The sequence below is a fragment of the Scyliorhinus torazame genome, chromosome 5, assembly GCF_047496885.1.
Source record: "Scyliorhinus torazame isolate Kashiwa2021f chromosome 5, sScyTor2.1, whole genome shotgun sequence".
Lineage (NCBI taxonomy): Eukaryota > Metazoa > Chordata > Chondrichthyes > Carcharhiniformes > Scyliorhinidae > Scyliorhinus > Scyliorhinus torazame.
In genome coordinates this window covers 89,625,119-89,868,911 of record NC_092711.1, presented here as the reverse complement: position 1 = coordinate 89,868,911, position 243,793 = coordinate 89,625,119, and the positions used below count along the sequence as shown (strand labels likewise).

Here is a 243,793-nt window from a genome sequence, read left to right as displayed (position 1 = left end):
TCAATAAATAGGAATCTAATGTAGGATTCCTTGTTTTCGAGATGCTCTAGGGATGAGTGTAGGGGCAGGGAAATGGTGTCTGATGTGGACCGGTTGGAGTGGTATGCGAATTGCAGTGGATCAAGGCGTTCTGGGAGTATAGAGGTGATGCGCTTCATGATCAACCTCTCGAAGCACTTCATTACGACTGACGTCAGGGCCACTGGTCGGTAGTCATTGAGGCACGTTGCCTGGTTCTTCTTTGGTACCGGTATGATGGTGGTCTTCTTGAAGCAGGTGGGGACCTCGGAGTGGAGTAGGGACAGGTTAAAGATGTCCGCGAATACCTCTGCCAGCTGGGCCGCGCAGGCTCTGAGTGCACGACCAGGGATCCCGTCCGGGCCTCTCGCCTTCCGAGGGTTCACTTTCAGGAAGGCCAATCTGACTTCGGAAGCTGTGATGGTGGGTATGGGTGAATTATGGGCTGGTGGTGCATTCGCCAGTGGATTGTTGGTTACCTGCTCGAACCGAGCATAGAATGCATTGAGTTAATCGGGGAGGGGTGCACTGCTGCCAGAGATACGGTTCGGCTTCGCTTTGTAGCCCGTTATGTTGCTTAGTCCTTGGCACAACCGCCGAGAATCTGTCTGTGACTCTAGCTTGGTTTGATATTCTCTCTTGGCATTTCGGATGGCTTTGCGGAGCTCGTACCTGGATTTCTTGTATAGGTCAGGGTCGGCTGCCTTGAACACCTCAAATCTGTCCTTCAGTAGGGAGTCAATCTCGCGATTGAGCCATGGTTTCCGGTTGGGGAACGCATGTACTGCTTTCTTTGGCACGCAGTCATCCACACATTTGCTGATGAAGTCTGTGATGGTGGTGGCATGTTCATTTAAGTTGGTCTCTGAGTTCTTAAATATGGACCAGTCCACAGTCTCTAAGCAGCCACGTAAGAGCTCTTCTGTCTCCTCGGACCAGCACTGCACAACCTTCTTAGCTGGATTCTCCCGCTTGAGTTTCTGCTTGTATGCCGGGAGAAGGAGCACCGTCTTATGGTCTGATTTCCCAAAGTGCGGTCGGGGGGATGGAACGGTAGGCGCCCTTGATTTTTGAGTAGCAGTAGTCAATAGTGTTGTCGCCCCTGGTGGGACAGGAGATGTGCTGGTGGAATTTTGGCAGTACACTCTTGAGGTTGGCCTTGTTGAAGTCTCCGGCCAAGATGAACAAGGCCTCCGGGTGTTCTGTTTCGTAGTTGTTTATTACTGTGTATAGTTCGTCCAGTGCCTTCCTCACTTCTGCCTGGGGTGGGATGTAGACAGCTGTGATAATGGCTGAAGTGAACTCACGTGGAAGATAATATGGGCGGCACTTCACGGTCAGGTATTCCAGGTCTGGGGAGCAGTAGGGCACCAGAGTCGCCACATCCAAGCACCAGGAGGAGTTGATGAGGAGGCAAACCCTCCCAACCTTCGCTTTGCCTGATGATGCCGTGCGGTCCGCCTGGTGAATTGAGAAGCCTTCAGGTTGTATGGCACAGTCTGGTGAGGCGGGGGTGAGCCACGTCTCTGTGAAACAGAGCTCACAGCAGTCTCTTACTTCCCTCTGAGAGGTAAGTCTGGCGTTAAGTTCATCCAGCTTGTTTTCGTTCGCTTGGACGTTTGCCAGGTGTATGCTGGGGAGAGGGGTCCTGAAACCGCGTTGCTTCAGTCTAACCTGCAGACCGCCGTGTTTCCCTCGCTTTCTCGGTCGGCGGCTGCTGCTGGATGATCCTGGGATCCGATGGGAGAAGTCTGACCTTGTGGAAGGTGGGTGGTTGCGTCTGGCGGGGTCCAGGGCGCTGGCGGGGATCAGGGCGCTGTTTACGTATCTGGGGTCACATCTGGCAGGGTCCCGGGCACTGGTTGAGGTAGAGGGGTTGCTAGGGGGGCATGTTTGTGATCTGGATGGGTCCCGGCATTCTGCGGGCACGGGAATACCTTGCAGCACGTTCCGGCCCTTGCGCGGGGTCGCCGCCATTTGGGGGGTCCTGGGTCGTGGGCAGGGGTTTCCTGAGGCAGGTTGGGCTGGGTCCCAAGGTCTGTTCCCACACTGGGCGCTCCTGGGGTCGGATCTTGAAGTAGGCCCGGTCGGGCCTCCATGTGGATTTTTGAGCATGTTTTGAGCAGTGTTTTGAGCATGTACGGTGTCAGTCAAGACTAGGGACATATGCTTCTCTCTCAAGTCCACAATGGGTAAATAGGGGGATTGTGGGGCAGAGGAACCAATTGATCCAGCGGAGAGACCCCGGAAACATGTTGTGTATACTTCAAACCCCGAATGGGAAGCTACCACTTTCCCAGTTGCCCCAAGAGCTCTCGGGAGGAAATGTCCCAGTGCCAAACCCAGAGCAGGAGGAGAGAATGTTGTGAATTTCTCTCCTGGACTGACAGTGTTGGAGTTTGGAAACTCCTTCTACAGGGGGTTAGAAGCGGAGGATTTACACAGCAAATACAAACCAAGAAAAATGGCTGTCTCCTCCTGAATTTCTATCCTGGACTGACTGAGGAATTTTGTAAACTAAAACAATTACAGCTGCTGGGATAGATTGAACAGGTTGGGACTGTATGCTGGCACAGTGGTTAGCACTGCTGCCTACAGGGCTGAGGACCCAGATTCGATCATGACCCCAGGTCACTGTCTGTGTGGAGTTTGCACATTCTCCCCTTGTCTGTGTGGACCTCATCCGCACAACCCAAAGATGTGCAGATTAGGTGGATTGGCCACGCTAAACTATCCCTTAATTGGAAAAAAGAATTGGGTATTCTACATTTATTTTTTTAAATGAACATATTGGGGTCTATTTCATTAGAAAAAGGAAGAGTTAACAGTGAGCTGATGGAGATCTTTAAAATGATCAATGGATTGGACGGGGTAGATATGGAGAGAATGTTTCCACTTGATATTTCTTTACTCAGAGACTGGTGAGAATCTGGAACTAACAGGAAACCACTGAGGGCAAACAGAGATAATCTCAAAATGAAATCAGATGAATCCGTGAGAGAAAAGGGTATAGAAAGATATCTAAAAATATATATATTTTATTAGATCTTTCATTTTTTTAGAAACAAGTAGAGCTTAATAATTCCTCATTTTGTATCTATTTTCGATATTTATTTGGAAAATGTTTTACTTTTCTGCCCTGACAATAGTTAAGATAACATTATTCGTCTTTAATAGGAATCAAATTCTGGTGCCTTCGTACTTTAAGATTCCCAGTGTCTTGTTTAGATTCCTCCACAGTTCAGGATCCACTCAATCATGAGAATTTTATCTAGGTGGTCTGTATAATTTGTTTCTAATTTCATTGATTTCTGCCGCAGCGCACCCCATGAAAATAAAAACATTCACTGGTCACTGAATTAAACTTTCAATGGCGGATACTTTGCCCAGTATGCCCCGCGGTGGGGAATGTCCTCTATTCACACCACAGGAGCGTAGTGCGCAGGCGCAATACCGCCCAGTGTTGGAGCAGGCGCACTGCTGGCGATGCTGAGTCTCTTGTCAGTCGGATCTCCAAACTGGTGAAGAAGCGGAAACGCGGAGGAATTTTGGATCCGTGGATGGACGGGGAGGGAGCCGGTGCCTGGACGGGGAGGGTATATAAACACCTGCTGAAGGCCTCAAGACCCGAATACGAATCTGCGGGTCCCTCGTTTGCAGTTCTGGGTCTTATCCCGGAAAAAGGGCAAGGTGACCGGCCGCCATCTTGATTCACCGGGGCGAGAGCGCATGCGCTGGTTTCTTGGTGGGCGGAGCTTCAGCGTCTTTGTTCGCACCTGGGTCCTCGTGCCTAAACCGCCAAACTTCCAATTGTCTTCCCACTCCCGGTCGTGCACTAAGGCGGACTTTCATCGGTTTCCACAGCTAATAACTCCTGGAACTGGTTGCTACTTCGTTATATCGTGCTTATACTTTGAGTGGTGCCCCACACAACAGCAAGCGTGGCTGACCAGGAGTTTCTCCCACTCTTACCGTCAGACATTCCAGAATCATCATAGAATTTACAGTGCAGAAGGAGGCCATTCGGCCCATCGAGTCTGCACCGGCCATCACAAAGAGCACCCTACTGAAGCCCATGTATCTCCTCTATCCCCGTAACACAGTAACCCCTACTTAACATGTTTTGGACACAAAGGGCAATTGAGCATGGCCAGTCCACCTAACCCAAACATTGGCATGTTTGGAAGTATTTGTAGGTTGACACACTCAACCTATTTGACCGGATTATGAACACACCATCCTTGGTCATCAAGTCCTGGGGTAGGAGCCGAATCCGGAGCTTCTGGCTCAGAGGCAGGGACACTGCTCCATGAGCAGCCCTCCCCCCCTCCCAGTCTATTCAGCAGGCTGCAGGTGATGTCTTTGGCCTCAACGAGTCCATGGGCCAATTATATATTCAGTGTGAAAGGTTGCAGCTCTGGTATAGCTACCTGAAGGGTCTGTTCCTCAATGTTTGGTTACACTTCAGCCGCATGCTCCTAATTTTTGGCTGCCCAGTGTGAAAGGGACTAGGTAAGTCAGAGGATCTTCTTTGGGGCCTGACTCAAACAGCAATTTGTTGGACTTGGTTGAGTCAGTCGCATGGTGGTGAGGGTGACACTGGCTGAATATAAGAAATAGGAGCAAAGTAGGCCAATCAGCTCATCGAGCCTGCTCCACAATTGAATAAGACCATGGCTGAACTGATTGTGGCCTCAGAGCCACTTCCTTATCTTCCCTCATAAGGGCTGCCGGCCTCTCGTCCATGGTCATGTCTGTGTCTGGGTGGGTCTGGGGAAGGAGCATGCCGTGTCCACCAGTACGGTTCATAACCTTCACCATCAGTGGGTACCTCAGGGTACAGAGTGTCTCATAAACACTGGTAAAAACATTCTGGTTTCACAAGGATGATTTCCTTTGCTCTTGGTAAAGCTGTTTTGCATATTTCGGGCTCTTTTAGTTTGATTGGACAACATGTTTGAGGGATCAAGAGAAGAATGTTCCAGAGAAACTAGAATTGTCTGTTCTAAATTTCTATCCTGTACTGACAGTGATGGCTTTTGTAAACTCTGTTTACAGGATATTAGGAGATGTTTTGTAGGTGGAAACTCCAACCAAACATCACATCAACATCTGTCGGTCTCACTCGATTCATTGGGACCTGAATATCATCACGCTTTGAATGTGGGAGGCAAAATCTTTGTTCTGTTATGGGAAAAGATTTCAAACATCAGTATGACTGGAAAAACAGCGAGCCCCCCCCCCCCCGCAGTGAGATTGATCCAGAGAACTGACTGTAAAGAGCTTTAACCAGTTACACAGCCTGAAAAAAATCACATCATTCAGGAGAAACCATACATGTATTGTGTGTGTGAACGAGGAACTGTATGTCCAACCTGGAGAGACACAAGGACGTCTGCACAACGAAGAAACCGTGGAAATGTGGGGACTGTAGGAAGGGATTCCTTTGCCCATCCCAGCTGGAAGCTCATCGACACAGTCACACCAGGGAGAGACCATTCACCTGCTCCGTGTGTGGGAATGGATTCACTCTGATGTCCAGCCTTCAGTTACACCTGCGCGTTCACACTGATGAGAGACCTTTTAAATGTTCTGACTGTGAGAAATGCTTTAAAATTTCACCAGATCTAACTAAACACCACTTTGTTCACACGGACGAGAGACCGTTTGGGTGTTTTCAGTGTGAGAAGAGATTCAGACGGTCGTCTCACCTCATTCAACACCAGCGAGTTCACAGCGGGGAGAGGCCGTACATCTGCTCTGTGTGTGGGAAGGGATTAATTTCATCGTCTGACCTGGTGACCAACGGATTCTCACAGGGGAGAAGATATTTACCTGCTCTGTGTGTGGGAAGAGATTTGCTCGATTATCTCACTTACTGACACAACAGCGAGTTCACAAGTGAATGTGGAGGTTAGATTCTGGTGTTAATCACATCCTTCATTTGTTTTTGTTGCTGTTAGTAACTCCTGTAACTGGGCCGGAGTTTAATATTCCGGATATCTGTTCAATAAATAAGTGTCCATTCTCCCCGTGTTTGCGTGGGTTTCGCCCCCACAACCCAACAGATGTGCAGGGTAGGTGGATTGCTCATGCCAAAATGCCACTTAATTGGGAAAAAAAAAATTGGGTACTCTAAAATTATTTGATGAAAGCTCGTCAGATTCTGTGTTATCTTGACAGATGAAGAGAGGATGTTTCCCCTCATGGGGGATTCAAGAGGGAGTGGGCAGATTGTCAGATTAAATGGTCCCCCATTGATGATGAGAAATGTCTTCCCTCAGAGGGTGGTTAGTCTTTGCAATTCTCTTCCCCAGAGAGCAGTGGAGGCTGCATCATTAAATATATACAAGGCCCAGTTAGAGTTTTGATCGAAAAGGGAGTCGAGGGTTTTCATAGAATTTACAGTGCAAAAGGAGGCCATTCGGCCCATCGAGTCTGCACCAGCTCTTGGAAAGAGCACCCTACCCAAGGTCAACACCTCCACCCTATCCCCATAACCCAGTAACCCCACCCAACACTAAGGCCAATTTTGGACACTAAGGGCAATTTATCATAGCCAATCCACCTTAACTGCACATCTTTGGACTGTGGGAGGAAACCGGAGCGCCCGGAGGAAACCCACGCACACACGGGGAGGATGTGCAGACTCCGCACAGACAGTGACCCAAGCCAGGAATCAAACCTGGGACCCCGGAGCTGTGAAGCAATTGTACTATCCACAATGCTACCGTGTGGGTGACACGCAGGATAGTGGAGTTAACGAAACAATCAGATCAACTATGGCCTTATTGAATGGAAGAGCAGGCTTGATGGGCCGAATGGCCTGCTCTTATTTTCTATGTTATGGTCTCTGTGTCGAGGACATGAAGCGGTGTGTATTGATCTATTGATCAACATGAATTAGCACATTGAGGAGAATTGGGAGGTGTAGATAAGTGAGAATGTGGGAGACGGAGTTTTGGGGAATGAGAGTGGAAAGAATGTTCCAGAGAACCTAGAATTGTCTGTTCTGAATTTCTCTTCTGTATTTACAGTGATGTCATTTGTAAACTCCTTTTATAGAATATGAGAAGGGGAGGATTTGGGGACAGAAATCTCAGAACAAACGTCACATCAAGATCTGACAGTCACTCGATTCATTTGGACGTGAAAACCATCAGGCATTTTAACATCAGTGTGACTGGGAAAGCTCCGAGACCCACACAACACACACCCGAGTGAGAGTGTTCCAGTGAACTGACTGTGGAAAGAGCTTTAACCAGTTACACAGGATGAAAATTATAACACCATTCACAAAGGGGAGAAACCGCACACATGCTCTGTGTGTGGATGAGGCTTCAACTGATTGTCCAGCCTGGAGAGATAAGGACACCGGCACCTTGGAGAAACCGTGGAAATGTGGGGTCTGTGGGAAGAGATTCAGAACCCCATCTGAGCTGGAAACACATCGACGCAGTCACACAGGAGAGAGGCCGTTCATCTGCTCCAAGTGTGGGAATGGATTTGCTCAGCCACTCTGCTGACACACCAGCGGGTTCACAGCAGAGAGAGGCTGTTCATCTGTTCTCAATGTGGGAAGGGATTCACTAATTCATCCACTCTGCTGAGACACCAGTGAGTTCACACTGGGGAGAGACCGTTCATTTGCTGTGACTGTGGGAAGGGATTTAAAGATTCCTCCACCTTGCTGACACACCGGTGAGTTCACACTGGGGAGAAACCGTTCACCTGTTCAGGGTGTAAGAAGGGATTCCGTGATTTATTCATCCTGCTCACCCACCAGCGAGTTCACAGCGGAGAGAGACCATTCAGCTGCTCTGTGTGTGGGAAGAGATTCACTCAGTCTTCGAATCTGCAGAAACACCAGCGAGTTTGTTCTGGACTGAAGCCTTTCACCTGCTCGGAGGGTGGGAAGCGATTCCGTGATTCATTCCATCTGCTGACACACCAGCGGGTTCACACTGGGGAGAGGCCGTTCGCCTGCTCCATGTGTCAGAAGAGATTTACTCATTCATCCACCCTGCTGACACACCAGCGAGTTCACACTGGGGAGAGGCCGTTCACCTGCTCCATGTGTGAGAAGAGATTCACTCATTCATCCACCCTGCTGACACACCAGCGGGTTCACACTGCGGAGAAACCGTTCACCTGTTCTGTGTGTGGGAAGGGATTCACTTGATTTTCAAATTTTCTGAAGCACCAGCGAGTTCACTCTGGGCAGAAGCCGTTCAGCTGCTCCGAGTGTGAGAGGGGAATCATTGATTCCTCCCACCTGCTGAGACACCAGCGAGTTCACAAGTGATTACAGGGGCTGGATTCTGCTGTTGTTAATAATAATCTTTATTATTGTCACAAGTAAGCTTACATTAACACTGCAATGAAGTTACTGTGAAAAGCCCCAAGTTGCCACACTCCGGCGCCTGTTCGGGTACACAGAGCGATAATTCAGAATGTCCAATTCACCTAAGAAACATGTCTTTCGGGACTTGTGGGAGGAAACTGGAAGAAACCCATGTAGACACGGGGAGAACATGCAAACTCCACAGACAGTGACCCAAGCTGGTAATCGAATCCTGGTCCCTGCCACTGTGAAGCAACGTGCTAACCACTGTGCCGGCATGCCACCCATCACATCCAGGGCTGAACTATGTTCACTCTGACAGTTGGTGAAGTGGACAAGGGGCTGTTTCTGCTGGACTGGCCGGTTTTACAATTTTGCTTCCAGTCGATGTTCTTTCAGCCTGGGAGTGCATGTTTCCACTAAAATGATCTGCAAAAGCAGAAATAGTAAATTAATTTTAACCTGGATAGTAAATATTGTTTTTCCAACGACTAGAGGCGTCTTGTCTTACATCCTCATTCCGAGTGTTGGCAATCTGATCAATCTTTCTCCACTGATTTCTCCACTACTCTCACTGCCTGTCCCATCGAGAGGTCAGTCCACATTCTGATATTATCCACCCAGGACATTTTGGGCCTTCCTTGTACATGGTTTCCTGGTGACTGGAGGCCGGTGTCCAGTGGCGCACCACAGGAATCTGTGATGGGTTTGTCATGGATATAAATGACATCGGTGACTATGTGGTGGGGGGTTTAGGATCAGTACGCTTGGATGACACAAAGATTAGCCGGGTGGTTACTAGTGAGGTTGAGTGTGTTGGGTTATAGGAAGATATAGATGGGATGGTAAAAATTGGCAGATGGAATTTAACCTGGTAAAGTTCGAGATGATACACATTGGAAGGAGTAATATGACAAGGAAGTATTCAGTGAATGGCCTGACACTGGGAAGTTCCGAGAAACAAAGAGACTTTGACGTGTTTGTTTAGAGATGACTGAAGGCTGAAGGGCAGGTTAACAGGTTGGTGATAATGGCATATGGGACACTTGCTTTTATCAGTCGAGGCGTAGATTACAAAAGCAGAGAGGTCAGAGAGGGGCTTTTCACAGTAATTTCATTGAAGCCTACTCGTGACCATAAGCGATTATTATTATTATTAGGTCATGTTGGAGTTGTATAGAACTTTGGTGAGGCCACAGCTGGAGTACTGTGAGCAATTGTGGTCGCCACATATAGGAAGGATGTGATTGCACTGGAGAGGGTGCAGAGGTGATTCACAAGATGTTGCCTGGGATGGAACATTTAAGTTAGGAAGAGAGGTTGGATAGGCTTGGGGTGTTTTCGCTGGAGCAGAGAAGACTGAGAGGCAACTTGATCGATTGCACAAGATTATGTGGGGCATGGACAGAGTGGATAGGGAATAGCTGTTCTCCTTAGTTGAAGGGTCAGTTACGAGAGGTCACAAGTTCAAAGCGAGGGGCAGGAGGTTTAGGGTGGATTTGAGGAAAAGCTTTTTTGCCCAGAGGGTGGTGACGGTCTGGAATGCACTGCCTGGGAGGGTGGGACAGGCGGGTTGTGTCACATCCTTTAAAAAGTACCCTGTAAATTAAAATGGGAAAATGTGTCATTTGAACCATGGGAGTCCAGAAAAACTTGAGATTTTAAAAAGTAAAGGATAAGTCCCACAAAGGGATAACAGCAGCAGCTTGTTTGAAATACAGATAGCTTCACAGGCATTAAAGAACACAGCTAGGGACAACTCATCCTGTTTTTCAAGTTAAAAAGACATTCGATCAATTTAAATTCTTAAGTTATATAAAAGGGAACAGTATTTCACACTTCCTTAGAAGCGCATTATTTTACTGAACAGTTAAAAAAGGAACAGCCAGGATCTTAGGTTTAAATTGGGGGATAAATGTTAGGCATGAAACCTTGCTGACGCTAGTTAAAAATGAAACAACTGCTTTCCAGATAAAGAAACACACAAGGTGGAACGTTTATACCATAATTTTCACATTTTTGACGTTAAAACCTTTTTAGCAAATAACCAAGCCGGATAAGGTTAGAGTTACAGCGGGCGACCTGCCGCTGACACCAGCTGACCCTTAAAAGTGCAGAGGCGAACTGCCTCGATCAACACGAGTTCTTACCCAGTATCGAGACTGAAAAAACATCACTAGAGGCAGATATCAGACAAGCTGCTGACGAAGCAACAAACAAATTTAGTACCTGCCAAAGAAATGCATTACACTTCCAGTGGCAGCCATGGAGGAGGAGGTCGCACATTTGATAGCTCCTGCCTGTAACAGACTTTTGGACCTTTTCCCCCTGTTTTTCTTTTGATTTTATGGGATAAATCAGTGAAAAGTGAGACAGTAAGGAGAAATCCTCCTCCGGTGTGTGGAGAATTGACCAGAAGTGGCCGCGTGAGACGACAAAGTCCTATAAGGGAGACGCAAGAAGAGCTGGTGACACGGGACAGCATGGCGGAGGGCAAGGGCCGCGGGGAGAAGGCACAGTTATCGACGGAGCAGCTGGTGAAGTTTTTTGAGGATTGCTTCGCCAAGCTGAAGAAGGACAAGCTGAACCCGATTAAGGCTTCGATTGATCAAGTGGTTCAGAATCAGGAAACCCACGGGAGAGCGATCCAGGAGGTGGAACAAAAGTTGTCCAAGCACGAGGAGTATATAACCGTGCTGGAAAGCAAGGTGGGGATGATGAACGACCACCAGAAAAGAATGCAGGAGAAGCTGGAGGACCTGGAGAATAGGTTCAGGAGGCTTAATCTCAGAATTGTTGGCTTTCCTGAAGGCAGTGAGGGATCAGATGTGACGGACATGTTGGAGAAGTTGATGGGAGCTGGGTCATTCCCTCGGACCCTGGAATAGGACAGAGCGCACAGAGCCCTCGCGAGGAAGCCCAGAGCGAACGAGCCGCTGAGGGCCATGGTGGTACGTTTTCACCGTTTCATGGAGAAGGAACACGTTTTGCGATGGGCCAAGAAAGAACGGAGCAGCAAGTGGGAGAACTGTGAGTTGCGCATCTATCAGAACCTGGGATCGGATTTGGCCAAGAGGCGAGCTGGGTTCAATCGGGCAAAAACGACCCTCTTTAAGAAGGGGGTGAAGTTAGGGATGCTGTACCCTGCCCGTCTGTGGGTCACACATAAGGAACGGGACTTCTACTTTGAAACGCCAGACGAAATATGAACCTTTATTAAAGAAATTAAGCTGGAGGCGAATTAAAAGACACTTAAGCCTTGGAGAAGAACTGTGGCAGTGATTTGTGGTGCTGGATTGTATAAATTTAAGTATCTCTATGTAAAATAATGGGCTGTGTGGATGGTTAAACGTTATCTGTCTTGCAGGGACCTTGTTAGAGGGGGGGATGGGCTTTGAATTTAGTTCTGCTTTTTGGGTGACAATTTTTCTACAGTGACCGTTTCTTCACTGTTTTTTCTATTGTTTGTTTACTGGGGAATGTGATGCTTTTAAAATGTTTATTCATGTGAGGGGGGGAGAGAGAGAGAGGAGAGTACAATAGGGAGACAGACTGCTAGGTGCCAGGGGCGGGAGCTATCGAGTCAGCATGGGTCAGCTGACTCTTAGAAACGCAGTGGGGGGTGAGCAGGTGTTAAGCAGGAGCTTGACTTGGAGCATTGGGTTTCTAGTGTTGTTGCTAGAGGGGAGGTGCTTTACTAACAGGGAGGAACTGTTACTAGGGGATAAATGGGAGGTCGGGAACGCGACAGCCCGAGTGGGGACTTGAGGAAGTGGAGAGCGCGAGCTCGAGGCTAGCCTAAAAAGGGTGATGGCTAGGGGGTGCGGGGAGGGGGGGGGGGAAGGAGGCTGGAAGTCCCCCGTCCAGGCTGATCACATGGAACGTGAGAGGACTGAATGGGCCGGTCAAGAGGGCTCGCGTGTTTGCGCATTTGAGGGAACTGAAGGCGGACGTGGCAATGCTACAAGGAACACACTTAAAGGTTACAGACCAGATGAGATTGAGGAAGGGGTGGGTATGACAAGTGTTCCACTCAGGACTGGACTCAATGACCAGGGGGGTAGCGATCTTGATCAGCAAACGAGTGGCATTCAAGGCAGGAAGAATCGTGTCAGACAAGGGGGGTAGGTATATAATGGTGAGTGGGAAGCTGGAGGGGGTGCGAGTGGTACTTGTGAACATATATGCTCCGAATGGGACGACGTGGAAGTTATGAGGCGGGTGTTAGGTAAGATCCCAGACTTAGTGTCACATAACCTGATCATGGGATCAGTCATTGATCCGGAATTGGACCGGTCAAAATCCAGGACAGGGAGGAGGCCGGCTGCGGCAAAGGAATTAAAGGGTTTTATGGAACAAATGGGGGGAGTAGACCCATGGAGGTTTGGACGGCCGAGGACGAAGGAGTTTTCCTTTTTTCACATGGCCACAAGGTATACTCTCGCATCAACTTTTTTGTTCTGAGCAGGGCGCTAATACCGAAGGATATTGAGTATTCGGCAACTGCAGTGTCGGATCATGCCCCGCACTGGGTGGATCTACGGGTTAGTGTGGAGAGAGGGCAAACTGTGGAGACTGGATGTGGGGCTGCTAGCGGACAAAGCGATCTGTGGGCGGGTTAACAAGTCCATCCAGAACTACCTGGAAACAAATGATAAGGGGGAGGTCTCTGCAGCGACGGTCTGGGAAGCTTTGAAGGCAGTAGTCAGAGGGGAATTAATCTCGATACGGGCCCACAGAAAAAAGGCAGAACGGGCTGAGAGGGATAGATTAGTGGAGGAGATACTCCAGGTATACAGGAGATACTCGGAGGCCCCGGACGCGGGGCTACTGAAGGAGCGGCGGAGGTTGCAGGTGGAGTTTCGGTTGTTGACCATCGGGAAAGCAGTGGAACAGTTCAGGAAGGCAAGGGGGGCGATCTATGAGTACGGGCAAAAGGCAAGCAGAATGTTGGCACACCAGCTCAGGAAAAGAGAGGCGGCTAGGGAGATACGTAAAGTAAAGAGTAGACATGGTAATACTGTCCTAGACCCAGCGGGGGTGAACGAGGTGCTTAAGGACTTTTACAGTAAATTATATGAGTCGGAACCTCCGGTTGGGGTGGAGGGGATGAGGCAATTTCTGGATCAGTTGAGGGTCCCGAGGGTGCAGGAGGACCTGGTGGAGGGGCTGGGAGCCCCAATTGAGATTGAGGAAATAACCAAGAGGCTGGAGGGCATGCAGTCGGGCAAGGCCCCAGGGCCTGACGGCTACCCGGTGGAATTCTATGAGATGTTTTCAGAGATATTGAGCCTACTGCTGGTGAGGATATTTAACGAAGCAAGAGAGAAGGGAGTCCTCCCCCCAACAATGTTGCATCAATTAACCGTGCAACAGATTAACTTACTTACCTTGCAGGTCAGCTGTTGAGTTCGGGAGTGAGAGCTGGGACCTTAGAATCAGCGCGGGAATTTTGAAAAAGCGCGGGGGCTGCGAGGCAGAGGGGACCATTTAAAAGGTCGCTGTCTGTGGTGAGGTGAGTACAGATTAACTTACTTACCTTGCAGGTCAGCTGTTGAGTTCGGGAGTGAGACCTGGGACCGTAGAATCAGCGCGGGAATTTTGAAAAAGTGCGGGGGCTGCGAGGCAGAGGGGACCATTTAAAAGGTCGCTGTCTGTGGTGAGGTGAGTACAGATTAACAACTTGCTTACCTTGCAGGCCAAGTCGATTTCAGCAGGAGCGGAGCAGGCTAGTCCATTTCAGCGGGGGCAGTGCGGAAGTGATTTCTGGGAGGTAAGTTTCTCCTTTAAATAAATTTTTTTTTAAATTCTAGTGTTTAAGGTGGGAACAGGAAGTCGACCCGTGGACTTCTGGGAAGACCCTCACCAATAAATTCTGGTGGAGAGGAAACCCGAGACACTACACGTGCAGTGTCTCCCACCCGCCCTCCTCCTCTAACCTAATAATAAAACCCTTTGGTGTGAGGTAAGTACCATATTTTATTATTGTTATTAATAATATTTTTTTTTTATATATAAAAAAAATTTAATTTAGTTGTTAGCCAGATCTTGGTAGAAAGTTAGAGGAATGGCAGGGAAGGGAGTGCAATGTTCCTCCTGCAGGATGTTTGAGGTGAGGGATGCCGTTAGTGTCCCTGCTGATTTTACCTGCAGGAAGTGCTGCCATCTCCAGCTCCTCCAAGACCGAGTTAGGGAACTGGAGCTGGAGTTGGAAGAACTTCGGATCATTCGGGAGGCAGAGGGGGTCATAGATAGCAGCTTCAGGGAATTAGTTACACCAAAGATTGGAGATAGATGGGTAACTGTAAGAGGGACGGGGAAAAAACAGTCAGTGCAGGGATCCCCTGCGGTCGTTCCCCTGAGAAACAAGTATACCGCTTTGGATACTTGTGGGGGGGACGACTTACCAGGGGTAAGCCATGGGGTACGGACCTCTGGCACAGAGTCTGTCCCTGTTGCTCAGAAGGGAAGGGGGGAGAGGAGCAGAGCATTAGTAATTGGGGACTCTATAGTCAGGGGCACAGATAGGAGATTTTGTGGGAGCGTGAGAGACTCACGTTTGGTATGTTGCCTCCCAGGTGCAAGGGTACGTGATGTCTCGGATCGTGTTTTCCGGGTCCTTCAGGGGGAGGGGGAGCAGCCCCAAGTTGTGGTCCACATTGGCACTAACGACATAGGTAGGAAAGGGGATAAGGATGTCAGGCAGGCTTTCAGGGAGCTAGGATGGAAGCTCAGAACTAGAACAAACAGAGTTGTTATCTCTGGGTTGTTGCCCGTGCCACGTGATAGTGAGATGAGGAATAGGGAGAGAGAGCAATTAAACACGTGGCTACAGGGATGGTGCAGGCGGGAGGGATTCAGATTTCTGGATAACTGGGGCTCTTTCTGGGGAAGGTGGGACCTCTACAGACAGGATGGTCTACATCTGAACCTGGGGGCACAAATATCCTGGGGGGGAGATTTGTTAGTGCTCTTTGGGGGGGTTTAAACTAATGCAGCAGGGGCATGGGAACCTGGATTGTAGTTTTAGGGTAAGGGAGAATGAGAGTATAGAGGTCAGGAGCTCAGATTTGACGTCGCAGGAGGGGGCCAGTGTTCAGGTAGGTGGTTTGAAGTGTGTCTACTTCAATGCCAGGAGTATACGAAATAAGGTAGGGGAACTGGCAGCATGGGTTGGTACCTGGGACTTCGATGTTGTGGCCATTTCGGAGACATGGATAGAGCAGGGACAGGAATGGATGTTGCAGGTTCCGGGGTTTAGGTGTTTTAGTAAGCTCAGAGAAGGAGGCAAAAGAGGGGGAGGTGTGGCGCTGCTAGTCAAGAGCAGTATTACGGTGGCGGAGAGGATGCTAGATGGGGACTCATCTTCCGAGGTAGTATGGGCTGAGGTTAGAAACAGGAAAGGAGAGGTCACCCTGTTGGGAGTTTCCTATAGGCCTCCAAATAGTTCTAGGGATGTAGAGGAAAGGATGGTGAGGATGATCCTGGATAAGAGCGAAAGTAATAGGGTAGTTATTATGGGAGACTTTAACTTTCCAAATATTGACTGGAAAAGATATAGTTCGAGTACATTAGATGGGTCGTTTTTTGTACAGTGTGTGCAGGAGGGTTTCCTGACACAGTTTGTTGACAGGCCAACAAGAGGCGAGGCCACGTTGGATTTGGTTTTGGGTAATGAACCAGGCCAGGTGTTGGATTTGGAGGTAGGTGAGCACTTTGGGGACAGTGACCACAATTCGGTGACGTTTACGTTAAGGATGGAAAGGGATAAGTATACACCGCAGGGCAAGAGTTATAGCTGAGGGAAGGGAAATTATGATGCCATTAGACGTGACTTGGGGGGGGGGGGATAAGGTGGAGAAGTAGGCTGCAAGTTTTGGACACACTGGATAAGTGGAGCTTGTTCAAGGATCAGCTACTGCGTGTTCTTGATAAGTATGTACCGGTCAGGCAGGGAGGAAGGTGCCGAGCGAGGGAACCGTGGTTTACCAAAGAAGTGGAATCTCTTGTTAAGAGGAAGAAGGAGGCCTATGTGAAGATGAGGTGTGAAGTTTCAGTTGGGGCAATGGATAGTTACAAGGTAGCGAGGAAGGATCTAAAGAGAGAGCTAAGACGAGCAAGGAGGGGACATGAGAAGTATTTGGCAGGACGGATCAAGGAAAACCCAAAAGCTTTCTATAGGTATGTCAGGAATAAGCGAATGACTAGGGACAGAGTAGGACCAGTCAAGGACAGGGATGGGAAGTTGTGTGTAGAGTCTGAAGAGATAGGCGAGATACTAAATGAATATTTTTCGTCAGTATTCACTCAGGAAAAAGATAATGTTGTGGAGGAGAACGCTGAGCTCCAGGTAAATAGATTAGATGGCATTGAGGTACGTAGGGAAGAGGTGTTGGCAATTCTGGACAGGCTGAAAATAGATAAGTCCCCGGGACCTGATGGGATTTATCCCAGGATTCTCTGGGAGGCCAGGGAAGAGATTGCTGGACCATTGGCTTTGATTTTTATGTCATCATTGGATACAGGAATAGTGCCAGAGGACTGGAGGATAGCAAATGTGGTCCCTTTGTTCAAAAAGGGGAGCAGAGACAACCCCGGCAACTATAGACCGGTGAGCCTCACGTCTGTAGTGGGTAAAGTCTTGGAGGGGATTATAAGAGACAAGATTTATAATCATCTAGATAGGAATAATATGATCAGGGATAGTCAGCATGGCTTTGTGAAGGATAGGCCATGCCTCACAAACCTTATCGAGTTCTTTGAGAAGGTGACTGAACAGGTAGACGAGGGTAGAGCAGTTGATGTGGTGTATATGGATTTCAGCAATGCGTTTGATAAGGTTCCCCACGGTAGGCTATTGCAGAAAATACGGAGGCTGGGGATTGAGGGTGATTTAGAGATGTGGATCAGAAATTGGCTAGCTGAAAGAAGACAGAGGGTGGTGGTTGATGGGAAATGTTCAGAATGGAGTTCTGTCACAAGTGGAGTACCACAAGGATCTGTTCTGGGGCCGTTGCTGTTTGTAATTTTTATCAATGACCTAGAGGAAGGCGCAGAAGGGTGGGTGAGTAAATTTGCAGACGATACTAAAGTCGGTGGTGTTGTCGACAGTGTGGAAGGAAGTAGCAGGTTACAGAGGGATATAGATAAGCTGCAGTGCTGGGCTGAGAGGTGGCAAATGGAGTTTAATGTAGAGAAGTGTGAGGTGATTCACTTTGGAAGGAAAAACAGGAATGTGGAATATTTGGCTAATGGAAAAGTTCTTGAAAGTGTGGATGAGCAGAGGGATCTAGGTGTCCATGTACATAGATCCCTGAAATTTGCCACCCAGGTTGATAGGGTGGTGAAGAAGGCCTATGGAGTGTTGGCCTTTATTGGTAGAGGGATTGAGTTCCGGAGTCAGGAGGTCATGTTGCAGCTGTACAGAACTCTGGTACAGCCGCAATTGGAGTATTGCGTACAGTTCTGGTCACCGCATTATAGGAAGGACGTGGAGGCTTTGGAACGGGTGCAGAGGAGATTTACCAGGATGTTGCCTGGTATGGAGGGAAAATCTTATGAGGAAAGGCTGATGGACTTGAGGTTGTTTTCGTTAGAGAGAAGAAGGTTAAGAGGAGACTTAATAGAGGCATACAAAATGATCAGAGGGATAGATAGGGTGGACAGTGAGAGCCTTCTCCCGCGGATGGAAATGGCTAGCACGAGGGGACATAGCCTTAAACTGAGGGGTAATAGATATAGGACAGAGGTCAGGGGTAGGTTCTTTACGCAAAGAGTAGTGAGGCCGTGGAATGCCCTACCTGCTACAGTAGTGAACTCGCCAACATTGAGGGCATTTAAAAGTTTATTGGATAAACATATGGATGATAATGGTATAGTGTAGGTTAGATGGCTTTTGTTTCGGTGCAAAATCGTGGGCCGAAGGGCCTGTACTGCGCTGTATTGTTCTATGTTCTATGTTCTAATTTCATTGATCCTGAAACAGGAGAAAGATCCAGACCAATGCGGGTCTTAGAATTTCATAGAATTTACAGTGCAGAAGGAGGCCATTCAGCCCATCGAGTCTGCACCGGCTCTTTGAAAGAGCATCCTACCCAAGGTCAACACTTCCACCCTATCCCCATAACCCAGTAACCCCACCCAACACTCAGGGCAATTTTGGACACTGAGGGCAATTTATCATGGCTAATCCACCTAACCTGCACATCTTTGGACTGTGGGAGGAAACTGGAGCACCCGGAGGAAACCCACGCACACATGGGGAGGACGTGCAGACTCCGCACAGACAGCGACCCAAGCCGGAATCGAACCTAGGACCCTGGAGCTGTGAAGCAATTGTGCTATCCACAATGCTACCGTGCTGCCCATACAGGCCGATTTCTCTACTGAATGTGGATGCCAAACTGCTGGCTAAGATACTGGCCACAAGGATTGGGGACTGTGTCTCGGGGGTGATAGGGGAAAACCAGATACGTTAAGGGCAGGCAACCCAAAGCCAATGTTCACAGGCTTCTAAATGTTATGATGCCCTCAGAAGGAGAGGAGGCGGAGGTGGAGGTAGCGATGAATGCGGAGAAGGCTTTTGCTCGGGTGGAGTGGAATTACCTGTGGGAGGCGCTGGGAAGGTTTGGGTTCGGTGAGGGCTTTATTAACTGGGTGCGGTTGCTCTATGAGGCACCAGTAGCGAGAGTGCATACGAACCGGCTGAGGGCGCGGTATTTTGAACTACACCAAGGGACGAGGCAAGGGTGCCCCCTCTCCTTGTTTCTGTTTGCTCTGGCCATAGAGCCATTGGCCATGGCGTTAAGAGCCTCGAGGAACTGCAAAGGGTTGGTTCGGGAGGGCGGGAGGGCGGGGTGGGGGGGGGGTGCACTGGGTCTTGCTCTACGCAGATGACCTGCTCTTGTAAATTTCGGACCCGTTGGAGGGGATGGGGAAAGTAATGCAAATCTTAGGGGAATTTAGCAATTTTTTTGGGTATAAATTGAACATGGGGAAAAGCAAGTTGTTTGCGATCCAGGCAAGAGGACAGAAGAGACTGGGAGAGCTGCCGCTTAGAATGGTAGGGAAGAGCTTTCGATATCTGGGAATCCAGGTGGCCCGGAAATGGGAGACACTGCACAAATTAAACCTATCCCGGTTGGTAGAACAAATGGAAGGGGACTTTAAGAGATGGGACATGCTCCCACTATCCCTGGCGGGGTGGGTACAGACCATGAAACTGACGGTCCTCCCCAGATTTCTGTTTGTCTTTCAGTGCCTCCCCACCTTCATCCCTAAGGCCTTTTTCAAGCGGGTGAATAAGATTATTTAGGGCTTTGTGTGGGCGAGTAAAACGCCGCGAGTGAATAAAGTGTTGCTGGAACACAGTCGGGGGGAGGGTGGGTTGGCGCTGCCGAACTTCTGCAATTACTACTGGGTGGCTAATATTGCCATGATTAGGAAGTGGGTAGTGGGGGAGGGGTCGGCATGAGTGCGGATGGAAGCGGCGTCATGCAAAGCCACCAGTTTGGGAGCATTGGTAACGGTACCCCTGCCATTCCCGCCGGCCCGATACTCCACAAGTCCGGTGGTAGTGGCAGCTCTGAGGATCTGGGGGCAATGGAGGAGATATAAGAGAGTGGAGGGAGTATCGATTTGGACCCGGATTTGTAATAACCACAGGTTTGTACCGGTTAGGCTTGATGGCGGGTTCCGGAGTTGGCAGAGGGCAGCAATTGGAAGGATGGGGGATCTATTTATAGACGGGAGCTTTCCCAGCTTGAAAGCTTTGGAGGATACATTTAAATTTCCAGCAGGGAATGGTTTTAGGTATTTGCAGGTGTGAGACTTCCTGAGAAAACAGGTGCCGGCCTTTCCGCTGTTATCGCCACAGGGGATACAGGACAGGGTAGTTTCCAGTACCTGGGTGGGAGAGGGGAAGGTATCGGATATTTACCAGGAGCTTTTGGAGGCGGAGGAAACTCCGGTGGAGGAGCTTAAGGGAAAGTGGAAGAGCGAGCTCGGAGGAGAGATGGAGGCGGGGCTATGGGCGGATGCCCTAAGCAGGGTTAATACCTCCTCATCATGCGCCAGGCTTAGCCTGATACAATTTAAGGTAGTCCACCGCGCACCCATGACAGCGGTTATGATGAGTAGGTTTTTCGAGGTAGCGGATAGGTGTGCGAGGTGCGCGGGAAGCCCAGCAAATCATGTCCACATGTTTTGGGCATGCCCGAAGCTTAGAGGGTTTTGGCAGGATTTTGCTAAGGCAATGTCCACGGTGCGAAAAACATGGGTGGTGCCCATTCTGGAGATAGCGATCTGTGGAGTGTCGGAAGATCCGGGGGTTCAGGGGGCAAAAGAGGCCAACATCTTGGCCTTTGCTTCCCTGGTAGCCCAGAGACGGATCTTGTTAATGTGGAGGGACTCGAAGCTCCCGCGTGTAGAGACCTGGGTTAGTGACATGGACGGGTTTCTCAGTCTCGAGAAAATAAAGTTTTCCTTAAGAAGGTCAATGTTAGGGTTCTCCCGGAAGTGGCAGCCGTTCAGCGACTTTCTCGGGGAAAATTAAAATGTCAGCAGATGCAGTATTCCAAGGGGGTGGGGGTTGACGGATTGTTGTTGTATGGTTGAGGTGTGTGAAGATTGGGCTGGGGGGGGGGGGGGAGGGGGGAATTGTTTATTTTACCATGTTAATGTCATTGTTTATGTTCCTGTTATAACAATTTTCAAATACCTTAATAAAATATTTTTTTTTAAACAAAAAACAAATGCATTACCTGTCAAGCAGAATAAGATGGTTCAAAGACTGGGAGTTCGCATTAGCTACAGTCGGCAAGGGGCAGTTACATTTCAATAAAGGTCATATAGAAACTAAGGCTGCGCAAAGGGCTACATAAACCCTAATAATTCAGCAGCCAGCAGAGTCAGCTCTCACAGCTGCCCTCGGTACATGGAACGGATAGAACACAGAAACCGAGCAGCACAGCAAATCCATCAGGAGAAAACCAAAAGTTAAAGAAGAAAGATTGCCAAGGCAGACCTGAAGGTCAAACAACTGACCCGGAGGATCCAAAGAAAAGATCTTTTTTACCTTTCTGTAAAAAGTGATTTTATCTTTTAAAAGAAAAAATAATAATAAACTAACTCAAAAGTTGTAACCTGAAACAGTGGTTATTACTTTAAAAAAAAAAAAAAATATTTTTATTAAGAATTTTTCAACAATATTTTCCACCTTACAAACAAACCCACCCCCCACCCCCCGCCCCCCCGTAACAAAGAAAAGAAAGAGATCCGCAAGATGGTCTAGGAACGGTTGCCACCGCTTGTAGAAACCCTGCGCAGACCCTCTCAAGGCAAACTTTATCCTTTCCAACTTGATAAACCCAGCCATATCATTTATCCAGGCCTCTACGCTGGAGGGCTTCGCCTCCTTCCACAATCGCAAGATCCTTCGCCGGGCTACTAGGGATGCAAAGGCCAGAATGCCGGCCTCTTTCGCCTCCTGCACTCCTGACTCGTCCACTACTCCAAATAGTGCTAGCCCCCAGCTTGGCTTGACCCGGACTTTCACCACCTGAGATACTGTTCCCGCAACTCCCCTCCAGAACCCCTCCAGTGCCGGGCATGGCCAAAACATATGGACATGGTTCACCGGACTTCCTGAGCACCTCCGGCATCTGTCCTCCACCTCTAAGAACCTACTCAGCCTCGCCACCGTCATATGCGCTCTGTGAACTACCTTAAATTGTATCAGGCTAAGCCTGGCACACGAGGAAGAGGAATTAACCCTACTTAGGGCATCAGCCCATAGCCCCTCCCCAACTCCTCCTCCCATTTACCCTTCAGCTCCTCTACCAAAGCCTCCCCCACTTCTTTCATCTCCTGGTATATCGCCGACACCTTGCCCTCTGCGACCCATACTCCCGAAATCACCCTATCTTGAATCCCCTGTGCCGGGAGTAGGGGAAATTCCCTCACCTGCCGCCTCACAAACGCCCTCACTTGCATTTACCTGAAAGCGTTTCCCGGGGGGTAACCCAAACTTCTCCTCCAGCGCCCTTAAGCTCGCAAATGTCCCGTCAATGAACAGGTCCCCCATTCTTCTAATCCCTGCCCGATGCCAGCTCTGAAACCCCCCGTCCATCCTTCCTGGGACAAACCGATGGTTGTCTCTGATCGGGGACCACACCGAGGCTCCCGTCGCACCCCTGTGTCGTCTCCACTGCCCCCAGATCTTTAGCGTTGCCGCCACCACCGGGCTCGTGGTGTACCTTGTCGGCGAGATCAGCAGCGGTGCCATCACCAGCGCCCCCAGGCTCATTCCTTTGCAGGACGCCATCTCCAACCTCTTCCACGCCACCCCCTCTCCCTCCATCACCCACTTACGGATCATTGCCACGTTGGCTGCCCAATAATAACCACCCAAGTTGAGCAACGCCAACCCTCCTCTATCTCTGCTATGCTCCAAGAACCCCCTCCTTACCCGCGGGGTCTTGCTCTCCCACACAAATCCCGTAATGCTCCTGCTTACCCTCTTAAAAAAGGCCTTAGTAATCACAATTGGGAGGCATTGGAATGCAAAAAGAAACCTCGGGAGGACCACCATTTTAACCGACTGTACCCTACCCACCAGCGAGAGTGGCTACATGTCCCACCTTTTAAAATCCTCCTCCATCTGTTCCACCAACCGCGTCAAATTAAGTTTGTGCAGTGCCCTCCAGCTCCTAGCTACCTGAATCCCCAAGTATCGAAAGCTCCTTTCCGTCCTCCTCAACGGTAGGTCGTCTATCCCTCTTCCCTGGTTCGCTGGATGGATCACAAAGAGCTCACTCTTTCCCACATTGAGCTTATAGCCCGAAAAGTCTCCAAACTCCCGTAGGATCTGCATTACCTCAACCATCCCCTCCACTGGATCCGTCACATACAGCAACAGGTCGTCTGCATACAGCAACACTCGATGTTCCTCTCCCCCTCGAACCACCCCCTTCCATTTTCCCGACTCCCTTGCCGCCATGGCCAAAGGTTCAATTGCTAATGTGAACAGCAGAGGGGACAGGGGCACCCCTGCCTCGTCCGTCGATACAGCCGGAAATACTCCGACCTCCGCCGGTTCGTGACCACACTCATCACCGCGGCTTTATACAGGAGCTTAACCCAACTAATAAACCCTCCCCCGAACCCAAACCTCCTCAACACTTCCCAGAGATACTCCCACTCTACCCGATCAAAGGCCTTCTCCACGTCCATGGCTGTCACTATCTCCGCTTCTCCCTCCACCGATGGCATCATTATCACATTTAGGAGCCTTCGCACATTAGTGTTTAACTGTCTACCCTTTACGAATCCTGTCTGGTCCTCGTGAATCACCCCTGGGACACAGTCCTCAAGGCCAACCTTTTTGCCAGCAACTTAGCATGTACGTTAAGGAGCGAGATCGGTCTATACGACCCACATTGCAGTGGGTCCTTATCCCGCTTCAAAATCAAAGAAATCGTCGCCTCCGACATTGTCGGGGGCAGGGTCCCCCCCTCCCTGGCTTCATTGAAGGTCCTTACCAGCAACAGGGCTAACAGGTCTACATACTTCCTATAAAACTCCACCGGGAACCCATCCGGCCCCAGGGCCTTCCCTGCCTGCATGCTCCCTAGTCCTTTAACCAGCTCCTCCACCCCAATTGGCGCCCCCAAACCAGCCACCTCCTGCTCCTCCACCCTTGGGAACCTCAATTGGTCCAAGAATCGCCGCATCCCCTCTTTTCCCCCTGGGGCTGGGACCTATACAGCTCCTCGTAAAAGGCCTTAAACGCCTCATTCACTTTCCCCGCACTCCGCACCGTAGTTCCCCTGCCATCTTTGATTCCACCTATTTCCCTCGCTGCCATCCTCTTACGGAGCTGATGTGCCAGCATCCGACTCGCCTTCTCCCCATATTCATATATCGCCCCCTGTGCCTTCCTCCACTCTGCCTCTGCCTTCCCTGTGGTCAACAGGTCAAACTCTGTTTGGAGACTTAGTCTCTCCCTGAGCAGTCCCTCATCTGGAGCCTCTGCATAGCTCCTGTCCACCCTTAAAATCTCCCCCACTAACCTCTCCCTTTCCCTGCCCTCTCTCTTCACCCTGTGAGCCCTGATGGAGATGAACTCTCCCCTGACCACCGCCTTCAGCGCCTCCCATACTACTCCCACCTACACCTCCCCATTGTCGTTGGTCTCCAGATACCTTTCGATACACCCCCGCACCCTCCCTCGTCTGCCAGCAGTCCCACATCCAACCTCCACAGCGGGCGTTGGTCCCTCTCCTCCCCCAGCTCTAGCTCCACCCAATGCGGAGCATGGTCTGAAATGGCTCTGGCCGAATACTCCGTTCCCTCCACTTTCGGGATCGATGCCCTGCCCAGAACAAAAAAATCTATCCGGGAGTAGGCCTTATGGACGTGGGAGAAAAAAGAAAATTCTCTGGCCAAAGGCCTGGCAAATCTCCACGGATCTACTCCCCCCTTCTGGTCCATGAACCCCCTAAGCACCCCGTCCTAGATCTAGAGCGATGTAATGCTGGCTCCAGCACCGTATTAAAATCCCCCCCCCCCCCCCCCCCCCCCCATTATCAAGCTCCCTACCTCCAGGTCTGGAATACGCCCCAACATCCGTTTCATGAATCCAGCATCGTCCCAGTTCGGGGCATATACATTCACCAGTACCACCTCCGTCCCCTGCAGCCTACCACTCACCATCACGTATCGGCCTCCCTTGTCCGCTACTATGTTCTTGGCCTCAAACGACACCCGCTTTCCAACCAGTATTGCCACCCCTCTATTTTTCTCATCCAGCCCCGAATGGAACACCTCTCCTACCCATCTCTTCCTTAACCTGACCTGATCTGCCACCTTCAGATGTGTCTCCTGAAGCGTGACCACGTCTGCCTTCAGTCCCTTTAGGTGCGCGAACACTCGGGCCCACTTAACCGGCCCATTTAGGCCTCTCACATTCCACGTGATCAGCCGGATTGGGGGGTTAACCCCCCCCCCACTAGCCATCACCTATCTTAGGCCAGTCCCGTGCTCGCGCCTCCCGCACCCTCCAGTCTCCCAGGCGGGGAACCCCCGTCCCGACCACCTCTTCCATTTTCAGTTCCCCCTCGGACAGTGCAGCAGCAACCCTAAAGAAAACACTCCCCCCCCCCACTAGATCTACATCTAGCTCTTTTGCTCCCCCCATATTACTTCCGTGAGTCAGCTGACTTCTGCTGACCCCGGCTTCCCCCGCCTTCCCGTTGATCTCCCCTGTGTGCGAGTCTCTCCTCCTCCTTACCTTCCTCCATCCCCCACCCCCCCGCTTTTGGCGCGGAAAAAAGCCTGCGCTTTCCTGAATCATCCCTGCCCCCTGTGGCTCCGCTCCTGTTGCGGCCCTTATCCCAGTTCCCTCATCCCCGAGTCTCACCTCCCTCCAGCACTGACGCCCACATTCCCCATCATCATCATCTCGTCTACAGAAAAGAAAAAAGGAATTTTAACCAGAACTCCAGCCACATCCCCATCCATCATCCCACCCATGAAGTATTCTTTGCGCATATTTACAACCCCATATACAACCGACATCTCCCCCCGCAACCACATCCCCTCAGTTCGAGTCCAGTTTTTCCGTCTGAATAAAGGTCCAAGGCTCTTCTGGCATTTCAAAATAATGGTGTCGGTCCTGATAAGTGACCCACAGTCGCGCAGGCCGAACCTGACTCTTTTTTTATGCAGCACCGCCATGGCCTGGTTGAAGCCAGCTCTCCTCCTTGCCACCTCCGCGCTCCAATCCTGGTAAACTCGGATCACCGGGTTCTCCCATCTACTGCTCCGCCCCTTCTTGGCCCATCTCAGCACACTTTCTTTGTCCGCGAAGCGATGGAACCTTGCCACTATCGCCCTTGGCGGCTTATCAGCCTTGGGTCTCCTCACCAGGACCCGGTGGGCCCCTTCCAGCTCCAGGAGGCTCGGAGAGGCCTCCGCCCCCATCAGCGAATGGAGCATCATACTCACGTATGCCCCGGCATCAGCTCCCTCCACTCCTTCGGGAAGACCCAGAATCCGGAGGTTCTTCCTCCTCGACCTGTTCTCCAGGACCTCAATTCTCTCGGCCCACCTCCTGTGCACCGCCTCGTGCACCTCCATTTTTACCGCCAGGCCCAGGATCTCGTCCTCGTTGGTATTCACTTCATCATTCACCTCACGAAGCTCTACCGCCTGGGTCTTCTGGGTCTCCCTCAGCCCCTCGATCGCCAACAGCATTGGCGCCAGCGCCTCCTTTTTCAGCTCCTCCACACATCGCTTGAGGAACTCCTGCTGGTCTGGTCCCCACGCTGCTCGCTCTCCACCATCTTGCTTTTTTCCCCTCGTTTTGGTCTCTGCTCCAGGGCCTCTTTTCTCGTCGTCCACCGCTGATCTCTGCCATATATTGTAAGGGGGCCCTTACTGCACCTTCCCACACGGGATTGATTCAAAAGAAAGCTCCGTTGGGGCTCCTCTGGAGAGCCCGAAAGTCCATTGTCGTGGGAGCTGCCGAAACGTGCGGCTTAGCTCCGCATCGCCGCAACCGGAAGTCCACAGTGGTTATTACAAAGTCTACTTTACTTACTTAGCAACGCGGGACCCAGGATCGAAGCTACTAAGTGGGAAGTAGATCAAATCTTCTATGAAGATATGGGTTATACCAGGGGATAAGTTGAAACACTAGTTTGACCCGAATAACACCCACCTAAGTCTGCATAGGAGTCGGAGTGAGAATCCCTGTTCACCATTTAGAATGCCTGATTGACCCTTTTTGGTCCAGGGGGAATTCTAATAGTGGTGAGGTTTTTTTTTTACTTCATAACCCAGAACTCAAGTTCTGCAATCTCTCTCCATTTAAATGTCGATACCTGTCTGGTACGGCCGCATTTGGAGTATTGCGTACAGTTCTGGTCACCGCATTATAGGAAGGACGTGGAGGCTTTGGAGAGGGTGCAGAGGAGATTTACCAGGATGTTGCCTGGTATGGAGGGGAAATCTGGTGAGGAAAGGCTGATGGACTTGAGGTTGTTTTCGTTGGAGAGAAGAAGGTTAAGAGGAGACTTAATAGAGGCATACAAAATGATCAGGGGGTTGGATAGGGTGGACAGTGAGAACCTTCTCCCGCGGATGGATATGGCTGGCACGAGGGGACATAGCTTTAAACTGAGGGGTAATAGATATAGGACAGAGGGCAGAGGTAGGTTCTTTACGCAAAGAGTAGTGAGGCCGTGGAATGCCCTACCTGCTACAGTAGTGAACTCGCCAACATTGAGGGCATTTAAAAGTTTATTGGATAAACATATGGATGATAATGGCATAGTGTAGGTTAGATGGCTTTTGTTTCGGTGCAACATCGTGGGCCGAAGGGCCTGTACTGCGCTGTATTGTTAAAAAATAAATAAATAAATAAATATTGTTTTATTTCATACTTCCTGACAAAGCAGACAATTCACATTTTCCCAAGTTATGCTCCATCTGTCAGGTTTTTTGCCCAGACACTTAACCTATTTGTAGTCCTTTGCAGAGTCCTTAATTCCACGTCACAAATTACTGTCCGACCTGTCTTTGAGTCATCAGAAAATTTAGCCACCAGACATTCAATCCCATCATCCAACACATTCATATAGATTGTAAATGGTTCCGAGCACTGATCCTGGTGACATTCCACTTGTCACATCTTACCCACCCAGAAATGACCCATTTATACCGACTGGCTGCTTCCTGTTCGCTAACCAATCCTCTATCCATGCTGATATGTTGATCCCACACCATGAGCTCATATTTTGTGTATTAACCTTTGATGTGGCACCTTTGGAATTCCCTTCTGGAAATCCAGATAAAGCACATCTACAGGTACCCCTTGATTGACATCCCGTGTTACTTCCTCAAGCATCTTGATAAATTAGTCAATCACGATTGATTCCCTGAACGCCATTTTCAAACACTGTATCAAAAGAAAAATCAAATCTCCTCTACCCCTCTGGCTCCATTGCCAATTACCTTAGAGGGACTCACTTTCTGTTAAAGAGCCTGTCAACCTCTCTCACCCACTTTCCTGAAAGTGAACATATTTAATCAGGAAAAGTCCAACAAATTCAAATATTTTCCTGTTAAAAGTTTATTGACGAAACAGGACATGGTTAAAAAAAAACTAACAGAAAATTACTTGAGGATCAAAGACAACCAAACAGGATGTTCACAATGTTCTGGTCCCAAATTATTTCCCTTCGGCTCCTCTGTACCCTGTTCCCGTGACGCCCCCCCCCCCCCCCCCCCGCTTTGGACACAGGGGCACTGAACCCTGGAGGTCACATCATCATCAGCCCTGTCACCGCCCCCCCCCCGAAACCTGATTAGTTGGATGTCCTATTCCCACTCAGTCCTCCAGCACCTTCCTGTCTCTATTAACGATGCCCATGGCAGTTCCCCAACTGGGGTGCAGGCCCCGTCATTCTCAGCTAAATTCAGCCCTCAGCTCCATCACCTGGCTGTCATTGACATGAGCAATAGAGACAGAAAGGTGCCCGAGGCTCAAATAGGAAGATAAAACTTGTGGATTAGGACCCCCATAAAGGTCAGCAACTTCTTATAAAAAGTCAAATTCCCAGTCAATAAATTAAAGGATCACACGACGGGACTTCCAAGTTTTATGACTTTTAGTACAACAAACAAACAAACTAGAAGCTACTTTAACTCGGAAACCTACACATTAAACTATAAACTAGAACTTTGCCCTTTTACGCAATCTAAAATCACACTCCACGAGTATAGTTGCTCTGTCCTGGAAGTCGAAACTTAATTGTCTCAGAACCTGTCCAAATGATGATTCATTCCTGAGAATCTACTTCCGTTCTTCGACCAAGACACCAAGGAAAAAAAGGGAGAATAGAATAGAATGTGAACTGGCAAAATACATAAAAATGGACTGTAAAAGCTTCTGTGGCTACGTAAAAAGGAAACGTTTAGCTCAGACAAATGTTTGTCCATTACAGATAGAGTCAGGAGAATTTAGAATGAGGAATAGAGATCCCTGCAGCCACCTCGTTCAACACTCTGGGATGTAGATCATCAGCTTTTGGGGATTTATTCACTTTCAATCCCATTAATTTCTCCAGTATGACTTTTCCACCAATACTAATCTCTGCCAGTCCCTTGGTTCTCTGGTGTTTTGGGGACAATTTCTGTACCTTCCTCTGTGAAGACAGACACACATTGTTTAGTTTCTCTGCCATTTCCTTACTCCCCATTACAAACTCTCCTGGCTCTGCCTGGAATGGACCCACATTGGTCTTTGCTAATCTTTTCCTTGTCACATTCCTGTAGAAGCTTTTCCAGTTGTTTTTTATGTTTCTCCCCAGTTTGCTCTCATCAGTTTCTTGGTCCTCCTTTGCTGAATTCCAATCGATCTAATGGAATCTTTTAACTTTTCATGTTAGCTGAGGTTGCATCACTTTTCCTGTTGGATTTTTGTTCCTTAAAGGAATCTATATTGGTTGTATATATGCAAAGTAAAAGTCACAAAAATCCCAGAGGACCATAGGCTGCTCCCCTTTGACAGAGAGAGAGCTGACTGGTGGTGATTTAACCTGAGGGTCAGCACACCTCAGGCGAGGGGCCTGGTTGAGAAGGCGGGGCCTTCATGAATAAACTCAGCCAGTATGAGAGTTGAATCCTCACTGCTGGCCTTGCTCTGCATCATGAACCAGCCGTCCTGCCAACTGAGCTAACCGACCCTCTGATAAAGATGTAATAATTCCTTAAACATGAGGTATTCCCTGTACCAATCAGTTTCCCAGTCCACCTCAGACAACTTGCCCCTCACACTCTGATACTTTCCTTGTGAGGGACATCCAGATAACTTAAACAAAGGAACCATGTAACCACCAGGGCCCATCTCCATGGCAACGTGGCACGCTTTGGGGGGTTTGAAACAGAAATGGAAACTAAATATCTTCAAACTTCCAAACATCCTTTCACTGTGTGATCCTTGTGCAATTTGATGCCAGGTATTAGCAACAAGGCTCAAAGATCAACAGCCCACTGCAGGCAAAGTGGTGAGACCAGCCAGTGCAGCAGAAAGAAACCCTCTGTAGAGATCTACTATGAGGATTTAGTGAGGAGCTTGCGACACTAAAACTCAGTAGAAATTTGAGTTAAAACCTCTCGGATGCAAATAAGAATCTTTTATTGCCTCTATTTGATTACAATTAGGAGTCACTTAAATCTTATTCTCTGATAAGTCCGGCTAGCAAAAGGACTTAAAGAGAAGGAACTTGTACAGAATTTAACTTTCAAAATAATACATAAATGGTTTCTTGCTTACGGCAAACCAGCTTGCATTTACTTCAAGAGTTAGACTGGAAAGGTGAAAGTATGAAAAATAGAGACAGCGAATAGTTTAGATCAAAGTATAGGTGATTCATGAATAAAGATGGCCGCACGGACCATCACGGTTATAGGAAATCATATCAGCCTTTAGCCATCTATCTGCACCTCTATGTCGTTCTAATTGGTTTGGATTAAAATCAAATGTATTTGATTCGACGGTTAGCTGTCAATCCTCAATGTGCATCATTCGTTCTAAATGTTTCATGTCTGAATATTTGTGTATGTTATGGAATGCGATTCTATGGTTATTATCAAGTCCAGTTCAAACTGGACTTCTGCTGACTTCGCTATTATCCACATTCTTAATGTTGCTATGGTGCCTGCCCTGTCCTTGGAGTGATAACTGGTACAGCTTGTGTTTTAATGCCACACTGTCTAGAACATGTATTTGTTAGAACAATGGCTTTCTCCTCTCAGCTCAGTAAAAGTGCTGTTTTAATCTACAATGAAATTATGCATAAGTCAGGCTGTTTTGTGTCTCTGTTGAAGCTAGTTGAAGCTATGTGTTTTGAGATGACCTGAGATTATGAGTGCTGAAATCCTTACTTTAAAATGGGTATTAAAACTGGGGCTTAATATTTATACTAAATAGCCTTCTTTTACCTATCAGGTATGTTAGAAAATAGTTGGTTTCCATCACCCTCCGACCACCCCCACTGACCACCTGTCAGAATGAACAAAATGCAGTCCTGGATGTAGAGCAGAAACAATAACAGCAGAATCCAACCCCTGTAATCGATTGTGAAATTGTCGGTGTCACTGCAGGTGCGATTAAACATGCAATCCCGTCTCACATTGAGAGGTGGACGGCCTCTCCCCAATGTGAACTCGCTGGTGTGTCTGCAGGTGAGATAACCTGTGAGATTAGGGCAGCACGGTAGCCTTGTGGATAGCACAATTGCTTCACAGCTCCAGGGTCCCAGGTTCGATTCCGGCTTGGGTCACTGTCTGTGCGGAGTCTGCACATCCTCCCCGTGTGTGCGTGGGTTTCCTCCGGGTGCTCCGGTTTCCTCCCACAGTCCAAAGATGTGCAGGTTAGGTGGATTGGCCATGATAAATTGCCCTTAGTCTCCAAAATTGCCCTTAGTGTTGAGTGGGGTCACTGGGTTATGGGGATAGGGTGGCGGTGTTGACCTTGGGTAGGGTGCTCTTTCCAAGAGCCGGTGCAGACTTGATGGGCCGAATGGCCTCCTTCTGCACTGTAATTTCTATGTAAATCTATGTAAATAACTGAGTAAATCCCTTCCCACACGGAGAGCAGGTGAACGGCCTCTCTCCAGTGTGAACTCGCTTGTGTGTCCGCAGGGTGGATAACTGAGTGAATCCCTTCCCACACCGAGAGCAGGTGAATGGCCTCTCCCCAGAGTGAACTCGCTGGTGTGTCCGCAGGTGAGATAACTGAGTAAATCCCTTCCCACACGGAGAGCAGGTGAACGGCCTCTCTCCAGTGTGAACTCGCTTGTGTGTCCGCAGGGTGGATAACTGAGTGAATCCCTTCCCACACCGAGAGCAGGTGAATGGCCTCTCCCCAGTGTGAACTCGCTGGTGTGTCCGCAGGGCGGATAACTGAGTGAATCCCTTCCCACACCGAGAGTAGGTGAATGGCCTCTCCCCAGTGTGAACTCGCTGGTGATTCTGCAGGGTGGATAAATGTGCAAATCCTTTCCCACACTGAGAGCAGGTGAATGGCCTCTGGCCAGTGTGAACTCGCTGGTGTGTCCGCAGGGTAGATAACCGAGTAAATCCTTTCCCACACTGAGAGCAGGTGAATGGCCTCTGACCAGTGTGAACTCGCTGGTGTGTCCGCAGGGTAGATAACCGAGTAAATCCTTTCCCACACTGTGAGCAGGCGAATGGCCTCTCCCCAGTGTGAACTCGCTGGTGTGTCTCCAGGGTGGATAACTGAGTAAATCCTTTCCCACACTGACAGCAGGTGAATGGCCTCTCCCCAGTGTGAACTCGCTGGTGTTTCTGCAGGGTGGATAAATGTGCAAATCCTTTCCCACACTGAGAGCAGGTGAATGGTCTCTCCCCAGTGTGAACTCGCTGGTGTGTCCGCAGGGTGGATAACTGAGTATATCCCTTCCCACACTTTGAGCAAGTGAATGGCCTCTCCCCAGTGTGAACTCGCTGGTGTGTCCGCAGGGTGGATAACTGAGTAAATCCCTTCCCACACTTTGAGCAAGTGAACGGCCTCTCCCCAGTGTGATTGCGTCGATGAACCTCCAGCTCAGATGGGAATCTGTATCCCTTCCCACAGTCCCCACATTTCCACGGTTTCTCCATGTTTTGGGTCTCCTCACATCTCTCCAGGCTGAACAATCAGTGGAAGCCTCGTCCACAACACAGGTACGGTTCCTCCCCGCTCTGAATATTGTGGTGTTTTTCAGGCTGTGTAACTGGTTAAAGCTCTTTCCACAATCAGTTCACTGGAACACTCTCACTCGGGTGTGTGTTGTGTGGGTCTTGGTGCTTTTCCAGTCACACTGATCCTTCCACAGTCAGTTCACTGGAACACTCTCACTCGGGTGTGTGTTGTGTGGGTCTCGGTGCTTTTCCAGTCACACTGATGGTTGAAATATTTAGCTGACAGTTCAGGGAAACATTTCTCCTAGATTCAAAGGCCGATGATATCCAGGTTCCAAGGAAGGGAGTGACTGTCAGATCGAGATGTGACGTTTGAGATTTCTGTCTGTAATTCTTCCTCGTCTAATATCCTGTAAAAACAATTTACAAAATTTGTCACTGTCAGTACAGGATAGAAACTCAGAACAGACAATTCTAGTTTCTATGGCACATTTTTTCCTCTCTCTTATTCCCCGAAAGCTGTAAATCTCCATCCCACACACTCCCTCCATTCTCACTCTGCTGTATCTCATATTGACCCTCCTAATTCTCCTGAAGGTGCTGATTCAGGCTGATTGACAGATCCATGCTCACAGCTTCCTGTCCAGGAGATCACAACAGTTTTAGCTGCAGTCGGCCATTCGGCACATCGAACCTGAACCATCCAATGGGATCATTGGCTGATCTACCTCAGCACCGTTTTCCAACACTATCCCCCATATCCTTTGACGTCTACAATATCCAGAAACCTCTCAATCTGTGTCTTGAAAATACTTGGATTACTGAGGCTCCAGAATCCTTGGGGGTAGAGAATTCCAAATCTTCACCACATCGTTGAGTAAAGGGGCTGGTTAAGCACACTGGGCTAAATCGCTGGCTTTTAAAGCAGACCAAGGCAGGCCAGCAGCATGGTTCGATTCTCGTACCAGCCTCCCCGAACAGGCGCCGGAATGTGGCGACTAGGGGCTTTTCACAGTAACTTCATTGAAGCCTACTTGTGACAATAAGCGATTTTCATTTTCATTTTTCATCTCAGCTTTCTGTCCATTTACCTGCCAGTTCCGCATAACACCCGCCATCCTCATCAATCAGAAATCTGTCTGAGGGTGGGGAGGTGTCAGGCATGTGATACGGGTGTGGGAGTAGCTGCTTTTCAGCAGGTTCTGGTGCCACTAACTTATAATCTGACACTTATCCTGATTGCCTGGCACTCATCTACCTAATCCTTGAATTCATATTTGTTATCATGTCCCTGGAAGACTTCAGGGTTCGGTCTGGTAGGATTATGCTGGAAAAAGTGAAGAAATCATGAATAAAACAGCGCAGGTGGATTCAGCGGGAATGGAGCCGCCTTTTCAACATGGCGGCCTGACCCTCAGGAGGTCTCTCGACCACACTCTCTAAGGGGTTCTCTGGGAGGCGGCAAAAATTATAGCTGTCGACATTATCCGTGTTATTGACCAGAGGCGGAGTGTGCTGACTCAATATCTGTGAGCTCATGAGGACCACCTGCAAAACGCCATGAAGAGGTTCGATGATCCGGAGGAGAGAATCCTGAACATTCAGCAAGATGCCTCCTCGACGGAGACAAGAATTCAATCCTTTGAAAACAAGCCGAGTGGCTGGCGGAGGTCCTGGAGGACTTGGAGAACTGAGGGTCAGAGAAAGAACATCCGAGTCGTCGGCCTGTCAGATGGTCATCATAGAATTTACAGTGTAGAAGGAGGCCACTCGGCCCATCAGGTCTGCGCTATGGAAACAACACCCCAGTCAAGCCCATACCTCCACCCCATCCCTGTAACCCAGTAACCCCACCTAACCTTTTATTTGGACACTGAGGGCAATTTATCGTGGCCAATCCACCTAACCTGCACATCTTTGGGCTGCGGGAGGAAACCGGAGCACCCGTAGGAAACCCACGCTGACACGGGGAGAACGTACAGACTCCGCACAGACAGTGATCCAAGCTGGGAATCGAACCTGGGACCCTGGAGCAGTGAAGCAACTGTGCTAACCACTGTGCTACCGTGCTGCCCATAAATGATGTTTTTTTCTGTCCATTCAGTGTGGAGGGTAAGGCTCCCGTGAGGTTCTGCGAGGACCGACTGCCACGTTTTCTCAAGCTGGATGGGAAGCCTGCGCATTTCAAATTAGAAACGTTGCATCGGTCTTTGAGGCCGAGGGGTAGTTTTCATCCCAGGCCTGTAATCATTCGCTTCCACAACTTGAGAGAATGTCCTGGAGAGGGAACGGCGAGGTGGCACCTGGCGCCAGGAAGGAGTGAGGATTTACTTCTTCCAGGACTTTTCGACAGCAACACAAACGAAGCGTCGAGGCTTCGATGAGGTTCAATGGCAGGTCAAGCATGTGGGGAGTGAATTACGTCAGGCTTTATCCTGCAACCCGAAAAATGGTATCCAACAACTCCGTCAAGTCTTTCAATAATCCAACTATTGCCTTGGCCTTCATTAAATCCATGAAGGGCCAAGATCTGGAGGGATGGTTTGCAGCTAGGACTAACTCAGGTTCTAATCCGGACTCTTTCCTGGTCATGGTGTTGTCTGAATTTCAGAATCAGAGAAATACACATAGGGACAGGAGTAGGCCATTCAGATCCTCGAGTCTGTCCTGCCATTTAGTGAGATCATGGCTGATCTGTGACCTAACTCCATATCCCTGAATATCTTTGCTGAACAAAAGTCTATTTCAGATATAAAATTAACAACTGATCCAGCTTCACCTGCTGTTTGTGGGAGAGAGTTCCAAACCTCTCCCACCCTGAGTGTGAAGAAGTTCTTCCCAACATCTCTCCTGAACGGTCTAGTCCTGATTTTTAGACAATGATCCCAGTTTTAGAATCTCCAACAAGTGGAAATAGTTTATCTTTATCCACCCTGTCTTTCCCTGTTAATATCGTAAATACTTCAATCAGATCACACCTTAATCTTCTAAATTCTAGCAAAAACAGGCCTAATTTGTGTAATCGCTCCTTGTAATTTAACCCCTGTATTCCAGGTATCGTGGGATATCGTCTTAGTAAACCTGTGTTGCACTCACTCCAGGGGCAAAATATCCTTCCTAAGGTGTGGTGCCCAGACCTGCTCTCAGTTCTCCAAGTGGGGTCTTGTACAGCTGCAGCATAACCTCCGAGTCTTTATACTCCAATTCTCCAGATGGGCGGCATGGTTGTACAGTGGTTAGTACCGCTGCCTCACAGCTCCAAGGTTCAATTCCGGCCTAGGGTGACTGTCTTGTGTCGAGATTTTACTTTCTCCCCGTGTCTGCGTGGGTTTCCTCTGGGTGCTCCGGTTTCCTCCCACTGTCCAAAGATGGGCAGGTTAGCTGGATTGGCCATTCTAAATTGCCCCTTAGTATCCAAAAGGTTAGGTGGGGATAGGATGGAGGTGTGGGCTTAGGCAGGGTGCTCTTTCCAAGGGCCGGTGCAGATTCGATGGTCCGAATGGCCTCCTTCTGCACTGTATATTCTCTGATTCTATGTAAATGCCAGCATTCCATTCGTCTTTTTGATTATTTTCTGTACTTGTTCCTGGCAGTTTTGGGTTCTGTGAACCTGAACCCTCCACGTCTCTTTGCCATCCACTGAACTTAACCTCTTTCCATTCAGAAAGTCCTCTTCTATTCTTTTTTGGTTCAAAACAGATAACCTCACACTCAATTACATTGAGTTCCATTTGCCACAAATTTGCCCATTCAGCTAGTCTGTCAATATCTCCTTGCAATTTTATGCCATCATCTTGGCTGTCCATTATGCCATCTAACTTTGTATCATCAACAACAGTGAAGAGGCCCTTCCGCCCATTGAGTCTGCATCGACACTGGCAAAACACCTGACCGACCTGATTCCATTTGCCAGCACTTGGCCCATAGCCTTGAATGTTATGACCTGCCAAGTGTTCATCCAGGTACTTTTTAACCCACCTCTACCACCCTCCCAGGCAGTGCGTTCCAAACCGTCACCATCCTCTGGGTAAAAAGGTTTTTCCTCAAAACCCCCCTAAACCTCCTGCCCCTCAACATGAGCTTGTGTCCCCTCGTGACTGACCTTCAACTGAGAGGAACAGCTGCTCCCTATCCACCCTGTCCAAGCCCCTAATAATCTTGTACACCTCAATCAGCATCCCCCCCCCCTCCCTCCTCCACCAGTCTTCTCAGCTCCAATGGAAAAAACCCAAGCCTAGAGGATAACTCAGAAAATTGAAAGGAAAATACAGGATAATCCAGGAAACTACAAGCTGGTGAACTTTACATCAGTGGTAGGGAAATTATTGGAGAGGATTCTTCAAGACAGGATTTGCGCCCATTTCAAAGCAAGTGGACGTATTAGTGAGAGGCAGCATGGTTTGTGAAAGGGAGGTCGTGTCTCACTAACTTGATCGGGTTTTTTGAGGAAGTGACAGAGATGATTGATGAAGGTAGTAAGCCCCTTGGCAGACTGGTACAGAAGGTGAAGTCACACAGGATCAAAGGTAAGCTGATAAGATAGGTATAGCATTGACTTGGTCATAGAAGACAGAGGGTAGCAGCAGAAGGGTGCTTTTCTGAATGGATGGCTATGACGAGTGGTGTTCAATAGGGAGCAGTGCTGGGACCTCTGCTGTTTGTAGTATATATAAATGGTTTGGAGGAAAACGTAATTGGTTTGATTAGTAAGTTTGCAGACGACACAAAGTTGGTGGAATTGCGGATAGTGATGTGGACTGTCAGAGGATTCTGAAGGATATAGATCGGTTGGAGACTTGGGCAGAGAGATGGCAGATGGAGCCAAATGTAAGGTAATGCATTTTGGAAGATCTAATACAGGAGGGAAATATACAGTAAATGGCAGAACCCTTAAGAGTATTGACAGGCAGAGGGATCTAGGTGTACAGGTCCACAGGTCACTGAAAGTGGCATCGTAGGTGGAGAAGGTAGTCAAGAAGACATACGGCATGCTTGCCTTCATTGGCCGGGGAATTGAGTTTCAAAATTGTCAAGTCATGTTGCAGATTTATAGAACCTTTATTAGGCCACACTTGGAATATAGTGTTCAATTCTGGTTGCCACACAACCAGAAAGATGTGGAGGCTTTGGAGAGGATACAGAAAAGATTTACCAGGATGTTGCCTGGTATGGAGCGCATTAGCTACAAGGATAGGTCGGAGAAACTTGGTTTGTTCTCACTGGAATGACGGAGATGGAGGGGCGCCCTGAAAGAAGTCTACAAAATTATGAGGAGCATGGACAGAGAAGGTAGTCAGAAACATTTTTCCAGGGTGGAAGAGTCAATTACTGGGAGATACAGGTTTAAGGTGTGAGGGGCAAAGTTCAGAGGAGATGCATGAGGGAAGTTGTTTTTACACAGAGGGTAGTGGATGCCTGGAACTCACTTGCCAGAGGTGCTGGTGGAAGCAGGTATGATAGTGACATTTAAGGAACGTCTTGACAAATACATGGATAGGTTAGGAATAGAGGGATATGGACCCCAGAAGAGTGGAAGGTTTTAGGTTAGATGGGCAGCATGGTCGGTGCATCCTTGGGAAGGCCGAATAGCCTGTTCCTGTGCTGAACGTTTCTGTGCTCTTTGTTTGTTCTATCCAACCTCTCTTCATAACTTAAATGTTCCATCCCATGCAACTTCCTCTGCATTGTCTCCAATCACATCCTTCCTATAAATGTGGCGAGCAGAAATGCTCACAGTAATGTCCCATATGCCTTTTTCACCACCCTATTAACCTGCCCTTCCACGTTCAGAGATCTCTAGACAACACACCAAGGTCCCTTTGTTGCTCAGAACTTCCCAGTGTCACACTGTTTATTGAATACTTCCTGGTCACATTACCCCTTCCAAAGTGTGTCACCTCACTGTTTAGGTTTCAAATAGGGGCAGCACGGTAGCATAGTGGTTAGCACAATTGCTTCACAGTGCGAGAGTCCCACGTTCGATTCCCAGCTTGGGTCACTGTCTGTGTGGAGTCTGCACGTTCTCCCCGTGTCTGCCTGAGTTTCCTTCGGGTGTTCCCGTTTCCTCCCACAGTCCAAAGATGTGCAGGTTAGGTGGATCGGCCATGCTAAATTGCCCTTAGTGTTGGGTGGGGTTACTGGGTTATGGGGATAGGGTAGAGATATGGGCCTGGGTAGGGTGCTCTTTCCAAGAGCCGGTGCAGAGTCGATGAGTCGAATGGCCTCCTTCTGTACTGTAAATTCTATGATTCTAAATCCATTTTGCCACTTTTCTGCCCATTTGACCATCCCGTCTATATCTTCCTGTTACCCAAGACACTCAACCTCACTGTTAACCACCCGGCCAATCTTTGAGTCATTCGCAAGTCTCCCATGTGGGATCTTGTCAAATGCTTTATTGAAATCCCGTAAACTACATCAACTGCACTGCCCTACACACCTGGTCACATGCTCAAAAAATGCAATCAAATTTGTTAGGCATGGCCTCCCTCCGACAGTGTCATGCTGACTATTCCTGATCAAACCTCTCCAAGTGGAGATAAGAGTGCATCAGAATGTTTTCCAATAGTTTCCCTACCACTGACATGAGACTCACTCGTCTGCAGTTCCCTGGCTTATCTCTACAACCTTTCTTTTTTTTTTTTTAAATTCAGACTACCCAATTATTTTTTTTCTCCAATTAAGGGGCAATTTAGCATGGCCAACCCACCTAACCTGCACATCTTTGGGTTGTGGGGGTGAAACCCACACAGACATGGGGCGAATGTGCAAACTCCGCACAGACAGTGACCCAGAGCCGGGATTCGAACCTGGGTCTTCAGCGCCGCAGTCCCAGTTCTATTGACTGCACCACATTACAATCTTTCTTAAATAATAGGACATTAGTTGTTCTCAAGTCCCCTGGCAACATCCCCGTGGGCAGAAAGGGATTAAAACTTTGGGTCAGAGCCCCAGCAATCTCCTCCCTGGCCTCCCACAGCATCCTGGGACACAATTCAGCCAGAGCTAGTAATCTAATAATCTTATGGGCAGCACAGTAGCATTGTGGATAGCACAATTGCTTCACAGCTCCAGGGTCCCAGGTTCGATTCCGGCTTGGGTCACTGTCTGTGCGGAGTTTGCACATCCTCCTCGTGTGTGCGTGGGTTTCCTCCGGGTTCCTCCCACAGTGCAGGTTAGGTGGATTGACCATGATAAATTGCCCTTAGTGTCCAAAATTGCCCTTAGTGTTGGGTGGGGTTACTGGGTTATGGGGATAGGGTGGAGATGTTGACCTTGGGTAGGGTGCTCTTTCCAAGAGCCGGTGCAGACTCGATGGGCCGAATGGCCTCCTTCTGCACTGTAAATTCTATGATAATCTATGATTCCGAGCTTGGTTCACTGTCTGTGCAGAGTCTGCACGTTCTCTGCGTGTCTGTGTGGGTTTCCTCCGGGTGCTTCCTCCCACAAGTCCCGAAAGATGAGCTTGTTAGGTGAATTGGACATTCTGAATTCTCCCTCTGTGTACTCGAACAGCCGCCGCAGTCCGGCGACGAGTCGATTTTTATAGTAACTTCACTGCAGCGTTTATGTAAGCCTACTTATGACACTAATAATAAAGATTATTATAATGTAAGCCTACTTGTGACAATAATAAAGATTATTATGAATGGGCCGAAGGGCCCCTTTCCGTGTTGTAAAACTCTCTGACTCTAAAGATAGAGGTGGTAGAGGGAGGGAGGGAATGAGAAGGATTTTATAGAGAAACTGCCAAAGCCTCAACATTCACCAGCTCTGAGGACACACCTTAGCTCCCTTTCCAATCTGAAAGCAGCCTGAGCTGGATTTACATTCCCCTTAATTGATCATTGCTGGGTGATAATCCTGTACTTCCTCACCTCACACCACTGTGACAGCACCTTCACCACACAGACTGCAGCAACTGACCAAACATCACCTTCCCAGTTATTCCTGAAGGCACCGCCTTCCCAACCTGCCCCCTTGCCTGAGGTGCGGTGATCCTCAGGTCACATCACCGCCGGTCAGCTCTCTCCCGGGACCAGGCCCTGGTTCACAGCCGCCATCTTGGGGAAGCAGAGCGCATGCGCTAGCGTCTTGGTGATGCAACAGCTAGTGGGCGGGGCCTGAAAGTTTCTGTTCCCAGCCGGGTCCTAGTGCCCGGCAGACGTAACGTTGCAACAGGTTTTTAAAAAGTTTCATCCACGCCCAGTTGAAGCTGATGTTTGTGGCCTGGAGGTGTCTGTGGGTCACGTTTACATTCAGTGTGAGAGGCTGCAGCCTCTATATAGCTACCTGAAGGGGGTTAAACGCGTTTGATTATAATTCGTGGTCCTTTCCACTCCATTATCAGGATGTTTATGTGATATTTTCTTACCCTCAGCGTGATATTTCTTTCTTTAAAATACATTTCAGCAGCAGGCTGACTGGTGATTTTTAACGGATAGAAGGTTATTTATTATCACACTATTTCCCTCGATGTTTGAACATCTCAGCCTCTCTTCTCTTTCACACTCACTGACACATAACAGAAATTAGGTACAGATCAAGTTGAAGCTGTAATGATGAAAATGGAATGTAGACTACAATCTTTATATTGCTGCAGGTCTGTTGTCTTCTTGTTGAGCTGGTCCTTTGGTTGGAGTGAAGGGTTTTTAGAAACATAATTCTCATGAGTCTCTGAAGCTTCTTGTAGATGAATAGCCAGGAGGTTGGTTCTCAGGTGGACTTGGAAGCTGGAAGAAGTACATTACTGTGGCTGCACTGAGAGACATTCAGCTCTGCTGGTTCAGCAGGTTCCTGGTGCTTCAGATGCTTCTCACACACACATTTGCTTTGTTCAGAGTTTATTATACTGCATCCCTGACAATTAACTGCAGGGTTAAAACTCTAAGACCCAGAACACCCCGATAGAATAGCAGTTTATGATGCTCACTCATGCTTATCTCTGTCCCAATTCGAGCTCATTCTCCAGTGTTCAAGGGTTTTCCTCTGGGTGCTCCAGTTTCCTCCCACATATCCCAAAACGTGCTGTTAGGTAATATGGACATTCTGAATTCTCCCTCTGTGTACCCAAACAGGCACCGGAATGTGGCAACTAGGGGCTTTTCACAGTAACTGGCACTGTTTTAATAAATAAAAAAACATGTTATTCTTTTTCACATTTTCTCCCAAACTTACACCCACCAACAATAAACAATAATCAGTAACAAATATGTCAATCCCTATATCAATAACAACAATCCCATCCTCCCACCAAACCCCAAACCACCAAAGCCCGCATGTTCACACAAACAAATGACAAAAAGGAATTAGGGATCACCCATTGTCGCCATTATCCCACACAGCCCCCCTCCCCCCAATCCTCCCACCCACCCCAACTACTGTTCAATGTTATCCAGTTCTTGAAAGTGCATAATGAATAATGCCCATGAATTGTAGAACCCCTCCATCCTTCCTCTCAGTTCAAACTTAACCTTCTCAAGAGTCAAGAATTCCAACAGATCCCCCCACCACGCCAGGGCACAGGGTGGAGAGGTTGCTCTCCAACCCATCAGGATCCATCTTCGGGCGATCAGCGGGGCGAAGGCTACGATATCTGCCTCCGCACCCGTTTCCAACCATGGCCGGTCCGTCACGCCAAATATGGCCCCCCGGAGAGTCGGGTCCAGTTTCACGTGCACCACTTTAGAAATTATCCTAAAAACCTCCTTCCAGTAATCCTCCAGCTTTGGACAGGACCAAAACATATGAACATGATTAGCGCCCCCCCCCCCCCCCCAACCCAACGTTCACACACATCTTCTACTCCTTCAAAGAATCGGCTCATCCTCACCCTCGTGAGGTGTGCTCTGTATATCACCTTCAGCTATATCAGTCCCAACCTCGCGCACGAGATGGAGGCATTCACTCTCCGGAGCACCTCACACCAGAACCCCTCCTCCATATCGTCTCTGTAGCACCGTCAATATGACACGAGGCAGGTTGAGGTAATGTCAATTGAAGGCTTTATTAAGCAGAACTTTATCCCCAGCAGCGTGGTTACAGAATGGAACTGCTGAGGGAAATGGAGGGAAAAGCTGGGTTCTTATACCGGCATTTCTGGGTGGAGTCCAGTAGGTGGCAGATCCAATCAGGACCTGGCATCCCTCTACCAATAGCCTGTCGACACGTGGTGTACCGTATTACCCCTAATACATAACACCGTAGTCTCCCAACTCTTCCTCCCACTTTGCTTTGATCCTTTCCAGTGGTGTCAAAGTGCAGAAGGTTGCACTTTCATTCCCAATAACTCTAAAGAAGTTAAAGATTTGGCATTACATATCCAAAAAGGAATCAAAAAACTTGATCCACCCCAATTTATCTCTCTCTGGGATAAAATTTGTGGGTGGTTTGGACACACTGGAATGTCCACAATAAGAATAATCCTATTCTCCTGTGTAGCTGTATTCATCATTTACATAACATACCAATGTGCTAAGTGCATTAAAAAAAACTATTCGCTAAACGCAGGGGACCAACTATTAGAATGATTCAAACTAACCCAACAGTACCCCCAATCGATGAATTTGAGCTGAAATACCATTATTGAAATGTTACTGATCAATCAACTGTTTGACTATTATTAACATATTGTATAATTTATTAATACTGAATCAGTAGTATCAAATTTGATTAATTTATTAATTATAATAATTATTTTGAAATGCCTGGTTGTTGGGCCCCGGGGGTTGGCAGGGTTGTATGCTGTATTGGGAACTTGCAGGACGGGGAACTGGCACCACGGCTGATAATCGTCTGGGTAATCAGGGAAATCCACCTCCAGTGCCCCCTCTTTTCCCGGGACTAACTCTTGATTCATCTGTGGGAATTGATTAGCACGGATTTTAGAACGAGTGCGAGTCGCCGGACCTCCTTGCGACGGCGCAGATGGTGGTAGGGGTGTTGGGAGCGGTGGATAAAGGGCTTGAATGTAAGGTGGAGGCGGTCGTAGTGGCGGTGTAACGGTCAGTCGTCCCCTATATTGCCAATTTTCAGGGTCATCCTCATCGTCTCCCTCGGTCAAGGCAAGGCCGGCCATTTGACCGTACGGTCCTGATTTAGAAATTGGGGGTTTTACAGACTTAGGTCTTTTTCTCTGGTGGGCACATTCCTTTCTCAAAACGTCCGCAGTCTTAACAATTCCCCCTTCTGTTAATTCAATACCCAATTTTAAAGCGTTAGCCTGCCAACTAGCCAATAAAGATGTATTTTTAAATTTCTGGCAGTACTCCCGCCATAACTCAATCATTTTCTTTGCCGTGGAGCTACGGTTATGTTGCCAAATAATCTGCTGTGCCTCCATAACTGTAGGCAAACCTTTTGATCCTCCCAGGGGCCATTTCCCCTTTCCCAAAATCTTATGCAATTCCCCCGACAACTGCCGCAGCTGCTTAGAATGTTCCGGATACTGTTCGCAAAGAGTCTGAAGCGCACATCCACTATCAGAGGTGCTATCCAGAGTATTACCCATTGTCTCCTATCCTCGGATGATCCTTGTGGTTACCGACTTAATTTTGATCGTGATCCTAAATCGCTTATTCAATCAAGAATTTAAACGGGGTTATCCTGCCCCGTTACCCAATCAGGAGGCTTAGGCAATTGATCGAAAGTAGCTTTTAGAAGGTCAAAGTCTGGAAATGAAACATGAAAAGAGAGAGAGAGCTAATCTTCAGCTAAACTCAAACTCAAAGTCAAAAACACTACATCACTACAAAAACAGACTGACTAAACAGACTGACAGACTCAGAGAATCAAAGTCAGAACAACAGACAGACAGACTGACAGACAATTAAGGACAAGACGTGAGGGGGAGGGGGAGATGTGAGGGGGAGGGGGAGACGTGAGGGGGAGGGGGAGAAAAAAAAGGAAAGAAAAAAAGGGGGGAGAAAAAAAAGACAATTAAGGACAGACAATTAAGGACAGACCAAACAGACAAACAGACTCAGAGAATTAAAGACAGAACTAACAGACTTAAGAAATTGTTTGAGTGTTCCGACAGGGTACGCAACGGTGAAACCCTGTTTATTGTGGAGTTTAAGGCGTCATCCGCACCTGATGGGAAGTACTATAATTTGGACGGAGTTATCCGTTCTCCGCTGTAGCCAATAGTCAACCCGGAGTGTCGAACAAGTCAAGACACTGTTTTGAGACAATCACTTGTTTTAAGGGCAACCTTTTATCGCGAAGGTATCAAGCAACCAGAAGGATCATCATTCCCTACGTATCTCTTTTTGGCCGAGGGTCTCCTACCCTCGCGCACGGGTTTCCGACCCCAGAATTCGAAGAGGACTCTAACCTCTTACGGGACTCCAACCCAGGGATTCGAAGAGGACTCTAACCTCTTATGGGACTCCTACCCAGGGATTCGAAGAGGACTCTAACCTCTTACGGGACTCCAACCCAGGGATTCGAAGAGGACTCTAACCTCTTACGGGACTCCAACCCAGGGATTCGAAGAGGACTCTAACCTCTTATGGGACTCCTACCCAGGGATTCGAAGAGGCCTCTAACCTTTTACGGGACTCCAACCCAGGGATTCGAAGAGGACTCTAACCTCTTATGGGACTCCAACCCTTCCCGGGCCTCTAATCCGGACTGTAACGGGTTTGCCGGACTGACCTGATCTTGTAAGAGTCTCTCCAGAAACAGACGTTAGGACCAGATCGTGCTCGGTACAGCGGAGGTAAAACCAAAGTGGTAACAAGGGTACTCACATTTGGGGGCCCGATCACTACTTCGCCTCCGGACACGATCAGTCAGTTACACTGTCTGCTCCTGGCAAGGCTCCGTGAGAACCATCCTCTGCTACCAAATGTGAATTTTCGTTTCCCTTCAGTCCAGATGAAATGATCAATCGAACAACAAGTTACTTCAGCAAACGTACGTTTATTCACGGCTGGGACTTCACCACTGTATTTCAAAGAGTGTCTACAGTAGCAAGTCAAAATTAATACAGCAGACAGTTATTTATATATAATTAAATGACAATGTTTCCTTCCTAAGGACAGCCCCCTGAGAGGAGGCCACAGAATGCTGTAATTCTCAGGCCTCCTCGAAGGGGGCTGTCCTTAGGAAGGAAACATGGTCATTTAATTATATATAAATAACTGTCTGCTGTATTAATTTTGGCTTGCGACTGTAGACACTCTTTGAAATACAGTGGTGAAGTCCCGGCCGTGAATAAACGTACGTTTGTTGAAGTAACTTGGTGTTCGATTGATCATTTCATTCTCCCATCAAGCTCTATTCTAGCTTCAGACTAAAAACTCTGTTTGACATTCTATAGCTGGAGCCATATTCTCACCGTCTCCTCTTCCAAAATAGCTCCGCAAACCGCCGACACTACCCCCTTCTCCAGTCCCCCTGTCGTCAGCACCTCCTCCAGCAATGTGGAGGCCGGCTCCACCGGGAAACTCTAGCTCCTTTCTGGCAAACTCTCGAACCTGCATGTATCTAAACATTTCCCATACTTCGCTTCCAGCTCCTTCAATCCTGCAAACCGACCCCGAAGAAACAAATCTTTTAGTGTCTTAATCCCCTTCTCCTCCCATTTCCGAAAATTTCCATCCCACTTCCCTGGCTCAAATCTCAGGTTCCCCTGAATCTGCATCTCCCTTGACCCTGCCCCTAACCCGAAGTGTTGGCGAAACTGCCTCCAAATTCCCAATGAAGCTATTATTACCGGACTCCCTGAGTATTTCCCCAGGGCCATCGGGAGCGGCGCTGTTGCTATTGCTTTCAATCCCGTCCCCCTGCACAAATTCTCTCCATTCTGACCCACTGGGAATCAACCCCTCTGACCCAGCTCCGCACCATCTCCACATTCGCTGCCCAGTATTAGTCCATCAGGTTTGGAAGACCCAAACCCACTGCTTGCCTTCCCCTCTGTAGCAGCACCGTTCTCACTGTGGACACCTTCCCTCCACATATGAACGGAGTAATCCTTCCCTCAATCTCTCTGAAAAAAGCCTTTGGTAGGAAAATCGGCAGGCATTGGAAAATAAACAGAAATCGCGGCATCAAGTTCATTTTAACCGCCTGTACCCGACCCGCCAGTGACAGAGGGAGACCATCCCACCTTGCCAGATCAGCTCTCCCCACCAAACTAGAAATGTTGTACCTGCGGAAGCCCCCCCCCCCCCCCCCCCACTCCCGGGCAACCTGCACCCCCAGGTTTCAAAAGTGAGTCCCTGCTCTATGGAATGGCAGCCCCTCCACCCCTGCCCCCAGCCCCGGCCGAGACACCACAAAATACTCACTCTTGTCTAGATTTAGTTTGTACCCCGAGAAAGACCCAAACACCCGAAGCAGCTCCACTATTCTCCCTATCGACACACTGCAGAGACCTCCCCCTTATCATTTGTTTCCAGGTAGTTCTGGATGGACTTGTTAACCCACCCACAGATCGCTTCGTCCGCTAGCAGCCCCACATCCAGTCTCCACAGTTTGCCCTCTCTCCACACTAACCCGTAGATCCACCCAGTGCGGGGCATGATCCGACACTGCAATTGCCGAATACTCAATATCCTTCGGTATTAGCGCCCTGCTCAGAACAAAAAAGTCGATGCGAGAGTATACCTTGTGGCCATGTGAAAAAAAGGAAAACTCCTTCGTCCTCGGCCGTCCAAACCTCCATGGGTCTACTCCCCCCATTTGTTCCATAAAACCCTTCAATTCCTTTGCCGCAGCCGGCCTCCTCCCTGTCCTGGATTTTGACCGGTCCAATTCCGGATCAATGACTGATCCCATGATCAGGTTATGTGACTCTAAATCTGGGATCTTACCTAACACCCGCCTCATAAATTCCACGTTGTCCCATTCGGAGCATATATGTTCACAAGTACCACTCGCACCCCCTCCAGCTTCCCACTCACCATTATGTACCTACCCCCCTTGTCTGACACGATTCTTCCTGCCTTGAATGCCACTCGTTTGCTGATCAAGATCGCTACCCCCCTGGTCTTTGAGTCCAGTCCTGAGTGGAACACTTGGCTAACCCACCCCTTCCTCAATCTCGTCTGGTCTGTAACCTTTAAGTGTGTTCCTTGTAGCATTGCCACGTCCGCCTTCAGTTCCCTCAAATGCGCAAACACGCGAGCCCTCTTGACCGGCCCATTCAGTCCTCTCACGTTCCATGTGATCAGCCTGGACGGGGGACTTCCAACCTCCTTCCCCCCCCCTCCAGCACACCCCCCTCCCCCCGCACTCCCCCTAGCCATCACCCTTTTTAGGCTAGCCTCGAGCTCGCGCCCTCTACTTCCTCAAGTTCAAGTCCCCACTCGGGCTGTCGCGTTCCCGACCTCCCATTTATCCCCTAGTAACAGTTCCTCCCCGTTAGTAAAGCACCTCCCCTCTAGCAACAACACTAGAAACCCAATGCTCCAAGTCAAGCTCCTGCTTAACACCTGCTCACCCCCCTGCACTTCTAAGAGTCAGCTGACCCATGCTGACTCGATAGCTCCTGCCCCTGGCACCAAGCAATCGGTCTCCCTATTGTACTCTCCTCTCTCCTCCCCTCACATGAATAAACATTTTAAAAGCATCACATCCCCCAGTAAACAAACAACAGAAAAAAGTGAAGAAACGGTCACTGTAGAAAAATTGTCACCCAAAAAGCAGAACTAAATTCAAAGCCCATCCCCCCTCTAACAAGGTCCCGACAAGACAGATAACCTTTAACCATCCACACAGCCCATTATTTCACATAGAGATACTTAAATTTATACAATCCAGCACCACAAATCGCTGCCACAGTTCTTCTCCAAGGCTTAAGTGTCTTTTAATTCGCCTCCAGCTTAATTTCTTTAATAAAGGTTCATATTTCGTCTGGCGTTTCAAAGTAGAAGTCCCGTTCCTTATGTGTGACCCACAGACTGGCAGGGTACAGCATCCCTAACTTCACCCCCTTCTTAAAGAGGGTCGTTTTTGCCCGATTGAACTCAGCTCGCCTCTTGGCCAAATCCGCTCCCAGGTTCGGATAGATGCGCAACTCACAGTTCTCCCACTTGCTGCTCCGTTCTTTCTTGGCCCATCGCAAAACGTGTTCCTTCTCCATGAAACGGTGAAAACGTACCACCATGGCCCTCAGCGGCTCGTTCGCTCTGGGCTTCCTCGCGAGGGCTCTGTGCGCTCTGTCCTATTCCAGGGGCCGAGGGAACGACCCAGCCCCCATCAACTTCTCCAACATGTCCGTCACATAGGCCCTCACATCTGATCCCTCACTGCCTTCAGTAAGGCCAACAATTCTGAGATTGAGCCTCCTGGACCTATTCTCCAGGTCCTCCAGCTTCTCCTGCATTCTTTTCTGGCAGTCGTTCATCATCCCCACCTTGCTTTCCAGCACGGTTATACACGCCTCGTGCTTGGACAACTTGTGTTCCACCTCCTGGATCGCTCTCCCGTGGGTTTCCTGATTCTGAACCACTTGATCAATCGAAGCCTTAATCGGGTTCAGCGTGTCCTTCTTCAGCTTGGCGAAGCAATCCTCGAAAAACTTCACCAGCTGCTCCGTCGATCACTGTGCCGTCTCCCCGCAGCCCTTGCTCTCCGCCATGCTGTCCCGTGTCACCAGCTCTTCTTGCGTCTCCCTTATAGGACTTTGTCGTCTCACGCGGCCACTTCTGGTCAATTCTCCACACACCGGAGGAGGATTTCTCCTTACTGTCTCACTCTTCACTGATTTATCCCATAAAATCAAAAGAAAAACAGGGGGAAAAGGTCCAAAAGTCCGTTACAGGCGGGAGCTATCAAATGTGCGACCTCCTCCTCCATGGCTGCCACTGGAAGTGTAATGCATTTGTTTGGCAGGTACTAAATTTGTTTGTTGCTTCGTCAGCAGCTTGTCTGATATCTATCTCTAGTGATGTTTTTTCAGTCTCAATACTGGGTAAGAACTCGTGTTGATCGAGGCAGTTCGCCTCTGCACTTTTAAGGGTCAGCTGGTGTCAGCGGCAGGTCGCCCCCTGTAACTCTAACCTTATCCGGCTTGGTTATTTGCTAAAAAGGTTTTAACATCAAAAATGTGAAAATTATGGTATAAACATTCCACCTTGTGTGTTTCTTTATCTGGAAAGCAGTTGTTTCATTTTTAACTGGCGACAACAAGGTTTCATGCCTAACATTTATCCCCCAATTTAAACTAAGATCCTGTTAACTGTTCAGTAAAATAATGCACTTCTAAGGAAGTGTGAAATACTGTTCCCTTTTATGTAACTTAAGAATTTAAATTGATCAAATGGCTTTTTAACTTGAAAAACAGGATGAGTTGTCCCTAGGTGTGTTCTTTAATGCCTGTGAAGCTATCTGTATTTCAAACAAGCTGCTGCTATTATCCCTTTGTGGGACTTATCCCTTACTTATTAAAATCTCAAGTTTTTCTAGACTTCCATGGTTCAAATGACACAGTTTCCCATTTTAATTTACAGGGTACTTTTTAAAGGATGTGCCACAACCCGCCTCTCCCACCCTCCCAGGCAGTGCATTCCAGACCGTCACCACCCTCTGGGCAAAAAAGCTTATCCTCAAATCCACCCTAAACCTCCTGCCCCTCGCCTTGAACTTGTGACCTCTCGTAACTGACCCTTCAACTGAGGGGAACAGCTATTCCCTATCCACTCTGTCCATGCCCCTCATAATCTTGTGCACTTGATCAAGTTGCCTCTCAATCGTCTCTGCTCCAGCGAAAACGACCCAAGCCTAACCAACCTCTCTTCCTAACTTAAATGTTCCATCGCAGGCAACATCCTGGTGAATCACCTCTGCACCTCCAGTGCAATCACATTCTTCCTATAATGTGGCGACCAGAATTGCTCACAGTACTCCAGCTGTGGCCTCACCAAAGTTCTATACAACTCCAACATGACCTCTCTGCTTTTGTAATCTACGCCTCGACTGATAAAAGCAAGTGTCCCATATGCCATTATCACCAACCTGTTAACCTGCCCTTCGGCCTTCAGTGATCTCTAAAGAAACACGTCAAAGTCTCTTTGTTTCTCGGAACTTCCCAGTGTCAGGCCATTCACGGAATACTTCCTTGTCATATTACTCCTTCCAATGTGTATTCCACACTTTACCAGGTTAAATTCCATCTGCCAATTTTTACCATCCCATCTATATCTTCCTATAACCCAACACACTCAACCTCACTGTTAACCACCTGGCTAATCTTTGTGTCATCCAAGCGTACTGATCCTAAACCCCCCACCACATAGTCACCGATGTCATTTATATCCATGACAAACCCATCACAGATTCCTGTGGTGCGCCACTGGACACCGGCCTCCAGTCACCAGGAAACCGTGTACAAGGAAGGCCCAAAATGTCCTGGGTGGATAATATCAGAATGTGGACTGACCTCTCGATGGGACAGGCAGTGAGAGTAGTGGAGAAATCAGTGGAGAAAGATTGATCAGATTGGCAACACTCGGAATGAGGATGTAAGACAAGACGCCTCTAGTGGTTGGAAAAACAACATTTACTATCCAGGTTAAAATTAATTTACTACTGCTTTTTCAGATCGTTTTAGTGGAAACGTGCACTCCCAGGCTGAAAGAACATCAGCTACTGGAAGCAAAGTTGTAAGACCGGCCAGTCCAGCAGAAATAGACCCTTGTCCACTTCACCAACTGTCAGAGTGAACCTAGTTCAGTCCTGGATGTGATTGATGTGATGGGCGGCACGGCAGCACAGTGGTTAGCACGTTGCTTCACAGCGCCAGGGACCCGGATTCGATTACCAGCTTGGGTCACTGTCTGGAGAGTTTCCACGTTCTCCCCGTGTCTACGTGGGTTTCTTCCGGTTTCCTCCCACAAGTCCCGAAAGACATGCTTGTTAGGTGAATTGGACATCCTGAATTCTCCCTGTGTGTACCCAAACAGGTGCCGGAGTGTGGCGACTAGGGGCTTTTCACAGTAATTTCATTGAAGTGTTAACGTAAGCCTACTTGTGACACTAGTAAAGATTATTATTAACAACAGCAAAAGAAGCAGAATCCAGCCCCTGTGATCACTTGTGAACTCGCTGGTGGGAGGAATCACTGAATCCCCTCTCACACTCGGAGCAGCTGAACGGCTTCTGCCCAGAGTGAACTCGCTGATGCTTCAGAGAATTCGAAGATTGAGTGAATCTCTTCTCACACACAGAGCAGGCAAACGGCCTCTCCCCAGTGTGAACTCTCTGGTGTGTCGGCAGATGGGATGAATCACGGAATCGCTTCCCACACTCCGAGCAGGTGAAAGGCTTCAGTCCAGAGTGAAGTCGCTGGTGTTTCTGCAGATTCGAAGACTGAGTGAATCTCTTCCCACACACACAGCAGCTGAACGGTCTCTCTCCGCTGTGAATCCGCCGGTGTGTGAGCAGGACGGAGAAATCACTGAATCCCTTCTCACATTCTGAGCAGATGAACGGTTTCTCCCCAGTGTGAACTCGCCGGTGTGTCAGCAAGGTGGAGGAATCTTTAAATCCCTTCCTACAGTCACAGCAAATGAATGGTGTCTCCCCAGTGTGAACTCGCTGGTGTCTCAGCAGAGTGGATGAATTAGTGAATCCCTTCCCACATTGAGAACAGATGAACAGCCTCTCTCTGCTGGTGTGTCAGCAGGGTGGCTGACTGAGCAAATCCATTCCCACACTTGGAGCAGATGAACGGCCTCTCTCCTGTGTGACTGTTTCGATGTGTTTCCAGCTCAGACAGGGTTCTGAATCTCTTCCCACAGTCCCCACATTTCCACGGTTTCTCCATGGTGCCGGTGTCCTTGTGTCTCTCCAGGTTGGACAATCAGTTGAAGCCTCGTCCACACACAGAGCACGTGTACGGTTTCTCCCCTTTGTGAATGGTGTTATATTTTTCAGCCTGTGTAACTGGTTAAAGCTCTTTCCACAGTCAGTTCACTGGAACACTCTCACTCGGGTGTGTGTTGTGTGGGTCTCGGTGCTTTTCCAGTCACACTGGTGTTAAAATAGCCGATGGTTCCCACTTCCAAATGAATCGAGTGTCAGATCTTGCTGTGACGTTTGTTCTGATATTTCTGGCTCCAAATCATCCCCTTCTAATATTCTGTAAAAGGAGTTTACAAATGACATCACTGTAAATACAGAATACAGTGTTCAGGTAGGTGGTTTGAAGTGTGTCTACTTCAATGCCAGGAGTATACAAAATAAGGTAGGGGAACTGGCAGCATGGGTTGGTACCTGGGACTTCGATGTTGTGGCCATTTCGGAGACATGGATAGAGCAGGGACAGGAATGGTTGTTGCAGGTTCCGGGGTTTAGGTGCTTTAGTAAGCTCAGAGAAGGAGGCAAAAGAGGGGGAGGTGTGGCGTGCTAGTCAAGAACAGTATTACGGTGGCGGAGAGGATGCTAGATGGGGACTCTTCTTCCGAGGTAGTATGGGCTGCGGTTAGAAACAGGAAAGGAGAGGTCACCCTGTAGGGAGTTTTCTATAGGCCTCCAAATAGTTCTAGGGATGTAGAGGAAAGGATGGCGAAGATGATCCTGGATAAGAGCGAAAGTAACGGTAGTTATTATGGGAGACTTTGACTTTCCAAATATTGACTGGAAAATATATAGTTTGAGTACATTAGATGGGTCGTTTTTTGTACAATGTGTGCAGGAGGGTTTCCTGACACTATGTTGACAGGCCAACAAGAGGAGAGGCCACATTGGATTTGGTTTTGGGTAATGAACCAGGCCAGGTGTTAGATTTGGAGGTAGGTGAGCACTTTGGGGACAGTGACCACAATTCGGTGACGTTTACGTTAGTGATGGAAAGGGATAAGTATACCCCGCAGGGCAAGAGTTATAGCTGGGGGAAGCGCAATTATGATGCCATTAGACATGACTTGGGGGGGGATAGGTTGGAGAAGTAGGCTGCAACTGTTGGGCACACTGGATATGTGGAGCTGGTTTAAGGAACAGCTACTGCGTGTTCTTGATAAGTACGTACCGATCAGGCAGGGAGGAAGGCGTCGAGCGAGGGAACCGTGGTTTACCAAAGAAGTGGAATCTCTTGTTAAGAGGAAGAAGGAGGCCTATGTGAAGATGAGGAGTGAAGTTTCAGTTGGGGCGCTTGATAGTTACAAGGTAGCGAGGAAGGATCGAAAGAGAGAGCTCAGACGAGCAAGGAGGGGACATGAGAAGTATTTGGCAGGTAGGATCAAGGAAAACCCAAAAGCTTTCTATAGGTATGTCAGGAATAAAAGAATGACTAGGGTAAGAGTAGGGCCAGTCAAGGACAGGGATGGGAAGTTGTGTGTGGAGTCTGAAAAGATGGGCGAGATACTAAACAAATATTTTTCGTCAGTATTCACTCAGGAAAAAGATAATGTTGTGGAGGAGAATGCTGAGACCCAGGCTATTAGAATAGATGGCATTGAGGTACGTAGGGAAGAGGTGTTGGCAATTCTGGGCAGGCTGAAAATATATAAATCCCCGGGGCCTGATGGGATTTATCCTAGGATTCTCTGGGAAGCCAGGGAAGAGATTGCTGGGCCTTTGGCTTTGATTTTTATGTCATCATTGGCTACAGGAATAGTGCCAGAGGACTGGAGGATAGCAAATGTGGTCCCTTTGTTCAAGAAGCGGAGTAGAGACAACCCCGGCAACTATAGACCGGTGAGCCTCACGTCTGTAGTGGGTAAAGTCTTGGAGGGGATTGTAAGTGACAAGATTTATAATCATCTAGATAGGAATATGATTAGGGATAGTCAGCATGGCTTTGTGAAGGGTAGGTCATGCCTCACAAACCTTATCGAGTTCTTTGAGAAGGTGACTGAACAGGTAGACGAGGGTAGAGCAGTTAATGTGGTGTATATGGATTTCAGCAAAGCGTTTGATAAGGTTCCCCACGGTAGGCTATTGCAGAAAATACGGAGGCTGGGGATTGAGGGTGATTTAGAGATGTGGATCAGAAATTGGATAGCTGAAAGAAGACAGAGGGTGGTGGTTGATGGGAAATGTTCAGAATGGAGTTCAGTTACAAGTGGCGTACCACAAGGATCTGTTCTGGGGCCATTGCTGTTTGTCATTTTTATCAATGACCTAGAGGAGGGCGCAGAAGGGTGGATGAGTAAATTTGCAGACGACACTAAAGTCGGTGGTGTTGTCGACAGTGCGGAAGGATGTAGCAGGTTACAGAGGGACATAGATAAGCTGCAGAGCTGGGCTGAGAGGTGGCAAATGGAGTTTAATGTAGAGAAGTGTGAGGTGATTCACTTTGGAAGGAATAACAGGAATGCGGAATATTTGGCTAATGGTAAAGTTCTTGGAAGTGTGAATGAGCAGAGGGATCTAGGTGTCCATGTACATAGATCCCTGAAAGTTGCCACCCAGGTTGATAGGGTTGTGAAGAAGGCCTATGGAGTGTTGGCCTTTATTGGTAGAGGGATTGAATTCCGGAGTCATGAGGTCATGTTGCAGCTGTACAAAACTCTAGTACGGCCGCATTTGGAGTATTGCGTACAGTTCTGGTCACCGCATTATAGGAAGGACGTGGAAGCTTTGGAGCGGGTGCAGAGGAGATTTACCAGGATGTTGCCTGGTATGGAGGGAAAATCTTATGAGGAAAGGCTGATGGACTTGAGGTTGTTTTCGTTAGAGAGAAGAAGGTTAAGAGGAGACTTAATAGAGGCATACAAAATGATCAGGGGGTTAGATAGGGTGGACAGTGAGAGCCTTCTCCCGTGGATGGAAATGGCTAGCATGAGGGGACATAGCCTTAAACTGAGGGGTAATAGATATAGGACAGAGGTCAGAGGTAGGTTCTTTACGCAAAGAGTGGTGAGGCCGTGGAATGCCCTACCTGCAACAGTAGTGAACTCGCCAACATTGAGGGCATTTAAAAGTTTATTGGATAAGCATACGGATGATAATGGCATAGTGTAGGTTAGATGGCTTTTGTTTTTTGACTTCCCATATCGGTGCAACATTGTGGGCCGAAGGGCCTGTACTGCGCTGTATCGTTCTATGTTCTATGTTCTAAATTCAGAACAGACAATTCTAGGTTTACTGGAACATTCTTTATCTCTCATTCCCCAAAAGCTCTGTCTCCCACACTCTCTCTCCATTCTCACTTATCTATACCTCCCAATTCTCCTCAATGTGCTAATTCATGTTGATCAATACACATCGCTTCCTGACCTCGACACAGAGACCGTAACACTGAAAATAGGAGCAGCCCATTCGGCCCATCAAGCCTGCTCTTCCATTCAATAAGGTCATGGTTCATCTGATTGTTCCGTTAAATCCACTATCCTGCGTGTCACCCATAATCCTCAACTCCCTTTCCGATCAAAACTCTTAACTGAGCCTTGAATATATTTTGTGATGCAGACTCCACTGCTCTCTGGGGAAGAGAATTGTAAAGACTAACCACCCTCTGAGGGAAGACATTTCTCATCATCAATGGGGGACCATTTAATCTGACAATCTGCCCACTCCCTCTTGAATCCCCCATGAGGGGAAACATCCTCTCTTCATCTGTCAATACCTCCGAATCTTATATTTTTCATAAGATCACCTCTCATTCTTCTAAACTCCAATGAATACAGGCCCAGCCATCCCTCTAACAGAACAGGAATCAGCCCGGTGACCCAGTATAATGTGAGATGTGAACTTCTCCACTGAGACAATAGGAATAGAAAAGCAGCTTATTATTTAAATTGAGAGAGATTGCAGCAATGTGAGGTACAGAAAGATCTGGGTATCCTGACACAAGAATCACAAAGTTACTTTGCAGATATAGGAAGTAATCAGGAAGGCAAATTGAATGTTTTTGTTTATTGCAATGTGGCGGCACAGTGGCTAGCACTGCTCCCTCATAGCACCAGGAACCCGATTCGATTCCAGCCTGGGGTGACTGTCTGTGTGGAGTTTGCACTTTCTCACTGTGTCTGCATGGGTTTCCTCCAGCTGCTCGGGTTTTAATAATAAATTTTATAATAATAATGATCTTTATTAGTGTCACATGGAGACTTATATTAACGCTGCAATGAAGTTACTGTGAAAAGCCCCTCGTCGCCACACTCCAGCACCTGTTCGGGTCAGAGAGGGAGAATTCAGAGTGTCCAATTCACCGAAAAAGCACGTCTTTCGGGACTTGTGGGAGGAAACCAGAGCACCCGGAGCAAACCCACACCGACACGGGAAGAACGTGCAGACTCTCCACAGACAGTGACCCAAACCAGGAATCGAACACGGGTCCCTGGTGCTGTGAAGCAACAGTGCTAACCACTGTGTCACGCCACAGGTTTCCTCCCACAGTCCAAAGATGTGCAGGTTAGGTGGATTGGCCAAGCTAAATTGGCCCAAAGCAGGTTAGGGGGAGGGGGCAGTGGGCCTAAGTATGCTGCTGTTCCAGAGGGTCGGTACAGACTCGATGGCCGAATGGCCTCCTTCTCCACTGTAGGTATTCTATGACTTTGAAGGGAATTTAAAATTGGGCTGCTTCTTGCAACTGCTGATGAAACCAGATCTACTGTAATGTCTATAGATTTGGCCTCCAGATTGAAGAAAAGATAGAAATGCGTTAGAAAACTGGGACAGTGGGGTAGAGGATAGGTGTGGGAGATGCTCGAGAAGCCCAGCGAATCACACCCACATGTTCTGGTCATGCCCGGCACTACAGGGGTCCTGGGTGGGGGTGGCAAAGGTGCTTTCAAAGGTGGTGGGGGTCCGGGTCGAACCAAGCTGGGGGTTGGCTATATTCAGGGTTGCAGAAGAGCCGGGAGTGCAGGAGGCGAGAGAGGCTGATGTTTTGGCCTTTGCATCCCTAGTAGCCCGGCGCAGGATGTTGTTAATGTGGAAGGAAGCCAAACCCCCAGGTGTGGAGACCTGGATAAACGACATGGCAGGGTTTATAAAGTTAGAACGGATCAAGTTCGTATTAAGGGGTTCGGCTCAAGGGTTCATCAGGCGGTGGCAACCGTTCGTCGACTACCTCACAGAAAGATAGAGGGAATGGAAAAGAAGAAGACAACAGCAGCAACCCAGGGGGGAGGGGGTGGGGGGAGGAACCGGACGGACTCTCAGGGATGTCATTGTATATGTATAGACACTTGTTATAGGTAATGTATATTGGATTGTTATATTGTATCTTTGGAGAGTAACTATTTTTGACAAGGCAGTTGCCACTCAGTTTTGTTTTTGTTTATATATTATTTATTTATTTGTTTAAAATTGGCCACGGTTATTTATATTGCTTTGTTGTTGTTCAAAAGAAAAACTATGTACTGTTATGTTTGGCCACAAAATTTTGAATAAAATATATTTTAAAAAAGAAAACTGGGACAGGCTGGGCCTGAAGCCACCAGAGTTTTAAGTTCGAGAGGTGAACTGACAAAACATATCAGGTCCTGAGAGGACTTGACAGGGTGGATGTTGAAGGATGTTTCCCCTGAGGCAGGGACCAGAACTAAAGGACATGGTTTAAATATAAGGGGCCTCCCATTTGGGATGAAGATGAGGAGAATGTTTTTGTCTCAGAAGGTCGTGGATTTCTGGAACTCTCTTCCCAGAGACAGTGATATTGAATATATTTAAGGAAGAGGTGAATAGATTCTTGATGAGCAAGGGGGTGAAATGTTATTGAGGTAGCTGGGAATGTGGTGTTGTGGCCACAATCAGATCAGCCATGGTCTTACTGAATGGTGCAGCAAGCTCGAGGGGTCGAATGGCAGATTCTTTTTCCCTGAACAAGCCCAACCCTCTCCCTCACCAAAATGGCCGCCCAACTGCCCCGCCCCCTGAACAGGCCCCACCTTCCTTTTCCAGGATGGCGGCATCTGGTTGCCTGGGTAACCAGGGCCTGTCACCGCGGAGGAAGCACCGCCACCCTCACTCCCACTCGCAAGATGGCGGCCAGTGAGCACGCTCCCCCCGGGCCTGTCACTGCGGGCGGCCAGGCGGGGTAAACACGGGGCCAGCGGCCTCTTCTTCGAGGCCTCAGGCCTGCTCCTAAGCGGTGGTTTCCATTCCTACCCTGTGCCCACAATCTCCTCCCGCTTCCTAAACCATCCAATCCTCTTCACTCTCACTATGGCTGACACTGAGCATGCTCACAGCACACCCACACTGCACCTGCGCACTGGCCTCCTACACTCGTTGATATGGGACTTTCCGCGGCGCGGGAAGTCTGAACATAGAACAGAGTGCAGAAGGAGGCAATTCCGCCCATCCAGTCTGCACCGATCCACTTAAGCCCTCACTTCCACCCTGTCTTGTGCTAAATTGCCCTTAGTGACCAGAAAAGGTTAGGTGGAATTACTGGGTTACGGGATACGGAAGAGATGTGGGCTTAGGTAGGGTACTTTTTCCAAGGGCCGGTGCAGACTCGATGGGCCGAATGGCCTCCTTCTGCACTGTAAATTCTATGATTCTATGTGAAGCCAATATTTCCACTTGGGGAAAAATCAAAAATTAGGGCCATATATAAAATTAGCAAGTAATAAATCCAAGAGGGAAAGAAGGAAAAATGTCTTTACTCAAGAGCGGTTAGAATGTGCAATTCAATACCACATGAAATGGTTTAGATTAAATCATTTAAATGTTTTCAAAAGGAAATTAGATGATTACATGAGAGATAAGAGAATAGAAAGGCAGGCTGATGGATTTGAAAGAATTTCAAGAACTATAAACACGTCCAGATTAGTGAAACCAAATGGTGCATTTCTCGACTCAATATTCTCTGTTTAGCTCAGTTCGCTGGATAGCTGGTTCATGATGCAGAGCAAGGCCAACAGCACAGTTCAATTCCTGTATCGGCTGAGGTTATTCATGAAGGCCTGCTCAACCTCCTGGAAAACATGCTTGTTAGGTGAATTGGACATTCTGAATTCTCCCTCTGTGTACCCAAACAGGTGCCGGAGCGTGGCAACTCGAGGATTTTCACAGTAACTTCATTGCAGTGTTAATGTAAGTCTACTTGTGACAATAATAAAGATTATTATTACCTTGCTCCTTGCCTGAGGTGTGATGATCCTCAGGTTAAATCTTCACCAGTCAGCTCTCCCCTCAAAGGGGAGCCATGATGTGGAGATGCTGGCGTTGGACTGGGGTGAGCTAAGTAAGAAGTCTGACAACACCAGGTTAAAGTCCAACAGGTTTGTTTCGAAGCACTAGCTTTCAGGCCACTGCTCCTTCCGAAAGCTAGTGATCCAAAACAAACCTGTTGGACTTTAACCTGGTGTTGTAAGACTTCTTACTGAGCTCAAAGGGGAGAGCAGCCCATGGTCATGTGGGGCAATAACAATTTTCCTTTTTACTTAATTCAATGCAATCTCCTCCCAGCTCCCGATCAGCATGTTCCACATCCACTACTTGTACTGAACATGCTCAAGAGTACAACCTGGTGCCAAGGAATCACACTGGGCTCCTGTGGTCATTGATGGGGCACATTCTGTCCACGTGGAAAATTATGGATTGTAACATTGTCATTGAAAGCTTGATTAGTGAACAGGAATTTTGTCAACACACTGAGATTGGATTGAATGTTTCTGTGATCTAATCCTAATCTCAGAATACTAGTATGCAGGTACCACAGGTAATCAGGAAGACAAATGGACTACATATAGCTAAAGGTTTAGAATATAAAAGTAGGGAAGTGTTGCTGCAACTCTACAAGGCATTGGTGAGACCACACTTGGGGTACTGTGTGCAGTTTTGGTCCCCTTATCTGAGGAGGGATGTAGTTGCATTAGAGGAAGTTCAGAGGAAGTTCACTAGATTCCTGAGATGAGGAGTTTGTCTTATGAACAGAGATTAAGCAGTTTAGGCCTATACTCTGTCCAGTTTAGAAGAATGAGAGGAGATCTAATTGAGGTATATAAGATGATAAAAGGTATTGACAAAGTAGACTCTTGTGGGGCAATCTAGAACTAGAGGTCATAGTTTGAGGGTAAGGGGTAGCTGATTAAAAACAGAGATAAGGAGATATTATTTCTCTCAAAGGGCCGTGAATCTGTGGAATTCACTACCCAGAAGTGCAGTGGATCCGGGACTTTGAGTAAATTTAAAGAGGAGGTAGACAGATTTTTAAAATTTGTAGTGGGTCGAAGGGTGTGGAGAATGGGCAGGAGAGCGGAGTTGAGTCCAAGAGGAGATCAGCCATGGTCATATTGAATGGCGTAGTCGGCTCGAGGGGCTGAATTGCCTACTCCTGCTCTTAGTTCTTATGCGGTGATGCAAGATGGATTAATTCTGTGTTCTGTAGTGTGGCCCAGGAGGTGGATTAATACTCAGGCCCATGAACTCCACCCCCGTGCCCCCACCCTGCACCTCCCCCCTCCATAAACATTTGTTAGCCTCACTGACACCATCCTCCTCCCTGCCCGCAGTCTGAACCAGACCAATTGCAATCTTCATTTCTTCTTTAACCTTGAGCTGACCTACTGACTCCATATCTTCTCCATCACTAAGATGACCTCTTTTCACCTCTGCAAGACAATTAGCTCCATCCTGCATCAGCCCATTTACTGCTGAAATGCTCGTCTCTTTGTTACTTCCAGGGTCAGCTATTCCAATGCCCTCCTGACTGATCCCCATCTTTCATTCTCCATAAAGTTGCGCTCCGCCAGAACTCTCTGGGTGATTGTCAGTTTAATGGGAAAGAGTGAATCGAATGGACGGTGGGTCTCAGAGACACGATGAGCTCTGGAGGGGAGAAACTGAAGAAAGATGTCAGTTTAGGGCCAGGGCTGAGCAGATCTTCAGAGCAATTTTGAACTGCTGGGCTAGTGGCAGGGAGGGAAGCAGCAGAGGCAGTTGATCAGATTGTCTCAATCTGAGTGACAAAGAAGCTCCATCAGCTCCTCACACCCTTTGTTACTGCTGAGGACGGAGGAGACAGGGGAGAGGGAGAGCTCTTCAAAAGGAACTAACTTGTATTAGATATATTAAAACGATTGACACTGGCTATTCAAAACAAAGCTGATTTATTTGACTTTTATCCAGAATATTAACACATATGATTGGGATCGACATCAACAGAAACAGATCCCAAAGGTACCTCTTGAGACAAATATCAGAGAAATACCAGGAAGGTCAATGTAACAAGCTGGATGGATCCAAAACTGGCTTGGCCATAGAAGAGAGGGTAGCAGTGGAAGGGTGTTTTTCCGGATGGAGGTCTGTAACGAGTGCTGTTCCGCAGGGATCAGTTCCGGGACCTCTGCTCTTTGTAACATATATAAATCATAGAATGTACAATGCAGAAGGAGGCCATTCAGCCCATCGAGTCTGCATGGGCCCTTACAAAAAGCACCCGACTCAAGCCCACGTATCTACCCTATCCCCGTAACCCCAACCTGACCTTTTTGGACACTAAGGGCAATTTAGCATGGCCAGTCCACCTAACCTGCACATCTTTGGACTGTGGGAGGAAACCGGAGCACCCGGAGGAAACCCACGCAGACACGGGGAGAACGTGCAGACTCTGCACAGACAGTGACCCAGCCGGGAATCGAACCTGGGACCCAGGAGCTGTGAAGCAACTGTGCTAGCCACTAAGCTACCGTGCTGCCCCTAGAAGGATGACTTGGAAGGGAACATAGCGGGTCTGATTAGCAAGTTTGAGGCTGATACTAAGATTGCAGGAGTTGCGGATAGTGATGAAGATTGTCAGAGAATACAACAGGATAGAGATAGGCTGCAAAATTGGGAAGAGAAATTGCAGGTGGATTTTAACCCGGACAAATGTGAGGTGATGCATTTTTGGTAGATCCAATTCAGGTGGGAGCTACAAAATAAATGACAGAACCATCAGGAGCATAGAGACACAAAGAGATCTGGGTGTGCAGGTCCACAGATCCTTAAAAGTGGCAGCACAGGTGGAAATGGTGATGAAGAAAGCATCTCGCATGCTTGCCTTCATAGGACAGGGTATCGAGTATAAAAGCTTGAAAATTATGTTACAATTATATGGAACATTGGTTAGGCCACATTTGGAATACTGTGTTCCAATTCTGGTCACCGCACTGCCAGAAGGACGTGGAGGCTTTGGAGAAAGTACAGAAAAGGTTTACCAGGATGTTGCCTGGTATGGAGGGTATTCGCTGTGAGGAGAGATTTAATGAACTGGGATTGTTCTCCCGAGAGAGACAGAGGCTGAGGGACAACCTGATAGAACTTTATAAAATTATTAGGGGTATAGACAGGGTTAACAGTTGGAGGCTTTTCCCCAGGGCGGAAATGACAATTACAAGGGGGCTACAAGTTCAAGGTGAGGGGGGAAAGGTTCAGTGGAGATGTGTGGGGTATGTCTTTTACACAGAGGGTGGTGGTGGCCTGGAATGCACTGCCAAGTGAGGTGGTTGAGGCAGATACATTAGCGACCTTTAAGACTTATCTGGACAGGTACATGAACGGACGGATCTAGATAGAACACGTGGTTGGTCTAGATAGAACACGCGGTCCGTGCAGGCTTGGAGGGGCGAAGGGCCTGTTCCTGTGCTGTATTGTTCTTTGTAACAAAACAATTGTGTTAAATAAAAGCAAAATACTGCGGATGCTGGAAATCAGAAATAAAAACAAAAAATGCTGGAGAGAAAAGGTTAACATTTCAAGTCTGTATGGAGCAGGTAAGGATGACAGACTTAGAATCATAGAATCCCTACAGTGCAGGAAGCCATTCGACCCATCGAGTCTGCAAGGACCCTCCAAAAGAGAACTCTACTGAGGCCCACTCCCCCACCCTATCCCCAGAACCCCACGCATCGATCATGGCCAATCTACCTAACCTGCACATGGTTCGACTGTTAGGAGGGAACCAGAGCACCACGTAGACACAGGGAGAACGTGCAAACTACACACAGACATTTATCCAAGGCTGGATTTGTGCCGGGTCCTGGTGCTTGTGAGGCAGCAGTGCTAACCACTGTGTCACCATGCACCCCCTCAAAGTCATCAGTGAACCAATGATCCAAGTTATGGATTATCATTGAGATTAGGGAAGGGGATCAAAGTGATGGTGTAAAGATTACGGGTGAAGATTTGGAGAATGTGAGTAGCTTCAAGTATCTGGCAGAAGCTGGAAGTTTGGAAATGAAGAATCAGATTAGCTCTGGATGGAGCAATTGGAAGAAGTGCGATGGAATGTTATGTGACAGAAAATTGTCATTGAAACTGAAAAGGGAGAATCAATAAGACAACTGTGAGACTGGCCTTGTTATATAGTGCAGGAACTTGGACAATATCAACAGGAGAGGAACAACAACTGGATAAGAATGAGATTCAGATGCTGAGATGGAAGTGTGGTGATAAGAACGGACAAGATCAGGAACTAGTCCGTCGGAGAAAGAGCAAAAGCAGATCATGGTAGTTACTTGTGAACACGTTGGTGTCTCTGCAGATTGGATAACTCAATGAATCCTTTCCCACAGTTAAAGCAGATGAATGGCCTCCCTCCAGTATGAATCCGCAGGTGCCTCAGCAGGTTGGTTGACTGAGTGAATCCCTTCCCACACTCAGGGCAGGTGAACGGCCTCTCTCCGGTGTGCAAGCGCTTGTGTTTCAGAAGGGTGGATAAATCATTGAATCCCTTCCCACACACTGAGCAGGTGAATGGTCTCTCTCCAGTGTGAACTCGTTGATGTACAGTCAGGTATGTTGATCGTCTGAACCCAGTGCCGCAGTGAGAGCATCTGAATGGTCTCTCGTCAGTGTGAACACGTTGATGGGACATCAATTGTCCAGAACTTTTATAGCACTTCCCGCAGTCTGCGCATTTAAAAGGTCTCTCCCCAGTGTGAACCCGCTGGTGTATTCGCAAGTCAGATGACCGAGTGAATCCCTTCCCACACTCTGAGCAGGTGAAAGGTCTCTCCCCAGTGTGAGTGAGTCTGTGTAAATGCAGGCTGCCGGACTGAGTGAATCCCTTCCCACACTCGGAGCAAGTGAACGGTCTCTCTCCACTGTGAACCCGCCGGTGTACCAGCAGGTGGGATGATCGAGAGAATCCCTTCCCACACTCAGAGCAGGTGAACGGCTTTTCCCCGGTGTGAACTCGTTGGTGTGTCAGCAGGTGGGATGACTGAGTGAATCCTTTCCCACACTCGGAGCAGGTGAACGTCCTCTCCCCAGTGTGAACACGCCGATGATTCAACAAGGTGGCTGACCGAGTGAATCCCTTCCCACACTCGGAGCAGGTGAACGGTCTCTCCCCGGTGTGAAGTCGCTGGTGATTCTGTAGCGCGGATGAATGAGTGAATCCTTTCCCACAGTCCCCACATTTCCACAACTTCTCCCTGTTGTGACTGCGCTTGTGTCTCGAGAGGCTTGATGATTGGCTGAAGCCTCGCCCACACACAGAACACGTGTACGGTTTCTCTTCACTGTGAACGGTGCTTTTTCCTTCCATGTTTAAAATCCAATCACATTCAGGTTATGATAAAATAGGCAACTCCGTCTGATCCTGATGTGATGTTGGTTTCAGTTTCCTGAAATGAAATGAAAATCGTTTACTGTCACAAGTAGGCTTCAAATGAAGTTACTGTGAAAAGCCCCTAGTCGCCATATTCCAGCACCTGTTCGGGGAGGCTGGTACGGGAATTGAACCCACGCTGCTGGTCTTGTTCTGCTTTACATGCCAGCTCTTTAGCCGGCTGTGCTAAACCAGCCCCAAACCAGACTGCAAACTGTCCCCTTGTAATACCCTGTAAAATTGATTTAAAATAGAAGAAAGGGAGTGAGAGAGAATCCACAAGAACACAAAGGCAGTTTGTGAAATTGAGCTGAATGATTCTGGTCATTTGTGGGGCCGGCACTAGGAAAACGTGACCATGAAAACTACTGGATTGTCATAAAAACCCAACTGGTTCATTAATGTTCTTCAGAAAATTGAACCTGCCACCCGGTCAGGGGCTGTACAAGAGTTTGGACACGGGTGGGCAGTTGGGGAAATTCTGTTTTTTCTCTTTTTAAATATATATATATATATATATATATATATATATACATGTGTCGGCCCATGCGACTGTTTAAGAAATGTTAATGTTTTAAACTGTGAAAATTTTAAATGCTTCAATAAAATATTTTGTAAAAAAAAAGTTTGGCCACTATGGGTGAAGAGAGATGAAGAGTGATTATATATATATATATTAGAGAGCGAGAGAGAGAGTTTCATACATAGAAATATACATAATAGAGAGTGATCCTGATACCAGTTCCACTCTCTAAACCACTGACTCCATCCCTCTCTCCAGCAACTCTCTGAAGCTGAACCAACTACATTGAAAATCCTGAAAATCTTCGTAGACCAAGCGTTCGGTCACCTGCTCTAATATCCCGCCATGTGGCTCAGTGTCAAATGCTGCTTTCTGCCATTTGTGAAATGTTTTTGAAATGTTAAACGTATATAAATACAAATCATTGACACTGACTTGGGCATTTTTGGCATTGCTGCATCATGGCTGGGTGTAAATCCTGTAACTCCTTATCTAACAACATTGTTCGAGTCCTTTCACAACACGGACTGCAGTGGTTGAAGAAAGCAAAGCATCATCTTTTCCACAGATAACTGGGCATTAACAATATTTGTTGCTGGTCTTGTTAGTGACACCCAAATCCCAAGAATAAATTTGACAAAATATGTACATATAAAATAGATCAAAATCATCTGCAGAAAAACTTGTTCCTAACCCAATCTCCCTTTGAATCTAACTGCCCTGACAATTTCAAATCTGAAATCATTGCTCCAAACTGGGGTACAAAGTCCTCAGGGTTAAACCCAGAAGCTTCTCCTCCATCTCCACTCCAGCCAAACTGAACCAACAAAACAAAGGGAATTGTACAAGACCCTGGAAAGAAAGAAAGCTGCAGGGATATGAGGAAAGAGTAGGGGAGTGGGAGGAGGTGAATAGTTCTTGCAAAGAGCATGGACATGATGGGCTGAATGGCCTTCACCTGTACTGTAATAATTCAATGAGTCTGTGGAAAAAGGAACTCTCCAGGAGGCCCTAGACCAACGCTCACAAGCAATATCCACCCACAGAACAGTAAAATACAAAACATGGTTAAAATAAACCCACTATTCGAGGCAGAAGAAGTTAAACAATGGCAGAGAGGTGTTCAGGGAGGGCAGAGCTGAAACAGAGCAATGGGTGAAATATGGATTCAGATCCACATTAAAGGAGCCAAACATGCCCCAGAGCCCTGAACCAGAGCACAGAGAACAAAGCACAACACTAACAACTCTAAATTTATAGATGAAAGCTCAACAATACTCACCTCTGGAACAATTTCACCATTTTCAAATTTAAAACCTCCTGCTGGAGCTGCAGCTGAAAAGATTTCACAAGCACTGAAATCAGAGGAAATCACAGTCTTCAAAGCTCCTAACCATAAAAAGAGATTACAATTGTCATTTGTGGTTAGAAATTAAGAGATAAACATTTTCTTCTTGACTCCAGACTGCTATGTGAAAATCATCCTCTTCTAACCCACTGTAAAACAAGTTTCCAAAATCCATCAGTCAATCCAGTATGTAAATTCATAACATTCCCTCCTCCTGTTTCCTCGCATTAGATTACGTAAACTGGGATCTGCTGACATTGGAAGCAGGTTGGGCAAGATTTGCTGAGTTGATTCAAAGAACAAAGAACAAAGAAATGTACAGCACAGGAACAGGCCCTTCGGCCCTCCAAGCCCGTGCCGACCATACTGCCCGACTAAACTACAATCTTCTACACTTCCTGGGTCCGTATCCTTCTATTCCCATCCTATTCATATATTTGTCAAGATGCCCCTTAAATGTCCCTATCGTCCCTGCCTCCACTACCTCCTCCGGTAGTGAGTTCCAGGCACCCACTACCCTCTGCGTAAAAAACTTGCCTCGTACATCTACTCTAAACTTTGCCCCTCTCACCTTAAACCTATGCCCCCTAGTAATTGACCCCTCTACCCTGGGGAAAAGCCTCTGACTATCCACTCTGTCTATGCCCCTCATAATTTTGTATACCTCTATCAGGTCGCCCCTCAACCTCCTTCGTTCCAGTGAGAACAAACCGAGTTTATTCAATCGCTCCTCATAGCTTATGCCCTCCATACCAGGCAACATTCTGGTAAATCTCTTCTGCACCCTCTCTAAAGCCTCCACATCCTTCTGGTAGTGTGGCGACCAGAATTGAACACTATACTCCAAGTGTGGCCTAACTAAGGTTCTATACAGCTGCAACATGACTTGCCAATTCTTATACTCAATGCCCCGGCCAATGAAGGCAAGCATGCCGTATGCCTTCTTGACTACCTTCTCCACCTGTGTAGCCCCTTTCAGTGATCTGTGGACCTGTACTCCTAGATCTCTTTGACTTTCAATACTCTTGAGGGTTCTACCATTCACTGTATATTCCCTACCTGCATTAGCCCTTCCAAAATGCATTACCTCACATTTGTCCAGGTTAAACTCCATCTGCCATCTCTCCGCCCAAGTCTCCAGACAATCTAAATCCTGCTGTATCCTCAGACAGTCCTCATCGCTATCCGCAATTCCACCAACCTTTGTGTCGTCTGCAAACTTACTAATCAGACCAGTTACATTTTCCTCCAAATCATTTATATATACTACAAAGAGCAAAGGTCCCAGCACTGATCCCTGTGGAACACCACTGGTCACAGCCCTCCAATTAGAAAAGCATCCCTCCATTGCTACCCTCTGCCTTCTATGGCCTAGCCAGTTCTGTATCCACCTTGCCAGTTCACCCCTGATCCCGTGTGACTTCACCTTTTGTACCAGTCTACCATGAGGGACCTTGTCAAAGGCCTTACTGAAGTCCATATAGACAACATCTACTGCCCTACCTGCATCAATCATCTTAGTGACCTCCTCGAAAAACTCTATTCCTCGCATGAAGGGATTTGTTTTGTGAGGAAAGGTTGGGCAGGTTACACATATACCCATTGCCATTTAGATAAATGAGACGTTATCTTACTGAAGCATATATAAGATTCTGAGGGAAGTTGGCAGGTAAGTCCTGAAAGGATGTTCCCTCTCAATAGGGAATCTAGAATCGCAGGGACAGTTTAATGAGGAGCAATTAATTCTTTCAGAGGGCCAGTCGCCAGTGGAATTCTCTCCCCCAGTGTGCAGAGGAGACTGGGCCATTGAGTATATTCAATGTTGTGTCATACACCATTTACCCACAAGGGTTAGGAAGGATGGGGGCCAGGGGACAATGGAGTAAAGACTATGATCAGATGAGCCATGAGTTTACTGAATGGCAGAGCAGCCTTGATTGTCCAAGTGGCCTTTCTTCTCCAAGTTCTGATCTTATTCTTCTGTTATTGGGATGGCCGCACATGTGCCCTACAGAACCTCCATCTTCTAAAGATGGCGCCCTTTAACCTGTACCTTTCTCAATGAGACAAACATTTTCTCTCCTGGTCACTGGAACCCTGAAGCTCTGCCAGTCCAAACATGTGCAGTTTAAGTGGATTGGCCACGCTAAATTTCCCTTTAGTGTCCAAATGATTAAGTGGGGTTATGGGAATAGGGTGGGGACGTGGGCAAGTTGTTCTTTCCACGGGTGGGTGCAGACTCGATGGGCCGAATGGCTCCTTCTGCACTGTCGGGATTCGGATTCCCATCGTTGTCAGCAAGATGGCCGCGCATGCGCTCTGCTCCCCGCTGAACCAAGATGGCGGCCGCGGAACTGGGCCTGATCCCGGATAAAAGTTCCACAGCTGCAAACCTGCGTCCTCCAGGATCTTATTCCGGCCCTGGGACGTGCACCCGGTATTTATGAAACCTCCGCTCCCTCCCCACCCCCAGTGCCCTCTGTCCATTTCTCTGTCCGTCCCACCGACTCACACTAGCAGAAGAAAACCGCTACCGCACTCGCAGGACTTCCAGAAAAGTGACACTGCGCATGCCCCAAGTACAGCAATGCGCCTGCGCACTGGATCCTGTTGAGTGACGGGGGCACATTCACAGCCGTGGGGAATGTTGGGTAATAGCCGCACCATTGAAAGCTCAAACATTTAATACAAAATAACTTTGTTACCAATTGGGAGAAATTAATTTAAAAATCTCAAATTGTGAATTCGTGATCTGTTATGTTCCATATGGGGCTAAATTTCCCCTTCGTGTCCAAAAGGTCAGGTGGTATTACGGGGATAGTGTGGAGGCGTGAGCTGAAGTCGGGTGCTCTTTCCAACGGCCGGTGCAGACTCCCTGGAATTGAATGGTCTCCATCTGAACTGTAAATTCTATGATTTCTGAAAGTTCTCCTTTGCGTCCAAGCAGAGCAGAGGTTTGAAGGCTTTTATGTGTTTCCCTCTCTCTCTCCTCCGCTGATGGTGGTGACATCACTTTGGCTAGCTCCAATCACAGTCAGTGATTCCTCTCTCTGTCTATGATACTGAATATTCACTGTTTTGTAGAATGATACAGTACAGATAGAAACTATTTTGCCCATCTGTTCTAGATCTTTGAAAGGTCATAAGAACAGGAGTAGGCCATTCAGCCCCTCAAGCCTCTCCCACCATTTAATGAGATCATGGTTGATCTGTGGCCTAATTCCATACACCTGCCTTTTGTCCATATCCCTGAATATCTTTGCTTAACAAAAATCTATCTACCTCAGATTTAAAATTTACAACTATTCTAGCTTCAACTGCTGTTTGTGGGAGGGAGTTCCAAACCTCTACCAACCTAATTTAATTTAATAATCTTTATTGTCACAAGTAACATTTACACGACAATGAAGTTGCTGTGAAAATCCCCTGGTCATCACATTCCAGCACCTGTTCGGGTACACAGAGGGAGAATTCAGAATGTCCAAATTACCTAATAGCACGTCTTTTGGGACTTGTGGGAGGAAACCGGAGCACCTGGAGGAAACCCATGCAGACACAGGGAGAATGTACAGACTCCACACAGACAGTGACCCAAGCCCAGTAATCGAACCAGGGACCCTGGAGCTGTGAAGCAACCGTGCTAACCTGAATCTTTAAGTGAAGAGGTGTTTCCAAACACCTCACCTGAACTGTCTAGCACGAATTTTTAGACTCTGCCCCCTAGTTTTCTAATTGCCGAGCAGTAGAATTATTTTATTTTTATCTACTGTGTTTCCCTGTTAATATCTTGAATACTTCGATCAGATCACCACTTAACTTTCTAAATTCATGAAAAATAGGCCTATATGTGTAATCTCTCCTGTAACTTAACCCCTGTAGTCCAGGTATCATTATTGTAAACCTATGTTGCACTACCTTCAACGCTAATATATCCTTCCAAAGGTGTGGTGCCTAGAACTGCTCACAGTATTTCAAGTGGGGTCTAAACAGGGTTTTGTATAGTTGCATCATACGTTCTGTGGCTTTGTACTCCAATCCTCTCGATATAAAGGCTAGCATTCCATTAGCGTTTTTGATTATTTTCTCCACTTGTTCATGGCATTTTAAGGATCATAGATCATGGAATTTACAATGCAGAAGGAGGCCATTCGGCCCATCGAGTCTGCACCGGCTCTTGGAAAGATCACCCTATCCAAGGTCCACACCTCCACCCCATCCTCATAACCCAGTATCCCCACCCAACACTAAGGGCAATTTTGGACATTGGGCAATTTAGCATGGCCAATCCACCCAACCCGCACATCTTTGAACTGTGGGAGGGAACCGGAGAACCCGGAGGAAACCCATGCACACACGGGTAGAATGTGCAGACTCCGCACAGATAATGACCCAAGCTGGGAATCGAAACTGGGACCCTGGAGCTGTGAAGCAATTGTGCTATCCACAATGCTACCGTGCTGCCCTTAACCCCAAGTCTATTTGAACATCCGCTGTATGTAACCTCTTTCCATTTAGAAAGTACTCTGCTCCATCCTTTTTTGGTCCAAAATGGATAACCTGAAACTTGCTGACATTAAATTCAATCTGTCACACTTTTGCCCATTCACCAAGCCTGTCAATATCTTCTTGCAATTTTATGCAATCATCTAGACTGTCTACAATGTCACCTAACTTTGTATCATCAGCAAATTTGGACATATCTCTTTCTATGCCATCATTGAAGTCATTAATGAATCGTGTGAATAATTGCGGCCCCAACACAGATCTTTGTGGTACACCACTAGTCATATTGTACCAATTAGAATACTTACCAATTATCCCCACTCTCGTTTGCCTGCCAGTCAAACAATTTCCTAACCATGTCAATAATTTGCCCTCAACCTCATGGGCTTCCACTTTAGTTGACTAGTCTCTTATCTGAAACTTTGTCAAATGTGTTCTGGAAGTTCATATAAATAACACCCATTGACATTCTACTGTCCACTACCTTCGTCACATCTTCAAAAAATTCAATAAGATTTTATAAAATTAATTTACGGAATGTGGGTGTAGCTGGTTAGGCCAGCATTTATTGCCCATCCCTTGTTGCCCTTCAGAAGGTGGTGGTGAGCTGTCTTCTTGAACTGCTGGAGTACCTGAGGTGTAGGTACACCCACAGTGCTGTTAGAAAGGAGTTCCAGGATTTTGACCCGGTGACTGTGAAGGAACGACACTATATTTCCAAGTCAGGGTGGCGAGTGACGTGGAGGGAACGTGGGGGGCGCAGGAGGTGAGTTATTTCATGGAATTCCTAGCCTTTGACCTGCTCTGGTAGCTACAGTATTAATATGGCTAGTCCAGTTCAGTTTCGGATCAATAGTAACCCCCATGATGTTGATTTTGGAGGATTCAGCAATGGTAATGCCATTGAATATCAAGGGGTGATGGATAGATCCTCTCTTGTAGGAGATGGTCATTGCCTGGCACTTGTGCGATGTGAATGTAACTTGCCACTTGTCAGTCCAAGCCTTGATATTGCCCAGATCTTGCTGCATTTGAACATGGACTGCTTCATTATCTGCGAATGGTGCTGAGCATTGTGCAGTCATCTGCGAGCATCCCACACCTGACCTTATGATGGAAGGGAGGTCATTGATGAAGCAGCTGAAGACGGTTGGACCTAGGACACTACCCAGAGGAACTCCTGTAGTGATGCCCTCGAGTGCAGATGATTGACCTCCAACCACCACAATCATCTTCCTTTGTACCGGGTATGACTCCAAACAGTGGAGTGTTTCCCCCGTTTTGTGAGGGCCACGGAGAATCCAGCACGAGTTGAAGGATAGAAAGAAATAATATTTATTTACAATAACATATATATACTAACAGCAGCAGCAACTTCCCTTGCTGCTCACTCTCCTCTAGCCAGTTCCAAACTGGCCAGCTTTATTTGTGCAGTGAATCTGCTAATGATGTCTCCGCCCCCCCCCCCCCCCCCACCCCCCTCATTGGGGAAGCTCATACTCCCAAAGGATTGTGGGATTGCCATTAGTCCCCAACCAGTGGTAAGCAGGCAGGTTATAACATCCCCCCCCCCCCCCCCCCAAGTCCAAGGAATCCACCGAAGACCCTGGCGAAGGAGGGCATCGGACTCATTTTGCCGCAGGCCGGACACCATTTGCATGAGGCGCTGGATCTGGCGGCATGTAAAGAGACGAAGAACGGCACTTCCGTGATGAACGCAATAATTTTTATGCATCCACAGCCCGTGGGCCCGAGGATTCCCCCTCTGAGGCGTCCTGTGTCTCCATCTCGGAGTCAGAGTCTGCTGACTTCGTCATCTCGGCGTCTCTATCTCCACGCGGTTCTGCAATGACCTGCAGGCTTTGAGTGCGGCACCAGAGGAAGATTGTGAGGAATACTTTCCACTGTGTCTGGTCTCTGTGGCTGTAGAAATTAGCTCCGGGGGCTCCGGGGGCAGGGAATCTTTGGAAGGGATGGTCTTCTGGACCGAACGTGGTCTACATGCTTGCGCTGGAGACGACCCTGGGCTTGCACCTGGTAGGAGATAGGGCCCGTTTGGCGAAAGATTACGCCAGGGACCCACTAGGCACCACCAGCAAAATTCCGAACGAACACTGGGTCACCGGGCGCAAACTGCCGAATCGGCCGATGCCAAGAAAAACCATGTCCCTGCCGTTCTTGTGTGCGGCGTACTTTTGCGCCAATGTCCCTGAAAACCATACTAAGGCGGGTCTCCGGCCCATTAGGAGTTCTGCGGGAGCTACCCCAGTCACTGCATGTGGCGTGGTCTGAAAACAAAAACCGAGCCAGTCTTGTGTCCATTGACCCGGAAGACTGCTTCTTTAGGCCTCGTTTGAATGTCTGCACTGCGCGCTCCACCAACCCATTTGAAGCCGGGCAGTGCGGATATGGCGTATGCCGTTCATCTTCATGAACCTCGCAAACTCCTCACTTGTGAACAGAGTGCCATTGTCTGTGACCAGCACCTCGGGGAGGCCATGCGTACTGAAAGACAAACGCATCTTCTCGATTGTTGTGCAGGACGTTGTGCCTACCATCTTATGCACCTCTAGCCATTTAGACTGGGCATCGATTAATAGAAGGAACATGGATCCGTGAAAAGGGCCGTCGAAATCCACATGCAAGCGCGCCCAAGGCCGTCCTGGCCATTCCCAGTGATGTAGGGGTGCGGCCGGCGGAAGCTTCTGATGCTCCTGGCAAATGGAGCAGTTTTGGGCCACCTTCTCAATGTCGGTGTCGAGGCCTGGCCACCAGACATAACTCTGGGCCAGCATTTTCATTTTGGATGCCCATTGTGCAAGTCTCTTAGTATCAGCTCCTAGCCTTTTTCCGGGGCAATCACACACGTCCCCCACAAAAGGATGCTGTCTTCCATGCTAAATTCTGACAGCTTGGAGGAAAATGCCCGCACCTCACCTGGGAGCTGCCTATGCTGCCCACCATACAGGACAATGTGCCAAACCTTTGACAGGACTGGCTTCGGCTGGGTTCACTCACGGATCTGTGATGCCATGACAGGCAAGGTGTCCATAAATTTTAAGGTTGCAACCACCTCAGCGGTCGTGGGAGTCGACATGGGGCCAGTCGATAAAGGCAATCAGCTCAGTGCATCGGCATTCACTATCTGGGTTCCTGGTTTGTGCTCCAGAGAATACTCGTAGGCAGTAAGCAACAAAGCCCAGCGCTTCCGTGGACAAGCAATGGGCGGTATTGGCTTATCCTCTCGGAAGTCACAGCAGAGGCTTATGATCAGTCACGATAGTGAAGTGGCGGCCATACATGTACTGGTGGAAGCGTTTCACCACAAAGACCACTGCCAGGCCCTCCTTCTCATCTGCGCGTACTTTTTTTCCGCTGCAGTCAATGTGCGGGAGGCGAAAGCTATCGGTCGTTCGGCCCCGTTCTCCATCTTGTGGGACAGGACGGCCCCAATACCATACGGGGATGCATCACATGTGACGAGCAAAGGCTTTCCAGGATCATAGTGGGTTAGTAACCCAGACAACGACAATTGTTGTTTTACCCGCCGGAAAGCGGTTTCTTGCAGCTGACCCCAAACTCAGGTGTGATTCTTCTTTAACAGAAGGTGCAACGGGGCCAGCGTAGTTGGCAGATTGGGGAGGAACTTCCCGTAATGGTTTACGAGGCCGAGAAAAGAACAAAGATGCGAAGTGTCAGTCGGGGCGGGCACCTGTTGAATCGCACGCACCTTCTCTGCGACGGGGTGCAAACCTTTGCGGTCCACCCGATAACCCAGGTAGACTACTTCCTTCGCCTGAAAGACGCACTTTGTGCGACGTAAATGGACTCCAGCCTCCGAAAAGCGGGACAGCCTCCAAATTTTCCAAATGTTCCTGCTCTTACGTCCCTATAATCAAAACGTCATTTAAGTAGACAGTGACACGCGGTAAACCTCTCAAAATGCCCTCCATGACGCGTTGAAAAATAGCCCAGGCAGAGGATACTCCAAAGGGCAACCGTGTAGATTCATACAGGCCCCGGTGTGTATTAATCATTATGGCCGGGAGGCAGGGTCCTGCTCCAACTGTAGGTAGGTGTGACTCATATCTAATTTCGTGAATGAGAGTCCGTCTGCAAGCTTCGCGTAGAGATCCTCTATGTAAGGCATTGGATATCGGTCGAGTCGGGAAGCCGTATTCACTGTAAATTTATAGTCGCCGCACTGTGGCATCTGGCTTCATTTCAGGTACAATTGGTGCTGCCCAGTCAGCGAAACGGACGGGCCTGATAATACCCAAAGTCTCCAAATGAGTGAGCTCCCCTTCTACCTTCTCAAGCAAGGCGTAAGGCACCGGGCGCGCCCGGAAATAGCGCGACGTGTCTCCTGGTTCGACTTGGTACGGGCTACGGACCCTTTTATTTTCCCCAAACCGGGCTGGAATACATCTGGCTATCGTCCTAGCACCTCAGTCAACCCTCCAGAAACTGTTTGGAGGACGTGCTGCCACTGCAACCGCAAATGGCTCAACTAGTCCCGACCCAACAGGCTGGGCCCGTGGCCACGCGCCACGATAAGTGGGAAACGCCCCTCCTGTCGTCCATAAACAACAGGGGTCAGAGTAGTTCCTGCAATGTCCAATGGTTCCCCGTGTAGGTGGCCAACCTGGCCTGTGTGTCGGTTAATGTAACGGTCTGTATACCCAGCTTGATGCGGCGGAATGTCCTCTGGGCGATCACGGAAACTGCTGCATCAGTGTCCAACTCCATCTCAAGCAGATGACCATTGAACCGTACTGTCAACTTAATGGGGGCCACACGGGGAGCTGCCACACAATGCAGCTGCAGGCAGTCGTCCTCCGTCTCCACGTCCTCGGGAGTAGTCGCCATAGGTTCATCCAAATGGAAGGTACGGCCCCTGGGCTGGCCCCAGTTTCTGTTGAAAACACGGCACCTCTGGCGCCCTCAGGGCCGGCATCCGCGACGGGATCGGCGCCCACAAGTCTGACACGGACATGGCTCCTCATCCATTGGTTCTGGAGAAGGCTCCCTTCGGGGAGGAATGTCCGACGGCCACTGGCGTCGATCTGGACGTCGCCTCGTCCAAGGTACCACAGGGGTGCTTTCGGATGGAAGGGGTTGCGCCCCAAGGCATGCACTTCCATTCCCTGTAGCTCCTGCAGTCCCCGTTCTGCTCTCTCTCGGGACAATACTATTTGAATGGCCTGTTGAAAAGTCAATGTTGGCTGAGCTAACAACTTTCTCTGGGTGGCCGCATTCTTAATACCGCAAACCAAACAGTCGCGTAACATTTCTGACAAGGTCTCACCATAGTCACAGTACTCCGCAATCCTGCGTAGCCTGGATAGAAACTCGGCAAGGGATTCTCCTGGGACCTCTCAGCGGTATTAAACCGGTAACACTGAACTATCGTGGACGGGGTTGTGTTAAAATGTTGCCCCACTAAGTTCACAGATTCATCAAATCTTTTGGTGTCCGGCGCAGCTGGGTATGTAAGGCTCCTAATCACCCCAAACGTATGCGGGCCGCAGGCGGTGAGCAAAATGACCACCTGGCGCTCGTTTTCGGTGATGTTGTTTGCCCGGAAATAGTAACGCATCCATTGTGCGTACAGGTTCCAGCTTTCCAGCGCAGCGTCAAAAACATCCAAACGTCCATACAGAGGCATGGTGTAATAGAAAACAACTTCCAACCTGTATCCAACAAAAATCCAGGGAGGTGACTTCAGCAGTGTAGACAGCTATTCAGTTTAACCCTCGTCATCAGTTTTGTGAGGGCCGCGAAGAATCCAGCACGAGTTCAAGGATAGAAAGAAATAACATTTATTTACAGTAACATATATATACAACAGCAGTAGCAACTTCCCTTGCTGCTCACTCTCCTCTAGTCGGTTCCAAACTGGGCAGCTTTATTTATGCAGGGAATCTGCTAATGATTTCTGCCCCCCCCCCCCCCCCCCCACCCCTCATTGGGGAAGCTCATACTTCCAGAGGATTGTGGGATTGCCATTAGTCCCCAGCCAGTGGTGAGTAGACAGGTTATAACAGTGGGGATATGGGTTAGTTTGGAGATATGGGCTTAAGTAAGGTGCTCTTTCCAAGGGACGGTGCATTCGATGTGCCGAATGCCCTCCTTCTGCACTGTATATACTATGGTTCTGTTTCAGTGTGAACTCGCTGGTATTTCAGCAGACTTGGTTTTCTTTTAAATCTCTTTTCACAGTCAGAACATTTAAAAGGTTTCTGATCAGTGTGAACAAGTTGGTGTGAAGTCAGGTGGGATGACTGAGTGAATTTCTTGTCACACACTGGGCAAGATTACGGCCTCTGCGCAGTGTGAACTCGCTGGTGTTGCAGAAGCTGGGATGAACAAGTGAATCTCTTCCCACACACGGAGCAGGAGAACAGCCTCTCCCCAGTGAGAGTGCGTTGGTGTATCAGTAAGTACTTTCTGCTTTTAAAGCTCTTCTCACAGTCAGAACTTTGAAAAGGTCTCTGATCAGTATGAACAAGTTGGTGTCTCAGAAGGTGGGATGAACATGTGAATCCCTTCCCACACAAGGAGCAGGTGAATGGCCTCTCCCCAGTGTGAGTGCGTTGATGTAACAGTAAACAGCTTTTACGTTTAAAGTTCATCTCACAGTCAGCATATTTAAACGGTCTCTTGTCAGAGTGAACCTGATGGTGAGTTTGGAGGTTTGATAAAGCATTCCCACATTCCAGACAGGTGAATGACCTCTCCCCAGTGTGCGTGCGTTGATGTATCAGTAAATCCCTTTTGCTTTTAAAGCTCTTTTCACATTCAGCACATTTAAAAGGTCTCTGGTCAGTATGAACAAGTTGGTGCGTCAGAAGGTGGGATGACAGTGAATCTCTTCCCACACACTGAGCATGTGAATGGCCTCTCCCCAGTGTGAATGTGTTTATGTTTCAGTAAATCCTTTCTGCTTTTAAAGCTCTTCTCACAGTCAGCATATTTAAACGGTCTCTGGTCAGAGTGGACCTGATGGTGAGTCCGGAGGTTTGATGAAGCATTAAATCCCTTCCCACACACAGAGCAGGTGAATGGCCATTCCTCAGTGTGAGTGCGTTGATGTAACAGTAAGTCCTTTCTGCTTTTAAAGCTATTCTCACAGTCAGCACATTTAAAAGGTTTCTGATCAGTATGAACAAGTTGGTGTTTCAGAAGCTGGGATGAACAAATGAATCCCTTCCCACACACGGAGCAGTTGAATGGCCTCTCCCCAGTGTGAGTGTGTTGGTGTATCAGTAAAACATTTTTGCTTTTAAAGCTCTTCTCACAATCGGCACATTTAAATGGTCTCTGGTCAGTATGAACATGCTGGTGTACGTTGAGGATGGATGATCAAGCGAATCCCTTCCCACACAGGAGCAGGTGAATGGCCTCTCCCCAGTGTGAATACGTCGATGTATCAGTAAAACATTTTTGCTTTTAAAGGTCTTCTCACAGTAGGCACATTTAAACGATCTCTGATCAGTATGAACAAGTTGGTGTGTCAGGAGGTGGAATGACAGAGTTAATCCCTTCCCACACACGGAGCAGGTGAATGGCCTTTCCCCAGTGTGAACACGTCGATGAGTTTCCAATTCAGATGGGTAATTGAATCCCATCCCACAGTCCCCACATTGCCACGGTTTCTCCATGGTTATTGACAGGTTATCAGGTGTAGGTGGGATGCAGATTTGAGGTCACTATCAGATCAGCCGTGAAGTTATGAAATGGTGGAACAGGCTCACGGGGCTGAATGTCCAATTGCTGATTCTTGATTCCTTTGGTGCGTATGTCCTGATGTCTCTCCAACTTGGATCATCAGTTGAAGCCTGAGTATGGTGTCTCCCTGATGTAAATGCTGCAATTTAATTTCATGCTGTGTGATTGGTTGAAGCTCAGTTCCAGCTAACTGTGGAAAATTACTTCGATGTCTGTGTCTCGGTGCTTTTTCAATCAGTGATTTTTGACATTTTTTCCGAAAGACAAAACAGACAAACATTTCTCCTTCCACGTTGAAAGGCCGGTCCTGATGAATCAAGTGACTCTGTCAGATCTCAACATGATGTTTGCATCTGCAAATATTCTGTAAAAGGAGATTACATTGAAATACTGTGAATATATAAGACACAAACGGGCCATTCTGTCACAGATTCTGCTGCTGTCCATACTCAGCACACATCTCCGACTGTCCCACCTATCAAATCTCAGCCTTTCAGCTGATTTCCGATTCCATTTTCTCTCATGTGCTTGTCCCGTTTCCTTTTGAAAACATCTCAGCACTTTCCTCAACTCCTTTCCATGGTAATGAGTTGCACATTCTAAACCTGTGAGTAAATAGATTTGTCCGAATTGACTCCTTGGATCTATTTGTAACTATCTTGTGTTTATGACTTGTTGTTTATTGATGGTCCCTGGTTTTGGACTCTCTCACATCGCTCCTCTCGAGACTACTGATAATTTTCAAGATTTCTATCTGATCACTGCTTAATTTGTTTTTCTCGATAGAAAAAAGGCCCCTCTCCATTTAATTTTTCCTGAGAGCTGTAATCTCTCATGTTACAAAAGTCATCACTGTCAATGCAGGATAGAATTCGCAAAGAGACAAACCTTTCTGTTGGGTTCAGTTTGTTGTGTGCAAATTCTCCAATTCTAACCCCCTGTAAAAGGAGTTTACAAAAGTCATCACTATCAGTACAGGATAGAAATTCTGAACAGGCAATACTAGTTTCTCTGGAACATTTTTTACTCTCTTGTTCCCCCAAAGCTGTCAATCCCCATCCCACACACTCTCCCTCCTCCCTGGGCTGAAATCCAAACCCATCTCACCATCTGCACCATTTCTTTCCTCCACTCCCAGTTTTCTCCCTCCCTCTCCTCTTCCTGGGTTCAGTTCTCCAGCTCCTGCCTGCAGACTGACAATAAAATCAATGGGTCTTATTCGGGGTTGGGTCCTCCAGCGGGTGTTTGTGAATCCTCCCCGCCCACCTGCCAGGATTTCCTTCCTTCCCTGAGATCAGAGTTATCGAATCATAGAATTCACAGTGCAGAAGGAGGCCATTCGGCCCATCGACTCTGCACCGGCTCTTGGAAAGAGCACCCTACCCAAGCTCACACCTCCTCCCTATCCCCATAACCCGGTAACCCCGCCCAACACGAAGGGCAATTTTGGACAAGGAAACCCACGCAGACACAGGGAGAATATGCAGACTCCGCACAGTGAGCCAAGCCTGGAATCTAACCTGGGATTCTGGAGTTGTGAAGCAATTGTGCTAACCACTATGCCACCGTGCTGTCCTCATTGATTTGAGTAAAAAGTGAACGCTCTTATTTCTTGTTCCCCTCCCCCATCCTCTGGTGTGAACCATCCTCCCCTGCCTGAAGCAGGATGGTGCCCGTTAACCTGGGCCTGTTCCCGGGAGGGAGGGAGAAGCTCCGCAGCTGCAAACCAGGGAGCTGACAATGATGGTGAAGGGTTTGCTCCAGCTCCCAATGTCCGGGGACTGATTGACGGCGGGTTCGGACCAATAGGAAGAGGGGATGGGGCTGGAAGACCGACCGAGAGCGGCTTGTCCTCCAGCCAATCAGAGTGAATGGGAGGCGGAGCAAAGCCGCGGCTCGCGCTCCGTCCGCATGCGCCCGCCCGCCCCCCCCGGGCCTGTCTCGGGGAAAAGCCCGAGCAGCTTTCGCTAGTTCAACCTTATAAAAGGTATGCTACCTTTGTATTCGGGGTTTGGGCTACACGGAGTGTTTATGAAGCCGACCGACCCATCCGCCGGCTCCATCCCTCCCTCATGACTCACCCGACTGAATTTGACCGGCTGAGGATTTCCAGCCCGCCGCCTGAATCCTGAGTTGTCATCGGTACTGCGCATGCTCCATCTCACGTGGGAGACCAGGCTTAGCCCCGCCCCTCATTCACTCCGATTGCTTGGATGACCAGCCGCTTTCTTTCGGTCCTCCAGTTCCACGCCTCTGTTCCTATTGGTCCAGAGCTGCCGTCAATCATTCCCAGGGCATTGTGAGCTGGAGCATGCGCAGTGCCGATGCTGGACTCGGCCGGGAGGTTTCACTGAAACTCGATGGAGGCTCCAAACCCCAATAAGAAGTTTCCGGGCCCGGGTTTGCATCGAGCGGGGGGACAGCTGCGGCCTGCTCCCGGTGACAGGCCTGAGTTAACGGCCGCCGGCTTTATAGAGGCTGCAAACACACAGGGGGCAAAACATCAGAGATAGAGTTTGTTGTGAAACCAATGGGATGTAAAACAGGAGGTCAGGGTTACAGTCAACAACAACAACTTCTATTTATATAACACCTTTAACATCAGAAATCATCCCAGTCAACCTCACAGGAACATTATAAAACAAAGTGAGACACCCAGACACAAAAGGAGATATTAGGGCAGGTGACCAAAAACTTGGTCAAAGAGGTGAGTTTTTTAAGAGAAATGTGCACAGAAGGTGCACTTAAAGAAGGTAAGTGAGGTGGAGACGGGGAGGTTTCAGGAGGGAATTCAGTGCTTGGGGCCGAAGGAACTAAAAACCATGGCGGAGTAATTAGAATCGGGGGTGTGCAAGAGTCCAGGATCAGAACTGTACAGATATCTCAGGGGGTTGTGGAGCTGGAGGAGATGACAAGACACAGGGAGAGATGAGGCCATGGAGGGATTTGAAAACAAGGGTGAGAATTGACTGGGAGTGAATGCGAGCCTCGGAGCATAGGGATCATAGGGGAAAGGAACTTGCTGTGAATTAAGTCATGGGTAGCAGACTTTTGGATGGCTTTAGGTTTACAGAGGTAGAATGTGGGAGAGCAGCCAGGTGTGTAATGGAATTGTCCAATCGGGAGGTGACAATGGCATGACCGAGGTTTCAGCCTAAGACACACAGGCACAGGAGAGAGGTCGGATAATGTAATGTATGTGGAAACAGGCGCTTAGTGATAGTACAGACATGAATCCAAAGATGTGCAAGTTAGGTGGATTGGCCTTAGTGCTAAATTGCCTTAGTGTCCAAAAAGATTAGGTGGGATTATGGGGATACGGTGGAGGTGTGGTCTTAGGAAGGGTGCTCTTTCCAATGGCCGGTGCAGACTTGATGGGCTGAATGGCCTCCTCCTGCACTGTAAATTCTATGAATCTATGAGGTCAGAAGCTCATATTGGGATCAAATGTGAAACCAAGTTTACAAAGAGACTGGCTAAGTCTCAGACTGTTGCCAGGGAGAGGGATAGAGTCGGTATGTCAGGTATGGAGGTTGGAGCAGGGACCACACAGTGGATTTAGTCTTCTCCATATTTGATTGAAGTTATTTAGTCAGCAGGAAGAGAACCAGAATGGACCCTGAGTCTGATACCCGGTATAACTTAGTTTGAGAGGGAGAGGAAGAACACAGAAAATTGTGGAAGATTTGGAGAAATGACCTTTGCGATTGCTCATCAAATCTCCACACAGTCAGTTCTGGACACAAGGTTCACATCTGTTATTCTATCTGCTCAGCCAGGGTGATTCAGATTAATGTCTGTTGCAAGTCATGAATGGATAGAATTTTTACAATTTACAGTGCAGAAGGAGGCCATTTGGCCCATTGAGTCAGCACCGACCATTGGAAAGAGCACCCACCTAAGCCCACGCCTCCCCCTTATTCCCATAATCCAGTAACCCCACCTGACCTTTTTTGGACACTGAGGGCAATTTATCATGGACAATCCACCTAACCTGCACATCTTTGGACTGAATGAATTGACTTATAAAGCATATTCTTATCTCTAATTATATAACTTTGGTAAAAGGATACAGAAATAATGATGTAATATTTTATTTGGATTTCAGCCCAGGGAGAAGGGAGAGTGTGTGGGACGGGGATTTCCAGCTTTGGGGAAAGAAGAGAGAAAAAAATGTTCCACAGAAACTGGAATTGTCTGTTCTAAATTTCTATCCTGTCCTCATAGTGTGCCCTTTGTAAACCTCTTTTCCAGGGTATTAGGATAGGATTTTCAGACAGGAAACAAACGAAATATCACATTAGGATCCGACAGTTTCACTTAATTGATCAGGACCTGAATATCCTTAGACTATGAATCTGGAATGAAAAATGTTTGTTCTGTTTGTGGGAAAATATGTCAAACATCAGTGTGACTGGAAAAGCACCGAGACACACACGCACCCGAGTGAGAGTGTTCCAGTGAACTGACTGTGGAAAGAGCTTTAACCAGTTACAGCCTGAAAAAACACCACACCATTCACTAAGGGGAGAAACCATACACGTGTTCTGTGTGAGGACGAAGCTTCACTTGATTGTCTAAAGAGGAAATGCACAGGCACTGACTCCATGGAGATACTGTGGAAACGTGAGATTGTGGAAATTGGATGTTCAACAGTTTAGTGAGAATCGGGTCAAAGGAGCAAAGGGTATGTCACACAGACAAGATGAGCTCTGGGAGAGCATTATGGGAGATAGCAGGAAAAGAGGGGGAAAATGTGAGTTCAGAATTTGGACAAGAAAGGATTTTTGAGGCAGTTTTACTGAGTGGTTTATTGGAAGATGAGCTGTAGAATCAGCTGATCGGATTGGTTCAATGGATCAGATTTTCCAGTCCTTCCTGCTGGCTGGATCTTCCAGTCCCACAGATCTCTCGGTCTGCTGTTATGGTTCATTGATTGTCTCATTGGGTTCGCTGTAGACCTCTTGGGGTCTGTGGAAGAACTCCCGGAGACTCATTTGCCTGATGAATTCCCTGGAGCAGAGAAACTACAACATCTTATTCACTGCCTTCAACACGTCATTGATGAAGACGAACATCTTGCCAAGGCCATCTCCACACCCCCACTACTTGTCTCAAACAACCGCGCAACCTCAAACAGACCATTGCAGCAAACTACCCAGCCTTCAGGAGAACAGTGACCACGACACCACACAACCCTGCCATGGCAACCTCTGCAAGACGTGCCAGATCATCAACATGAGTACCACCATTACACACGGGAACACCACCCACCAGGTACGCAGTACATACTCGCACGACTCGGCCAACATTGTCTAGTCATATGCTGCAGGAAAGGGTGTCCTGAGGCGTGGTACATTGGCGAGACCATGCAGATGCTGTGTGAAGTTACTGTGAAAAGCCCCTGGTCGCCACATTCTGGCACCTGTTCGGGTAAGCTGGTACAGGAATTGAACCCGCGCTGCTGGCCTTGTTCTGCATCACAAACCAACTGTCTAGCCCACTAAGCTAAACCATTGCGCGACAATCGCCAGGCAGGAATGTTCCGTTCCAGTCGGGGAACACTTCAGTCGCCAAAGGCATTCAGCCTCTGATCTTCGGGTAAGCGTTCTCCAAGGCAGCCTTTAGGACGCACGGCAATGCAGAATCGCTGAGCAGAAACTTATAGCCAAGTTCCGCACACATGAGTGCGGCCTCAACCGGGACCTGGGATTCATGTTGCATTACATTCACCCCCGCCCCCCCCCCCACCATCTGGCCTGGGCTTACAAAATCCTACCCCCCCCCCCCCCCCCCACCACCATCTGGCCTGGGCTTACAAAATCCTACCAACTGTCCTGGCTTGAGACAAATCACTCCTCTTTAACCTGTAATTATCCCTCTTTACAGTCGCACCGTCTGGACCTGTAAAGACTTAATTACCTGCAAAGACAAAACAACAAACAAAGAACAAAGAAATGTACAGCACAGGAACAGGCCCTTCGGCCCTCCAAGCCCGTGCCGACCATACTGCCCGACTAAACTACAATCTTCTACACTTCCTGGGTCCGTATCCTTCTATTCCCATCCTATTCATATATTTGTCAAGATGCCCCCTAAGACTCGCATTCAAAGTACCATCTCGCATCATTGAATTTTTCTATATATGTGTTTGCGGAACCCACCTCTTCATTCACCTGTGGAAGGAGCTGCGCTCCGAAAGCTCGTGATCCGAAACAAACCTGTTGGACTTTAACCTGGTGTTGTAAGACTTCTTACTGTGCCCACCGCCATCCAACGCCAGCATCGCCACATCATAAATGGGAAGCATTTAGGGCGTCACATGGCACAGCAGTTAGCATTGCAGCTTACGGCGCTGAGGACCTGGGTTCGAATCCCGGCCCTGGGTCACTGTCCGTGTGGAGGGGCAGCACGGTAGCATTGTGGATAGCACAATTGCTTCACAGCTCCAGGGTCCCAGGTTCGATTCCGGCTTGGGTCCCTGTCTGTGCGGAGTTTGCACATTCTCCCCGTGTGTGCGTGGGTTTCCTCCGGGTGCTCCGGTTTCCTCCCACAGTCCAAAGATGTGCAGGGTAGGTGGATTGGCCATGCCAAATTGCCCTTAGTGTTGGGTGGGGCTACTGTGTTATGTGGATAGGATGGAGGTGTGGACCTTGGTAGGGTGCTCTTTCCAAGAGCAGACTCGATGGGCCGAATGGCCTCCTTCTGCACTGTAATTTCTATGATTCTATGAGTTTGCACATTCTCCCCGTGTCTGCGTGGGCTTCACCCCCACAACTCAAATATGTGCAAGTTCGGTGGATTGGCCATGCTAAATGGCCCCCCAATAAAATATTGTTTTTAAATAAAAATAAATAAATGAGAAGCATTTAATGCTTCTGCCAGTTTCGAACCATGCACCTTTTCGCGCATTAGGTGAATGTGATAACCTCTACGCTACAGAAATAGCTGGCAGCACAGTACCCAATGGCCCTGTGCAACATTCAACTGCACAGTCTTGCTGCAGCTTTCAATGGTTCGGCTGAGAGGCCAGGTCACTGATTACATGAAGACAGCTGTTCCTTTAAAACAGATGTCTCAACTTGTAAGACCATAAGATATAGAACTTATATTGAACTTATTGTTCAGCAAATATCTAACGGAATAATGCTCTCTGTTCAATCATTAATGCATCATTCTTATCTTCCTACAGAAAATTTCCCCCAATTTTACTCAATATTTGCTTCATTATTCAGTGTTGAACATCAGTATATTTATTATAGAATCATAGAATTTACAATGCAGAAGGAGGCCATTCGGCCCATCGAGTTTGCACCGGCTCTTTCGAAAGAACACCCTACTCAAGCCCACACCTCCACCCTATCCCCATAACCCAGTAACCCCACCCAACACTAAGGGCAATTTTAGACACAAAGGGCAATTTATCATGGCCAATCCACCTAACCTGCACATATTTGGACTGTGGGAGGAAACCGGAGCACCCGGAGGAAACCCACGCACACACGGGGAGAACGTGCAGACTCCGCACAGACAGTGACCCAAGCCGGGAATCGAACCTGGGACCCTGGAGCTGTGAAGCAATTGTGCTAACCACCATTCTGCATTAGTTATATATTACTTCATTTTGAATTGAATAAATCTCGAGTCTTCACCCTGAATAACTCTGAAATATACACCATTGAATTGCAAATATGACTGACCAAGAAAAGAAAGCGTTTCACTGGGTAATACAAATCCCATGGTGCTTTGTTCAATTTGACCTCAGACAGCTTTTAAACAAAGTCAAATATAATTAAATGGAAGTGAATTGAGAATTAGGTGTTGCTTATATTTGACCCCTCTGTGTTTTGCTGTGAATCATTCTGCAGCCTCAATCCCGTTCATGTATAAGAAAGGAGGGGTGACAGCAAATCCGCACTGAGCCTGGATTTCCTCATCCCCCTGAGTGGTTTTTCCTGATTCTCCATCATTAAGGCCGAATCTTTCAAAAATGAGGTTCAGTTAAATCTCTGTCATTTCCTTTAACTCAGTTTGTGTCTGTCTATATGAATTGTCTAGGTATGTTTTGGATGGTGATTAAAATATTAATCTACATCTGCAAAGCCATTAAAATCTTTTGTGAACTGAGCAAACTGCCAAGATCCGCACTTTGTTTTTTCATGTATGGAACGATCTGTCTGGACTGTACGCAGAACAATACTTTTTCTGTGCCTCGGTACATGTGACAATAAATCAAATCCAATCAAAGAGACAGTTTCTTACTCATCTTCGAATTGAACAATGAGCCGCCTTAAAAATTATTCATTCATGGGAGGTGGGCGTCACTGGCTGGGCCAGCATTTACTGTTCATTCCAATTGCCCTTGAACTGCATGTCTTGTGAGGCTATTTCAGAGGGCACGTTCTAGTCAACCACAACATTTCTTGAAGGACATTAGTGAACCAGATGAGTTTTCACAACAATCAAGAGTATTATCATTAGACTTTTAATTCAAGACTTTTATTCAGTTTCATCATCTGTCATCGGCAGATTCAATCCCAGATCCCCAGTGCATTAACCTGGGTCTCTGGATTACTCGCCCAGTAACAATACTATTACTCCAATACCTAGCCCACATATTCTTGACAGAATATGATATCTCATGTTCTGTTCTGTGATCTTGTCTTGCAGTGATTCTACAGAACTGCTGGTGAATTAACCAGAACGATGATTTATTAATGTACACATGGTAAGGTAACGATCAGAATGCTATACAGACCAAGTTATAATTAACTCTCTTGGAACTACCCTTATGTGCGACTGGCCTCATGTACGCTTTACAACTTTCTGCTGGTAGCCGGATGTCACCTGACTGATGCCTGACGCCAACTGCTGGTGGGAGGTCACACTGCTGAGTACATGTAATATATACAGGCTTATCACCACATCTCGTAACTTCGCAAAATTATCGAATCATTTTTTTTTTTCAAACAAATTCTGATAGCGCTGCAGTTTCTGGAAACATTTTGGTTGATCATGATATTTTTTAAAATAAAGATCTAGTCTTTGCAAAATAATTACCTGACACGACTTCTGGTTGCGGCTATGCAGAGCTAAGTCGCACGTTCGGCAGCTCCCCCTTGGAATGGACTTATGGGCTCTTTTCAGGGCCACCAACAGAATTTTGTTTTTGACATTTTCCGGTGTGGGAAGAAGATTGCAATATTCCCCTGACAGCGTATGGCTTGGACCAGGAGCAGGGCGACTAAAAAAGTGGTGGTGAACCCAAAGAAGTGCGAGGGAAGAAGAGCAACATGGCGGCGGGCGGGGACCAGGCAGCGTGGACGCAGTGGGCGGAGGAGCAGTAGGAGGTTATCCAGCGCTGCTTCAGGGAGCTCAAAGCGGACCTGCTGGAGCCGATGAAGGCTTCTATCAACAAGCTGCTGGAAACCCAGACGGCCCACAGGGTGGCGATCCGCAAGGTCCGACAAAAGATCTCCGACAACGAGGACCAGATCTTAGGCCTTGCGGTAAAGGTGGAGGCGCACGAGGCGCTCCACAAGAAATGGCAGGAACGGTTCGAGGAGATGGAGAATCGGTCGAGTCGGAAGAATTTGCGGATCCTGGGCCTCCCGGAGGGGCTGGAGGGGTCGGACGTGGGGGCCTATGTGGTCACTATGTTAAACTCAATGATGGGAGCGGGGTCCTTCCATGGGCCCCTGGAGCTGGAAGGGGCCCATAGAGTGCTGGCGAGGAGACCCAAGGCTAACGAGCCTCCACGGGCGGTGCTGGTGTGGTTCCATTGGTTCGTCGATCGGGAGTGCGTGCTCAGGTGGACCAAGAAAGAGAGGAGCAGCAGGTGGGAGAATGCGGAGGTTTGAATATATCAGGACTGGAGTGCTGAGGTAGTGAAGAAGAGGGCCGGGTACAACCGGGCGAAGGCGGTGCTGCACGGGAAGTGTGTGAAGTTTGGCATGTTGCAGCCGGCGCGTCTGTGGGTCACCTACAAGGACCGGAACCATTAATTTTAGTCTGTGGAGGAGGCGTGGGCCTTTTTTCAGGCCGAGAAGCTGGACACAAACTGAGGGTCGGGATGGGTGGTCGGGGATTGCTGTTGGTGTGTTACATTTTGAGGGGGGGTTCTTTGCTCTTGTTTCTTTTTGGTTTGGTGTGGGTTAGGGTGGGTTGGGCACTGTTTTGTTTGGGTCTGTCGGGTGGGCTTTTGGAGGGTGGTAAGTAAATGGAGTGGGGTGGATGGCCGGTAGGGGGGATGGGGCCCCGCGGGGGAGGGGGAGGCCCGAGTCGGGGGTGAGGGGACTGGGCCTGTAAAAGGAGCTGCGGCAGAGGGGGAGGGGCCGGGCAGATGGAAAGCGCGGGCTTTTTCCCGCGCTGAAGGCTGGAGGGGGCGGGGCCGGGCCACAAGGGTTGTTTCCTGCGCTTGGGATGGAAGGAGGAGGCGGAGAGCCTGCTGATGGGTAATGGAGGAGGAGGGTATGTTCCACAATGGGAGGAGTCAAAGGAGTGGCGGGAGTGGCCGGGGTCAGCAGGAGTCAGCTGACTTGCGGGAGTGCAATGGGGGGAGCAAAGCAGCTAGGAGGGGTCCTAGCTGGGGGCAGGGGTGTGTGGGTGGGGTGGGAACCCGGTTGCTGCTGGTATGGTCAAGGGAGAGCTGGAGCGAGGAGAGGCGCTTAGGACGGGGTCTGCCGCCATGTGGAACGGGCTGGTTGTGGGGTGCGGGTGCGTGGCTGGCTGAGGAGGGGTTATGGCTAGTCGGCAGGGGAGGGGGGCGGGTAGTCCCCTGACCCGGCTGATAGCCTGGAATGTAAGGGGTCTGAACGGGCCGGTCAAGTGGGCCCGGGTGTTCGCGCACCTGAAGGGGCTGAAGGCGGATGTGGTCATGCTCCAGGAAACACACCTGAAGGTGGCAGACCAGGTGTGATTGAGGAAGGGGTGGGTAGGTCAGGTGTTTCATTCGGGGCTGGATGCCAAAAATCAGGGCGTGGTGATCATGGTGGGAAAGAGGGTGTCGTTCGAGGTGTCGAGCATTGTGATAGACAATGGCGGCAGGTATGTAATGGTAAGTGGTGAGCTGCAAGGGGAGAGGGTGGTGCTGGTCAACGTGTACGCCCCGAACTGGGACGATGTGGGTTTTATGCGGCGCATGTTGGGTCGGATCCCGGACTTGGAAGTGGGGGGGCCTGATAATGGGGGGGGGGATTTTAACACGGTGTTAGATCCGGCACTGGATCGCTCCAGGTCTAGGACAGGTAGGAAGGCGGCGGCGGCCAAAGTGCTGAGAGGGTTTATGGACCAGATGGGAGGAGTGGACCTTTGGAGATTTGCAAGGCTGGAGGCTAGGGAATTTTCATTCTTCTCGCATGTTCATAAGGCTGATTCCCGGATCGACTTTTTTATTATGAGTAGGGCGCTGAGAGTAGAGGATACCGAGTACTCGGCGATAGCCATTTCGGATCACGCCCCGCATTGGGTAGACCTAGAGCTGGGGAGGAGAGGGACCAGCGCCCGTTGTGGCGCTTGGAGGTGGGGCTGTTGGCGGACGAGGAGGTGAGTGAGCGGGTCCGAGGATGCATTGACCGATACTTGGAGGCCAACGATAATGGGGAGGTCCGAATGGAGATGGTCTGGGAGGCGCTGAAGGCGGTGGTTAGGGGAGAACTGATCTCCATTAGGGCCCACAAGGAGAGGAGAGAGCAGAGGGAGAGGCTGGTGGGGAGATGGTGAGGGTAGACAGGAGGGACACAGAGGTGCCTCAGGAGGGACTGTTGAGGGAGAGGCAGAGCCTCCAGGCCGAATTCGACCTGTTGACCACCAGGAAGGCGGAGGCGCAGTGGAGGAAGGCCCAGGGGGCGATTTATGAGGATGGGGAAAAGGCAAGTCGGATGCTGGCACATCAGCTTCGGACGCGGGACGCAGCTAGGGAGATCGGGGGAGTTAAGGATAGGGGAGGGAGTGTGGTGCGGAGTGGGGTTGGCATCAATGGGGTCTTCAGGGACTTTTATGAGGAACTGTATCGGTCTGAGCCCCCACTGACGGAGGGAGGAATGGGCCGCTTTCCGGACCAATTGAGGTTTCCGAAGGTGGAGGAGGGACTGGTGGCGGGATTAGAGGCCCTGGTTGGGCTGGAGGAGCTGACCAAAGGGATAGGGAGCATGCAGGCGGGGAAGGCACCGGGACCAGATTGTTTCCCAGTCGAATTCTACAAAAAATATGTGGACCTGGTGGTCCCGTTGCTAGTTAGGACCTTCAATGAGGCAAGGGAGTGGGGGGGAGGGGCTTTGCCCCCGACAATGTCCGGGCACTGATCTCCTTGATCCTGAAGCGGGACAAGGATCCCCTGCAGTGTGGGTCTTATAGGCCGAATTTGTTGTTAAACGTAGATGCCAAGGTGCTGGCGAAGGTCTTAGCCACGAGAATTGAGGATTGTGTGCCGCAGATCATCCATGAAGACCAGACGGGGTTCGTGAAGGGGAGGCAGTTGAACGCGAATGTGTGGAGGCTCCTGAACGTTATTATGATGCCGGCGAGGGAGGGGGAGGCGGAGATAGTGGTGGCGATGGACGCTGAGAAGGCCTTCGATAGGGTAGAGTGGGGGTACTTGTGGGAGGTACTGAAGAGGTTCAGGTTTGGGGAGGGGTTTGTCAGGTGGGTTAGGCTGTTGTACAAGGTCCCGATGGCGAGTGTGGCCACGAACAAGAGGAGGTCTGAGTACTTTCGGTTGCATCGAGGTACGAGGCAGGGGTCCCCCCTGCTCTTCGCACTGGCGATTGAACCCCTGGCTATGGCACTGAGGGAGTCGAGGAACTAGAGGGGGTTGGTGCGGGGTGGGGAGGAGCATAGGGTGTCGCTCTATGGGGATGACTTGCTGCTGTATGTGGCGGACCCGGTGCGGGGAATGCCGGAGGTAATGAGGATCCTCAGGGAGTGAGGGGATTTCTCACGGTACAAGCTCAACATGGGGAAGAGTGAGTTGTTCGTGGTTCACCCAGGGGACCAGGAGAGGGGGATTGGCGAGCTCCCACTAAAAAGGACGGAGAGGAGCTTAAGGTATTTGGGGGTCCAGGTGGCCAGGAGCTGGGGGGCCCTGCATAGACTTAATTTCACGAGGCTAGTGGAGCAAATGGAGGAGGTGTTTAAGAGGTGGGATGCACTGCCGATGTCCCTGGCGGGTAGGGTGCAGTCAGTTAAGATGACGGTGCTCCCAAGGTTTTCGTTCCTGTTCCAGTGCCTCCCCATTCTGGATTGGATTGGTTTTGTTTATTGTCACGTGTACCGAGGTACAGTGAAAAGTATTTTTCTGCGAGCAGCTCAACAGATCATTAAGTACATGAGAAGAAAAGGGAACAAAAGAAAATACATAATAGGGCAACACAACATATACAATGTAACTACATAAGCACTGGCATCGGATGAAGCATACAGGGTGTAGTGTTAATGAAATCAGTCAATAAGAGGGTCATTTAGGAGTCTGGTGACAGTGGGGAAGAAGATGTTTTTGAGTCTGTTCGTGCGTGTTCTCAGACTTCTGTATCTCCTGCCCGATGGAAGAAGTTGGAAGAGTGAGTAAGCCGGGTGGGAGGGATCTTTGATTGTACTGCCCGCTTTCCCCAGGCAGCGGGAGGTGTAGATGGAGTCAATGGATGGGAGGCAGGTTTGTGTGATGGACTGGGCGGTGTTCATGACTCTCTGAAGTTTCTTGCGGTCCTGGGCCGAGCCGTTGCCATACCAGGCTGTGATGCAGCCTGATAGGATGCTTTCTATGCTGCATCTGTAAAGGTTGGTAAGGGTTAATGTGGACATGCCGAATTTCCTTAGTTTCCTGAGGAAGTATAGGCGCTGTTGTGCCTTCTTGGTGGTAGCGTCGACGTGGGTGGACCAGGACAGATTTTTGGAGATGTGCACCCCATGGAATTTGAAACTGCTAACCATCTCCACCTCGGCCCCGTTGATGCTGACAGGGGTGTGTACAGTACTTTGCTTCCTGAAGTCAATTACCAGCTCTTTAGTTTTGCTGGCATTGAGGGAGAGATTGTTGTCGCTACACCACTCCACTAGGTTCTCTATCTCCCTCCTGTATTCGGACTCATCGTTATTCGAGATCCGGTCCACTATGGTCGTATCTTCAGCAAACTTGTAGATTGAGTTGGAACCAAGTTTTGCCACGCAGTCGTGTGTGTACAGGGAGTAGAGTCGGGGGCTAAGTACGCAGCCTTATGGGGTGCCGGTGTTGAGGACTATTGTGGAGGAGGTGTTGTTGTTCATTCTTACTAATTGTGGTCTGTTGGTCAGAAAATCGAGGATCCAGTTGCAGAGTGGGGAGCCAAGTCCTAGGTTTTGGAGCTTTGATATGAGCTTGGCTGGGATTATGGTGTTGAAGGCGGAGCTGTAGTCAATAAATAGGAGTCTAATGTAGGAGTCCTTGTTTTCGTGATGCTCTAGGGATGAGTTTAGGGCCAGGGAAATGGTGTCTGATGTGGACCAGTTGCAGCGGTATGCGAATTGCAATGGATCAAGGCGTTCTGGGAGTATGGAGGTGATGCGCTTCATGATCAACCTCTCGAAGCACTTCATTACGACTGAAGTCAGGGCCACTGGTCGGTAGTTATTGAGGCGCGTTGCCTGGTTCTTCTTTGGTACCGGTATGATGCTAGTCTTCTTGAAGCAGGTGGGGACCTCGGAGTGGAGTAGGGACAGGTTAAAGATATCCGTGAATACCTCTGCCAGCTGGTCTGCGCAGGCTCTGAGTGCACGACCAGGTATCCCGTCTGGGCCCGTCGCCTTCCGAGGGTTCACTTTCAGGAAGGCCAGTCTGACTTCGGAAGCTGTGATGGTGGGTATGGGTGAATTATGGGCTGCTGGGGCTCTCGCCAGCGGATTGTTGGTTACCTGCTCGAACCGAGCATAGAATGCATTCTTATCCGGAAGGCCTTCTTTAGGTGGGTGAACAGGAGCATAACGGGGTTTGTGTGGGTGCGAGGGACTCCGTGGGTGTTCCTGGAGTGGAGTAGGGATGGGGGGGCTGGCACTGCCCAACCTCTGTGGGTACTACTGGGCCACCAATGTGGCGATGGTGTGCAAGTGGGTGATGGAGGCGGAGGGGGCTGCATGGAAGAGGCTGGAGACGGCATTTTGTGAAGGTACGAGTCTGGAGGTGTGGCAACGGCGCCACTGCTGCTCCCTCCAATGAGGTATACCACGAGCCCAGTGGTGGCAGCTGCCCTCAAAATCTGGGGGCAGTGGAGGCAGCACAGAGGGGAAGTGGGGGCCTCGGTGTGGACCCCAATATGGGGGAACCACCGGTTTGTCCCAGGGAGAATAGATTTTCGGGGTGGCACAGGGCAGGGATAAGAAGATTGGGGGACCCGTTTGTGGATGGGAAGTTCGCAAGCCTGGGTGAGCTGGAGAAGTATGGGCTCCCCCCCGGGAACAACTTTAGGTTTTTACAGGTAAGGGCGTTTGCCAGGCGGCAAGAGGTGGAATTCCTGCGGCTGCTGCCACGCACAGTACAGGACAGGGCGCTCTCGGGGGGGGGGGGGGGGGGGTTGGAGAGGAGAAGATCTCGGCAACTTACCAGGTGATGCAGGAGGAGGAGGGGGCCTCGGTGGTGGAGTTGAAAGGTAAGTGGGAGGAATTGGGGGGAAGAGATCGAGGAGGGGACGTGGGCAGATGCCCTTGGGAGGGTGAACTCTTCCTCTTTGTGCACGAGGCTCAGCCCCATACAGTTTATGGTGCTGCACAGAGCACACATGACCGGGACAAGGATGAGCCGGTTCTTTGGGGGGGTGAGGACAGGTGTGTTAGGTGCTGAGGGAGCCCAGCAAACCACACCCATATGTTTTGGGCATGCCCAGCGCTGGAGGAATTTTGGAAGGGCGTAGCGAGGACGGCGTCGAAGGTGGTAGGATCCAAGGTCAAACCGGGCTGGGGCCTCACAATATTTGGGGTTGCAGTGGAGCCGGGAGTGCAGGAGGCGAAAGAGGCCGGAATTCTGGCCTTTGCGTCCCTGGTAGCCCGGCGAAGGATTCTTCTTCAATGGAAGGATTGAAAGCCCCCAAGCGTGGAATCCTGGATCAACGATATGGCGGGGTTTATTAAATTGGAGAGGGTGAAATTTGCCTCAAGGGGATCAGTGCAAGGGTTTTTCAGGCGGTGGCAACAGTTCTTGGACTTCCTGGCAGAACGGTAGACAATGGTCAGCAGCAGCAACCCGGTGGGGGGGTTTCTATTTTATTTTTGTTTGTTTACACTGGGGGATCTGAGGGGGTGTATATATTTGCTATGTGTTAATTCGGGATGTTAATTTATTATTTATGTATAGGGGGGAGGGGGGCACGGGGGTTGTTTTATTTTGTTCTGTATTTAATTCTATTGGGTTCCTTTTCCATTTTGTTGTTGATATTTTCTGAAAACCGCAATAAAAATTATTTAAAGAAAATAATAATTACCGACCACACCAATTCACTAATGATAATCAATGTTCACTACTGAATTATCTTGAATATAATTAGTTTTTTTGCGATGAAATCAATACAGAGTTAATATAAAAAAGGTACAGAAGGTGAAATAGCTGCAGGAAGCCACATGTCAGAGGTATAAAAGGGCTTCCTTGACCTTATTACGAAGGCCAGTGAATACACTATGAAAATAACAGTTTACGGGCAGCATGGTGGCGCAATGGTTAGAACTGCTGCCTCATGGCACCGAGGTCCTAGGTTCGATCCCGAGCCTGGGTCACTGCTGTGTGAAGTTTGCACATTCTTCGCGTGGTCTTGTGGGTTTCACCCCCTCAACCCAAAGATGTCCATGGTAGGTGGATTGGCCACGCTAAATTGTTCCTTAATTGGAAAAAATGAATTGGGTACTCTAAATTTATTTTTTTTAAGTGAAAATAACAATTTTGAAACTAAATGTGATTACACATGCATACTTAGTTTCCAACATTACAACAGTAAATATATTTGAACGTACTGCATTGGCTTTAAAACACTTTAGGAGGTCCAGTGGTAGTGAGAGGTTTTATAGAAATGTACTTTTGTTCTAATTGTCTGCAAACGAGGATATATTACACTTGGTGTCCTCACCAATTTATTGATAAAGGTAGAGTCTTAATTTTGTGTAATAGGACTTCCGGGTGCGGCGATGACCAGCTGAGTCGCACATTTCGGCAGCTCCCGGTGGAACGGACTTTTGGGCTCTTAATAAGAGCCCCAACGGCAATTTTAACGGCTAAAAGTACTGTGCGGTGAACCAGAAGGGAATCCCCCCTGGATACGGATGAAAAAAGGAGAGGAAGGTGGCCGGATTGCGGTGGATCCTTTAGAGCAGCGGCAAGGAAGGCAAGCAAAAACCAAGATGGCGTCGGAAGGTGGCAGTTTAATATGGGACCCTGAACAACACGAGTTTTTGAAACGCTGCGTGGAAGAACTCAAAAAGGAAATGAAGAAGGAGCTGTTGGCCCCGATATTACAGGCGATCGAAGGGCTAAAGGAGGAGCAAAAGACCTAGGAGCGGGAGCTTCGGGTCGTGAAGGCAAAGGCTGCCGAGAATGAGGACGACATACAGGGCCTGGTGGTGAAGACGGAGATGCACGAGGCACACCATAAACGATGTGTGGAAAGGCTGGAGGTGCTGGAGAACAACGCGAGGAGGAACAACCTAAGGATTCTTGGTCTTCCTGAAGGTGCGGAGGGAGCGGACGTCGGGGCATATGTGAGCACAATGCTGCACTCGTTAATGGGAGCGGAGGCCCCGGCGGGTCCGCTGGAGGTGGAGGGAGCATACCGAGTGATGGCGCGAGGACCGAGAGCAGGAGAAATTCCGAGAGCCATAGTCTTGAGATTCCTCCGTTTTAAGGACAAAGAGATGGTCCTTAGATGGGCAAAGAAAACTCGAAGCAGTAAGTGGGAGAACGCGGTGATCCGCGTATGCCAAGACTGGAGTGCGGAGGTGGCGAGAAGGAGGGCGAGCTTTAATCGGGCCAAGGCGGTGCTTCACAAAAAGAAGATAAAATTCGGAATGCTGCAACCGGCAAGACTGTGGGTCACATATCAAGGGAGGCACCACTACTTTGAGACGGCGGATGAGGCGTGGACTTTTATCGTGGAAGAAAAATTGGAATGAGCGGGTTATTTTTAACAAAAAAGAACGTTTGAAACAAAGTGGTGGGGCGAGTATGGGGGGCGAAGAGGGGGGTAAAAAGGGGGGAAAGAGGAGTTTTATGTTATTAATCCTGCGATGTGGTAACTTTTCTCTCTTCCACAGGAGGTGGTGGGGGGAGGAAAGGAGGTGGAGGAGATGGGGCGTTGGCCATTGGGGGCAGGGCCAAGGGGGAAGCGCGGGCTCGGTTCCCGCGCTATGATAATCATGGCGGGAATAGGGAAGCAGGAAGGAGGGGGCGTCGCACGGTGCGAGCCGAGGTCACGGGGGGAAGCCGAGGTCGGCTAGAGTTTGTTGACTTCTCGGAGCAACATGGGGGGTGTAACTACGCTAGTGGGGGATCTAGCGGGGGGGTGGTGGTGGGAGGGGGGAATTATTGGGCTGCTGCTGCTGGGGAGAGGGGGGAGCTGGCATGGGGTGGGATGGGCGGGGGGGCACCGCCTGGGGGGGACACAGCTGCGTGGGAACCGGGTGAGGAGCTGGAAAAAGGGGATGGCTAATCGACAAGGGGGGGGGTAAAAAGACCCCAAACCCGGCTGATCACGTGGAACGTGAGAGGGCTGAACTGGCCGATAAAGAGGGCATGGGTACTCGCACACCTTAAGAAACTTAAGGCAGACATGGTTATGTTACAGGAAACGCACTTGAAACTGATAGACCAGGTGAGACTACGCAAAGGTTGGGTGGGGCAGATGTTCCATTCGGGGCTAGATGCGAAAAACAGGGGGGTGGCTATATTAGTGGGGAAGCGGGTAATGTTTGAGGCAAAGACTATAGTGGCGGATAGCGGGGGCAGATACGTGATGGTGAGTGGCAAACTACAGGGGGAGACGGTGGTTTTGGTAAACGTATATGCCCCGAACTGGGATGATGCCAATTTTATGAGGCGTATGCTAGGACGCATCCCGGACCTAGAGGTGGGAAAGTTGGTAATGGGGGGAGATTTCAATACGGTGTTGGAATCAGGGCTGGACAGGTCGAGGTCCAGGACTGGAAGGAGGCCGGCAGCAGCCAAGGTGCTGAAAGATTTTATGGAGCAGATGGGAGGAGTAGACCCGTGGAGATTTAGCAGACCTAGGAGTAAGGAGTTTTCGTTTTTCTCCTATGTCCACAAAGTCTATTCGCGAATAGACTTTTTTGTTTTGGGAAGGGCGTTGATCCCGAAGGTGGGGGGAACGGAGTATACGGCTATAGCCATTTCGGATCACGCTCCACATTGGGTGGACTTGGAGATAGGGGAGGAAACAGAAGGGCACCCACCCTGGAGAATGGACATGGGACTAATGGCAGATGAGGGGGTGTGTCTAAGGGTGAGGGGGTGCATTGAAAAGTACTTGGAACTCAATGATAATGGGGAGGTCCAGGTGGGAGTGGTCTGGGAGGCGCTGAAGGCAGTGGTTAGAGGGGAGCTGATATCAATCAGTGCACATAAAGGAAAGCAGGAGAGTAGGGAACGGGAGCGGTTGCTGCAAGAACTTCTGAGGGTGGACAGGCAATATGCGGAGGCACCGGAGGAGGGACTGTACAGGGAAAGGCAAAGGCTACACGTAGAATTTGACTTGCTGACAACGGGTACTGCAGAGGCACAGTGGAGGAAGGCACAGGGTGTACAGTACGAATATGGGGAGAAGGCGAGCAGGTTGCTGGCCCACCAATTGAGGAAAAGGGGAGCAGCGAGGGAAATAGGGGGAGTGAGGGATGAGGAAGGAGAGATGGAGCGGGGAGTGGAGAGAGTGAATGGAGTGTTCAAGGCATTTTATAAAAAATTATACGAAGCTCAACCCCCGGATGGGAGGGAGAGAATGAATCGCTTTCTGGACCGGCTGGAATTTCCCAAGGTGGAGGAGCAGGAAAGGGTGGGACTGGGAGCACGGATTGAAATAGAGGAAGTAGTGAAAGGAATTAGGAGCATGCAGGCGGGGAAGGCTCCGGGACCGGATGGATTCCCAGTTGAATTTTACAGGAAATATGTGGACTTGCTCGCCCCGCTACTGATGAGGACCTTTAATGAGGCAAAGGAAAGGGGACAGCTGCCCCCGACTATGTCTGAGGCAACGATATCGCTTCTCCTAAAGAAGGAAAATGACCCGCTGCAATGCGGGTCCTATAGACCTATTTCCCTCCTAAATGTAGATGCTAAGATTCTGGCCAAGGTAATGGCAATGAGGATAGAGGATTGTGTCCCGAGGGTGGTCCATGAGGACCAAACTGGGTTTGTGAAGGGGAGACAGCTGAATACGAATATACGGAGACTGCTAGGGGTAATGATGATGCCCCCACCAGAGGGGGAAGCGGAGATAGTGGTGGCGATGGATGCCGAGAAAGCCTTTGATAGAGTGGAGTGGGATTATCTGTGGGAGGTGCTGAGGAGATTTGGTTTTGGAGATGAGTATGTTGGATGGGTGCAGCTGTTGTATAGGGCCCCAGTGGTGAGTGTGGTCACGAATGGATGGGGATCTGCATACTTTCGGCTCCATAGAGGGACAAGGCAGGGATGCCCTCTGTCCCCATTATTGTTTGCACTGGCGATTGAGCCCCTGGCAATAGCATTGAGGGGTTCCAAGAAGTGCAGGGGAGTACTTAGAGGAGGAGAAGAACACCGGGTATCTCTGTATGCGGATGATTTGTTTTTATATGTAGCAGACCCGGCGGAGGGGATGCCAGAGATAATGCGGACACTTCGGGAGTTTGGAGAATTCTCAGGATATAAACTGAACATGGGGAAAAGTGGTGCATCCAGGGGAGCAGAGCAGAGAAATAGAGGACTTTCCGCTGAGGAAGGTAACAAGGGACTTTCGTTACTTGGGGATCCAGATAGCCAAGAATTGGGGTACATTGCATAGGTTAAATTTAACGCGATTGGTGGAACAAATGGAGGACTTCAAGAGATGGCACATGGTATCCCTGTCACTGGCAGGGAGGGTGCAGGCGGTTAAAATGGTCGTCCTCCCGAGATTCCTCTTTGTGTTTCAGTGCCTCCCGGTGGTGATCACGAAGGCTTTTTTCAAAAGGATCGAAAAGAGTTTCATGAGTTTTGTGTGGGCCGTGAAGACCCCGAGAGTGAGGAAGGGATTCTTACAGCGTAGTAGGGATAGGGGGGGGCTGGCACTACCGAGCCTAAGTGAGTACTACTGGGCCGCCAATATCTCAATGGTAAGTAAGTGGATGGGAGAAGAGGAGGGAGCGGCGTGGAAGAGATTGGAGAGGGCGTCCTGTAGGGGGACTAGCCTACAAGCTATGGTGACGGCCCCATTGCCGTTCTCACCGAAGAAATACACCACAAGCCCGGTGGTGGTGGCGACTTTGAAAATTTGGGGACAGTGGAGACGGCATAGGGGAAAGACGGGAGCCTTGGTGGGGTCCCCGATAAGAAATAACCATAGGTTTGCCCCGGGGAGAATGGATGGGGGAATTTGGAATATGGCAAAGAGCAGGAGTAATGCAACTGAAAGATCTGTTTGTGGATGGGAAGTTCGCAAGTCTGGGAGCGCTGACCGAGAAATATGGGTTGCCCCAAGGGAATGCATTCCGGTATATGCAACTGAGGGCTTTTGCGAGGCAACAGGTGAGGGAATTCCCGCAGCTCCCGACGCATGAGGTGCAGGACAGAGTGATCTCAAAGACATGGGTGGGGGACGGTAAGGTGTCAGATATATATAGGGAAATGAGGGACGAGGGGGAGATTATGGTAGATGAGCTGAAAGGGAAACGGGAAGAAGAGCTGGGGGAGGAGATTGAGGAGGGGCTGTGGGCGGATGCCCTAAGTAGGGTAAACTCATCGTCCTCGTGTGCCAGGCTAAGCCTGATTCAATTTAAGGTGTTACACAGGGCGCATATGACTGGAGCACGGCTCAGTAAATTTTTTGGGGTAGAGGATAGGTGTGCGAGATGCTCGAGAAGCCCAGCGAATCACACCCACATGTTTTGGTCATGTCCGGCACTACAGGGGTTCTGGGTGGGGGTGACAAAGGTGCTTTCGAAAGTAGTGGGGGTCCACGTCTAACCAAGCTTTGGGTTGGCTATATTTGGGGTTGCACAAGAGCCGGGAGTGCAGGAGGCGAGAGAGGCCGATGTTTTGGCCTTTGCGTCCCTAGTAGCCCGGCGCAGGATACTGTTGATGTGGAAGGAAGCCAAACCCCCGGGGGTGGAGACCTGGATAAATGACATGGCAGGGTTTATAAAGCTGGAACGGATTAAGTTCGTCCTAAGGGGATCGGCTCAAGGGTTCACCAGGCGGTGGCAACCGTTCGTCGAATACCTCACAGAAAGATAGAGGGAATGGAAAAGAAGAAGGCAGCAGCAGCAGCCCGGGGGGGGGGGGGGGGGGGGGGGAGGAACCAGAAGGACTCTCAGGGTTGTTAATATATATGTATAATATGTATAGGTCGTTGCTATAAATAATTGTATATTAGACTGTTAAATCATATTTTTGGAGAGTGTTTATCTGAGACAAGGCAGTTGCCATTTAGTTTTAGTTTTACTTTTTGTTATATATTATTTATTCTTTGTTTATAAAACAGGTCATTGTTATTTATACTGTGATATTATTGTGTAAAGGATACACAATGTACTGTGATGGTTGACCAAAAATTTTCAATAAAATTTTGTGTAATAGCCACGTCATTGACACCATTTTGAATACTCTGTGAAACTCCAGATACACCATATGCACAATTATTTGTTGTAAAACACAGCGGGTTGTTGTGATTTGGAATGCACTGTCTATAAATGGTGCCGAAATCTCATTGGGCTGTAACTTCCAAAAGGGAATTTGATGCATTCTGAAATTGAAAACATAAGTCCAACTCTGGGGTTAAATGGGTCGCTGTACAAAGACCTGGAATGGGAAAAATGGGCCAAATAGACTCCTCTGTGCTCTAGCAGCCTTGTGTACATGTAAAGGGACTGGTAACAACCTGGAACCTACTGCCTATGAGGGTAGGAGATGCAGAGATGACGGAAGGATTTCAATACAAAATTGGACGGGCACTGAGAGAAATAAACCTGCAGAGATTTGGGGATAGAACGGGGAAATGAACAGACTGGCTTCCTCCACAGGGAGCCGACATGGTCTCAAAGGGCTGAATTGCCCCAATCGCCACCCTTCAGGTGCTGTGATCTCAGGAGAGAAATTCAGCTGCTCCAGTCACTCCAACTAACTGGAATCCCTCATCTCTGGTGCCATTCTTGTAAATGTCCTCTACACCCTAACTAAGAACTTCACATCTTTCCTAAAGTGTGGAGCCCATATATAGGGTTCCATTCTAGAGGGATAGAATTGAAAAGCATGGAGGAAATGTTCAATTTGATGAGAACCAGGGTTCGACTACACTGGGAGCACTGCCAACATTGGTGATCTCCATTTAGAAAAAGGAAATAGAGGCACTGGATAAGGTGCAACAAAGATTCATAATATACAGAACTGAGAGCATTTAACACTCAGGAAAGGTTAGGCTGCTTTTTTCTGGAAAAGAGAAGACTGATGGGTGACCTGTTGGAAGTCTTTCAGATTATGAAGGGATTCAATAATCCAGTAAGAATTTCAATAGAAACCTCTTTACCCAGCGGGTGGTGATAATGTGGAACTCACTCCACAGCGAGTGGTTGAGGTGAACAGCATGAATACATTGAATGGAAAGCGAGATACATACATGAGGGAGAAAGGAATAGAAGGAGATGCTGTTGTGGGGAGATGTAGAGGGGTGGGTGGAGAATCATGTGGAGCATAAATACTGACACAGACCATGGCTACCCTCAGCCGGTATGGGAATTTAACCTGTGCTGTTGGTGTCACTCAGCACAAACCAGCCATCCAGCCAACTGAGCTAACCGATCCCCACGTAAATCTGCAATAATTATTTAAATATTAGTGATTGCCTGTCACCCACCATACTATTTAATGTAGTTTCCCAGTGCATCTCAGGCAACTTGCCCCTCATACCCTGATAATTTTCTTCTGTGAGAAGCACCAAGATTAATTAAACAAAACAACCATGTAACCACCTTCATGACAATGTGGCATGATTTTTGGGGTTTCCAAACAGAAAAGAGAATGAAACATCTTAACCTCCAACAGAATGAACAAAATGCAGACCTGGATGTAATTGAGAACAGAATTCAATCCCTGTATTCGGTTGTAAACTTGTTGGTGTCTCAGTAAGTGCGGTGAATTACAAAATCCCTTCGCACATTGAGAGCAGGTGAACAGCCTCTCCCCAGTATGAACTCCCTGGTGTGACTGCAGACGGCATAACCGAGTGAATCGTGCAAATACACGTAAACGGGAGTGAGATAATCGGGATTATGGAAACAAGGCTGCAGGGTGACCAGGGATGGGAATCGAATATATTCAGTATTTAGGAAGGACAGACAAAAAGGAAAAGGCAGTGGAGTGGCACTGCTGGTTAATAATAATAATCTTTATTCTTGTCACAAGTAGGCTGACATTAATACTGCAATGAAGTTACTGCGAAAATCCCCTAGTCGCCACACTCACCTGTTCAGATATATTGAGGGAGAATTCGGAATGTCCAATTCACCTAAGAGCACATCTTTCGGGACTTGTTGGGAGAAAATCTGAGCACCCGGAGGAAAACCAGCAAACACGGTGAGAACGTGCAAACTCTGCACAGACAGGGACCCAAGCCAGGAATCGAGCCTTGGACCCTGGCAATGTGAAGCAACAGTTCTAACCACTGTGCTACCCATGTCGCCCATGGTTAAAGAGGAAAATAATACAATAGTGAGGAAGGGTATATGTTCCGACAATGTGGAATCTGTATGGGTAGAGCTGAGAAACAGCAAGGGGCAAAATAATTAGTGGGCGTCGTATATAGATCCCCAAACTGCAGTGGTGATGTTGGGAATGGCATAAAACAGGAAATTAGGCTGATTGGAAAAGTTTCTGTAGGAATGTGAAGAGAAAGTTGGTGAAGACAAATGTAGGTTTCTTAGTCAGAAATAGGAGAGTGGATAACAGGGGACAAAAAAATGATTGAACAAATAAATACATACTTTGATTCTGTCTTCACAAATGAGGGCACAAATCAGGCACCAGAAATGTTGGGGAACGAAGGATTTAGTGAGAGGGAGGAACTGAAGGAGATCAATATTAGAGAAATAGTGTTGGGGAAATTGATGGGATTGAAGGCTGATAAATCCCCAGGGCCTGGTAATCTGCAACCCAAAGTACTTAAGGAAGTGGCTCTAGAAATAGTGGATGTATTGGTGGTCATCTTCCAGGATTCTATAGACTCTGGAACAGTTCCTGCAGATTGGAGGGTGGTTTATGTAACTCCACTATTTAAAAAGCGAGATAGAGAAAACAGGGAATTATAGACCAGTAAGCCTGACATTGGTAGTGGGGAAAATTCTAGAATCCATTATCAAAGATTTTATCGAAAAGCACTTCGAAACCAATGGCAGATCGGACAGAGTCCGCATTGATTGATGAAGGGGAAATCATGCTTGACAAATCTACTGGAATTCTTCAAGGGTGTAACTGGTAGAGTTGACGAGGGGGAGCCAGTGGATGTGGTATATTTGGGCTTTCAGATGACTTTCAACAAAGTCCCGCATAAGAGACTAGTGTGTAAAATTAAAGCGTATGGGATCAGGTGTAGTCTCTTGAGATGGATAAAAAACTGGTTGTCAGACAGGAAACAAAGAGTAGGAATTAATGGGTCTTTTTCAAATTGGCAGGCAGTGACTTATCTAGTGGGGTACTGCAGGGATCGGTGGTAGGGCCCCAGATATTCACAAGATATATTCATGATTATTCTTTTCAAATTTAAAGTACCCAATTCTTTTTTTCCAATTAAGGGGCAATTTATCGTGGCCAATTCACCTACCCTGTACATCTTTGGGTTATGGGGGTGAGACCCATGCAGACACGAGGAGAATTTGTCTCCACACAGACAGTGATCCGCGGCCAGGATTGAACCTTGGTCCTCAGCTCCGTCAGGCAGCAGTGCTAACCACTGTGCCACCCTATATATTACCGATTTAGATGAGGGAACAAAATGCAATATCTCCAAATTTGCAGATAATACCAAGTTGCGTGGGAGGGTGAGCTATGAGGAGGATGCAGAGATCCTTCAGTGTGATTTGCACAAGTTGAGTGAGTGGGCCAATGAATGACAGATACAGTATAATCTGGAGAAATGTGAGGTTATCCACTTTGGTACCAAAAACGAGACAGCAGACTATTAGCTGAATTGTCATAAATTAGGAGAAGGGAATGTGCAACGAGTCCTGGAAATCCTCGCACACCAGTCACTAAAGGTCAGCATGCAGCTACAGCAGGCGGTAAAGTTGGCAAATGGCATGCGAGCCTTCATTGTGAGCAGTTTCGAGTACAGGAGCAGGGATATCTTAGCGAGATCATACCTGGAATAGTGATCTCCTTATCGGAGGACGGATGTTCTTGCTCTAGAGGGAGTGCAGCGAAGGTTTACCAGACTGATTCCTGGGATGGTGGGACTGACGTATGATAGATTTAATCAGTTAGGATTGTATTCGCTGGAGTTCAGAAGAATGGGGGAGCTCATAGAAACCTATAATATTCTAACAGGACTTGACAGGGTAGATGCAGGAAAGATTTTCCCGAAGGCGGGAGTGTGCAGAACCAGAGGTCGCAGTCTGAGGATACGGGGTAGACCATTTAGGACAGAGATGAATAATTTCTTCATCAGAGAGTGGTGAGTCAGTGGAATTTGTTACCACAGGAAATAGTTGAGGCCAATACATTGTATGTTTTCAAGAAGCAGTTAGATACAGCACTTCGGGGATCAAAGGATATGAAGGGAAAAGTGGGATTAGGTTATGGAGTTGGATGATAAGCCATGATCATAACGAATGGCAGAGCAGGTGCGAAGGGCCAAATGATCTCTTCCTGCTCCTTATTTTCCATGTTTCTATGTAATCCCTTCCCACACTAAGAGCAGGTGAATGGTCTCTCCCCAGTGTGAACTCGCTGGTGTCTCTGCAGTCCAGATAACCAAGTGAATTCCTTTCCACACTGAGAGCAGGTGAATGGCTTCTCCCCAGTGTGAACTCGCTGGTGTGACTGCAGCCCGGATAACCAAGTGAATTCCTTCCCACACTGAGAGCAGGTGAATGCCTTCTCCCCAGTGTGAACTCGCTGGTGTGTCTGCAGACTGGATAACTGTGTGAATCCCTTCCCACACTGAGAGCAGGTGAATGGCCTCTCCCCAGTGTGAACTCGCTGATGTTGCAGCAGGGTGAATGAATCAATGAATCCTTTCCCACAATGAGAGCAGGTGAATGGCCTCTCTCCAGTGTGAACTCGCTGATGTTTCTGTAGTGTGGATGAATAAATAAATCCCTTCCCACATTGATAGCAGGTGAACGGCCTCACCCCAGTGTGAATTCGCTGATGTGTCTGCAGATTTACCAACTGTGTGAATCCCTTCCCACACTGAGAGCAGATGATTGACCTCTCCCCAGTGTGAACTCGCTGATGTTTTCGCAGGATGGATGAATCAATGAATCCCTTCCCACACTGAGGGCAGGTGAATGGCCTCTCCCCAGTGTGAACTCGCTGGTGTCTCCACAGGGTGAATGAAGCACGGAATCGCTGCCCACACTGAGAGCAAGTGAATGGCTTCTCCCCAGTGTGAACTCGCTGGTGTGTCTGCAGACTGGATAACTGAGTGAATCCCTTCCCACACTGAGAGCAGATGAACGGCCTCTCCCCAGTGTGAATTCGCTGATGTCTCTGTCGGGTGGATGAATCAATGAATCCCTTCCCACACTGAGAGCAGGTGAATGGCTTCTCCCCAGTGTGAATTCGTTGATGTCTCTGCAGGGTGGTTGATTCAATGAATCCCTTCCCACACTGAGAGCAGGTGAATGGCCTCTCCCCAGTGTGAACTCGCTGATGTCTCTGCAGGGTGAATGAAGCACGGAATCTCTGCCCACACTGGGAGCAGGTGAATGGCTTCTCCCCAGTGTGAACTCGCTGGTGTGTCTGCAGGTGAGATAACAGAGTGAATCCCTTCCCACACTGAGAGCAGGTGAATGGCTTCTCCCCAGTGTGAACCCGCTGGTGTGTCTGCAGGTTGGATAACCGAGTGAATCCCTTCCCACACTGAGAGCAGGTGAACGGCCTCTCCCCAGTGTGACTGCGTCGATGAGTTTCCAGCTCTGATGGGGCTCTGTATCCCTTCCCACAGTCCCCACATTTCCACGGTTTCTCCATGTTTTGGGCCGCCTTGTGTCTCTCCAGAGTCGACAATCAGTGGAAGCCTTGTCTACACACACAACACGTGTGTGGTTTCTCCTCACTGTGAATGGCGTGATGTTTTTTCAGGCTGTGTAACTGGCTGAAGCTCTTTCCAGTCAGTTCATTGGAACACTCGCACTTGGGTGTATGTTTTGTGGGTCTCGGTGCTGTTCGATTCACACTCACGTTTAAAATCCTTTGAAGCCGACAGATCGGACAAACATTTCTCCTTCTCGCCGATGATATTCAGATCAGAAGGAATCGAGTGAGTTTGTCACATCGAGATGTGATGTTTGAGATTTCTGTCTATAATTCCTCCTCTTCCAATATCCTTTAGAAACAATTTACAAAAGTCATCAGTTAGTACAGGATAGAAATTCAGAACAGACAATTCTAGTTCCTGTGGAACATTATTTCCTCTTTTGTTCTCCAAAAGCTGTAAATCTCCATCCCACACAATCTCCCTCCATTCTCACTCTGCTGTATCTAATATTCACCCTCCCAATTCTCCTGAAGGTGCTGATTCATGTTGATTGACAGATCCAAGCTCAGCTCACTGCTTCCTGACCAGGACACAGGGATTATAATAGGAGCAAGAGTAGGCTATTCTGCCCACCAAGTCTGCTCAATCATTCAATACAATCATTGGCCACATCAGCACCATTTCCCCACACGATCCCCATATCCTCGATATCTTCAATCTCTAGAAACTTATCAATATTTGTCTTGAACATACTTGACGACTTAAGCTGCACATTCATAAAACATAGAACTTCTGGGAAGAGAATGCCAAAGCTTCACCATATCCTCAAGTGAAGAAATTCCTCCTCATCTCAGCTTTCACTCTATTTTCCTACCTGTTCCCCATAACCCTGAACTCCAGTGTCAATAATTTCATTTCATTTTCATAAAATATCTGTCAAACTGTCTGACCCCCAGATACAACTGGTCCCCGTGGAAGCAAAATCCAAAGACTAACAACTCTCTGAGGGAAGAGATGACTGGAAATCTATAACATAGCTACAGTTTTATATTGCAAGACAAGAAATAATAATGCATTTACTTTATTACAAACTGTAAATAATATATCTAAGTTGCAACTGTCCTGGCTTGAGAAAAGTCACACCTCTTCAAGCCTCTCTCCAGTCGCACCGCCTGGACGTGTAAAGACTTAATTACCTGCAAAGAGTTGCATTCAAAATATCATCTTTCATCATTGGCTGTGTTTGTGTAACATTCCTCTTCATTCACCTGATTAAAAAGCTACACTCTGAAAACTCGTGATTCCAAATAAACCTGTTAAACTTCTTAAAATTCGGGAAAGATAAATATTTCTCCAGGCTTGTATTTGCTGTGTGTAAATCCTCCCCTACTAACCCCCTGTAAAAGGAGTTTCCAAAATTAATCACTATCAGTCCAGGATAGAAATTCACCACATTCTCTCCTCCTGCTCCCTGGTCCAGGATGACTGCTCATGCCCGCCCCCCCCCCCCCCGAACCCCTGTCCCTCTTGCCATCAGCATTCCCCTGATTTGAGAATGATGTTGACTCAAGGTTGTGAGTTTCTGCCCTGGGTCTTCATGTGGCTGAACAGAGCCTCAGAGCTTTCGACACATAGGACAGGACGTCCAATGAGACAGTGAAATCTGGAGAGCAGGATTAGCTTCGTTTTCTTTCCATCTCTGCCACCGCTTTGCATCATCAACAAGACATTGGGACTCAAAGACTAATCCAGTTTGATGGACAAGTTGTCTCCATTCTGAACAATGGGGAACAAGCTCCTCCCACTCATTGAAACATCGCCCTGGCAAAGATGACAAACGCGCATGCGCCCTGATGCACATCCAATAAAGATGGCGGCCGTTAACCCGAGCTGAACATGAGGAGCTGCAGCTCCGCTGGGTACAAACTGGGTCCCGTAAACTATTCCGAGGTTTCCGATTGTAACAGCTTTACACAACATTTCCGCCCACTCGCGCGATCTCTCGCTTCCTCCATATTGTTAAACGCCTATTACCGATTTCGAAAATGAAAAAGACGCCCTTCTGCACCGCCATTACCCACACTGCGCATGTTTCAATCACAGCCTGGCCCGCCCCTCACTCACTGCGATTGGTTGGAGGACCAGCCGCTCCCAGTCGGTCCTTCAGCCCCACCCTCCTCCTCCTCCTATTGGTCCGGAGCTACCGTCAATCACCCGGGCATTGTGACGGTTGCTGACGGTGAGACTCAGGCTGACGGGCTGATCGATCAATAATAACATTGTTTCACATTCTGCTCTGGGGTCGCATTCGGGATTTGTAAACCCCGCCTACGACCTCTCACCTGACACCTCACAATGCCCGGGCAATGATTGACGGCAGCTCCGGAACAATAGGAGAAGAGGATTGGTTGGATGACCGAACTGGACTGGCTGGTCCTCCAACCAATCAGTGAATGAAGGGCGGGGCTCTGGGGGTGCCGGATCTTCACAGAAGAAGCAACCTCACAGGCGCCAACTTAAACAAAGAAGGTCGTCTCCCCAATTTCTAACCTGGATGCATAGAGATGATCTTTGTAAACAGAGATTCCAACTATCGGGCAATTAATTAAACAGATTGGGCCTTATTTGCTTTAGAAATCAAGTGACTCAGTCGTGACCTGATGCAAAGTTTTAAAATGATCTGTGGGTTGGACAGGGGAGAGGTGGGGCGGATGCTGCCAATTATAAAGGAGTCGAAAACTAGGAGCCAGGAATAAACATGGGCGGCATAGTAGCACAGTGGTTAGCACTGAGAAACGGTGCGGGATTAGCTGGTTTCGCGCTTGACACGGAGGAGGCTGACAAGCACTGTTGCTTCACAGTGGCAGGGTTCCAGGTTCAATTCCCGCTTGGGTCACTGTCTATGCGGAGTCTGCATGTTCTCCCCGTGTCGGTGTGGGTTTCCTCTGAATGCTCGGGTTTCCTCCCACAGGTCCTGAAAGATGTGCTTGTTCGGTGAATTGGACATTCTGAATTCTCCCTCTGAACCCAAACAGTCACTGGAATGTGGCAACTGGGGGCTTGTCACAGTAACTTGATTGCAACGTTAATGTAAGCCTACTTGTGACAATAATAAATATTATTATTAAGACCATAAGACATAGGAGCGGAAGTAAGGCCATTCAGCCCATCGAGTCCACTCCACCATTCAATCATGGCTGATCTCAACTCCATTTACCCGTTCTTTCTCCATTATTATAAACTAGGTCATAAATACAAGAGAGTTACTAATAAATCCAAGAGGGAGATATGGATACATTTCTTCATTCACTGGATTAGAATGTGCAACTTGTTACCAGGGAAGGAGTTGAGGAAAGTGCTGGGTTGTTTCCAAAAGGAAATGGGATAAGCACATGAGAAAAGGGAATGGAAAGATCAGCTGACAGGCTGAGATGAGGTGGACGGGATGGAAGGAGATGTGTGTCGAGGATAATCAGCAGCAGAACAGTTGGAGCAACTGGCCTGTTTGTGCATTGTAGAATCTAAGCAAACTTCTTTTACAGAATATAAGGATTGCAGATGGGAAATTCAAACCAAACATCATGTCAAGTCCTAATAGAGTCTATTGATTCATCAGGAGTTGAAAATCATCAGTCTTTCAATGTGGAAGGAGAAATGTTTGTCCTGTCTGAGAGAAAAGATTGCAAATATCAGTGCAACTGGAAAAGCTCTGAGGCACATACACACTGACTGTGCAAAGAGCTTTAACCAGTCACAGAGTCTGAAACAATATTGCACCATTTACATTCGGAAGAGACCGTACTCAGGCTGTGTAGATGAGGCTTCAACTCATCGTCCAACCTGAACAGACATAAGGACCAGTACCGGCACCACTGAGAAACCGCGAAAATGTGGGGATTGTGGGAAGGGTTTCAATTATGCATCTGAAACCCCCAGGAAATGCCTTTAGATATATGCAGGTGAGGGCTTTTGTGAGGCGACAGGTGAGGGAATTCCCATTGCTCCCGGCACAAGAAGTTCAAGATAGGGTGATCTCGGGTGTATGGGTCGGGGAGGGCAAGGTGTCGGAAATACACCAGGAGTTGAAAGAAGAGGGGGAAGTGCTGGTAGAAGAGTTGAAGGGTAAATGGGAGGAGGAGCTGGGGGAGGAGATCGAGGAAGGTCTGTGGGCTGATGCCCTAGGTAGGGTTAATTCTTCCTCCTCGTGTGCCATGCTCAGCCGAATACAATTTAAGGTGGTCCACAGAGCGCACTTGACGGGGGCGAGGTTGAGTAGGTTCTTTGGGGTAGAGGACAGATGTGGAAGGTGCTCAGGGAGCCCGGCGAACCATGTCCATATGTTTTGGTCATGCCCGGCACTGGAGGGGCTCTGGAGAGGAGTGGCGGGAGCAATATCTCAGGTGGTGAAAGTCCGGGTCAAGCCAAGCTGGGGGCTAGCAATATTTGGAGTAGTGGACGAACCAGGAGTGCAGGAGGCGAAAGAGGCCGGCATTCTGGCCTTTGCGTCCCTAGTAGCCCGGCGAAGGATCTTGCTAATGTGGAAGTCGTCTGAGGATCCTGGGATTATATTCATTGGAGTTTAGGACGTTGAGGGGAGATCTAGTAGAAACTTACAAGATAATGAATGGCTTAGATAGGGTGGATGTAGGGAAGTTATTTCCATTAGCAGGGGAGACTAGGACCCAGGGGCACAGCCTTAGAATAAAAGGGAGTCACTTTAGAACAGAGATGAGGAGAAATTTCTTCAGCCAGAGAGTGGTGGGTATGTGGAATTCATTGCCACAGAGGGCGGTGGAGGCCGGGACGTTGAGTGTCTTTAAGACAGAAGTTGATAAATTCTTGATTTCTCGTGGAATTAAGGGCTATGGAGAGAGAGCGGGTAAATGGAGTTGAAATCAGCCATGATTGAATGGTGGAGTGGACTCGATGGGCCGAATGGCCTTACTTCCACTCCTATGTCTTATGGAAGGAGGCGAAGCCCCCCAGCCTGGAGGCCTGGATAAATGATATGGCTGGGTTCATAAAGTTGGAGAGGATTAAGTTCGCCTTGAGAGGGTCTGCGCAGGGGTTCGACTGGCGGTGGCAACCGTTCCTAGACTATCTTGCAGAGCATTAGAGGAAGGTCAGTCAGCAGCAGCAGCAACCTTGGGGGGGGGGGGGGGGGGTGGAGGGGACGTCCCGGGAGGGGGGGGGAAAGGGTGCCTGGGAGGGTGGATGAGCAAGAGATAACATGAAGGGTTGGGGAAACTGGCACGTACGGGTGAGGGCCAGTGTACAAAGCTGTGTAAATATATCATTTTGCCATGTATATATCTTGCTCTGCGCGATTTGTCGGGTTTTTATGTTACGAGGGGGGGGGGGGTTATTGTTTGTAAGGGAGAAAAATTGTGTTAAAAAACTTTAATAAATATATATATTTTTTTAAATTATCCATCTGAAGTGGAAACTCATCGACACAGTTACACTGGGGAGAGGCCATTCACCTGCTCTGTTTGTTAGAAGGGATTCACTCAGTCATCCAGCCTTTACACTCACCAGCACGTTCACATTGGTGAGAGGCCATTCACCTGTCTGGATTGTGGGAAGGGATTTAATGCTTTATCAAACCTCCGGACCCACCATCAGGTCCACTCTGATCAGAGACCATTTAAATGTGCTTACTGTGACAAGAGCTTTAAAAGCAGAAAAGATTTACTGTTGCACCAAAGCACTCGCACTGGGGAGAGGCCATTCACCTGCTCTGTGTGTGGGAAGGGATTCATTCAGTCATCACACCTCCTGACACACCAACGTGTTCATACTGATCAGAGACCTTTTAAGTGTTCTGATTATGAGAAGAGCTTTAAAAGTAAAAAGGATTTACTGATACATCATCGCACTCACACTGGGGAGAGGCCATTCACCTGCTCCGTGTGTGGGAAGAGATTCACTTGTTCCTCCCACCTTCTGGTTCACCAATTTGTTCACACTGATTAGAGATCTTTTAATTATTCTGATTGTGAGAAAACTTTTAAGCAAACGGGAACTTCTGAAACACCAACATATTCATACTGGGGAGAGGCCATTCACCTGCTCGATCTGTGGGAAGCGATTCACTCGGTTAGCTCACCTTCTGAGACACTATCGAGTTCACACTGGGGAGAGGCCATTCATCTTGTGTGTGTGGGGACAGGACTTCATTGATTCATCCAATCTTCTGATACACCAACTTGTTCACACCGATCAGAGACCATTTATATGTTCGCACGGTGAGAAGGAATTTAAAAGTAAACAGAATCTGCTGAAACACCAGCGAGTTAACACTGGGGTGAGGCCATTCAATGGCCCCATGTGTGGGAAGGCATTTGCTCTGTCAAACAATCAGCTCAGACACCAGCAAGTTCACAGGCAGCATCCGGATTTGGATTCTGCTGTTATTGCTGCTGTTAATCACATTCAGAACTGAAATTTATTTGGACGCCTATTTCATGTGGGGTTCCATAGTTCTGTAGTATAAATCAATGATTTTGAGATAAATATAGGAGCTATGATTCAGAAATTGGCAGAAGGTACAGAAGTTATTCATGTGTTTGACAATGATTGGGTTTCCTCCGGGTGTTCCGGTTTCCTCTTACAAGTCCTGAAAGACGTGCTTGTTAAAGGTGACATTCTGGATTCTCCCCCAGTTACTCGAACAGGTGCCATAGTGTGGCAGCGTTAATGTCAGCCTACTTGTGACACAAAAAGATTATTGTGATGCAGAATAAATCCATGGACAGCAGAAAGATATCAATAGACTGGGTCAGATGGACAGGAAAATGGCAAATGAATTCAATTTGGAACAGTGTGACATCAAGAATTTGGAGGGTAAACAAGAGAAGGGAATGAAGAATAAATGGGATGATACTGAGAATTATTCAGGAACAGTGACCTTGGATTCAAAAACCACAGATTCCCGAAGATCGCTGGACAGGTAGATCAGGTGGTCAAGAAGGCATTTGGGACACTTTTCTTTCTTGTCTGAGGCCCAGAATGAAAGAACAGGGAGATTATGTTTGGACTTTGTAAAACATAAGAGCACAGCGAGAGTGCTGAGTACAGTTCTGGTCACTACATTAATCAACTATAAAGTAAGGATATATTAATCAACTAATGTAAATCTTTTTAAAAATTCATAATTTATCATATAGTTACATTCAATGTTCAGTTAATCAAATCTAGGGGATAGAGATAACACTAACTAACAAAGGATTGCAACAGTGAGGAAATCTCAATTTCTCAGTTAATTAAAATCTGAGGTGTTTAGATAATAAAATTAAGAAAATCATTTCAATTAACTCAATAAAGCAAGGTGACTTCAACACAATGGAAGAAGCTGATTGGTGAGTAGCTGATAAACCGTTATTTATTTTAATATGAAATTGATTCTGGTTCAGTCAGTTAATAATCAGATAAATAAAGACACGGCAGGGCATCCTAGTCCCGTGGAGTGCAATCCAGTTCCCTGTGGGAAAAGCAGCAACTTTCTCATAGGCTGGACGGTCACAAGTGCAGGAAATGTCATCAGCTGGAGCAACAGGAAGCAAACGGGGAATGTTTGAGAGGTATGTTTGTGCCTGGAAGCTGATTCCAGTGGATTTAATATTTCTCAGGATAAGATTCCATGCTTTGTGTGGTATATATCAATGATTTCGACTTTGACATAGGGGGCATGTTTAAGACATTGGCAGTTTTGCAGTTGACAGTGAGGAAGAAAGCTGTAACCTGCAGGAAAATATCAGTCGACTGATCAGGTGGGAAACAAGTAACAAATGGAGATTATTTGCAACATTGTGAAGTAATAAATACATTTGGGGCGGACAAACAAGGAAAAGAGAAATAATATTACTGGTATGAGAGTGAGAAGTGTAGAGGCACAGAGGGAGATCGGAGTGCATGTCCACAGATCCCTGAAAGTAACAGGAGAGGTAGATGAGGTGGTTGAAAAGGCACACAGGATACTTTCCATTGTAAAAGGAGAACTAATGCATTTGGTTTAATTATAATGATTTATTAGGGCAGATAATAATTATAGTCTATTAAAGGATCTTAAAATAGTATTTTGACCTGTGTTTTCCAAAGTTAAAGGAAAATTCCACACTAAGGGTAAAGACATCACCCAAAGACACAGTCACCTGCAAGGCTCATATCAGTAACTTGTTCTTCAGTAACTTGTTTTACAGACTGCAACTTGGTTTCTAAGACACCAGCAGGGCCCACATCAGTAACTTGTTTTTCAGTATTTGTTTCCATGTCCTAAAGTGGCAGACACGGCTGACGATGCAAGGTGGAGCCAGTTAGCATCAAGAGGAGCCATAGAGGGATGAGTGTGAAAAATGATTACTCTGCTTTCTGAACATCCACAACTTGCATAAGTCTGAATCAGACAATGTTCAAATGTAAGTAATCCCTTGCCTACAATGTATAAATATTGCTTGATTTCTCAACTGGGTAGAGTCAGCTCCAGAGATCGTTCTCTGAAGTGGTGCTGTCCCAATGAATTGACTAATAAACAATCATTCTGTATCTGGATCGCCATGGATTATTTCATATAATTATCTTCTCCACAACACCAATATTAAGTGAGACATAGCGTACAAGAGTAATGTCCAGAATTTTCTGTTGATGAAAGATTGCAGATCTGAAACTCCTCTCTCTCCACTGATGCTGCCAGAGCTGCTGAGTATTTCCAACATTTTCTGTTTTCATTAAAAGATCAGGCAGGTGATATTAGAGCTGTATAAATTAGACCACAGCGAGATTAGTGTACCATTCTGTTTATCGCATTACAAGGAGGATGTGTTCATGCCAGACAGAGAGGTACAGAGGAGATTTACGAGGATGTTGATCGGATTGGAGAGTTATCACAAAGGGGAAAGAATGGAGAGGCTGTTCTTTGGAGGCTGAGGGATGTTTTAACTGTGGGAGCTAAAATTGAGGGGCCAAGGTAAATTGGATAGGAGAGACCGACTGGTGGAGCAATTACACATCAGCCATTTGATCTCCAGATCAAGAAGCCGCAGTGTTTCCAGGAATTCCCCATTTTATTGATGTATGTGTCAGACAGCAGAATAACGGCCTCATGGTAGCACAGTAGTTAGCACTGTTGCTTCACAACGACAAGGTCCCAGGTTTGGTTCCCGGCTTGGGTCACTGTCTGTGTGGAGTCTGCACGTTCTCCCCATGTGTGCATGGGTTTCCTCCGGGTGCTCTGGTTTCCTCCCACAAGTCCAGAAAAATGTGCTTTTTAGGTAATTTGGACATTCTGAATTCTCCCTCAGTGTACCCAAACAGGCGCCGGAATGTGGCAGCTAGGGGATTTTCACAGTAATTTCATTGCAGTGTTAATATAAGCCTACTTGTGACAATAAAGATTATTAAATAAAATGCGCACACCGGGAATATCCCCGGGCTCCAATCCCCAGTTAGTCTAGGCTCACTCCCACATCACCGCTAGCTCCACCCCTCATTTACTCCCATTGGCTGGAGGACCAGCTGCTGCCGCTCGGTCCTCCAATCCCGCCCCTCATTCACTCCTATTGGCTGGAGGGCCAGCCTCTGAGGCTCGGTCCTCCTGACCGGCTCGTTCTGTGGGTCCAAATTATCGTCACTTCACCCGGGCTTTGTGATCTGAGCATGCACTGTGTGGATATGAAGCTGGCCTCGGGCAGCCATGTGGAAATTCTCAGCCGGTGAGAAGCTGCCGTTTGAGCCGTTGGGTGGGTCAGAAAGGAAAGCTTCAAATACATCCAGTTAGGCTCCAAATCCGAATAAGACGCTCCTGGTCCTGGGTTCAAACCAGCGGTCACTATTGGGGCTCTTTCCGCTGAGCGGTTAACGACCGCCATCTTCAGAGGGGCAACTGTGTCGCGCAGCCAATCAGCGCCGCCCATTGTCAACAGTAAGTCCCGCCCTCACATTCTGATTGGTTGGTGGACCATCCCCAAAATCAGTCCTCCAGGCATTCCCTCATTTCCTATTGGTCAGCAGTTGCCGTCAATCACACGCCAAGCTGTGAACTGAGCCTGCGCAGTAAGCAGACCCTGGCAGGTGGGCGGGCAGCATTCAGAAACAATATCTGGTGTTTGGGGAACTTGCAGTTGTCAAACTTTCTGTTCATGTAACTGACCAAGCGACCCATGGAGTATCTTTCTTGCCGGTTTTTAATTCAGACATATGCATATGAGAGCTATCTCCAGAGAATAGTATACAGACTCCCTAAACAATACATTATTATACCTTCCGATCGTCTTACAGGAAGGTAATTTACATATACCAATCAGAGGTTTGCATTTGTTTTTCGCCCATAATTACACAATCACAACTGGTGGTTCCAATTACCTCATTTGTCTCCCACGATTGTAGTTAACCAATTACAGCATCGATATGCTGACCTAATTGCAATACTAACAAGCACATGTCCATAATTATACTTTCCAATCAATACTAAGACATATGCAGGCATGGGGAGAACGTGCGGACTCTGCACAAACAGTGACCCAAGCCGGGAATCGAGTCTTGGTCCCTGGCGCTGTGAAGTAACAGTGCTAACCATTGTGCTACTATGCCGCCCGGGATTGATCAACTCAGCAGAAACAGACCCATTCAACATATTTCAGTCCTGGATGTGATTAACAGCAGAATTGAACCGTTGTAGTTAGTTGTGAATTCTTTGATGTTTCAGCAGGTTGGATGACTGAGTGAATCCCTTCCCACAATCAGAGCAGGTGAACGGCCTCTCCCCAGTGTGAACTCGCTGGTGTACAATGAGGTTATATGATTGTCTAAACCCAGTCCCACAGTAAGAGCACCTGAATGGTCTCTCCTGACGGTGAACATGTTGATGGCGCATCAGTACACTGGAACTTTTATAGCACTTCCCACAGTCTGGGCATTTAAACGGTCTTTTCCCAGTATGAACTCGCTGATGTGTCAACAGGTAGGATGAAGCAGTGAATCCCTTCCCACACTCGGAGCAGGTGAACGGTCCCTCCCCAGTGTGAACTCGCTGGTGTGACAGCAGTTTGGATGACTGAGTGAATCCCTTCCCACACTCGGAGCAGGTGAACGGTCTCTCCCCAGTGTGAAGGCGCTGGTGTGACAGCAGGTGGGATGACCTAACGAATCCCTTTCCACATGTGAAGCAGGTGAACGGCCTCTCTCCAGTGTGGCTACGCCGATGAATTTCCAGCTTAGATGGGTAACTAAACCCCTTACCACAGTCCCACATTTCCATGGTTTCTCCATGGAATGACTGTACTTCTGTTTTGACAGGCCAGATGTTGGCAGAAATCTCATCCACCCAGAAAACGGTTTCTCCCCACTGTGAACAGTGCTTTTCAGTTCAATGTTCAAAATCCGATGATATTCAGGTTACAAAAATTTCAGCGACTGTCACGTTTTGACGGAATGATTAGGCTGAGTTTCCAGACTGCAAGTCCTTCCCCTTCTTACATCCTGTGAAATTGATTTAAAACAAAAAAAAGTGAGAAAGAAACCACAAAAACAGCTTCTGAAACTGAGCGAAATAAACTTGGTCATTTGTGGGGCCAGCACTCGGAAAAAAGTGACCTGGAAAACTGCTGGATTGTTGCAGAAGCCCAACTGGATCACTCATGTCCTTCAGGGAAGGGAGGCTGCCATCCAGTCTGGACTGACACAAGACGCTGGTCTCTGTGGGAGATGGAGGGAGAAGTGGGAAAAGCAGGGGTTAAAGGAGAAAGATCTATTTATCTACAACCAGACACAGTCTTCCAAACCCTCGGCCCCTACCACCTAGATGGACAAGAGTAGCAGGTTTATGTGAAGGACATCATCTCCAAGTTCCCCCCCAACTCATACATTGTCCTGACTTCTCTGACATCTAGTGCTGCATGAACAGAAATTTCCTCCAATTAAATATTGGAAAGACTGAAGCCGTCTTCAGTCCCCGTTTCAACTCTAGCTGCCAACTCCATCCCTTTCCCCAGCAACTTTCTGAAGCGGAATAAGATGGGGAGAGCCTTAGTGTCATATCTGACCAGAAGTTGATTTTCCGACTATATATCTGCACCATCACTAAGACTGCCTATTTCTACTTCAGTAACATCGTCTCACTTAACCACTGCCTCAGGTCATCTGCTTCTGAAACTTCTAAATATATAAACACAACTGTTACCTTTAAACTTGATTATTCGAACACACTCCTGGTCCACCTCCCACCTTCACCCCTACATAAAATTGAGACGTGTACCGAGGTACAGTGAAAAGTATTGTTCTGCGTATCGTCCAGGCAGATCATTCCATCAATGAAAAACATAGGACATACGATAAATACATAGACATTCGGTGAAGCATATGGAGTATTGTATATTACAGAGTATAATTTCCTCCAACCCTTTGAGATTACTGCGCCTGACAGCTGCCCCACATCCCCACTGGAGGCAGACATTGATCAGCAGGAGCCTGCAGCTTGGAACTCGGCGTGGAAGCAGGGGGTGAATGAGTAGTGGCAATACAGTCTAACACTCACAGCAATCTACAATCCACTTACATGACCGAATAGGGAGACAGAGTTTGGAAATGCTCAAAACATGACTCCAGTAAAATACTCCACAAGAAAAAGGACATTGGTTTCCCTTCTGCAAGCCCCCTCCTTCTGACCAACCCCTGTAAAAGGAGTTTCCAGAATCCATCCCTGTCAGTCCAGGAGAGAAATTCACAACATTCTCTCCTGCCAGGACAGGGAGCATCGCGCATGCGCCCTTAACCCGGTAAAGATGGCGGTCGTTAAACCGGCTCCAACAAAAGTCTCGGAGGAGCCGCACGCGGGGCCCGGTAGTTTGGAATTCGGAATGAGGCCGAAACATGGTTTTTCAAGAAGTTTTCCCATTCCCCCGGCACACAATCAGCCCCATTCCTCTCCAGTCCTTTCTCACCCGAAAGCGCGGGTTCTCAACCCGTTAACCAAACTACGCATGCTCCAAACACAGCAGTCTCCACGCCTGCGCAGTCTCTCCTTGTAGGGAACATGGGTCACATTCTGACACGCTGTGAATGATGGGTAATCGCTCCATATAGCAATCTTGGTGAAGTCTAAATTATCGTTTGTGATCTGATTCGCTAAAGGGCTCAGATAGGAAATTAGTAATTAATTGTTTGAAAAGCCCCAGTGGATTGGTTCTATACCATAGTGCTGTCCTGGATATAATTGTTTTCTATTTTTAAATTTTATTTAGTGTATCCAATTTATTTTTTCCAATTAAGGGGCAATTTAATCCACCTAACCTGCACATCTTTTGGGGTGTACGGGTGAAACCCGCGCAAACATGGGGAGAATGTACAAACTCCACATGGACAGTGACCCAGGGCCGGGATTCGAACTTAGGTCCTCAGCGCCACAGCCCCAGTGCTAACCACTGCGCCACATGCCACCCGGTCCTGGATATAATAACATTAGAAGCTAGTCAAATTTGAAACAACTCGTGAGTGATCAGGTGGGATGAATGAATCTTTGTCCACATGCACAATATTTAAGCAGCCTCTCACCAGTCACAATGCACCAATTGTTTAACTAATCTATTGACATTTTGAAGCTGGAGTGTTAACTGCGAAGTATCTGAACAGTCTGCCTCCAGTGTGACTGTGCAGATGTTAGTAAGTGTGAAAACTGAATTAATTTTTTTCTGCATACAACTGGCCTTTCTGCATTATGATTATATCCACCCAATGAATAACTGAGTACCATCCCAGTCTTCACTAACTGCAGCATGTTTTATACAGTGCCTTCGTCACAGTAAAATGTTGCAAAACATTTTACAGGTGTGTTAACAATTCACACATCAACTTTGTTGATTGTTCCATACCCCTATACCTGGGTCTTTAATTTGATCCCAGGAACAATGTCAAAATGAATTTATTCATCAGTCACTCTGATTCCCTTTCTGCTGCTTCGCTAACTACAGTTTCTTCCAATCAGTACATTTCAGATAACAGGAAGCCACTTACACAGATTCATTGTAATGATGTGGAGATGCCAAAATAGATACGTAGAAGATGGGAGCAGGATGAGGCCTTTTGGCCCTTCGAGCCTGCTCCACCATTCATCACGATTGTGGCTGATCATCCAACGCAATAGTTTAATCCTGCTTTCTCCCCATAGCCTTTGATCCCATTCTCCCCAAGGGCTATATCCAGCCGCCTCTTGAATATATTCAAAGTTTTAGCATCAACTACTTCCTGTGGTAATGAATTCCACAGGCTCACCACTCTTCGAAGAAATGTCTCCTTATATCTGTCCAAAATGATTTACCCTGAATCCTCAGACTGTGACCCCTGGTTCTGGAATCACCCATCATTGGTAACACCTTCCCTGCATCGACCCTGTCTAGTCCTGTTAAAATGTTATAAGTCACTATGAGATCCCCCTCATTCTTCTGAACTTCAAAAAGGGCAGCACGGTAGCATTGTGGATAACACAATTGCTTCACAGCTCCAGGGTTCCAGGTTCGATTCCGGCTTGGGTCACTGTCTGTGCAGAGTCTGCACATCAAAGAACAAAGAACAAAGAAATGTACAGCACAGGAACAGGCCCTTCGGCACTCCAAGCACGTGCCGACCATGCTGCCCGACTAAACTACAATCTTCTACACTTCCTGGGTCCGTATCCCTCTATTCCCATCCTATTCATGTACTTGTCAAGATGCCCCTTAAATGTCACTATCGTCCCTGCTTCCACCACCTCCTCCGGTAGCGAGTTCCAGGCACCCACTACCCTCTGCGTAAAAAACTTGCCTCGTACATCTACTCTAAACCTTGCCCCTCTCACCTTAAACCTATGCCCCCTAGTAATTGACCCCTCTACCCTGGGGAAAAGCCTCTGACTATCCACTCTGTCTATGCCCCTCATAATTTTGTAGACCTCTATCAGGTCTCCCCTCAACCTCCTTCGTTCCAGTGAGAACAAACCGAGTTTATTCAACCGCTCCTCATAGCTAATGCCCTCCATACCAGGCAACATTCTGGTAAATCTCTTCTGCACCCCCTCTAAAGCCTCCACATCCTTCTGGTAGTGTGGCGACCAGAATTGAACACTATAATCCAAGTGTTGCCTAACTAAGGTTCTATACAGCTGCAACATGACTTGCCAATTCTTATACTCAATGCCCCGGCCAATGAAGGCAAGCATGCCGTATGCCTTCTTGACTACCTTCTCCACCTGTGTTGCCCCTTTCAATGACCTGTGGACCTGTACTCCTAGATCTCTTTGACTTTCAATACTCTTGAGGGTTCTACCATTCACTGTATATTCCCTACCTGCATTAGACCTTCCAAAATGCATTACCTCACATTTGTCCGGATTAAACTCCATCTGCCATCTCTCCGCCCAAGTATCCAAACAATCTAAATCCTGCTGTATCCTCTGACAGTCCTCATCGCTATCCGCAATTCCACCAACCTTTGTGTCGTCTGCAAACTTACTAATCAGACCAGTTATATTTTCCTCCAAATCATTTATATATACTACAAAGAGCAAAGGTCCCAGCACTGATCCCTGTGGAACACCACTGGTCACAGCCCTCCAATTAGAAAAGCATCCTTCCATTGCTACTCTCTGCCTTCTATGACCTAGCCAGTTCTGTATCCACCTTGCCAGCTCACCCCTGATCCCGTGTGACTTCACCTTTTGTACTAGTCTACCATGAGGGACCTTGTCAAAGGCCCTACTGAAGTCCATATAGACAACATCCACTGCCCTACCTGCATCAATCATCTTAGTGACCTCCTCGAAAAACTCTATCAAGTTAGTGAGACACGACCTCCCCTTCACAAAACCATGCTGCCTCTCACTAATACGTCCATTTGCTTCCAAATGGGAGTAGATCCTGATTCGAAGAATTCTCTCCAGTAATTTCCCTACCACTGAAGTAAGGCTCACCGGCCTGTAGTTCCCTGGACTATCCTTGCTACCCTTCGTAAACAGAGGAACAACATTGGCTATTCTCCAGTCCTCCGGGACATCCCCTGAAGCCAGTGAGGATCCAAAGATTTCTGTCAAGGCCTCAGCAATTTCCTCTCCAGCCTCCTTCAGTATTCTGGGGTAGATCCCATCAGGCCCTGGGGACTTATCGACCTTAATATTTTTTAAGACACCCAACACCTCGTCTTTTTGGATCTCAATGTGACTCAGGCTATCTACACACCCTTCTCCAGACTCAACATCGACCAATTTCTTCTCTTTGGTGAATACTGATGCAAAGTATTCATTTAGTACCTCGCCCATTTCCTCTGGCTCCACACATAGATTCCCTTGCCTATCCTTCAGTGGGCCAACCCTTTCCCTGGCTACCCTCTTGCTTTTTATGTACGTGTAAAAAGCCTTGGGATATTCCTTAACCCTATTTGCCAATGACTTTTTGTGACCCCTTCTAGCCCTCCTGACTCCTTGCTTAAGTTCCTTCCTACTTTCCTTTTATTCCACGCAGGCTTCGTCTGTTCCCTGCCTTTTAGCCCTGACAAATGCCTCCTTTTTCTTTTTGACGAGGCCTACAATATCTCTCGTTATCCAAGGTTCCCGAAAATTGCCGTATTTATCCTTCTTCCTCACAGGAACATGCCGGTCCTGAATTCCTTTCAACTGACACTTGAAAGCCTCCCACATGTCAGATGTTGATTTGCCCTCAAACATCTGCCCCCAATCTATGTTCTTCAGTTCCCGCCTAATATTGTTATAATTAGCCTTCCCCCAATTTAGCACATTCATCCTAGGAGCACTCTTATCCTTGTCCACCAGTACTTTAAAACTTACTGAATTGTGGTCACTGTTACCGAAATGCTCCCCTACTGAAACATCTACCACCTGGCCGGGCTCATTCCCCAATACCAGGTCCAGTACCGCCCCTTCCCTAGTTGGACTGTCTACATATTGTTTTAAGAAGCCCTCCTGGATGCTCCTTACAAACTCCGCCCCGTCTAAGCCCCTGGCACTAAGTGAGTCCCAGTCAATATTGGGGAAGTTGAAGTCTCCCATCACCACAACCCTGTTGTTTTTACTCTTTTCCAAAATCTGTCTACCTATCTGCTCCTCTATCTCCCGTTGGCTGTTGGGAGGCCTGTAGTAAACCCCCAACATTGTGACTGCACCCTTCTTATTCCTGATCTCTACCCATATAGCCTCACTGCCCTCTGAGGTGTCCTCCCGCAGTACAGCTGTGATATTCTCCCGAACCAGTAGCGCAACTCTGCCTCCCCTTTTACATCCTCCTCTATCCCGCCTGAAACATCTAAATCCTGGAACGTTTAGCTGCCAATCCTGCCCTTCCCTCAACCAGGTCTCTGTAATGGCAACAACATCATAGTTTCAAGTACTAATCCAAGCTCTAAGTTCATCTGCCTTACCCGTAATACTTCTTGCATTAAAACATATGCACTTCAGGCCACCAGACCCGCTGTGTTCAGCAACTTCTCCCTGTCTGCTCTGCCTCAGAGCCCCACTGTCCCTATTCCCTCGTTCTCCCTCAATGCTCTCACCTTCTGACCTATTGCTCCCGTGCCCATCCCCCAGACATATCCTCCCCGTGTGTGTGGGGGTTTCCTCCGGGTGCTCCGGTTTCCTCCCACAGTCCAAAGATGTGCAGGTTCGGTGGATTGGCCATGATAAATTGCCCTTAGTGTCCAAAATTGCCCTTAGTATTGGGTGGGGTTACTGGGTTATGGGGATAGGGCGGAGGTGTTGACCTTGGGTAGGGTGCTCTTTCCAAGTAGCGGGGCCAGCAAGTCCACATATTTCCGATAAAATTCAACTGGGAATCCGTCTGGTCCCGGGGCCTTCCCCGCCTGCATGCTCCTAATTCCTTTCACTACTTCCTCTGTTTCAATCTGTGCTCCCAGTCCCACCCCCTCCTGCTCCTCCACCTTAGGAAATTCCAGCTGGTCCAGAAAACACATCATTCACTCTTTCCCATCCGGGGGCTAAGCTTCATATAATCTTTCATAGAATGCCTTGAACACTCCATTCACTCTCTCCGCTCCCCGCTCCATCTCTCCCTCCTCATCTCTCACTCCCCCTATCTCCCTCGCTGTTCCCCTTTTCCTCAGTTGGTGGGCCAGCAACCTGCTCGCCTTCTCCCCATATTCGTACTGTACACCCTGTGCCTTCCTCCACTGTGCCTCTGCATTACCCGTAGTCAGCAAATCAAATTCTACGTGTAGCCTTTGCCTTTCCCTGTACAGTCCCTCCTCCGGTGCCTCCGCATATTGCCTGTCCACCCTCAGAAGTTCTTTCAGCAACCGCTCCCGTTCCCTACCCTCCTGCTTTCCTTTATGTGCCCTGATTGATGTCAGCTCCCCTCTAACCACTGCCTTCAGCGCCTCCCAGACCACTCCCACCTGGACCTCCCCATTATCATTGAGTTCCAAGTACCTTTCAATACACCCCCTCACCCTTAAGCACACCCTCTCGTCCGCCAATAGTCCCATGTCCATTCTCCAGGGTGGACGCTGTTCTTTTTCCTCCCCTATCTCCAAGTCCACCCAATGTGGAGCGTGATCCGAAATGGCTATAGCCATATACTCCGTCCCCGTCACCTTCGGGATCAGCGCCCTTCCCAAAACAAAAAAGTCTATCCGTGACTGTGAAGCAATTGTACTAACCACAATGCTACCATGCTGCCCACATGGATGCCGATGCACCTAATTAAAACCACTTATAGAGCTAGGAGTAGTGAAGAGTATTGGAGCGAAAATGCTTGTGCAGTTTATTGCATTCTGTGCCGTTCGCTTTCCTGCGCTGTCGTATTTATCATGCTACTGATGGAACTACAGTTGAATCCCTGATGTTTTAGTCAGCAAACCCACCATCATTAGCATTGGCAAGGTTCCAGAGGATATTGACCATATTGGTGAATGGGTTTGATGATGATAGCTATGGAAAAGTTAGAGTTGCTGTTGAAGAGACAGATAACCATATTGAATGATTTGAAGATGCAGGGATAAAGCACAGTGATGGACGACGATCAGTGAAATAATTCATAACGCCACAGAGCCAATGAAGACAGAGAACATGCAGAGTTTGATATAACTACGTGAATATATAGCATTACAAAGCGATAGATACAGATTGGGATGTCGAAGGAGACATGGGTTCCATCATACGACCAACAAGAAATTACGATCGATACGCAGCTCACAATACATTTGTACAATGTCTATTCTCTTGATGAATGTTGGCTGATGGTTATGAAGGACAATACTTGAGAGGCAGGACTTGCCTCAATACCGCACATGAAGCAAGCATATGACGTTCCAGGGTGTTGTCTTTGGTATTGGCGACAATCGCCTCTTGCCCCTTGGTAGTGTACTTCAGTCCAAAGGAGGTGTCGCCATTTCCTCCTTTCGCCAACTATTGACGTCCAGGTGTGATGGTGTGTGTGCAGGTCCTTCATATCAGGCTTGCTAGCCTGCTTGAAGCAGAATATTTGGCACTCAGCTGCTCACCTGGCTCCGACCACCTCAGGATTCAGAAGGTCCTGGTAATGCGACCATATTCCATCCTAAGGGTTTGCCTGATCCACAGAGATTCCTCTCTTTGTTTAGTGCCAGCACACATGGGAACTCCGCCTTTAAGAACACTGTTGCAGCTGCGATTCTGTCCGGCCACTCCATCACCGATAATGCGTCAAAGATAATGAATGTGTAGAAGATTGAGCTTCTTTAGCGGATAGCTGCGGAGAGGAGCAGAGAGTAATTGGGGACTCGATAGTCAGGGGCACAGATAGGAGATTTTGTGGGAGCGTGAGAGACTCACGTTTGGTATGTTGCCTCCCAGGTGCAAGGGTACGTGATGTCTCGGATCGTGTTTTCCGTGTCCTTAAGGGGGAGGGGGAGCAGCCCCAAGTCGTGGTCCACATTGGCACTAACGACATAGGTAGGAAAGGGGACAAGGATGTCAGGCAGGCTTTCAGGGAGCTAGGATGGAAGCTCAGAACTAGAACAAGCAGAGTTGTTATCTCTGGGTTGTTGCCCGTGCCACGTGATAGGGAGATGAGGAATAGGTAGAGAGAGCAATTAAACACGTGGCTACAGGGATGGTGCAGGCGGGAGGGATTCTGGATAACTGGGGCTCTTTCTGGGGAAGGTGGGACCTCTACAGACAGGATGGTCTACATCTGAACCTCAGGGGCACAAATATCCTGGGGGGAGATTTGTTAGTGCTCTTTGGGGGGGTTTAAACTAATGCAGCATGGGCATGGGAACCTGGATTGTAGTTTTAGGGTAAGGGAGAATGAGAGTATAGAGGTTAGGAGCACAGATTTGACGTCGCAGGAGGGGGCCAGTGTTCAGGTAGGTGGTTTGACGTGTGTCTACTTCAATGCCAGGAGTATACGAAATAAGGTAGGGGAACTGGCAGCATGGGTTGGTACCTGGTATTTCGATGTTGTGGCCATTTCGGAGACATGGATAGAGCAGGGACAAGAATGGACGTTGCAGGTTCCGGGGTTTAGGTGTTTTAGTAAGCTCAGAGAAGGAGGCAAAAGAGGGGAAGGTGTGGCGCTGCTAGTCAAGAGCAGTATTACGGTGGCGTAGAGGATGCTAGATGGGGACTCATCTTCCGAGGTAGTATGGGCTGAGGTTAGAAACAGGAAAGGAGAGGTCACCCTGTTGGGAGTTTTCTATAGGCCTCCAAATAGTTCTAGGGATGTAGAGGAAAGGATGGCGAGGATGATCCTGGATAAGAGCGAAAGTAACAGGGTAGTTATTATGGGAGACTAACTTTCCAAATATTGACTGGAAAAGATATAGTTCGAGTACATTATATGGGTCGTTTTTTGTACAGTGTTTGCAGGAGGGTTTCCTAACACAATATGTTGACAGGCCAACAAGAGGTGAGGCCACGTTGGATTTGGTTTTGGGTAATAAACCAGGCCAGGTGTTGGATTTGGAGGTAGGAGAGCACTTTGGGGACAGTGACCACACTTCGGTGACGTTTACGTTAGTGATGGAAAGGGATAAGTATACACCGCAGGGCAAGAGTTATAGCTGGGGGAAGGGCAATTATGATGCCATTAGACGTGACTTGGGGGGGGGGGGATAAAGTGGAGAAGTGGGCTGCAAGTGTTGGGCACACTGGATAAGTGGAGCTTGTTCAAGGATCAGCTACTGTGTGTTCTTTATAAGGATGTACGGGTCAGCCAGGGAGGAAGGCGTAGAGCGAGGGAACTGTGGTTTACCAAAGAAGTGGAATCTCTTGTTAAGAGGAAGAAGGAGGCCTATGTGAAGATGAGGTGTGAAGTTTCAGTTGGGGCGATGGATAGTTACAAGGTAGCGAGGAAGAATCTAAAGAGAGAGCTAAGACGAGCAAGGAGGGGACATGAGAAGTATTTGGCAGGTAGGATCAAGGAAAACCCAAAAGCTTTCTATAGGTAGGTCAGGAATAAGCGAATGACTAGGGAAAGAGTAGGACCAGTCAAGGACAGGGATGGGAAGTTGTGTGTGGAGTCTGAAGAGATAGGCGAGATACTAAATGAATATTTTTCGTCAGTATTCACTCAGGAAAAAGATAATGTTGTGGAGGAGAATGCTGAGACCCAGGCTATTAGAATAGATGGCATTGAGGTACGTAGGGAAGAGGTGTTGGCAATTCTGGACAGGCTGAAAATAGATAAGTCCCCGGGGCCTGATGGGATTGATCCTAGGATTCTCTGGGAGGCCAGGGAAGAGATTGCTGGACTTTTGGCTTTGATTTTTATGTCATAATTGGCTACAGGAATAGTGCCAGAGGACTGGAGGATAGCAAATGTGGTCCCTTTGTTCAAAAAGGGGAGCAGAGACAACCCCGGAAACTATAGACCGGTGAGCCTCACGTCTGTAGTGGGTAAAGTCTTGGAGGGGATTATAAGAGACAAGATTTATAATCATCTAGATAGGAATAATATGATCAGGGATAGTCAGCATGGCTTTGTGAAGGGTAGGTCATGCCTCACAAACCTTATCGAGTTCTTTGAGAAGGTGACTGAACAGGTAGACGAGGGTAGAGCAGTTGATGTGGTGTATATGGATTTCAGTAATGCGTTTGATAAGGTTCCCCACGGTAGGCTATTGCAGAAAATACGGAGGCTGGGGATTGAGGGTGATTTAGAGATGTGGATCAGAAATTGGCTAGCTGAAAGAAGACAGAGGGTGGTGGTTGATGGGAAATGTTCAGAATGGAGTTCAGTTACAAGTGGCGTACTACAAGGATCTGTTCTGGGGCCGTTGCTGTTTGTCATTTTTATCAATGACCTAGAGGAAGGCGCAGAAGGGTGGGTGAGTAAATTTGCAGACGATACTAAAGTCGGTGGTGTTGTCGACAATGTGGAAGGATGTAGCAGGTTACAGAGGGATATATATAAGCTGCAGAGCTGGGCTGAGAGGTGGCAAATGGAGTTTAATGTAGAGAAGTGTGAGGTGATTCACTTTGGAAGGAATAACTGGAATGCGGAATATATGGCTAATGGTAAAGTTCTTGGAAGTGTGGATGAGCAGAGGGATCTAGGTGTCCATGTACATAGATCCCTGAAAGTTGCCACCTAGGTTGATAGGGTTGTGAAGAAGGCCTATGGAGTGTTGGCCTTTATTGGTCGAGGGATTGAGTTCCGGAGACAGGAGGTCATGTTGCAGCTGTACAAAACTCTGGTACGGCCGCATTTGGAGTATTGTGTACAGTTCTGGTCACCGCATTATAGGAAGGACGTGGAGGCTTTGGAGCGGGTGCAGAGGAGATTTACCAGGATGTTGCCTGGTATGGAGGGAAAATCTTATGAGGTAAGGCTGATGGACTTGAGGTTGTTTTCGTTAGAGAGAAGAAGGTTAAGAGGAGACTTAATCGAGGCATACAAAATGATCAGGGGGTTAGATAGGGTGGACAGTGAGAGCCTTCTACCGCGGATGGAAATGGCTGGCACGAGGGGACATAGCTTTAAACTGAGGGGTAATAGATATAGGACAGAGGTCAGAGGTAGGTTCTTTACGCAAAGAGCAGTGAGGCCATGGAATGCCCTACCTGCATCAGTAGTGAACTCGCCAACGTTGAGGGCATTTAAAAGTTTATTGGATAAACATATGGATGATAATGGCATAGTGTAGGTTAGATGGCTTTTGTTTCGGTGCAACATCGTGGGCCGAAGGGCCTGTACTGCGCTATATCGTTCTATGTTCTAAAGTCCCCCACTTCGCAGCCATAAATAAAGGTGCGGAGGATACAGATTTTGTAATAATCAGTTTACTGTCCAGGGTTAGTTTGGTCCTGCATACGTACATTTCGTGAGTCCGCCAAAGATGACAGGATATTTCCCTATGCTGACCTCGAGCTGTGCATCAAAGGACTGCAGCCGTGAACTCTAGGCAGCAGAATTAGAGAATCAATTCAAGAGAGCTTTTATTTAGTGTGATTTGATGCGAAGATGCAACAAGTTTTCCCATGGCCATAGTTTTCATGGCGTTTGTACTTCGGGTGACAAAGATAGTGATCAGGAGATATATCTGACCGGAGGCATAAATGGAAAGCATGATGGAGACAGATATTGATATATCTAGTGGTATATAGAGACATACGGGGAGATAGTTAAAAATAGATAGAAAGATAGATACGGATCTGGAGAGACCGAGGCATGCAGACATGATGGAACGATGATGAAATACAGTGATAATTGAAAACTTAATGATGCATGGAAAGATAAAAAATGTCTGAAATGTACACAGTGAAAGACATCGGCAGACACAAATACATATAGACAGAAGAGTTAACAAATTAACAGGTAGCGAGTACAGGACCAAACAGCATTTACAATACACGCACAATATATCAATTTATGCGTATGGCTAAGTTTGGAGAGATTGCATTCAAGTTTAGCTGGTTTTCATTAGTATGTCATCTCCTTCGTTGGAAGAAAGAATATGGTTCTGTTTGTACTTTACTTCAGAAAATTCTCTCCGAGTACACTGTGAGCAAGGCGAAAGTGATATTTATCTCTAACTCGGACACTGTCAATATCATGACCATAGTTGCATCCGTGCATTACACGGCGCAGCAACGTACTCTCCATTGAAAGTTCTGGGACCTGAAAATGTACAGCATGGGATTAAGGAAAGCAGATAATGAGGTGAGGGCCCAGGTGTAAATCTTAACATAGCACATATAAAAAGCTGATGTTCTATTGAAAGAACCTATCAGACCCCCACTCACAAAATACAGATGTGGGATGTGAAAAGGGGCAAAGCAGAAAAGGAGGACAGCCAGAATTCCTGAAATGGTCCTTAGTACTTTCGTCTTTATCATCTTCATTGATTCCTTTCCAGCTCCTACTTCTCTCAGCTTCTTTACTGTTAGAGCATAGCAGATCAACAGGACCAGAACTGGAATGACAAATGATACCATTTCACAAGCTAGCATGAAGATTTGCAAAGGCTTCCTCAATAATACCTTATCCTTACATGAGATGCTTTCATCTACGATGTTTCTTTTAAAGTGAAAGGCCGCCACACTCAGGCTTAACACTGACAACCATATTACAATGGACAGGGCGACGTAGTATCGGGGTCTTCGCCAGTTATGAGACCTGATCGGATGGGCAACCGCAATGTACTGGTCAATAGCAATGCAGGCCATGAATGGTGGGTTGCCATAAATGTTGACTGTACCGATGAGCAGATGGGCTTCAAGGAGACTCTTGGTGAACTTAATTTCTGGGATCAAATGAACGAGATAAAATATAGAAGCCAGGATGACCAAGACGTTGGTGACGGTTAAATCAAGCAGGAGAACATCAGTTGCTGATGAAACTTTCTTTAGTCTTGTGATGTGCCACAATGAAATTGAGTTCCCAGTCACGCCCAACACGACAGTGAAGCTGAGGAGACAAGGGAGGACGAGCGTTTCAATCCGTTCCATGGCTTCGAAGAGCCCAAGACTTGCATTTCCAGTATGACTGGCTGCGGTGACGTCCGTCCAAGGTCGGCTGCCTGTTGCATTCCAGGTCATAAACGTAGCCATTTGATGTTTTGATCAGATAATATTTTTTAAACAGCCGATGAGTAATGCGGGCAAAATGAGCAGATAGATTGTCGAATACCAGTTGGGAAATGATATTTCTAAATGTTAGTTGGAAATATCCTATCAATTATTCACTGTTGAATGACGCAGTTCAGCACCTTAATGCTATCTCAGTGGTTCAGACTGCCTGAAGTTCTCCTCTGAAACTGGTGGGATATAAAGGTACGTGAGAGATCTCTATGATGCTAGGATGGCGAATTGGTGAAGTTCAATAGATTAAATTGGAGATTGAATTCTGCAACAAACAGATATGATCAAATGTATTAATTGCCCGAAAGTAATTACATTTTAGGAGTTATAGAGCTTGGTATATGGACGCAGACTGGTCTCTCAATCCCACTCACCGTAGTAAATGCGTACATATTTATTGTAGCTCCCCTACTGTGACTATGATACGGAATCATCGAATCCCCACAGTGCATAAGGAGGTTATTCGCCCATCGCGGCTGTATTGGCCCTCCACAAGCGCACCCTACCGAGGCTCACTGCTCCGTCCTATTCCCGTAACCCCATAACCCTACCTAACCTGTGAACTGTGGCAGGAAACTGTAGTGTCTGGAGGAAACCCACGAAGACATGTGTAAGAACAAGCTTCGCACAGAAAGTCATCCAAGGCCAGAATTCCAACCTGGTCCCTGGCTCTGAAGCAGCAGTGTTGCCAATATGCTACCGTGCTGCCCTGTACACCAACTGTGTATCTCAGTCCCCCCTCCCTCGAACACACACTTGCACCCTGGCTGGAAACTCTGCGTTAGTCTATACTTCTGCAATTTAGTTGTTCTCCCTGGTGTCTATCAGTCATTTTTCTCAGAGGGAGATATGTGCACCATCGTATTTATCGTTTCCCTCTGCCGGATATATTCTTGCAACATCCGGCCTCTTTCAGTCGTCCTCCTCCAGTAAGTTACAAGCACAACTCGCGTCTCGTCTCACACATCCCGCTCTCTCCATTGCTAAGTCAGCACCTTCTGCTCCCTCACCCGTTTCATTGGTCTCCCAACCCTACTCTCTAACCCCCCACCCTTGCTCTCGAATCTCTTATTTCCGCTCCTGATCCTTCATCCTCATGGTCTATTTTCTGATTCCCACACCATGAGCTCCAAACCCCGTTCTTTATTCCAGCATTCCAGATATCTACTGACCCATTCTCCTCCCTTATCCGTCACTTCTGAATGTCCCTGCAGCTAATCCGGCTTGGCCCACTCAACTGCTGAAAGTATAATTCGCCTTCTTCTCTCTCTCTCTAATTCTATGTTTTGGACTGAAATATTTTTACCATTACCTGTAAACTGACCCAGAATCAACGAATATCGGTGTAAACCCAGAATGGAACGTGTTACTGTTGTTGAGAGTGAGTTGTGTTCAAGAGCAAGCGAAAAATTAGATGTCTCAGGCAGCCCTTCATGCAACTTCCAACAAGTACAAACCGCTGTGAGGTCTGGCGGTTTTTTATAATTCCCGATTTGCATTTGGTGTTATTACTGTGCTCGTCCACATCATTGCCAACTCAGGGTCCTCCCACTCTGCTTATTGGTTTGATTCGTAATGCCGACCTGGATAAAATTCCATTCTTGGCGAGAGTAGTGTTTTATTACCCACTCACTCCTAGCAATTGGCGTTAAGTTCAGACCCAGACAAGATGCAGTTTTCTGACCGAATGGACATATTTCGGCATTGAATTAATTATTCTCTTTCAGTGTTAAACACAGCCCCATTCGATTGGGATATATTCTCCATTCTCGCCTGGGGAACGTCTTGTGCCAGAGAGACAGGTGCAGAGGTTATCCCAGAACCCTGCACCAATTCCGGAATAGGATTATGTCCTCTCTACAATTGTTAAATTGGTGGTTTCATGCGCGGAAACTTTTATATATGCTCGCTATGAGTGAAACACCCACACTTCTCACACCAAGCCCCCAGAATATTATGGGAGACGTTTCTCCGCAGTCAAACACTGTAATAGATTAGATGTAAGTGCACACTGAGATTCCTGCCTCCTGTTCCCTCGATACCATTACATTTTCCCGGACCTTAATCGTCAGTCTCTGCGTGCAGTAGATTGGATTTAAATACACAGTAGAATTTCCATATCTGGTGGCATTTCCATGTTCTCAACACGAACTGTCAACAGAGATATATTTCTATTCAAGGTCATTCAATAGTTTGTGTCCTATCTCGATTTTTTGTTGTTACAGCCAATATACCATTTCTCCATCCAAACATATTGTTTCAGATACATCAAAGAATTTTTGAATGGGTGGATCATGTATTCACTCAAGGATCCTCAGGCAGATGGGACACGTGCTGTGGGAACCGAGTCAACATTTTAAATACGTTAGTGGACTCTCGGATAGTTTCAGTAAACTGGATGCTGGCTAATATAGCCCATATTATTTAGCAAGAATGATAAGCCAAATCCGGGAACTTTAGGATAATTAACTGATCAGCAGTAATGGGATCGATATCTGGGACCATACCTTCTGGCAGTGAATTATACTTCCCTGCCTCGTTGGCTGTGAAAAAAAACGTATCATACATGACTATAGCCACCACATTTCAACATTATTCCCTTTGCTGCGAGGCGTTTGAGGAGAACTTAAGATCCTGGCGAAACTCCAGGTGAACAGCAGTATTTGTTTCATATGAATGCATTTTCTGCTATTTGGGATTTCAACATCGGAGTTAAAAGTGTGAATGTGACTTCGCTTGGAGGCCATGACGTGAGCGGCCGCGCTCCGTCTCATGACTGCTCCGTCTCGGGAGTGAAAATATTGGCAATTTAAACCCCGATAACGGGTTGTTTTTAATATAAAAAACAAAGACACACAAATTGTAGAACAGGACATTCCCCGGGACTGCTATGCAGGTAACTTATCGGTCCCGGCAGAAAATACTTCAAATCTCATCGCAGAGAAGTTTTCAATTATCTTCCCCTTATCCGGAGACTCTGACCTCTCGAACTCGAGGAAGCATCCGTTGCACGTCTATTTTATCCATTTATTTTATCATCTTATATACCTCAATTTGATATCCCCTCCATCTTCTAAACGCTGGAGAGTATGGGACTAAACTGCTCAATCTCTCTGCATAAGACAGCCCTCTCATAAGACCATAAGACATAGGAGTGGAAGTAAGGCCATTCGGCCCATCGAGTCCATTCAATCATAGCTGATTTCAACTCCATTTACCTGCTCTCTCTCCATAGCCCTTAATTCCTCGAGAAATCAAGAATTTATCAACTTCTGTCTTAAAGACACTCAACGTCCCGGCCTCCACCGCCCTCTGTGGCAATGAATTCCACAGACCCACCACTCTCTGGCTGAAGAAATTTCTCCTCATCTCTGTTCTAAAGTGACTCCCTTTTATTCTAAGGCTGTGCCCCCGGGTCCTAGTCTCCCCTGCTAATGGAAACAACTTCCCTACATCCACCCTATCTAAGCCATTCATTATCTTGTAAGTTTCTATTAGATCTACCCTCAACCTCCTTAACTCCAATGAATATAATCCCAGGATCCTCAGACGTTCATCGTATGTTAGTCCTACCATTCCTGGGATCATCCATGTGAATCTCCGCTGGACCCGCTCCAGTGCCAGTATATCCTTCCTGAGGTGTGGGGCCCAAAATTGCTCACAGTATTCTAAATGGGGCCTAACTAATGCTTTATAAAGCTTCAGAAGTACATCCCTGCTTTTATATTCCAAGCCTCTTGAGATGAATGTCAACATTGCATTTGCTTTCTTAATTACGGACTCAACCTGCAAGTTTACCTTTAGAGAATCCTGGACTAGGACTCCCAAGTCCCTTTGCACTTCAGCATTATGAATTTTGTCACCGTTTAGAAAATAGTCCACGCCTCTATTCTTTTTTCCAAAGTGCAAGACCTCGCACTTGCCCACATTGAATTTCATCAGCCATTTCTTGGACCACTCTCCTAAACTGTCTAAATCTTTCTGAAGCCTCCCCACCTCCTCCATACTACCTGCCCCTCCGCCTATCTCCGGCAAACTTAGCCAGAATGCCCTCAGTCCCGTTATCTAGATCGTTAATATATAAAGAGAACAGCTGTGGTCCCAACACTGAACCCTGCGGGGCACCACTCGTCACCGGTTGCCATTCCGTAAAAGAACCTTTTATCCCAACTCTCTGCCTTCTGCCTGACAGCCAATCGTCAATCCATGTTAGTACCTTGCCTTGAATACCATGGGCCCTTACTTTACTCAGCAGTCTCCCGTGAGGCACCTTATCAAAGGCCTTTTGGAAGTCAAGATAGATAACATCCATTGGCTGTCCTTGGTCTAACCTATTTGTTATCTCTTCAAAGAACTCTAACAGGTTTGTCAGGCACGACCTCCCCTTACTAAATCCATGCTGACTTGTCCTAACCCGACCCTGCACTTCCAAGAATTTAGACATCTCATCCTTAACAATGGATTCTAGAATCTTGCCAACAGCCGAGGTCAGGCTAATTGGCCTATAATTTTCCATCATTTTCCTTGTTCCCTTCTTGAACAGGGGGGTTACAACAGCGATTTCCAATCCTCTGGTACTTTCCCTGACTCCAGTGACTGTTGAAACATCATCAGCAACGCCTCCACTATTTCTTCAGCTATCTCCTTTAGAACTCTAGGATGTACCCCATCTGGGCCCGGAGATTTGTCAATTTTTAGACCACTTAGTTTCTCTAGCACTTTCTCCTTTGTGATGGCTACCATATTCAACTCTGTCCCCTGACTCTCCGGAATTGTTGGGATATTACTCATGTCTTCTACTGTGAAGACTGATGCAAAGTACTTATTCAGTTCCTCGGCTATTTCCATGTCTCCCATCACAAAATTACCAGCGTCATTTTGGAGCGGCCCAATGTCAACTTTTGCCTCCCGTTTGTTTTTAATGTATTTAAAGAAACTTTTACTATCATTTCTAATGTTACTGGCTAGCCTACCTTCAAATTTGATCCTCTCTTTCCTTATCTCTCTCTTTGTTATCCTCTGTTTGTTTTTGTAGCCTTCCCAATCTTCTGACTTCCCACTACTCTTTGCCACATTATAAGCTTTCTCATTTGCTTTGATGCATTCCCTAATTTCCTTTGTCAGCCATGGCTGCCTAATCCCCCCTCTGATAACCTTTCTTTTCTTTGGGATGAACCTCTGTACTGTGTCCTCAATTACTCCCAGAAACCCCTGCCATTGCTGTTCTACTGTCTTTCCCACGAGACTCTGCTCCCAGTCGATTTTCGTCAGTTCCTCCCTCATGCCCCTGTAGTTACCTTTATTTAACTGTAACACCTTTACATCTGATTCTACCTTCTTTCTTTCAAATTGGAGATTGAATTCGACCATATTATGATCACTGCCTCCTAAGTGCTCCCTTACTTTAAGATCTTTAATCAAGTCTGGCTCATGACATAACACTAAGTCCAGAATGGCCTGTTCCCTCGTGGGCTCCATCACAAGCTGTTCCAAAAAGCCCTCCTGTAAACATTCAATGAATTCCCTTTCCTTGGGTCCACTGGCAGTATTATTCACCCAGTCCACCTGCATATTAAAGACCCCCATGATCACTGTGACCTTGCCTTTCTGACATGCACTTTCTATTTCGTGGTGCATCTTGTGCCCCTGGTCCTGACCACTGTTAGGGGGCCTGTACATAACTCCCATTATGGGTTTTTTGCTTCCTTGAAATCAATCTCGTGAACGTGGTCTGAACTACTTCCAATGCACCTACATCTTTCCTCCAATAAGGGGTCTGAAAATGTACACAATACTCCCGGTACGATCACAACACTGCGTTGCACAGTTGCGACAACGCTTCCTTGCATGTTTACTCTATTTCATCAGCATGGTGACACAGTCGTTAGCACTGCTGCCTCACAACTCCAGGGACCCGGGTTCAATTCCGGCCTTGCGTGACTGAACTTTCTCCCCGTGTCTGCGTTGGTTTCCTCCGGTTTCCTCCCACACTCCAAAGATGTGCAGGTTCGATGGATCGATCATGATAAATTGCCCCTTAATAGGCAAAATACTTTGGTGCGGTTACTGAGTTACGGGGATAGGGTGGAGACCTCGGCTTAAGTAGTGTGCTGTTTCCAAGGGCCGTTCAATACTCTCTGCTCCGAATAACCACTTTCTGCACTGTAGGGAAACTATTATATGATCATTGCAATCGCTGTCTTCATTTTCTGCTGTACCTGCATACTAGCGTTCTTTGACTGATGTGCGAGGACACCCACATCACTCAGAAGTGAACCACCCAAAGTATCTCCCAATTTAGATAATAAGTTACCTTCCCGTTTCCAAGACAAAAATGACTGGCTTCACAAGTATCCACTTTATACACCATCTGACACATTTTGGCCCACTCACCTAACTTATCGATATGCATTTTTAAGTTCTTATTTTCTGAATTGCACATGTTTTAATGCAAGAAGTATTATGGGTAAGGCAGATGAACTTAGAGCTTGGATTAGTCCTTGGAACTATGATGTTGTTGCCATTACAGAGACCTGGTTGATGGAAGGACAGGATTGGCAGCTAAACGTTCCAGGATTCAGATGTTTCAGGTGGGACAGAGGGGGATGTCAAAGGGGTTGAGGAGTTGCGCTACTGGTTAGGGAGAATGTCACAGCTGTACTACGGGAGGACACCTCAGAGGGCAGTGGGGCTATATGAGTAGAGATCAGGAATAAGAAGGGTGCCGTCACAATGTTGGGGGTTTACTACAGGCCACCCAACAGCCAGCGGGAGATAGAGGAGCAGTTTGGTAGACATATTTTGGAAAGGAGTAAAAGCAACAGGGTTGTTGTGATGGGAAACTTTAACTTCCCCAATATTGACTGGGACTCACTTAGTGCCAGGGGCTTGGACGAGGCAGAGTTTGTAAGGAGTATCCAGGAGGGCTTCTTAAAACAATATGAAAATAGTCCAACTAGGGAAGGGGCTATACTGGACCTGGTATTGGGGAGTGAGCCCGGCCAGGTGGTAGGAGTTTCACTAGGCGAGCATTTCGGGAACAGTGACCACAATTCAGTAAGTTTTAAAGTGCTGGTGGACAAGGATAAGAGTGGTCCCAGGATGAATGTGCTAAATTCGGGTAAGGCTAATTATAACAATATTCGGCAAGAACTGAAGAACCTAGATTGGGGGTGGATATTTGAGGGTCTATCAACATCTGACATGTGGGAGGCTTTCAAATGTCAGTTGAAAGGACTACAGTACCGGCATATTCCTGTGCAGAAGACGGATCTATACGGCAAATTTCGGGAACCTTGGATAACGAGAGATATTGTAGGCCTCGTCAAAAAGGAAAAGGAGGCATTTGTCAAGAAGAGAAGACTGGGAACAGACAAAACCTGTGTGGAATATAAGAAAAGAAGGAAGGAACTTAAGCAAGTAATCAGGAGGGCTAAAATGGATCACGAAAAGTCATTGGCAAATAGGGTTAAGGAAAATTCCAAGGCTTTTTACACAGATAAAAAAAAGCAAGAGGATACCCAGGGAAAGAGTTGGCCCACTGAAAGACATTCGATGGAATCTATGTGTGGAGCCAGAGGAAATGGGTGAGGCACTAAATGAATACTTTGCATCAGTATTCACCAAAGAGAAGGAGTTGGTGGATGTTGAGTCTGGAGAAGGGCGTGTAGGTACCCTGGGTCACATTGAGATCCAAAAAGACGAGGTGTTGGGCGTCTTGAAAAATATTAAGGTAGATAAGTCTCCAGGGCCTGATGGGATCTACCACATAATGCTGACGGAGGCTAGAGAGGAAATTGCTGAGGCCTTGACAGAAATCTTTGGATCCTCACTGTCTTCAGGTGATGTTCCGGAGGACTGGAGAATAGCCAATGTTGTTCCTTTGTTCAAGAAGGGTAGCAAGGATAACACAGGGAACTACAGGCCGGTGAACCTGTCGTCAGTGTAGAGAAATTACTGGAGATGATTTTTAGAGACAGGATCTACTCCCATTTGGAAGCAAATGGACGTATTAGCGAGAGGCAGCATGGTTTTGCGAAAGGGAGGACCTGTCTCACTAACATGATACAGTTTTTCGAGGAGGTCACAAAGATGATTGATGCAGATAGGGCAGTGGATGTTGTCTATATGGACTTCAGTAAGGCCTTTGAAAAGGTCACTCATGGCAGACTGGTACAAAAGGTGGTCACACGGGATCAGGGGTGAGCTGACAAGGTGGATACAGAACTGGCTAGGTCATAGAAGGCAGAGAGTAGCAATGGAAGGGTGCTTTTCTGATTGGAGGGCTGTGACTAGTGGTGTTCCACAGGGATCAGTGCTGGGACCTTTCCTGTTCGTAGTATATATGAATGATTTGGAGGAACATGTAACTGATCTGATTAGTAAGTTTGCAGACTACACAAAGGTTGGTGGAATTGCGGATAGCGACGAGGACTGTCAGAGGATACAGCAGGATTTAGTATGTTTGGAGACTTGGACAGAGATGGCAGATGGTGTTTAATCCGGACAATTATGAGGTAATGCATTTTGGAAGGTCTGATGCAGGTAGGGAATATACAGTGAATGGTAGAACCCTTAAGAGTATTGACAGTCAGAGACATCTAGGTGTACAGGTCCACAGGTCACTGAAAGGCGCTATACAGGTGGACAAGGTAGTCACGAAGGCATACGGCATGCCTTCATTGGTCGGGGCATTGAGTATAAAAATTGGCAAGTCATGTTGCAGTTGTATAGAACCTTAGTTAGGCCACACTTGAAGTATAGTGTTACATTCTGGTCGCTTCTCTACCAGGGGGATGCGGAGGCTTTAGAGAGGGTGCAGAAGTGATTTACCAGGATGTTGCCTGGTATGGAGGGCATTAGCTATGAGGAGAGGTTGAATAAACTCGGTTTGTTCTCACTGGAACGACGGAGATTGAGGGGCGACCTGATAGAGGTCTACAAAATTATGACGAGCATAGACAGAGTGGATAGTCAGAGGCTTTCGCCAGGGTAGAGGGGTCAATTACTAGGGGGCATAGGTTTAATGTGCGAAGGGCAAGGTTTAGAGGAGATGGACGAGGCATTTTTTTTTTAACACATTTGTAGTGGGTGCCTGGAACACGCTGCCGGAGGAGGTAGTGGAACCGGGACGATTGTGGTGTTTAAGGAGCATCTTGGCAAATACATGAATAGGATGTGAATAGAGGGATATGGACCCCGGAATTGCAGAAGATTTTAGTTTAGATCGGCAGCATGGTTGGCACAGGCGTGGAGAGCCGAAGGGCCTGTTCCTGTGCTGTTCTTTTCTTTGTTCTTTGATTGCAACTTACTGTTACACCTATTTTAGTGGCATATGCAAATTTGGCTTTATTACCATCTACCCCTGAATCCAAGTAATTAATATAGATTGTAGACAGTTGAGGCCCAAGACCCGAACCTTCTGGTAATTAGTGTCATGTTGCCATTCAGAAAAAGATCCATTTATCCCTTCTCTGGGCAGGATTCTTTATCCCACCGCACCAGATTTCTGGTGACGCGCGCCTCCATGATTGGCATCTCGCCAGCTGGCCAATGGGTCCAGTTGCTATACCAGGCACCAGTGCCGAGTGTGCAGATGAACTGGGTGAGCTTGGATTATTTTAGGCCTCAACCGCGGACAAAGCAGAAATTTCCACTATCCCCACTGTTCTTTTTCTTGGCTATAGAGCCATTGGCGATGGCGCTGAGAGCATCGAAGGACTGGCAGGGGTAGAACGGGGGAAGGTGTGGAACACCGGGTCTCATTATACGGGAATGACCTGCTTTTGTACATTTCTGACGCGCTTGGGGGGGGGGGGGGGATTGGATAGATTATGGGGATCCAAGGGGAATTCAGCCATTTTTCGGGGTCTTTATGGTTCAAGCGAGGGGCCAAGAGAGGCGATTGGGGGAGATGCAGTTCAAGGTGATGGGAGGGAGTTTTGGGAATCCAGGTAACGCGGGAATGGGAGCAGCTACACAAGCTGCATTTGGCTCGGTTGGTGAAGCAGATGAAGGGGGACTTCAGAAGGTGGGATATGCTCCCATTGTCGCTGGCGGGGAGGGTGCAGGCGGTAAAGTTGACATTTCCCCCGAGGTTTTTGTTTGTATTTCAATGCCTGCCTATTTTTATCACCAAAGTTTTCTTTAAGAGGGTGAATGCGGTGATCTTCTAGTTTGTGTGGACGGGTACAAACATACAGGTAAAGAAGATGCTGCTGGAGCGGGGCCGAGGGGCAGGCGGTGGGAGGGGTGGGAGGGCGAGGGGTGGGGGGGGGGGGAGGGTGGCGGGGTCTGGCCCTACCGAATTTTACTACTGGGTGGCGGACATAGCAATGGTCAGGAACTGGGTAATGGGGGAATGGTCAGTGTGGGAGTGGCCTCATGTGGAGGCACAAGTTTAGGGACACTGGTAATGGCACCTCTGCCATTCTCACCAGCTCGGTACTCCACAGGATCGGTGGTATTGGCGGCCTTGAGGGTGTGGGGACAGTGGCGCGAGCGTATGGTAGTGGAGGGGGCAAATTGCTGGATGGGGGGTTTCGGAGGTTGCAGCGAGCTGGGATCCAGTGATTTGGGGACCTGTTTATTGCCGGCAACTTTTCGTGCTTGGGGGATTTTGAGGAGGAATTTGAGGAGAGGATGGATCCAGCAGGACCTTTGCTCGAAAGTATAATTCAGGCACATGATAAGGAGCAAAGCAGAAAAGGAGAAGAGCCAAAATCCCCCCAATTGTCATCAACACTTTTTTTCTCATCAACCTCATTGATTCCTTCCCTTTTCCCACTTCTAGCAGTTTCTTAGATGTCAGGAAATAGCAGATCAACAGGATTGGTACTGGGATCGCAAACACCATAACTTCAGAAACAAACAGGAGGATTCCCCATAGTCTCCACACTGTGACCATTTCCACGCATGGAATGCCATTTGGTGATACTGTTCTCTTTATAAAAAACTCCATTAGACTCAGAGTAAATACTGTCAGCCAAGTTACAGTGGACCGCAACATAATATTTGCGCTTTCTCCAGGCCTGAGACTTGATGGGGTGGACGACAGCTATGTATTGGTCAACGGCAATGCAGGCCATGAATGGCGGGTTGGCATAAAGGTTGATTGTGTACAGGAGAAGAATGAAATTATAATATAAGTGTACTTCGATAACACGTATGGTGAACGCCATAATGTTAAGCGTGGAAGCAACAATGACCATAAAGTTAGTGATGGTTAAATCAAGCAGGAGCACATCAGTTGCTGACGAGAATCTTTTTGATTTTATGATGTGCCACAGTGCAATTGCGTTCCCACTGATCCCTAATAGAAGCACTAAACTAAAGAAGAAGAGGAATACGGTTATTTTAGCCCGATCCAATGGGTGGGAGCTACTGTTAGTTGATGGCACGAAACTTGTCTTTCTACTTTGATTGGGGGAGTGAAGCTCTGACCAGGGTGTGGTGACTGTTGCATTCCATGTCATAAAACTAGCCATTTGATGTAATGTAGAATAATGAAAAGCAGTGGAAAAATAATAAAGATTCATTGTCCAATAAGAATTGAGACCACACGTAAGATGATCGTTTGTTGAGTTGGATGTGTTTTCCTGGTGGGGAAGGGGGAGGGGGGGACCTCCGGACGTTGTGATCATACCTGGCACAAAATAAGATGTTTGTAATTGTTTGAGGTCAATCATCTCAGTGACAGAACATGTGAGCAGGAATCCCACGGGGGACGTGTGTGTGTGTGTGTGTGTGGGGGGGGGGGGGGGGGGGTTCATAGGCCATACCGCCATCAGCTGTTACATCAATGTTTACAGACTTCTGTGTTTCTTTCCGAACTCTCTCAAGCAGATGTTGTCTATTACCTGGAGCCATTTTATTCACCCAACTCTGTGAAATTCTATTTCTCTTCCGCGTTCTCTCCAATCATATCCACCTTATCACGGGGGTTAAAAGATGCACTAATGTGAAGGGTTGGCAACTGACCTCGGCTCTGTACTTCCCAATGTATTACTCTACTCAACCATCCCCATTCTCTGCTCACGTATCCTTGCTCTTTACTCAGACATCCTCTCTGCCTCTCATGATAGTGGTGTTTCCCTACATTCAAACCGCCCACGCTTCTTTGACGGATCAGCGTTCCACTCACCTTTCACTTCATGCTGTTGCTTTAGAACATATAATCTAAAATTTCATCCGGGACTGTGCTGAATAGATGCTGCTGTGGTTTCACAGATGAGTCTGTTTAATTTTCCAGAGTCAGCTCGAGGTTAAATACAAGTGAAAAGGGAGAACGCCCAGAGCGTAATTTGCCCGCCTGCCAACAGCAAATTGGGATTGGCGACTGTTTATAGTTCCAGGGCTGCAGTTTATCCAATAGCTCTTCTTGGTCAGGTCATGCGCCACTTAAGCGTCTCACAACAATGCATGTGGATGCTGTTGTTGGTCTGCATCAGAAATAGTTTATAATATTTGCCTGGGGCCCAATCTAGCTCAGGCAAAGGGGATACATTCACTGACAGGTCTTAAACTGAACAAGAGTTCAGGTACCGAACTTCCTTTCACACACTTGGAAGGCAGCGGTCGATTCCATTTCAAAACACTGACATTGAAAGCATCATCTCGCCAATGAGAATGGCGTAGTATATTTGGTCAGTTCCTATACTCAAACCCTTTGGTGGCCGAGTCATTGACAACCCCAGAGCAGACATTATAAAGTACAGACCTTCATTCCTTATATTCTATAATATATCAGGTACTGGTGTGCGTGTGGAGTTTAGTTTCCTCTCCATCTTCGCCTATTTATTCATTTCTTTCTTGGTTTTCAATTGAAGTGAGTCAGTTCTCAGAACACACTCAGATTTTCACCTCTAGCACAGTTCAACACAACTGTGTTGTTTTAGACCCTGATGCATGTGTGAGATGTGAAGGAGATCGGATGTCAGTAACATTAGAATGTTTGACATTCAACATTTTCCATATTGTCAACATGAACTGTAAATAAATGTGGATTGACCTTCGAAACGCATCCAAGGTCATTAAATAAATCATTTACTCTGGCAGGATGTTTCTTTTATCTAGATTCTTTGTCACCACCACCCCCCCCCCCCCCCAAAAAATAAAATAAGTCACTCTTTAAACCAACCATTGCTCTGTTCTCTCTCTTTGTCCCTCTTTTAATCCCACCTTCGCTCCCCTCTCTCGGTCTGTCCCCCCTTTTGCTCTTTCTTCCTCCATCCTTCTATTCCCCCTCTTCTTTCATCAATGTTTCTATCTCCACCCTTTTTAAATTGATCTATCAAACTAAATCTATGGCATATATATATATATATATATACACAGATGCCTACAGAAACAAACACACACACATATATATATATAATATAACTTAATATCTATTATTTTGTATATACATATATGTACACACAATTTTTTTACCTGCTCCTGCATCTGTCTCCTCTATCTCTGAGTCGATAGTGCAGCCTGTGTGGACGAGATATTAACCCGTGGGCTCCTTTTGCTTCTTCAGGTGAATGCGAAAGGTCCCATTCACAAGCGGGACGAAACAAACTAGGAGTTCTCCACGGTGACCTGGTCTGAAATGTTTCCCTTATTATGTGCATAGCTTTCAGCAGTTATTATGTAAATAAAAGTTATTAGCTTCTCATACCTGGTAATTACGTTGTTACATTAAGTATTCAATTCGGATTGTCTCCAATAACGTTTCGAAAACCAAATTGGTAATATCCAAATGACACTTCATCACTTGCCCGGGTGAGTGCAGCTTCCAAAAGACTCAAAAGCTTGACAACAGCCAGGACAAAGCAACCCTCTTGAATGACACAACCATCCACCATGGCACCACTCAGAGGGGTTACTGCAGGCCTCCCAGCAACCAGCCGACGGTACAGCAGCCGATATGTAGGCAGGTTTTGGAAAGGTGTAATAGCAACAGGGTTCTTGTGGTGGGCCATTTTAACTTCCCCTATATTTACTGGGTCTCACTTATTGCTCGGAGCTTGGATGGGCCAGAGTTTGTAAGAAGCTTCCAGGAGGCTTCTTGAAACAACATATCTATATTCCAACTAGGGACGGAGCCATGCTGCACATGGTATTGGGGAAAGGGCCCGGACATGTGGTCGGGATTCATGATTGAGTCGGGGAGGTTTTCGGGATCAGCGAACATAATTCTGTTAGTTTTCAGGTATTGTTGGATAAAGGTAAGAGTAGAAATCGGGGCGTGCAGGTGCTAAATTATGGAACGGCTAACTTTAACAATGTTAGGCAGGAACTGAAGAATCTGGATTGGGGTGGCTGTTTGAAGGTAAACCGACACCTGGCATCTGGGAGGCTTTCAAATGTCTGTTAATAGGAATTCAGGATCGTCGTGCTCCTGTGCAGAAGAAGAATACGTATGGCACGTTGAGGGAACCGTGGATATCGAGGAAAATAGTTAACTTGGTCAAAAAGAAAAAGGAAGCATTCGCAAGGGTAAGAAGGCTGGGAACAGACGAAACCCGTGAGGAATATAAGGAATGTAGAAGGAGCGTAAGCAAGGAGTCAGGAGAGATAAAAGGGGCCACGACAAGTCATTGGCAAACAAGCAGCAAGAAAACCCCAAGGGTGGAATCTATGCCTGGAGACAGTGGAAGCGGGATAAATAGTAAATGAGTACTTTGCATCAATATTCACCAAAGAGAAGGACTTGGTGGATGATGAGTCTGGGGAAGGATGTGTAGATAATATGGGTCACATAGATATGAAAAAGAAGGAAGTGTTGAGCGTCTTGAAAAACATTAAGGTTGATAAGTTCCCAAGACCTCATGGGATCTACCCCAGAATATTGAGTATGGTAATGGAAGAAATTGCTGGGGTCTTTACAGAAATCTTTGTATCCTCACTGGCTACAGGTGGCATCCCAGAGAGCTAAAGAATAGTTAAGCGTGTTCCTTTGTTGAAGAAGGGTACCAAGGATAATCCGGGAAATTAGAGGCGAGTGAGCCTTTCGTCAGTTGTAGGGAAATTATTGGAGAGGATTCTCCAAGACAGGAATTACTCCCACATGGAAGCAAGTGGACGTATTAGCAAAAGGCATGGTTTTGTGAAAGGGAGCTCAGTAGGGCAGTGGATGCTGTCTCCATGGACTTCAGTAAGGCACGTGACAAGGTCCCTCATGGCAGACTGGTACAAAAGATGAAGTCACATGGAATGAACAGTGAGCTGGCCAGATTGACACAGAACTGGCTTGGTCATAAAAGACAGAGTGTCGCAGTGGAAGAGTGATTTTATGAATCGAGGGCTGTGACTAATGGTGTTCCGCAGGTATGAATGCTGGGACCTTTGCTGATTGTAGTATATATAAATGATTGGAGGAAAATGTAACTGGTTTGTTGAGTAAGTTTGCAGACGACACAAAAGCTGGTTGAATTGAGGATAGCGTGTGTACTGTCAACGGATACACAAGATAGAGATCGTTGGGAGACTTTGGCGGAGAGATGGCAGATGGTGTTCAATCCGGACAAATGTGAGACAATGCATTTTGGAAGGACCAATATAGATGGGAAAAATGCAATAAATAAAAGAATCCTTGAGAGTATTGACCAGTAGAGGGATCTGGGTGTACAACTCCACGGGTCACTGAAAGTGGCAACGCAGGTGGAGAAGGTAGTCAAAAAGGCATGCCTGCCTTCATCTGCCGGGGCATTGAGTCATACTGCAGCTGTATAGAGCCGTAGTTAGGCCACATTTGGAATATTGTATTTATTTCTGGCCGCCACACTCCAGGGAGATGTGGAGGCTTTGGAGAGGGTACAAAGAACAAAAAAAATTACAGCACAGGAACAGGCCCTTCGGCCCTCCCAGCCTGCGCCGATCCAGATCCTTTATCTAAACCTGTCACCTATTTTCCAAGGATCTACTTCCCTCTGTTCCCCGCCCATTCATATATCTGTCTAGATGCATCTTAAATGATGCTATTGTGCCCGCCTCTACCACCTCCGCTGGCAATGCGTTCCAGGCACCCACCACCCTGTGCGTAAAAAACTTTCCACATCTCCCTTAAACTTTCCCCCTCTCACCTTGAAATCGTGACCCCTCGTAATTGACACCTCCACTCTTGAAAAAAGCTTGTTGCTATCCACCCTGTCCATACCTCTCATAATTTTGTAGACCTCAATCAGGTCCCCCCTCAACCTCCGTCTTTCCAACGAAAACAATCCTAATCTACTCAACCTTTCTTCATAGAAAGTTCTTTGGACTGGGTCTGGATTATGTCCGCACAGCACTAGTCTAACTCTCCCTCAGCATTCCAACCCCATTGCAACTGAAGCACACTGAAGAAAGGCTTCTGTGGTATCAGTAGCCTGACTTCTTTGCTCGTAAATTTCTTGAAATTAGTTAGCTTTCAACACTAATGTGAAAACAAAGGCTTCTTCTGAAATGATTACAGAGTAAGCCCTTAATACAAACCTGTGTTAGAATTGCGTTCGCTGTGTCAGGGTCCCCTCCTCTCAGGCCACACTCCAACTGATGTCCACGTCATGTGTTTGAGTTCTGTATGTTCTTCAGGGCAGCACGGTAGGCACAAGTGGATAGCACTGTGGCTTCACAGCGCCAGGGTTCCAGGTTCAATTCCCCGCTCGGCCACTGTCTGCGCGGAGTCTGCACGTTCTCCCGTGTCTGCTAAGGTTTCCTCCGGGTGACTCCCACAGCCTAAAGATACGCAGGTTAGGTGGATTGGCCATGATAAATTGTCCCTTAGTGTCCAAAACTTTAGATGGGGTCATTGGGTTACGGGGATAGGGTGGAAGTGAGGGCTCAGGTGGGTCGGTGCAGACTTGATGGGCCGAATGGCCTCCTTCTGCACTGTATGTTCTATGTGAAACGTCAGTGCGGTTGATAGGTTGCATCAATAAAATAAACCTCAGTTTGCTTTTCCAGCCTTCTCCTAGTCCAAGGAGCGAGTCTATCATGAGGCAAGCTCTTCCCCCACCTCAGCATACACCACACCTATCGCTTATGCTGAGTACAATATTTACAAGTGTCCTAAATTGCATTCATTCTGGCCCACCACCATTTAATTTTGAATTTTCATCAATTTTGCAAGTGAAATCAAATTGAAAAGGCAATTGATAATATTTATGAAAGCAACATAATGGCGTGGCACGGTGGTTAGCACTCCTGCCTCACAGCGCCAGGGACCCAGGTTTAATTCCAGCCTTGGGTAAATGCCGGGGCGGAGCTTGCACTTTCTCCCCGTGCCTCCGGCGGTTTCCTTTCGGTTCTCCAGTTTCCACCAACAGTCCAAAGATGTGCTGGTTTGGTGGATTGGGTGAGCATACTACTCAGAAGTGAAGATGCGTCCCCCGGGAAATGCCTTTAGATATATGCAGGTGAGGGCTTTTGTGAGGCGACTGGTGAGGGAATTCCCGTTGCTCCCGACACAAGAAGTTCAAGATAGGGCGATCTCGGGTGTATGGGTCGGGGAGGGCAAGGTGTCGGAAATACACCAGGAGTTGAAAGAAGAGGGGGAAGCGCTGGTAGAAGAGTTGAAGGGTAAATGGGAGGAGGAGCTGGGGGAGGAGATCGAGGAAGGTCTGTGGGCTGATGCCCTAGGTAGGGTTGATTCCTCCTCCTCGTGTGCCAGGCTCAGCCTGATACAATTTAAGGTGGTCCACAGAGCGCACTTGACGGGGGCGAGGTTGAGTAGGTTCTTTAGGGTAGAGGACAGATGTGGAAGGTGCTCAGTGAGCCCGGCGAACCATGTCCATATGTTTTGGTCATGCCCGGCACTGGATGGGTTCTGGAGAGGAGTGGCGGGAGCAATATCTCAGGTGGTGAAAGTCCGGGTCAAGCCAAGCTGGGAGCTAGCAATATTTGGAGTAGTGGACGAACCGGGAGTGCAGGAAGTGAAATAGGCCGGCATTCTGGCCTTTGCGTCACTAGTAGCCCAGCGAAGGACCTTGCTAATGTGGAAGGAGGCAGTGGCAACCGTTCCTAGGCTATCTCGCGGAGCGTTAGAGGAAGGTCGGTCAGCAGCAGCAGCAACCTTGCTGGGGGGGGGGGGGGCGGGTGGAGGGGACGTCCTGGGAGGGGAGGGGGGGGCAGGGGGGACTGCCCGGGAGTGTGGATGAGCAAGAGATAACATGAAGGGTTGGGGAAACTGGCACGTACGGGTGAGGGCCAGTGTACAAAGCTGTGTAAATATATCATTTTGACATGTATATATCTTGCTCTGCGCGATTTCTCGTTTTTTTTTGTTACGGGGGGGTTATTGTTTGTAAGGGAGAAAAAGTGTGTTAAAAAACTTTAATAAATATATTTTTTTTAAAAAGAAGAGAAGATGCGTGAGGAGGTCAGTTCAGTCCCTAAGGGGGTCAGTCAGGGTTCTGGTAACAGCGTGGAAGAAACTGTCTTTGACCCTGTTAGTGCGTGTTCTCGGACATTTGTATCTCCTGCCCGATGAAAGAATTTGGAAGAGAGAATAAACCAAGTGGGAGGAGTCTTTGGTAATGCTGCCCACTTTTCCAAGGCAGCAGGAGATGAAGACCGGGTGAATGGATTGGAGGCAGTTTCGTGTGATGAATTGGGATGTGTTCAGGACTCTTACGGTCTGGGCGCGCAATTGCCATACAAGTCTGTGGTGCATCCCAATAGGATGCTTTCTATAATGCATCTGTAAAAATTGGTATGAGTCAATGTGGACAAGCTAAATTCCTTATTTTCCTGAAAAAGTCGAGCGCTGTTGTGCGATCTTGGTCGTCGCGTCGATGTGGGTGGGCCAGAACAGATTGTTGGTGATGTGCACACCTAGGAATTTGAAGGCATCAACCATCTCCACCTCGGCACCATTGATGCAGACAGGGGTGTGAATGGTACTTTGCTTCCTGAAGCCAATGACCAGCTCTTTAGTTTTGCTGACGTTGAGGGAGGGATTGTTGTCGCTGCACCACTCCACTAGGCTCTCTATTTCCCTCTTGTATTCTGACTCGTCATTATTCGAGATACGACTCAATATGGTCGTGTCGTCAGCAAACTTGTAGATGGAGTTGGAGACAAATTTTGTCACACAGTCGTGTGTACAGTGAGTATATTAGGTCGCTAAGTATGCAGCCTTGCGGGACCCCGATATTAAGGACTATCCATGAGGGAGGAGTTGTTGTTTATTCTTGCTGATTGTTGTCTATGGGTCAGGAAGTCGAGGATCCAGTTGCAGAGTGAGGAGCCAAGTCCTAGGGTTTGGAGCTTTGATATGAGCTTGGCTGAGATTATGGTGCTAGAGGCGGAGCTGTAGTCAATGAATAGGAGTCTGATATAGGAGTCCTTGTTGTCGGAAACCAGGTTAATCAAGATGTTGGTGATGCTTAAGTTCAGCAAGAGAACAACAGTTGCTGATGGAAGTCTATTCAGTCTTTTATAATTCCACAGTGAAATTGTTTTTCCAGCACTATCCTACACGATATTGATGATAAGGGCACAAAGAAAGACGATCGCTCAGTCAAGTGCATTGATTCGGGAACTTTGTTAATCCAGCATTCAAGACTTGCGTTCACCCCTGCCCAGGGTTTTTTGATTGTTTCAGCCCAATTAACATAGGTAGTCATTTGGGGTTCGGTCTAATAATAAAGAGCAGCCAATTTAACTGCGGCGAAGAGAGATGATAGAACGTTGAATAACAACAGGAATTGCCCTACAGTTTTCGTTCTAATTGAAGGACTCAATTCGTTCTTTACAACACCTTAAATATATATCATTGATTCAGATTTAGTGAAGCTCTCCTCAAAAACATATGAATATTAATGAGTAATTATCATAGAATTTACAGTGCAGAAGGAGGCCATTCGGCCCATCGAGTCTGCACCAGCTCTTGGAAAGAGCACCCTATCCAAGGCCACACCTCCACCCTATCCCCATACCCCAGGGACCCCACCCAACACTCAGGGTAATTTTGGACACTCAGGGCAATTTATCATGGCCAGTCCACCTAACCTGCACATCTTTGGACTGTGGAAGGAAACCGGAGCACCCAGAGAAAACCCACTCACACACAGGGCGGATGGGCAGACTCCGCACAGACAGTGACCCACGATGGAATCGAACCTGGGACCCTGAAGCTGTGAAGCAATTGTGCTATCCACCGTGCTGCCTAATTACTGCGGTATCAGGATGAAGATGTCTGTAGGTGAATTTGTATATTGAATCCCGTTAAGAGGCAGATAGAGTTAAATTAATTCAAGTATTAAAAACGTCTTCGACATCTATTCTCTCCACCACTGGCACATAATGACATTCAGAGATTCACTGCAGAAACTTACCAATGCTCCTCGCACAATACCTTCCAACCCACAACTGCTACCATAAAGAAGGACAAGGATAGCAGTTACCTGGGGACATCAAAAAGAATATAGAACAAAGAAAAGTACAGGACAGGAAAAGGCCCTTCGGCCTCCATGCATTCTGCCCGTCTAAGCTAAAACCTTGGTCCATATCCCTCTATTCGCATCCTATTAATGTACTTGTCAAGACACCGCTTAAATGTCACCATTGTATCTGCTTCAACCACCTCCTCCGGCAGCCAATGCACCCAATACCCTCTTGTAAAAAACACTTCCAGGGCACATCTCCTCTAACCTTTGGCCCTTGCACCTGAAACCTCTGTCCCCGAGTAATTGGCTCTTCCACCCTGGGAAAAAGCTTCTGATTATCCATTCTGTCCATGCCGCTTCAAATTTTGTAGACTTCTATTAGGTCGCCCCTCAACCTCCATCATTCCAATGAGAGTAAACCGAATTTATCCAACCTCTCATAGCTAATGCCTTCCATACAAAGCAACCTGGTAAACCTCTCCTATATCTTCTCCAAAGCTTCCACGTCATTCTGGTAGCGTGACGACCAGAATAGAACACGATGTCCCAAGTGTGGCCTAACTAAGTTTCTAGACAGCTGCAGCATGACTTGCCAATTTTTATATTCAATTCCCCGGCCGATGAAGGTAAGCATGCCGTATGTCTTCTTGACTACCTCATCCACCTGCGATGCCCATTTCAGTGACGGTGGACATGTACCCACAGATCACTCTGCCTGTCAATACTCTTAAGGGTTTTGCCAGTTACTGCATATTTCCCACCTGTATTGGAACTTCCAACATTCATACCTCACAGGACCTAGTGGTATTGCCACTGAACTAGTACACCAGAGACCAACAATAATCCTCTGAGTTCCCAGGTTCAAGTCCCGCCACTGCAGATGGTAAGATTTGAATTCAAAAAAACTCTGGAATTAAGGAGGAGAATCAAGGACAATTCTAACCATGAAACCATTATCGTAAAAATCCTTCTGGTTCACTAATCTTCTTTCAGGGAGGAACTCTGCCATCCTCACCTCGTCTGGTCTACATGTGACTCCAGACACATAGTAATGTGGTTGACTCTTAACTCCCCCCTCATGAATTAATGGTGAACGAATTAAGAAAAATGTGCGGATTTAACTCCATCTGCCGTATCTCCATCCAAGTCTCCAAACGATCTATATCGTGCTGTATCCCCTGACAATCCTCATCTCTATCCGCAATTCCACCAACCTTCGTGTCATCCATAACTTACTATTCTGACCAGTTACATTGTCCTCCAAATCATTTATATATACTACAAACAGCAAATGTTCCAGCAATGGTCCCTGTAGAACATCACTCGTCACAGCCCTCCATTCAGAAAATCAATTTTTTTTTAGCTGCTGCCCTCTGTCTTCTATGACCGAGCCAGTTATGTATCCAACTTGCCAGCTCACCTATGTCCTAGGTGACTTCATTTTCTGTACCAGGAGCTGGAATTTTCCCTCCAAACAACTCATTAACATGAGTTGGAAATATATCGCCTTTCCTTCAATGTAGCTGGTTCAATATCCTGGAACTCGCTTGCATAAAGCACTGTAGGTGTACACATTCCACGGGGACTACAGCAGCTTAGGGGCTGGTTTAGCACTGGGCTAAACGCTGGCTTTGAAAGCAAACCAAGGTAGGCCAGCTGCACGGTTCAATTCCCGTACCAGCCTCCCCGAGCAGGCGCCGGAATGTGGCGACTAGGGGCTTTTCACAGTAACTTCATTGAAGCCTACTCGTGACAAGAAGCGATTTTTATTTCATTTCAGTTGAAGAACACTGCTCACCAGCGCTTTGTCAAGGACAAGTAGAGATTGACAATGCATGCTGGCCAAGATATCAATCCACACATCATCAAGAAAGAACAAAACTAAACTTTGGTATTTCCATGCCATTCTGCATTTCGAAGATAGTGGTATAATCACCACTGTCTATCAGATCGTTTCTCTGAAGGAAGTATCTACACGTTCGTACTTACCAGTCCATTTTGCGAAGGAATGCTGATATTGACTTCTTTCCGTCTTCCAGCCCCAGATGGATATTGAAACATCCTCTATCTTTAATCAGACGTCCTTGCCTTCTGCTCTGGATTCCCACATTGCCATCTCGCTTCCCCACTCCCTAATATCCCAGCCCTCTTCTAGAATGGTCCATCCTTCCTCTCTACGTCACTCTTCACACTCCTACAGCCCCACATTTATTTTACTGTCAACATTTCCACTCCATTAAATATAAACACGGTCACCATCCAACCTTTACAGATCTCTGCTAAGCCATCCCCGTTCCCTATCCTTGACCGAGTCATTTTTCTGCATCTAACCTGGTCACGTCCATTCAACTACTGCAATTGCCATTCATCTTCCACCGACTCCCAATTGCTGTGTTTTGGACCGAAGTAATTGCATCCTTGCATGTTAAATGATCAGGAATCGGTGAATGGCCGTGTGGACTCAGAAAGAATGTGTCGTGTCAATAGTAGTGAGATGTGTATTGAACAATAGAGGAAACAAGGACTGAGAAGTTTCGGGCAGCCACTCGTCCACTTTGCAGTAGGTATGAGCAACTGCAAGAAGTGATGTCCTTTTATATATCCTGGTTTGATTATTCTACTCACCCATATCATTGGAAAATCAGTGTCTTCTCCTTAGACTGTTTGATTACATTCTCCAGTCTCCTGTCCTGTACCCAAATCAGATAATCATAGCAGATACTGCTCCCTAGTCTCGTTCTGTGGTGGATGAGATACCTCAAAGCAACCCCAGCATATGTGAGAATGGTGGGATATGGGATTAAATTCAGTACCAGACAAACAAAGTATATTTATTTTCCTTGGGGGACAGGTTTAGGTATTCAATCAACCTAAAATATTACAAACATGGCAGCCAGGGATAAACACTGGCTTTGCGTATGCAGAGCTCCATTTTTTCCTGGAACTGATGTGGGTAGCAGAATAGAAATAGACTTTTCTCCATGGCCCTGTGCCAATGTTCATCCCCAAACAGAGTGTGAAGTTGCACTCGCCACAATTGATAATTTGATCGGTTAACATGCTGAAACGTTCATATCGTTTAGGTGCCAGTGTACAGGGAATCCCAATCTTCCGTCGAGTGGACGTATCATCTTGAAGTAGATAAATAGATAGATAGATAGATAGATGTATTTAACGATAGAGAGAGGAGACTTTTGACATTAGATTGATAACGATATGGATCAATGGAATAGGTGAGAGTGAGATAGTGTTTCACACCTGATTGGGCAGATTGATGGATAGAAAGTAGAACAAATTTGATCTTGTTTCAAAACATCAATATCTTCTCGCCGCCAGGCCTCTTTAACGTGCTCCAGCGATAAAGTTCTCCAGTATCTGTGCACTTCTGCCATTCTGACTTTTAGCATACCCCCTATCTTAATCACTCGACTACAGTCCGCCATCATTCCAGCTCCCAAGGTGGTAAATGTTGTAATTCAGTCGATAACCTTTTCTGCCTGTCTACCTCCGTCCTCTCCTGTAAGACATTTATTAGAACCTCGAGCTGTAACCAAAGTTTAGGTCATCTGCCTTTATATTTTCGCCCGTTATAGCCTGTCAAGCACAATTTCTGAATTATCCTGTGAAGAGCATAAGGTGATTTACTTCATTATACCAGTGTATAAATGCAAAGCATGGAAAAAGCAAAATGATTCACATTTATGTGATTTAACACCACGTGACTAAGAAATAATATAAATAGTCTATTAAATAATAACAAACAAATTTTATTGATTTCCCATTTTACAACACAACTTGCGTATATTCAAGCAGTATTTAAATTCAATCACGAAAAATCGTTGAAAACTGGTGACGAGTATGATTATCTATATTGACAACCAATTGTTGATACTCGTGAAGAAGCAATTAATTCATGGAGTGTCCACTTTAGCATGAGCGGGAGTCTACACAGAGAAACTGCGAAATCACCCGATAGCTATTAGAATGAAAATAATACAAATCAAACTATCCGTTCAGGTCCTAATCACAGTATTCGACGGTTCCTTGTGCCAACATGCATCCTGTTTTCCCCCAAGCCCATGTCAATCCCAATTTAGTTCCAACGTCCCCAGTCTCTTGTAATGGAACCAATCAATTCCCACACTTTAAACTGCGCTTTAAACACAGTCATGTCTTTATACCAAACTCATTCCAATGCACCAAAGTATCCGCATAACAATGCATTAATCCAAAAGTAATCTTGCTGACTATTTTAACTCTAACGATTTATATATATTGTTTTTTCCATTCTTGGGATGTGGGTGTCGCTGGCTGGTCCAGCATTCGTTTGCCATCGATTATTGTCTTTGACCAGAGTGGTTTGCTCGGCCATTTCAAGGGGGAGGTGCAGTTAAGAGTCCACTGCATCGCTGTGTGGGTCTGGAATCATATGTAGGCCAAACCGGGTAAGGATGTTTTAATTTATTCCCTGAAGGACATTAGTGAACCAGATTGCTTTTTGTGACAATCGGCAATGGTTTCATGGTCATCATTATCCTTTTAATTCCAGATTTGTATTGAATTCAAATGTCACCATTTGCCATAGTGGGATTGGATCACAGGGCCTCAGGGTATGACCCTTGGTCTCTGGATTACTAGTCCAGTGTCAATCATATTGCCATGTAGACAGTGAAATAGTAACGAGACAGCTTTGCTCCTTCATTTGAATGTAAACCCCAACACAACAATTCTCAAGAAGAGCAAGGGGGAATTTTCTCTGGCTAATACATATGCTTCAATGATCACCACTGAAACACATAATCTGCTCACTATGTCATTACTGTCTGCCGGAATTTGCTGTTTCATTTCCTACGCACAGTCTATACTTCAGAAACGACTTACTGGATTAGAAATTACTCAGGGACACCATGACGTTATGAATTTAGCTTTATCAATTATTATTATTCATTATTCATTATTAGAATTTCCCTACATAAAATCACCCATGCAGTCCCCGTAAGGACATTGCGGCACTGAATGAGAAATGTCGATGTCGCCATTTGCCAGTGGAAATGTTGAGGCAAAGGGTGATCGAAATCAGTTAGGGGAGGATGTTTGTCAACGGGAAGTGCATGTTCGACAAACATTTCTATATCTTTGGTAAATATCAGGAAATAAACGATAGAGGTAGCGTGACAGACGTATTCTTGTGTGTAGAAGAACAAGTGCTTGTGGAGAGTAAATGCAACATGGCCAAGTTCGCATATTTGATTTTGAGAGCCTTCAAATATTTATCGTGACATTTACAAACCATGGCGCCGCTGGTGGCCTCACGTTCATCAGACACATATTCGCGAAATAGCAAGTCAGATTCTGCATTGGAACCGAGACTCGAGTCATCTTAGGAATAGTTGGGAATAAAGCGGGTGCGCCGTTTGTAATGGTGCCATAAGTTAGGCACTCTATACACAACAGAAAATGGGTCTCCACTGAAAGTTTTGGGATCGAAAAATATACAGAATGGGATTGAGGACGATGCTGATTGCAGTGGCGGCCCAGGTATATGGCCGGGTACAACAAACGTATCGCATTATCGTTTTACCTGAGGGGGGCAGCAGGTTATTCAACAGAAAAGACAGTTCAGTAATATGAAAGGGCGCAAAACAGAAAAACAGAAGAGCGAGAATCGCTCAAATGGTTCTCAGCATTTTCTTCTTCATCATTTCCATAGATTCCTTCCCAGCTCCGACTTCAATTTCCTTGTTGTCAGAAAATAGGAGGCCAACAGAAGAGGAATTGGAATGAAAAATGTTAGCAATTCGGGGCAGAGGAAAAGTACGAGAATCCCTTTCCAGACAGAAATCCTAGTATTGCATGAAACTGGGGCGGGAAGTGGATAATTTGCGTGTAATGCTACCAGCAAGCTCATGGTTAATAACCAGCCAAATTGCAATGGACAGAACAACATAACATCTGGAATTTCGCCATGAACGAGAGCTGATCGGATGGACAACTGCCACGTATTGGTCAATAGCAATGCAGGTTATGAAGAGAGGATTGCCGTACAAGTTGATTAGACTCACGATGGTGCTCAGGTAACCGAATGACAGCATTGGAATTGAAATCTGTGTGATTTTGCACAATGGCAGTGAGAGAAGCTACGATGACGAATACGTTAAGGATTGTTAAGTCAAATAGGAATATATCAGTTGTCGATGAGAACTTCTTAATTCGTAATATGTACCAGAGAGCAGTTGAATTCCCAGGGACACTCAAAACAATGATCAGGCCAGGAAAAGTGCAGAGGACACCGGAAGTCTGCAGAAGGATTTGGATAGGTTAGGTGAATGGGCTAGGATCTGGCAGATGGAATTCAATGTTGCCAAGTGTGAGGCTATCCATTTTGGGAGGAATAACAGCAGAATGGATTATTATTTAAACGGTAAGATGTTAAAACATGCTGCTGTGCAGAGGGACCTGGGTGTGCTGGTGCACGAGTCGCAAAAAGTTGGTGTGCTGGTGCAACAGGTGATTAAGGAGGCTAATTGAGTTATGTATTTCATTGCTAGAGGGATGGAGTTCAAGACTAGTGAGGTTATGCTGCAATTGTATAAGGTGTTGGTGAGGCCGCATCTGGAGTATTGTGTTCAGTTTTGGTCTCCTTACCTGAGAAAGGACATATTGGCACTGGAGGGAGTGCAGAGGAGATTCACTGGGTTGATCCCAGAGTTGAGGGGATTAGATTATGACGAGAGGTTGAGTAGACTGGGACTGTACTCATTGGAGTTTAGAAGGATGCGGGGGGATCTTATTGAGACATATAAAATTATGACGGGAATAGATAGGATAGATGCGGGCAGGTTGTTTCCAATGGTCGGGGAAAGCAGAACTAGGGGGCATAGCCTCAAAATAAGGGAGGTAGATTTAGGACGGAGTGTAGGAGGAACTTCTTCACCCAAAGGGTTGTGAATCTCTGGAATTCCTTGCCCAGTGAAGCAGTTGAGGCTCTTTCTTTAAGCGTTTTCAAGAAAAAGGTAGATGCCTTTCTAAAGAATAAAGGGATTCGGGGATATGGTGTACGGGCCGGAGAGTGGAGCTGAGTCCACAAAGATCAGCCATGATCTCATTAAATGGCGGAGCAGGCTCGAGGGGCCAGATGGCCTACTCCTGTTCCTAATTCTTATGTTCTAATAGTGGGAAAGCAGACACTTTCATCAGGAAGTTTGCATTCTCGGCGCTGTCAAGCGACGATCCAAAACGATAATTTCCAGTCAGATTGGTTGAGTTGCTCTGCGACCAGAATCTGGTGAATGCTGCATTCCAGCTCAGATAATAGGTCATTTGATCCTATGTCAAACAATAAAGAACAGTCAATTAAAACGTGGAGAAATCGAGATGTTATATTGGCCATTAACAGATAGGATTACATTGTCATGTTATTGGTTATTGATTCTGCTACATTTCTGCTAAATTATACCACAGGGAGCAGAAAGTTCCATCATACAAATGACATCACACACACTTCTTTCTCATCTCAAGTTGCCTGCTGTCTACGCATCCAGTACCGCGCTTTTCCAAACCAACACCCCTCTCCTCTCTCCCATACTGGTTTAAACTCATCCATCACCACAATCTATGCATCAATCGTCATTTCTTCTAACACAGCACTGCCCACACTCATCCATCACTGCCCTCTTCTAACCCAACACCGCTTGTCTAAACATATCAATTACCACTGTCTACTCGTCCATCGTCATTGTCTTCTGAGCCCAAACCACTCTCGACTGATCTATCACCGCACTGTTCTAACCCATCACCGCTCTCTACTCACCAATGATTGCGCTCTACCCACTCATCACCGTCCAATATTAATCCATTACCACTGTCCATTAACCCATCACAGCTCTAGTCTTACCCATCACAGCTCTGTACAGAGTCATCGCCACTCCATTCGCACTAACGTGGCAGGGGGATGAGAACCTGTGTAAGGAACCAGAAGAGGGAGAATCAATAACAAAACCAAAAGGCAGAAAGAGGAATAAGAAACGTGATAGGCAGGGAACCCAAGGGCCTAGTTCCTTGGGCTAACCGGAAAATTAGTGGGAATGGGATAAGTAATTTCAATGCCTTAATTCGCAATAAAGTTACTCACTCTCACAGCGCCCACCGCACTCTGGTGTAGCGAATTCCACAGATTCACAAAACGTTTCTCCTCATCTCTGTTTTAACATTGCTGGCCCTTATCCTGAGGCTATGACCGCTTATTCTAGAATGCCCCACAGGAGGAAATATCCGCTCAACGTCTACTTTATCCATATCTTTTATCATCCTATTGTTGCTAACTTTTGTTTGGCTCTTAATTCATAATTTGCTCTGTTTGTTTAACCTTTGCTCTAGAGTCGCCAGGTATCTTTATGATACCGCCACGAGGTTCAAGTTCATGTAATGATCAGTAACTCAGCACACCAATTAGTAAGATTCAAATCAAAACACATTTATTATGCACAGTAAATCACTATTCATGCAGAAACTCTACTTTCTGGACTATTCCTATCACTAAAAGGCCTATACTTAGCTTCGGAATTGGCCCACCAGATCAGGGGAACAAATGGCCTTTCGTTCAGGTCCTGAGTCTGCAGGATTCAAAAACTGGTATGGACTTGTAGCTAGGAGCGCCTATCTCGTAGCGTGCGTTGACTGGAGACTTACTTGGTTGATGCGGCAGCTTGGACAGGTCACTCTCACGGGTTGGTTCAAGTTGCTGAGTGACCCTGCCAAAGAAGGACGATTTGAACTTGGGGGCTTTACTTTACAGTCCCCAGAGGCTTCCCGTCCTTCGGGGAGGACCCCGTACCTGGTTCCAAATGATTGGACTGCGTTCCGATCATTTGGATCGATTTCTCCAATACTGGAGTTGTTCCCTGATCGCTGGGCGGTCCCTAAATGTCCGTTGGCCTTCCTTTGTCCTGGCTCCTGCTGGCGCCGAGCAGTCTGCCTTGGCTTTATTCACCTTAACTGTTGCAATTGTGCCTTGGAATTGCTCATTACTATGCAGATGGCTGCTGGTTTCAGTGCTGTCTGGTTTTTTAAAGGTTTCAATACACATGATTTCTGTACTTGCTAGTCTTTGCCTGTGTTGGCTGAATTTCCCTTCAGTCTTTGCGGTTCTCCATTTTAAGTCGGGAAGTGGTCAGCCCAGGTGGCTACACTTCCTCCTTGTGATCCCTAACGCGAAGCATGAAGTATCACATAAGTGCGTTGTCTTCATTCCCTGACCCAGCGAGCACTCTTCTATGGCCTCTACACTGACCATAACTATGCAAGAAAAATTTTAACTAACAGTTTCTAAGTGGCGCTATGTCAAAATAGGGACATGCATTACAAAATTTAAAAAACGGTACCTCTAACTGTCCTCAATAAACTACACTCACTAAACATTCAGTCATATTAACTTCCTAAACAATACAAAATAATAGCAGCATTTACAATTTTCCTGGCTTGGCAGTCAAACACAGGGTTGTACAATCGTTCCATTTCTTTATTTACAGAAGAGCGCAAACGGATGTCCGTTATTATAGATCGAGGGGTTCGGGGTCCTGGGGATAACTGAACATAGGGGATCTTATACTGTGTACCGGGGTGCGAGCGCGGTAGGCTCTCCTTCTCCATTTCTCCATGCAGAGAGTCTGCACGATGCTGCAGAGTATCGCCAACACTAATAGGGATTCAACTACGTAGGAAAGGGAGTACGATGTTATGAGCTTATCACACCATGATGGTGTATCGGAGACAATCTCGGGGTTCTGTGTGCTATGGGGAAGTGAATCATTGACGGCTGGGGGGCGGGGGTGGGGTGGGGGTGTTGGGGACAGGGGGTTCGCGTTCGCGGGCAACCGGGTACAAATTGCAATAACGACGAAATACACGTATGACGTCTTCGTTGTTGTTTTCTTTCCTTTTTGACTCTTCCTTTCCGTTTCGTCTCTTTTCCTGGAGCTTCTGGGGTTCTAGGGATCAAGCATAGTTTCTGTTACTATCTTGGTTAATATCTCGTCTGTTAGTATGTCTGTTCTTCAATGCCAATTCTTCCTTTACAATTTGTCACCATGTGTGACTCCCTCATTTTTTAATTTAAAAAAAACGAATATTCAGGACAAGGCACACTTAAAAATACTGAAACAGTGCGAGCCGTCTCGCAGGCTGTGCGATTTACCATCCAAATGTTTGCGGATGTAAATAGCATAGGGATGGCAACTGAAGGGTTGCCCAAAAACAAAACAAAACTTTTTGAACCAAGAGTGCCGAAATGAGGTGCGTATGGGCCGCGATGGGTAAGAATTGGATGGAATCCCCGGGTAGGACGGCGACCAATGCCCTGTGTGCTCTACCCATGCATAGCTGACCAGAAGGGGGTCCTCAGGCAGGGCGGAGACCAATTCCGTTTCTCCACTGCCTGAGCAACCGGCAAGAATGGGCAAGAAATGTAGTCATCGTGGGGGGGTTGCCATATTGGTTCCACCTTCGAACCAGAAGAGCAGTTATGAACGGGGGTCTGGCAAGCTCTCAGTGCTTTCTGCCGATGAGCGTGCGGGCAAGTTATCATAGGTTTCGGCAGGCAAATAAGGCGTGGGACCATGGAAAAAATTTCCGATCTTACAAACAACACATAACAATAACAGCAACAAACAACATTAAACAACATGCTGCAGGTTCCATCAGAAAGGACACCGTTTCTATCAAGCGGTTCCTTTTTAAAACATAATCTGGACACCTCAGTTATCAGTTGTGAACAGGGTCGCAAAGGGGTTCTCGCTTTGGGAGTCAGACTCAAAGTCGTCATCTTCTCCCGGATGTCATACTGTCGAATGTATAAGGGCCGATAGGGCTGCATGGTGCGATTTGGGGTCCATATCGTCGTTGCGGACGAGCCTGAATGAATTATCGCGGTGCCAAAAGGTGGTGTCTAGTTCTGTGGGGATGGAATCGTCATCGTAGGGCGGTGGTGTTTGGTGGGGTTTGTTGAGGAATGTGATGAGGAAGGGATCACTCGAATCGTGGTCATATTCGCTGGGTGTGGGTGCTGTTGCCTGGGGATAGTAGGGAGGCGTGTTGTGGCTAATGTCTGAGTCACAGTCGCTGTCGCTGCTGCTGCTGTCTGTGGGCGTTCCGGGGCGGTGTCTAGAGATCGGGGGTGGGGTCGAGGGCGAGTCCGTGGATGCGGGAGGGTAGGGATACGTTGGCTGTGGGCGGGGTGTGGTCTGCTGCGTCGAGCATGACGTGATGTGCGTGGTTGGACTGTGGGCCATATGCCTTAAACTGGTTAATATGGAACCACGCAGACTTTCCGGAGGGGTACTTAATTTTATAGACGGAGGGGCTTACTTTGTCCGCAATGGAGTACGGACCCGAATACTTCGGTGACAGGAATGTGCTGGGGTTATAGATGGAGAGCATGACCTGCTGTCCTACCTCAAACTCAGTCGCATGCATTGTCTTGTCGAAACAGGCCTTGCTCTGTTTCTTCCTTGTTTCTAATCTTACTGCGGCTGAGAGCTGAGCCGTTTTTACATTCTCGACTAACTGTTTTACTGCGTTCTCGTGTGTGAGGGCCGCCACTTCGGGGCTGGTCAAGTCCAATCCTAATAAAAAATCTGTGCCTTTCATGGGGCGTCCGGTCATGAGGGTGTGTGGGGTGTAACCTGTGGATGTTGAAACAGTATTTCTCAAAAACATCAGCGCAAAAGGGAGGACTGAATCCCAAGTGGTGTTGTCTTGTTGGACCATTTTTCTGAGGGTGGCTTTTAGGGTCCGATTCATGCGCTCCACGATACCACTTGACTGGGGGTGGTATGCAATGTGGAATTTTTGGGTAATGCCAAATATCGTGAGGACGTTCTTCATGACACGTCCCGTAAAATGGGAACCTTGGTCGGATTCAATGCTGCAGGGGTGTCCCCATCTCGTAAAGATGTGGTGGGTTAAGATCTTTGCGGTGGTCTTTGCCGTGTTCGCTCTGGATGGGAATGCCTCTACCCATTTTGTAAAAGTGTCTATGACGACTAATACGTATTTGTAACCATTCCTGCAAGGGGGCAATAGTCCTATAACATCGATCTGGAGGTTAGTCCAGGGGCAGTTAGCACAGGGTGTGACTAAGCTGAGCCTCCTTTGCGTATCTGTCCGGATTGTTCTGGGCACAGATCAGGCAATTCTCAACGTACTGCTTTACGTCTTCTTTTAAACTTGGCCACCAACAGAGCTGCCTGAGGTGGGCTTTAGTGGGATCAATTCCCTGATGTCCATGACTGTCATGGAATAAACAAATAAGTTGTTTCCTGTCCTGTTCAGGAACCACATAATGGGTGTCTTTTAACATCACACCGTCATGTGTGGTCAGTGCATTTTTAAACCTAACATAGGTTGCTGTAAATTTTCCTTTCAAAATCTCCCTGAGATTGCTGTCCTGCTTCTGGGCCTGCACTAAATCCTCGATATTCGTCTGTGAGACCTGAACTGCATTCACTGGTGCGCTTTCGGGGGGTGTCCAAAAATATCCATGCCTGGAACCTGCTTTGGCCAGTGCGTCAGCTTTTACATTTCCTGGGGGTGAGGAACGGTGGTGACTGCGAACTTTAACAATACCAAAGGTCCTGTCCTGTGCTTTCTCTAAAATGTGGCGGAGCAATGGGGCTAAAGGGAGGGGTTTTCCGTCTGCGGAAACAAATCTTCTTGTTTTCCACAGGGGTAGAAATTCTGTAAGGCTGTTGCAGACATAGAGGCTGTCCGAGTATATGTCTGCTGGGCTGGGGAAGGAATCTGGGTGATCCATAATGTACGCAATGGCTGGTAGTTCTGCCGCCTGCGCGCCTCAGTGTCCTGGTAGTTTTAGTGAGATTTCTTCTAGGGCGCGTCCCTACGTGACTTCGACATATATGCCGCATCCTGTAATGCGCTTCCCTTCTAATACTGTGAAGAACCATCCACATAAATCCATAAAGGGGCGCATGTGTCTGTGTGCTGGGGGCTCTGGGGTGAACTACCTATCTTTCGGGGGGGGGGGGGTTCACAATAAAGGGGCCTGTGTTGTGGTGCGGTGAGATGATTTTACATTCATAGAACATACAGTGCAGAAGGAGGCCATTCGGCCGATCGAGTCTGCACCAACCCACTTAAGCCCTCACCTCCACTCTATACCCATAACCCAATAACCCCTCCGAAACGTTTTGGAGACTAAGGCCAATTTATCATGGCCAAACCACCTAACCTGCACCTCTTTGGACTGTGGGAGGAAACCGGAGCACCCGGAGGAAACCCACGCAGACACGGGGAGAACGTGCAGACTCCGCACAGACAGCGACCCAGCGGGGAATCAAACCTGGGACCCTGGCGCTGTGAAGCCACAATGCTATCCAGTGTGCTTCCGTGCTGCCCACTATATAGAACATAGAACATATAATGCAGAAGGTGACCATTCAGCCCATCGAGTCTGCACCGAGCCACTTAAGCCCTCACTTCCACCCTATCCCCGTAACCCAATAACCCCATCTAATCTTTTTGATCACTAAGGACAATTTATCATGGCCAATCCACCTAACCTTCACGTCTTTGGACTGTGGGAGGAAACCAGAACCCCCGGAGGAAACCCACGTAGACACGGGGAGAACGTGCAGACTCCGCACAGACAGTGACCCAGCGGGGAATCGAACCTGGGACCCTGGCGCTGTGAAGCCACAGTGCTATCCACTTGTGCTACCGTGCTGCCCGGTAAAATTCGTGGGGAGGTGCCTGGTACTGAAGGTTATCAGCTAAGAAGGTGTGGGTCTTGGTCCGTTTAACGGCGATGTCCCGTCTCTGCAAAAGAAGGGTCCATCTAGCTGCTCTAATTTTTAGCGTCCTTAAGTCGCCGTCAAGTAAAAGTTGGGTGTGGGTGTGTTCCATGAGGATTGTGATGGGGTTTAGTCCGGTTCTGTAGGAAAAATACTGAAAAGCCCAGAAAACTGCGAGCAGGTGCCTTTCACACGCCGAAAATCCCTGCTCCACAGGATCTACAAGTCTGGAGGCGTAAGCCACGGGTCTTAATTGTTTGTGCCGTTCCTGGAGGAGCACGGCCGAAAGGATGCGGTCTGTGCTAGCGATCCCTATAGCATAGGGGGAAAGCGGGTCTGGAACTTGTAGTGCAGGGGCTGCAATGAGGGCTCTTTTCAAAGCATCCGCAGCATCCGTATGCTGCAGAAGCCATTCCCAAGGGGCTCCTTTCATTAGGAGGTCTGAGAGGGGTGCTGCATTGCTGGCGAAACCGTCAATATGGTTTTGGCAGTAGCCAACCAGTCCTAAAAACGACCGGAGGGCTGACACATTCTGGGGAAGGGGCAATTTGGCAATTGAGTCAATTTTTTTGTGCTCGATCGCGCGTTTACCGTGCGTGATAATCGTACCCAAATATATCACTTTGTTTTCCAAAATCTGGGCCTTTTTTGGGTTTATTTTGCAACCAATTTTCTGAAGGAGTTCCAGGAGTTCGGCCAGAAGGTCGATGTGCTCTGCCTTGGTGTCTGTCTGCAGTAATAGGTCGTCCACATACTGGACCAGACATTCGGGGCGAGAACATTTTGATAATCCATTTGACAGCTGTCAGTGGAAAATGGAGGGTGAGTTGTGGAATCCTTGTGGAAGGCATGTCCACGTGTACTGCTGAATTTTAAAAGTGAAGGCAAATTTGTATTGGCACGCTTTTGCCAATGGAATGGACCAGAATCCATTACTGATGTCCACAACCGTAAAGTATTGTGAGTTGAGTCCCTGTTTGAGCATGGTCTCGGGACTTGTGGCTACCGTGGGGGCTGCTGTGGGGGTGACTTTGTTGAGTTCCCGGTAATCGATGGTCAGTCGCCATGATCTATCGGGCTTTCTCACTGGCCAAATCGGGGCATTATTAGTGGAGGCTATTGATCTGAGTATGCCCTGCTCTAATAAGCTGTCGATAACTTTTGCGATTTCTCCCTCTGCCTCTTGGGGAAATCCGTATTGCTTTTGGGGTCTAGTGTCAGGTCCTGTGATTTGAACGGAACCAGTCGTCCGGCCACAGTCGTGTTTGTGGGTCGCGAATGCTGTCCTGTGCTTCTGCAGAACTGCCCTAACCTGCTCGTCTGTGCTAATCATGGTCGGGTCGAACCAAAATTCGCCGACTGCACTAACCTTGTTTGCGTATTCACCTATTGTGAGCATTGCGGGGGCTCTTGCGGATTTTGCCATTCTCCAAACACATTGGTTTACCGGATCAAATGAAAGGTGGTGGGAGTTCATAAAGTCAATTCCTAAAATGTGTTCTGCTGTGTGGGGTATATCGACTAAAACTAAGGGGTGCTTTGTTGTTATATTGCCAATCTGAATGGGTACAGGGGCTGTGATGTGTCCCTGCTGTGAGTGGCCTGTGAAGCCGCTGAGGGTGATTGTGGCTGTAGTGGGCCACGTGTCTTTCTGAAACGTGGTGGAGGGATTAATTGTGGTGCAGGACCCTCCTGTTTCCCAGAGAAATTCGATGGGCTGTCCCCGTACCTTTGCTGCAACTACTGGTGGGCCGGACCTATCCCAAAGGGTGTCGCAGTCCCAACTGGGGGAGCCCGAACACCGTCAGTCCGTTCCGTTCAGGTCCGTCTGATCTGAACGGGTGCTCACACTATGTATGGGCTCTGTCCTATTCTTATTCAGAATGCCTGCCTGCTGGGCTCTCTGTGGCTTTCGTGGGGCATTGCATTCTCGTGCAAAGTGTCCTAACTGTCCACAGTTGCAACACTCCTGTGGCTTTTGTGGGGGGCTGTTCCTGCCTTCGTTCACCCATGCGGGGTTCTGGTGCGTTTTCACCACTTGGATGTCTGCTTCTGCCTGCTGTTCCTCGGGTTTCCTAACTGCGGGTTTGTTTTGTACAGACTGCTCCCAGGCGCGGGACAATCTTTTAAAAATCCATTTCTCATTGTGGGTTTCCTCTGAGGGCTCATAATTCGTACAGGCTTTTTGTCCTGCCTCTGTGGCATGGGAGATAAGGGTGCGGGTCCATTTGGCCATACCGTCTTGGGACAAATGGACGCGGTCTAAGTTACCAAAAACTGCTGTGAAATGAATCCACAGGCGTCCAGCAAACGCTGTGGGGTGTTCCGTCTTTTTCTGCCTGCACTTATTCAGGCCTTCGACTGGGTCACCTCTGTTGTAGCCGATCGCATCTCGGATCGCTGCGTGCATTTCTGCAAGGGTGCCTCCTCCTACATTTTGTGGGTCGGGAAGGGCTGCTACGACCGAAGGGTCCAAACTCAAAACTGTGAGCTACACGTGCTCACACTCGTCCAGGCCGCACATGGTCGCCTGCTGTTTTACTCTGGCAAACAAGTGGTGGGGGTCTGAGGTGGGAAGGAATGGTGTGATTTTCTCGCACGCGTCCCGTAATTGGGTCACGGTTAAGGGGGTCGTGTACAGGAATTCCGTGTCTCCTTCCGATGCGACTGTGCAGTGGGTGGTTACTGGGTACATTGGTGCCTGAACTATCTGCGATGTGGGGGGTTGGGGCGCTTTTCTCTTCTGGGGCTTTCCTTGCGCACATGTTCCCTGAACATATCTATGCGCGGTCTCATTTAATTCTTCCCAATCCGGGCCGTCTTCTGCATCTAACTGGGATCCAAAAGTGCTCTGGAATCTGCTCTGAACTGAAAGCAAAGACTGCAGTTCTGCAATCTGCTACATGCACTTCACATGATCTAGTGAGCTCTGTCTGTGCTCCGTGGTGGTAGCATGGAGTGCTCGTAATGCTGCTTTCAGGTCGCTACACTGCTTTTGCAATGCCTCTACCTGTTTCTCTGTTTCCTCGCTTATCAGGACTGCACGTTGCGTGTCCTGATAGGCTTTTTCGTACTGTGTCTGGAAGCTGCTCAGGTGCACCAGACAAGACTGGTGTGCCCGCTTGGCATCCTCCACCTCTACGTCCTTTGCTACTAGCTTCCTTCTCAACTCTATGTTCTCTTTCACGACCTCACTTACATCCACCTTACTCATTCAATGTACTCCTTCTATCTCTTTTCGGAGCGTCTGAACGACCTCCTCTGTGCCTCGCAATTGTGCCAGACAGGACACGATTGCCGTCGGCTTGCGAGCTTTTCCCAAGCTTTTCTTATGAATCTATGACAGGTTCTCCCACCAAGTATGTCCTATACTCCCGGGTCCTGTTTCCTCATTGTCACAGAATTCACTCCAAAGGGGCCATCCTTTGCCTTTGAGATATTTCCTGATCTCCTCTTCCCAAACACGACACTGACCTACTCTGCTGCTGGTCGCTGCGACCACGAATTCTTCAGGGTTCATGAGGTTTTGCCTGCATTGTCATCTTTCCTCTCGAAATACTCTCTTAAAATTTGGAACGAGGGGTACCAAGGCGGTGCTGTAATTATGGGTGCAGCTTTCGCTATTTTACGGAATATAAACTCCCGACAGTTTTTCGCAACAAAAATCTATCAGTATTACCTTATAGCCCTGTTAGTTACGCATGCATTAACACACTTCCGAATTATGAGGATTGATCAGAACTGCTTTAAACACTTGTGGTTTTTTGTTCCCAATTGGATTTCTAATTCAAATTTTGGGTTCTCCCGGAGTGGTTAAGCGACTTCTAAGTCGGGTCCCTTCAGGATGTCGCCAGTAATATGTTGCTAACTTTTGGTTGGCTCTTAATTCGTAATTTGCTCTGTTTGTTTAACCTTTGCTCTAGAGTCGCCAGGTATCTTTATGATACCGCCACGAGGTTCAAGTTCAAGTAATGATCAATAACTCAACACACCAATTAGTAAGATTCAAATCAAAACACATTTATTATACACAGTAAATCACTACTCATGCATAAACTCTACTTTCTAGACTATTCCTATCACTAAAAGGCCTATACTTAGCTTCGGAATTTGCCCACCAGGTCAGGGGAACAAATGGCTTTTCGTTCAGGTCCTGAGTCTGCAGGATTCAAAAGCTGGTATGGACTTGTAGCTAGGAGCGCCTATCTCGTAGCGAGCGTTGACTGGAGACTTGGTTGATGCGGCAGCTGGGACAGGTCACTCTCACGGGTTGATTCAAGTTGCTGAGTGACCCTGCCAAAGAAGGACGATTTGAACTTGGGGGCTTTACTTTACAGTCCCCAGTGGCTTCCCGCCCTTCGGGCGGACCCCGTACCTGGTTCCAAATGAATGGACTGCGTTCCGATCATTTGGATCGATTTCTCCAATACTGGAGTTGTTCCCTGATCGCTGGGCGGTCCCTAAATGTCCGTTGGCCTTCCTTTGTCTTGGCTCCTGCTGGCGCCGAGCAGTCTGGCTTGGCTTTATTCACCTTAACTGTTGCAATTGTGCCTTGGAATTGCTCATTAAGATGCAGATGGCTGCTGGTTTCAGTGTTGTCTGGTATTTTACAGGTTTCAATACACATGATTTCTGTACTTGCTAGTCTTTGTCTGTGTTGGCTGAATTTCCCTTCAGTCTTTGCGGTTCTCCATTTTAAGTCGGGAAGTGGCCAACCCAGGTGGCTACACTATATACCTCAATTTGCTTTCCTCTTATTCTTCTAAATTCTTGCGAGTATCGGCCTAAACTGCCCAATCCCTTCTCATATGACAAACCCCTCATCTCTGAAATCAATCCAGTGAACCTCCTCTGAACTTCCTCTAATGCCACTACTTCATTCCTCAAAAACTGGACCAAGATTGTGCGCAATACTCCAGGTGCAGTTTCACCAATGCCTTCTACAGTTACGACAACATCTCCTTACCTCTACACTCTATTTCTTTAACTATGAATGCCAACATTCCATTCGTTTTCTTTGCTATCTTTTGTAATTCCATGTTAGTTTTCTGTGACTCATGCAAGAGGACACCCAATGCTCCCCTGCACCTGTGCATCATGAAGATACTTCGCATTTAGATAATAAGTTGCATTTATTCTTCCTCATACTTATCGTTAATCGCCATCTGCCACATTTTGGCCCACTCAACTAATCTACATATATCCATTTATCACGTTTTTATTTCCTCATTATAACTCATGGTTCCACCTATTTTAGTGCATCCGCAGATTTGGCGATAGAACATTCGAGCCCCGTATCCAGGTCATTGATATAGATTATAAATATTATGGACCTGGTGACCTAACCCTGTGGGATTCCACTAGTTGCATTTTGCCATCCAGAAAAAGACCCATTTATCCCGATGCTGTCTTCTGTCCGTCAGCCAGTCATCTATTCAAGCCAATACATTACCCCTAACCCCGTGTGATGTAACCTTGTGTATTACTCTTCTGTGCAGCACCTCATCGAACATCTTCGGAAGTACAGATATACTACATCTACTTGTTCCCATTAACCACTTGGCTTCGTAAATCTTCCAAGAACTCGAGCAACTTAGTCAACCATGATTTACCTTTCGTAAAACCACACTGGCGCTGATGGATTTCCTTTTGACATGCCAAATGTCCTGATGTTCCTTCATTGATAATGGATTCGAACAATTCCCGACAACAGATGTTAAACTAACTGTTCTGTAATTGCTTACACCCCCCCCCCACCACCCCCCCCCCCCCACCCCCGCCCCACCCCCTCATTTTTTGATTAAGCGTGTGCCATTTGCATTTTTCCAATTCACTGGAATCTTTCCCTTGGACAGGGAATTTTGGAATATTATCACAAATGGATCCACCAGCTACACTGCCACTTCCTTTAACACCCTAGGATGTAGACCATTCGGTCCGGCGGACATGTCAGTCTTCAATCCCTATAGTAGCACAGTGGTTAGAACTGTTGCTTCACAGCGCCAGGGTCTCAAGTTAGATTATGAGAGTAAACTTGCTCAGAATATAAAAACAAATAGTAAAAGTTACTACAAATATAGAAAACAAAAAAGAGTGGCTAAGGTAAATATTGGTCCTTTAGAGAATGATAAGGGAGATTTAATAATGGGAGATGAGGAAATGGCTGAGGAACTGAACAGGTTTTTTGGGTCGGTCTTCACAGTGGAAGACACAAATAACATGCCAGCCATCTGACAGAAATGAGGCTATGACAGGTGCGGACCTTGAGATGATTGTTATCACTAAGGAGGTAGTGATGGGCAAGCTAATGGGGCTAAAGGTAGACAAGTCTCCTGGCCCTGATGGAATGCATCCCAGAGTGCTAAAAGAGATGGCTAGGGAAATTGCAAATCCACTAATGATAATTTACCAAAATTCACTAGACTCTGGAGTGGTCCCGGCGGATTGGAAATTAGCAAACGTGATACCACTGTTTAAAAAAGGAGGCAGGCAGAAAGCAGGTAACTATAGGCCAGTGAGCTTAACTTCGGTAGTAGGGAAGATGCTGGAATCCATCATCAAGGAAGAAATAGCGAGGCATCTGGATGGAAATTGTCCCATTGGGCAGACGCAGCATGGGTTCATAAAGGGCAGGTCGTGCCTAACTAATTTATTGAAATGTTTTGAAGACATTACCAGTGCGGTAGATGACGGGGAGCCAATGGATGTGATATATCTGGATTTCCAGAAAGCCTTTGACAAGGTGCCACACAAAAGGTTGCTGCATCAGATAAAAATGCATGGCATTAAGGGTAACGTAGTTGCATAGATAGAGGATTGGTTAATTAATAGAAAGCAAAGAATGGGGATTAGTGGGTCGTTTTCTGGTTGGCAATCAGTAGATAGTGGTGTCCCTCAGGGATCAGTGTTGGGCCCACAATTGTTCACAATTTACATAGATGATTTGGAGATGGGGAACCAAGGGCAATGTGCCCAAGTTTGCAGACGACACTAAGATGAGTGGTAAAGCAAAAAGTGCAGAAGATACTGGAAGTCTGCAAAGGGATTTGGATAGGTTAAGTGAATTGGCTAGGGTCTGGCAGATGGAATACAATGTTGACAAATGTGAGGTTATCCCTTTTGGTAGGAATAACAGCAAAAGGGATTATTATTTAAATGATAAAGTATTAAAACATGCTGCAATGCAGAGAGACCTGGGTGTGCTAGTGCATGAGTCGCAAAAAGTTGGTTTACAGGTGCAACAGGTGATTAAGAAGGCAAATGGAATTTTGTCCTTCATTGCTAGAGGGATGGAGTTTAAGACTAGAGAGGTTATGCCGCTATTGTATAAGGTGTTAGTTAAGCCACACCTGGAGTATTGAGTTCAATTTTGGTCTCCTTACCTGAGAAGTGACGTACTGGTGCTGGAGGCTGTGCAGAGGAGATTCACTAGGTTAATCCCAGAGCTGAAGGGATTGGATTATGAGGAGAGGTTGCGTAGACTGGGACTGTACTCGTTGGAATTTAGAAGGATCAAGTGGGATCTTATAGAAACATATAAAATTATGAAGGGAATAGATAGGATAGATGCGGGCAGTCTGTTTCCACTGGCGGGTGAAAGCAGAACTAGGGGGCATAGCCTCAAAATAAGGGGAAGTAGATTTAGGACTGAGTTGAGGAGGAACTTCTTCACCCAAAGGGTTGTGAACCTGTGGAATTCCTTGCCCAGTGAAGCAGTAGAGGCTCCTTCATTAAAAGTTTTTAAGGTAAAGATAGATTTTTTTTGACGAATAAAGGGATTAAGGGTTGTGGTGTTCGGGCCGAAAAGTGGAGCTGAGTCCACAAAAGATCAGCCATGATCTCATTGAATGGCGGAGCAGGCTCGAGGGGCCAGATGGCCTACTCCTGCTCCGAGTTCTTATGTTCTTATGTTCTTATACGCCCCAAAAGACGTACTTGTTAGGTGAATTGCACATCCTGAATTCTCCCTCTGTGAAGCCGAACAAGCGCCTGAATTTGGCGACTAGGGTGTCTTCACAGTAACTTCATTGCAGTGTTAGTGTAAGCCTACTTGCGACAATAACAAAGATTATTTTTATTTTTAAAATGGAAAAGATGGTGGAATGGCATTGCTGCCTAAAAAAACAATTAACTCAATAGTGAGGAAGGATATGAGATCCGACAATGTTGAATTTGTAGTGTTCGAGCTGAGAAGCACCTAGGAGCAAGGAAACATTAGTAGGGGATGTATATGTACACCCAAACTGTGGTGGTGATATTGGGAATGGCATTTTGCAGGAAAGTAGAGACTGGTGCAACAAACAAACATCTGTAATAATGAGTGATTTTAATCTGCATATGGATAGGGTAAATAAAATTTGTCACAATACTGTAGAGGAGGAATTCCTGCAGTGGATGGTTTTATGAACCAATACGTTGAAAAGCCAACGAGAGTATGCCCAGCCTGAACTGGGTACTGTGTAATAAGTAAGGAGTCAGTGGCAATCGAGCTGTACCAGACCGCTTGGAGATGACCGACCATAACATGATTGAAACAAGATGGAGAGTAACATAATTGATTCTGAGACTAGATTCTGAATCTTGATATAGAAAAACATGTTATGAGGCGGGAGTTCGCTATGATCGATTAGAAAATCTTCCTTAAGGGATGACTGTAGATCGGCAATAGCAAGCATTCAAGGAGAGCATGGCTGGATTGCAACAATTGTTATTCCCCTCTGGCACAAATCAAGAAATGGAAGGTGGCCAAATCACGCCTTTCAACGGAAATTAGAGATCGTATTGGATCCAAGGAAGAAGTATACAAATTGTCCAACATTGCTGAATTCTAAGAACTGCTTCAAGTGCAGTAAAGGAGGACCAAAGTGTTTATTTAAAACGTGGAAACAGAGTATGAGAGTAAGCTTGCGGGGAACATAGAAACTGGCTGCAAATGTTTCTGCAGCTATGTGAAGAAACAAAGATTGATGCAAATAAATGTGGGCCCCTCACAGTCAGAAACAGCGAACTTTATAATGGCGGACAAAGAAATAGCTGATCATGGTAAATACATATTTTGTTTCTGCCTTCAAAAAGAAGGACACAAATACGATACCAGAAATGTTGGGGAACACAGGGTATATAGGGAGGGAAAAGATGAAGGAGATCAGTATTATCAGAGCAATGTTGTTGGAGAAACTAAGCCAGCTGAATGCCGATCACGCCTCAGAGCCTGATAATCTATATCCCAGAGCACCCAAGGAAGGAGCGCTAGAAATAGTAGATGCGTAGGTGGTCATCTCCCAAGATTCTGTAGACTCTGGACAGTTCCTCCAGATTGGAGGGTAACTAATCTAACCTCACTATTAATAAATGAAGGTACAGAGAGGACAGGAATGATAGACCAGTGAGCATGACGTCGGTCATGAGGAAAACTCTAGAATCCATTGTCAAAGATTCTATAGAAGAAGACTTGGAAAACAGTGGCAGGATCGGACAGAGTCAGCATGGATTTATGAAAGTGAAATCATGCTTGGCAAATCTTATGGTATTCTTCGAGGATGCAATTTGTATACTTTTCATGAGGGAGGGACAGTGGGTGTCGTTTATTTGGACTTTCAAAAGGCCTTTGGCGTGAGGGAATAAGGGGGGCAGGGGAAGTTAGCTTATTTTTCTCTAGTTTAGGCGGGAGCAGTGAGAGATGGAGGGGTTTGTTACACACTGAATTATGTTTCCATTTGTATTTGTATCTTTTGGTGTTAGAAATCCATAAATGCCTTAATAAAATGTTTGTTACAAAAAGGCTTTTAACAATGTCCCACATAAGAGACTAGCATGTAAAATTAAAGTACATGGAATTGGGGGTAGTGAATTGAGATGGATGAGAAATTGGTTGGCAGAGGAAACAAAGTGTAGGAATAAATGGGTCTTCTCCCAAATTGCAGGCAGTGGCTAATGGGGTACCTTAGGGTTTGGTGCTGGATCGCTAGCTATTCACTTTCTAGGTTAATGATTTAGATGAGGGGCGAAAATAATATCTCCAACTGTGCAATGATACAAAGCTGCGTGGGAGAGTGAGCTGTGAGGAGAATGCAGAGAACATTCAGTGTCATATGTCAAGTTGAGTGGGTGTCCAAATGAAAGGTAGATGCAGTATAATTTCGATAATGTAACGCTATTCATTTTGGTAGCAGAACCGGGAAGGCATATTATTATCTGAATAGCCATAAATTAGGAGATGGGAATGGGCAATGGGACCTGGGTATCCTCGCACACCAGTCACTGAAGGTAAGCTTGCAGGTGTAGCATGCAGCAAAGAAGACAAATGGTATGTTCTCTCATAGCGAGGGATTTAAGTGTAGGAGCAGGGGTGGCTTTTTGCAATTCTACAGCACATTGGTGAGACCACACTTTGAATATTGTGTGCATTTGTGGTCTCCTTCTCTGAGGATGGATGTTGTTGCTCTGGGGGATTGCAGAGAATGTTTCCCAGACGGGTTCCTGGGATGGCAGTTTTGGAGTATGTAGAGAGATATAGTCGGATAGGATTGTACTTCCTGGAGTTCAGAAGAGCGGATATCTCATAGAAACCTATAAAATCATAACAGAAGTAGACAGGGTAGATGCAAGAAGGATTTTCCATATAGTGGGAGCTCAGAACCAGGGTTCACAATCTGAGGATGCGGGGTAGACTATTTAGGCCAGAGATGAGAAGAGGTCTATTCATCCAGAAAGTGACCACCCTGTGGAATTTGCTACCAAAGAAAATAGTTGACACCAAAACATTGTATGTTACCAGTTAGATATAATATTTGGGGCGAAGAGGATCGAAGGATATGAGGGGTTGGCTGGATCAGGCTATTGAGTTGGATGATCAGCCATGATCAGAATAAATGGTAGAGCAGTCTCGAAGGGAAGAATGGTCTCGTCCTACTCCTATTTTCTATGTGTATGCCCATCCCCATTCTCCCCTCGCCATCCATGCTCTCCGGTCACCTACAACTCTCTCCGCCCACCTTTGCACACTTCATGGTCTTTGCCAACAACCTGCACACTCCTATTCTCCATCCACCGATTACTTAGATATCCCGACTCTCTACTCACCCATTTTCCTAAATTGCCACTCTCTACTCGGTCATCCATTCTTCATCATCCACAGTGACAAGTGCCAGCGTTAAAACTGGCCCTGCCAATTCGGATGCTGAAAATCACAATCATGCCCCGGTCATCCAAAATCGTCAAGCTTTGAGCAGAAGCAATTGTCTCTTTACCTGTTGGTTGGATTGGAGTCAGAGACTGCAAGCACTCACAAATTAAGTAGTTGTTGGTGCAGTGAGCCGCCCTAAGAGGAAAATGTGAGAGGTGGGATGTTTCAGGGACTCAATCATCCACCTTCCAGCAGCTACAAAAAGCTGCTGGAGTTCACGGCCTTTTAAACATTTCCATACCACGATCATGAATTATAACCTTTCCACAATCTCAACAGGAACTGCAAATAAAGGGGGGTTGATACTCAAAATCACAGACTGACTTTATTTATCCTTCCGTATCATTGACATTTCGGAGTCAAGGTGAGTTTTGACTCAAATCTCCGTTCAGGATTTGATATGTTGGCAAGTAAATTATCTCCCTTTCAGAAAAAGTCATGATTAAAGTCTCCTCTCTCTAAAGGCGACTTGTATGGGCCCGTTTATCTTTTCTTTCACTGTTTGCACTTGGTTCATTTCCAGCTCCAAACTCTTTTCTTCCATGGTGTTTGGCGTGAGGCAGCTTGTAATTACAGCTGGGCCAATTTACAGACATAGTGTTGGTACACATTCAAATTTTCAACCAAAGAATTCCCAGTCTCCACGCCACCCGACCCCCAGGACATCAGTATAGAATTCACCCAAGTTCTGCCGTGCAGTAAATTAACTTAGGGTGCACAGTGATTTCCCTACTAAATATGGCAGTCCACATTTTCTACAAACAAATATATGTTGTTTTTTATGCAAAGTCATTTATCTGATTTTTACTTTGTTTTAACATAGAATTTGCCTAGTTGTCACATCTATATCTATTATCGCTCTGTCGAGCTATTAATTTGCCCAGCTTGAGCACGGCATTGTTTGACACGAATCAACAGTCTCATTTTTGGACGAGATATTCAAACAAGACCTTTTCTTCCCTTCTGTGTGGGTGTAAAAGGATCTCAAAGCACAATTTCGAAGATGAGTAGGGGATTAGTCGCCAGTGTCTATGCCACTTTTCACCCTTATAGAAATTCGGCAAGTCCACATTGACACTTACTAACAGATGCACCATAGAAAGCATCCTATCGAGCTGCATCAAGCCTGGTATGGCAACTGCTTGGCCCAAAACCGCAAGAAACTTCAGAGAGCCGTGAACTCCGCCCAGTCCATCACACGCACCCCCCCCCCACCCCACTCCTCCCCCCCCCCATCTCCCATGGATTGATTGCATCTTCACCTCCCGCTGCCTGGGGAAGGCAGGCAGCATAATCAAAGATCCTTCCCACGCGGCTTACTCACTCTTCCAACTTCTAGGGGCAGCATGGTAGCATTGCGGTTAACATAATTGTTTCACAGCTTCAGGGTCCCAGGTTCGATCCCGGCTTGGGTCACTGTCTGTGCGGTGTCTGCACATCCTCCCCGTGTCTGCGTGGGTTTCCTCCGGGTGCTCCGATTTCCTCCCACAGTCCAAAGACTTTGGACTGCAATGCTACCGTGCTGCCCCTAGAAGTTGGAAGAGTGAGTAAGCCGCGTGGGAAGGATCTTTGATTATTAGGTGGATTGGCCATGCTAAATTGCCCTTACTGTCCAAAATTGCCCTTGCTGGTGGGTGGGTGACTGGGTTATGGGGATAGGTTGGAGGTGTGGGCTTGGGTAGGGTGCTCTTTCCAAGAGCTGGTGCAGACTCGAAGGGTCGAATGGCCTCCTTCTGCACTGTCAATTCTATCATCTATAATCATCTTCTATCGGGTAGGAGATGCAAAAGTCTGCGAACATACGCGAACATATTCAAAAGCAGCTTATTCTCCACTGTTATCAGACTCCTCAACGACACTCTTTTGGATTAATAGAACAATACCAAAGGAAAAAGAACAATACAGCACAGGAACAGGCCCTTCGGCCGTCCAAGCCTGCGCTGATCACGTGTCCTATCTAGAACAGCCGCCTGTGTCCTTCTTTACCCCGTCTGTTCATGTGCCTATCCAGATAAGTCTTAAAGGTCGCTAATGTATCTGCCTCAACCACCTCACTTGGCAGTGCATTCCAGGCCACCACCACCCACTGTGTAAAAAAACTTCCCCCGCATATCTCCACTGAACCTTTCCCTCCTCACGTTGAACATGTGCCCCCTTATAATTTTCAATTCCGCCCTGGGACAAAGCCTCCAACCGTTAACCCTATCTATACCCTAATAACTTTATAAACTTCTATCAGGTCGCCCCTCTGCCTCCGTCTCTCAAGGTAGAACATTCCCAGTTTATTCAATCTCTCCTCATACCTAATACCCACCATACCAAGCAATATCCTGGTAACCCTTTTCTGTACTATCTCCAAAGCCTTCACGTCCTTCTGGTAATGTGGTGACCAGAATTGGACACTGTATTCCAAATGTGGACTTACCAACGTTCTATATAACTGAAACATAATTTTCGAGCGTTTATAACTAATATCCCGTCCTATGAGGGCAAGCATGCCATATGCTTTCTTTACCACCATTTCCACCTGTGCTGCCACTTTTAAGGATCTGTGGACCTGCACACCCAGATCTCTCTGTGCATCCATGCTCCTGATGGTTCTGCCATTTATTTTATACATCCAACCAAAATTGGATCTACCAAAATGCATCACTTCTCATTTGTCCAGGTTAATTCCATCTGCCTATCAGCCCAATTTTGCAGCCTAACTATATCTTGTTGTATTCTCTGACAAACTTTGTGATTATCACTGCTACAGTCCTGTACGCTTCGCCTGATGCCGGTGTCTATGTGTTTACATTGTGTACCGTGTGTTGCCCTTGTACATATTTTATTTTCATGTACTAAACGATCTGTTTGAGCAACACGCAGAAAAATACAAATCACTGTCCCTCTGTACACGTGACAGTAAAGAAATCCAATCCAATCCAATCACATTACCTGGAATTATCCCATTGCCGTTTGCAGGAACTTGCTGTACGCAAATTGATTGCTCTGATTCCCATGTCATTAAAATGTCTATATTTCGCTGATCAGTGGCTGTGAAGCACGAATTCCTGAAGGAATGAATGTCGCTCGATAGATGCAGATTATTCATTTCTGTTTAATTGCTCATCGATCTATCTATCTAAACATCTCTGTTCAACCAAATTATAATTCTCGCTATTGATGTTTTCAATCACCGAAGTATTTTAGTGTCATCAAGTCATAGAGTCAGAGAGACTTTCAGCGCAGAAAAAGGCCCTTCGGCCCATCGTGTTTGCACTGGTCATCAAAGTCCAGTCGATTCTAATCCCATTTGGCCAGCTCTTGGTCCTTAGTCATGTATGCTAAGGTATTTCGTGTTCTCATCCAAATGCTCCATAAATATTGTGCCGTTTCCCGCCTCGACCACCCTATCAGGGAGTGAGTTCCAGTTTCCCATCACCCTCTGGGTAAAAACGTATTTGCTCAAAACCCCTCAAAATCTCCTGTTCCTTGCCTTATAGCCCCCCCCCCCCCCCACTCCCCGTTATTGACTCGTCTCCTAAGAGGATAAGTTTCTTCCTATCTCTATGTTCCTCATAACTTTCTGCAGGCAACTGCTCAGCCCTCTCTGCTCTCAGGAAATCAAAGCCAGCCTAACCAGCCGCTCTTCATAGCTGAAACTCCCCAGCCCTGGCAACTTCCTGGTGAATATCCTCAGCACCCTTTCTCGTACAGTCACATCCTCCCTGTAGCGTGCCGAAGAGAACTACATACAATGGTTTTGCTGTGGTCTAACGAGCGAATCATACGGCTCCATCATAACTTTCCTGCTATTTAAAAAAATTAATTGTGTATCACTGGGTAGGCCGGGGAGGTTATTGGGAAAAGGAAGCTTGGAGACATAAGGAAACACATTTTAACGCAGGAGTGGCTTTGATCTGGAATAGACTGCTTGTGATTGTGGTAGTCATGGCCTCAGTGAATATTTGAAATAGGAAATTGGATTAGTATTTGAAAACAGTGCTGGACCACGGAGAAAAGAGTGGTATTGGACAAATTGCTCCTTCACTGCGACAGCAAATACACGAATCGCCTGAGTATTCTATGCCGATTTTTAAACAGGCGACAGGGCATAGTGGTAATGTTATACGGCTAGTAATTCAGACGTCCAAACTAACTATCTGAGTAGATGTGTTCAAATTCCACTACATCAGGCCATGGGATGTAAAAATACCGTTGACATTTGGAATTGAATCCTGTTTCCAGTGGAAAATATGGCCATCAAAGCAAACCTGAAACCTTCCATCCTTATCTTGTATGGCCTCTATGTGACGCGATGCCCAGAGTCGAGAGGTTGGCACTTAAGTACCCTTTAAAATATTCTGAAGAACCAAAACAATCATTAGACTGCAGGTGATCTTGCTAGTCAGGCCCACATCCCATGTAAAGTCGAAGAAATATCATGTTCACGGCATAGCTCGCTTGTCCAGTAGATGGCAGTGAAACCATTACTGGTGATCTTAACTGAAAGAAATGTTGTATCAATTATCACTGCAATCTGCTCACATCGCAGGGCAGCACGGTAGCACAAATGGATAGGACTGTGGCTTCACAGCGCCAGGGTCCCAGTTTCGTATCCCCACTGGGTCACTGTCTGTGCGGAGTCTGCACATTCTCCCCGTGTCTGCGTGGGTTTCTTCTGGGTGCTCTGGGTTCCTCCCACAGTCCAAAGACGTGGATTGGCCATGCTAAATTGCCCTTAGTGTCCAAAATAGTTAGGAGGGGTTATTGGGTTTCGGGGATAGGGTAGAAGGGAGGGTTTAAGTGGGTCGGTGCTGACTCGATGGGCGGAATGGCCTCTTTCTGCACTGTATGTTCTATGTTCTAAACTATATCTAGTTAGAGTTTGGCGCCTTCGCGGGCTACAAACTCAACATGAGCAAAGGCGAGATCTTCCCCGAGTGCGTGCGTGCAGAAGAAGCTTCCTGCAAGGGGACCTCCCTCGGGGCCCTCGCCATGGTGGCACTCCCATCCCCAACCAAAACACACTCCAGCAGCCCAGTGGTGATAGCCACCCTCCAACCTGAAACCAACTACGGCAGCAATTTGGCCTGACCAAAATGTCGGACAAAGCTCCCATTTGCAACAACCATAGGTCCACACCAACACCGACTGACGCCACCTTTAAAAAGTGGCGACAAGACGGAGGGACACTGACAGTCACGGACCTAAACACGGAGTGACATGTATGACCGACTGGTAGAAAGGGCCGACACCGTACTGGATGCAACAAGAATAAATGGGAGGAGGACCTGGGGACTGAAATAGCTTGGGGTCTCTGGAGCGAAGCACTGCATAGGGTCAACTCCAGCTCCACGCGCACAAGGCTCAGCCTGACGCAATTAAAAGTGGTACATAGAGTCCACGTAACAAGAACCCGTCTGAGTAGGTTCTTCCCGGAGGTGGAGGATAGATGTGAACGGTGCCAAAGAGGCTCGGCCAACCACGCCCACATGTTCTGGTCTTGCCCCAGACCTGCGCGGTACTGGACAGCCTTCTTCGAGTCAATGTCCAAAGTGGTGGGGATGAGGGTGGAGCCATGCCCGAATGTGGCCGTCTTCGGGGTATCAGACCAGCCAGATCTATTCCTGGGGAGGAGGGCGGACGCCCTTGCCTTTGCCTCCCTGATCACCCGCCATAGAATCCTATTTGGCTGGTGGTCAGCAGCACCACCGAAAGCAGCAATCTGGCTGTCCGACTTCTCAGAATTTCTCCAAGTGGAGAAAATCAAATTCGCCATCCGAGGGTCAGACGACGGCTTCCACAGAACGTGGGAGCCATTCACCCAAATGTTCCGAGACCTGTTTGTGGTCAACGAACAAACAGAAGAATAGCCAGGTAGCCGAGAATTAGGGTAAAGTAGCCGAGGCGGGGGAGCGAGGGATCGACGGGGGGCGGGGGGGGGGGGGGGGGGTAGCAGCTAAACCTAAGAGGAGAAGGGAAGGGGAGAGGGAGTGGAAGAGGGAGGCGACAGTGAACAATAGAAGGGGACCAGTGAGGTTGGGGGGGGGGGGGGGGGGAGGCAAGGGAATGACAGCCAGAATGAGGGCAGGGGAAACGATAACAAACTTGGCATCTGCAGGAGCAGAGAACAAGGAAACTCCAGGCGAAAGACGGGATGAACGGCTGAAGCGGAGGTGATTGCGAGGCGACAATGGCAGCGAAAACCGTCCGGGAGAAGCGTACGACAACACAACCAGTTTTGATTTTTGTGCGTGTTCTTTTCTATATATATATATGTATTGTATTTTGTGTACATAACGGTGAATATAATTCATTCAAAAACCCAATAAAATACATTTATATAAATAAACTATACCTTGTTTCTGTTCACATTAGCCTAAGTTGAGTTTGTGATTATATGGCAGCATATCGCGCTCCCACCCCATCAATAATCACAGTGACCGGCTCCAGTGTATCAATAACAGAGACTGCCGGGCCCGGGGTCAGACTGGGGTCAGGTATAATAATAATCACAGAGTCCGGCTCCAGTGTATCAATAACAGAGACTGCCGGGCCCGGGGTCAGACTGGGGTCTGGTATAATAATAATCACAGAGACCGGCTCCAGTGTATCAATACCAGAGACTGCCGGGCCCGGGGTCAGACTGGGGTCTGGTATAATAATAATCACAGAGACCGGCTCCAGTGAGTCAATAACAGAGACTGCCGGGCCCGGAGTCAGACTGGGGTCTGGTATAATAATAATCACAGAGACCGGCTCCAGTGTATCAATACCAGAGACTGCCGGGCCCGGGGTCAGACTGGGGTCTGGTATAATAATAATCACAGGGACCGGCTCCAATGTATCAATAACAGAGACTGCCGGGCTCGGGGACAGACTGGGGTCTGGTATAATAATAATCACAGAGACCGGCTCCAGTGTATCAATAACAGAGGCTGCCGGGCCCGGGGTCAGACTGGGGTCTGGTATAATAATAATCACAGAGACCGGCTGCAGTGTATCAATAACAGAGACTGCCGGGCCCGGGGTCAGACTGGGGTCAGGTATAATAATAATCACACAGACCGGCTCCAGTGTATCAATAACAGAGACTGCCGGGCCCGGGGTGAGACTGGGGTCAGGTATAATAATAATCACAGAGACCGGCTCCAGTGTATCAATAACAGAGACTGCCGGGCCCGGGGTCAGACTGGGGTCTGGTATAATAATAATCACAGAGACCGGCTCCAGTGTATCAATAACAGAGACTGCCGGGCCCGGGGTCAGACTGGGGTCAGGTATAATAATAATCACAGAGACCGGCTCCAGTGTATCAATAACAGAGACTGGGGGCCCGGGGTCAGACTGGGGTCAGGTATAATAATAATCACAGAGACCGGCTCCAGTGTATCAATAACAGAGGCTGCCGGGCCCGGGGTCAGACTGGGGTCTGGTATAATAATAATCACAGTGACCGGCTCCAGTGTATCAATAACAGAGACTGCCGGGCCCGGGGTCAGACTGGGGTCTGGTATAATAATAATCACAGAGACCGGCTCCAGTGTATCAATAACAGAGACTGCCGGGCCCGGGGTCAGACTGGGGTCAGGTATAATAATAATCACAGTGACCGGCTCCAGTGTATCAATAACAGAGGCAGCCGGGCCCGGGGTCAGACTGGAGTCTGGTATAATAATAATCACAGAGACCGGCTCCAGTGTATCAATAACAGAGGCAGCCGGGCCCGGGGTCAGACTGGGGTCAGGTATAATAATAATCACAGTGACCGGCTCCAGTGTATCAATAACAGAGGCAGCCGGGCCCGGGGTCAGACTGGAGTCTGGTATAATAATAATCACAGAGACCGGCTCCAGTGTATCAATAACAGAGACTGCCGGGCCCGGGGTCAGACTGGGGTCAGGTATAATAATAATCACAGAGACCGGCTCCAGTGTATCAATAACAGAGACTGCCGGGCCCGGGGTCAGACTGGGGTCAGGTATAATAATAATCACAGAGACCGGCTCCAGTGTATCAATAACAGAGACTGCCGGGCCCGGGGTCAGACTGGGGTCAGGTATAATAATAATCACAGAGACCGGCTCCAGTGGATCAATAACAGAGGCTGCTGGGCCCGGGGTCAGACTGGGGTTTGGTATAATAATAATCACAGAGACCGGCTCCAGTGTATCAATAACAGAGACTGCCGGGCCCGGGGTCAGACTGGGGTCAGGTATAATAATAATCACAGAGACCGGCTCCAGTGTATCAATAACAGAGATTGCCGGGCCCGGGGTCAGACTGGGGTCAGGTATAATAATAATCACAGTGACCGGCTCCAGTGTATCAATAACAGAGGCAGCCGGGCCCGGGGTCAGACTGGAGTCTGGTATAATAATAATCACAGAGACCGGCTCCAGTGTATCAATAACAGAGGCAGCCGGGCCCGGGGTCAGACTGGGGTCAGGTATAATAATAATCACAGTGACCGGCTCCAGTGTATCAATAACAGAGGCAGCCGGGCCCGGGGTCAGACTGGAGTCTGGTATAATAATAATCACAGAGACCGGCTCCAGTGTATCAATAACAGAGACTGCCGGGCCCGGGGTCAGACTGGGGTCAGGTATAATAATAATCACAGAGACCGGCTCTAGTGTATCATAACAGAGACTGCCGGGCCCGGGGTCAGACTGGGGTCTGGCATAATAATAATCACAGAGACCGGCTCCAGTGTATCAATAACAGAGACTGGGGGCCCGGGGTCAGACTGGGGTCAGGTATAATAATAATCACAGAGACCGGCTCCAGTGTATCAATAACAGAGGCTGCCGGGCCCGGGGTCAGACTGGGGTCAGGTATAATAATAATCACAGTGACCGGCTCCAGTGTATCAGTAACAGAGACTGCCGGGCCCGGGGTCAGACTGGGGTCAGGTACAATAATAATCACAGTGACCGGCTCCAGTGTATCAGTAACAGAGACTGCCGGGCCCCGGGGTCAGACTGGGGTCAGGTATAATAATAATCACAGAGACCGGCTCCAGTGTATCAATAACAGAGACTGGGGGCCCGGGGTCAGACTGGGGTCAGGTATAATAATAATCACAGAGACTGGCTCCAGTGTATCAATAACAGAGACTGCCGGGCCCGGGGTCAGACTGGGGTCAGGTATAATAATAATCACAGAGACCGGCTCCAGTGTATCAATAACAGAGACTGCCGGGCTCGGGGACAGACTGGGGTCTGGTATAATAATAATCACAGAGACCGGCTCCAGTGTATCAATAACAGAGGCTGCCGGGCCCGGGGTCAGACTGGGGTCAGGTATAATAATAATCACAGAGACCGGCTCCAGTGTATCAATAACAGAGACTGTCGGGCCCGGGGTCAGACTGGGGTCTGGTATAATAATAATCACAGAGACCGGCTCCAGTGTATCAATAACAGAGACTGTCGGGCCCGGGGTCAGACTGGGGTCAGGTATAATAATAATCACAGAGACCGGCTCCAGTGCATCAATAACAGAGACTGCCGGGCCCGGGGTCAGACTGGGGTCTGGTATAATAATAATCACAGAGCCTGGCTCCAGTGTATCAATAACAGAGACTGCCGGGCCCGGGGTCAGACTGGGGTCTGGTATAATAATAATCACAGAGACCGGCTCCAGTGTATCAATAACAGAGACTGCCGGGCCCGGGCTCAGACTGGGGTCTGGTATAATAATAATCACAGAGACCGGCTCCAGTGTATCAATAACAGAGACTGGGGGCCCGGTCTCAGACTGGGGTCTGGTATAATAATAATCACAGAGACCGGCTCCAGTGGATCAACAGCCGCCTGCTGATAATATGTATGCAGGGAGGCAGGGAGCTTAGTTTTATTCGCCAGTGAAACTGTGAGACAGCTATGATGCCTCGGGCCTTGGCCCAGTCTTTCTTGCATTAAAAAGGGATTGCAACCATTTCTGAGTGAGGAGCGTGTAACTGACTCCACCTGGAATCTTTTATACCCAATGGGAGGACAATCATGGCGGACTCGAGAGACTTCTGCTATCTGAGGTGATAATGATGTATCTTTCAGGGGAACCGAAAACATCTGTTTCTTCTCATTCTTACCAACACTTCTCCATTTACACAGACACAGAGAAGCCGCATCCGCCAGGTTATGGAAACTAAATCATCAAAACCCAATCGCATGAAGAATTCGTGCCACAAATGTTAAAGATAATTGTACTTTTTCTGAGCAAGTTCTATCCAGTGTTTCTTTGTTCAAAGTAACGAATTTATCATAGAATCGCTATAGTGCAGAAGATGGCCATCGAGTCTGCGCAGACCCTTCGAAAGAGCAGCCTACCTGGGTCCAATCACCGATCTTGTCCTGTATCCCTGCCCAACCTTTGGACACTAAGGGCAATTTAGCATGGCCAATCCACTTAACCTGCACATCTTTGGACTGTGGGTGGAAACCGGAGCACCCGGAGGAAACCCACGCAGACACGGGGAGAAAGTGCAACCTGGACACACACAGTCACGCGAGGTTAGAATCGTCTGTTCCCTGGCGCTGTGAGGCAGCAGTGCCAAACACCGTGCCGCTGAAAGTTTCCTGACAATTATCTACCCACGCCCAGGTTCTGCCAAATGACCGGATTAGCACAAGAGCAAAGCTATATAATGATTGCATTTAATTCGATGTCAATGAAGGACAGAGGTCGAAACAGAAGAGGTACTGGGACAATGATTCGAAATGAGCCATCCGACTGGCCCCATTGCCTATAATACAGAGCCTCCTGCCAGTTGTAATAGTCTCTCTTTAATTACTCTGTTCAAAGCTTCATGGTTTTAGCAGTTTGGTTAAATAGACAACACAGAGAGATGGAGAGAGATACAGGGAGAGAGAGGCAGAGTAAAAGTGAGCAAACAAATATGAAGAGGAGAAAGAGAGATGGTGGGTTGAAAGAAAAAAGTTGAGAAACAGTAAAAACGAATTACATAGAGAGAGGGAGAATGATAAAATATTGAAAGGGAGCAAGATATCATTTCCTGGATTCAGAGAACCGAGTGACTGATCCACTGACCTTCCAATTATGCCCTGGAGTGGAAGGTCTAAACAGATCACACCAGGCTCATTTGTAAATGTCACCGCAATGAGATCTGTGTGACTCTGCCCTGACTCTGTGGGCAGATAGAGGCCGCACTGACAGATGTTCTCACCAGATTGTGGTCCCTGGATTTATATTCTGCTGAGAAGTGAGATGTGCGGTTTGGTACCGGCAGCAGAGAAACAGGAAGTTGTGTTACCTGAGAATGAAACAGCAGGCGTCAGTTTCATGTTATCACAGTGAACAGTCTTCCTGCCTGTGATGGTGACCTCACTCTGACAGCATCAAGAACAACCACACAGATTGCTGCCGCTCTCAGCATTACATTCACCTCCATTCTCATTCCCTTTAAAAGGTTAGAGTACTTGTGTAAAAACACATTAACCGAAGGGGAGATGGATAGAGGGTTGTCACTGGGGGAGAAGAAGGGGCATTAATACAACAATTTCGCTAACAGAAGTTTGAAGTAAGTTGATGTCTCTGTGAGTGAGAGACTGAGAGAGAGAGACAGAGAGACAGACAGACAGACAAACAAAGAGAGAGATAGAGAGGGAGAGAGAGATTAATCTTTAAAGACATAAAGTGCCTTCAATAAAAAAAGATTTCAACGTTAGGTGCCAGACCCGACTGCTGTGTACCTGTGTATGGGAGTTAAGTCTGAGAGAGAGAAGCGGGATCAACAGAGAAAGCGAGGTGTGCTGATATGTAAGTAATTTGAAACATATATTTGCCTTTGCAAGGGAATGAACAGCTTGATATTACTGTCACAATAACTCAAGAACAGTAAATTTTGACTGTAGCATAGGATCTGGAAGGTAATCGCAACACAATGTCGTCATGTGCTGAAAATAATTGCAATTATTTGTACCACCATTTTGTAAAAAATGAAAAATGATGTGTTCCAGACCAACGGAGCGCCATAGACATACAGACACACACACACTTACACACACACTTTACAGACTCTGTCTCTCTCAATCATTGGCCACAGCAAAAGCCAACAGAATCCCTTCAGCAAAAAGGGTGAAAGACAATTGGCACCATTAAAGAAAACAGTGAGTAATTGTCACAGATAAACACAAGTATGAATTAGTGATATCTACCACAATGGAGTTTGTGACTGTGCAGTGTGATGTGGAATTCAATATGGCTCCTTTATTCCTGTTCTTCGCTCTGTTGATGATGTGAATGGCACATGACTCACTACAAACTTTCAGCAAAATATTACACACATATCACCGGAGCAATCACACTAACACCATAGGGCAGCACGGTAGCACACGTGGCTAGAACTGTGGCTTCACACCGCCAGGGCCCAAGGTTCGATTCCCCGCTGGGTCACTGTCAATGCCATGTCTGTGTGGGTTTCGTCCGGATGCTCTGGTTTCCTCCCACAGTCCAAAGACGTGCAGGTTAGGTGGATTGGCCATGCTAAATTGCCCTTAGTGTCCGAAAAAAGGTTAGGAGAGGTTATTGGGTTCTGGGGATAGAGTGAAAGTGAGGGCTTAAGTGGGTCAGTGCAGATTCGATGGGCCGAATAGCCTCCTTCTGCACTTTATGTTTTATGTAAATAGTTCTTCATTATGCTTTTGTAAGTGAATTAAATCTGAGAGAGAAAAGGGAGAATTAATCTACGTGCAGTCTGAAACAAAGAGATGAGAACAGATCGGCAGTAATTTGAAAGTTGTATTTGCTTTTGCAAGGAACGTCCACAACCCCTAATAGTTATTGACACGACGAAATGGATTCTTTAAAAACAGAAGTGAGTGCCCCTTTTCACGCCCCCAAGGCAGTGGCGCAGTGGTAGTGTCGCCGGACTAATAACCCAGAGACACAGAGCCAAGCTCTGGGGACCCGGGCTCCCACCACGGCAGGTGGTGACAGTTAAATCAAGAAAAATCTGGAATTAAAAGCTGACCACGAAACCATTATCGATGGGAGTAAAAACCCATCTAGTTTATTGATGTCCTTTAAGGAAGGACATCTGTCGCGTTTAACGATTCTGGCTATAGCTATATGGCTTTAACTATGTTGTCGCTGGACTAGTAATTCAGAGACCCAGAGTCAAATTGGCAGGTGGTGAAACTTGAATCCAGAAAATTCAGAAATTTAAAATCTGATGCTGACAATCAAACCATTGTCGATTGTAGTAAAAACCCATCTGGTTCACTGATGTCCTTTCGGGAAGGAAACCTGTTGCCCTTAACTAGACTGTCCTTCATATGACTCCACATCCACAGCAATGTGGTTGACTCTTAAATGCCCCCCGGGATGGGCAGTTGCTGCCGGCCCAACCACCGACTCACACATCGCATGAACGAATAAAACATATTTAGAGTTTTGAAAATGAAAATCCACCCATCTTTTTCTTTCTTTCTTTCTTTCATGCTTTTTATCCTTCCTTCTTTCTGTCCATCTACCTTTCTTTCTTGCTTGCTTTCTTTTTATCCATCTATCTATCTATCTATCTAGAGGACTTCCGGTTGCGGCTATGCGGAGCTAAGTCGCACATTCGGCGGCTCCCGCAAAAACGGACTTTTGGGCTCTTTTCAGGGCCCCCAACGGTACTTTTTTGACTTTTCCCGGTGTGGGAAGGAGTTAATAATAGCTCCCCGTCAGTATATGGCTTCTACTAGGAACGGGGCGACAAAAAAGGTGGTGGTGGACCCCTGGGGCTGGAAGGGGCCCATAGAATGCTGGCGAGGAGGCCCAAGGCTAATGAGCCTCCACGGGCGGTGCTGGTGAGGTTCCATCGGTTCGTCGATCGGGAGTGTGTGCTCAGGTGGGCCAAGAAGGAGAGGAGCAGCAGGTGGGAGAATGTGGAGGTTCGGATATATCAGGACTGGAGTGCGGAGGTGGCGAAGAGGAGGGCCGGGTAAAATCGAGCGAAGGCGGTGCTGCACAGGAAGGGGGTGAAGTTTGGCATGTTGCAGCCGGCGCGACTGTGGGTCACCTAAAAGGACCGGCACCATTATTTTGAGTATCCGGAGGAGGCGTGGGCCTTTGTTCAGGCCGAGAAGTTGGACACAGATTGAGGGTCGGGATGGGCGATTGGGGACTGCGGTTGATATGTTACATTTATTCTTTTTTCGAGGGGTGGGGGGGGGGGGGGCCTTTGCATTGCTCCGGGTTTCTTCTTTTTCTCAGTTTTTCTCTTTCGGGTCGGTGAGGGTGGTTGGGGCGGGTTGGGTACTGTTTTGGTCGGGTTGGTCGGGGGGGGGGGGGGCTCTAGGAGGGGGTAGGTAAACGGAACAGGGGTGGTGGATGGCGGTGAGATGGGGCCCCGTGGGGATGGGGGAGGCCCGAGTCGGGGGTGAGGGGACCGGGCCTGTAAAAGGAGCTGCGTCAGAGGTGGCGGGGCCTGGTAGGTGGAAAGCGCGGGCTTTTTCCCGTGCTGAAGACTGGAGGGGACGGGGCCGGGGCGGGGAAGCGAGGGTTGTTTCCCGCGCTTAGAATGGAAGGGGGAGGGGGATGGGGAACGGGAGAAGAGGGTGTGTCACACAATGGGAGGAGTCGAAGGAGAGGCAGGAGTGGCCGGGGTCAGCAGGAGTCAGCTGACTTGCGGAAGTGCAATGGGGGGAGTAAATCAGCTAGGATGGGTCCTAGTTCGGGGGGGGAGGGGGTGGGGGTGGGTGGGGGGGGCAATCGAGTTGCTGCTGCTAAGGTCAAGGAGGAGCTGAGGCGAGTGGGGGGGGGGGTGGTTGAGACGGGAGTATGCCACTGTGGGGAACGGGCCAGGTGTGGGGTGCGGGCGCATGGTTGGCCGAGGAGGGGGTCATGGCTAGACGACGAGGGAAGGGGGCGGGTAGCCCCTGATCCGGCTGATAACCTGGAATGTAAGGGGTCTGAATGGGCCGATTAAGCGGGCCCGCATGTTCGCGCACCTGAAGGGGCTCAAGGCGGATGTGGTTATGCACCAGGAGGCTCACCTGAAGGTGGCAGACCAGGTAAGATTGAGGAAAGGCTGGGTAGGTCAGGTGTTTCACTCGGGGCTGGGTGCCAAAAATCGAGGGATGGCGATCTTGGTGGGAAATAAGGTGTCATTCGAGGCGTCGAGCATTGTGGCCGATAATGGCGGTAGGTGCGTAATGGTAAGTTGTAAGTTGCAGGGAGAGAGGGTGGTACTGGTCAATGTGTAAGTCCCGAACTGGGACGATACGGGTTTTATGCGGCGTATGTTGGGTCGGATCCCAGACTTGGAAGTGGCGGGCCTGATAATGGGGGGAGACTTTAACATGGTGCTGGATCCGGCACTGGATCGCTCCAGGTCTAGGATGGGTAGGAAGCCGGCGGCGGCCAGAGTGCTGCAGGGGTTTATGGACCAGATGGAGGGGTGGACCCTTGGAGATTTGCAAGGCCGGGGGCTAGGGAATTTTCATTCTTCTCACATGTCCATAAGGCTTATTCCCGAATCGACTTTTTCATTTTGAGTAGGGCGCTGATAGCGAGAGTAGAGGATACTGAGTATTCGGCAATAGCCATTTCGGACCACGCCCTGCATTGAGTGGACTTGGAGATGGGGGAGGAGAGGGACCAGCGCCCGCTGTGGCACTTGGAGGTGGGGCTGTTGGCGGACGAGGAGGTGAGCGAGCGGGTCCGAGAAAGTATAGAGAGGTACTTGGAGACCAACGACAACGGGAATGTCTGAGTAGGGATGATATGGAAGGGGCTGAAGGCGGTGGTGAGGGGAGAGCTGATCTCCATTAGGGCCCACAAGGAGCGGAGGGAGAGGGGGGAGAGGGACAGGCTGGTGGGGGAGATGGTGAGGGTAGATAGGAGGTATGCGGAGGAGCCCGAGGAAGGATTGTTGAGGAAGAGGCATAACCTCCAGGCCGAATTAGACCTGGTGACCACCAGGAAGGCGGAGGTGCAGTGGAGGAAGGCACAGGGGGCGATTTACGAGTATGGAGAAAATGCAAGCCGGATGCTGGCGCATCAGCTTCGGAAGCGGGATGCAGCTAGGGAGATTGGGGGAGTTAAGGACAAGGGAGGGACTGTGGTTCAGTGGGGTTTGGCATCAATGGGGTCTTCAGGGACTTTAACGAGGAATTGTACCGATCCGAGCACCCACGGGAGGAGGGAGGGATGGACCGCTTCCTGGACCAATTGAGTTTCCAAAGGTGGAAGAGGGACTGGTGGTGGGATTGGGGGGCCCCGATTGGGCTGGAGGAGCTGATCAAAGGGACAGGAAGCATGCAGGCGGGGAAGGCACCGGGGCCGGATGGTTTCCCGGTCGAATTCTATAAAAAATATATGGGTCTGTTGGACCCGCTGTTAGTTAGGACCTTCAATGAGGCAAGAGAGAGGGGGGCTTTGCCCCCGACAATGTGCCGGGCACTGATCTCCTTGATCCTTAAGCGGGACAAGGATCCCCTGCAATGTGGGTCTTACAGATCAATTTCCTTGCTAAATGTAGATGCCAAGGTGCTGCTCTTTGCACTGGCGATTAAACCCCTGGGTATGACACTGAGGGAGTCAAGGAACTGGAGGGAGTTGGTGTGGGGTGGGGAGGAGCATAGGGTGTCACTTTATGCGGACGACCTGCTGCTGTATGTGGCGGACCCGGTGGGAGGAATGCCGGAGGTAATGAGGATTCTTAGGGAGTTCGGCGACTTTTCGGGGCACAAGTTCAACAAGGGGAAGAGCGAGCTGCTCGTAGTTCATCCAGGGGACAGGAGAGGGGAATTGGCGAGCTCCCACTAAAAAGGTATTTGGGGGTCCAGGTGGCCAGGGACTGGGGGGCCCTGCATAGGCTTAATTTTACAAGACCGGTGGAGCAAATGGAGGAGGAGTTCAAGAGGTGGGACGCGTTGCCACTGTCCTTGGCGTGTAGGGTTCAGTCAATCAAAATGACGGTGCTCCCAAGGTTTTTGTTCCTGTTCCAGTGCCTCCCCGTGTTTATCCCGAAGGCTTTTTTCAGGCGGGTTAATAGGAGTATAATGGGGTTTGTGTGGGCGCGAGCTACTCTGAGGGTGAGAAGGGTGTTCCTGGAGCGGAGTAGAGATAGGGGGGGACTGGCGCTGCCCAATCTCTGTGGGTACTACTGGGCCGCCAATGCGATGATGGTGCGCAAGTGGGTGACGGAGGGGGAGGGGGCTGCATGGAAGGGGCTGAAGACGGCGTCTTGTGTGGGTACTAGTCTGGGGGTGCTGGTAACGGCGCTGCTGCCGCTCCCTCCAAGGAGGTATACCACGAGCCCGGTTGTGGCGGCTGCCCTCAAAATTTGGGTCAGTGGAGACGGCACAGGGGGGGATGTTGGGGCCTCGGCATGGACCCCAATACGGGGCAACCACCGGTTCGCCCCAGGAAGAACAGATGGAGAGTTTTTGGGGTGACGCAGGACAGGGACACGTAAGTTGGGGACCTGTTTGTGGACGGGAAGTTCGCGAGTCTGGAGGAGAAGTACGGGCTCGCCCCTGGGAACAACTTCAGGTACTTACAGGCAAGGGCGTTTGCCAAGCAGCAGATGGTGGAATTCCCACGGCTACTGCCACACACAGTACAGGACAGGGTGCTCTCGGGAGGGGTGGGGGAGGTGGGAGTGGGGAAGATCTCGCAAACTTATCAGGTCATGCAGGAGGAGGAGGAGGCCTCGGTGGTGGAGGCAAAAGGTAAGTGGGAGGAGGAGCTGGGAGAGGAGATTGAGGAAGGGACGTGGGCAGATGCCCTGGGGAGGGTGAACTCTTCCTCATCATGCGCGAGGCTCAGCCTCATACAGTTTAAGGTGCTGCACAGGGCACACATGACCGGGACAAGGGTGAGCCGGTTTTTTGGGGGTGAGGATAGGTATGTTAGGTGCTCAGGGAGCCCAACAAATCACAACCATATGTTCGGGGCATGCCCAGCGCTGGAGGAAGTTTGGAAGGGCGTAGCGAGGACGGTGTCGAGGGTGGTAGGATCCAGGGTCAAACCGGGCTGGGGGCTCGCAATATTTGGGGTGGCAGAGGTGCCGGGAGTGCAGGAGGTGAAAGAGGCCGGTATTCAGGCCTTTGCATCCCTGGTAGCCCGGCAAAGGATTCTTCTTCAGTGGAAGGATGTGAGGCCCCCAAGCGTGGAATCCTGGATCAGCGATATGGTGGCGTTCATTAAATTGGAGAGGGTGAAATTCGCCTTCAGAGGGTCGGTTCAAGGGTTCTTTAGGCGGTGGCAACCGTTCGTAGACTTTCTGGCAGAACGATAGACATTGGTCAATGGCAGCAGCAGCTCGGAGAGTGGGGTGGGGGGGGGGGGTTTACTTGATTACTGTTTTTGTTATTTACACCGAAGGGTCTGAGGGGTTGTATATACCAGTTGTGTAAGTCGGGGTGTTAATGTTAATTTATTATTTATGTACAGGGCGGAGGGGGGTATGGAGGGTTGCTTCTCTGGACTGTGTTTTGTACTTAACCTTGTTGGGTTCTTTTTTTTCTCATTTTGTTATTGATATGAATTATGTTATTTTATGAAAACGTTTAATAAACATTTTTAAAAAAAAAATCTATCTATCTATCTTTCTATCTATCTATCTATCTATCTATCTATCTATCTATCTATCTATCTATCTATCTATCTATCTATCTATCTATCTATCTATCTACCTACCTACCTACTTATCTATCTATCTACCTACCTACTAACTATCCATCCATCTATCTATCCACCTATCTATCTATCTAGATACCTATCTATCTAACTATCTACCTACCTACCAACTATCTATCTATCTATCCATCCATCTATCTATCTATCTATGAGACAACCGTTATTTCTTTCATCCATTTGCGCGATATGGCATCGCTGGTTGGGTCAGGAATTATGGCCCATTCCTAGTTGCCATTCAGAATGTGGTGGTGAGCTGCCTTCTTTACTTGCTGCAGTCCCTGACATGCAGTTACACCCGTACTGCTATTAGCGAGAGAATTTCAGTATTTTTACCCAGCCACAATGAAGGAATGACGATATATTTCCGAGTCAAGATGGTGAATGACTTGGAGAGGAACCTCCAGGTGTTCCAAGGTATCTGCTGCTTTTGTCCTTGTTGATGCTTGTTACCGTGGGGTATGGTAGGTGCTGACTATGGAACCTTGATTTGTTCCGACAGTAAATTCTGTGGATGGCACCAGTCAAGTGGACTGCTTTGTCCTGGATGGTGTAAAGCTTCTTGAGGTTTGTTGAAGCTGCACTCTAGACAAGTGGAGAATATTCCATTACACTCCTGAATTTTGCTTTGCAGACGATGGACAGGCTTTGGGCAATCAGGAAGTCAGTTACTCGCTCCAGGATTCCTAAACATTGGACTGCTCTGGCAACCACGTCATTCATCTGGCTCGTCCAGTTTCCGGTCAATGATAACTCCCAGAGGGCAGCACAGCTGCCTCATGGCGCCGAGCTCTCAGGTTCGATCCTGGCTCTGGGTCACTGTCGGTGTGGAGTTTTCACATTCTCCCCGTGTCTGTGTGGGTTTTACCCCCACAACCCAAAGATGTCCAGGCTAGGTGGATTGGCCTCAATAAATTGCCCCTTAATTGGAAAAAATGAATTGGGTACTCTAAATTTAAAAAAACAAATGATAACTCCCAGGATTTTGATAGTGCGTGACCAATGAAAAAACATCAGGTACATTATGCTGTGGGGTAGGACCGTTTGTAATATAAAATGAGACACAGAAGACTTCAGCCATGAACGAAACAGAATCTGACACAATAATATCATGATGTGGAGATGCCGGCGTTGGACTGGGGTGAGCACAGTAAGAAGTCTTACAACACCAGGTTAAAGTCCAGCAGATTTGTTTCGATGTCACTAGCTTTCGGAGCGCTGCTCCTTCCTCAGGTGAATGAAGACGTATGTTCCAGAAACATATATATAGACAGATTCAAAGATGCCAGACAATGCTTGGAATACGAGCATTAGCAGGTGATTAAATCCTGACAGATCCAGACATTGGGTAACCCCAGGTTAAAGAGGTGTGAATTGTGTCAAGCCAGGACAGTTGGTAGAATTTCGCAGGCCAGATGGTGGGGGATGATTATCCATCTATAACCGGGACCTGGGATTCATGTCGCATTACATTCATCCCCCACCATCTGGCCACCCCAAAAGAAACCCCCCCTCCCCCCCTCTATCCCCCCCCCCCTCCCCCGGGTTGCTGCTGCTGCTGACCTCCTCCTAACGCTCAGCGAGATAGACTAGGAACGGTTGCCACCGCCTGAAAAACCCTTGCACAGACCCTCGCAAGGCAAACTTCACATCTTTCCACAGTAACAAAATCCTCCACCGGGCTATCATGGATGCAAGGGCCAGAATGCCGGCCTCTTTCGCTTCCTGCAGTCTCGGCTTGTTCGATACCCCAAATACTGCTAACCCCCAGCTCGGCTTGACCCAGGTGTTCACCAGCTTCGACATAGTCCTCGCAAAACCCCTCCAAAACCCATCCAGCGCCGGGCATGCCCAGAACATATGGGCGTGATTTGTTGGGCTTCCGGAGCACCTCACACATCTGTCCTCCACCCCAAAGAACCTACTCAACCTTGGAGGAAGAATTAACCCTACTCAGGGCATCTGCCCACAGGCCCTCATCTATCTCCTCCCCAAGCTCCTCCTCCCACTTGCCCTTTAACTCCTCCTGCAGCGCTTGGTAAATTGCCAAAACCTTGCCTTCTCCAACCCATACACCCGAAATCACCCTGTCCTGAATCCTACGTGTTGGAAGCAGCGGGAATTCCCTCACCTGCCGCCTCACAAACTTGCATTTACCTGAAAGCGTTCCCCGGCGGTAGCCCAAATTTCTCCTCCAGCGCCCCTAGGCTCGCAAACGTCCCATCGATGAACAGGTCCCCCATTCTTTTAATCCCTGACCGATGCCAGCTCCGAAACCCCCTATCCATCCTTCCCGGGACGAATCAACGATTCTCCCGATTCGGGGACCAACCCGAGGCTCCCACCTCGCCCCCGTGCCGCCTCCACTGCCCCCAGATCTTCAGCGTCGCCGCCACCACTGGACTCGTGGTGTACTTTGTTGGCGGGAGTGGCAGCGGTGCCATCACCAGCGCCATCAGGCTCGTGCCCACACAGGACGCCATCTCTAGACTCTTCCACGCTGCACCCTCTCCCTCCATTACCCACTTACGGATCATCGCCACATTGGCTGCCCAATAATAGCCACATAGATTCGGCAGCGCCAGACCCCCCTGTCCCTGCTACGCTCCAGAAACACTCTCTTCACCCTCGGGGTCTTATTCGCCCACACAAATCCCATGAAGCTCCTGCTTACCCATTTGAAAAAGGCCTTGGGGATCAAAATGGGAAGTCAGTGGAGCACAAAGTGAAACCTCGGAAGGAACGTCATTTTGATCGACTGCACCCTACCCGCTCGTGACAGTGGCAGCATATCCCATCTTTTAAAATCCTCCTCCATCTGCTCCATGAACCGCGTCAAATTGAGCTTGTGCAGGGCCCCCCAACTCCTAACTACATGTATCCCCAGGTACCGAAAGCTCCTTTCTGCCCTCTTCAGTGGTAGCTCGTCTATCCCCTTTCCTGGTCCCCTAGATGCACCACAAAGATCTCACTCTTCCCTACGTTGAGTTTATACCCCGAAAAATCCCCAAACTCCCTAAGGATCCGCGTGACCTCCGCCATCCCCTCCACTGGGTCCGCAACATACAACAACAGGTCATCAGCATACAACAACACCCGGTGTTCCTCTCCCCCGGAACCAATCCCCTCCATTTCCTGGATTCCCTCAGTGCCATGGCCAGTGGCTCAATTGCCAGTGCAAACAACAAGGGGGATATGGGACACCCCTGCCGCGTCCCCCGGTACAGCCGAAAGTCATCCGACCTCCGCCGGTTCGTAGCCACACTCGCCACAGGGGCTCTATATCGTAGCCTGGCCCAACTTATGAACACCTCCCCGAACCCAAACCTCTGCAACACTTCCCAAAGATGCTCCCACTCCACCCGATCAAAGGCCTTCTCCGCGTCCATAGCAGCCACTACCTCTGCTTCCCCCTCCACCGAGGGCATCATGATCACATTGAGGAGCCTCCGCATATTAGTATTCAGCTGCCTACCCTTCACAAATCCCGTCTGGTCCTCATGAGTCACCCCCGGGACACAGTCCTCAATTCTCGTAGCCAGAACCTTCGCCAGCAACTTAGCGTTAACATTGAGGAGCGAGGTCGGTCGACCCACATTGCAATGGATCCTTGTCCCGCTTCAAAATCAAAGAAATCAGCACCCTGGACATTGTTGGGGGCAAGGTCCCCTCCTCCCTCGCCTCATTAAAAGTTCTCACTTGCAAACGGGTCCAGCAGGTCCACGTATTTCCTGTACAATACAACCGGGAACCCATCCGGCCCCGGGGCCTTCCCCGCCTGCATGCTCCCCAATTACTTAACCAGCTCCTCCAGCCCAATCGGCGCCCCCAGCCTGACCACCTGCTCCTCCTCCACCCTCGGGAACCTCAGCTGATCTAGGAACCATCGAATCCCCTCCTCCCCCGCCGGGGGCTCAGATCTGTACAGATCATCATAGAAGTCCCTAAATACCTTGTTTATTCTCACCGCACTCCGCACCATATTCCCCCCTCTATCCCGAACTCCACTAATCTCCCTCGCTGCCTCCCTCTTACGAAGCTGATGTGCCAGCATCCGACTCGCCTTCTCCCCATACTCATACGCTGCCCATTGCGCTTTCCTCCACTGTGCCTCTGCTTTCCCCGTAGTCATCAGGTCGAATTCCGTCTGGAGGTTCTGTCACTCCCTAAGTAACCCCTCCTCGCGGGCCTCTGCAAAGCTCCTGTCCCCCCTTTAAGTCTCCCCCACCAACCTCTCCCTCTCCCTCCTCTCTCTCTTCTCCCTGTGGGCCCTAATGGAGATTAGCTCTCCCCTGACCACCGCCATCAACGCCTTCCAGACTACCCCCACCTGCACCTCCCCATTGTCGTTGGCCTCCAAGTGTCTTTCAGTACACCCCCGGACCCGCCTGCACCCCCCCTCATCCGCCAACATTCCCACATCGATGCGCCACAACGGGCGCTGGTCCCTCTCCTCTCCCAACTCCAGTTCCACCCAATGCGGGGCGTGATCCAAGATGGCTATGACCGAATATTCCGTTTCCTCCACTTTCGGGATTAGCGCCCTACTGAAGATGAAGAAATCTATCCGGGAGTAGGCTTTCTGGACGTGGGAAAAAAAGGAAAATTGCAAACATCCATGGATCCACTCCCCCCATCTGGTCCATAAACCCCCTGAGCACCTTGGCCAGCCAGCCTCTTACAAGTCCTGGACCTAAAACGGTCCAGTGCTGTGTCCAGCACTGTGTTGAAGTCCCCGGTCTCCCCCTGCCCCCCCCCCCACCCCGTCCCCCCCCCCCCACCCCCCGTCCCCCATTAACAAGCTTCCTACTTCCAGATCCGGAATCCGACCCAGCATGCGTTTCATAAATCCGGCATCATCCCAATTCGGGGCTTGTACGTTCACCAGTACCACCTGCATCACCTGCAATGTACCACTCACCATCACATATCGACCTCCATTATCCGCCACAAAATTCAGTGCCTCGAACGACACCCGCTTCCCCACCAGTATTACAACCCCTCTGTTCTTCGCATCCCGCCCTGAATGAAAGACCTGCCGTACCCATCTTTTTCTCAGCCTAACCTGATCTGCCACCTTCAGATGTGTCGCCTGGACCATAAACACGTCTGCCTTCAGTCCCTTTTAGTGCGTGAACACCCAGGCCCTCTTGACCGGCCCATTCAGGCCCCTCACATTCCAAGTTATCAGCCAGATCAGGGGGCTACTCGCCGCCCCCCCCCCCCGGCCCCCCCCCCCCTGCCGACTAGCCATCTCCTTTTTTAGGCCAGCCAGGTGCCCACGCCTCCCTCACCCTCCAGTCCCCCAGGCGGCGGACCCCCGCCCCGACTACCTCTACTCCCTCCAGCTCCCCTTTGGCCAATGTAGCAACAACCCAGTTACCCCCCCCCCCCCACTCCCTCGCCTACCACCCCCCCCCCCCCCCCCCCCCGCTAGATCCTCATATAGCCATTTTGCTCCCCCCATGACTCTCCCGTAAGTCAGCTGACTCCTGCTGACCCCGGCCTCTCCCGCCAATCCATCGGGTCCCCAGTGTGCGAATCCCCCCCCCCCACCTCCCCTTGGCAATCAGTGTGTGCTCCTCCCCAGCACCGCCCTCCCCCCCGGCCCCGCCCGCTTCCTTCCCTCGTGCGGGAAAAAGCCCGTGCTGTCCATCTGAGCCGGCCCAGCCCCCTCTGGCGCAGCTCCTTTTTGCGGCCTTACCCCAACTCCCCATCCCCGGGCCTCCACCCCCCCCTCTTCCTCCGCGGAGCCCTGCCCCTCCAACACCAACGCCCACACTCTCACACAGCCCCCACATCAAATCCATTCACCCACCCCACCCAGCACCAAAACAAAAAGAACATTTCCAAAACGCAGTAAACACCGTAAACCACCCCCCCCCCCCCCCCCCACCCCCCACCCCCGCGACAAACCCTCAGTTCGAGTCCAACTTTTCAGACTGGATAAAGTTCCACGCCTCATCAGGCGTCTCAAAATAGTGGTGCCGATCTTGGAACGTGACCCACAATCGCGCTGGCTGCAGCATCCCGAACTTCACCCCCTTCCAATGGAGAACTGCCTTAGCCCGGTTGAAACCAGCCCTCTTCTTAACCACATCCGCGCTCCAGTTCTGGTAAATTCGGATCTCCGTGTTCTCCCACCTGCTGCTCCGTTCTTTTTTGGCCCATCTCAGGACGCACTCTCTGTCCATAAAGCGGTGGAACCTCACCACTACAGCCCTTGGCGGCTCGTTGGCTTTGGGTCTTCTTGCCAGGACCCGATGAACCCCATCCAGCTCCAGGGTCCTCGGGAAAACTCCCGCACCCATAAGTGAATTGAGCATCATGACCAGATATGCCCCGGCATCCGACCCCTCCACTCCTTCAGGGAGACCCAGAATCCGAAGATTCTTCCTCCTCGACCTATTCTCCAGGTCCTCAAATTTTTCCTGCCACCTCTTGTGCAGCGTCTCGTGCGCCTCCACCTTCACCGCCAGGCCCAAGATCTCGTCCTCATTCCCCCAGGCTTTTTGCCGCACCTCCCGGATCACCGCCCCTTGGGCCTTCTGGGTCTCCACCAGCTTCTCAATCGATGCCTTCATTGACGCCAGCATTTCTGCCTTCAGCTCCACAAAGCAGCATTTGAGGAACTCCTGCTGCTCCTGCGACCACTGCAACCACGCTGCTTGGTCTCCACCCGCCGCCATCTTGCTTCTCCTCCTTCGCCCTTTCCGCTGCACGAAAATCACTTTCTTAACCGCTCAACTCCTGGTCCAATCCATACAGTGCCGGGGGAACCTTACTGTCACCGTCCCACACTGGGAGCCGTCGAAGAATTGCCGTTGGGGCCCCTCTAAAGAGCCTGAAAGTCCGTTCCTGGCGGGAGCTGCCAAACGTGCGACCTACCTCGGCATAGCCGCAAGCGGAAGTGGCTCAGTGCATTTCTGAACGTGACTGCACCTATTGGTTAAAGTAGAAAACACAGGCGGCATGTGGCACAGTGGTTAGCACTGCTGCCTACGGCACTGAGGACTCGGGTTCGAGCCCTGGGTCACTGTCCATGTGGAATTTGCACATTCTCCCCATGTCTGAGTGGGTTTCATCCCCACAATCCAAAGATGTGCAGGGTATGTGGATTGGCCACACTAACTTGCCCCTTAATTGAAAAAATAATAATAATTGGATACTCTAAATTTATTTTTAAAATTAGTAAACACAATCTCTTGCAGTCATAACTGAGAAAGGATGAATTGTAGTTTGTATGGAAACATGTTCCTTCTTATTCAAAGGTTTAACTGCAGATAGCATTACATACACAGATACAAAGGTAAAACGAAACATGGCCAGTACAATCATTACAAAGACAAGACCTAGGGTAACAAATGATGTTACACGGTTAAGTACAATGATAATTGAAGCAGGGCTCAGTGTAATACTGCGAACGCACTGTGTCATAAAATATCACTAAAGACGTAGTTTAACTACAGCAAAAACTCAAGTAGAGTAAATTACAGGGGGCACATGATCTAGTGTCTTAATAACTGTTATAATATCAAAAGATATAAACTCTGAGAGGGTATAATTTAGAGAGAAGTGAGAAAGGACCTATTTTATTTCAAACCGAGATATGGGGGAGTGCGGTAATAAATGAAATGCAACCCATTGCACTCTTAATAATGGCATTGTCTCGCACAGTAATAATTAAAACAATCTGTAGCGCAACATTTACAGGCACAGAACTGGCATTAAATAAACAGAGCCGGAGGTGTACAGGAATTACTAAAACTGGGGGTTGATTAATACAAGTGGAGACAGTGTAGTGCAGTGTCTACCGACAAACCGGGATTCATTACAACTGGGAAAGTGTTCTAATGCAGTGGTTACGATTGCAGGGTGTATATTCATAATAACTGAGACAGGGTGTGCAGCAATGATTAATGGAGGGAAGTCCAGAATAAGGGACACAGTCTAAGGATATCGGGCATACCATTTAGGACTGAGATGGGGAGAAATTCTCGATCACAGGAAGCAGTTGAGGCCTAAACAGTGTATGGTTACAAGAAGGAATTATATATAGCTCTTGTAGCTATATGGATCATAGGATATGGAGGGAAAGCGAGAACAGTATGTTGAGTTGGATGATCAGCCATGTGATCATAATGAACAGAAGAGGGGGCCGAATGGCCTACTCTCGCACCCATTGATTATCTTTCTATGTAATGCCACAAATCCTAAAATATATCTAAACTGAAACAGGGACTAGTGCAGTAATTCCTCATACAGGGTCGATATTAATTTAAACTGAGACAGGGCCGAGGTCAGTGATTACTGATGGGGGAAGGGGTCTACATTAAGGTAGATTTGGACAGGAGTATAATGCACTAATTGCTGATACAGGGTCTAGATTAATATAAACTGAGTCAGAACCGGGTTCAGTGATTACTGATGGCGGGGGGCGGGGTTGGGGGGGGGCGCGGGGGGTCTAGGTTAATGTAAATTTAGACAGGGGTCTAATGCTCTAATTGCTAATGCGGGGTCGAGATTAATACAAAGTGAGTCATATTCTATGTGGTAATTAATGCTACAGGGTCTAGATTACCGAAAACCGAGATGAGGTCTAATGCCGTGATTACTGATTCCCGGTATAGATTCGCACAAAACGAGACATGGTCGATTGAAGGGTTGGCCCAAGATTAATGTTAATCAATATAGGGCTGAGTGTTATGCTCAGCCTTACAGGGTTTAGATTATATATATGAAGACATATGTTGTCTTTTTCTGTGTGTTTGTGTGTGTGTGGACATTTTCACACCAAAATCCTGTACAAACACACAAATAATTCCTGTGTTTTATACACCAATTAATGCGACGGAGTATGGGGAACTGAACTCTCTACATAACCCCGCGTTTTTCCTGCCCTGCACGTATCTGATGGTGCGGCAAAGACGAAGCTTTACTATGTTCCTTACATGTGCTTTACCTGTCCTTCACATGTTAGATAGCGGATGTTGCGAAGAGTGCTTTCCTCTATACTGTACCTGTCCTTCGCGTGTTTGAGGGGAGATTGTCAAGGGCAGTTTGCTCGGTAACTAAATCTTTACTGTTGGTGCCCTGGGAGTGTATAATGGGACAGGTTTCAGGAAGCGTTATTTTTGATCGAATCCTGTAATGTATTTGGCCTGAGAGTGTTTGCTGGTTCAGTGTGCAGGAAGCTTTGCTCTGTATACAACCGCGTGCTGTACCTGGCCTGCGAGAATTTGACGCGATATTTTAGACAAGAAGAGCGTTACTAAATCTGCCCTTGGAATTTTGATGGGCGCGGGAAATGGAGAAGTCTGGGACCATTGTCTTAATGTCCGTGTCATATCTGAAAAGTGAGCAAAATTGATGTTCATGCGATTAAATGGACAGTGGAAGAATATGTACAAAAGTGGCAGGTATCCAACTTTGGGCACAGCAGAAAAGAGGACAAAATGAGAAGGGGATTGTCAACGCAGGACAGAGGGCGTTGTACCTAAAAGTGTGCATCATACGGAACAAGGTAAATAAACTCATTGCGCACATTGAAATTAGCTGGTACGGTGTTGTGGACATCACAGAGACGTGGCTGCAAGGGGATCAGAGCTGGGATCTAAATATACAAGGATAGGTGTCCAAACGAAAGGAAAGGGAGACGGGCAGAAGGAGCAGGTTGCATTGTTAGTATGGAATGAAATTAACGCAATAGCAAGACGCAATATAGGGTCAGAAGGTATAGAATCTCTGTGGGTGGCGTTGAGGAATCGCAAAGGAAAAAATACCCTGTTGGGTGTTATGTACAGGTCCCCGAGCAGTAATCAGAATGTGGGGCAGAAAATAAATCAGGAGAGAGAAAATGCATGTAAGAAAGGCAATATTACAATAATCATGGGGGACTTCAATATGCAGTTGGACTGGGGAAAATCAAGTTGGTAGAGGATCCCAAGTAAAGGAATTTTTGGAATGTTAAATAGATGGTTTTTTGGAGTAGCTTGTGACAGAGCCTACTAGGGAACAAGGAATTCTGGATTTGGCATTGTGTAATGAGGCGGACTTGGTTAGGGAACTTAAGGTGAAGGAACCTGTCGGGACAGTGCCCACAATATGATAGAATCTACCCTCCGGTTTGAGAGGGAGAAGTTGGAATCAGATGATTAAAGGTCACTACGAAGTTATGAGGGTGGAGCTGACCAGAGTTGATTGGAAAATGAGCCGAGCAGGGAAGACAGATGAACAGCAATGAGAGGAGTTTGCGGGGATTATTAGCAAGGACAACATAAATTAATCCTAAAGCGGAGGAAGCATGCAAAGGGAGCGACAAGGCATCCATGGCTGACGAGGGAAGTCAATGACAGCATGAAAGCAAAGGAAAAAGCATGCAATGTGGCGAAGATTATTGGGAAGCCAGAGGATTGGGAAACTTTTCAAAGCAATCAGAGGACAACTAAAAATCAATAAGGGGGGGGGGTGGAGATTAAATATGAGTGTAAGCTAGCTAATAATATATAATAATATTGCTGAAAGATTTTTTTCCGATACATAAAAGTTAGAAGCGAGACAAGAATGGACCACTGAGGCTGCAGATGTAGTAATTGGGAACAAAGAATTGTCAGGGGAACTGAATAGGTACTTTGCATTTTTCTTTACAGTGGAAGACACCAGTGGGACACCAGATCTTCAGCAGTCAGGGGGCAGGGTTGAATGAAGGGGCCATCACTAAGGAGCAAGTGCTGGGGAAACTGAAAGGTCTGAAAGTGGATAATTCATACGCACCGGATGCCCAGGGTTCTAAAATAGATCGCTGAGGACATCGTGGAGGCATTGGTGGTAAACTTTCAGGATTAACTGGCGGTAGGGACGGTCCCAGAGGATTGGAAAATGGTTATGTAACACCCCTGTTTAAGAAGGGAGGGAGGCAGGAGACAGGATATTATAAGCTGGTTAGCTTGAGTTCGGTTGTTGGTAAGATTTTAGTCTATTATTAAGGATGAGAGTGAGGGAACCACTGTGGCTTAGTGGTTAGCACTGCTGTATCATGGCACCAAGGACCCGTGTTCGATCCTGGCCCCGGGTTACAGTCCGTGTGGAGTTTGCTCATTCTCCCCATTTCTGTATGGGTCTCACCCCCCAATAAACCAAAGAGATGTGCAGGGTAGGTGAATTGGCCAAGCTAAATTGCCGCTCAATTGGAAAAATTAGGGATGAGATTTCGGAGTATTGAGAAATGCATGATGAAATAGGATTGAGTCAGAATAGATTCTTCAATGGGAGATCATGCCTCACAAATCAATTAGAATTCTTTGATAGGTAACAAGGAAGTTCGACAAAGGAGAACCAGTGGACGTGATCAATTGGGATTTCCAAAGGGCCTTTGACAATATGATACAGGAGGCTATTAAATAAGATAAGAGCCCATGGTGTTATGGGAAAGATACTGGCATGGAGAGAGGATTGGATGATGACAGAAGGTAGAGAGTGTGGATTCAAATGATACAAAGGTATGTAGAGGGACAGGTTGTGTTGAGGAAGCAGGGAGGCTGCAGAAGGACCTGGACACGCTCAGAAAGTGGGCAAAGAACTGGCAGATGGAATGCAACGTAGAAAAGTGTGAGATTGAGGTTGTGCACTTTGGTTGGAAAAATATTGGCATTGACTATTTTTCAATTTGGCAAATCAGAAGCACAAAGGGACTTAAGAGTTTTAGTTCAGGATTCTCTAAGGTTTGCCAAAGAGTCATTGGACTCGAAACGTTAGCTCTTTTCTCTCCCTACAGATGCTGCCAGACCTGCTGAGATTTTCCAGCATTTTCTCTTTCGTTTCAGATTCCAGCCTCGCAGTAATTTGCTTTTAAATTCTTAAGGTTAACATGGAGGTTCAATTGGCAGTTTTAAAGGAAAATGCATGTTAGCATTCATGTTGAGTGGGCTAGAAAACAAGGGCAGGGATGCACTTCTGATGTATAAGGCTCGGGACACATCCCATTTGGAAGATTGTGAGCAGTTTTGGTCCCCGAATCTAAGGAAGGATGTGATGGCCTTTGAGACGCTCCAGAGGAGATTCACAAGAATGATCCCCAAAAGAAGGACTTGTTATATGAGGAACGGCTGAGAACTCTGGGTCTGTACTGGATGGAGTTTCGAAGGATGAGGTTGGGGCGGGGGTGGGGGGAGGGGGGTGGCGTGGGGGGTGGGGTGGGGGGCGGGGAGTGATCTGATTGAAACTTAGAGAATACCAAAATGTCTAGTAGGAGAAACGAGAACCCTAGGGCACGGCCTCAGATTTAAGGGACGGTCCTATAAACAGAGATGGGGATACATTTCTGCAGCCAGAATCTGTGAAACTCATTCCCGCAGAAGGCCGGGGAGGCCAAATCACTGAGTGTCTTTAAGACAAAGATAGATAGGTTCTTGATCAGTAAGGGGATCAGGGGCTCTGGGAAGAAGGCAGGAGAATGGGGATTAAAAACGTAACAATCATGATTGAATGCCGAGCAGACTCGACGGGCCGAATGGCCTAGTTCAGTTCCTATGTCTTATGGTTTTATGGTAGGAATACCATAATTGGATGATCTTAGAACAGATAGATGCTTGATTGCCATTGCAGATACGGTGGATGGAAGGGCATCTTTCTGTACTGTAAAACTCTAAGAATCCATGACTCTCTGACAGGGTCTAAAGCAATGATAACTGATGCAGGGTGTAGATTAACCTAAACTAAGATTGGATCTCGTGCAGTGATTACTGATAAGTGGTCTCTATTAACATAAACTGAGACAGGTTCCAGTGCAGCGATTACTGATACAACGTTTGATTAACCTGAAATGAGATAGGATCGAGAGCAGTGATTATTGTTGCAGGGTCTAGAATATTATAAACTGAGGCAGGGTCTATTACAGTCATTCCTGCTGCAGAGTCTCGATTAATGTATGTGTAAAGAGTTATTAGAACAGATGATTAAAAACGTAGTCGACGAGGCAGGTTATGGAATGATTTTAATAAGGGAATTGAGCTAAAGAGGAGTAGGGAGAGAATACTAGAGCTTAGGACCGAGACATATGAAGACATTGCAAAGTGAAACAAATAATTCAGAACATAACATTACGTCTTGATCGATTACAGTTGCAAACATTTAGAGCAATGTTTTGGATCTACACCTTCACGAACAGTCAATACGTTTTTGCAGTGATTTTAGTTCTTCTTAACCAGATGAGTGTTTTATAGTTGGGCGGACATATATCCTATGTGTGCCCATCTTGCGATAATGTGAGAGCACTGTTCTGTCTAACACTGCCAGTGCATCAGGTGTTTGGTTAACATAAAACGAGGCAGGAAAAAATCTTCACCGTGAAAAAAACTTTCCAATTGATAGTGTATAACATAAGAGTAAATTTGTAATTTTGAACAAAACAGAGATTTCCATTAACGTTTGGAAATTGCAGTGTACCGGTGTTCCCATGTAGACATGTCCCTCAAGCCCATTTCATTACTAGGACGTTGGTAAAATATTCAACTCAATAGTGTCCACATGATAGCAGAGCAAATACAAATGTCATACAACTGATTAACAAGAATTAACATAATCTCCAAATCAACAATGATTGTCCTTGTACAAACAAGCAAATATATACAATCATTTATAATATCGAGACCTGCAACAGAAACATGGTCCGGTGAAATATAAACAGAGACAGGCCCTGGTGTTTCTTTAAAAGTATTTAATGTATTAAATGTATTGAAAAGTTTCTTTAAATACATTAAAAACAAACGGGAGGCAAAAGTTGACATTGGGCTGGTCCAAAATGACGCTGGTAATTTTGTGATGGGAGACAAGGAAATAGCTGAGGAACTGAATAAGTACTTTGCGTCAGTCTTCACAGTAGAAGACATGAGTAATATCCCAACAATTCCGGAGAGTCAGGGGGCAGAGTTGAATATGGTAGCCATCACAAAGGAGAAAGTGCTAGAGAAACTAAGAGGTCTAAAAATTGAGAATTCCCCGGGCCCAGATGGGCTACATCCTAGAGTTCTAAAGGAGATAGCTGAAGAAATAGTGGAGGCGTTAGTTATGATCTTTCAAAAGTCACTGGAGGCAGGGAAAGTCCCAGAGGATTGGAAAATCGCTGTTGTAACCCCCCTGTTCAAGAAGGGAACAAGGAAAAAGATGGAAAATTATAGGCCAATTAGCCTAACCTCGGTTGTTGGCAAGATTCTAGAATCCATTGTTAAGGATGAGATTTCTAAATTCTTGGAAGTGCAGGGTCGGATTAGGACAAGTCAGCATGGATTTAGTAAGGGGAGGTCGTGCCTGACAAACCTGTTAGAGTTCTTTGAAGAGATAACAAATAGGTTAGACCAAGGAGAGCCAATGGATGTTATCTATCTTGACTTCCAAAAGTCCTTTGATAAGGTGCCTCACGGGAGACTGCTGAGTAAAATAAGGGCCCATGGTATTCGAGGCAAGGTACTAACATGGATTGACGATTGGCTGTCAGGCAGAAGGCAGAGAGTTGGGATAAAAGGTTATTTTTCGGAATGGCAACCGGTGACGAGTGGTGTCCCGCAGGGTTCAGTGTTGGGGCCACAGCTGTTCTCTTTATATATTAACGATCTAGATGACGGGAATGGGGGCATTCTGGCTAAGTTTGCCGATGATACAGAGATAGTATGGAGGAGGTGGGGAGGCTGCAGAAAGATTTAGACAGTTTAGGAGTGTGGTCCAAGAAATGGCTGATGAAATTCAACGTGGGCAAGTGCGAGGTCTTGCACTTTGGAAAAAAGAATAGAGGCATGGACTATTTTCTAAACGGTGACAAAACTCATAATGCTGAACTGCAAAGGGACTTGTGAGTCCTAGTCCAGGATTCTCTAAAGGTAAACTTGCAGGTTGCATCCGTAATTAAGAAAGCAAATGCAATGTTGTCATTCATCTCAAGAGGCTTGGAATATAAAAGCAGGGATGTACTTCTGAAGCTTTATAAAGCATTAGTTAGGCCCCATTTAGAATACTGTGAGCAATTTTGGGCCCCACACCTCAGGAAGGACATACTGGCACTGGAGCGGGTCCAGCGGAGATTCACATGGATGATCCCAGGAATGGTAGGCCTAACATACGATGAACGGCTGAGGATCCTGGAATTATATTCATTGGAGTTTAGGAGGTTGAGGGTAGATCTAATAGAAACTTACAAGATAATGAATGGCTTAGATAGGGTGGATGTAGGGAAGTTGTTTCCATTAGCAGGGAAGACTAGGACCCGGGGGCATGGCCTTAGAATAAAAGGGAGTCACTTTAGAACAGAGATGAGGAGAAATTTCTTCAGCCAGAGAGTGGTGGGTCTGTGGAATTCATTGCCACAGAGGGCGGTGGAGGCCGGGACGTTGAGTGTCTTTAAGACAGAAGTTGATAAATTCTTGATTTCTCAAGGAATTAAGGGCTATGGAGAGAGAGCGGGCAAATGGAGTTGAAATCAGCTATGATTGAATGGTGGAGTGGACTCGATGGGCCGAATGGCCTTCCTTCCACTCCTATGTCTTATGGTCTTATGGTCTTATGATGCAAAGAGACAAATTCCTGTGGAATATAAAAGAGGCGGAACTTAATGTAATATAATCCTATGTATGGTCTTAGTGTAGTATTAATTGAGTGCAGCACAAACAGCACAGTGTAGCGTAATTAGGGACAGGGTTTACTTACATATAAATAAAGGCAGGGTCTCGTTCAACATGGGAAGAAACAGATTTGATGTAATTCAGTGACACATAAAATAGAGCAGGAGTGGACCATTCTGCCCTTCGAGCCTGCTCCGCTATTCATTATGATCAGGGCTGATCATCCACCTCAGTAACCTGTTCCCACTTTCCCCAATATCGTTTGGTCCCTTCAGAATTTTGATCCCCAAGAGCTTTATCTAACTCCTTCTTGAAAACTTACAATACTTTGGACATAGCTTTGTTCTGTGTTGGATAATTCCACGGGTTCACGACTCCCAGGGTGAAGATATTGCTCCTCATCTCAGTCCTAAATGTTTTACCCCGTATCCTCAGACTGTGACCTTGAGTTCTAGCTCCCCCCACCATCGGGAACATCCTTTCTGCATCCGCTCAGTCTCGTCCTGTTACAATTTGATAGGGTTATAATCAGAGGGGGAAATTAATATTTCATAAATTAGTGTCTTCTGATTTCTGCCCCTCCTGCCAGTGAATGAAGTTTCTTCCGAAATAATCAAACAAAACCCTTCATAATTTTGAACATTGTTACCACGCCTGCTCATAACCTGCTCCGTTCTTCGGAAAATAATCCCAGCTTCCAACCGCTCTGACCGGAAGACCCAGTTGTATATATGCTTCTGCCTTGCTTGTGTTCAGATGCTATTTTTGGAATTACAGACATTTTATATGGAGCCAGTGGAATCCCCATTCACCATTACTATCGTGTCAGAACAAGACTAATTAAAGACCAGCCTCTGAAAATTAAATTAAAGAGTTTGAACTTTAGATACACTGAGCAATATTTCAGAATGTAATGTCAAAATGCAAACCGTTATAGGTTAACAATGTTGCTTTGGTAGAATCAATATCACCTTCCACAACAGATACCTGAGCCCATGATCCAGACCTGAGATCCAATGCAGAAGGAATGTTTTATGTTCAGTTGCTCCATCTTTTGGATGTGATGATATCACAATCTTAGGGGTGTTTCGCAACATTATTACTAGACTGGTAACCCGGAGACCTGAACTATTACTCCAGAGGCAGGAGTACAAATTCCAGCAGGTCGTATTGAAATGATGTGAGCAGTTTTGGACTCCTTACCGAAAGATAGATATTTTGGAGGCAGTCCAGTGAAGGTTCATTAGTCTAATCTCGGGTTTGTATGGATTTTCATAGGTAGCTGGAATTACACAGCACAGAAAGAAGTCCTTTGGCCCATCGTTACTAAGCCTGTCATCAAATAGAGAAGAATCCGGCCCTAGATCGTCTTGAACCACAGACTTTTCGGTTTACAGACAAACACGTTGACCAATTGCACCACAGAGACTGACAGGAGGAGAGGTTAAGTAGGTTAGGCCTACACGCATTGGAATTTTGAAGAATGAGAGGCAAACTTTCTGAGGTATGTAGTATTTTCAAGGAAGCTTGACAGTGTGGCTGCTAGAGGTTGTTTCTGCTTGTGGGAGAGTCTCGGACCATAGGGCACAATCTCAGAGTGTGGTGTGGCTCATTTCAGACGAGGATGAAGCGGAATGTCTTCTCCCAGAGGGGAGTGATTCTATGGAATTCTTTGCTGCTGAGAATTGGAGAGACCGGGTCAATAAATATGTTCAAGGCTGAGACAGGCAGAATTTTCATCAGTAAGGCAATCAAGGGTTATGGGGATAAGGTGGAAACGTGGAGTTGAGGATTTTATCAGATCAGCCACGATGTCATTGAATGGCAGATCATATTACATGGGCCGAATGGCCAACGTCTGCTCCGACATCTTATGGTTTTATGGCAGCTGGGTGACTTACAATTGAATGAATTGATAAATCAGAAATAAAAATTGTCGTGTCATTCATAATACTCCTCAGGTTATCGGAATTTCCCAAAGCTCAGCAGGTTCACCAACATCCTTCAGGAGAAGACATCTTCCCTCCTTACCCTGTCTGGCCTATATATGACTCTAGTTCAAGTGATGTGGTTGACTCTTAACTATCTCTGATATTGCTGAGCAAGCAGGTTAGTTCAACGGAAGCTGCTACAGAAAGCCAAATGTGAATTAAATCGTCCGAAGTGCACCTTATCAAAAAGGTGGTTCACATCCGGCTCCTCAGCATGGACAGTTAATTCTGACTTTGCCAGAGAGGGTCATAGGCCGAGAATGAATGTTAAAAACTCTGCAAAGTGCTGCAGATTCCGGAAATCTAAAACAAAACCAACATAAAAGGCTGCTCAGCAGGTCAGTGAGCATCAGCAGAGAGAGAAACAGATTCACATTTCAGGTGGATTACCTCATTCACATAATTCTAACGATGTGGAGATGCCGGCGTTGGACTGGGGTGAGCACAGTACGAAGTCTTACAACTCCTGAGGAAGGAGCAGCGCTCCCAAAGCTAGTGACATCGAAACAAACCTGTTGGACTTTAACCTGGTGTTGTAAGACTTCGTACTATAATTCTAACGAGCAGAGCTGCTTTTCCAAGTGTGCTAGACCAATGTCCGTTGTTCAACTAAAATCACAGATGAGCTTTGATCCCTAAGAGCTTTCTCAAACTCCTACTTGAAAACATAGGATACTTTGGACTCAACTTCGTTCTGTCGTATAGAATTCCACAGATTCACAAATCTCAGGATGAAGACATTATTCCTCATCTCAGTCCTAAATGGTTTACCCCGTATCCTTAGATTGTGACCCCTGGTTCTATCTTCCCCCGCCATTGGGCACATCCTTTCTGCATCTGCCGTGTCTTATCCTGTTGCAATTTGATAGGTTTATAATTAGAGGGGAGAAGTAATATCTAATCAACCAGTGTCCTCTGTTTTCTGACCCTCCTGCCAGTGAATCAAGTTTCTTCCTAATTAATCAAACAAAACCATTCATAATTTTGACCATTTTTACCACGCCTGCCCGTAACCTGCTCGGTTCTAAGGAAAACAATCCCAGCTTCCAATCGCTCTGACCATGCAGGTCATGCAGTGGGAAGATCAAGTTGTACATATGTTTCTCCCTTGCTTGTGTTCAGATGCTATTTTTGGAATTATTGATATTTTATATGGAGCCAGTGGAATTCCCATTCACCATTACCTTTGTGTCAGAATAAGACCAAGACTAACAAAAGACCAGTCTCTGAAAATTAAATTGACCCATATAAGACTGGACCAGTGTTTGAACTTTAAGTACACTGAAAAATATTTCAGAATGTCAAAATGCAAACCAGGATAGGTTAACAGTTTGTCTCAGTGGAATCCATATCACCTCCCACAATTGATACCTGAGCCCATGATCCAGCCTGTGATGCAATGGAGAAGGAGTGTTTTATGCACAGTTGTTCCACCTTTTAGATGTGATGATTTCAGTCTTCGGGGTAGTTGCGCAATGTTATTACTAGACTGGATATCTGGAGGCCTGAGCTATTACTCCAGAGACAGGTGTGCAAACTCCACCAGGGCATATTGCAATGCTGTGAATAATTTTAGTCTCCTTATGTAAGGATAAATATTTTGAAGGCAGTCCAGAGGAGGTTCTTTAGGTTAATCCCGAGTATGGAGGGATTTTCAAAGGTAGGTCGAATTTCACAGCACAGAAAGAGACGTTTCAGCCCATCGTTACTCTACCTGTCAGCAGAAAAAGAAGAATACGGCCAAAAATCACAGACATTTCGGTTAACAGCCAAACACGCTGACCACCCACACCACAGAAACTGACGTGAGGAGAGGTGAAGTAGTTTAGGCTTACATGCATTGGAGTTGAGAAGAATGAGAGGCGAACTTACTGAGCTATATAGTATTCTCAGGGCACTTGACAGTGTAGATGTCAGAGGTTGTTTCTGCTTGTGGGTGAGTCTAGGACCATGGGGCACAATCTCAGAGTGAGGTGTCGCTTATTTCAGACGAGGATGAGGAGTGATTTCTTCTCTCAGAGAGTAGCGATTCTATGGAATTCATTGCCGAAGAGAGTGGGAGAAGCTTGGTCAATAAATATGTTCAAGGCTCAGACAGACAGATTTTTCATCAGTAAGGGAGTCATGGGTTATGCGGATGAGGCGGAAAAGTGGAGTTGAGGATTTTAATCAGATCAGTCACGATCTCATTGAATGGCAGATCAGATTCCATGGGCCGAATGGCCAACATCTGCTCCTACATCTTATGGCAGTTGGGGGACATTCAATTGAATTAATTAATAAATCAGAAATAAAAATTGTCGTGTCATTCATAATACTCATGAAGCTATCAAAATTGCGCAAAGCTCAGCAGATTCACTAACATCCTTCAGCAGAAGAAACCTTCCCTCCTTACCCTCTCTGGCCTATATGTGACTCTAGTTCAACAGTGATGTGAATAAAGCCGCCCGAAGTGAACCTTATCTAAAAGGTGGTTCACTTCCGGCTTCTCAGGATGCTCAGTTAATGCTGACTTTGCCAGTGAGGGTCATAGGCCGAGAATGAATGTTAAAAACTGTGCAAAGTGCTGCAGATTCCGGAAATCTAAAACAAAAACAAAAAGGCTGCTCAGCAGGTCAGTCGGCATCAGTAGAGAGAGAAATAGATTCACATTTCAGGTGGATTACCTCATTGACATAATTCTAACGAGCAGAGCTGCTTTTCCCAGTATCCTCGACCAATATCCGTTCTTCATCTAAAGTCAGAGATTAGCTGGTCTCTTATCACATCTCAGTTTGCAGGAGATTGCTGTGCACAAATTCCCTGCTCTGTTTCCAACATATCAGCAGTGACTGAATTCAGCAAAAAGTTATCAGTGAGATTTAAGGGCGTTGGGATGACCTGGGGTCGGGTAAAGCGTTTTACAAAAGCAAGCTCTTTCCAAATGTTAACAGTTTAAAATGCAGGTTGTAATATGTCGAAAGATCTGAGATTACTGTGACTATCGGTCACTCCTCTGCCTGATGTTTTCATTTATCTAGTTTAAATCGGTTAAAATTTCAATCAAATTAACATTCAGTGGAATAACAGCCTTGAAGATTCTTTATTAATTGAGGCATCAGAACTTTCAGAATGAATACTTAATTCAACTGTATTCTTTATTTCAATTAAGTAACATCTGTTCTAATGGAGGTTTCTATACATTTTAACCAACTGTCATTATTCTTAAAATAAACCCCTATTTTTAGTAGAAACTAATCAACGAGTGACTGTGTTTATCTCGTTTTGCTGACATGAACATTTCATTGTGACCAGTGAGGTGTTTATTGAAATAAACACAGAAATAGAAGTCTCAGATTAGATTGTGGACTGACAAGAGCAAAACAACTATTTCCCCACCGACACAGCACAGAAATAGAGGTAAAGATGTAAATAGATCAACGGATTCCAGTAGTGATTGTTTTTGGACATTTGTTTCTTCATCAGTTACATGAGAAAAATGTCATCATGAGATCCATGTTCAGAATGAGGAATGTTTTTCCTTTAATCTCGAAATATAATGACATGCGGAATGTGTTCGTTGAGATTTTCTGTATCCAATTTCTGTGCCTTTCTCCCAATTGGTTGTCTTATGTCTCTCCACAATGGGTCATTGTCTTTCATCGATAACATGAAGTCAACATGTGTCCAGTATATTCTCTCAGCCCGATCTCACCCCGTTGGCATCCAACTAAATGGATCTAATCCAATGAATTGGAATACGTAGAGGGTATTACTCTAAAATGTGGTTGGAGTATTCAATTACCTTGTAGTGTTTAATGAGAACTGTAGAGAAAATTTTACTCTGTATCTCACCTGAGCTGCGCAGAGTGGTGAGGATTTGATGTGGCAGTGCCGAAGGATCTTTCCCTATATCCAACCAGGCTGACAGAGATAGATAGTTTATTGATTAATAAGGGGATCAGGGGTTATGGGGAGAAGGCAAGAGATAGGCGATTAGAAACATAACAGTCATAGAACAAAGAACATAGAACATCACAGCGCAGTACAGGCCCTTCGGCCCTCGATGTTGCGCTGACCTGTGAAACCACTCTAAAGCCCATCTGCACTATTCCCTTATCGTCCATATGTCTATCCAATGACCATTTGAATGCCCTTAGTGTTGGCGAGTCCACTACTGTTGCAGGCAGGGCATTCCACGCCCTTACTACTCTGAGTAAAGAACCTACCTCTGACATCTGTCCTATATCTATCTCCCCTCAATTTAAAGCTATGTCCCCCCGTGCTAGACATCACCATCCGAGGAAAGAGGCTCTCACTGTCCACCCTATCCAATCCTCTGATTATCTTGTATGCCTCAATTAAGACACCCCTTAACCTTCTCTCGAACTAAAACAGCCTCATGTCCCTCAGCCTTTCCTCATAAGATCTTCCCTCCATACCAGGCAACATACTGGTAAATTCATGATTGAATGAGGAGGGGCAGCACGGTGGTGCAGTCGTTAGCACAGCTTCCTCACGGCGCCGAGGTCAATCCCGGCCTTGGGTCACTGTCCATGTGAAGTTTGCACATTCTCCCCGTGTTTGCGCGGGTTTCACCCCCACAACACAAAAGGTGTGCAGGATAGGTGGATTGGCCACGCTAAATTGCCCCTTATTTGTAAAAACTGAATTGCTGACTCTAAATTTATTTTAAAAGATGATTGAATGAGGAGCACACTCGATTGGCCTAATGGTCTAGCTCTGCTCCTGTGTCTTATGGTTTTATGGTACGAAGACCATCTGTGGACGATCTTAGAATAGACAGGTACCTGATTGCCATCGCAGATACGGTGGGTGGAAGGGCGTCTTTCAGTATTGTAAACCTCTAACTCTCCATGACTCTCTGACAAGGTCTAAAACGATTATCACTCACAAGGGTGGAGATTAACCTAAACTAATCCAATAATCTTTTTTGCCACAAGTAGGCTTCCATTAACACTGCAATGAAGTTACTGTCAAAAGCTACTAGTCGCAACATTCAGGCGCCTGTTCGTGTACACAGAAGGAGAATTCAGAGAGTCCAAATGACCTAACAGCACGTCTTTTCGGGGCATGTGGGAGGAAACCGAGCAGCCGGAGGACTGTCAGAGGATAAAGCAGGATTTAGATCATTTGGAGACTTGGGTGGAGAGATGGAGTTTGATCCGGACAAATGTGAGGTAATGCATTTTGGAAGGCCAAAAGCAGATAGGGAATATACAGTGAATGGTAGAACCCTCAAGAGCATTGACAGTCAGGGAGACATTGGTGTACAGGTCCACAGGCCACTGAAAGGGGCAATATAGGTGGAGAAGGTAGCCAAGTAGGTATACGGCATGCTTCCCTTCATTGGTCGGAGAAATGAGTTTTAAAATTGGCAAGTAATGTTGCAGCTGCATAGAACCTTAGTTAGGCCACACTTGGAGTACAGTGTTCAATTCTGGTCGCCACACTACCAGAAGACAGTCTGCACAGAACACAGGGAGAACATGTAGACTCTGCACAAACATTGACACAAGTCGGGAATCGAATCTGGGACCACGGCGCTGTGAAGCAATCGTGCTACTGAGATTGGATCTCGTGCAGTGATTATTAATACAGGGTCTACATTAAAATAAACCGAGACAGGTTCTAGTGCAGCGATTGCTCATACAAAGTTTGATTAACCTTTATTGATATAGGATATAGAGCAGTGATTGTTGATTCAGGGTCTGGAATATTATAAACGGAGGTAGGGTCTATTACAGTCATTCCTGCTGCAGGGTCTGGATTAATATATGTGTAAAGACCTATTAGGTCAGATGATTAAAAGCTTGGTCGACGAGGCAGGTTATATGGGATGATTTTATTAAGGGAATTGAGGAAAAGAGGAGTATGGAATGCATACCAGAGCTTGAAGACGCATGAAGACATCGCAAAGTGAAACAATTAATTCTGAAGGTAGCATTACGTCTTGATGGGTTATATTGCAAACATTTAGAACAATATATATACACCTACACGAACGATCAATACGTTTCTGCAGAGATTTCAATTGCTCTCCTTAACCAGATGAGAGTTCTATGATTGGGTGGACATTTATCCTGTGGGTGCCAATCTGGCGATACTGTGAGACACGGTTCTGTCTAACACTGCCAGTCCATCAGGTTCTGACTATCCACTCTGTCTATGCCCCTCATAATTTTGTAGACCTCTATCAGGTCGCCCCTCAACCTCCGTCGTTCCAGTGAGAACAAACCAAGTTTATTCAACCTCTCCTCATAGCTAATGCCCTCCATACCAGGCAACAGCCTCGTAAACCTCTTCTGCACCCTCTCAAAAGCCTCCACATCCTTCTGGTAGTGTGGCGACCAGAATTAAACATGATACTCCAAGTGTGGCCTAACTAAGGTTCTATACAGCTGCAACATGACTTGCCAATTCTTATACTCAATGCCCCGGCCAATGAAGGCAAGCATGCCTTATGCCTTCTAGACTATCTTCTCCACCTGTATTGCCCCTTTCAGTGACCTGTAGACCTGTACACCTGGGTCTCTCTGACTGTCAATACTTTTGAGGGTTCGACCATTCACTGTATATTCCCTACCAGTATTAGACCTTCCAAAATGCATTACCTCACATTTGTCCGGATTAAACTCCATCTGCCATCTATCCACCCATGCCTCCAAACGATCTAAATGCTGCTGTATCCTCTGACAGTCCTCATCGCTATCCGCAATTCCACCAACCTTTGTGAGAGAGAGTCATTAGATTCGAAACGTTAGCATTTTTCTCTCCCTGCAAATGCTGCCAGACATGCTGAGATTTTTCCAGCATTATCTCTTCCGTCCCACCAACCTTTGTGTCATCTGCAAAGTTACTAATCAGACCAGTTACATTTTCCTCCAAATCATTTATATATACTACGAACAGCAAAGGTCCCAGCACTGATACCTGAGGAACACCACTCGTCACAAACAAGCAAATATATACAATAATTTATAATATCGAGTCAGACAACAGGAACATGGTCCGGTATAATATTAACAGAGACGGGCCCTGGTGTGATGTAAAGAGACACATTCCTGTGGAATATAGAAGAGGCGGACTTAATGTAATATAATCATATGCATGGTCGAGTGTAACATGAATTGAGCGTGGCACAAACAGAACAGTGTAGTATAGACAGGGACAGGGTCTACTTTAATATAAATACAGGGTCTCATTCAACCTGAGAAGAAATAGATTTGACGTAATATAGTCACATAGAAAATAGAGGAGGAGGACACCATTCTGCCCTTCGAGCCTGCTCCGCTATTCATTATGATCATGGCTGATCATCCACCTCAGTAACCTGTTCCCACTTTCCCCCGTATCATTTGGTCCCTTTAGAGCTTTGATCCCTAAGAGCTTTCTCAAACTCCTTCTTGAAAACATAGGATACTTTGGACTCAACTTCGTTCTGTCGTATAGAATTCCACAGATTCACAAATCTCAGGGTGAAGACATTGCTCCTCATCTCAGTCCTAAATGGTTTACCCCGTATCCTTAGATTGTGACCCCTGGTTCTATCTTCGCCCGCCATTGGGCACATCCTTTCTGCATCTGCCCTGTCACATCCTGTTGCAATTTGATATGTTTATAATTAGAGGGGAGAAGTAATATCTAATCAATCAGTGTCCTCTGTTTTCTGACCCTCCTGCCAGTGAATCAAGTTTCTTCCTAATTAATCAAACAAAACCATTCATAATTTTGACTATTTTTACCACGCCTGCCCGTACCCTGCTCGGTTCTAAGGAAAACAATCCCAGCTTCCAACCGCTCTGACCGTGCATCTCTTGCAGTGGGAAGATCAAGTTGTACATATGTTTCTCCCTTGCTTGTGTTCAGATGCTATTTTTGGAATTATTGATATTTTATATGGAGCCAGTGGAATTCCCAGTCACCATTACCTTTGTGTCAGAATAAGACCAAGACTAATAAAAGACCAGTCTCTGAAAATTAAATTGACCCATGTAAGACTGGACCAGTGTTTGAACTTTAAGTACACTGAAAAATATTTCAGAATGTCAAAATGCAAACCAGGATAGGTTAACAGTTTGTCTCAGTGGAATCCATATCACCTCCTACAACAGATACCCGAGCCCGTGGTCCAGACCTGTGATAAAATGGAGAAGGAATGTTTTATGCTCAGTTGTTCCATCTTTTAGATGTGATGATTTCAGTCTTCGGGGTAGTTGCACAGTGTTATTACTAGGCTGGATATCTGGAGGCCTGAGCTATTACTCCAGAGGCAGGTGTGCAAACTCCACCAGGGCATATTGCATTGCTGTGAATAATTTTAGTCTCCTTATATAAGGATAGATATTTTGAAGGCAGTCCAGAGAAGGTTCTTCAGGTTAATCCCGGGCATGGAGGGATTTTCAAAGGTAGGTCGAATTTCACAGCACAGAACGAGACCTTTCGGCCCATCGTTACTCTACGTGTCAGCAAATAAAGAAGAATACGGCCAAAAATCACAGACATTTCGGTTAACAGCCAAACACGCTGACCACCCACACCACAGAAACTGACATGAGGAGAGGTTAAGTAGGTTAGGCTTACATGCATTGGAGTAGAGAAGAATGAGAGGCGAACTTACTGAGCTATATAGTATTCTCAGGGCGCTTGACAGTGTAGATGTCAGAGGTTGTTTCTGCTAGTGGGAGAGTCTAGGACCATGGGGCACAATCTCAGAGTGAGGTGTCGGTTATTTCAGACGAGGATGAGTAGTGATTTGTTATCTCAGATGTTAACGATTCTATGGAATTCGTTGCCGAAGAGAGTGAGAGAGGCTTGGTCAATAAATATGCTCAAGGCTCAGACAGACAGATTTTTCATCAGTAAGGGAGTCATGGGTTATGCGGATGAGGCGGAAAAGTGGAGTTGAGGATTTTATCAGATCAGTCACGATCTCATTGAACGGCAGATCAGATTCCATGGGCCGAATGGCCAACATCTGCCCCTACATCTTATGGCAGTTGGGGGACATTCAATTGAATTAATTAATAAATCAGAAATAAAAATCGTCGTGTCATTCATAATACTCATGAAGCTATCAAAATTGCGCAAAGCTCAGCAGGTTCACTAACATCCTTCAGAAGAAGAAATCTTCCCACCTTACCCTTTCTGGCCTATATGTGACTCTAGTTCAACAGTGATGTGAATAAAGCCGCCCGAAGTGAACCTTATCTAAAAGGTGGTTCACATCCGGCTTCTCAGGATGCTCAGTTAATGCTGACTTTGCCAGTGAGGGTCATAGGCCGAGAATGAATGTTAAAAACTGTGCAAAGTGCTGCAGATTCCGGAAATCTAAAACAAAAAAAAGGCTGCTCTGCAGGTCAGTGAGCATCAGTAGAGAGAGAAACAGATTCACATTTCAGGTGAACTACCTCATTGACATAATTCTAAAGAGTAGAGCTGTATTTCCCAGTATGCTAGACCAATGTCCGTTGTTCAACTAAAATCACAGATTAGTTGGTCATTTATCACATCTCAGTTTGTGGGAGCTTGCTGTGCACAAAGTCTCTGGTCTGTTTCCAACATTACATCAGTGAATAAATTCAGCTAAAATATATCAGTGAGTTTTAAGGGCGTTGGGATGACCTGAGGTCGAGTAAAGCGTTTTACAAAAGCAAGCTCTTTCCAAATGCTACCATTTTTGAATGCAAGTTGAAAGATCTGAGATTAATGTGACTGTCGGTCACTCGTCTGTCTGATGTTTTAATTTATCTAGTTTAAAACGGTTAATATTTCAATCAAATTAATATTCAGTGGAATAACAGCCTGGTTAAAGATGCTTCATTAATTGAGGCATCAGAACTTTCAGAATGAATACTTAATTTAAATGTATTTTTTATTTCAATTAAGTAACATCTGTTCTAATGGAAGTTTCTATACATTTTAACCAACTGTCAATATTCTTAAAATAAACCGCTATTTTGAGTTGAAACTGATCAATACGTGACTGTGTTTATCTCGTTTTGCTAACATGAACATTTCATTGTGACCAGTGAGGTGTTTATGTAAATAAGTACAGAAAGATAAGTCCCAGATTAGATTGTGGACTGACATAAACACAACTATTTCCCACCAACACAGCACAGAAATAGAGACAAAGATGCAAATAGAACAACGGATTCAGGTAGTGTTTGTTTTTGGACATTTTTTATTCATCAGTTATCTGAGAAAAATTTCATCATGATATCCATGTTCTGAATTAGGAAGGATTCCCTCTAATCTCAAAATATAATGACAGGCCAAATGTGCCCGTAGAGTTTGCCTGTACCCCATCTCCCTCTCTGTCTTTCCCCTAACTGGTTCTGTCCCATGTCTCTCCAGGATGGGTCATTGTCTTTAATCGACAACATGAAGTCAACATGTGTCCAATATATACTGCCAGCCCGATCTCACGACGTTGACTTCCAAGTACATAGATTGAATCCAATGAATTGGAATACGTAAAGGGTGTTTTACTCTAAAATGTGGTTGGAGCATTCAATGACCTTGGAGTGTTTAATGAGAACTGCAGAGACAATTTTACTCTCTAGCTGATCTGGGCTGCACATGGTGGCGAGCAACTCGCCAAGACTTCTTCAAGAGCATCTTCCAGACCGGAGATTTCCGAGGACACAATCTCAGACTAAAGAGACAGTCCTTTAAAACAGAGATGAGGAGGAATTTCTTCAGGCAGAGGATGGTGAATCTGTGGAACTCATTGCCGCAGAAGGCTGTGGAGGTCAAATCCCTGAGTGTCTTTAAGTCAGAGATGGATTGGTTCTTGATTACTAAGGGTACCAAGGGTTATTGTGAGAAGGCAGGAGAATGGGGATGAGAAGCATGTCAGCCATGATTGAATGGCGGGGCAGACTCGATGGGCCGAGTGGCCTAATTCGGCTCCTATGCCTTATGGTCTTAACACTCTGCATCCTCCTACTCCTACAGCTCTATGGAGTAGATGTTGGTCTTTAGCAATGACACAGAAGAAGTGATAACTGAAATCTAATTCTTCTGAGTGCACTGAAAATGGATATCAAGTGCTGCACAGCATACACTGTATACACTATACACCCGTTTCAGGCTGTTGCCAGGTGTCGGTTTTTGTCCAAAACATGTATTTATTATATTACCTTTCCATCTCAAAGACATGTGGAATAATGCGCCCACAATTCAAACAGAGGCATCGTCTGGTGTATTAATAAAAGTGAGCAGGTCTTAGAATATATGGGCAGATTCAGGATCAAATATAGAATCCCTATAGGGCAGAAGGCCACTCGGACCACAGCATCTGCCCCACTTCTGAAAGATCACCCTCCCCAATTCCCCGCCGTTGCGCCATGACCTGTGCATCTCTGGACACTAAGGGACAATTTAAAATGCCCAATCCACCTAACCTGCACATATTTCAACTATGGGAGGAAACCGGAGCACCCGTAGGAATGCCACGCAGACACAGGGAGAAAGTACAAACTCCTGACAGTCAAGTATTGAACCCTGGAGCGAGGAAGCAGCGGTGCTAACCACTGTGCCACCGTGCCGCCGATCGCGTATGCAGAGGCTGGGTCTAGTGCAATATAACCTGAGTTCTGGTTGAGGGGAGTGTCGACTGATACAAATTGAGACATGAACCGTGCAGCAATAAGAGGGATATCGTACAGTACAATAATAGCAGAGATGTGGAGATGCCGGCGTTGGACTGGGGTGAGCACAGTACGAAGTCTTACAACACCAGGTTAAAGTCCAACAGGTTTGTTTCGATGTCACTAGCTTTCGGAGCGCTGCTCCTTCCTCAGGTGAATGAAAGGGTATGTTCCAGAAACACATATATAGACAAATTCAAAGATGACAAACAATGCTTGGAATGCGACCATTAGCAGGTGATTAAATTTTTACAGATCCAGAGTAACAGTACAAGAATAACAGAGGCAGGGCCGAGTGTTATAAAACAGGGGCATGGACTGTTAAGGTAGGATTGACTTTATTAGAATCTAATGATCTAGTAGAGTAATAACTGAGACAGAACCACATGTGATGTAAACAGAATGTTGTTCCAGTTTACGTTTCACAGATAAACGTTCTGATGCAGTAACCATTGTGACGTGTTTCTTACCAGACTAACCGAGGCTTGGTTCAGTGCCGTCATAATTGAGGATTTGTAATATAAACAGGATGTGGGCTCCTATATTAACAACTGATATTCAGCCGAGTGCAGGAAAACTGAGAGAGGGCCTGCTGTAATGTGATGGAGACATGGCCGAGTGTCATATGGGCAAAGGCGGGGACGAGGTGAATATAAACATAGAGATGATATGTTTAAAAGTATTTAGTGGGATCTTGGCGTCCCCAGTAACGTCAGCATTTGATGTCAATTCCTAATTGCTCTTGAGAATGTGATGTTGAGCCCTCTTATTGAACCATTGCATCCCATCCTGAGCAAGTCCACCCACAGAGCTGATAGGAAGGGAGTTTCAGGATTTTGACCAGTGTCAGTGAAGGAACAGAAATATAGTTCCCATCGGGATGGTATGTGGCTTGGCGGGGAACTTGCAGGTCCTGCGTATACAATGCACCTGCTGTCTTTCTCCTTTTAGTATCAGTGTTCATGGATGTGGAAGGTGCTACAGAAGTCGGCTGCAGTAGATCCTTGTATATCGTTCACGCTGCTAGAATTGTACACCCGTGATTCAGGGAGTGAATGTTTCAGCTGGTGGATGGGGTGTTCCTCGAGCCAGCTGCTTTGCCCTGGATGGCGTCGAGATTCTCAAGTGTTGCTTGGGGGGGGGGGGCACACGTGAGACAAATGTGGAATATTCAGTCACACTACTGACTTCTGCCCTCTAGATGATGGATAGGGTTTGGGAAGTCAGGAGGTGAGTTACTCACCGCAGAATTTACAGCCACTGACCTGCTCGTGTAGTCACATTATTTAAATGGTGCTTCCAGTTCAGTCTATCATCAATGATAATCCCGAGGATGTTGATAGTGGGGGATTCAATCACGGTAGTGCCATTTAAAATCAAGGGGAGATGGTTAAAAGCTTACTTTTTGAGATGGTCATTGTCTGCCACTTGTCTGCCCAAGCCTGAATGTTGTACAAGTCTTGCTGCACATGAAGACAGACTGCTTCAGTATTAGAGGAGTCGAATATGGTGCAGAACATTGGGTCTACATCAGCAAAATCCTCAGTTCTGACCTTACGGTGAATGGTGAAGCTTGGGCCTAAGACATTGTACGTGACAGGGTGACACTTTCCATCAAGTTACTGAGATCGCCTGCGGACTGATGGGTCAATAATTAGCCGGATTGGATTGATAATGCCTTTTGTGGACGAGGCATGTTTGGCAAAGTTACACATTATTGGGTACATGCTAGTGCTATACTTGTACTGGAGCAACTTGCCTGAGGCGCAACCAGTTTTAGAGCACAAATCTTTAGTATGTTGCGAGAATGTTGCCAGGATAATCACATTTTCAGCGCCTGCAGACGTTTCTTGATGTCGGGTGGACTGAATCAAATTGCCTGATGACTGACATCTCTGAACATAAAGACCACCAGAGGAGGCCGAGGTGGACCATGCTCTTGGCACGTCCGGCAGAAGATGGTACCAAAGTTTCAGTCTTTTTTTTACACTGACGTATTAGTCTCCCCCATCATTGAGGAGGGGAATTGTATTGAGGTTCCTGCTCCGGCTACTTGTCCGAGCACAACTCCACTATTCAGGACTGGATGTGGCAGAACTGCAAAGCTAGATCCTACCAATTGAAAATGGGATCACAGTGACTTTGTGATATAAACATTGACATGTACTGGTGCAGTATTAATTGAAACAGAGTGTCGCTTAATATAAACAAAGACAGAGTCTAGTCTAACAAAAATACAGATGGAGCCCCGAAACACGTGCTGTTAGGAGAATTGGAGATTCTGAATTCTCCCTCTGTGTACCCGAACAGACGCCCGAGTGTAACAAATAGGGGATTTTCACAGTAACTTCACTGCAGTGTTAATGTCAGCCTACTTGTTACAATAATAAAGATTATTGACAATAATGAAGGTTATTATTTAAAAATTAACAGAGTCGGGGATCAATGCAGTAATTATTGAGTTAATGTCTGCTTCATGTAATGTGAGGCATCTCGATTTAAGTTCCATCTGCTGGCCAAACTTTGCAGTCGCAGTTACTGTGAAAATGTTGTTGTCAGGTATGATCCATGATGTTGATGTATTCATAATCCATTTCCACAAATGTAATATCACATCGCCTTCTGCGGGAGGTTCCAAAATTTAAGGTGTAACTAATTGCAGGTGTCGCTGACTGATTCTCCCACATTGAGATCAGCACCAGAGCAAAGCGGCTCAATTCCTGGTCAGGCATTTTTGTTCACCTTTGTTAAATGGAGGAACGTTTACCTGTATGGAGTCCATGGGAAATGTAATATTCACCTTAACAAACATGGTGTTGGGGAGGGTTTATTGGTTCATTATACCACCTGAAAGATGTTTTTTGTCGTTGTCTCCAAAGCCTCCAAGGAAGTTAAAATGGCATCTTAAGTTGAAAGGGAAAATGTGGGTGTGCGTGTAAGACAGAGAGAATGCGTGTGTGAAAAACTGTGTGTGTGTGCATCTATGTACATGTGTGTTTATTGAGATTCCTCGTGTACGTGTGCAAGCGAATTTGTGCGTGTGTTTGTGTGAAACACATCGTGTTGTGTACAACTGAATTTCACAAAGGCCACGGCATCCTTCTATTTCCAATAGATACACAGCAAATATTTCCACAAATGTTGCACATGAAGCTCCCAATTGTCATTCTGGGTTGTCATTTTATCGGTTTGTGTCTATTTCAAAGCTGCTAAATCCACTGGTCCTGGTAGTTCACACCAGCCCACCGGAAGTGTCGCCATTTTTTGAATTTGCTGCTGGTAACCCCCAATTGCAATGATCAATGATGATGAAGGTTTAAGACCTTCACGTCACACTTAGAAAAATCCCTGAAGCGGAATATCGGGCTTTCCATTGGGATGTGGAAGTTCCTTGGGCATGTGACCATCTTTCATTTAGGGACCATACTAGAACTGTGGAAACCATCTATTTTTGATTATTTTGAAGAGACTTGGAAGTTCTGTCCTTGAGAAAACTGCTGCATTTCTGATTTTGTCCGGCTAGTAAATATCCAAAATGCATTGCTGACAACAAATATGACATTGGCTGAGCTATTTTTCTTGACAGCTGTAAGTGTTCCTTGTTTCACAGACATACAACAAGGTTCTGAGAATTCAGGCCTTATAAACCATCAGCTTGTTCCAAAGGGTCAGCTTTATGTTATTCCATGGACATATAATGAGTCAAACAAAGGCCGTATCTGCTGTCCCCATGTCAGCATCACATTCTACATCAAGGAAGTCTCTCACCGTGGAAACCCGGGAGCAGAATTTGCTGACCGGCTCTTATTTAGTGTGACCATTAGCGAAAGTGCAACACCTTGTCCCACGGCCACGGTTTTCCTCATGCTTATAAGGAAGAACAAGTTACAGGCACAGGGGACAGAGTCCATTAGTCTCTGTAGATGATGTTTTGTGTGGATGATCAGCGTAGAGGAATTCTCTGATGAGGATGTATTGTGATTATGTCTCCGTTTTGATGACTGGAAGGTAGCAGAGTTTGCAGCCTGGCCGAGTGCGCAAGTAGACTTCATCCATATCTTCAGGCACGGCGAAGATCAGCAGCATGGAGAGGAAGCTGCCGAATATAGTTGGGTGTGGGACACGGTCCTGTTTCATTCAATTATTCACTTAGAATCTGTCAGAAGTGGAATCATCAATCTGTACGGTGCAGTGCATTTTGCCATGGAAGGAGTGAATGAGACAGGGGAGCTTTAGCAGGCAGCCAATTATCCCCAAATCATATAGTCTCTGCTCTGTTGATGGTGCCGTATGTTTATTGAGATTAATGAAAGGAAGGTGATGAGGTAGACATGTGGCAGAGGGAGCAGATCATGTCCAGAGTAAATCTAGCGACACAAACACCGCACCTTGCTTCCAGCTGCATTTGGCCTGCAAGCAGCTGAAGTGTTTAAAGTGTGAAGCCAGCAATGGCTTTCCCAGTGCTGCTATGAGTGAGATATGTCAATAATTGCTGCAGTTTCCACTGTCCACTTTGTTTTCCGATATTGGTTATGATTTTGCATCATGAATCTCCTGTGGGATGGGTTATATCTTCGAGCAGAGAAGTAGCAGGCCACAAATGTTCAGAAACATAGCAATTATATTCGCCAATTTTCATTCATTTATGAATATAAATAATTATACTCAACAATTACCATCGTTTCACAAAGATTAGTACAGTGTTAAATTAAGTTATACGGTGTGGGCGTCGCCGGCTAGGCCATGATATATTGTGCATCGCTAATTGCCCTTCAAAAAGTGACGGTGAACTGCGTGTTTGAAACTCTGCAGTCACTCTGGTGCAGGTACATCGACGATGCTGTTAGGGGGGGGGGGGGGGGGGGAGTTCCAAGCTTTTGAACCAGCGACAGCGAAGATTCGGCGATATATTTCCAAGTTAGGATAGCGAGTGATTTGGAGAGGAATTTCCAGGTGGTGATCTTCCCATGTGTCAGCTGCCTTGTCCTTCTGGGTACAGAAGGTGTTTCAAAGGAGACTTGCTGCATTCCTGCAGTGCATCTTGTGGATGGTACATTATTGTCATTGTTCGTCGCTGATGGATGGAATGCGCGTTCACACATAATGTGACAATCAATCGGGTTGCTTTGGTTTGGATGGTGTCGAGATTCTTAAATGTTGTAGGAGCTGTACCAGCCAGGCAACTGCAGACTATTTAATCTCACCCCTGACTTGTGTCTTGTAGACGGTGAACAGGCTTTGGGATTCACGAGGTGAGATACTGTCCGCAGGTTTCCTAGCCCCTGACCGGATCTTGTAGCGTCAGCATTGATATGGCCAGTCCAGTACAATTTCTGGTCAATGGTAACCCCAATGTATTGATCATGCGGGATTCAGCTATGGCAATATTAGTAGATTTCAAGTGATGGTTAGATTCTATTTTGCTAGAGATGGTCATTGTTTAGCACTTCCATGCCGAATATTCCCAATTTCACAATTCACAAAGTTAAATAATTATATAACTCAATTATCATCAACTCACAAAAATAAAGAATTATGTTCACAAATTGTCATCAATCCACAACATAAATAGTTATATTCACCAGCTATAATCGGCATTTGGTTTTTTACAACTGTAAATGCAATTCATTCAAGGGAGGTGGATTTGAGACGAGGAAGTGATCAGCCATGGTGATTAAATGGCGGTGTGGTCTCGAATGGCTGAATTCCCAACTTCTGCTCCTAATTCCTATGTTCCTATGCTTAACATACTTTATTGAGATAAAAATTTAGTTCAGATAGCATTGACCATTCTGTCACCAAGATGTCACATCTATCCCAGAATTCAATGTAAAATGGGATTAAACCACACCGAGGATAATGTGCAGCTCCCCAGCAGCCACTGCGCTGTTTTGGCAAGTAATCTCCTCCTCGTCATACAGAAACTCCAGACTGGAGTGTGAGATGATTTTTTAAAGTGTCGGTAGAAATTAAAATACCTGTACCTAATGTGACGTCAATGAATCTTTCAATCCCAGTTTATATTACACTGTTTTGGGAAGTAATTCATCGTCTGCAGCTGTCCACTGTGTTTCACAGTATTTCTCTTTTCACATTAATATGTTTTTAGTCTGGTGTCTTCATTAATTTGGGTAGGGACATCTTGAGTGACTTATTGCACATGAAATGACCTCATGCTCCAAATATTACAACCGTCCCTCCTCAATGTTCCTGCTTTCTGTCTTTGAGATGAAGCTTCGCCATCAGCGGAGAAGAATCACTAGCACCACAGAAATATCTCCAGTTTCCTCTTAGTGACGTCCAGCTCGTCACTTCCCGATAGTCTCGGGATGGAATTCACCCAGGAAAGCTTCAGCCACCGAATATATTAGACTGACACAAATTATAATAGACCTGCTTTAATTTGTGAAGTCATCAAGTGCAAAACCGAGAATGTAGAACAGCATCTTTCAGGACCATCTATCCATCCATCCATCAACCCCATTCACTGATTCCACAATCAAAATGTTCAGGCATCCAGCCAACATCTATCCCTACATCAATGCAGTTACCCCTTTATCTTTTGGGTGGATGGTGGGGAGTGTTAATGCCATTGAGCCAATAATCCAAAGGCCCAAGCTAATTCTGTGGGGACTTGGGTGAAAATCCCACCATGGCCGGTGGTGGAATTTGAGTTCAATTAATAAATCTGGAATACACATTAATGGTGACCATGAAATCCCCTCTGCTTCACCAATGAAGGAAATCTGATATCCCTCCCTGGTCTCATCTACATGTGGCTCCAGTCGGAGAGCAACATGTCTGATTCTTCAGTTCCTTCTGAGCTGGTCCAGCAAACCACTCAGTTCAAGAGCAATTAGGGACAGGGATCACACGGTGATCATTCCATGGAAGAATAAAGGGGAAAACACATAGATGTGCATGTTTATCAATTACAAAATGTACCCTCTGTCCGATTGTCTACTTGTATTTCTATCCATCATCACAATGTTATGAGATGCGGGAGAGATCCTCCAGCGGGATATTGCTGCTAAGAGGGGTCAGAGAAGCTGGATAACTCTCCTTTCCATAGAGATGGGAACAGATCAAATAGACTCACAATTTAAAACAGAAAATGATCTCCAGTACTGTTGCTGGGTAGATTTGTTTATAATTAGTCCTCATTGACAATGTTAAGAGTTTGAAGTTGGATTGCAGCCAAGCGGTCAGTATTGAGCAAACAGATCTTTGAAAAAATAAATCCAGATGTTTCCTGTAAACAACATTGAACATTCGAGCCTGCCTGCTGCAGGTGGCTGGATTGCTGCCAAATACTGTGTGGGGCAGATTAACCTGAATATGAATGGACAAAATGAGATTTATCCATTCAAACAATATATGTTTCAGTCTCACATGAAGTAAACTTTTTAAATGATGATCCATCTAAATAAATATATTCAGTAAATGCTTTGTTCACTCTGAGATTAAACATGATCGGAATATAGTAAACTGACCAGATGCTATTTAATTTATATTAGTTCCGAGTAAAGGTCACTCTAGTTATTAGTTATTGGTTTGTTAAGAACCTAATGAAGTGAGAGTGAGTGGTGTTGATGGACCCAATCCACAAGCCCAATAAGATGAGGGGAATTGCAAAAAATAAAATAAAATGAATTGAAAGGAAAAAAACTGCCTAAAACCCGGCGGAATTCCTGGAATATTCTCGGAGCTGTTCACTTCATTTAAACGGAGACGTCTCTTATACCTGATCAGCACAGTGTTTCAGTGGAAGAGAAAACATTTATTCTTGTGATATTGTATATTAATCCACAAAGTCCGGATATCCTGTGTTCCCAACACCGGTGAATGTTAGACAGCCGGTGATCAGTAAAATTAGCGGCAATCATTTGGATGCTGAAGGATAACTTTGCGAATCGCCGAGTCCGTTCTAATTCATTAACATCTCTGTCAAAAGCTGGTGTGAATTTTATGTTTCTCTGTCAACTCACTGCTGTATTATCAGGCAAGCGGCTTCTTTTACCGCTAATGTTCACAGGACTATCTGAGGCTCAGGGACAGTTCGAGAAATATAAGGAGAGACATTGTGTAATGTGAGAGTTTCTTCTTGTCGACAGACCCACATTGAACAATGATAGCCACCCGCACTGTAAATGTAATCACACCATTCATTCCCTCATTTAGTTACATTTCGTCTGATAAATTGTACTTTATTGTTGTAATGGGATAGAGTCCCGGAGTGCTGTAAATCTGACTGACAGACGATTTATTCCCTGATAATGTAATTTAATCTGTTTATGTTCATCCATTTATATTGGAGTGTAGAAATAAAGAGACTTAATATATAATGGAATTAGATTTTACTTAGAGATGCTCAAATATAATTTTCCATTCGGATGAGGATAGACATTACAATGAATCCATTCAGCCAAACAAATATACCGATCTAATGTATTTAAAAAAAATAATCTCCTATAGTAAATCTCTGAGTCCATTCTGCTGGGGGTGTGGAAGGTGGGACGTGGATCCAGTCGCCGCCTCCACCAGGGAATCAACAGGCGGCGCCTGGAAACCCGCCCCCTTCTGCCGGGTATTTAAATGCCGCTCACTGGGACCCGAATCCAACAGTCCGGGAGCTGGTTTGTTCACTGAGTTCCTGACACAACCATTTCCCCCAAATGACCAGAAGGATGAGGTGGGCCATTTCTCTCAGTTTGTTGCTGACTTTCTTATCCCGTGAGTAGTTTTTATTTTCCAAGTCTCTCACTGTTACTGTCTCAGTGTTAGTCTCTCTCTCCCTGGACTGTTCCAGAGTCACCAATCATTTCACCAGCATTAATCCTCGGGCTTTTTGATATATTTTTACAGGTGTCCAGTCGGATGTTGTGTTGACTCAGCCGGAGGCAGAGAGCGGGCGTCCCGGAGGCTCCCTGAGGCTGACCTGTAAAACCAGCGGCTTCGATCTTAGCACCGCTTACATGCAGTGGGTCCGACAGGTTCCCGGGCAGGGGCTGGAGTGGCTGCTTCAGTACTATAGTTCATCCAGCAACTACTACGCCCCAGGAATTCAGAATCGATTTACTCCTTCCAAAGACACTTCAAACAATATCTTCTCTTTGGCCATGACGAGCCTGAAGACCGAAGACACCGCCATCTATTACTGTGCAAGAGACCCACAGCGAGAGGAACCAGGGCTGGACCCGCACAAGAACAGCTCGAGAGGGAATTCAGCAACTTACACCTTAACCTGAAGGTCAGTACTTGATCCAAATGTAATATTAATGTCAGTGATCAAAGTCAAAACACAAGCTGCTTCTTACATAACTGACACAGAGAAAATTAAACTGTAAAACCGAACAAACCAATCGATCAAAAAGGAGGAGCTTTTGTCTGTTGATGTTTACTGTTAGCAGTTTCAGCAAATACAGACTTAGATACTCCTCGTTGTATTATTTCTGATACTTGGAGAAAGTGTATGTACATTGGATTTTATAAACTGCCGTTAAATTGTAAATTAGATCAGAAGTAAACGTCTATTTGAAGTGAATATTGAGCGGCAGGACTGATCAGAGAGTGAGTGCAGTTTTTGTGCGGGTGTCTGTCACTGTGACTCCAGTGGGCCACAGTGCTGTGCACAGCGACATCCTCATACAAAAACCTCAGTGAAAGAGTTTGCTCAAATTGGTGATCAGGGCCACAGCAGGATTGTCGATGTAAATGAACTTTAAATAAAACAAAGTATTAGTTTATAAAAAGGTGTAAAAATCTTCCACTTTATCTCTGTTGACCGACACGCTAAATCTGCACAGAGGGTTTAAAAGTGTTGCGATCCTCTTTATAAATGTAATGAACAGGACAAGCTGAAATAACTCACCCATTCGCTCTTGGAAGAGACAGAGTTAGGTTTTTGAGAGCGCAGTGAAATGAAATCTCTGTGTTTTACAGTTAACAGTCTGCCGCAGTATTTGACACGTTGTGTCTCACTGTGATAACTGGATCACAGCAGTTACTGTCAATACAAAAAGCCCCTCAGCACTAATTAACTGAAGCTGGCTCTGTGCTCGCTTTTACAATCCAACTTTATTCACAGTGAAGCATTATTTATGTCCAGCTCTGACAAAATAATAAGAATTAATGTGGAAAATTGGTGGTCGTAATTGAGTCACAGTTGGTGTTTTCAATAACATTTCCATGTCTGTGAAATATAAAACATTCGGTCATTTATGAAGAGAGAACTGTATCCACAAATACTAATATAATTTCCTGAAAATAAATCGTGAATTTTCTTTGCCGCTGGTTTGTGAATATTTAAAATAATGGTGGATTTATATCTATTTTGTGCAGGTGCGGTTATTGTATGGAGCTGTCCAGGGAATGTGACACTGTGACTACTTCGACTACTGGGGACAAGGCACCATGGTGACGGTGACTGCAGGTAAGAACCATTCCGTCATTTACCAACTGTTTTATATTTTTCTGCCTTTTCAAAATCCATTCGTTCACTGAAATGTGTTTTGGTGGATCATGTATTGCGATGTTGTTGCAATGATTCATTTGATTCTGCTGAAAAGGGGTTATAGAATCCCGCGGTTTCTTGACAGAAAGATGCTGCTGAGGCATTCAGTCCCTGGTTGCTGTGATTTGGTGTTTATTTGCTGAGGATACTGTGTGGCTGGGTTACTTTAAATACAAAACGTCTGTTTTTACGATGTTTATTCTTGGTTCTATCTAAGTGGCTGCAGTTTGTACCGTCTTCTGCCCAAGTGTTTGAGATCTAACCCAACATTGTCAAAATGTGCTAAAGTTTCTGTATTATCTTATTGAACATGTTCTGCTTACTTGAAGTGCTGATGATATTATTCAAGTTTTCTGATTAGTTTACCTGTTCATTCATTTGATGACATGAGGGTTGGTGCATTCTAAATTGAGATTTTCTTGCAATATTACATTTGATACTTTTGGAAATGTTTGCAGAATTGAGCTGCTTCTCCATGATGTTTCATTCCTTCAGTGATGTGATTTGGTGTTTTTCTGCTGAGGAATATTTTTGGGTGACTTTGAGTAGGAAAGTTTGTGAAACGGTTTGGCGTGTCTGTATTGTATCAACTCGGTGACATTGAGCGGTTCCACGTTTTGTGATTGAATGCAAAGAGTTTACGTGTTTGAAACTGCTTGTCGCAGGATTGTAGACAGAGAACAGGGAGGCTGTTACTGCATCGTGAAAAAAAGTGAAAATTGTAGATTAAACTAAGCAACGTGTTATACAAATCCTTTCCGAGCACAAGTAGTTGCTGGAATCAGTTTGCCGTTTGTGCAATGTTTAATCTCGGTGGCATCTGATGGTTGCTGCTTTTACCGTCTACTGCAAACATGAAAAACATTTAAATGTGTTTGAAAAATGACTCAATATGAAAAAAATTGTTAACGTTTCAATATTTATTTGTTGTTAATATTCCAGTACCTCGCAATGCTATTGCTGTTATTCCAGGTTTCTGTGTAGTTTAGTAATTCATACATGTGGTTACAAGCTGGTTTGCTGGGTTCGATATTGATATTTTCTTGCAATATAAAGTTTGATTCTGTTCAATGTAGAGTTAAGTTGCTTCTCCATGAAACGGGTTTACGTCCTTCATTGGTGTGATTTAGTGTTTTGTTCAGCTAAGGAGATTGTGTATCTGAGTGACTTTAAATGATTAAGATCTGTGAAACGGTTTAGCGTTTCTGCATTGTTTAAACTCGGCGACACTGAGCGGTTACACGTTTTCTGGTTGAACGCAAACAGTCTAGGCGTTTGAAAATGCTTGAAGGGCGATTGTACGGAGAAAACAGCCAGTTTTAAGAAAATAATCCAATAAAGATATGTTGATGCCTTTTGTAATTTTAACTGATGCTTCCAGATTGGACGAAATAATGACTGAAACGCCCATGCAGAACATAATAACATTTATATAATTCAAACAATTGCAATGCGGTGATACAACTCCAAATTAACCAAAAGTTATTTTATATTAATATAATTCATCATTAATCACCTTTCACAATCCTGCTGTGATCTGCACGAGGTTGACATGACCGGACAGGTTTCTAGGCTGGAAATACTTTGTAATTCCAGTTATTCTATTATTTCTGTGCCGCTGCAACCATATTATTCCTTCACTGTAATTTGTAGTTGGATAGCGAGGTAATTATCACTAATCTAACCTTAAATAGTTTTCTGTGATGTGGAAGTCGTTGCCAATCAAGGAATTGTTCCGATGATTTTATTTGTATTGTAGGAAAGTTCAGATTGCATATGGCAAGAGATTGAAAATTAAAAGCTTGAATGTCAAACCGATGTATTTATTTACAAAAGGTTAACAGTAGCTTTGCATTTTATAATGACATCCTGTCTCCCACGGCTGTGCTTTTCACACAATAGAATTACAGGAATAACAGATGATAGGAAAGAAAGAATGATTCTATCTTAGCTTTAGGCTTAAATTTTATTAAATGCTAAATTCAACAACAAATTCTCGACTCCATTTGCACATAATGGGTCAGTTTTGCAAATGATTTGAATAAATATTACTGAGCTGTTCTCGTTACATTCGTTACTGTCTGAGAACAGATGGAATTTATGATTTATCAATGCGTTCAGAAAGGCGCTTATTTTACACATTTGTAGGTCGAATGGGGCAATTGGAGTAAAAAAATTAAAATGTGAATATAGTCAATTAAATGTTAAGATGTTTCCATCCAGTAATTTGGAGTTTATTGTTCAACATTGTTTTAATGTCAGGTTGTTTTAATTAAATCTCAATTTTTTCATAAAGCTCTGGGTAAAAACAAATTGAAGATTATTGAATGCTATTTTTATTATATTTATTATATAGTACAGATAATCTAATAAAAAAATTAGCTGACAATTAACAATAACGTACAATACAATATCAATGAGAATTAATTCAACATAAATGACCTCCTAGAATTGAATTGTATACTGGCGTGCAATATCTCAAAGGTTTTAGAGAATTTTAATAATATCTGAAATGAATTTAGGAAACAATACATGTCTATACACTGCTGTGTTCAGCTCAATTATTTTGCTGATTACATTCTTTTGCCCTGATTCTTTTGCTGATTACATTTAATTGTGTTTTTAGATCATATCAGTGGGTAATGTGAATATTTCCTGGTTTGTTTAATTATCGCACTGACACTGAGTCTCTGTTATGTCATTAATCTACCCTGAATCTGTATTATTTAATCTGCTCATTTTCAGCAAAACTACTTTCTGCCCAATTATCGAGATTTGAGACAGAGAGAAATAGTTAAAAGGCGAATGCAGTTTTGAAATTAATGTCAGTTTAATTTAAAATAAGTCACTAAATTATTGTTGTCGGAGGTTGACCATTGATAAATCAGAATTAAATAGTTTCATGAAATTGACAGGTTGAACAGATCGATCTGCTGGAACTCGATTGTTGCCATTTATGTCTGTTCAGTTTCTGTGCGCGGGGTCACTGTGCTGGGACCAGGAATCTTCCTGACTGGTTGTAAATCTTCTGCTTCATTTTCCAGTATTTCAGGGAGTGCAATTTGATCAAGTCTTTCAATAAAACTTGTATCTGTGTGAAATGTGGAAATTGTACTTGATGTTTGACTAGGCGACTCAGGAAGGGGATTCCAAACCCAGATTGTGACAGTCAGAAAGAATTCAGCAACGCCAGACAGGCTGTAGGTGGAGATTTGGTTGATTTTTAAGCAGTGATATATCGGTCTTGGGAATTTTCGATTAGGCAATGCAGAGAGCGATTTATTGGGTTACATTCCATGCAGTCCTTGATCTATTTAATGGGTCAGTGCAGCGGAGAAATCCCTTTGCATTTTATTTTTAATCCTATCCTAGGATTTTGGAGGCGCTGGCAAGGCCAGAATTTATTATATGTGCCTAATTGTCCCCTGGGAAAGTTTAGATGTGAGGCATCCTTGAATAGCTGCAGTCCATGTGGCGGAGGTATATCTGCAATATTGTCAGGGAGGGAGTTCCAGAATTTTGACTCAGCGACAGTGAAGGAATGGCGGTATATTTCCAAATCAGGATGGTGAGTGTCTTGGAAGGGAACTTGCAGGTTTTGGTGCACCCATACATCATCACAAACACATATACACTCTCACTCTCTCACGCACACATTCTCTCACATCCTCACACAAACTCATTCTCTCACACACATAATCACAATACTTCTTTCAAACAAACACACTGTGTCTCACACACAATCACACTCTCTCAATCTCACTCTCAGACACACTGTGACGATCTCGCTCACGCACACACATTCGCTCACACGCTCTCTCGCTCACACACGCGCTATCTCACATGCACTTTCTTTCACCAAATCTCTCTCATGTACCTTGCCTCTCACTCACACACACTCTCAAACACACAGACCCTCTCTCTCCCTCACATACATGTGTAATCGCTCTTCAAACGTAGCATTTTTTTCTTTCAGGCTCTCTCTCACACACATTCCCTCGTACACACATACACAATATCTCAGGCGCACACAACTCGCCAACACATTATTACTCTCACAGGTGCACCCTGGCACATGCCCCGCATTTACAAAGTCTCGCACCCACCCTCTTTCACACGTCTTCACTCACAGATCCTCACCCTTCCTCGCTCACACACCCTCACTCACCCACATTCCCTCATGCACCCTTACTCAGCCACCCTCACCAGACGCACCCACTCTCTGTCACCCACTATCACTCACCCTCATTTACTCCCTCACCCTCACTCACCCACGCTCACTGACTCCCCCTCATTCATTCACCCACTACACTCACTCACCAGCAATCAACCCCCGGACTCACCCCGGGAGCCGAGGAAAGTGCAGAGAGCTGTGGAAAGACTCCGGAGCCGAGAGAAAGCGCCGAGGCGGTGGAAAAGAGCAAAGAGGCGGCGAAAAGGCAGAGTTGGGAGGAAAGCACAGAGATGCAGGGGAAAGGACATAAATGCAGGGGAACAGACCGAGATGCAGCGGAACACAGAGTTGTAGAAAAGGACAAAGAGTTGGAAAGAAGTGGAGAGAGCAAGGGAAAGGTGCAGAGAGCAGGGTGGGGGGGGGGGTGCGAGGGGCGGGGGGGGGGGGCGAGTGCGGGGAGCCGGGGGAACTGCAGAGAGCCAAGGCGGGAGGGGGTGTAGGGTACCGGGGGAAGTGCAGAGAGCCGGGGGCGGGGTAGTGCAGGGAGCCGGGGAGGGGGGGGGGGAGGTGCAGGGAGCCGGGGGAAGGTGCAGAGAGCCGGGGAAGACGCAGAGAGCTGGGGAAGACGCAGAGAGTCGGGGAAAGATGCAGGGAGCCGGGGAAAGATGCAGGGAGTAGGGTGAAGGAGCACAGAGCCGGGGGAAGTGCAGAGAGCCGGAAGAAAGTCCATGGAGTGGGCGATAAGCGATAAGAATCGGGGTAAAGCGCACAGTGCTGGCAAAAGGCTCAAAAAGCCCGCACAAAGTGCCAGGGACCGGGAAAAGCACAAAGAACTGGGAAAAGTGCAGCACACCTGGTCAAAGCACAAAGAGCAGGAAGAAAATGCAAAGTCGAAAGAAAGTGCGGAGGAAAGCGCAGAGAGCCGTGGAAAAGAGCAGAGCTAAACGAAAGTGAAGGGACCAGGAGAAAGGTACAGAAATCCAGCGGGAACCGCAGAGAGATGGGGGACGCACAGGGAGCGCGGGGCGGGGTGCGGAGGGATTGCAGACAGCCCGGTCTCAGTGACAGGCGGAATGTGGAGTTAACACCACAATCAGCACAGCCAGGAGCTTATTGAATGGGGGAGTAGACTCGACGGACTGAATGGCCGACTCCCCCATGGTCCTAAAATTAGAGAATGTTGCAACGACTCAAATGTAGAACCTTATTGTAATTATATAAAGGTGCATTCAGAAGATATTTTTGAAGCAAAGCCACTATTCTCTGGTTTGGGGAATGGGGGTAGTGAAATGGAGAGAGGAGGGGGCATCAGTCAGTTTGAACAAAGGGAATTTCCCAAACTGCAAAGATACAAATGAAGAGACAACATTTTTAACACAAATTGATTGTGACGTACACAGCCCAGTTAGCTGGATTGTGACGTACGCAGCTCAGTTAGCTGGATTGTGACGTACACAGCTCAGTGAGCTGGATTGTCACGTACACAGCTCAGTTAGCTGCATTGTGACAGATACAGCTCAGTTAGCTGGATTGTGATGTACGCAGCATTGTTTGCTGGACTGTGACCTACGCAGCTCAGTTGGCTGGATTGTGACGTACACACCTCAGTTAGCTGGATTGTGACGTACACAGTTAGCTAGAATGTGACTTCCACAGCTCAGTTAGCTGCATTGTGACGTCCACAGCTCAGTTAGCTGCATTGTGACGTACACAGTTCAGTTAGCTCCATTGTGACGTACACAGCTCAGTTAGCTGCATTGTGACGTACACAGTTCAGTTAGCTGGATTGTGACGTACACAGCTCAGTTAGCTCCATTGCGACGTACACAGCTCAGTTAGCTGCATTGTGACGTACACAGCTCAGTTAGCTGCATTGTGACGTACACCTCGCTCAGTTTGCTGCATTGTGACGTATACAGCTCAGTTAGCTGGATTGTGACATACGCAGCTCAGTTAGCTGGATTGTGACGTACACAGCATTGTTTGCTGGATTCTGACCTACGCAGCTCAGTTAGCTGGATTGTGACGTACACAACTCAGTTAGCTGGACGGCTGGTTTGTGATGAAGAGCGATCCCAACAGCGCGGGTTCAATTGCTGCACCGGCTGAGGTTATTCATAAAGACCCCCATTCTCAACCTTGCCCCTCGCCTGATGTGTGGTGACCCTCAGGTTAAATCACCACCAGTCAGCTCTCAGAAGGAGAGAGCAATCTCCGGGACTATGGCCTCATTTACATTTTATATCACATGGTGGCTGAAATAATGGGGGAAACCCTCTGCTCCTCTCGTTCAATCCAATCAAAGTTACACCATTCAGATTACATCAAACTGTGTTTTTTTCGATAGAGACGGAGAAAGAGATGTGAGTTTCTAAAGATGGGACAAAACGTAGGTGATTCTCAATGATATAACTGATAGAATATTCAATGTGGATGTAGGATTTAATTGGTAAATGTTAGGATAAACTCATAGTTCTTGTCAAATTATGAAATGTTTGGTTACTTATAAATCACAAATACCAGTGTCTAACTTGTTGGATCGGCCAATCTCTCCCAGCAACACCGTCTCCGCCCACTCTCTACAGCCTGGTCTCCTCCTGTCAGCAACACAACGCCGATGGCTCCGTGACCTTCGGCTGTTTGGCGATGGACTACTCCCCAGAAATCTCCAGCCTGACCTGGAAGAAAGATGGGCAGCTGATCACCACTGGAGTTAAGAAATACCCGTCAGTGAGAAACAAGAAGGGAACCTACACCCTGAGCAGCCAGTTAACCATCACCGAGCCAGGATGCAGCAA

At 47.1% G+C, this 243,793-nt stretch overlaps 2 protein-coding genes, 1 long non-coding RNA gene and 1 gene segment (V, D, J or C); 2 read left to right on the top strand and 2 right to left on the bottom strand.

The window, feature by feature from the left end:
• The first annotated feature begins 3,447 nt into the window (after nucleotides 1–3,447).
• On the top strand, nucleotides 3,448–9,588 carry LOC140418887 (uncharacterized). Its single transcript, XR_011945392.1, has 4 exons — nucleotides 3,448–3,708; nucleotides 5,077–5,931; nucleotides 7,084–9,449; nucleotides 9,523–9,588. It is a non-coding gene; the product is annotated as an uncharacterized lncRNA (long non-coding RNA).
• Nucleotides 8,344–67,697, bottom strand: LOC140418869 (uncharacterized). Of its 6 annotated transcripts, XM_072502510.1 has the most exons (4): nucleotides 67,325–67,697; nucleotides 42,006–42,193; nucleotides 31,998–33,483; nucleotides 30,547–31,622 (listed from the first exon to the last, which is right to left on the bottom strand). In XM_072502510.1, exons 3-4 carry the CDS (start codon nucleotides 33,050–33,052, stop codon nucleotides 31,538–31,540), a joined length of 1,140 nt encoding a protein of 379 aa, XP_072358611.1. In that variant the 5' UTR covers nucleotides 33,053–33,483; nucleotides 42,006–42,193; nucleotides 67,325–67,697; the 3' UTR covers nucleotides 30,547–31,537. The 6 variants fall into 6 exon arrangements, 4 of the variants coding, with proteins under 4 accessions (XP_072358611.1, XP_072358608.1, XP_072358609.1 ...); XM_072502507.1 differs by lacking the exons at nucleotides 42,006–42,193; nucleotides 67,325–67,697 and adding an exon at nucleotides 40,951–41,147; XM_072502508.1 differs by lacking the exons at nucleotides 42,006–42,193; nucleotides 67,325–67,697 and adding an exon at nucleotides 41,010–41,147.
• LOC140417784 (uncharacterized) lies at nucleotides 52,702–119,254 on the bottom strand. The gene is made up of 5 exons (XM_072501246.1): nucleotides 118,685–119,254; nucleotides 106,719–108,029; nucleotides 67,325–67,377; nucleotides 64,423–65,475; nucleotides 52,702–53,165 (listed from the first exon to the last, which is right to left on the bottom strand). Exons 1-5 carry the CDS (start codon nucleotides 119,252–119,254, stop codon nucleotides 53,063–53,065), a joined length of 3,090 nt encoding a protein of 1,029 aa, XP_072357347.1. The 3' UTR covers nucleotides 52,702–53,062.
• Nucleotides 119,255–236,656: 117,402 nt separating this feature from the next.
• The window catches only part of LOC140418866 (Ig heavy chain C region-like), an 11,142-nt gene continuing 4,005 nt past the window's right edge, over nucleotides 236,657–243,793 (top strand). The window contains 2 exon segments of the C gene segment in view: nucleotides 236,657–236,740; nucleotides 243,553–243,793. The exon segment at nucleotides 243,553–243,793 is cut by the window's right edge and continues 53 nt beyond it. Of these exon segments, the coding sequence occupies nucleotides 236,722–236,740; nucleotides 243,553–243,793 (260 nt within the window).

Excerpts from the sequence above, each read along its gene's own strand:
- LOC140417784 (XM_072501246.1), bottom strand. The coding sequence starts at position 119,254 with ATGTGGGACTGTGGTAAGGGGTTTAGTTACCCATCTAAGCTGGAAATT. Across the intron at positions 108,030-118,684 it reads AACATCAAAGAATTCACAAC|ACTCTGGAGAGACACAAGGC; the intron begins TAACTACAACGG and ends CACTGATTGTCG. Across the intron at positions 53,166-64,422 it reads AGACACCAACGTGTTCACAA|AATATTAGAAGGGGATGATT; the intron begins GTAACTACCATG and ends CTCCTTTTACAG.
- LOC140418869 (XM_072502510.1), bottom strand. The coding sequence starts at position 33,052 with ATGGAGAAACCGTGGAAATGTGGGGACTGTGGGAAGGGATACAGATTC. Across the intron at positions 31,623-31,997 it reads TGTGGGAAGGGATTTACTCA|GTTATCTCACCTGCAGACAC; the intron begins GTTATTTACATA and ends CTAATCTCACAG.